The sequence below is a fragment of the Hyperoodon ampullatus genome, assembly GCF_949752795.1.
Source record: "Hyperoodon ampullatus genome assembly, chromosome: 6".
Taxonomy (NCBI): domain Eukaryota; kingdom Metazoa; phylum Chordata; class Mammalia; order Artiodactyla; family Ziphiidae; genus Hyperoodon; species Hyperoodon ampullatus.
This window is the reverse complement of record NC_136919.1, coordinates 9,267,757-9,556,114: the sequence shown is the minus strand read 5'-3', so window position 1 is coordinate 9,556,114 and position 288,358 is coordinate 9,267,757. Positions and strand designations below refer to the sequence as shown.

At 46.5% G+C, this 288,358-nt stretch overlaps 1 protein-coding gene across 1 annotated transcript; it reads left to right on the top strand.

Annotated features, from left to right (window-relative positions):
• Positions 1-58,773: 58,773 nt before the first annotated feature.
• MVB12B (multivesicular body subunit 12B) lies at positions 58,774-248,607 on the top strand (the record flags this gene model as incomplete). Its single annotated transcript, XM_079705982.1, has 10 exons — positions 58,774-58,857; positions 72,056-72,178; positions 116,415-116,522; positions 121,368-121,464; positions 129,050-129,179; positions 131,905-132,027; positions 167,166-167,260; positions 222,552-222,607; positions 225,368-225,427; positions 248,521-248,607. 10 exons carry the CDS (start codon positions 58,774-58,776, stop codon positions 248,605-248,607), a joined length of 963 nt encoding a protein of 320 aa, XP_079562108.1.
• Between the last annotated feature and the right edge of the window lie 39,751 nt (positions 248,608-288,358).

Here is a 288,358-nt window from a genome sequence, read left to right as displayed (position 1 = left end):
TGATCACATAAAAATATGCTCACACTAAAACTTTACAGAAGTGTTCGAAGCAGCAGCATTCATAATAGCCAAATGGTTGAAACAGCCCAAATGTCCATCAACAGATGAATAAAGAAAATATGATATAGTCATGCAATGGGATATTAGTCAGACAAAAGGAAGGAAGGAAGTACTGATACATGCTACATCATGGATGAACCTTGACAACACTATGCTAAAGGAAAGAAGCTGGTCACAACAGACCACATATTACATGATTTTGTTTATGTGAACTGTCCAGAAAAGGCGAATCTATAGAGACAGAAAGTACATTGGTGGTTGTTTAGGGTTGGGGGTGATGGGGTTTTTGGGAGATGATAGCTAAAGGATACAGGGTTTCTTCTTGGGCTGATGGAATGTTCTGAAATTGATTGTGGCAATGGTTGTACAACTCTATGAGTATACTAAAAGGCACTTTTAATGGGTGAATTTTATGGCATGTGAATTATATCCACTGAAGCTGTTACCCCCCCCCCCCCCGAAAGAAAAGATCAGTAGCAGTGGTTCTTAGTCTTTCTTTGGAATGGGCCACTTTGGGATCTCTTAAAAGCTATGGATACCCTTCCAGAAAAATTCACACGTGCGGGAAAATTTGCATTTAATTTCAGTGTGTCTAAGGACCCCCTAGAGTCCCTACGAGTCCTGGTGGCTCAGATTAAGAACTTCTGCTGCAAAATATCTAGTGATATGGAAATATATTTATTAATTGTCATTAAGTATGCAGTGCTGGTTCTTTAAGATAGAATGATTAGAATGAATTCATTTCTGTGTTGTGTGCATGCTTGCATTGAGGAGAATTAGCATCTGCAGAATATCAGCTCTTCCCAATCTGGAACATTTCTCATTTATTCTTGTACGTTTCTCATTTATTCAGGTCTCCTTTTATGTAAAGTTTTATGGTTCTCTTCATATGTCTGCACATTTTTTTGGTTATTTAATAATTTGGGTTGCATTTTTGAATTGTACTTTTATTCCAATATTGCTTTATAAATTTTTATTGCTGCCACATTTATTTTTTAAGCTGCTACCTTACAGAACTTTATTAGTTTTTTAACTTCTCTGTTTTTTAAAAATTTTCAAAACATAAATATCATTATTTTTTTCTGAATACAAAATTAATACATGTTCATCATTTAAAAATTCAAACAATTTAAAAGAAAGTGAAAGTACCTCAATAGTTCTACCCCTAGGAGTAACCACTTTTCTTAGTTCTAAGTATTTTTCAATTAATTTTTTCTGAGTTCTAAGTATTTTTTGGTTAATTATCTGGGATTTCCCAGATAGAAAAATTATATCATCTTTAATTAATGTGTGATAAGGATAATGTTTTGAGGATATTAAACCAATGCTTTTTCTTTAAAAAAAAGTCTTAATTATGAGATATTTCAAATACACAAAAAATAACAGGAGATGATCTAACAGATATCCATTTTACCATCATCAGAGTTTTGGAGTCCCACCCATCCTTTTCTTACCCTCCTTCCCCCAAGGACATCACTCTCCTTAAGTCAGTGGGCATCATTCCCATATGTTTACAACAAATAATATACAGAATTCTTTGGAGTATTTTAAGTTTACATGAATAGTAGCATATTGTCCATATCTTTTTAAAGCCTTATTTTGAGATTTACTCATGTTGATGTATATAGGTTTAGTTGTTTTTTGTTGTTGTTGTTTTGTTTGTTTTTTGCAGTATGCGGGCCTCTCACTGTTGTGGCCTCTCCCGTTGCGGAGCACAGGCTCTGGACGCGCAGGCTCAGCGGCCATGGCTTACGGGCCCAGCCGCTCCGCGGCATGTGGGATCTTCCCGGACCGGGGCACGAACCCGTGTCCCCTGCATCGGCAGGCGGACTCTCAACCACTGCGCCACCAGGGAAGCCCTATAGGTTTAGTTTATTCATTTTATCTACTTGCTAATATTTCATTGTATGAATATTTTTCCATTTCCCTTCCAAGGTACAGTTGTTTCCATTTTTAAACTTACATATAGTGCACGATAAACATTCTTACCCATGTGTTCTTAGGTACATGGGAAAAAATTTGTCTCGTGTATCTACATGGAAGTGGAATTGCTGAGTCACAAGGCATCTTTAACTTAACTAGGTCCAGTATTATCAAAATATCTCCAATGTGACTGGACCAGTTTACACTCCCACCAGCACTGTATAAGAGTGCTTATTTCCCTGAATCCTGTCCATCACCAGGTATCATCTGATTTTTAAGTTTTGCTGCTCGATGGATGTGAAATTATCTCATTGTTGCTTTAATTGCATTTTCCTGGTTACCTGTGAGGTTGCAGAGCTTTTTACGTACTTATTTACTATTTGGGTTTCCTCTTGGAATTGCCTGTTTCTAGCCTTTGCCCATTTCCCCATTTTCCCCTCATTGATTTGTAAAGGTTCATTATATATTGTAGACACTAATATTTTGTTGCAGATAGTTTCTCTCAGACTGTGGTTTGTCTTTCATTTTGTTTATGATATCTTTTATTGTATACAAATATTTTGTGTATACTGAAATCTATTAATGTTTGCCATTGTGGTTAGCACTTTTTCTGTCTTGCTTAGGAAATCCTTCCCACCCCAATGTCATAAACACTTGTTCCTATATTTATTTCTAAAAGTTTCAAGATTTTGCAACTTAGAAGTAGTCTTTAATCCACCTGGAATTTATTTTTTATTTTTATTTTTATTTATTTATTTTTTTGCGGTATGCGGGCCTCTCACTGCTGTGGCCTCTCCGGTTGCGGAGCACAGGCTCCGGACGTGCAGGCCCAGCGGCCATGGCCCACGGGCCCAGCCGCTCCGCGGCATGTGGGATTCTCCCGCACCGGGGCACAAACCCGCATCCCCCGCATCGGCAGGCGGACTCTCAACCACTGCGCCACCAGGGAAGCCCCTTGCAATTTATTTTTTTATATGATGTGAGGAAGGGATCTAATTTTATAATCTCTTCATAGGGATAACAAATCATCCCAGTGTTGTTTTTCCTCTTTATTTTAGAAAATTTCAAACATAAAAAATAGTACAGAGAATAGGATAATAAACCTCATGTACTCATCACCCAGCTTCAACAATGATCTAATCATGGCCAGTCTTGTTTCATCCATACCTTCAATCCTTCTCTCTCCTAAATTATTTTGAAGCAAAGCCAGATGTCATATAATTTCATCTGTAAATATTTAAGCATGAATCTTTAAAAGGTCAGGTCTCTTTTTAACCCCAATAACATTATTACATCTAAAAAAAACCCAATTTCCTCAACATCAATAAGCAAATTTCTACAAATTATATCACAGTTTTCTTTTTGCAGTTGATTTGAATCAGGATCCAAATAAAGTCCATACATCAATATTACAGTTGGTTGAATGTTTCCTTACTCTATTTTAATATATATGTATCTCCTTCCTCTTTTCTTCCCCCTCGAAGTTACTTATTAAAGAAACTCGACTTGGTTCTGTACTGATTTCCACATTCTGGCTTTTTCTGATTGCATCTTTGTGGTTTCATTTAGCATGTTCTTCTGCCCCCGTGTTTCCTGTAAACAGTTAGTCTAGAGACTCGATCAGATTCAGCTTTGACATTTGGTAAGAATACTTCATATAGGAGTTTTGTACTTCCACTAGCAGGTACATAAAGTCTAACTTCAGATTTTGGGGATGTTAACAACCACTGATGTGCCTAGATCCATTATTTCATTAGGGCTTGAAAAATGGCAATATTCTAATTCCATCACTCCTTTATCATTTATTATAGCATCATTTATTAAATAGTCCATCCTTTGGCCACTCTTTTGTGCCAGTCCCTTATATGTGTGGCTCAGTTTCCAGGTTCTCTTTTCTGTTCTTTTGATCTGTTTGTCTGTCATGGCACTAATGTCACACTATTTAAATTACTTCAGCTTCATAATAAGTCTTCATATCTGGCAGGAAAATACATCACTGAATACATCAGCTTACGCACACACACAACAAAAAAAAGAGCTATTCTTGACTCTTTATGATTCCATATATATTTTGGGACCAGCTTACCAAGTTCCATGAAAAACTCTCTTGTTTTGGAATGGCACTGCATCAAATCTATACATAAAGTTAGGGAGAATTTCCATCTTTATTATAGTGAGTTTTCACATCTACTAATGTGACTTTTCTATCCATTTATTTAGGCTTTTTATATACTTCAATGAAGTTTTATAATTTTCTCTTTAAAGTTCTTGCGCATCTTATAGATTTTGTTATTGTGAGTGGTATCTTTTAAAAAATTACATTTTCTAGCTTTCTGTTGCTGCTGTGTAGGAATGCAGTCAGTTTCTGTATATGGAATTTGTGTTTATTAGGCTTGCCTAACTGTTCTGATAATTTGTTGGTAGATTTTCTTGGAATTTTTTCAAATGTAGGTGATGATTTTTTTAATCTGGGAATAATGACAATTCTATCATTTTCAATCCATATGCCTTTTTTCTCTTATTAATTGTATTTGTCTAGTATAACATTGAATATAAGTCGTGATAGCAGTCATTTTTTAGTTGTTTCTGAATTTAATAGAAATGCTTTTTACTATTCAGCACTAATTATCATGTCTTTTACAACTTTTCTATTGGGGGTCTTTATTTTTGTCCAGCTTTATTGAGATATAACTGATATGTAACACTGTGTAAATTTAAGGCGTACAATATGATGATTTGAAGCATGTATATATTGCAAAATGATTGTCACAGTAAAATTAGTTGACACATCACCTCACACCATCACCATTTTTGTTGTGGTGGTGGTGGTAGTGAGTACATTTCAGATCAATTCTCTTAGCAACTTGCAAATATACTATACAGTGTTGTTAACTATTGTCACCATGTTGTACATTTGATCCCCAGATCTTATTCATCTTATAGCTGAAAGTTTGTACCCTTTGACCAATAAATACCCCTTATGAGACCAGGTAAGCTCCTCTCTGTTCCCTAGATAACTTTTCTTAGATTAGCATTCAGTATTATCACATGCTTTTCCCCACGTTTGTTGAGATGATAATACAGTTTTTCTCCTTTAATATATTACTGGGCTAATTACATTAATATTTTAAATGCTAAACTATCTGTTCATTCCTCAAATAATCTCTACTTGTTATGTTTTTGCCTTGTTTTTCACTCATTATTCAATTTAATATTTTACTTAGGATTTTTGCATCTATACCCATAAGTAAGACTGTCTTTTAACATGCAGTCCTCGTAGCCTGCTTGTCTGTTTTAGTATTAATGTTGTACCAGGTTCCTAAAATGTGTAAAGGAGCTTTCTCTCTTTTTGTATTCATTAGAATATGTTATAAATAATTAAAATTTGCTATTCCTTGAAGTTTTGATAACTCCTGCTTATAAAATCATCTGTGCCTAATAATTTTGTTTTATTTTATTTTTGTGGGTAGAAAAATACTGAAATAATTTTATTAATGATTAAAGATCTGTTCAGGTTTATCCTCTCTTCCTGGATCAGCTTTGTAAATTACACTTACCTATGAAATCATTCAATTTTTTAATATATTATAAAATTCTTTGTAGTATCTTCATATGATTTATTATATTTGAAATTATCTCCCCCCTTTTCATTCTTAATATTGTTTATTTGTGCTTTTTCTCTTTATTCTTGATAAATCATGCTAGAAATTTATATATTTTATTAAATTTTGCAAAGAACCAATTTATGGTCTTTTTAATTTCATTGTTATCAGAGTATATTGTCTGCATGATATTGGAGTTTCTAAGAGTAGTTTGATCTAGAAGTTGGCTATTTTTATAACTGTTCCATAGATGCTTTAAAAATTGATTATTCTCTAAAATTTCAGTGCAGGGTTCTAAACAGCTTTTATAAGTTTGAGCTTGTTAACTGTGTTGTTCAAATCTTCTTTATTACTAATTTTATTTTTCATCTGCTTGAAATATAAATAAGAGAGAGTACATTAAAAATCTCCCTGTTTGGGCTTCCCTGGTGGCGCAGTGGTTGAGGGTCCGCCTGCCAACGCAGGGGACGTGGGTTCGTGCTCCGGTCCGGGAGGATCCCACATGCCGCGGAGCGGCTGGGCCTGTGAGCCATGGCCGCTGAGGCTGCGTGTCCGGAGCCTGTGCTCCGCGACAGGAGGGGCCACGGCGGTGAGAGGCCCGCGTAACGCAAAAAACAAACAAACAAACAAAAATCTCCCTGTTTGATTGTGGATGTGTCTGCAGTTTCAGTAGTGTTTTGCTTTATGTATTTTGAGGTTGTTATTAGATGCAAACAGGTTTAGGATTCTTGAATCTTAATTGCTTCTTATCACTATACAGCATCACTATTAGTGCTTTTGCCTCAAAATCTATTTTACCAGATCTTAATATAGCTACACCAGCTCTTAAATTATTTTTATTATATTTCTCTAACATAACTTTTTCTGTTTTTTTACTTTCAACCTTTCTGAGATATAATCTTATACTGTGTATAGCTGTTTGCTCTCCCCACCTCCCACCCTGCCCCCAATCTAAGCACCTTTGTCTTTTAACTGGCAGGGTTAGTCCATTTTTGTTTACTTTGAATACTAATATATATTTCTACCATCTTATTTTGTTCTCTCTCTTTGCCATATTTTTTCTGTACTTATTCTTTTTCCCCCGATTTTCTGCCTTCTATTTGATTGGTGAGATTTCTTTATTCCTTCCCTTCCTTTTTTGCAATAGTTTGTAACACTGTTTCTCTGCTCAGAAGTTATGCTTAAGTTTTTATGATGCATGCTTGAATTACCAAAGTCTAAAGTTAATGAATATCTATACCCTTGTCCCAAACTGTTCAGGGATCTGATAACCACTCCCACTCTCCCACATTGTCCACGTTATTCTTATCTAGAAATTTAATTCCCCATTTTTTTTCTTTTTAAGCTAAAATGAAAGCTAAGAGAGATTTATTTGGTAATCTAAAGTGGATTATATATTGCTACCAATTAATTTTTTAATTGAAATATAGTTAATTAATTTCACATTGTTTTAAATCTTCTCCAAATTAATCCTCTATTTAATATCTAGACTCCTCACCTCAGGGCTACTGAACTTCAGTTTGTACAGCCCTGGCTTTTGAAAATAACTCTATTTTCCACAACTTGACATTCATTTATGTGTATTTGTGTGTATGGGCAGGGAATGAATAGGTCTGTATTTTGAAATATTGTAGAATATTTTATATAGGATTTCTAGGAAGATTCTAGGTGATAGCAGAAAGGGGTGCCACATCATCTCAGTTTGTCATATTAAATGGCACTCCAGATTTTTTTGGCATTTATATATGTCAACTCAGAGAAAGTATAGTTTGTGGATTTTTTTTTAACACACAGAATATCATATTATAATGAACATTGTGGTGCATGTGTCTTTTTGAATTATAGTTTTCTCAGGGTATATGCCCAGTAGTGGGATTGCTGGATCATATGGTAGTTCTATTTTTAGTTTTTTAAGGAACCTCCATCCTCTTCTCCATAGTGGCTGTATCAATTTACATTCCCACCAAAAGTGCAAGAGGGTTCCCTTTTCTCCACACCCTCTCAATGTTCATTGCAGCACTATTTACAATAACCAGGTCATGGAAGCAACCTAAATGCCCATCGACAGATGAATGGATAAAGAAGTTGTGGTACATATATACAATGGAATATTACTCAGCCATAAAAAGGAACCAAATTGAGTCATTTGTTGAGACGTGGATGGATCTAGAGACTGTCATACAGAGTGGAGTAAGTCAGAAAGGGAAAAACAAATATCGTATATTAATGCATGTATGTGGAACCTAGAAAAATGGTACAGATGACCCGGTTTGCAGGGCAGAAGTTGAGACACAGATGTAGAGAACAAACGTATGGACACCATGGGGGGAAAACTGCGGTGGGGTGGGGATGGTGGTGTGCTGAATTGGGCAATTGGGATTGACATGTATACACTGATGTGTATAAAATTGATGACTAATAAGAACCTTCACTATAAAAAACAGAATATCATATTATATATACAATACTGCATCTTTCTGTCTTCTCTGAGTTATGAGCATCTTTTCTATCAATATCTATACATCAAACTGATTAATTTTAACTATTGTGGTGTATTGTATAGTATGGATTTAATATAGTTTATTCAACCACATTCTGTCTGATGGACAATTAGATTATTTCCAGGTTTTGCTTTTATAGGGAAAGCTGCAGTCAAAGTCACTTTCAGGCTCCTGTGGAGTCTGTGCCAATATTTCTCCAAGGTAGAAGCAAAGATGTGGAATTGTCATGTTACAGGGTACATTTTTTCTTTTTGGTCCCGCCCAAATGCCCTTCAAAGTGGGAATGGCATTTTATATACATTTTCATATACATTTATATATTCTTCTCATAAGGTATGAATTTATTATCCCCGTCCTGCCAACACTTGTTATACTCTAACTTTTAAAAATTTGCTAAACTAATGAGTGAAAAATAGTATCTTTTTATTTTACTTTGCAGTTAGTCCCTTGATTACTAGTGAAATGAAACATCCTTTTAAATGTGATTACTGATGATTTGTATGTCTTTTTCTGTGAATTGCCTGTTCATATCCTTTGTCCGGTTTCTATTCATTTTTTTCTTAATGACTGGTAAGAATTCTTTATTCATTCTTGATCCTAGTCCTTTGTCTCTTAAATAGGTTGTCAATATTTTTAAAAATAAATAAATAATTTATTTATTTGGCTGCATTTATTTATTTATTTGTTCGTTGCTGCATGCGGGCTTTCTCTAGTTGTGGCGAGCGGGGCCTACTCTTCTTTGCGGTGTGTGAGCTTCTCATTGTGGTGGCTTCTCTTGTTGCACAGCACAGGCTCTAGGTGTGCAGGCTTCAGTAGTTGTGGCATGCGAGCTCAGTAGTTGTGGCTTGCAGGCTCTAGAGCGCAGGCTTAGTAATTGTGGTGCACGGGCTCAGTTGCTCTGTGGCATGTGGGATCTTCCCAGACCAGGGATCGAACCCATGTCCTCTGAATTGGCAGGTGGATTCTTAACCACTGTGCCACCAGGGAAGTCCCACGTTATCAATATTTTTAACACATTTGTCACTGTTCGAAAACTTCTGTGGTGTCATCTGTCACACAGAATTATGGCTTATAATGTAGTCAATTTATTAAACTTTGCCTTTAGGTTTTGTGCTTTATCTAAGAAGCAGCACATACCCCAAGTTGATAATACATTCTCCTATATTTCTTCTAATACAGTTGTTTTCTGTTTATCTTTCAGGACTTTAATCCATTGGAACATTTTCCTTGTGGATAGCGTGAGGTAAGGATCTAATTTTATTTTTTCCAAATGGGAGGCAGTTTTCCCAGTATCATTTATTGAATGGTGCATAATTTCTTTATGCATTTGACGTTGTATCTTATTAGATTAATAAACCAGTGGACAAGATATACCTGAATTTTCTACTCAGTTCTGTTATCTGTCAATTTAATTGTCTTTTCCTACTCCAACATCATGCCATTTTAATTTCTATAATTTTACAAAGTTATGAATCTTGTAGAACAAAAAATAGATTATGTTTAATATTTACCTTGCCAATTCATATACATTTGCTCTTCCATATTAATTTTAGAATCAGCTTATAAAATTCCATGAAAATCCTATTGAGTTGCAATTGATATTACATTGACCTTTTAAAAATTTTATTGGAGTATAGTTGATTTACAATGTTGTGTTAGTTTCAGATGTACAGCAAAGTGATTCAGTTATACATATACATATATTCATTCTTTTTCAGATTATTTTCTTATATAGGTTATCACAATATTAAGTAGAGTTCCCTATGCTGTACAGTAGGTCCTTGTTGGTTATCTATCTTATATAGTAGTGTGTGTATATTAATCCCAAATTCCTGATTTATCCCTCCCCTCTCCATGTTTCCCCTTTGGTAACTGCAAGTTTGTTTCCATATCTATAAGTCTGTTTCTGTTTTGTAAATAAGTTCATTTGTATCATTTTTTAAAATGAGATTCCACATATGAGTGATACCGTATGATATTTGTCTTTGTCTGACTTACTTCACTTAGTATGATAATCTCTAGGTCCATCCATGTTGCTGCAAATGGCATTATTTCATTCTTTTTTATGGCTGAATAATATTCCATTGTTTATACGTACCACATCTTCTTTATCCATTCCTCTGTCGATGGACACTTAGGTTACTTCCATGTCTTGGCTATTATTATAGTGCTGCAGTGAACATTGGGGTGCATGTATCTTTTCAAATTAAGGTTTTCTCCGGATATATGCCCAGGAGTGGGATTGCTGGATCATATGGTAGTTCTATTTTTATTTGTTTGTTTGTTTGTTTATTATTTATTTATTTATGTATTTATGGCTGCCTTGGGTCTTCATTGCTGTGTGCGGGCTTTCTCTAGTTGCAGCGAACGTGGGCTACTCTTCGTTGCGTGTGCGGGCTTCTCATTGCAGTGGCTTCTCTTGTTGCGGAGCATGGGCTCTAGGCGCACGGGCTTCAGTAGTTGTGGCACGTAGACTCAGTAGTTGTGGCTTGCGGGCTCTAGAGCACAGTCTCAGTAATTGGGAAGCATGGGCTTAGTTGCTCTGTGGCATTTGGTATCTTGCTGGACCAGGGCTCGAACCAGTGTCCCCTGCACTGACAGGCAGATTCTTAACCATTGTACCACCAGGGAAGTCCCCTATTTTTAGATTTTTAAAGGAACTTCAATACTGTTCTCCATAGTGGTTGTACCAATTTACATTCCCTCAAACAGTGTAGGAGGGCTCCTTTTTCCACACCCTCTCCAGCTTTTATTGTTTGTAGACTTTTTGATATGACCATTCTGACTGGTGTGAGGTGATACCTCATTGTAGTTTTGATTTGCATTTCTCTGATAGTGATGTTGAGCATATTTTCATGTGCTTTTTGGCCATCTGTATGTCTTCTTTGGAAAAATGTCTGTTTAGATCTTCTGCCCATTTTTTGATTGGGTTGTTTGGTTTTTTGACCTAGAGCTGCATGAGCTGTTTGTATATTTTGATTAATTGCTTTGTTTGCAAATATTTTCTCCCATTCTGTGAGTTGTCTTTTCATTTTGTTTATGGTTTCCTTTGCTGTGCAGAAGCTTTTAAGTTTAATTAGGTCCCGTTTGTTGGTTTTTGTTTTTATTTTCATTACTCTAGGAGGCGGATCCCAAAAGATATTGCTGCGATTTATGTCAAAGAAAGAGTGTTCTGACTCTCTTTTCCTTTAAGAGTTTTATAGTGTCTGGCCTTACATTAATATTACATTGACTTTAAATTGAGGTAGAACTTCTTTTATTTTGAATTTCTTTTATGCTTTGAGCTTTTTATTTGTTCAAACATTTACTGTAAACTTTTTATTTTATTGCATTTAAGTGAGAAAATGTAGCCTTCCAACGATAAATATTTAATGAGCACCTACATCATAGCAGCCACTGTGCCAGGCACTGAGGATCAGTGCAGACAAGACATTACATGTTCTCTACCCTCATGTGGCTTAAACTTCCTACCTTTTGAAAGGTATTAACATTTCCTTTGTGGGCTAGAAAAATGCTTCATTTTTAAAAATGCTAAGTGGAGTGTGTTAAAATTATGTATTCCATATATGTAGATTACATATTTGAAATATGTCTAGTAAATAACCTTATTAATGAAATTATTCATATCATCCATATTTTTATTTCTTTTTGCCTACTTGATTTGACAAAGACAAAGTGATGCAGTAATATTAAGGTATCCTATTAAGACTGATTTTTCCAAATTCATCTTGGTATTTCTAATTGCTTTTGCTATGTATATTGCTTTTTAAAAAATACCATTTATTAGATTTTTTAATAAAGTAAATGGTAAAGAATATCCCATAACCCCACCATCAACATAATCCTTAACAATTCCCAGAACACACTAAAACACACACACACACACACACACACACACACACAGTTAAGAAATTCAAATTGTACAGAAAACAAAAACGCAAGTTTCCTGCTTCACTATCCCTCCTCCCAAAGGGAGCCAGTGTTAACAGTTTGGCAGATTTTGCTGAGATCACCTTCTTTCCCTCCAGCATTGTCCCACAGAGCCTTGTGTTTCTGGATCCCCAATGATGAACTGAAAGTGGGCCCTCTCTAATGGCACAGCCTCCACGGTGTCTTGGAGCAGGTGTTTTCAGAGCTGTGCCCCAGCTCCTGTTGCCAATGCCTCTTGCTTTGAAATTGCTTAGGCCTAGGAAAGCTGCCTTCTAGAGCGGTGCTTCCCAGTCATTTGTGTGCACACAGATCCCTAGAGATACGGATGAAAAGCAGATTCTGATTCAGTGGGTCTAGGGGAAGACCTGAGACTCTGCATTTATAACAGGCTCCCAGGTAGCACCCTGTTGGTTCACGGGCCACCCTTTGAGTAGCAAGACCCTATCCTTAAACTTGGCTGCACTTTGGAATCCCCTGGGGAGTTTTATAAAATGTGGATGCCTTGGTACCACCCCCAGAAATTCTGATTTAAATGGTTGGGTTGTGGCCTGTACATGAGGTAGTTTGAAAGCTCTCCAGGTAATGCTAATACTCAGCAAAGTGTGAGAAGCACTGTTCCAGAGAAGCTTTCTTCCTCACCTGCACACTTTGCTTTTCCTGTAAAATTACTCTCAGCAGATGCCTGAGCGGAAGCTGCGATTGAAGCTTCTGTAACCTGTTCCCCTGGGGTCCTAGTGAGATCCAAGATCTCTCCCTTGTGCTTTTCAGGGCACAGCCTTCACTTTGGGATGGTCCAGGCCTCGAGGAGACTTTTTACTTTATCTTTTTCTGCACTTGTGGGGGTCTGTCCCTACAGTTCCGTGCTCCTGTGTGTTTCCTTTCTCCTTTCAGTAAGGCACTGTTTTTGTCTTGTGGAATCTCCCAGAGTGAGAAATAATGAAATCAGAAACTTCTGGCTATGCTAAAAGCATCCATTGAGCAAACAAATCTTGCCCCGTCTTTGCTTCCTAAATTGGGCAGCCCTGCCCAGGAGATGTTCTCCGTCAAGCAGCACCTAACCTAGGCCTGCCTCCATCTGTCATTGTCCCACCTGCCCCCTTTCGTTTGTCTTATCTCTGCAGTGCCTTCCCTTAGAAAATGTGGTTCTCAAAGTGAGGTCCCCGGTGGCAGCCTCGGTATCACCTGGGAATTGGTTAGAAATTCAGAATTCTCAAACAACACCTCCACCCTGAGGCTGGGGCACAGAAACCAGTGTTTTTTCAAGCCCTGCGGGGATTCTTATATCTACTCAAGCTTGAGAATCCTTGCCCAAGACCATCAGTGTTATGCTGAGTGATTTTTTTCATCTGGGGTGGTGCTCAAGCCTCACTATGTGATTCTAATCCCAGGTGACTCTAATGTGCAGCCAGGACTGTGAACCCTGCTTTGAGGGGTCCTAATTCCTTAGATTTATCAGGCCATTCTCTCGGGGGCTAGGTAATAACTTGATCTCCAGCTACAGTGGTCCTATTACCTTGAAATTCACCTAGCGATGCTTCTAGTATTTTGTGCTGATCTTCCTCTTCCCTCTCCAATTTGCATGGATTCTCTGTAACTCCTTGGTTTAGATGCCCCAGTGTCTAAGGGGAGAGGTCTTAATCGCTCCAGTGATATACTCTGTGTGCGTGTGTGTGTGTGTGTGTGTGTGTGTGTGTGTGTGTGTGTGAGAATAAGAGGCCATCTCCCAATGGTGTCCTGGATAGGATTCCCTTAGGGAGACTCATTGTAGTCTCCCTCTGAGATCTTGCTTCTCTTACTTTGGTAAATTTCCTCAAGCACCATTTCTGGTGTAGCAACAGTGAAGACATGGCCCCTTCTCTAATGCTGTGTTTACCTTTTCCTTTCATATTCATCTATTCTGCCTTCAAGATCATATTTGCCATCTCATATCCATCCAGTCTGGTCCCAAGGTCTTAATCTTTCTCTTCCTCCAGCTTAGTGGAGCTGCTTCTAATTGTTTCCTTTTTTCCACTGCTCCTGATCTGGTAATTCATCTGAGGGATACTTTTCTCTGTATACCTTGATTTTCTGGACAACTTAATCCTTAGAGACAGAGTCCTCCAAGAACAGGCATCTTTACCTCCTTCTGTAGGCTTTGGGTTTGCACTAACTTTATTGAGTTGTTCTCTATGAACCTAGGAAGATAACACCTCTCTTTTTTTTTTTTTTTTTTTTTTTTGCGAACGCAGGCCTCTCACTGTTGTGGCCTCTCCCACTGCAGAGCACAGGCTCCAGACGCGCAGGCTCAGCGGCCATGGCTCACGGGCCCAGCCGCTCCGCAGCATGTGGGATCTTCCCAGACCGGGGCACAAACCCGTGTCCCCTGCATCGGCAGGTGGACTCTCTACCACTGCGCCACCAGGGAAGCCTGATAACACCTCTCTTTATAAGACTCCCTTTTCCTTTTTATTTGTCCATTAATAAAATATGCTGTTCTTCTGAGAATAAATCCTCAGTTTGGATCTCTAAAATTCAAGGCCATGATATTTCAGAGCCAACTCTAGACTACATGGTGGGGTACATGACCCCTAAGAGCCTGTGGAGAAGCCACATAAATGCTCTTGCTTTGGCCCTGAAGGTACCATAAGACAACATAAAAGGGCCTGGGGTTTCGGCAGCCTTCCTATACTGTCTATGTTAGCCTCATACTAACAATATAAAGGTGAGGGCTCACACATGTACGTTTGTGTAGCATGCATGGAACTTGGGTGCAGGATAAATTTTTCTTTTTTAAATGGGACTTTAAAAAAAATTATATATTTATTTATTTTTGGTTGCATTGGGTCTTCATTGCTGCACATGGGCTTTCTCTAGTTGCATTGAGCGGGGGCTACTCTTTGTTGCGGTGCATGGTCTTATTACAGTGGCTTCTTTTGCTGTAGAACACAGGCTCTAGGCATGCGGGCTTCAGTAGTTGGGGCTCAAGGGCTCTAGAGCACAGGCTCAGTAGTTGTGGCGCACGGGCTCCGTTGCTCCGCGGCATGCTCCCGGACCAGGGAATCGAACCCATGTCCCCTGCATTGGCAGGCAGATTCTTAAACCACTGCACCACCAGGGAAGTCCCAGGTGCAGGATAAATTTTATTTAAGAAACAGTGAAAGCAAAAAGTAATTGTTCCTCCCCTTACTGTCTAAAAAGGTCAGCATGGTAGGCTGAATAATGCTATCCCAAGATGTTTATGTCTTAGTCTCCAGAACCTGTGACTGTGTTACCTTACATGGTAAAAGGGACATTGCAGACATAATAAGTGAAGTGTCTTGGGATGGGGAGATTAGACTAGATTATCCCAGTGGGTTCTAAATGCAATCCTGAGGGTCCTTATAAGAGGGACATTCAGGGTGAAGAAAAGTTGATGTAACAACGGAAACGGAGGGAGAGAGATTGGAAGATGCTAAGCTGCTGGTTTTGAAGATGGAGGAAGGGGTCAATGAGCCAAGGAATGTAGAGGGTTTCTAGAAGCTGGAAAAGGCAAGGAAGCAAATTCTTCCTAGAGCCTCTGGAGGGAGCACAGTCCTCCCAACCCCTCAAGTTTTGGTCCAATGAAACTCATTTTGGACTTCTGATCTCCAGAACTATAAGATAATCGATTTGTGTTGTCTTAAGACATTAAGTTTGTGTTAATTTCTTAGAACAGCAATAAGAAACTAATACAGTATATATATGGATAAATACACTTTTTCTCCTCTGTAGTAAAAGTGTTCCCCTGCTGTGGCTATCCACTGCAGCCCCACAGCCTGGTGTGTGTGTGTGTGTGTATAAAATATATGGCTATATCGACTATATATATATATCTATCTATATATATATATATATATATATATATATATATGCCAGGTATATCGTCACAGGAACCACATGTGAGTCACAGTCTATTATTATCCTCATTTTACAGATGAGGAAACTGAGGCTCAGTTTGCCCAAGGTCACGTAACTAAAAAGTGACAGAACTGGGATTCCATATTCCATGTCCGTATTCACCACTGCCTCTAAAACAAAGGGCAGAAGGAACAGATGGAATGGAGCAGTCCACGTTCTTTGCAGAATAAATTGCTTCCAGATAGCACAGGAGAATGCTGATTGACTAAAAGCATGTCTAGTCCTGTGTGTGAACCTGAGAGGGTACAGGCAGCCTACCTCTTAGCTCTGGTTGGCTGAATTGTAAAGTAACCTTGGGCAAGGAAAAAAAATAACTTTTTATAGTATATTGTAGTTGGTTATCTTATATATGTGACATACATGCATATTTTTAAAGAAAACTATTTCATAGACAGTTAACATTATGGGTGAATGAGCATTAAATGGGATATGATTTTATGCCAAGATTTTGGCTGTTTTTTAATGCACTTAGCAAAAAATGGACTCTTCTTGCCATGCCCCACCCTCTGAAGGACTTCCTGGTAGCATTCATTTTCCAAATGCTGCCTAGACACTGGGTCTTGGCCCAGACCCATTCACTGATGTGTCCTGGTTTAGTGGAAGTATAATCAGTGTGTGACACTTTGCAGGATTTAAGAGTTCCCCCAAAACAGAAAGCAAAATGACTGCAAGAAAAAACAAATCAGGCGTGTGACCGCCAAAGAGAGCAGTGGCCAAAATGTCTGTGATGTTATATTGTGAATTAGCCCCTAACTTTCAAAACTTCATAGTAAGATATATAGTGATAAAATACCTTTATACTTCATGCTTTTTTAAAAAAAATGAGACTAGTAAAGTATACCAGCAGCTACTAAAATAATTTTGTGTTTCCAGCCAACTCATTTAGCAGGAATCTGTTCACTGTGTTCTTGGGTTGACCCCACATGACCCCTCCTCCAGAAACAAGGGCAGCTTTGTGTCTGAGCTCCAGTGAGCACTGGAGTAGGGGGTAGGGGGGTGATCAGCTTCTCTTTCTGTATTTCCCATCTGCCTTCAAAATCATGGCCTGTGTGGAGCTTTTGTAAGGCAGGAGGGCCCCAGACTGGGAGAGCTAGTCTGAGAGCAAGCCATCTCTCCATACTTGAATCTTGGATAATTCAGGATGAAGGTCAGCCCTAAACGTTGCAACTGCAAACAAAGTCTTGTTTTAGAAAAGCAGATCTGTGACTCTCCCACTGAAAATCTTTCTATGGCTCCCCATTGCTCTTGGGAAAAATTTCAACTGTGAAGGTGGTCTGTGAGGCCTTGCTGGGTCTGGTGCCCATTCCCCTCATTTCAAGCCCCCTTCCGATTTCTTTTCTTTTCAATTGAATTTAAAAATTTATATTAGGGCTTCCCTGGTGGCGCAGTGGTTGAGAGTCCGCCTGCCGATGCAGGGGACACGGGTTCGTGCCCCGGTCCGGGAAGATCCCACATGCCGTGGAGCAGCTGGGCCCGTGAGCCATGGCCACTGAGCCTGCGCGTCCAGGGCCTGTACTCTGCAATGGGAGAGGCCACAACAGTCAGAGGCCCGCGCACCAAAAAAAAAAAAATTTATATTAAAGTTCACGGACATGATTTAAAGAGTTGAATAGCAACATAAGGTTTATTTCAAATAACAATGGTCCCTGTTATATCCTGAGTTTCCCCTTCCCAAGAGACAACTTTCAACTTTTGGCGATCTCTTTTGCTGTTTGCCTTTGTACTTCAAAGCAACTGTGTACACTGCTAGTTCCACGTTGTTGAAGAAAAATCTATTGACTTTCTGGTAAGAAAGATGAAGATTTAGTGCTCTTAGATCATACTTCCCCTCTTCCCATCCTTCCAACATAGCTATAGCACAATTTTTGACAATTGAACATTCAATATTCATATAATTAGGACTATGTAAATATTGGTCACAGTTGAGCCATATAGTACTATTAATACATTCTTTTATGGCACAACTTTTGTTATTCCTGGAGTTAATAATTGCTTTGTTTGCTGTATTTGCCTAGTTTTCTATGATTCTTCACCACTTCAGCCTCAGACTTGCCAATGAACTGTAAAAAAAAAAAAAACCTCCCAATATGGTCAAACTCATCAGGTAATATACCTTTTTTTCCTTCACTGGACACAGTCCTCCTGTAGCTTTCCATATTCCCACTATAATCCAGGGTGATTTTTCTCTAGGCCTACCTGGTATACAGCTGTCATCCTGATACATTTCCTTCCCATCATTCCAAGTTTTGCTTTTGCCTTTCTGTTGGATCTCATTTCCTGTATCCCATGCTCTTGTCTTTCTTGGTTTTCTCCCTTATTTAGCGGTAGCATGTCTTCTAATGGCATCCTGAAAAGAAACGCAGAGAAGCTAATTTTTTTTAAATCTTACATGTTTGAAAATGTATTTATTCTTCTTTCACAGTTAGTTGATAACTAGGTGAGATTCAGAATTATTGGTTGGAAATTATTTTCCCTTATAATTTGTAAGTCTTTGTTCCATTTCTTCTAGCTTCCAGAGTTGCTTATTGGGAAGTTTGATACTATTCTGGTTCCCAATTCTTTGTATGCAATATTCTTCCTTTCTGAAAGTTACTAGGGTCTCTCTTTATTTTTGGTGTTCTAAAATTTCACAATAACATGCCTAATTGTGTGTCTTTTTTCACTGGGTTGGAGTGTTCCCTTTCAATCTGGAAATTCATGTCCTTCAATTCTGGGAAAATTTTTTGTATTATTTCTTCGGTAATGCTCTCTTTTCTGTTTCTCTTCTCTTTTTCTAGAACACCTATTAGCATCATTCTAGATGTCCTGCATTGATTTTATTTCTCTCTTTCTTGATCTCTGATTAGTTGTATGTTGGATCCCCTGGGTTGATCCTCTTATTTTCTCATATCGTATTTTCTATTTGAAAGAAATTATCTTTATCTTTTATTCTAATTTCTGGGTTTATCTTCTAACACTTTCATGTTCTCTCAACATTCCCTGTAAAAATATGTACATAGGGGCTTCCCTGGTGGCGCAGTGGTTGGGAGTCCGCCTGCCGATGCAGGGGACACGGGTTCGTGCCCCGGTCCGGGAAGATCCCACATGCCGCAGAGCGGCTAGACCCGTGAGCCATGGCCGCTGGGCCTACACGTCCGGAGCCTGTGCTCCGCAGCGGGAGGGGCCACAACAGTGAGAGGCCTGCGCACCGCAAAAAAAAAAAAAAAAAAAAGTACATAACATTCTAATCTTATTTTATAGCTGCAATGTCGTCTTTTATCTTTCAGAGGAAATTATTTATAGGTGTTTATTGAAATGTTTCCCTTCTCCCTGTGCTATCTCTCTTTCTCCTAGTTGCTTTTTCCTGTTTCCCTGAATCTTTGATCTCTGTCTTTTTTCTTTTTTTTTTTAATTTATTTTTGGCTGTGTTGGGTCCTCGTTTCTGTGCGACGGCTTTCTCTATTTGTGGCAAGTGGGGGGTCACTCTTCATCGCGGTGCGCGGGCCTCCCACTATCGTGGCCTCTCGTTGCGGAGCACAGGCTCCAGACGCGCAGGCTCAGTAGCTGTGGCTCACGGGCCTAGTTGCTCCGAGGCATGTGGGATCTTCCCAGACCAGGGCTCGAACCCATGTCCCCTGCATTGGCAGGAAGATTCTCAACCACTGTGCCACCAGGGAAGCCCTGATCTCTGTCTTATATTCTAGAGTTTTCTACAAATATCTGATGATAGTTGATTGTCATTCATATTGCAAAGTGTTGCATAAAAAGCCAAGTGGGAGCTCTTTACACATAGGTGGGGGTCACCCAAGGATCATTAGGCAGACACTGGCTATTTCACTGGAGGGCCTTGAATGGTCCCTAGAGACCTATTCCTTTCTGCCAGGCACTTTCCCCAGAAAAAAAAGTTTTCTAACTGCCTAACCTGAAGGAAGAAGGAGGCATGGAGATAGCCCTCAGCCCACTTGCCAGCGTCCTGTCATGGGAGAACAGAGGTGCCAGTTTTAGTCTGGGCCTCACCCTTGCTTAGCTAATGCCCCGAGTCCAGAGCATTCTCTGTCAACCTCTCAGAGGGTAAGCTTCTTATCTTCAGCTGTGGTGGGGGGTATGGTTGGTCCTACAGCTGAATGAGGCTTTCACCTGCCCTCTCATGTTACTCCCTCCCAGGCCCTTTGGAAGCACCCGGCTTCCCATCCCTGAGCCTTTCCCAGGCCCGTGGGACTAACTGGTTTGCCCCTAGTCGGTCCCCCTTCCTACAGGCTCCAATTTCAGCTTTCCCTGCTCTGCAAGTCAATTACCGTCATTCGTCTTCTTTCTAGCTTCCAAAATTTGGTCAGTACCCCTTGTCTGCTTTTGTCTCCTCTCCTGTTCTCTTTTTCTGGAGGATTCATACATCTTTAAATTCCATTAAAGTCCATTTTGGTAAGATTTCAGGAGTGAGTGGAAATAAACACACCTTCAACCAACCATTTTACCTGTCTTTCTCTGTTACAGTTTTCTTTGCTTGAGCCGTCTCTCTCTCTCTGATTCTTAAATGTGCTAATAAGTTCCCTTCTGTGTCTGGGCCTTTGCACATGCTGTTCCCTCCTGGAGCATTCTGCTCTTTCTCCTGCTCGTCCTCTGGCTAACTGTGGCTTATCAAACATGTCTCAACTTAAAAGTCACCCCTGCAGAGGGACTTCCCCAATCCTGGGCCTTCTGTCTACTTAAAGGAGCTCCAGTGGCTACCTCTGCACAAACCACAGCTGCTTCCTCTGGGTCTTCCCAGACCTCCTCCCTCTCAGACTCTTTTCAGAAAGAGGAAGAGAAGAAAGGAGGAGAGCTTCCTTCCCAGAGCCCCCTGCGGCCTGGCCACAGCCTCATCCATCCTCTGACCATATGTCTGCTGCCCTAAGTGGCTGAGCTGGTCCCTGGGATCCCTCCCAGCTGCCAGCCAAGAGCGCAGGTCAGCTGACACATGCTTCCCTTTGTTCTCTCAGCCTCTCCGTGATCAGGGACTTTTTACTACACTCTCTCTTTCTCTGCTGTCACTCTCTCTGGGTCTCCGTCTCAGTGTCTCTCTCCCTTTCTCTCTCTGGCCCCTGTTCTCTCCTCCTCCCCGCCCCGGCCCGTCCCGCCTTTTCTTCTCCTGTTCTCTCTCTTTTTCTGTCCACCCACCTCATTTTCCCTTTGTCTTTCTCCACATTCCTCCTGCGCCCTCTCTGGCTCTGGCTCTGAGAATGCCTCTCTCCCTGGCATCCACACACTCAAGAGTCCTTGTCTTGCCCCTCTTCCGGTGCCTGGTCGGCGGGGGCCTTCCTGCAGTGGCGCCCCAGGTGTGGCGTGGCCTGGTGGCCGGCCGGACCGCCTGCTGTCTAACACTCTTGTAAGGTTGCTATTTATCTAGTGCAACCAAAGTTGGCACACACATCTGGCGCCTGGTACTTAGTGCAATTATTTATGATTTCCACCAAGATTTAAAAGCTCATCGCCGGCCTTGTAATGCAGTAACTGATTGCACTGCTCATGTAATTAAGAAAAGATTATGATGTCCACGTGGCGTACCAGATGGTGGCATTCATAGTAATAGGCGTGCACAACTGGCAGACAACTGCGCAAGGGCAGCTGAGCGGAGGCAGCTGGAGACCAGTGTCTTCCTCTAGCCACTCAGGGAGGCGAGGAGGCTGCTGGGGGTGCTGGTCAGTGGAGGCGGGGGGAGAGGAGGGGGGAGAAGCCTGGAGGGGCGAGGCGGGCTCCATTTCCCCTGATCTGCTGCTCCGAAGTTGGCCTCTTTGTTATTACTCCCACCCCACACAGACTGAAAAGTTTTGCCTGTGTATGTACACCTGAAGGCACACACGGACACAAATACGCACTCAGAATGCCATAAATACGGGACTCTCTCCTTCCTTTATTCAGAGATTTTGATCAAGCAGCTAGCTGGGCTAAGCCCTGGGCCTGTACTAGTAAAGCAGACGTGGTCCCCTTCCTTGTGGGGCTCAACAGACTAGGAAAAGAATAAGCATTGATCAAAGAACCACAAGAATAAATGTAGAATTGAATTGCGTTCAGTGTTACACATCAGAGGCTGGTGGTATGATGAGGGCTTCCCCAGGACATTCGACTTGGTCAGGGAGTCCAGGGAAAGCTTCTCCAAGGAAGTGACAACTGAGGTGTGATCTGAAGAGTAAGAGCTCACCAGGTGATAAGAGGAGGGAAGGGTGTTTCAGCAGAAGGGACACATGCAAAGGCCCAGGGGTTAGAAGGGCCACGGCAAACACATGCATCTAAACGGAGGCCAGTGCCCAAGAATAGCCAAGGCAACTTGAAGGAGAGAAACAAAACTGGATGCCAAGAGTTTTAATGAAACTATAGTAATTAAGGGACTGTGGTGTCAGCATGAGGATAAACAGATTGACCAATGGAACGGAGGAGCGAGTCTGGAAACAGATCGGCACATACAGGATTACCATCTTTCTGACAAAGATGACACCGTAGTCCAGTGGGAAAGGGAGAGTCTTTTCAGTAAATGGTGCTGGGCCAATTTGATGTCCATATGAGAAAAAGTATATCTTGACTCCAACCTTACATTATACACAAAAATCAATTCCAGACAATTTGCAGAGCTAAATGTGAAAGTTAGAACAATACAACTTTTAGAGGAACACCTTGGAATAGGCAAATATATCTTAAACAGGACACAAAAAGCCTAACTAAATAAGACAGAAATTATAAATCGAACATATTAAAACCAAGAAATTCTGTTCCTAAGAGATACCAGCAAGAGTGCCATTGTAACTGAAGGAGAGGGAGGAGACATCCACAATTCACGTTTTACAAAGAACCTGGATTCAGAATACATATTTTTAAATGCCTACAAATCAGTAGGAAAACAAAATCGGCAGTTCAACTATTTTTTTGACTTTAGCAGATTCCTCACAAAAGAAGATGTTCAAGAGACCAGTGAATATGGGACAAAGTGTTGGGCTCCATTAGTCATCAGGGAAACACGAGCTAAAATTACAGCGAGGTACCACTACCCACCCACCAGAATGGCTAAAATTAAGAAGATAAAATCTTAAGTATTGAAGAGGATGTGGAGAACAGGAACTTCACGCACTGCAGATGGGAATATAGATTGGTACTTTGGCAAATTGTTATTATCCAATAAAAACTGAATATATATGCACCAGTGACCCAGCAGTTCCACTCTGGGATGTATGGATGTAGTTACCACACTAAATGTTTCCCAAAGACAGGTACTGCAATGTTTATCGGTGCACTACCTGTAAGAGTCAAAACCTCAAAACTGCCTAAGTGCCCATAAATAGCAGAATGGATAAATTTATCAGAATAGATAGATGCGGGTAGATTTATACATTGGGATACTGTACAAAAATGCAAATAAATAAGTGACTGCTGCATTCAACGTGGATGAACCTCACAGATACATTTATGGGTGAAAGGAGACAGAACAAAAGCATAGATACTAGATAATTCCACCTATATCAAGTACAAAGACAGGCAAAACCAACCCATGGGGTTAGAAGTCAGGAGAATGGTTATCCTTGGGGAAGTAGTGACTGGAAAGGACACAAAGGCAGCTTCTGGAGTTTGTGATTTTTCTGTTTCATGCCCTGTGTCCTGGTTACATCGGTCTTTTCATCAGGTTAAAATTCTTGGAGCTGTATACTTATGTGCATTTTTATCTGTGTATGCTCTACTTCAATAAAGAGTTAAAAGGAAGAAGGGGGAAGGAGCTGATGTGGAGCGGAACAGGTGGAGAGAAGCAAGATGAGGCTGAAGAGATAAGTAGGGGAAAGCCCAGCAGAGCCCGGCAGGTCTCCTAAGGAGCAGTGGGGAATCCACGAAGGGGTTTAGACAAAAGTTGGGGTGGGGCCTCCCTGGTGGCGCAGTGGTTGAGAGTCCGCCTGCTGATGCAGGGGATACGGGTTCGTGCCCTGGTCTGGGAGGATCCCATATGCCGTGGAGCGGCTGGGCCCGTGAGCCATGGCTGCTGAGCCTGCGCATCCGGAGCCTGTGCTCCGCAACGGGAGAGGCCACAACAGTGAGAGGCCCACGTACCGCAAAAAAAAAAAAAGTTGGGGTGGAGGTGGAGGGTGGAAAGGTGGTGGCGTAGTCTGTTTTGCATTCACACATTTCACCCTGGAGGACAGATTGAGCATGTGCGTTTATCTCCTTTTCCTCCTAAGATGCCACCAAAAGGGGTGGAAAGAAGTAAAAAAGGAAACATCCTTATAGAGATGAAAGGAACCAGGAGAAGATATATCATGGGCCAAACCTTTCACTGAATTTCTGGAAGCCAAAAAGTGGGTGGGAGAGAGGTGCTGGTGGAGCTCTCAGGAGGAACTGCAGTTTCAGTGTAGTCCAAGTTGCTCTCCTTCCAAAAGGACTTGATCCCATAGCACCGGGGAGGGGCTTAGTCTCCAAGATGATGTGTGCAGAGGCAGATGGGAGGGACACGGGACGCTTAAAACAAGAGGATTAATTGAAAGGTGGCAGAAAAAGCCATCGATTTTTATACGTTCCAGCAGTACTCCTGCACACACAGAATGCACAGAACCATCAAATAATAAAGACTCTGAGAAATTAAACATTGAATTGCTCAAATGAAAAAGTCAATAGAATTAAAAGATGAATTCAATGAAATCTCCCAGAACATAAGACCAAAGAAAAAGAGGCAGAAATGTAAGAAGAAAATAAGAAAATTAAAGGATTTGTTTAAGGGTTTCAATAACTGACTAATGGTAGTTCCAGAAAAAATTAATTTACGGAAAGGAGTTGAGAGGAAGAATTAACAAAGAAATAATACAGGAAATTTTCTCACACATGAAGGACACGGGTTTCCAGAATAGACAGGCCCACTGAATACAAAAATGAACGCATAAAGATCCGTACATAGACACGATGTCTGGAAATGTCATAACACCACAAATAGAAGCTATTAAAAGCTCCAAGAAAGAAAAATATATGCTACCTAGAAAGGACTGAGTACCAAAATGACATCAGATTTCTCCTAGCAACATTCGATGCAATATTTCCAAAATCCTCAAAAATTTTGAGGGAAATGATATTTGGCTATTATTTATATTCCCAGCCAAACTGTTGATCACTGGGAAGCTAGAAGAAAGATAGTCTCAGAAAATTTACCTCCAGTGCACCCTTTTTAAAGAAAACTACTTGAGAAGGTACTCCAGCAGAATAACAGAATATATCAAGGAAAAGGATTACATAGTGTCCAAGAAACGTTGGGCCAGTTCAGAAAGACAGTGGAGAAATTCCAGAAGAGAAGCAATGCAGCAGCTCTAAGGAGGGACAGTCCATGTTGGAGATGGAGTCTCCTGGAAAGGGAGAATGTAGCAAAACACAACTGGATGGGGAGGCTAGAAGCAATGAAAGTATGGTCATGGCAGACAGCACTAGTGGGAAGGGCAGGTGGAAATTCCGGTGGGGGAACAGTATTCAAAAAAGAAAATGCATATGAGAATAATACACTACTTGACTCTACAGTGAAGAGCATTTCAGTGTTTCCTGTGAGCTAAACCTTTACCTATCACAGCAGGAATTCAATGAATAATGTCTAAGGTACATAAGAAACAGAAACGGAAGCATATTATTGGAAGGCATCAGGGCTGCTGTAAATAGTAGTTAAAGGAGCTGGAAGTTTCCGCCAGGATGAGGGCTAGGGGATTGGGGTAAATAGGGGGTGGCGATACATTGTTTTTAACAATGGCATACAATACTTGGATATCATTTTTAAAATTGCTTTTTCACTCTGGCTGCAGAGTGGAAATCTGATGGGAGGAGGTCAAGAGCAGACGCAGGGAGCCCAGTTAGGAGAACAGTGCAGCAGTGCAGGTAGAAACAAAGGTTTATTAGACTAGATTGGTGGCAGTGGGGATGGGGAGAAGACGATGGATAAAAAAACGCGATTAGCTCCAAAATATATAAACAGCTCATGCAGCTCAATATTAAAAAAACAAACAACCCAATCCAAAAATGGGCAGAAGAGCTAAATAGACATTTCTCCAAAGAAGACATACAGATGGCCAAGAAGCACATGAAAAGATGCTCAACATCACTAATTATTAGAGAAATGCAAATCAGAACTACAATGAGGTATCACCTCACACCAGTTAGAATGGGCATCATCAGAAAATCCACAAACAGCAAATACTGGAGAGGGTGTGGAGAAAAGGGAACCCTCTTGCACTGTTGGTGGGAATGTAAATTGATACAGTCACTATGGAGAACAGTATGGAGGTTCCTTAAAAAACTAACAGTAGAACTACCATACGACCCAGCAATCCCACTACTGGACAAATACCCAGAGAAAACCATAATTCAAAAAGACACATGCACCCCCCAATGTTCATTGCAGCCATATTTATAATAGCCAGGTCATGGAAGCAACCTAAATGCCCATTGACAGACGAATGGCTAAAGAAGCTGTGGTACATATATAGAATGGAATATTACTCAGCCATAAAAAGGAACAAAATTGGGTCATTTGTAGAGACGTGGTTGGATCTAGAGACTGTCATACAGAGTGAAGTAAGTCAGAAAGAGAAAAACAAATATCGTATATTAACGCATATATGTGGAACCTAGAAAACTGGTACAGATGAACCTGTTTGCAGGGCAGAAATTGAGACACAGATGGAGAGAACAAACGTATGGACACCAAGGGGGGAAAGCAGTGGGGGTGGGGGGTGTGTGCTGAATTGGGCGATTGGAATTGACATGTATACACTGATGTGTATAAAATTGATGACTAATAAGGACCTGCTGTATAAAAAAATAAAATTCAAAAAAAAAAAACGCGATTAGGTCACATCAACAGGACTTGCAGTGAGTTGGATAAAGGGATATTGAGAAGGACAGGGATCCAGGGAGACATCTAGTTGCATGTGTCTATATTTGAGTGGACAGTGGAACCATCTGCTGAGAATCCTGGCCAAGAACCAGGTCATTAGGAGAGTGTAGTGAGTTCATTTGGACACATGTTGAATCCGAGGTGCTTTGGGGACCTCGAAGAGATGTTAGGTAGACAGTTGTAAATACATCTCTGAGCTCAGATCAAATACCCAGGGATAGGTAGTGACTGAAGCTGTTAATGCAGATGAGATCTCCTAGGGAGACAATAAGATCCAGTTGCACTGGAAAGATTGAGTAACCTGGAGAGAAGTAATTGATGGTGTAAGGTTGACATGAAGTCTCCCGTTAGATACATTCAACCCAGATGACACAGATATAAATATATCCACACAGGCATAGTGTCCTTACAGGCTCATAATAACCCAGAGGTTCAGAGATTACCCCTTACTTCACATTAAAATCAGATAGTTGAAGCTCCCTTACAGGCTCATAATAACCCAGAGGTTCAAAGCTTACCCCTTACTTCACATTAAAATCAGATAGTTGAAGCTCCCATCCGACGTGCTGTGGAAGATCCCTCCATGGGTGTCCAGGTGGGCTCTCCAGGGTCGATATGCACTGTAGCCACCTTCGCCACTATTCCCAGCCCCTAACTGTGGCTTTGACCTCCAGCTTTGGCTGTTCACACCCACTTCTATCCCGTTATTCTCCCCCAAACAGTACCAACAAAGGTTATTGTGTGAGCAGACTTACTGAAGGTTTGGGGCAGTGGGGACAGTTATAGCACACAGCAGGAAGCAAATTAAAACTCAGGATCAGACATCACCGTTCCTAGAAAACTAGCAGCTATACCTCACCATGGAAAATTCTGCACTGGCCTTGACCTTCCGTGGAATCCCTGCCTTGTTCCCTGTTGGGGTCCTCTTCCTGCTCACAGCCTTTCCCCCAGCCTCCTTTCGTCTTGTATCTGTGCCTCTCACCCGCTACATCCCAGGCTGCCCCCAGAAATTCTCTTGAGAAATCCAGCTGCCTCTTTGTCGCATCCCTTGCCTTCCAGGCCTTTTGCCAAGCCACTTACAACACCCAGGGGGGCCAACGATATACTTTTCAAAACAAAGAGCCTTCTCCCCTGAGATGAATTACGTTCATCACGTAGAATGGTAAACTGGCTGCCTTCAGTTCATTCTTTAAAAAGCTTGAACTTGAGGGCTTCCCTGGTGGCGCAGTGGTTGAGAGTCTGCCTGCCGATGCAGGGGACATGGGTTCGTGCCCCGGTCCTGGAAGATCCCACATGCCGTGGAGTGGCTGGGCCAGTGCGTGAGCCATGGCCGCTGAGGCTGTGTGTCCAGAGTCTGTGCTCCACAACGGGAGAGGCCACAACAGTAGAGGCCCGTGTACTGCAAAAAAAAAAAAAAACACCTTGCCATTCCCTTGCCTGAAGCTCTCCTTGACTCCTGAAATAAAATCTAAATTCCACACTGAGGTCTCTAAGGCCTTCTAGGTCTGACCCTACCTGCCTGCCTTCCCCACCTCCACCCCTTGCCCACTCACTCTACTCCAGCCTTGGGTCCTTAACACAGGCTGTTCCCTCTGTCTGAACATACTTACCCCAGATTTTCATGACGTTTTCTTTTTCTCATCATTCGCACTTTTTACTCAATGCCACCTCCATCTAAAAGCCCTGTCTGCCCACTCTTACTTAAATAGCTTCTCCATTTCCACCCAAACTCTATCCTTGACCCAACTTAATTTTCTTCTTGGTGCTTATTTGTTGTCTGTCTCCCCGGCCGGAATGGAACATGCTCCCAAAGCAGAGACTTTGTCTATTCCTCATTGTATCCTTAGTACTGAGAACAAAGCTTAGCACATAGTAGGTGCACAATAAGCACTTACTGAATAAAATGATGTAGTCACTCACTGATATAGGTACATATACAGAGATGTGCTTGTACACACAAATGCACGCTCACACAAATGCTTCCTGAGGTACATGTAGAGAAACAGAGTCACGTAGAAACATCCATGAACAGACATACAGCTGTACAGTTCCTACAGACACGAAAACACACACACTCATGCAGGACGTTCAAAGACAGATACACTCATGCAATAACCCACACTTATCTTTAGACATTTATCCACTGGTCCATATACATTCAAACATTGACCTACATAGGCACAAACATGCTCACACCATCACAGGCACGCACAGAGATGCAGACATTTAGGCGCAGGAGCGTAAATGAACACCTACACACACTCCCGTACATAAGTGTGCATGCACACACTCACCTTAGCCCGACCTGGCCTTTCACATCTTGCTAAGCCCAGCTTGGGTGGGTGTTGCTGGGCTACTCTACAGCCCTTGGCTGGGAGCGTCCCAAACCTCCTGGCGACACTCCCCTCCCAGGACAGACAATCTGGGAGGGGCTGGGGGCTGCTGGGCAGGCGTCCCCTGATTTATGGCTGCTCCAAGGCCACCATTTGCAGCGGCAGTGTCTCCGAGGCCGTTAGCTGTCTGGGCAGAGCTGTAAAACACACCTGGCTCGGCACCCCCTGCTCCAGCCATACTCGCCTCTGTGGTCGCCTGCCTCCCTGGGCAGGACCCGAATGCCAGAGGCGGGGGCCTCTCATAGCCACACACACAGGAGACCAGGGCAGCAGGGAAAGCCTTCAGGCCTCTGAGGTGTCTACTTAATGTGGCTGGGCGGGGGTGACCTTGTGGCGGGGTGCAGACAGAGGGTAGCGGTTCTCAGCAATTCCAGGCAAACTGGAATACTTTCTGCCCACATGCAGCTGGAGCAGGCAGGGCTGGGGGTGTGGAGAGGGCTACGGGTACCAGGGGAAGGGCTGAGATGGCACCTGGCCCCCCCAGGTAGTCTCTGCTGGTGCCAGGAGCTCTTGAGGCGCACTCGATGCCCGACCTGGGTAGCATACCCTCTCCAGGGCTCAGGAGCTGGTGCAGCCCAGGCTGCCCAGGACTCCAGTGTGAGCTCAGGAAGTCTTCAGGGGGCTGCATGTCTCTGTTGCCCCAGACACCTGGGTGGGAGACCCTGGGGAAACTTCTGTGGCTCCTGTTCATATGGGACCTTTGGGTGACACCCTCTGCTGGGCTCAGGAAGCAGAGGGCAACTCCCCAAGGGTTCTCTACAATATGTTCAAAAGCCTAGAAGCTGGAGAGGTTACAGTTTGTTCACAGACTCCGTGACATAGCTGTGAACAAGGACCAGTGCAGTGGGGGGCTGAGGTAGGAGAGATGTGCCCAAGGCTTGAGAGAAACCCCGGCTAGCTGGGAGGGAGAGGGTGAGGAAGTGCGCGGTGGGACGGGAGGCCAAGGGGCAGGAGCTGCCCAAACCCTGCAGCCCCAAGACAAGGATTGGGGGTTTGAACCCAAAGTACTGGGGAGCCACAGATGGGCCTATAGCAGAACTGATGTGATCTGATTTGACACAGCATCCCTTGCCATCTCATACAGCGCATGGCTCTCATTTCATTATGGAAGGGCAGGGGTGGACCAGGACAGGAAAAGGGGAGGAGGACATTTTACAGCATGTCAGGGACTGCACCAGCCCCCTGCTTTTTGCCAAAAGAACAACTGCTTGCAACCAGTGTTCAAACAAAAGGCTGGGTTTCTTCCATTCATTCATGCATTCATGCATTCATGCACTTATCCATCATCATATAGGCCCCATGGAGATGAGAAATAAACCAGGTCCTGCCGTCCAGGGGTGTCCAGCCCAGTGGAGGAAGAGGAAAGGGAAAGGGCAGAAGCCGGGGTCAGCACTTATGGAGCGCCACTTGTATGCTGGACACCGAGTTGGGCAGCTGACATGCATGATCTCCTTTTGGCTTTATGATCACCCAGTGAGGCAGGTACCTCCCACCCCATTTTACAGACTAGAAAACTGAGACTCAGGGAATGAAGTCACCCTCCTCTAAGTCCTCACAAAGGGCTCTAGCCCCCGGCAGAAAGTCTTCAGAGAGTGATAGAGAACAGCCTGCGGTACTTCAAGGATAATTTCCATCCTTGTCTTCAGGCCTGGCGAGGTTCTGAAGTTCCCAGAAAGGATGAGGCCCTGGAGGATTCGACCAAGGGCCCAGCGCTGCCTCCCCCTTGGCCTGTGATTAATACCTGACAGTCCCTCTACTCACAGGGAACTCATCAGACTAATATTTCCTGATATGAACTCTGTGTCGCCCTAGAATGAGAAATCCCAGCCCCCTCGCATTCCGTGCCCCAGATGAATGGGCTCCCGTCCTGGGGCCTGTGAGTGATGCGGCCTGTGGCTGCAGAGGGGGGTTGTTAAAGGCCCTTCATCAGCAGAACCGTGGCCTCTCCTGGCTGGCCAGCGGGCCGTGGTTCCCCTCACCCTGCTGCTCCCCTGGGGCTGGCCCTGGGCTGCCCATCAGAGATGGGGAGGCAAGATCGGTGCTCAGCACATGTGCGGGGGGGGCCTTGTGAACAGAGGGACAGGCCTTCTCCAGCCCTGCACAGGAGTCAGGGCCCTTGAGAATCAAAGGGAAGTGGCAGCGTCTGCCTACATTTTGCCTTGACTTTAAAGCTCCAAGGAGCCCAAAGGAAGGTATAAGCATGTAGCCCAAGACCATGAGCAAATGCCTCCTTAAGGTAACCTAGGACCTGAAAGGAGCATCCCCCCCACTGTTGGAACCAAGTGATTCTAGGAGCGGAAATACCAGTGCTTGTTGCTGTAGTAAGAGAAAATAGAAACGATAACCAGTACCATTTATTGAGTGCTTACCGTGTGCCAGGCATGGAGCCACACGTTGATGCACGTTATTGCGTTCAGTCCTCACAGAACCTCATGGAGGAGGTGGTATTATCCCATTTTACAGATGCAAAAAGTGAGGCCTAGGGCAGTTAAATGATACTCTTTAAGTAGTGGTGTCAGGGTTAAGCCTTAGATTTCCCTACCTTGAAGCCTGTGCGTTTAGCCATTCATCATCCAGCTGTTCAACTGATATTTGTGAAATGACGTCTTCATGTCAGGCATTGAGTGGGTGCTGGGAACACACAAGACAGGCCCCCTCCCTGCCCCCGTGGAGCTTGCTGTCCCGTGAGAACCAATATCAGACAAGGTGACTGTGGTGCTTAGCTGAGAATGTGGCTGGGACGGGGTGCTCAGAAGGTCTTACTAAGAGAAGGGGCAGTGTCTTGTCTTGCCCTCTCACAAGGAGAAACCAGTCCACCTCCCGAGGATAGTCCTTCTTGAGGTGCCAAAGGTGGAAAGAATCCAGGGCTGGAGGTCAAAGCATTGAAGGCGAAGCCAGGGCAAAGAATGGTCCTCCCGGTGTAGCAGGCACTAATGGGCTGATAGCAGAAGGTGGGGTCAGGACGTGGATGACTGGAAGGAAGCAGGGGTCCCCTGTGTGAAGGCAGCAGTCATCATGATCTGAACGGTGTGGTCCCTGGCTGGGTGGTGTTTGGCTTGCTTAAAGGTGGAGGTCGAGAAGGACAGCTCGTCACACCTGAGAGGGATATCTCCTCCTAAGGGTGTCCTTCAGCAGCAGGAGATACCTAGAGTCAGATACACAGCAGCACCAAAGGGATCAGTTCATGGGAGGTCCCCAGCCAGCAGCCAGAAGCTTGGGGAGCTGTTGTGACTTCGGGGGATGGGAGCCGGCATGGTTTATGCAGGGGTTTCAAGCCCCAGCCAAGCAGGGTGGGTTTGGGTGGGTTCAGGGCAGAGTTCCAAGCCCAGCGGGAAAGCGGAGGTTGAGGGTGGAAGCCAGATCTGCGCCGATCCAGAGCCGTAAGACAAGTACCTGCGGCCACCTGCTGGTGGCGCTGTGGCCACCAACCTGCTTTCTGCTCTGTCACAGTGGGGAGGGGTGGAGAGGGCTCCACCTGGAGAGGCAGGGAGGCTGAGCCACCGCAGGCCTGGCGCTGTCAGGGGCTGGGAGGGTGGCAGCCTCAGTAGGGCTGCAAAGGGCTTGTCCTCTGTCTGCATGTTGTTAGTGCTTCAGCCCTGTGGCATGGGGTTCAGCTTCTCGAATTGCAAAGTTTGGGACCCTCAGAGCCTCTCACCCCCTACCCCCCGAGCCCCTCCTGCTCAAGGCTTCACCCTGTTGCCGAACCTGCCCTGAGCCTGACCCTCAATTCACCCTTGACCCTTGCCCTGTCCCTGACCCTCCACTCCCTGCTCCCCGACCCTCCCCCATTGGGTCCCCCCATCTCTGACTCCTGCTCCACCCCCACCACTTCACACCCATCCCAGATCCTTCCCCCATCCTTCCCACCCACCCTGCCTCTGGAATGGCGTCAAGACCCCACATGAGATTCCAGGAGGAGAGATGGGGGCATCTGTTGCTCATATTCCTTCTCAATTATTTTAAAGCTGAGAGGTCCCTGTGTTCTTCGGGGGCCAAAAATCGGTGGGAATTTCAAGATGGCCTCATTAAAATGCTATGTACAAAATCAGTCCACAGCTTGAGACATCAGAATAGTGGTCCCCCTTGTGGGAGATGGCGGGCAGAGGGTAGAGGGAGGGCACAGGGGTCAGCTGGGGGCTTCTGTTTCTTGATCTGGGTGTTGGGTACACAGGTGTATTCAGTTGGTGAAGATAAATCAAGCAATACGACTTGTGTACTTTTCTGTATCTATGTTATACTTCAACAGAAAGTTTTTTTTTTAATGCACTGTAGTCTGGGCATTTTGGGCCCTCGGGGCAATGGAGCTGGCCACAGGGTCCCTGTAGCAGTTGGGACATGACCACCTAGAAGGCTGGTTAGGCTGATTCTGCCTTAAATGGGCCCTTGGAAAAGCACAGTTAGGCTCTCAGTGTTTCCAGGACAAGCTTTCACCCCAGCGGGATGCTGACACCAAGCCCCACCCCACCATGCACCCCCTGTCCACTGGGACCATGCCTTGGTGCCAGCTGCCTTTCCTAACCTAACAGCTGTATTTTTCAGGTACAATATGACAGGCTCAATCTATCCCTGTTATATATTTCCCAGTAAATGGACAAGGTGAAAACAGTGTCAGTTCAAATCACCATCATGACACTTAATTCTGATTTACTGTACCTTTTGCTGCAATCTTGAAAGTGCCTGCGTCTGTGCTGAGCTGGATTGCCCAGCCAGGCCCCACGGGGTCGACGTTAAGATCAGCTTCAATAAAAGAATTTAGGGTAAGGCAGCCCCCGGTGGGCAGGGGGCAAGCCGGGGCCCAGAGGACAAACCAGCAGAGACGCTGGAGCCCGGCTCTCCCGCGCCTCCCTCCCACCGACTCTGTGTCCCAGCCCTGTGTTTGCAGCAGCTGGGAAATTTACGGTGGCTCCATAAACGGGTTTTACAGACAGCTGTTAGAGCGTGCGGGGCAAGGCTTGGCTGTCGGGGGACCTAGTCGCAGGCTTACAGCCAAGACACTTAAATATTATGGCCCCACATATATAAAGAGTGTGCTGTGCGCGTCCTCTGCTACCTCCTTCCTCCTGACCCAGGAGCGTGGGCTATGGCCAGAGAATAGCATCTTTCCCGGCTGCCGGCTTCCCAGAGACCAAATGCCTGCAAACTCTCGCTCAAGCCCCTGCCGCCCAGGCCAGGAGCCTCTGGCTGGGCTGGCAGCATGCATGCAGGGAGACTCATCCGAACAGCAGTGCCAGAGGAATGCCGGCCTCCTCCTGCCCTGTCCTCCTGACCCATTGTGCCCAGGCTCAGCTCACCACGGTCTTTTAGCCTCAGGGCCTGGCTCCAGCTCTTTTCTCTGCCTTGAAAGCTCCCTCCCCACCCCCTCCCCCAAACTTTTCTTGCCCTGGCCAGTTCCTACCTACTCTTTCAGAGCTCAGCTGAAATATTCCTTTCTCAGAGGCATCGTCCCTGCTTTCTAGAATCAGGTCCCGTGTTATAAATGCTCACATCCCCCTTGGACTTCTTCATAACATTTATAACAATTGTAATTAACAAATTATTGGTGTCATTATCTGTTTAATGTCTAGCTTCCCCACTGGACAATAAACTCTGTGAAGGCAGGAACTCTATTTGAATGTATCCCTAGTGCCTTGCACAGGGCCTGGCACTCAATAAATGTTGAATGAATGAATGAAAGAATAAATGAACAAATGAAGAGGCAGAGATGAATCACACACGACCCTCAGACATAGCACAAGGCAAAATGTGCTCAGATCCTAAGAGCAGGTGAAAGGTTTGTGAGGGTTCAGTAAAGAGAAGCCACTTTGACAAAGGGGAAATCAGGGAAGGCTTCCTGGAAGAGGTGCAGTGGGACCTCCTGGTATAGTAAAGTGCTTTCATTCAGAAGTCCCAACTGTGAAGCTTAAGATGTGAGTCAGAGGGCTAGTTTCTTAGTCTCGTTGAGCCTCAGCTTCCCGGTCTTTAAAATGGGGCTAATGATAGTGATGCTGAAAGCTTGGCATCTCTGCACTGGTGCGTCATCAAATCTCACAGACAGAGTTTTGGGTGAAGTAGAAAAGAATAGCTTTATTGCTTTGCAATAAAGCAGGCTCCTGCCCTGGAAAACTATGTGTCCTAACCCAGGAGAGTTGGGTGAGGAGTTTCATGGCAACGGTTCAAGGGTGGGGTTGCTGATAAGATTAGGGTGTGTGCAGGGCCTGCATTCCTTTAATCTCATCTCAGGTCATTTTAATGAGCTTGTCCTATTCCTTTAGTCTGGCCTCAGGTGGTCTTCTCCTATGAAGAATGCTGACATCTTCCATTTGCTGGGTTTTAATTCTATAAGGGGCTTAATGTTATGTGTATCCCTTGAGGGGAACCAGGACCCTGCCCCAAGACTACACTATTGTTTCTTGGCGGCCCCTCCCTTGTCTTTGCATCCTATCACTTCCCTTCCTGGATAAGCAGCTGTTCGAATCTGCCCTTTGGAACTCAGGGTAGGTCACAGAGGTCGGAGTCAAGAAACGGGGGACAGAAAGGCTTCCATGCTCAGGAGCCCCACAGAGCCCTGCTTGGTTTCAATAGTGACTGCATCATGTGTTTGTTGTGAAGCTTAACTATATTTATAGCACAGCTCATGTAATGAGAGTTCCTTAAGGTACATTACTGCTGGATATAGCCAGAACTTGGTAATTCCAGGCAAAGGAGCAGCATGTGTGAAGGTATTTATGAAGGATAAAAATCATTCCCCTTGATGTCTTGTGCCTCAGAAGCCATGTTTTGTATCTCATAACCTTAGCCCGAGCTACTTGACCAGGGGAGAGTGTCTGACCCAATAAGAGCCAGTCATAGGCTGGCCAGTGACCTAAGACCTATGGCTGGGCCAAACAGATTTCCTCTCTTGGGTGTTTGATTGAAGAGACATGGAAGAGTAGGCAGGAGAGCCAAAGCTGAGAGTTCCATGATGAAAATACCATTGCACAGCAAAGTGGAAATTATAACTAAGCACAAGGAATTGGAAAGATGCCTCGGATGCCTCAGCTCCCAGCCATCTGTAGCCTTAGAATAGAAGTGGTTTTTTTTGTTTTTTGTTTTCTGTTTGAAGAGGCATTGTAGCAGTGCAATTAAATTTGACTTCTCACTCAAAGACATATTAGCTGTGTGACCTTGGACAGAGTACTTAACCTCTCTGAGCTTCAGTTTCTGTGTCTGTAAAATAGAGATTATAAAAGCATTTATCTCAGAAACTTGTGGTATGGATTCAATGAAATAATGAAGTAGATAGTGTTACTCTTCACTGATACGCTCCTCATTAAGAACACCAGCCTAGGGCTTCCCTGGTGGCGCAGTGGTTGAGAGTCCGCCTGCCAATGCAGGGGGCACGGGTTCGTGCCCCAGTCCAGGAGGAGCCCACATGCCACGGAGCGGCTGTGCCCATGAGCCATGACGGCTGGGCCTGCACGTCCGGAGCCTGTGCTCCACAACGGGAGAGGCCACAACAGTGAGAGGCCCGCGTACCGCAAAAAAAAAAAAAAAAAAAAAGAACACCAGCCTGGTGTAAAAGAGATTGTTGAAAAAGAGACTCCCCTGGTGGTGCAGTGGTTAAGAATCCGCTTGCTAATGCAGGGGACACGGGTTTGATCCCTGGTCACGTGGGTTCGATCCCTGGTCCGGGAAGATCCTACATGCCATGGAGCAACTAAGCCCTGTGCCACAACTACCGCATGCTGTAACTACTGGAGCCCACCCACCTAGAGCCCATGCTCCACAATGAGAGAAGCCACTGCAATGAGAAGCCCGCGCACCGCAGCGAAGAGTAGCCCCTGCTCGCCGCAACCAGAGAGAGCCCGCGCGCCGCAACGAAGACCCAACACAGCCAAAAATGAATAAATAAATTTATTAAAAAAAAAAAAAAAAAAAAAGCAACCACCTTTTGGGCTCCAATCTTTCGTGGAAAGAAAAAAGGTGGAGAAATCTGCTCAATCCCCAAACTGGGCATGTTCTCTAATGCTCTCAGCATATGTAGAAGAGGAAAGGTTGAGCCGTATGAAATTGTCAATATTCAATTCAGTGTTTTATGGACATTTTGATCCATTAAAGTGGATTTTCATATGCTTCAACTTCGGAAAAGAAAGGATTCCCCAAGAACCAAGAGCCACAGGGAATACTGGACTGGGGCATTCCTCCCAGGAGATGGAATTGGGGCCTAATCAAGGAACATTCCCGAGGCCCAGGGACTAGACTCCTGGAAATGTGTGCCCAGACTGATTTCAGAATCTACAGAGCTGTGACTGCCATGTGCTCCTCTTCTTGTCTCTTCAGAGTGGAAGTGTTTCTCTGTGACTCCCCGTTCCGTTTCACTACAGCATATTGGGCCTGTGGGTGGCAGGTAGCTGGTCGTTTTGGTCCATAGATCTCTGAACCAAAGCAAGTCACTTCTCTGTTCTCCCTGATGAAGAGAATTCCAGGCATCACACAGGAATCTTGGACTTTGAGCTTGAGCCAGTGTCTGGATGGGACTTTGGCTTGCTTGCCTACAGGTGAGCAGGTTCTACAAGTAGGGTGGGGGTGGGGAGATTGACTATGTGATGACCAGAAGGGCAGGCCAGGGTAGATTATTGTGTTGGTCACCAATGTCCCAGCCCCTTGAAGTCAGTCTTGGCCATGCAGCTTACTTTAGCTAATGAAATGTGAGTGAAAGTGACACGTCACTCTAGGCAGGAACTCTACAAGCTAGTTTGTGCTTTGCCACACTCTTTCTTGCTGAAATGACAACCACAACCAGCAGTGTTCCAGGCAGAAGAGGCTCCAGAAGCCTGGGTCCTGGAAGAAAGAAAATACGTTTCCAAGCCACAGCCAATGTACCTCATACAGGTAGCATGAGTGGGAAATAGACTTTGGCCATTATAAGACCCTGGCATTTTGGAGTTGTTACTGCAACATCCCTGGTCAGGGAACTAAGATCCCACATGCTGCGGGGCAACTAAGCCTGCCGCCACAACTATAGAGCTCATGTGTCACAACTACTGAGCTCACCATGCCTCAACTAGAGAGCCCACGTGCCACAACTACAGAGCCCACGTGCTCTGGAGCCTGCATGCTGCAACTAAGACCCGATGCAGACAAAAATAAAATAAATAAATAAATAAATAAGAAATAAATCTTAAAAAAAAAGACTCATTTTGAGTTCTGAAATACAATGTGCAAAGTAAGCATTAACAAAAACAAAACAACAAACAAAAAAACAAAGGGGACTTGTACTGTATTGTCAATATTTCTGTATTTTTTACAGACAAGAAAAAGAAGAAGGTATTTATGGACTGCTTGAGTGATTGAAAATGAATTATTTATAAAGAGAAAAACAGGGTGTCTGGCTTGTGAACCCCCTCCCCACTGGCATCACCACCACTGATGGGCAATTATTCTTTAGGTGCAAGGGGTGGAGCAGAAGCAGGAACTGTGGCTCAGTCGGGAGAAGGTCACTGCTGCAACTAACACCAACACCACCATCTCAGTGCCTTAACACAGCAAAAATTAACTTCTCACTCATGTCACAATTCAACGTGCGTGGTGGGGGAGGGGAAGCTCTGTTCCACGCAGTCACTCAGGGGCCCAGGCCCCATTCATGTTCCAGTTGTATCGTCTTGTGGTGACTTGTCTTCCTCTGCAATTGGCTGGTGAGTAGGATACAAGAGGCAGCATGGAGGATTGCTTGGGAGACTTGTAGAGGCCAGGCTTGGAAGTGACCATACCTCACATGCTATTAGCCAGAACTTAGTCATATGGTCCCACCTAACTGCCAGGGAGGCTGGGAACTCTTGTCTAGCTGTGTGCTTGGGAAGAGGAACTGACTTGGTGGTCACAGAGCAGTCTCTTCTTCACACCGGCTCCTATTTATATAGATGTTTTGGGACACACCCTGGCCTACCTTCTGGCAGCACCTCCCCCACCTCCCTGCACCTCACACTGTCAGCTTAGGAGGGGTTTCCGACTTTCACCATCCTCTGAGCCTAGACTTGAGGCAGGAGACAGACGGGCCCCAGGCTGAGCAGCTAGAGTTTGTCCCTTGTGGAGGGACAGGAGCAGAGAGGAGCTGAGCCCTGCCCAGATAAAAGCTAAAGAGACCACATATTCCTCATTCTCGAGGTCAAGGAGACCTTCCCAACTACACATGTGCAGAAAGGCTCCTAGGAGGTCAGAAGGGAGGGGCATCACTCCATAGTATGTGATGTCAACCTACCGACAGGCCTGTTCGCTAGAATCCATCTTGGCTAAGAGATGCACGCACACACATGGGAGGACCCTGAGATGAACCAAATATGGACTCAGAAGCAGGCAAACAAGATGATTGGCCAGAGGAAACCTGGAAGAAATGCCCCATGTAAGTGATTCAAATTGCCAGGAGGACGTGACTCTCTGAGTCCACCCGTGTGCATCTATTCACAGGTACCCTTTTTCCTCCTAATAAACACTTTACTTGTTTCATTACTTTCCGTTTCTTTATGGGAATTCATTTCTACAAAGCCAATGGGCCAGGGCCTTGTCACTGGCCACTGGTCTAGTGGCTGGGATTCGGCACTCTCACTGCCTCGGCCTGACTTCAGTCTCTAGCTGGGGAAACAAAATCCTGCTTCAAGCCACTGCAGGCCAAGGCCACCTGAGATCAGACCCACCCTCTGCCCTCATCACCTCAGTGTCTTGGCCCTGGAGAGCAGAAGAAATCCCTCCCCACCCCCATGTCCAAATGCCCATCCTATTTTTAGTCCAGTGGGATGATGAGGCACACACATGAGCAGAGGAGACACGCACAATATTTACGTCCACTGCTCCTTGCCTCCCTCTTGGTGTATAGTGTTTGCAGTGCCCCACAAGCGCAGAATACTGATGGACCCACAGTGTGTGGGAGCCCAGTGAGACTTCAAGCAACTAGAAGGTGACCACAGCCCCAAGTGGTCACACGTTCCCTTCAAATAAGAATTTGCTTGGAACGTAGAAATCAGGCAATTGTATTCTAAGAAATATGAACTACCAAGCACAACCCTATCATATCCTTTGCTCCTTTCCGGTATTAGCCAAGCACTTAGGTTGTAAACGGTGACACGAAGGAAAGGAAAGATAGAGCAACCATAGTTCCTTTTCTTCTTGATACTTCCTTACTCCTCAGTAAGCTCAGGGTAGACGCTGCTACAAGACTGTGCATATCAAGAAGTAAATAAGAAATAAAAACAGTTGAGTTTGTTTTGTGCAGTGTTCCTGTTATTCTGATAAGAAGAAATATATCGGTCTATGTGAGCTACCAAATATGTATGTAATTTTGGTGATTCTGCATATGAGTTAAATGCTCTTATATATGCACTTAAGACTGGCATTACAAAATATAGAATACAATTCATGCTAATAACTTTATATTATTTCTTCACCTAGCGTGGCATTCACTAGCAAATAAAAATATTAAAAGTCAAGAGATATACCACTGAAGAAAGGAAAAAGCTTTGTATTTTAATATTTTTTATTGCACTTTTCCCCTGCTTTTTGAACAAGGGGCCCATGTTTTCATTTTGCAGTGGGCCCTGCAAATTATTTTGCCAGACCTAAGCTCAGGGTTTTGCTTAGGGCCTCAAGACCCAGGGAAAGTCTGTGCTCTGGGGAAAGCATTTGGACTCACTTGCTTCTTGACCAGGCATTCGAGTTCTTCTGTAATTTGGGCCTGTCTCTGATTGTGGTGGCAGATTGCCCCATGGTTCAGAGCTAGGCTTGAGCCAGTCTGCTCCAATTCAAGCCCCAGCTCTGCTGCTTTTGCTGGCTGTGTGATCTCAGGCAAGTTACCTGATGTCTCTGAGCCCCAGTTTTGCTATCTCTTGAGCGGGGATTTTGATAACACTACTCACCTCAAAGAACTGTTGAGACGGTTAGGCCAGTTAATACCTGCGAAGTGTTTGGGACAGCCCTTGGAACCTACAGTTGGGACTCAGCATGTGTGAGCTATTATCCACATGGCCCATGAGGGAAGTCCCTGGGTGCCCTCTCCTCCTGCATCTTGGTGATGCTGACAGGTGGGACCAAACTCAGTCCCTGTGTTTAGGAAGGGGCTGGGAGGAAGGGGGCTCACCAGCAGGAAGTGGGCTTTTGGTCTATGCGTGTGTGATTGTGCTCACTGGGGATTCTGTGCAAGGCTGTGAAGGCAGCAGTGGGCCTGGGGTGGTGTTTGGGGGATGTTGGCAGTCACGTGGTCTCCATGTCTGTTTCTAAGGCTGCCATAATGAAATACTACAGGCTGGGTAGCTTAAATGGCAGAAATTTATTTTCTCAGAGTCTGGAGGCTGAATGTCTGAGATCGAGGTGTTGGCAGAATCCGTTCCTTCTGAGCCCTCACCCCTTGGCTTGCAGACGGCTGTCTTCTCCCTGTGTCTTCAGGCGGTCTTCCCTCTGTGTGCATCTGTGTTCAGATCTTCTCTTCTTGTAAGGACACCAGTCAATATTGGATTAGGGCTCACACAGTGACTTCATTTGACCTTAATTATCCCCTTCAAGCCCAATCTCCAAATACAGTCCTGGGGATTAGGACTTCAACATGTGAATTTGCGGGGGAACACAGTTCGGCCCGTAATAATGTCTGTGAATGCATGGCTGTTCTGTGGGTCCCTCTGGTCGCATGACTGCACACCTGTGGTTCTCTGTCAGTGTCTGTGTCCGTCTGAGTGTCTGACCTTCAGAGACTGTGTATCTGTGAGGCCAGGCTCCTGGGTCTCTCGGTGTGCCTGAATTGGTAGACTCTGACAGTGTTCTGTGTTAACCTGCCTGTGTCGTGTGTCCCTCAGTCGGTCTGTAATCCAGGATGTTGTAAATCTGGGAGGTGGGGGGCCTGGGGAATGGGATCTGCTCACCTCTGGGTCTCTGTGCATGTGAGTCCTATCCTGTGTGTGTCTGTGATTCTGAAATCTGACCAGGCATGTGGCTGGCAGGCAGGATTTGAAAGGAGAGGGGAAGGAGCATATTGAGATTTGAAAGAAGACAGCGTGTTTACAAAAGCGGAAGAACAGCGGGTTAAACATATGTTGGCGATGACGGTGAGAGGACGGCAGTTGAGGCCGGGCTGGCTCCGGTGTGAATTCTTTGGCATGCTGGTGTCTTTAAAACTGTCACGAAACCAGATACAGAAGGAAACAATGGGACTGAGCGGACTCGTCCGGCGGGGGCGGGGAAAGGAGGAAGCGGCGTGTCTGGGAGGCGGAGTCATGGTGGAGGCTGCTTTGTCTCAGCACCAGCCTGCACACAGCAGGGGGAGGGGTGGGGGGGTGGGGCCCCGCGGGCAACAGTGAACTTGGTCTCACTCTCCACCCCCTTCTTTCCAGCTGAAACAGGTCTGCACCCTGAGCCCTGGAGCAGTGGGGCAGTGGGGGTGGGTGGGACCCTCACGTCCAGAGCCCCAAATCAGGCTGTGCTGTGTTCTCTCCTCCTCCCTACCGGCCTGCAAGGGGGTATTTATTATCTCCATCTAAGAGTTGAGGAAACTGAGACCCAGTGAGATGCACCGCCTTGGTCTAGGCTTTAGCAGCCAGGGTTTGAACTGAGGACTGTCTGATAGCTCTCAGGATTCCTGGATGGTGTTTGGTTAAGAAACAATGAATGAATGAATGCATGAATGCATGAAGGAATGAATACATGCTTGAGAGAGAGAAGGAAAGAAAGGAGGGAGGGAGGGGGGAAGGAAGAAGGAAGGGAGGGAGGGAAGAAAGAATTGATAAAGAATCTATGTCCAGGCACTAGTTAATACCCTGAAGGGCACTAGCCAACCCTTATTTTCTCCACCACACCCACCGTTCCTGTAATAAACGGGGTTAAGCACCTCGATCTGTTCTTTTTGAAAAATCAGTAGCAGTCAAGGGACAGTGGACACAGGTGTCTTCTAACTGAGGGAGCAGACTTTTTCTTAGGAAACAAACAGGAAAGAGATGGTCAGGACAGAGATTCTTTTGTTCCCCACCCTTCCCCAACACACAGACACTAAGTGCCAGCCTTGGTTTCACTCAGCTGTGGCTCTGGGTTTGAATATCAGCTCTACCACAAACTAGCCTGTTCGTTCTCCTTCCTCTCCTGTTCTGGCCTTATGCTTTCATGCCTCACTTTATTTCACTGAGCAGGTTTAATGCACAGGGCTCTCAGGTTGTTTTCTCATCTCCAGGTCTTAAGGTACAAATGTCCCCCCTGGATATACCCACTGGGTCTTCCTCTTGGTGGCTTGTTTCCTTGTGTGCTTTATAATTGTCGTCTGGTTGAAGCTTGCCTCCACTGGGGATCGCAAGGTTTTTTTCTCTGGTCCTAGGTGAGGTTGCTTATTAATTTTCCAGGATGAGTCTCCACAGCTCCAGGCTTTGTATGGGAGCCTGTTGTGGCCCTGGAATCCCATTTCCTTTTCCACTCCTGACACAGGTGGATGGTAAGGCTTTTTGTCTCTTTCACAGACCAGTGGGTGGAAATTTTCCCCTATAAGTTTTTTTAAAAGTTTTATTGAAGTATAGTTTGATTTACAGTGTTGTGTTAATTTCTTCTATACAGCAAAGTGACTCAGTTATAGATATATATATGTGTGTTCTTTTTCATATTCTTTTCTATCATGGTTTATTACAGGATATTAAATATAGTTCCCTGTGCTATACGGTAGGACCTTGTTGTTTATCCATCCTATTTATACTAGTTTGCAGCTGCTAATCCCAAACTCCCAATCCATCCTCCCCCGCTCCATTCCAGGCAACCACAGTCTGTTCTCTATGTCTATGAGACTGTTTCTGTTTCATAGATATGTTCATTTGTGCCATATTTTAGATTCCACATATAAGTGATATATGGTATTTGTCTTTCTCTTTTTGACTTCTTTGCTTAGTATGATAATCTCTAGGTCCATCCATGTTGCTGCAAATGGCATTATTTCATTCTTTTTAATGGCTGAGTAATATTCCATTGTGTGTGTCTGTGTGTATATATATATGTACCACATCTTCTTTATCCATTCATCTGGCAATGGACATTTAGTTTGTTTCCGTGTCTTGGCTATTGTAAATAGTGCTGCTATGAACATAGGGGGCACCTGTAAGTTTTAATAGGTAGAGTTTCTGTCCTTGTTTATTATTATTTTTTAATATTTATTTATTTATTTATTTTGGCGGTGCCAGGTCTTAGTTGCAGCATGCGGGATCTTTAGTTGCAGCATGCAACATGCATGTGGGATCTAGTTCCCCGACAGGGGTCAAACCTGGGCCCCCTGCATTGGGAGTGCGGAGTCTTACCCACTGGACCACCAGGGAAGTCCTGTCATTGTTTATTTGTAAGTGTGGCACTTTCTTAGTTCCATGACGACATCTTCTTGGACCCATCATAATCTGGAAATGTCTTTGCAACTAGCTCCTTTTTTCCTTTCCAATTCCCTTGTTTATACTGTTGTCTTACCTAGTAATGTTATGTAGCTTTATTTGTTGCCTGATTCTTCCACCACAGATTTCTTTGAGGGTAAAATTCCCCTTCTAACCTTGGCTTTGGCTCTAATCTACGAGTTTTGATAAGGAGTGTTCTCCAACTCCAGTGTTCTAACGGCCATTGCAATTTCATCTTTGATCTTTCCTGGATTTATAAGTGCTTTGTTTACTTCCCAAGGTTTCTTTTTTCTTCTTTATCTTTTGTCAGTTCTAACAGACTTTTAGAGTAGATACTAACTAGAAAGGAAAACTTGAGAGGTGTCTAGAGATGGTTTATTTAAGTTGAATGTTTAAATAAATAGACAGTGCCTGATGGGGCAGTATGCAGGAGGGGAATCTGGTGGCCAGGTTGAACCCCTGCTTCAGGCCTGACTTAGTCATGTCAGTTGGATGATCCAGCTCCGCTAAAGGTCTCAGGGCCTCTGGAATATGGTGGCAGAGAGCCCTGGGCAGAGTTGTCCTGCTGCCTCTTTCTCTTAGCAGATACTTGCCTGTGGCTCCTGGCTTTATGGACATGGCTCAGTTCCAGTCCATTGTGTTCAGAGGGCCCAAAGCTCCCACTGGCCCCCCTCCCCAGGGAACCCCTCAAACTCAGGTCCCGCTCGCTGTTCCGACTCTGAATTCCCTCTTTGTCTAGTTCCTGGGGTTTCCTCTTTATTGTCTTTGAACTCAGCTATGCATTTACATTTTGGGGGTTATATTTTACCAAACATTTTAATGTGTGTAGAATGGGGGGAATTTCCCATATTGACCCAATGTACCACATTGACTAGAAGTTTCTGGTGTGATTAGCTTATATCTTCGAGCAAGACCCTTAACTTCTCTGAGCTTGTTTCTTCATCTATAAAATAAGTAGGTCCTATAATAGGAATATCTACAAAATATTGACTAGGTTGTTATAAGACTTACGTGAGACAGGCATGTGAAGAGTTTAGCATATATGGTGCCTGGAACATAGTAGATGTCTGATAAATGGTAGGTATCATTATCATTTCTGCTCCTATTTTACATAATAAGATCTCGAGCTCAAAGTGATTAATTTGCCTAAAGTCACACAGCCGGTCAACGGACTAAACCCCAGATGTCTGAGTCTTGTCAGCCCAGATCCAGGCATGTGAGTGAAGAGGTCTTTACAATGTCTGGGGCACAAGTCACCAACCCTCATGAGGGACCCCAGGTGAGAACTGCCTAGCAGAACCCAGTCAGCCCCCAGAGGCACGAGCAAAGTAAACAATGGCTGGTATTGTAAGCCAGTGTTTGGGGAACGGTTGTCACACAGCAGTAGACAGCAGGAATACTGTCCTGTTGCTTACTAGGTGTAGTTAAGTCCTGGGCAGACACGAGGAAACAGCGCTGCATCATTTGTTCATTTGTCCGTTTACTCAGCAAACAGAGGTTGAGCCCCATCTGTGCCGCAGGCTCTTTGCTAGGCACTGAGGACTCTGTGGTAAACAAGACAGGCAAGATAGGAAACAACCAAATAAGTTTAAAAAAGGAAATACCAGGTAGTGATAAATGCCGGGATGAAAATAAAGCATGATGAGAAAGAGTGACAAACGGAGTCTTTTCAACTTAGGTGATCAGGGAAGGTTTCTTGGAGGCATTTCAGGTGAGATGATGGACAGCAGGGAGTAAGAGCTGGCAGCGGAATATTCCAGGCAGAAAGAATTGCCAGTGGAACTGCCCTACGGTGGGAGTGAGCTTGGGGTGTTTGGGCATCACTCGAAGGCTGGCATGGTTAGAGCATAGTGAACATAGATAGGAGCAGAAGAGGAATGTCAAGTGGTGTACGGGGCACAGCGTGTAGTGCTTTGTAGGCCAAGGCAAAGATGGCAGATTTTTTCCAAGAAGGTCCTGGTAGGTATTTTAGCAAGATGGTGTGTCAATAAGAGTAGGACAGGCTATGCTGCAGTAACAAATAAACCCCCAAATCTCAGTGGCTTCCCCAACAATGGAAGTTTATTTTCCTCTTACATCACAGCCTGCAGTGTGTCTGCAGGATTTCCTCTATTTGGCAACTCAGAAGCTCAGGCTGCCTCCATCTTGTGGCTCCATCATCTTGTAGCTTTAAGGTCATTGTGATGTCATCTACCTAGGGATAGGTAGAAGGAGAAGAGAGGGTGGGGAAAGCTTACCAGCTACTTATCTACCTTAACCTGGAAATCACTTTGCTCACAGCCTCCCATTGGCCAGAACTAGTTGCATGGCCAAGCTAACCACCAGGGAGGCTGGGAAATGTGAAAGAGTACACAGGTATATCTGAGAGCTCCCAACAGGCTCTACCACAGGTAGTAATAGAATCTGATTTATACTGCAAATTGGCACTCTGGTTACTGTAAAAAAAAAAAAAAAAAAAGTGAATCATGAGTAGTGGGAAGCCAAGCTATGGTTAGGTTCTGAAATTGTAGCCTAACTTCTTTCCCTTTAAATTTGTCACTTGTGGCCTTAAATGCTGGGCAAATTTTACCTCTTGGAACAAAATCCACTGAAAGTTGTGTCCTGAAGGGATGCTCAGGTCAAAGCTGGAGTCAAGACTTCAAAACCAAATGTTTATCTCACACCAGTCAGAATGGACATCATCAGAGTGCCTACAAATAACAAATGCTGGAGAGGGTGTGGAGAAAAAGGAGCCCTACTACACTGTTGGTAGGAATGTAAATTGGTGCAGCCGCTATGGAGAACAGTATGGAGGTTCCTTAAAAAACTAAAAATAGAGTTACCATATGATCCAGTAATCCCAGTCCTGGGCCTATATCCGGAGGAAACTATAATTCGAAAAGATATTATACACGCACCCTAGTGTTCACAGCAGCACTGTTACACTAGCCAAGACGTAGAAACAACCTAAGTGTCCAATGACAGATGAATGGATAAAGAAGATGTGGTATGTATATACAATGGAATATTACTCAGCCATAAAGAAGAATGAAATAATGCCATTTGCAGCAACATGGATGGACCTAGAGATGATCACACTAAGTGAAGCAAGTCAGAAAGAGAAAGACAAATATCATATGTTATCACTTATACATGGAATCTAAAAAAATAATACAAATGCACTTATTTACATAACAGAAACAGACTCACAGACATAGAAAACAAACTTATGGTTACCAGAGGGGAAAGGTTGTGGGGAAGGGATACATTAGAAGTTTAGGGTTAACAGATACACAGTACTGTATAAAAAATAGGTAAACAACAAGGACCTACTGTATAGCACAGGGAACTATATTCAATATCTTGTAGTAACCTATAATGGAAAAGAATCTGAAAAAATATATATATATATAAACTGAATCACTTTGCTGTACACCTGAAACTAACACAACATTGTAAATCAACTATACTCCAATAAAAAACCAAAACAAACTCCAAATGTTTAATTAGGGAGGCCCTGATTCCCAGACTTTGGGATCCTGGATTGGTAAATTCCAAAACTAATTTGGAAACCAGCAAAGAGTTATTTTGCCTCCTAAGTACATACCGTCACCATCATTTCACTTTCAAAAGAGCATCTTAATATTTATAAGTTGGAAGGAAATAATAGCACAATATAGAACATTCCTAGAAAAGACAGTTGACAACTTTACACAGATCATACGTGCACATGCATCACGCACAGGCATAGACACACTAGCCGAATATGCACAGACACTGTACATTAGTGCTTCCTGAATTGCCCATGAGTATATTTTATCATCATTAAATAAGTGAGCTATTCGGAGTTGCCTGTGTGAGAAGCTGCTTGAGGCAATTTACCACTTTTCATTCAAAGGATCATCCTCAAAACTTTTCAATTTGGGAGTCACAATTGAAGTCACTGTAGGTCTTCTTTTACTGTGATACCTTAATCCTCACATCATGTGCCTCTTGATGGGTCACTTGACAGGCCTCTAATTGTAATAACTGTTGGCCTGTTTGAGGCATCTTTCCCCTTAGGGCTCCCAGTGTGAATTTTGTGCTCACTGCGTAGCTTAAATTTTAAGCCAGAGCTTTCCAGGCATTGTACTCACATTCATTATGTCCAGGCATGTTCCTGTGATATGGTAACAAACAAGAGGAGATGATATTCTGCTTATATAATGCCACATTGTCCTTCCTTTCCTCATTTCCTGTCCCATTGACAGGCACTGGCCCATGAACTGGCATTTGGAGGCTACAGGGCTGGGTGAACAACAGTAGCCAAGGTCCAGAGTCAAACACAGAGGTTTGGGAACCAGGTTGCCAAGAGCCGACACATAGGCAAAGGGCGGGAGTCTGGGTGAATACAGAACGGGCAGGCACACGCCTTGGTGATTGGTGACAGGCCACAGAAAGCCTGCAGGGTGAGCTGGGGGACCCAGAGAAGCCTCGTCAGGCCCTGCAGGAGCTGGCAGGACTCTACGTGCTTCTCCAGCCTTCCCTCCTCTGGCTGCCTGCAGTCGGACTGACCTCCCTCCTTCTCCTATTCCTTTGCCCTCTGTCCTTTCTGCCCAGTTGACCTTCCTGTGCTGCGACCCCACCATTTTCTGCCTGGCCAACTTGTATGCACCCTTCAGATGGAATATGCTCTGTCTTCTTCCACCAAAAAAAAAAAAAAAAAAAAAAGACAGAGGCAGACACAGAAGCAGTAATAGGAGGACACACATGACTCTGGAAACCCCTGGAATTTTCCTGCCTTGTGATGGCTCCCATGAGAATCCCCATTTGTTCCAGGACTCCCAGTGAGGGATTGAAGGAACAGCCGTTATCCATAGAATAGCAGGCCTCTGTCCGTCAGAATGTTCTCCAGGACTCTGGGAATCCTGTTCCAGAGTTTTGTACAACGAGAAAGCATTTGATTTGGAGTTTGATGCCTCCAACCCACACTTATAAAAATAAACTTGGCATTCAGGAGAGGCACCTCCTTTACTTCCCCGAGCCTTGAGGCTCACACAATAGATGTGAAATAGAAGAGAGAAAGAGGGGGCAAAGATGGCTCCTGGGTTTCTGGCTGAGCACCTGGAAAGATGGAGTTTCCAGCAGTTGAGATGGGGAAGACTGAGGGAGGGGTGGGTTTGGAAGGGACCATCAGGAACTGAGTTCTACATGTGATGCATTTGAGGTGCTGGCTAGACATTCAAATGGGCAAGTCGGGTAGGCTGTTGGATATATGTGTTTGGAGTTCAAGGAAGAGGACCAGGCTAGGAAAATAAATTTCAGAGTCATCAGCATAAGGCTGGTATTTAAGGTCATTTGGGGGATGAGGTTATGTGGAATGTGGCTCCCAAAGGCCTTCAGCCTGGGACATCGGAGCCTTCTAGCTGGCCTTGGCCAGCACTTAACCTCACTGTCTCCCCTCCAGCTGTGTGCCCTTCACGGCAGCTCCAGCAGCCCCTCACCCTTCCTCTGCACTCTGCGTGTGTCCACAGCTTCCCTCCTTCACCTGTCGCTGACTGCTCCTTATTCTTCAAAGACCAGAGTATCCGTCCTTTTTCTCTGTAGCTTCTTTTTGAAAGAATGAATATTTCTATTCTCACTATTACAACAGCACTCTGACTATATGTATTGAAACACTGGGGCAAATTACTTCACACCGTATTGTAATACTTGTGTCATTGGTAAATATTTGGAAATATTACCCAGTGCATTTTCTCCTTGGCAATTCCTTCTAGCATCTCAACCGGAGGCTCTTCCCTCTTTAAAGCCTCTTCTCTGAGGCTTAGTACCTCAGGGAAGAAATAGTACAAAGTAAAATCAACAAACAAACAAACAGCAAAAACAAAGGATTAACTTCTTGGCTTTGAGTTTTCAAATTTCACTATTAAAAATCCACAGCATCAAGGGAATAAGAAGAGAAGCTGTAGATTGGGAGAAAATATTTGTGAGCAACGGTGCCTGACCCCCAGGTTATTGGGTCCAGGGTAGACCTGACCATTACTAGACCTTTCATATTCCCCCCACTAAGACTGGAATTGGGGCTTAGAGATGCCTGTCTGTGTCTGCAGTTCTCTGGAACTGATGTGATATAGACAGGCTAAGGGTATTATCACAGCAGCCCCAGTAGATTGTGAACAGGGAGAAGAGAAAGGTAGCCTGTTAGAAAGGATGAAGAACAGAGGCAGGGACTTCCCTGGTGGCACAGTGGTTAAGAATCTGCCTCCCAATGCAGGGGACGCGTGTTCGATCCTTGGTCAGGGAACTAGATCCCACATGCATGCCGCAACTAAGAGTTTGCATGCCACAACTAAGGAGCCCTTGAGCCGCAACTAAGGAGCCCACCGGTCACAACTAAGGCGCACACATGCCCCAACTAAAGGAGCCAACGAGCCACAGCTAAGGAGCCTGCAAGCTGCAACCAAGGAGCCCGCCTGCTACAACTAAGACCCGGCACAACCAAAAAAAAAAAAACAGAGGCAGACACAGGGAGAAGGAGTAATAGGAGGACACACGTGACTCTGGAAAAGCCCTGGAATTTTCCTGCCTTGTGATGGCTCCCATGAGACTCCCCATTTGTTCCATGGCTTCTCTTTTTTTGCCCAAGCTAGCTTGAGTGCGTTTCTGTTACTGATAATCAAATGGTTGTTGACCAACAGTAACTGAATCCCCTCCAGACTGTAAACATCTTGGGAGCAAAACTGACTCTGTTCATCTCTCTAAATCCAAAAGGCTGGCCAGGACTCCCAGTGAGGGATTGAAGGTACAACCGTTACCCATAGAGTAGCAGGGCTCCGTCCATCAGAATGTTCTCCAGGACTCTGGGAATCCTGTTCCAGAGTTTTGTACAGTGAAGTTATAAGCATTTGATTTGGAGTTTGATGCCTCCGACCCCCACTTATTGCAGTGTGACTTAGGAAGCCCCAATTTCCATAGCTGTAACATGGGAGTCCCAGATTCTGCTTCACAGGGTCAGTGTCAGTATTGAGAGAAATAATTTCTGCAGAAGGATCTAGCCCAGTGTCTGGCACAGAGGAGGTGCCCTGTGAATGGAAATCAGCATGATTTCTAACTGCTACTGAGAGCTGACATTATTCATTCAAAAAATATTTGTTGAGTATCTACTGTGCCCTGGAGTGGTGAAAAGAGAGACAAGACTCCTCTGGTGCCTGCCCTCATGAAGGTTACAGTCTAAAGAAAAGGAAGCGGCTTTTCTTGATTGCCTTCTGTGTGCCAGCTCCCCGGGTCCAGCTCCTCTTGATTAGGGAGGGTATTGAAAGAATCACACTTTGGATCTGTCATGATGTGGTGGCTCTGTGTAATAAAAGCAGTTCTGCACGTGGTTATGGTTTCTTAGTTTCAACACCACCATTTGTGGTTATGCCATGTTTATTTTTCACATCCTTCCAGTCAAACTCTGGTGAAAGAGAGCCAGCCACATTTATACACCTATCCCACAAATGTGTTCATCCCACCTGCCTGCCTTCTGCTCCCACAAGCATCTGGGTTCAATCTGAGAGCACAGATCAGATTAAAAACTGTGCAGATCAGGGTAAAGTTCTGTTTAGACAGCAAGACTGGTAACTGATGAGAGAGTTTACCCTCCCTCTCTCAAGGCAGAGTCAGTCTGTTCTAGCTATCCTACAGATCAATACCAGAGAACAGCCTTAGGGGCAATGATGTATTTATTGAGAGAGCCCTCAAGGAGAGCCAAAAAGGATAAAAGTGATCAGTGGCGATCTCAGGTTCAGGATGCTGCCGGACTTGCTTCCTGACCTGCGTGGGCTTGGACTGGCGAGCAGAGAGCTCCATGCTGTTCCCCGTACTCTGCCCACGTCTCTCAGAACAAGTCCTCTTTGTGGTATTGACCACCCTTTGGGATCTCATCATGTCTGAAATACACTGATCTTTTTTTTTTCCCTGACTATAAAGGTTATATATGTTCATCATTAAAATTTAAAAAAATCTTAATGGCCTTCCTCCCTAATAAGGAAACAGTGATTATTTTTATTTTTTTTTCCACAGCTTTATTGAGATATAATTGACATATAACACTGTGTAAGTTTAAGGTGTAAAACATGATGATCTAATAGATGTGTATATTGTGCAGTGATTACCACGATTACCATAGTAGCACATCCTTCACCTTACGCAGTTCTTTTGTGTATTTGTGATGAGAACTTGTAAAGTCTGCTCTCTTAGTGTATAATACAGTATGGTTAACTGTAGTCACCATGCTGTATATTAGGTCCCTAGAACTTATTGATCTTATAACTGGAAGTTTGAACTCTTTGACCCCCTTCACCCATCCTCCCACCCTGCCCCTGGCAACCACCAATTCACTCTCTGCGTCTATGAGTTCAGTCTTTTTTTTTTTTTAAGTATATGTTTATGTATTTGGCTGCGCCGGGTCTTAGTTGCAGCATGCAGGATCTAGTTCCGTGACTGCAGATCGAACCTGGGCCCCCTGCATTGGGAACGTGGAGTCTTTACTGCTGGACCACGAGGGAAGTCCCCTGAGTTCAGTCTTTTTAGATTCCACCTATAGGTGAGCTCAGACAGTATTTGTCTTTCTCTCTCTGGCTTACTTCACTGAGTGTGATATCCTCAAGGTTCATCCATGTTGTCACAAATGGTAGCATTTCCTTCTTTTTATGGCTGAATAATGTTCCATTTTACATATCTATAACTATATCTGTCTCACACTTTCTTTATCCATTCGTCCATCACAGACACTTAGGTTTTTCCCATGTTTGGGCTCTGGTGAGCAATGCTGCAATGAACAAAAGAGTGCAGATACCTCTTTGAGACCCTGTTTTCATATCTTTTGGATATATATATCCAGAAGTAGGATTGCTTGTAATTCTACTTTCCATTTTCTGAGGAACCTCCATACTGTTTTCCAAGGGAGCAGTGATTTTTATTGCCCTGGCAATATGGGCAGCCTCAGGCCATGACTGACAAAGCCAATTTCCTAGCCTCCTTTACAGTTAGGAGTGGCCAGGTGACCCATTTCTGGCCATGAGATCAGTTTCTGGGAAAGATTTTGCTCCTCACCCCATCCCCCATCCTGCCATGAAAGACAAGGCCATGACACCTGAAGCAGGAGGAGCCATCCTGTGCCCGTGAGGCAACAAACATGAGTGTAAAAGACAACCACCTGAGGAGGTCAGCACAGGATGGAAGGACATGTATTCTTAATGTCTTCATTTTCCTGTAATAAGAAGACTGGAGGTAGATGACTCCTGGCCAAATACATGCCTATCGTTCAAGCTACTGTTGGTTGGATGTTCTGTTATTTGCATCCATATTCCTAAATATGCTATAATATAGATATACAGACGGTCCCAGACTTATGATGGTTCAACTTAATGATTCTTGACTTTACAATGATGCAAAAGCGATCCGCATTCAGTAGAAACCATACTTTGAATTTTGCTCTTTTCTGGGGCTAGTGATGTGTGGTAGGATACTCCCTTGTGATGCTGGGCAGTTGCAGTGAGCTGCCACTCCTAGTCAGCCACAGGATCACAAGGATAAACTACCAGTATACTTACAACCATACTGTAACCAGACAACCATTCTGTTTTTCACTTTCAGTACAGCATTCAATACATTACATGAGCTATTCAATGCTTTATTATAAAAAGGGGTTTGTGCTGGATGATTTTGCCCAATTGTAGGCTAATGGAAGTGTTCTGAGCACTTTAAGGTAGGCTGGGCTAAGCTTTGATATTCGGTGATGTATTAAATGCATTTTTGACTTAATGATATTTTCAACTTATGATGGATTTATCAGGGTGTAACCCCGTCATAAGACAATGAAGATCTGTAGATACACTAAAATAGAAGATGAAAGTCTCTACCCTTTCCCCAAATATAACCACTGTTAATGTTTGGTATACATTTTTCCAAGTATTGTATACATATGTTAATACATATAAAGAATCACAAATACATATAAAATTAATGGGCTCATAGAATAAATGCATTCTGTTCTATAAACTGCTTTTTTTACTTAACAAAATACCATGGTGTATTTCTGTGTCAGTACAACTTTTTTAACAAGTTAATCTTGTATTGCTAGACATTTAGGATGTGTTCAGTATTTTCTCATTATAAGCAATGCTGAAATAATTATCCTTGAACATACATCTGTGTGCACTTGCCTGATTGTTTATTTTGGATAATTATTAGACATGGACAAAGGATATGCACATATTAAATGTTGACACATCTATCTATTAAACAAATGTTTATTGAGGGCCTAGTATATGTGGCACAGTTATGCTTGATGAACAGATACCTTGGTGGAGCTTTTAGTCTGGTGGGGAGACTGACAGTTGAACAGGTAAACAAATAGTACATAGTTACAAATTGTGATGAGTGATGAGCAGGAAATGAACTGATATGGTTTGTAAACACTGGGGAGGTACTTAAATAAATGACCAGTGAAGGCCTCCAAGGAGGTGACACTTAAGGTCAGAGTTTAAGGATGAGAAGAGCCCAGGTCCTGTAAAGATGGAGAGGAGGCGTGCTCTGGGTGAAAACCCCCAGGGAAGAAAGAGCTTTGATGTTTAAGGGTCTAAAAGGAAACAAGTGTGGCTGAAACAGCTGAGAAGTGGATGGAGGGGCAGGCAAGGTCTAGACAAGACAAGATCTTGTAGGTCATGTTGGAGCATTTGAATTTTATTTATCTTATGGAAAGTCACTGGAGGGCTTTAAGCAAGGGAGTGACTTGCTACATTTTATTATTATTATTATTATTATTATTTAATGACCACTCTTGTTGCTATCTTCCGTTGTTTGGATGGAGGCAAAGCCAGATCAGTAAGGGATTTATTGAAGTGGTCTAGGCAAGATAATATGGTTTGGAGTGGGATATTAGAAATATTCAAATAGGTCAGTGGATAGAAACAAAGCATTTATAAACAGGGAACTTATACTAGTGGCCCACAATTTAATTTACTGAAGTTTTACATTATATACTAATATGTTAGAACAATATTATTACTGCTCTAATAGATACTACACTATAATATAAAACTTACTTTACATTGTACATTCATCATTATTGTTAATAATGTTCTTATAATAATAATTTAATATTATTATTCAGTTTAAAAAATTTCTTGGATATTTTCCTGTATTTATTTATTGGGATAAGTTTTAAAATAATTTTGTCATGTTCCATTGCACCCCACCCCCAAATTATATTCGTTCTTTGATTTGGATTCCACTAAATTTATAAGTTCAGTTGGGGAGATATGACATCTTTGCAATATTGAGACTTCCTGCCCAGGGATTTGTTATGTTTTTCCTTTACTAAGGACTTATTTTTTTATGTCCTTCAGTAAGGTTTTATAGTTTTTTTCCTATGGGCCTTGACATTTCTTGTTAAGTTTATGCCTAGGTATTTTATAGTATTCATTGCTAATGGAATATAATCTTTTTAAAAAGTCATACTTTCTAAATGGAAATCACAGATATTTAGTGTTGTAATTAGGGAATCTTCTAAGTAATACTTCTCTTCCTCTTCTGAATTTGGAAGAAACTGAGGCAGGGGTACAGAAAAGAGACATAGGAGATAAACATACTAACTTCATTACTGATAAAGTTGACTGGAAAAATGTAGCTTTCGATCTGTAAGCACGTAGGCTTGCTGTATTTCTCCCTGAACTGGATAGATTTACCTCCATAAAAGCAGGTAGTGCTGGACTATAGTATCCTTATCCCGGAAACAGGTCCACTTACCACCTGGTGGAGAGCACATGAAAATATTTGCTCTCTGCAGTAAGCAAAAGCCAAAAAAGAGAACTCAGAGCATCTGTTCTTGTCTAGTTCCTTCTCCCAAGCTCACTAGTGAGATAAACCATTCATTGTCCTCTAGGGTGGAGAAAGGCCACGAGTCTTTTTCTAATGGAAGTCCCTCTATATGGAAAAAAGTCTTTTCCCTTAACATTTAGGAAAGCCATTGATTTTCATTTTTATCTTATAACTAGCCACTTTACCAAAGTCTCTAAGCTTTTTAGTTGATTCCCTTAAATTTTTATTTTTAGGCATGCATTTACATCATGAACAAATGATAGTTTTGTCTCTTCCTTTCCATTATTTGTATTTTTTATTTATTTTTCTTATCTTGTTGCATTGGCTTTAGTTTGTAGCAATTATAATAGGCATTCTTGTTTTGTTTCTGACTTATATGAGAATACCCTTAGTGTCTTACCATTAAATATGTTTGTGGATGGCTTCTGATAAATAAACTTCGTCATGTTAAGAAACTTAAGTTTTCTTCCTAGTTCATTTTTAAGAGTTTTTAAAGAAAATTGTAAGGTATTGGTGTTCAATTTATCAAATATTTTAAAAGTATTTCTCCTATTGATAATATCCTGTTGATTTATTTTTCTTTAACAATGAAATGAATTTACATACTCCCTAATGTTGAATCATCCTTGTACTTTTGGAATAAATCTTGCTTGATTATGGTGGATTTTGACTTGTTTTACAGCAAGTTGGATTCAAATTGCTAAAATTTTGCAGCTGCTATATATTTAAGCAGATTGGTCTGTAAGAGTAATGATTCACATGTTAGAGATTAATTGGTGAACTTTGAACAGGTGGTCCTGGCTCAGATGAGTTTGGGAAATTCCAGGATAATCAGGTTTCTTTACTCTTGGACTTCACAGAGACCTTAATAATACTTATTGTGATTCTCCAAAAGATAGACCAGAAATGGCATGCAGCACTAGCACTTTCTCAAGTTATTTGACTGCAGAACCTCTTTTTCAAAAAACACATTAAATTCTCTGGAGACTAGTGTTCTATAACTGATCTGTAATTCTCTATTTTGGTGTTATCTCTGTCAGTTTTGTTATCAGAGTTATGCTAAACTTCGGAAGTGAAATGGAAAACTTTTTTTTTCTGTGTAACAGTTTAAATAACATAAGGATTATCTGTCCCTTAATGGTTTGATAGAACTTGCCTGTAAAACCATCTGAAGTAGTGGCATTTATGAGTGATACAGATGCTCTGGAATGCACACACTAACAAGGCTTCCCCACAGGACATTCTTTCCCAACAGCCAATTCTTCCTGGCACCCTTTTCTTTAGGATCAAACAGCTATTTTAGAAAAGCCTAGAATGTGTGAAAATTAGACTTGAGGCATTAGTGAAGCGATGCTGATCAGTCCTGCAGGGTCCTCAGCTCTAACAAATAGCATGCTGGCTACTGCTCCGGGGTGCCTTGTTAGGGCTGCGTAGGGCATTTTTGGTTAAGGGTGCAGAGTTGACTCCCACCTTTCATAGTAGCCACTGTCGCTGAGGGCCAAGCTCTGGACCCCTTTCCTCATCCAGTTCCATTTTATCCTCTGGCTTGTACCTTTTCCCAAGTACTGTAGGGCGATAGGTCTGCTTAAACTTCTTCTAGATGCTTCCTGGAGGCCAGCCCTCAATAGTGCTTGCTATAGACCTCTGTGGGTAGATCATTTGCCCAGCATAAGGGGGAGGCAGAGAATTGCCGGGAGATCGGGGTCAGTTTGAGAGGCCTGGTATTAGCAGTGGGGTCTAGGGACAAGCAAAGCTTATGTGGGGTCAGCTGGACCAGTGGGTCTCCTGAACTGTAATGAGCTGAAGGATTGGCTTGGGGTTCAGTAGGGCTGGGTGTCCCTGCAATTGAGGGGAGGCGGGTGGTGTGTGTGTGGCCTGGGGGCTTCTAGGGATCTAAGGCTGTGCTGAAGGATTAGTCTAGGGTACAATGAGGCCTAGGAGAGCTGAGGAGGCTGCGGGTCCCTGGAAGAGGCCAACTTGGGGGAGGGAGCAATTGGGGCCCAGGCTCCGACAGGCCCGGGGCTCCCGTGGGTCTGGGCTGGGGCGGGGGCCGCCTGCGTACTCGTAGAGGTCAGGTCGGAGGTGCCGGGGTCCTGCCCGGGGCTAACGGGCCGGGCCGTGGGGAGGCGGGGTGCCGGCCAGGCGGCGGCGCGGGCTCCGGACGCGAGGGCTCCCGCTCCCTCCTCCCGCCCGAGCCAGCCTCGGGCGCCCGGCGCCTCCCACGGAGCCAGCGCCAGAGCCGGGAGGCCCCGGCCCGCCGCCGCGGCCCGCGGAAGGAGCCGCTGCTGTTGTTGCTGCCGCCGCCGCCGCCGCCGCCAGGCCGCGCCCCGCCCCTGCCGCTGCCGCTCCCCGGTGAGGCTCGCGCTCGACCTGCGGCGCCGGCCCCGCCGCCTGGGCCCCGGGCCCGGCCCCTTCCGCGCCGCCCGGGCGATGAGAAGCTGCTTCTGCGTGAGACGGAGCCGGGACCCGCCGCCGCCGCAGCCGCCGCCACCGCCGCCGCCCCAGCGGGGAACAGTTAAGTGAGGCCGGGCGGGCCGGGCGCCGCGGAGGCTCCGCCGAGCCGCCCCTGCTGCCCCCGTGGGCGGGCGGGCGGGCGGGCCGGCGGCGCAGGCCCCGGGCCGAGGGGCGGGTGGACGGGCGGGCGGGCGGAGCCGGGCCGCACCGAGGCCTGCGGGCTGTGTGCCCGGCCGGCCGCGGGGACAGGCCCGGCGGCCTCTGCTCGGCCGTGCGCGCGCCACGGCTTCCCGTCCCCGGCTTGGCCTTGCGGCTTTGCGGAGCCGGAGGGAGCTCGGGGACCAGGGTGCGAGCAGCGTCCCCTGGGCCGGGGCTGGTGAGGGCTCTCGAGAGCCACGTCCGCCCAAGTGAGAGGGGAAGCGGCCCACCTGTGCCGGGGCACGGCGGCCACCTGCACAGACCCGGACAGTGGTTTCACTGGCCGGGCCCGGGGGGGCCACTCTCTGTGGTCACGTGGGTGCCGAGCCGACTGCACCTGAGCCTCGGCATGATCTAGGGTGCGGCCTCATCTGTGACCTGGGCAGAGCAGAGAGGACACCCAAACTCCAGGGCACCTGTGTGCAAGGTGAGGTGCCGGCTGGGGCACCCAAGACCCAGAGTACTCATCCTCGAAGGATGATGCGCCTGTTGATGGTCACCCCACGGGGACTCCAGCGCAAGTGAGGCTCAGGGGCAGGGGCCGGGTGAGGAAGGCAGACCCTTGAGCATCTTCGTCCTCTTTGTTACCAACACACAACTCTTCCTGAATCATCAGCCTTTCCGGCCATTAAAAATGACTCTTGCATTCCCTGCCCCTCTGCAGCCTCTTCAGCAAGGCACAGGGGAAGGCCACAGGAGGGCAAAAGGCAAATGGCTGTTGCTCCTTCTCTGCTCCCAGCCCCCACCCACGAACCAGCCCCCGCTCAGTTTTCTGCCACAAAGCAGACAGCAGGCCAGAGTCTCTTTAGGGGCCTTTGTCTCCGTGATGCCTTCTCAGTATAATCTCATTGTACATTTCTCGACAGCTGGCTGGATCTCATCTCATTTTAACAGGGCAAGAAAATCTTATCAGCTGCACCAGAAAAGCCTTAGAAAAGTTAGGAGATAAGCTGTGTGGAAGCCTAGACTAACTCAAAAACTCAGTGTGCTCAGAAGATTAGTACAGGAGACAGGTGACACCTTTCTTGCTTGTGGGAAATTGAACCAGGTATTTCAAGATATTGTGCCATGCATAGAATATTTAAATGGGGCCTCTTCTGGGACCTGGGCACCAAGACCCATGTGCAGCAGTTGACATAGCTATTACTGGTTCATTTGAGCTTAGGATCATCTTCTTTAATCCACATTTTTCATTCCTTCCTTTTAGCTTTTAGGCCGCACTCCTGGTTTATGCTGAAGGCGTTTCCCTGCCCTGCCTCCTTCCCGCTGGTGGGCTTTTCCCCACTTTCAGCTGGAGCAGTGCACCATGATTAAATGCAAGGACTTTATAATTAGGCCTCAGCTTAAGCCTTGGCTTTCCTACTTACTGTGTGTTCTTAGGGAAAGTAGTGAACTTTTCTGAGCCTCAGTTTCCTCATCTGTAGAGTGAGGCTAATGATAATATCTATCTCATAGAATTACAGTAAGAAGTAAATGAACTATTATAAGAGAAGTGCTCAGTTCCATTCATGCCACAGGGCAAGTAGTTAATAGAAATTAGTGGTTATTGGGACTTCCCTGGCGGTCCACTTGTTAAGACTCTGCGCTTCCACTGCAGGGGGCACAGGTTTGATCCCTGGTTGGCGAACTAAGATCCTGCGTGCTGCATGGCGTGGTTAAAAAAATAAAACTAAAAAAATTAAAAATTAGTGGTTATTATTAAGGGTTTGTTAACTGGTTAATCAGAAGAGTAGCTTCAGTTTTTTTCAGAGTGCGTCTTCTGTTTGTGGTTATTATTTAGGGCCACTAGGAAGGGATGGTAGAGTAGAAAAAACGCTGGGCTTAGAACGTCAGTTTACCTCCTGGAACCCAGGAGACCCTAGGCAAGTCATGGAACCTCATGGGACCTTTCTGAATCCCCATTTCCTCATTTGTTAAAGGGGCCTAAGAATAAAAGCTACCCCGTAAGGCTGAATGGGCTAATGTGTATGAATGTGTGTGACGCTGTGGAGGGCGTTGGCGGGTCCTCACTAAATGTAAGTGGGATCTAACGTCAGACCCCGGTTTTGTGGGTCTGCTGTTTTGACGGTTTGTTGTGGTGGGGGAGGACTATAAGAAAAACAATGCAAGAATATCTTGTTTGTGTACAAGGATATCTTGGTGCTTTACAAAACCATACAACCGTGTGAACACATTGTGATCCCCTCTCAGGGCCTTGCAAGGGGGCAGTGAGCGCTGAAGGTTCATCTCTATCAGTTTCACAGCGGATTTGCTTGTGGGGCATCAGAATCCGAGTGTTCCCGGCCCCTCTGCTGTAGCAGGTTGGAACTGCTCCGTGCTTCGTGCTCAAAGAATGACATGCTTGCCGCACTGGAAAGTCATGATGGTGTTGGAGTCAAGAATGGGAAATGTCAAAGGTGCTGTTATGATGGTGAAGATAACAGATGACTACATGGTTGGATGTGGTGGGCTGAGAACACTGTATTTAGTTGGTTGTGGTTGAGTGAGCAGTCTCGTTTGCGCGTTGGCTTGTGGGAGGGGAGGCCTGGGTTCTTTGAATGAGCTGCCTCTCCCCAGGCTGTTCTTGCTCTCTCTGAGGCCCTCCCTGACCAGCGTTGCACTGGCCCCACTGGCTCTCCTTGGCCTCGTGCTTGCTGGGCCGCCCTTGGGAATTGTGGTTTCCCTGAGTTGTCAGCACTGTTTGCGGCGGGGTTGCCTACGTCACATCTCTTCTCCCCAGCTGCTTGGGAGGCAGGGTGTGCTTGACGTTGCCTTCTTGTTGAGGACATCCTGTGGGCAAGCGTTGGTTTACTTGACACACTTCTGGTGGGATGCAGAGCTTGTCTAGGTTGAATTGTGAGAGGCCCGTGGGCCTAGAGCCCAGGGGTCACATACTAGAGCTTTGCAGCTCATACTCCCCTGAAGACTGGAGGGCCCTCTTGCTGGGCCTGTGGCTAGGATCAACACGGGATCGTTCTGCACACACACACACACACACACACACATACACACCACACACACACTTTTTTTTTTTTTCCAAACAGATACTGATCAGCACAGCAAAATGTTCAAAAGAATATCCTTTAGGAGAGAGACATAAGTGAATTCTTAATGAACTAAGAACCCTTAGGATGTTTATTAAAATGCAGAACCCAGGGCCTCAAACCCAGATCTTGAATCAGAATATCTGGGGAAGGGGCCCCAGAATCTGCATGTTTAACAAGAATCTTGGGTTGTACTGATGCTTACTGAAATTTGAGAACCCCAATTATAGATGCTTTTTAAAAATATTGTGAAACACACAAAATAAAATTTACCATCCTAATTGTTTTTAAATGTACACATCAGTGGCATTAAGTACCTTCCTTCTGTTGTGCAACAAATCTCCAGAACTTTTTCGTCTTGCAAAACTGAAACTCTATACAGTTGACCCTTGAACAACATGGGTATGAACTGCGCAGGTCCACTTATACGTGGAATTGTTTCCATAGTAACTACTGCAGTACTACACCATCCGCGGTCGGTTGAATCCCCAGATGCAGAACCACAGATACAGAGGAGCTCCGAATTTGGAGGGCCAACTCTAAGGTGTATTCGGATTTTCGACTGCTGGAAGGTTTGGCACTCCTAACCCCTTCATTGTTCAAAGGTCAACTGTACTCATAAAACTCCTGTTTCCCCCTCCCCAGCCTCTGGCAGCCACCATTCTCCTTTCTAGGAATTTGACTACTCCAAGTACCTCATATAAATGGAATCATATTTGTGAGTATCTGTCTCTTTGTGACTGCCTTATGTCACTTAGCATAATGTCTTCAAGGTTCACCCACACTGCAACATGTGTCAGAATTTCCTTCCTTTTTTAAGACTGAATAATACTACATTGTATGTATAGACCACACTTTGCTTATCCATTTATCTGTCTGTGGACACTTGGGTTGCTTCCACCTTTTGGCTATGGCAAATAATGCTGCTGTGAACATGTAGGTACAAATATCTCTTTGAGACCCTATATTCAATTCTTTTGGGTATATATCCAGAAGTGGAGTTGCCAGATCATATAGTAATTCTATTTTTCATATTTTGAGGAATCACCACACTGTTTTCCACAGCTGCTGCATTTCCATTCCCACCAACAGTGCACCAGGTTTCCGATTTTTCCACATCCTCACCAACACTAATTGTCTGGGTTTTGGTAGCAGCCATCCTAACGGGTATGAGATGGTATCTCACTGTGGTTTTGGTTTGCATTTCCCTAATGAGTAATGATGTTGAACATCTTTTCAGATGCTTGTTGGCCATTTGTATATCAGCTTTGGAGAAATGTCCTTTTTCAAGTCCTTTCCCCATTTTTTCATCGAGTTATTTGCTTTTTGTTATTGCTAAGTTGTAGGAGTTCATAATAGATTTGGATTTTAACCTCTTATCAGATATATGATTTGCAAATATTTTCTCCCATTCTTCTGGATGTCTTTTCACTCTGTTGATTGTGTCTTTTGATGGAAGTTCTGCAAGTTCTTTATACACATTGAAACCCTGTAAAGAAAATATTATCGTCCATTATTCCAATTTGAGGGGCGTGGAAACTTAGGCCCAATTCAGTTGAGGGGCTTGGGGTCACACAGCTGTGTCAGAGCTGCGACTCAAGCCCTCGTCCCTCTGAGTCCCAAGTCTGGACCCTTTCCATTCCTCTGCTTTACCTCCCAATCCTTCCCTGAGCCAGTAGCATGAAGAGGCCCTATAGGGTCTGCAGGAAGTGGCCTGGGCTTGAGGAGCATTCATTTACAGGAGAGGAAATAGGAATGCAAGACTTGGGAATCTCTTCCTTCTGACCACTGGGGCGCTCCTACCTGTAGATCCACATCATTACTTAGACCTTAGAAATAGCAGAGAAGTGCAGACAGGTTTTTAACGGTTTTGTTTATTTGTTTGTTTAAGCGTTTCATAAGCTTGTTTCAGAGCCCATCTGCTACTTACAGTTCCCCAGACACTCCGGGACTGTTCACGCCACCGTTGGTGCCGTGTCTTCTGCCTGCACTCCTTGCAGTACTCCACACCCTCCATCTTTCAGGAAGGCCAGCTCCCTGACTGCCCAGCAAAAGGGAGCATCGCCTCATTTGTGGTCCCTTTCTTTCGGGACATTTCCTGCAGCCCGTGAGCCCTGCAGGTGGTACCCATGACTTATTCGTCACTGTGTCACCCAGCACAGTGGCACTGCACCTTGGCTCTGCATTCTCCAGTCTCTGACCCAGCCCAGGTCAATTAGAACAGAACCTGGGGGTTGGAACAGGCAGCTGTAGTTTTTACAGACTCCTTAGGGGAGTCTTCGTGCAGCCTCCTGCCAGGCCCTCATCCAGCCTGCTCCAGCTGAGTCACACCCACTTCTGGAACCCCCTGGAGTGCCACAGTCCCACCTCCCTTCCTCGGCAGATGGCCCAGCCCTGGGATCGTGGTGTTTGTCCTGCATGGAGCATCAGTGACCCCAGCGTGGCACTCTCACCATTGCCTCTGCTGCTTTACGTGCCCTCCTTAATCCGATGAAACATTGGCGATTTTGAGAGGAGGACAGGAACTTCATTCATCCATCCTCCCGTCCATTCATCCATCCATCTATCTGTAATCTATTTATTGAGTTCTCATTGTGGGCTAGGCACTGTGGTGGACATATACCTTTGCACAACTGATGTTCTGCTAGGGAAAGTATTATAGCCTTCTGAGAGGCAAGACTGTGTGTAAGTGTGTATGTGCACGCGTGCACGTGTGCACATGTATGTGCTAAGGCCATGTCCTTGGACAACATCAGGATTCTTAGTGACAGCACCTGTCTGGCTGGGCAGTGGGGAAGGTTTGGGGTGAATGGGAGATGTGACCCAGATTTTGAATGGTGGGATGGGTGCCATAGGGGAGGAACTGGGTGCTCCTGGGCAACCTGTGTTGGGGAGGGAAAGACTGGGGGACTTACTCTGGGGCTGTTCCCCACGGATGATGACCTTCAGGTTCCTTCCTCCCTCCCTCCCTCCCTTCCTTCATCAAACATCTAATGAGTACCTACTGCCTTGTAGTCAAAGTTTGGACTATGGACCTGCTGTGTCAGCATCACCTGGATCTTGTTAGAAATGCAGCTTCTGGGACTTCCCTGGTGGTGCAGTGGTTAAGAATCCGCCTGCCAATGCAGGGGACACGGGTTCGATCCCTGGTCCAGGAAGATCCCACATGCCGTGGAGCAACTAAGCCTGTGTGCCACAACTACTGAGCCTGAGCGCCACAACTACTGAAGCCCATGCGCCTAGAGCCTGTGGTCTGGAACAAGAGAAGCCACCAAAATGAAAAGACTGCACACCGCAACAAAGAGTATTCCCCCACTCACTGCAACTATAGAAAGCCTGTGCACAGCAGCGAAGACCCAACACAGCCAAAAATAAAAATGAATAAAATAAAATAAATTTATAAAAAAGAAAAGAAATGCAGCTTCTCAGGCCCCATCCCAGACCTGTTGAATCAGTATCTCTGGGAGTGGGTTTAAGACTCTGTTTTAACGAATTCTTCAGATGACTCTTGCGTGCTAGAGTCTGAGATCTCCTCATCCAGAATGTTGGGGTTTCCATCTTCACCATTGTTTCATGCTCAGCACAAGGGCTCTCCGTAAACGTTTGTGGGCTGACTGTTACGCAGCAGGTCCTGTTAGGTACCAGGACCGTGGGAGATGCTTCAGGTGGGAGGATGGCAAGGTCAGCCAGGTTTGAGGTATTAATGGGACACGTGGGTGACAATAGCCAGCAGGGTACTAGATACACTCGTCTGAGTCTCAGGAGAAAAGTCCGGGCCGTGGAGGTAATTTGGAAGTCATCAGCACACAGAATGATTATATGACCAAAGAAACTCTGAAGACCCATGTGCAAGTCACAGAGCGGGTGGTGGTGATGGGAGGTGTCTGCTGGCCTGAAGCCAGGTGTTCTGATGATTCTGGCCTGGGAGCCCATTTGCCCAGCGTTGAGGTGACATTTTTACTCTGGACACTGTGGCCATCAAGCCAAGGCTGTGACCGTTTTATGTCACCGAATATCAAGAGAATGTTGCTCTTGGGACCTCCTGGGTTCATTTGTAGGGCATCTGCCTTCTGTCAGTGTCCTTCTTGCTTCTCTCCAGGGGACAGTATGACACTAGACCTGATGGAAGCGGGTGGGGACGACCTTCATTTGCAGTGATTGTGAGCAAGTTGCAGGTTGCGGTGGGGCTCACAGTGTACTGGAGAACGCCCCTTCCTCCCCAGCACCAGGCTCCCTGGTTTTTCACATTCAGGCCTGTAGGGGCAGGCCTTTGGCCACGGCAGTGCTGTAGAACTTGATCCTGGTTTATCTGGGGAGAGAGAACTCAAGGATCTAGCACTGCACTGTACGGGCTGCAGCAGCCCAAACCACAGGCCCGCCTCACATGGTTTATGGAAAATCTGTTTGGTAATCAAATGGTTAATATCAGCCTAAACAGAGGTCTGATGGAATGGATGCATTTGTACACCCGATTCTCCTATTAGAAGTAACAGACCTTCACTGGAGAAAAAGGAAGTGCTTGCCATTGTTAGTTCCCTAGCTGGAAAGTCCTTTGTGATCTAGGGGAGCTTAGGAAAATATTTGCTTTAGTTCCCCAGTATCTTAGCAGCCTTCCAGCAGCCTGTGGCCTGTTGCCACCAGGTCGTACTCAACAGCATTTGTCAGAACGATTTGGTTTCTGACTGGTCACTAGATAAGTGGTCCAGGCCCAAGTACAGGTGGCACCAGGATGCTCTCCTGAGGTTCCGTAGTGGACACCTCTCAGCCTGTGTCCCCCATGGGCAGCCCCCAGAGCCGGCCGGCCATTTGCCTGGTTGCCGCAGGGACTCTGGCCTCAGCCTGCAGTCTCCTTAGGAGGTAGGGCTCTGCACCAGGGCTGCCTGAGGTGGCCCAGTTTGTGTATTTGTGTGTGTTGTGGGTGCATTGGTGAAGGCTGGCCTCCCCTGTCCTCTGTCCCCTGCTTAAGATTTGTTAGCAGGAAGGTGCCAGGAATTATGGAGCAACAGAGGAGGGCATGGGTTCCCCGCAGCCCACTGGTACCACTGCTGCTGCTGGGAAACAGGCAGAGAGCTGCCCCACGACGGCCAGCACCGGAGCTTTTACTGGGGGACGGCCGTTCTCAGTGGAGGCCCTGCTCTTCGTCCGTTTCCCACAGGGAGTGAAATATTTATCCACTGCTTTTCCTCAGCCCCACAAGCTGCTAGATGTGGGCAGACAGTTTGTCTTTTGTGCCCTTGACTTTGGATTTCAAACAATCTGATCACAAGTTCATCCTTCTGTAGGGACTTAATTAACTCACTGGTTTTGTCATTTCAACTACAGTAGCCCAATTTAACCTGCTCCCCCCGCAATACTTTGAAATTACTCTCCTCAAAAGTTGTGTGCGAGTCCCGCCTTCAGCCCTGGTGGGCAGCGGGGGCTCCGCTTCTGAGTCGGCCTTCCTTCCTCGCCCGGGGTCCCTGCTGCGCCTCCTTTGAAGGCGGCACCCCCTGCCCCCCGGCAGTTGTTGCCTCCCCCCCCCCCCCCCCCCCGCACAAAGTGCTTTAAACTCCTCGGCCTGCGCCCCACCCTGCTGCTGGAAGGGCCTCCGTGGAGAGAGGTCTGAGCTCTGCTAGTTGGGTTTTGATTTCAGTACAGGAGCTGATAAAACGAGATAAACCCCAGGCTCACAGGGCCGGGGAAATTAAACAGAGATGATATCAAAGTTCCCCTGAGTTTTCAACTGTGATACAGTAGCTTAGTTTTCTCCCAGACTGGGGCCGGGAGGCACGCCTTTGATTCTGAAACAATGTTCAGCATCAGTTAAGCCCAGCACTGCTGACTTACAGGGATTAAGCACACTGTTGTAGTAGTTCTTTGATCAAGCTACAAGGGAGCCGTGTGCTGTCTGTATGAAGGGGCTTTATAGTTAAAGTTCATTTCTCTGTGAACCTGGGATGACAGCACTGGTGAGGTGCTGCAGAGTGCTGGGAGCTGGGGCCTCCCCCAGGCACTGTTTGCAGCATTGCAGGCTCACGCAGGAAGCTGTTCCCTTATCCAGTGTTATTGGATAGAACTCATTGAGCACAGCATGGAAAAAATCCTGCTGGCCTGGAGATCACACCGCACCCTAACTGACCCCATGCAGTCCCTCTAGTCCCAGTATGTACAGCACACACACACACACACACACACACACACTCACACACACTCATTCTCTGTCTCCCCACCTTGCAGAGAAATCCTCTTGGGGCAGACACGGGCACGCCTGTCCAGAGCGAGGCTCTGTAGCCCCCAGCCTTGGCAGTGATCTGAGTGAGGCTGGCTGCACACTCGGGGTAGAGGTTGGGATAGGGACCAAATGACCTGCGAGGTCAAGCTAGGAGGACTAGATCAAGGTCAGTGCCGCCAACGGACTCTCTCCGTGCCCGAGGGCGGATGTGACTCCCAGGTGCGGCCGCCATCTTCATTCCTTACCTGGCGTTTACTGAGAACCGACTTAGCTTTAGGTTGGCTCAATCCTGTAGTTCTCAGAAATCTCAGCATCTGTTATCTTGGCCTCTAAAATACTGCATCAACTTTTGGCTTTTTCTGTGGAAGCCCTCCTTGCAGCCCCAGCTGGGACGGTAGAAGTTTCCCCAGTTGCACCTCCACCCCGGTTGGCCCTGTGACTTCCAGTTGGTAATGGAGCCCCCGTGTGCCATGGATCACACTCACACCGTGCTATGCATCAACCTGTCCCCTCCTGTGCAGGGCTGGGATCTCCCTCATTAGGTCTAAATTTACCTCCGTCGTACACAAACGTGGCCTTAGCTCATTTTTATTGTTATAAATTATTTATGAGGGAAATGTTGAATCTTGAAACTGAGGTGTGGGGAAAATTAATCCCATGTTACTTCTATCTTTCTGTACTTTTCTCCCCCTTGCTTCAGTTACTGGGCTACGGCTAGAGAAAGAAGAGCGTTGGCATTTTAAAATATAATTGGTGTTCAAAGTGCTTTCTTGATGGGATATCGGATGGGAAGTCCGTCTCTCTCTGCACAGTGTATGGAAAGCAGACCAGACTGGGGAAGGAGAGCCAGAGGTCCCGTTGGGCTCTGCCCTCTGCCAGCTCGTGGTGTCTGAGAACTCCAGGCTTCCATTTTTCTCCTCTAAAATAGGGATAATACGCCTCAGCCACCTTCTAGGTTTGGTGTGAGCATCGATTGAGAAGGAGCCCGAGACAGCTTTTTGGTAATTGCAGGGTGCTGTTCAGATGCGGGGAGGTGTGTTAGTGTGTTCTGTGTGCAGCTAGGATTTGGAGATAGAGGTGGGTGCTGGGCGGGGAGTGCTGAGGATGACACCAGCTGTTGCAAGTTAGGCCTTCGCGTTTTCTGCTGTAGCCCAGCATCGCATCTTGCAAGACAGGTTAACGTTGGCCTTAAACACCCTGCTCCCCCCGCTCCTCTCCCCGCGGCAGGTCTGCTCTGCAGCCCGGCATTAATGGCCTCTTCTCCCCCTCGCAGAGGCCTGGCCTGTGACCCGGGAAGCCGCGGACACGGTGGTGCCATCCCTTCTGGCTGGAGGCTTCGCACAGCCCGGGGAGCACCGAGAGCTAGTTAATAAATGGCCTTTTGTTAGGAAGGTCAATTGAAGTGACGGTAGAGACGCTGTTAAGAGTAATTTGCAGTCAGAAAATATGTAATTCAGGGCAGGCTGCTTTGAGTGATTGCCTGTGCCGTGGATATCTTGGGCGTTTCTCATTAAAAGCTTCCTTTGCTGGTGGTGGTGCTTCCTCCACCGCGGAGCTCTCCGCGTGGCGAGGAGTCATTTGTCTGTATCTCACAAAAGCTGCTGGATCCCCAGGGCACGGTCACTGCGGGGGGAGGAAAGAGGGAGACGTGCATCCGAGATGCTCGGTGCTAATGCCCTGCTTGCCGCATCCTCCCAGCCTGCAGGCCGGGCCGTGACCAGGCACACGGGCCCGGCCGCCGGCTTCTTTGTCTGCTCGGGGAGGCCGCCCGCAGCCATCTTGGGGCCTGGTGCCGGGCTGCCCGGTGCATTGTGGGAGCAGCGGCGTCAGCCCCCTGCCCTTGCTCACGCTGCAGAGCGGAGGAGGGCCATTGTCATCAGTACGTGGCCGAGGATGTGGTGACCGGAGGATGGGCATCTCTCAGCTAATAAAATGTTTATTATTTATTCCCATGCTCACTTCCCCCCCCCCCCCAGATAGTAGAAGCCCTACTATCTTAAAAACACCACCAACACCACCACTTACCTCTGATGTTCTTTATTAAATTCACAGCATGATATTTTAGCACTGGCAGAATTGTACATTCTATTAATGAGTTGTTAATTGCAAAGCATTTTGGTAACTAACAGCAGGTACCAATATTTTGCAAACTGCAGCAACGGTATTTCCATGTTACCAGGAATATGGGGTTTTCCAAGTGAAGTACTTTTTGATCAGTGTTTGCTTTGGATTGGGCTGGTGCAGATTATTTAATTCTAAACCTTCTTTATTGGGGGCATGCATGCGGATTCCATCAGTAAATATTTATTTAGTGCCTACTGTGTGCAGGAAGCATTAAGCCCTATTCTTTATGCAGATAAAGCTGCCTGGTTAGTGAAATTTGAAAATAGAAAACGATGCAGTGATGTGGTTTGGTGTCCTGTCCCCCCTGCCCTGTGCTTCTAGAAACTTATTTTCAGTAGAATTAAGTAAAGCATAACTTAGTTTGGCTTTTGTCATAAACAGAAGCTGAGAGTGTGGCTGCTGCCAGGCACTTCCTAGCCTTGACCCGAGACTTGGCTCCGTTGCACTGACAAGTCTGTTTCTGGAGCCTTTTGTGGGTTCCAGGGGACGCTGATTACACGGTGACTCGCATACAGCATTCTGGTTGTTTCTATTCAGGAGGCTGTAGTCATTTTGAATAGCCTCTGCCTTTTCTGATTCTAGGCTGAGAACTAAGAATATTCCTCCTGCCTGCCTAGTTAGGCAGGGTGTTTGGTTTACTTTAGAAGCAGTAACCAGCCTTGAGAGATCTGGCAGACCTACAGCCAGTGGAATTCAATTGCTGCAGAAGGAGGTAGAATTTAACTTGCTCTTTTTCGCAGCTGGTCCTTTTAAAAGCACTAAACGTCATTTACATAAGGTGTCAGGTTTTTTATTTGCTTTCTGGTGCACTGCCCCTCCAGCTGCCCAGACCCGTGTTCTCTGTATTCTGCCTGTCTCCTCTGGTCACATCAAGAGGCAATCAGCAGCAGAATAATAATTTCATTTCCCCCACTTTCTCCCAAAGTGCCCAACAAGAATTATGGTCATTGTTAGTGTTTAGCTTTGAGTAAGTGCCCACATGACCTGCGGGATTAAACACAACAAAGGGACCCGCCAGTCCTCTTGGGAGCAGCACCAACCATGTTTCTGGCCAGTTACACTGAACCTTTGTATCCCAAACCCTCCAGTCTCATCTGCTTTTTGTTGAGCGCCTACTGTGTGCCAGGGAACCTCTCCAGGCCCTTGATTTACATGACTCCTTTAGTTCTCACAGCAGCTCTGCGACTGTCCGTGTCCTGACTTCTTGCTTGCCCGGTCACCAGCTAGTAAGTCATGGAGCCTGGACTCCAGTGCCATGCCTTGGCCTCCATGCCCAGAGCACTTTCTTCTGTGTGTTTGCAAAGCTCTGCCGCCCGAACAGTCCACCCTTGGATGTGGTAGAGGCTGTGGATTTGGAAGGCTGCACTTCTGCAGGGAGGTACTGTGAGGGAGAGAGACGGAAGGTACTGTTAGATTTAGCCATGTCTGATTTATCCTCAGAGAAGCTGGTGGTATCTGTTCAGAAGTCAGGCAGCTGGGCAGGAGAGTGTTCAAAGCTAACTTGAGAAGAGCAGGGGCCGGAGATGACTTGAGTTCTTGATCTGAGGAAAGGGTTCAGGGTTCCCTTAGCCAGTCCAGGTACGTGGAGCTTAGTTCAGGATATTTGCCCCAAGACGCTGGTTCTGCCTGTACGAGACTTTACATCGTTCACTTTAAATGCTCCGTTTGAATTGTACACTTTCTTTTTCCTTTTCGGAACCAGGAGCAATCCGCCATGCCTGAAGTCAAAGACCTTTCAGAAGCCTTGCCAGAGACGTCAATGGATCCCATCACGGGAGTGGGGGTGGTGGCTTCTCGGAACCGAGCCCCGACAGGCTACGACGTAGTAAGTCAAGATTCGCTGATTCGGCAAATAGTTATCTCCTGTGTTCAAGGCCCTCTGAACCCCGTGTGTAAGATGTGCTTCTTCTCTCAAGGAACTTAAAACAGGGAGGGAAGACGTCACCGATGGGAAGGCGTGGGGAGCGTCCTGCTTTGGGAGTAGATGACCTGAGCCCGTCTGGGCTGTTTCGTGGCCTTAGCTGGGTCACTTGACCTCTGTAATGGTCATCTTCACATGCTGTAAAATTAAAGGGTTGGATTAGTTGATTTCCAAAGTCATTTCCAGCTGTGACATTTCATGAAAAGGATCCACAAGTCTGAAAGACCCTTGGTTTGCTGTCACAGATTGTCCTACATGTATAAATGTCATAAACGTATTGACGTATGTTTATATAGCCCCTTACGGTTTACAAAGCAGTTTCCTACCCATGAACTCATTTGGCTCTCATGATTCCCTGGAGGCTGGGAGGGGAAGTCGCTTTCTCTCCACTGTGCTGATCAGGAGAACTCAAGCTCTGAGAAGGGAAGTGACGGAGCCCCAGCCCTTGGGAGTGGTGAATCAGGACCAGACCCCCTCCCAAGCCCAGGGCTCTCACTGACCACATCACTGCAGTATAGCAGAGAACTTGCTTTGCTTTTCAGCAGACATCTGTGGTGGTGTTCAGTAGTACCGGCGGCTGGAATTGTTTATTTTGGTTTTTCAGTAGGTAAATTCCGTTTTGGGTGAAGCTTAAAAAGTGCAGAGGAACTATTGGGAGGGTTTAGTTCACAGTGACTGTTGTCATGTGTTCTGAGCTTCTAAGGTGCTCTTATTTTCACTTTCCTCATTTTGTTTATGATGACATTTTATTCTTGCTCATTGAAAATGTGCACCAAGAATACATAAAAGAATACAACTCTCATCAGCCAGCATTGAAAACCTGGCACAGTGATTAGATCAGTGTCTGATGTCCCAGGAGTGGGAGGGATGCCATGCCTAGTCCAGAAGAAGCCCAAAGGCAGGGTTTCTCAACCTCGGCACTACTGACATTTTGGGCCAGATGATCAGAAAATAGTGTGTAGTCGGGCAGCATCCCTGGCCTCTTCCTACTAGATGCCAATAGCACACACCCCCGAGTCGTGACAACCAAAACCGTGTCCAGACATGGCCAGATGTCCCCAGGCGGAGGAGGTGGGCGGGCAAAATCAGCTCCCCGTGCGAACGGTGCGGTGCATTTTGCGTCAGCTCATGCCGGGCCCCGTGTGAGAAGGGGAAGCCTGGTAAAATGCTCCACATCACTTTCCCAACTGTTTGAAAGCTTATAAACATTTTAAAAGTGAAAGAATGGGGGAATCTTTTTTGACAAAGATTTGAGTCTTACCTGCTGCCTGACTTCAGAGCACTGTTTGAATGTATAACTTGCCATAAAGTAGAATCATTAGGTATGGCTTTGTGCCATAAAACTCCTGGGGAAGCTAATAAAAATGTTCCTGATTTGAGAAGCCCAAGTGTCTTTTGATGAATTAGATATGAAGCAGTGAGGCGTGAATCAGGTCAGGGGCTTGGTACGTGCCATCCCTGGGAGGACTGGCTCCGCGGTGGCTCTCTGGGGGCGGGGGGTGCCTGGGGGTGCCTGGGGTGTGGCCCAGGTCTTCTCGCTGTTCCCTCTTGTGGATCTGTGTCTTTAACATTCTGCTTGTACCTTCGGGGTCACCGTGAATGCTTGGCTAGTGGGCAACAGATGGCCTTTGATAGTCTGGTTTTCTGAAAGTCTTGGTAAGTCTGACAGGAGCAGAATCTATCCCTATCATTTTCTCCTAACATCTAGCTCAGGGCAGAAGAGCGCAGTGTCAAATGAGTTAGATTAATAAGCACATTTCATGATGAGGCTGTACCAGGCATTATCATGAAAGGTGAGCAGGGCAGGAGGCTCCAGAGGGTCAGCCCGGCAATTACCCAGCCCCTGCATGCCGAGGCAGAGTGTCCGAGCTCCCTCCGAAAGCCCTTTCAGGGAGGGGGGCGGGAGTCCTCTCTTTGGACTGACCGCTGGACTCTTCCCAGATAAGCACCTGCTTCCTCAGAGGTCTGACCCTGAGTTCAAGGGGAATGAGGGAAGGCACGGGGTGGGCAGGCAGGGAGGCACTCCCCATTCCTCTTATCCGGAGGAGTGTCGTGTGAGGTCCACATCCAAACCGAAGTGCGAGGCGTTGGGTGGTGGCTGGGCTGCAGAGAGATGCTGAGACAGAAGTGTGGTGGCTGAGGAAGCTGTGCTGCGGACTGTGGCCAGGCCTCTCTCTGTCGCATCTGCCAGAGGATTAATCCCTCCCTGTGTGCAGGGCACGTTAAGTACCGTGACACGCAGCCCCGAGAGCTAGGTGCTAGACGGGCTGCTGACCCTCGATGGTACAACCACTTTAAAATGAGCAGAGGCCCTGTTGTTGCTTGAAGTAAAAGATGCCAAGTGTTTGTTTATAAAAATTTAATTTTGTAATTTCTCTGCAGGTCAGGGGAAGCTTCCTAGGCTAGGGGGCTGGGGATTATTTGCTAAACTTCTCAATTTATTGTCCCTATTTCTGCAGTCCCCTCTGACATAGCCTGCACTTTCTGCCCCTCAGCCACGCTCTCAGATCTGGGAGCGACTGGGGTTTCCTGCCCTCAGAGGGCGGGTGGGTCTCGTGTGTCCACAGTCTCTGGTAGGATGACTCTGTGTTGTAGATGCGTGGTGGCACGTGCTGTTTTATCATATGTGATGGGCAGGTTTCAATGAATCGTGATGCCGTGGGAGCACTTCATGCTAAAACTCCTCTGCGCAAAATTAACCTTTGATTACCAGGTCCCTCTGGGATGTTGCCGTGTCTAAGGGCATCAAGCTGGACATCACCGATGACCACTGTTGGGTGTATTTCTGTGTATTTCCAGTGAAATACATCATACTTTTTACCTGCATTCTCTTGCCTTTCTCAGTGAGTGTTTACAACTCACAGACGAAAGCCACAACACTGTATTTGTGAGATGACTCTTTCTTTCCAAAAAGGAAATAGCTTCCTTTGATAATATACTTCTTGGTGACATAATTTCATATGATGATATACTTTTTTGGCAAAAACAAAACGTCAACAATACAGAGAAAGAATAATTAAACACTCCAGAGTGTTTTAATTTTAAGTTGTTTATTTGTCCAACCTATATTTTTGGGTACCTACCATGTGCTGTCTGTCTAGGAGCTGGGGGTATAGTGGTGAATGAAAACACATTCCTGCCTTCATGAGGCTTAAAGTCTGGATAGGCAGAAAGACAATTAAATGATCATACAAGTAAATGTAAGATAAAATTGTGATAAGTGCTTTGAAGGGAACTCCTAAAAGACTGTTCCATCTTTCAGATCTAGCTTTCCAGATCTCCCCATTTTTCTTGCTAAGTCCCGGATTGTGACAACACGACCCTCTCCAGCTTAACTTCTAGAAGTTGCTCCCTTTTTTCCATACCTTGAGGCCTGCCCAGTGTCTCTCCTCCAGCTTTTCCTGAGCCTTTCCCAGGGCACCGGCTCAAGTGTGCTTGGGGTCCTTCGGCTCTGGCCTTCTCCCCTGCCACCACACTGCACCATTTTTGTTGGTGACATCTGTGAGGTCGCCCTTGTCTGGGTGCATCTCCCCCGCTAACCTGGCAAGGCTGCTCCCCTCTTCCTGGCCTGAGTGGGGATGGACACTGCTTTTCCTTCCACTCCCTTGTTCTGTGACCTTCCATGGTTTCCCACAGAACAGCTGAGACCAGAATTACTTTTCATGAGACTTTTCTGGAGCTCTGAGGATGATGGGAACAAGAGAGTGAGGCTCAGAGAATATTGCTGCTGAGGCCCAGGTCCGTCCTCCAACCCCTCCCTGCCCGGCCTCTGCCTTGCTGTTGGCTACGTTCATTCTACCTAACGGCGTTTACAATTGCCATGTGTAGGGGCCCCGCCAAATTGAGTCTTGGCCTCAGAGAGCCTAGGAGACTTTTGTTGTTGTTGTTGTTGTTTTGTTTTGTTTTGTTTTGCCGTGCACGGGCCTCTCACTGTTGTGGCCTCTCCTGTTGCGGAGCACAGGCTCCGGACGCGCAGGCTCAGCGGCCATGGCTCACGGGCCCAGCCGCTCCGCGGCATGTGGGATCCTCCCGGACCGGGGCACGAACCCGTGTCCCCTGCATTGGCAGGTGGACTCTCAACCAATGCGCCACCAGGGAAGCCCTAGGAGACTTTTTTTTTCTTTTTCTTCACTGCAATCTAAGACCTCCTTCATTCCCTTCCTGAGAAACCCCACCTGACACACAGGCGTCTTTCGGCACAGTGACTCTGAAGTGACAGATTATCCCCTAGTTCAAGGACTGTTTCCAGATGTCCACGTTGGGGATTCTCAAGCTTTCATGGGCCTCATTCCTCTGGGGGACCCCACGCCCCAGATTCCTGCTGCAGTAGGTCTGGGGTGGGGCTGAGAGTTTGCATTCTAACCAGTTGCCAGGTGATGTTGATGCTGCTGGTTCAGAGGCCACACTTTGAGAACTACTGCTCTAAGTTAAGTCATTCTTAAATAATCTGTACACGTGGTCACCACAAGTCTATCTCAGGAAGTGCTGTGCTAGCTTTTCCTGTTATTTTTTGGCCTCTCCTGATTTAAAGTTTAGAAAGTCTCAGGGGATGTCGTGTTGTCACAATCCGGGACTTACGTTTGTGAGGTTTTTTTAAAAAACATGTTTTAAAAATACAAATGGGATGGTACTATTTATACTGTCGTAACTTAAAAAAATATATTGTGGGCATAGCTCTATATCAGTCTATAGAGATAGATCGCATCCTCTTAATAATGCATATTTTATTGTCTGGCTGTACCAAAATTGGGCTAATAATCCCATATTGAAGGACATGAGTTTGTTTCCATTTATCGTTTTTAACGTGATAAACAACATCCTTGTGTATGTATTTTGGTGTGGTCACCCTGTTGGTGCCATAGAATAATTTCATAGGTTGGAATTACGGGGTCAGAGTGTTCACATTTTAAACTTGCTACGTATTGCCAGTGCCTTCTAGAAATGTTGTGACCTTTTGTCAGTTTCTGTTCTCACTCAAGCAAGTGTTCAGTAAAGTGAAATTTGGGGGCTGAATTGACCAGGTTGCCCCCCTCCCCTGCCCCAGGCTCAGCGCCCAGCTTCCTGTCACCGGCCCTCCTCTGGGCCAGGCAGACCTCTAGGGACGAGGGCCTGGATTGTATGTTGTTTCAGTGGTAGCCGTGGATCTTCTCCCCAAGAGCTTCCTCCTCTTGGGTAAACCGAGAAAGGACAGATATCCAGGTCCTTTAACTGGGCGCACGTGCTCTCAGCGTGTCTTCCTGTCTCACTTCCTTCTACTCACTTCTCCTCCCGCCTCACCGAACCTCTTACTTTCTCATATTCAGAATAAGGAGCAACTCTGTACCATCAAACCCTTGAACCCACTTTTCCCATATTTTCAAAATTCCTGTCCTCCCCTGCATTTTGGATAAAATTTTCCCTATCTTTCAGAACCCACTTTGAAAACTCCTTGGTGAAGCTTTTTCTGATGTTATGCGTTCGTTTATTGCTTCACGCAGTGGCTTCACAGATGTTTGTTGACCACCTACTATTGTGCAAGGCCCTGGGAATTCCAGTGTCCTGGGAGGGGTTCCATCAGGTGAAAGGCGAGAGATGAGGAAGGGTGGGTAGGTGAGGCTGGATCACCCCAGAATGTTGTCAGCTACACGAAGGCATTGGCCACGCTGAGGGTGGTAGGAGACACGAAAGGACTTTAAGAAAAAGGTTCTTAGGTTCGTGTTTTTAAAAGTTTCCTTGGTGTGTACAGGAAGAGAAATAATTGGAGGGCGTAGGTACTGAGGCAAAGGGCTGAGTTTGGAGGCTCTGTATTGAGGTCGAGTGAGAGGGTGGAAGCCTAACCCGTTAACAGTGGATCGATCTGAGGGACATGGAAACATGGGGCATGGGGACCCGAATACATATTCTTTCACAGAAAAGAAATGGGTTGAATGTTGAGAGATGGGTGCAGAGGTGAGGAAAGGGAAGGACCAGAGTGACACGAGGGTGTCTTGCCGGGCAGCTGGGTGGATGTTGATGCTTTCTGTTGAGATAGGAACATGGACAACCAGGTGGGTTGAGGGTGGAGGAGGACCGTTGGTTCGGTTTTGGACACGCTGAGTTTGAGGTGCTTGTGTGATGTCTGGGTGGGGATGTTGAGAGACCCTGTGTCTGAAGGTCTGGGGAGATGCCTGAGTGTTATCATCACATGGGGCAGAGACCGTAGTGTCGTGGAGATGGTCCTGTCGTATCAGACTCCTCGTCAGAGTCCCCTGGAGCATCAGTGATGAGGGATGGTTGGGAAGGAGGCACTCAGAAGAGGGCTGGGGCTGAGCATCCAGAGAGGTAGATGGAAAATTAGTAAGAAACTGGAGGAAAATGAGTATTTCTAGAAGAAGAGGTGGTCAATAATAGTCAGAGTTCACTAAGGGGTAAATAAAATGAGGCTGAAAGCTTACTCTTGGGTTCAGTAACAAGAAGGTACTTGTGAACTTGGTGGTAGGCTCAGAAGCAAGACTGGAGTGGATTTGAAAGGTCCACCTGAAGTGGGAGGTGAGAGTGCAGATGGCCTTTAAAGGAGGGAGGGTGGCAGCTGGAGGACGATATGGGATCAGGAGTCTTTTTTCCTTTGTTAAAGGTAGGCAGGTGTTGAGGATGTTTAGTTGCTGATGGGAAGGAACCAGCAGTGAGGAGGGTTGACGATATAGGAGAGAGAGGGGCTGTCTGATGAAGCAAGGCCCCTGAGGGGGCCGAGGACTTGGTGTCCAGAGCCTGGTCAGAGAAAAGCCCAGGAAGTTGTGTTTGTGTTGCTCTTGTTCCTTGCCGGCGCTGCGTGCTGGAAAGCCAGCCTTGGTCGTGGCCTCTGACAAGCAAGTGGGCCTCCGAGGGCCATGCACGGACCAGGCATCCCCTAAGTCTCCACTTCCCATTTCTTCTGTGCTTCTTCTCCCCCCACCTCGTTTCTCTCAACACTCCTGTTTATTTCTGAAACTAATTAGACAGCAAAACATTTCTTAAAAACTGCTGGTCCTGTATGGTTTATATATTTGGGATTTCCTAAATAATTGCAAGTTTCAAATGCTTGAACTGCCAAATGAGAGGGTCTTTGGGGGTGCTAGGAGTGATCAGCTCCCCTCTGGGCCTGTGGGCTGTGTCTAGGGGCATAGAGAAGGATAAGTTTAAAATTCTAAACCCGCACATGAGGTCCTGCCTACCAAAGTGGAGAAAGAAAAAAATAATCCACTAAATGCTGAAGCTGATTCAAGCAAGTTGGTATTTTTGTATAGAACTCAAGAAAATTTTTTAAAAATCAATAAAAAGTATGTGAAGATAGGAACGGTATCTTATTAAAAATATATGGTAGATATCAAGTGGGAGTTGTAGGACATAACCATCTGTCCGGTCTGATCACAGCTGTCACATGAGTCTCCAGAAAGCTGAAGTTGTGTGGGAGGCCCGAGCCGGGCAGGAAGACCACCCTGCTCCTGTGGCCGGAGGACGGGAGAGCCGCCCCTCCTGAAGCTCTGGTTCATGAAGCAGATGCAGGAGCAGGTGTGGCAGCCTCCTCCCGCTGCCCCTGGCTCCCTCCCCATGTGGCTTCGCTGTCCAGGCCTGCTCCCAAGGGCGGAAATGACCGCAGACGAGTCCCAACTCACCCACTGGTTTATTTTCAGAACCAGAGCTAGTTTTGATAAAAGGCACCAGGTGTTCCTCTCTTTTGTTTTGTGAGAAAATACATGAAACTGAGATTTACTGAAAACACGGAAAATGGTCTTATGACCAGCCCTTGGGCCTTTGTTTCCTGTGGCGTGGATTAGCAAGCTTCGATAACAGCATTGTCCCTGCACCTTCCCCTGTGCCCTGCAGAACCCTGGCCTCGGGCAGTGGAGCCACGCTGGGCAGGACGCACATGGACCACTTACACGTGCACATGCCTGGCTTCCCGGAGGGGTGCATGAGGCAAACATTGCTGCTGTCAGGATGACTCTGAGATCATGGCTTTAAATTGCCTCCTTCTAAGTGTCTCTGCCCCACCAACTATGAATTTTGATTTTGACCCAAAGACTTTACTCTCCCTAATGACTTGTTCCATGGTTGGTTCATTTGGAAAGGGGAGAGGACTTGGGGAGCACTGTAGTGTTCTGGCACTCCCTCCTGCTCGCTGAAGCCTCCCATTCATTATGAGAAAGGCTCCTGACAAAAACCCTCAAGTAGTGGATTAATGGGAAAGAGGAGGGACTTGCTTTAATCTTCCATTTTTTTCAATTGAACTTTTTATTTTCAGATAATCATAGATTCACATGCAGTTGTAAGACATAATATATAGGGAGATCTTGTTTGTACCCGTTTCCCCCCAATGGTAATATCTTACAAACTCTAGTACAGCATCACAACCAGGATATTGACACGGATACAGTCAAGATACAGAACATTTCACTTTTAAAATGTACCTGGGGGCTTCCCTGGTGGCGCAGTGGTTGAGAGTCCGCCTGCCGATGCAGGGGACACGGGTTTGAGCCCCGGTCCAGGAAGATCCCACATACCGCGGAGCGGCTGGGCCTGTGAGCCGTGGCTGCTGGGCCTGTGCGTCCGGAGCCTGTGCTCCGCAACGGGAGAGGCCACAACAGTGAAAGGCCCGCATACCACAAAAAAAACAAAATGTACCTGGGATTTTATTTTTGTTTGGGTGTGGTGAGGCCTACAGATCAGGAGAAAACTGCCATTGAAAAGAGAGTTTGTTTTCACAGTGCAAGAGGAGGGGGCTTCCACGCTATGCAGGGCCACATGGGGAAGCACCAGCGTTGGTCAGCAGGCAGAGGGAGCAAGGGGAAAGTGTGGGCCAGAGCCTTTATTGTGGTTTCTGTGGGAAAGGCAGAGCAAGGAAGGGTAAGGAGATTTAGGATTGTCCTAATAATTTCAGCGTGCTCTGGGCTATAAGGGTGGCCTCTAGTTGTCACATATCTGGCCTTGGGGTGATTTAGGGCAGGAGGGTAGTGTTTCAGACTGAAGGAGCCTGAGAAAGGGGACAGGTGGGCATATGGCCTCAGGATTGGTTGGTTTGCATATCGGAAGTGTGCAAATTGTGTTCTGTCTCTAGGAATTAACTAACCTTCTCCTTAACCAGTGACAACCACTAATTTGTTCTCCATTTCTATAATTTTGTCTTTTCAGGAGTGTTATATGAATGGAATCATATAGCATGTAATCTTTTGGAATTGGTTTTTTCATTTTCAAAAACTCAGCGTAATTCTCTGGAGATTCATCTAGAGAATCTATTGCATGTATCAATAGTTTGTTCCTTTTTATTGCTGAATAGTATTAATTGATACTACTGCACTGCAATTTGTTTAACCATTTACCCATTGAAGGACATCTTGGTTGTTTCTAGTTTGGAGCTATCATGATTAAAGCTGCTATAAATACTCGTTTACAGGTTTTGTGTTAACATAAGTTTTCATTCCTCCAGGATAAATGCCTAGGAGTACAATTGCCGGTCATATGGTAGTTGCATATTTAGTTTTTAAAGAAAATGCCAAACTACTATCCTGTGTGGCTGGTAACATTTTACATTTCCACCAGTTATTACGCATCTTTTCCAGCATCTGTTATTGTCAACATTTTTTTATTTTAGCCATGCTGATAGGGTTTTAGTAATAACTCGTTTGGCTTTAATTATATTCCTTTAGTGGCTAATGACATTGAACATCTTTTCATCGGCTTATTTGCTGTCTTTATTTCTTCGGTGAAATGTTGCTTCATGTCTTGCTCATTTTCTAATGGGATTGTTGAGTTTTAAGAGTTCTTTGTATATTATAGATATGAGTCTTGCTAGTTAAGTGGTTTGGAAACATTTTCTTCTAGTCTGTACTTGTCTTTTTACCTTAGCAGGATCTTTGCAAAGCAGAAGTTTTAAATTTTGATGAAGTCCAATTTGTCAGTTTTTCTATTTATCAGTCATGTTTTTGGTGTCAAGTCCAAGAACTCTTAGCCTAGCCCAAGAATTCTTAGCTTAGCCCTAGATCCTGGAGATTTTCTCTTATTTTTTTCCTACAAGTTATATAGTTTTACATTTCACATTTAACTCTGTGATACATCTTGACTTAATTTTTGTACAAGGTATGGATTTAGGTCAGAGTTATTTTTCCCCCTGTGCATGAACAGCTGCTCCAGTACCATTTGTTGAAAGTTGAATTGCTTTTGAACCTTTGTAAAAAATCAGTTGGGCATATATGTGTGACTCTCTATTCAGTTTTATTCTGTGTGTCCAGCCCTCTGCCAGTACCACACAGTATTGATTGTTGTAGCTTTACAATAAGTTTTGAAATTGGATTAAATGATTCCTCCGACTTTATTCTTCATTTAAGAAATTGTTTTAGCTATTCAAGTTCCTTTGTCTTTCCATGTAAATTTTAGAATAATCTTATTGGAATTTAGATGGGAATTAATGTTTAAAAGGGACTGTGGGACTTCCCTGGTGGTGCAGTGGTTAAGAATCCTCCTGCCAATGCAGGGGACATGGGTTTGAGCCCTGGTCCGGGAAGAGCCCACATGCCGTGGAGCAACTAAGCCCGTGTGCTACAACTACTGAGCCTGCACTCTAGAGCCCAAGAGCCACAGCTACTGAGCCCGCATGCCACAACTACTGAAGCCCGCGTACCTAGAGCCCGTGCTCCGCAACAAGAGAAGCCACCGTGATGAGAAGCCCACACACCGCAACAAAGAGTAGCCCGTGTTTGCCACAACTAGAGAAAGCCCACGCGCAGCAACGAAGACCCAATGCAGCCATAAATAAATAAATAAATAAATGGACTGTGGACCAACATGGGGGTGGTCCCCTATACCAACAACAAGCAGTTCTCAGACACCAGCTGTAGGTGTCCTACAGTTCAACAGTTATGACACTGTCTACCCGGAGATAGCGTCAGAGTCCATAGGTTAAGGGCTCAGTCCCACAAGACTGCCCCTTCCCAACTTCAGACACTGATCACCAGCCCAGGTTGTCACCTGTGTGTCTGACCAACTGGCTGTAGTTCAGGGGTTCCAATGACCCCCTCCTTAGGTTCAGTTAATTTGCTAGAGTGGCTCACAGAACTCAGAGAACATTTTACTTACTAGGTCTTTGGTTTATTATGAGAGGATATAACTCAGGAACAGCCAGATGGAAGAGATTTATAGAGCAAGGTATATGGAAAGGGTGAGGAGCTTCCATGCTGTCTCTCCCAGCATGCCACTCTCCCCAGATCTCATGTGTTCATCAACCTGGAAGCTCTCCAAACCTCATCCTTTGGGGTTTTTATGGATGCTTCATTACATGGGTATGATTGATTAAATTATTGGCCATTGGTAATTGAGTCAACCTCCAGCTCCTCTCCCCTCCCTGGAAATCAAGGGGTAGGACTAAAAGTTCCAACCCTTTATTCACGGTTGGTTCTCCTGGCAACCAGTCCCCATCCTTAGGTGCTTTCCGGAAGTCACCTTATTAACATAAACCCAGTTGTGGTGGAAAGGGGCTTGTTACGAATAACAAGACACCCATTTCACTTTTATGGCTCTGAAGTGATTTCAGGAACTAAGGACAAGAGACCAAATATGACAAAAGATGCTCCCATTGCTCTTATCCTTCAGGAGATTCCAAGGGTTTTGGGAGCTGTGAGCCAGGAACTGTGGGTAAAGACCAAATATATATTCCTTATTATAAATCATATTATCACAATGTTAAAATTGTACATCAATTTGAGGAGAATTCCCATGTTTATTATGTTGTGTCTTCCGATTCATGAGCATAGTATGTCTCTCCATTTATTTAGTACTTCTTTGATTACTTTCAGCAGCATTTTGTATGTTTCAGCAGACAAGCTTTATACGTGTTTTGGTTGCTTTAAGCCTGAATGCTTTATTTTTTATTTTGAGCAATTGTAAATGGAATTGTATTTTTAATTTTAAAAAATTTTTATTTAATTAATTAATTTTGGGGGGGCTGTGTTGGCTCTTTGTTGTTGCTCGCTGGCTTTCTCTAGTTGTGGTGAGCGGGGGCTACTCTTCCTTGTGATGGGCAGACTTCTCATTGCGGTGACTTCTCTTGTTGCGGAGCAAGGCTCTAGGCATGTGGGCTTCAGTAGTTGTGTCACACAGGCTCAGTAGTTGTGGCTCCTGGGCTCTAGAGCGCAGGCTCAGTAGTTGTGGTACACGGGCTTAGTTGCTCTGTGGCATGTGGGATCTTCCCGGACCAGGGCTCAAACCCATGTCCCCTGCATTAGCAGGCGGATTCTTAACCACTGTGCCACCAGGGAAGCCCTGTATTTTTACTTTTGATGTCTGTGTGTCTGTTGCTATTATATATAGAAATAAGACTGATTTTTTGTATGTTTATCTTTGCTGATCTCACTTCTGTATGTTTATCTTTGCTGAATTTTGCGACCTTGCTGAACTCACTTATTGGTGTATATTCCTTGGGATTTTCTATGTAGACTGTCATGCCATACTTTCTTCCTTTCAGGCCTGTATGCCTTTTATTTCCCTTTCTTGCCTTATTGTAATGGCTAGAACTTCTAGCACTGTGTTGCGTAAGAGTGGTGAGAGTAGACATCCTTGCCTTATGCCTGATCATAGAGGGAAAGCATTCAGCCTTTGACCATTCAGTATAACATTAGCTGTAGGTTTCTTTTTTTTTTGGTGGTACATGGGCCTCTCACTGTTGTGGCCTCTCCCGTTGCGGAGCACAGGCTCCGGATGTGCAGGCTCAGCGGCCATGGCTCACGGGCCTAGCCGCTCTGCAGCATGTGGGATCTTCCTGGACCGGGGCACGAACCCGTGTCCCCTGCATCAGCAGGTGGACTCTCAACCACTGCGCCACCAGGGAAGCCCGTTTTCTTTGTAGATGCTCTTTATCAAGTTGAGAAATTTCCTTTCTGTTTCTGTTTTTCTAAGAATTTTTATTATGAATGGGTATTGAATTTTATCAAATGCCTTTTCTGTATTGATTGATATATCATGTGATTTTTTTTTTCTTTAGCCTGCTAACATGGTGAATTACATTGATTTTTGATTAATGAACCAGACTTGCATCCCTTGAATAAGTCCTACTTGGTCATGGTGTATAATTATTTTTTATATATTGCTGAATTTTCTTTGCTAATATATTTTTAAGAATTTTTGAGTCTGTATTCATGAGGGATATTGATCTGTAGTTTTCCTTTTTTTGTACCATTTTAATGTGGTTTGGTAATATTAGATTCATAAAATGAATTGAAAAGTGTTCCCTTTTCCATTTTCTGGAAGAGACTGTGTAGAGTTGCTGTTAATAAAATGTTAACTAGGATATAAACGTTAGGTAGAATTCTCTAGTGAGATCGTCTGGACCTGGAGATTTATTTTTTGAAAGTCTTAAAATGATGAATTCAATTTTCTTAGTAGTTACAGGGCTATTCAAATAATCTGTTTCATGTTGGGTAAGTTTTGATAGTTTGTGGTTTTCAAGGAATTGATCCATTTCAACTAAGTTGTCTATGTGTGTAGAATTGTTCGTAGCATTCCTTTATTATCCTTGTGATGTCTGTAAAGTCTATAATAATACTCTGTTTCTGATATTGATAATTTGTGTCTTCTCTCTTTTTTCTTTATCAGTTTTCCTAAAAGTTTGTCAATTTTATTAACATTTTAAGAAATGTTGTTTCATTGATTTTTTCTGTATTATTGTGTTTTCAATTTCATTGATTTCTACTTTTATCTTTATTATTTCTTTCTTTCTGCCTGCTTTGAGTTTATTTTTCTCTTTTTCTAGATTCTTGAGGTAGGAGCTTAGATTATTGATTTGAGTCTTCCTCATTTCTAATATATGCATTTAGTGCTATAAATTTCCCTCTCAGCACTGCTTTAGCTATGTCCCACAAATTTTCATATGTTTTATTTTTCTTTTTGTTTTCGTTCTGTCCAGTGTATTTTTAAATTTCTCTTTACACTTCTTTGACCCACGGATTATTTAGAATTGTGTTGTTTAGTTTCCAGACATTTAGAGATTTCACTGTAATCCTTCTGTTATTGATTTCTAGTTTGATTCCATTGTGATTGGAGTACACACTCTATATGATTTCAGTTCTTTTAAATTTGTTGAGGTTTGTTTCATAGCCCATGAAATGGTCTATTTTGGCATGTATTCATGGTTACTTGAAAAGACTGTGTACTCTGCTATTACTGAGTGGAATTTTCTTTAAATATCAATTAGACCCTTTTGGTTGGTAGTGCTGTTGTGTTCCTCTGTATCCTTGCAGATTTTCTGTTCACTTATTCTATTAATTTTTGAGAAAGGGAAGTCCCAACTGTGAATTTGGAATTGTCCTTTTTCCTTTCAGTTCTAATAGTTTTTGCTTCACACATATTTTTCAGCACTGTTGTTTGGTGCATACACATGTAGCGTTGCTATGTCTTTTTGGTATATTGACCATTTTATCATTATATAATGTCCCTTTCTGTCTGGTAATTTTCTTAGCTCTGAAGTCTATTTTGTCTCATATCAATATAGCTATTCCTGCTTCCTTTTAATTAATGTTTTCATGAAATATCTTTTTCCATACTTTTACTTTCAACCTGCCTATAGAATTATATTTGAAATAAGTTTCTTGTAGACAGCACATAGTTAGATCATGTTTTTAAATCTACTCTGCCAATCTCTGTCTTTTAGTTGGTATATTTAGACCATTTGTATTTAATGTAATTATTGATATGTTAGGGCTTAAAGCTGCCATTTTATTTTTTATTTTCTAGGGTTTTTTCCTCCTGCCTTCCTGTGAGTTACCTGAACATTTGTTAGAATTCCATTTTTAGCTTCTCTAAGTGTTTTTGAGTGTATTTCTCTGTATGGCTTTTTTAGAGGTTGCTCTAGGTATTACATTGTGTGTGTGTGTTTGTGTGTGTGTGTGTGTCTGTGTGTCTGTGTGTGTGTGTGTGTCTTATAACAATCTCCTGGTAACATCATTTTACTAGTTCAGGTGAAGTATAGAACACTTACTCTCATATATCTTTTTACCTTCTCTCATTTATAAATATAATTGTCTTAAATACTTCCTCTACATATATACAGAACCATATCAGAAAGTGTTGTAATTTTTGCTTCTACCATCAAACATAATTTAAAAAATTCAAGAGGAGAGGAAAGTCTATTTTATTTACTTATATTTTTGCTTGCCGCTTTTTTTCTTCCTTCCCAGTGTTTCAAAGTTCCTTCTTTTATCATTTCTTTTCTGTTTAGAGAACTCCCTTTCAGCCTTTATTTTAGAGTATGTCTGCTGGTGACACATTCTCTTAGTTTTTCTTTATCTGAGAGTGTCTTTATTTCTTGTTCATTCCTGAAGGATAGTTCACTGGACATAGGATTCTGGGTTGACAGTTCTTTTAGCACTTGAAAAATGGTGTGCCATTTCCTTCTGGCCACTATGATTTCTAATGAGAAATCTGAAGCCATTCTAGTTGTTCTTCCCCTATAAGGAAAGTGTCATTTCTTTCTCAAATCTTTAAAATTTTTTCTTTGTCCTAGTTTTTCAGAAGTTTGACAATGATGTGTCTTGGTATGGATTTATTTGGATTTATTCTGTTTGCAGTTTGCTTACCTTCTTGACTTTGTGGATTTATGCCTGTTGCAATTTAGGAAATTTTTAGCCATTATTTCAAATACTTTTTCAGCTTAACCCTCTTTCTCCTCTCCTGGAACTCTGATGACAGGAATGTTAAATCTTTTGTTACAGTCCCACAGGTCCCTGAGGCTCTGTTCATTTTTTGTTCAGTCTATTTTCTCTCTGTTGTTCATTCTAGGTAATTTCTATTCTGTCTCCCAGTTCACTGATTCTTTCTTCCCTGTCTTCCATTCTGCTGTTGAGTCCATCCATTTGGTTGATTTCAGTTGTTGTATTTTTCAGTTCTAAAATTTCAGTTTGGTTCTTCTTTTATTTTCTGTTTATTTGCGAGCCTTTCTATTTCTTTGCTGAGACTTTCTGTTTTTTCATTTGCTTCAAGCATGTTTGTAATTGATCATGAAGCATTTTCATGATGGCTGCTTTAAAATTTTTTTCAGATAATTCTGACATCTCTATCATCCTGACTTTGGCATATTGATTTTTTATTTTTATTCAGTTTGAGATCTTTCTCCTTCTTGGTGATTTTCTTTGATGAGTGAATTTTGATTGAAAACTGGAAATTGGGGGTATTATGCTACATGAGCCTGGATTTTTTTTTTTTTCCCCCTGCGGTACATGGGCCTCTCACTGCTGTAGTCTCTCCCGTTGCGGAGCACAGGCTCCAGACGCGCAGGCCCAGTGGCCATGGCTCACGGGCCCAGCCACTCCGTGGCACGTGGGATCCTCCTGGACCCGGGCACGAACCCGTGTCCCCTGCATCGGCAGGCGAACTCAACCACTGCGCCACCAGGGAAGCCCATGAACCTGGATTTTATTTAAACTTTCTATTTTAGCTAGCTTCTTTTGATACTGCTCTGATTCCTGCCAGCTAGGAGTAGTAGTCCAGTTTCCCCACTTGGTGACACCTAAGGAGGTGGGGCTCCTTGTTACTGCTGGATGGAGGTGGGAGCTCTAACTCCCTACTAGGTCTCACTTAAACCTTCCTGGTAGGAGTACCTCATTACAGCTCCCCTTGTGGCCTCCACTGGCATCACAGGGTTGGGGAGGTGGCCTTGGTAGATATTATGGTGAAAGTCCTGACTCCCCACCAGGCCTCTTCAACATCACCCCACCACAGGGAGGGGTGCCTCATTACTCCCTGGTGGGGATTAAAGTCCTGGCTCCCTACTTGGCCTTCCCTGGCACCATCTTGAGGTGTTGGGATGTCTTGTTACAGCCCAGAGAGGGTGGAAGGCTGGGCTCCCTACCCTGCTTTTGCTAGCATGGGTCAGGGTGTGGGCACCGTATTTTATGTGGTGTTTGGTTGGAGTAGATTTGTTACTGTCTAAAAGTTTCTGTCTTGCTAGGATTTTCCTTTGCCTAGAGAAAGCAGGCTTTTGCGGGGGGCTTGTTTTGGTCTGTCTGTTGCTGTTTCTGGGTTGCTGGCTTCTCTAGCTCCAAGCCAGGGATATGTCAAGCAGAAAGAAACCCAGGAACTCGCCACTGTGTTGTTCCTTGGGTCCCAAGGTCCCTAGCTGCTTACCTCCTTCTCTCACCTTTTCAGAGTCCACTTATGTTTGTTTCATATAATGTCCAGTGTTTTCAGTTGTACTTAGGAGGAATAGGGAAACGTATATCTACTCCATATTCCTGGAAGCAGAAGTCCTGGCTTGCTTTAATTTTATGTTAATTCAGGGTTAACTAGAGAATCTGTTTGTTTCTAAACCTGTCAGAAATCTTTCCAAAACATTTATGTTCCAGCCCTATTACGTATGTAGGCAGGAAATACTGTACTGCGCGCTTGTAAAATACAAGCTAGTTATTCCTTAATGCCTATGAGACTTGAAATGCTCAGGGCCACCTTTCTCAAATTATGTGGTCCACGTTTACAGTATTAAGAGGCTGTTTGTGTGAGGATGATGTGTGTCGGGAAGAGGGGATGTGACTGAAGTTGAGAACTGTGAGTGTTGAGCTATATTATTGAAAAATCAAGATTGCTAAAAGGGAGAGTCCGTGAGATGTCTCCAGAAAAGGGACGTGAGGCTAGGAGGAAGTATCTGCTTTGGTTCTTGATTAGGCAGACATCCAGGGGATCTAGCAACCAGTTCCATTAATTAACTAGCTATTTGTAAAGTATTGTTTTGTCTTTATAACAAGTAACTATTGTTAACAGTTTGGTCTATATCCTTCCAATCCTTTTTCTATGAATTTGCAAATGTCTAATATATAGAGAGAGGCTGTATAGTTGTGGTCAAAAGCATAGACTCTCTAACCCTCCAACCTGGGTTCAGATCTTGGCTCCGCCACTTACTGCTGTGTGACCTTTGTCAGCATACTCTACCTCTTAGAGCCTGAGTTCTCATCTCTAAAGTGGGGATTAATAACAGAACTTTCCCCAGAGAATTGTGGTGAGGATTAAATGAGCTAATAATGTTCATAAAGTGCCTAAAACAGTGACTGGCATTAGCTTGAGCTATGTAGCTGTTAGCATGTTATTGTTATGATTATTATTATTTGTACAAATGCTATACATAATATTCTTTGACTTCCCTCTTTTCCTAAACAATATATATAGGAAATCTGTCCATGTCATGTCTGGACAAATATATCAACCTCATTCTTTCTATTGGGTGTTTTCCACTGTATAGTAAGTAACTTGTTAACCACTGCTCTGCTAATGAAAACTTTTTATTTTTGCCTTTGCAAAGCAGTGCTGTGATAAGTATCCCTGTACATACATCTCTGGGTGTGTGCTGATGGATCAAAAGATATGTACATTTAAAATTTTAGTAGTTACCACCAGTAGCTTTTCAAAAATGCGTTACCAGTTTATATAAACTCCCAGTGAATGGTTTATAAAATGTTCTGTTTACCCTCATCCTTACCATCATTCTTTATTATCAGTCTTCTTATTTTTATTTTTCCAAACTAGGAGCTTGTGGTGTAAATTCGCAGTTCTGTTGCTAGTAATGAGGTTCAGCATCTTTTCATGTTTATTGGCCATTTGTGGGGTTTTTTTTTTTTTTTTGCGGTACGCAGGCCTCTCACTGTTGTGGCCTCTCCCATTGCGGAGCACAGGCTCCGGACGCGCAGGCTCAGCAGCCATGGCTCACTGGCCCAGCCGCTCCGCGGCATGTGGGATCTTCCCAGACCGGGGCATGAACCCGTGTCCCCTGCATCGGCAGGCGGACTCTCAACCACTGCGCCACCAGGGAAGCTCCCATTTGTGTTTTTTTAATTAATTTCCTGTCTTTACAGTTGACTTATTTGGTTGGCTTTTTCTTATTGATTTGTAGGATTCCTTCATCTATTCTGTTTATTAATTCTTTGCCTGTTATATTTGTTATGTATATTTTTCTCAGACCATCATTGTCTTTCAACTTTGTTCATAGTATCAAACTTGGTTTGTTCATCTAATCAAAGTTTTTCACTTTATGTAGTCACATCTGTCAAATTTTTTCTTTTTGGACTTAAAGGTTTAAAAGATCTGTCTAGATGCTAAAATTAGTAAGTAGAAGTTTTAGAAGAAACAGTATATTTACATAGTCTCAAAGTATCTCACAAAATACTAATTACAGAAGAATAAAAGTGGGGAAACCAAGCAGATACCACCTTAAGCAAGTGGTCCAAGTTAATGTTACCAGTAAGGAGACAAATCAATATCTAGTGCCTCTTGATATGATTATAAATGTTACATATATATGTGAGAGAGAGAGAAGAAGCAAATATGGTAAAATGTTAACATTTTAGGGAATCTGGGCAACGGGTATACAGGAATTCTTTTTTTTTTTTTTTTTGCAGTACGCGGGCCTCTCACTGTTGTGGCCTCTCCCGTTGCGGAGCACAGGCTCCGGACACACGGGCTCAGCAGCCATGGCTCACGGGCCCAGCTGCTCCGCGGCATGTGGGATCTTCCCGGACTGGGGCACGAACCCGTGTCCCCTGCATCGGCAGGCGGACTCTCAACCACCGCACCACCAGGGAAGCCCATACAGGAATTCTTTATATTATTTTTGTAACAACTCTAAATCTTAAATTATTTCAAAATAAAAATTTAAAAAATTGAAGACAGAAAAAGCCTGCCTATCCCAGGATTATAGAAATATTAGGCTTTATTTTGAGCCAATACTTCATCTTGTTTTGTTGATTTGGCTTTTTAAATATCCAGATTTTTATTTTGGGGTGTAGTATAAGGTGGGGTCTGACTTATTTTTTCCAGATGTGTAGCTGTGTTCTGAGCACCACCCCTCTACCTCTCTGATGTGCAACAGTTGTCGTAGGCTAGGTCGCTGCATATACTGCACAGGGCTGTGCTTTAGTCTGGCTAAAAGCTCATTTCCTGACCCAGAGGTGGAACTCAGCAGCTTCTTTTCCCTTAGGGATAGGGCCCTTATGTAGACAACACAGTACATGAGGCAGACAAAAATAAGCTGTATTATGGTCTCCTTCTGACCTCTGCCGACCCTCAGCCAGACCACCAGGGTTGAGGGGGAGATAGCTGATCTGGGGGATCCACAAGGAATGGTGGGTAGGCCTTGCCTGTAGGGCTGGGATGTGAGTCCCATGTGCCTTTTCAGTAGGTATAACAACAGCTACACTGCAGCAGGCCCAGGGCCAGGGGTAGCACCCCAGTTTGGTCAAATTATACCACTAACAAACAGCAAATTGTGCCCTTAACATTCAACCCTGGCTTTTGTGCTTAAATCTAAACTCCTGCATTATGACAGTGTTGCAACATCTTGCTTATAACTGGAAGCCTGCAGCCATCAACTCATTTAGGAAGCAGTTTGGTGATCATTCTTGTTGCAGGATGACATTTGCTTGAGCCCCAAAGAGGGGAATTTTCCAGACTATTTCTAGGCTCTCTTCCATTTCATTAATTTATTTAACCTATTCTTCTACAATAACACACTGTTTTAGTTATTGAAATTTTATAGCATGTGGATTTTTTTGAAGTTCGCAATTCCTTGATTTTCTAAAAATTGAGGTGAAATTAACCTTTTTTTTTGGGCAGTACATGGGCCTCTCACTGCTGTGGCCTCTCCCGTTGCGTAGCACAGGCTCCGGACGTGCAGGCTCAGCGGCCATGGCTCACGGGCCCAGCCGTTCCGCGGCATGTGGAATCCTCCCAGACCAGGGCACGAACCTGCGTCCCCTGCATCAGCAGGCGGACCCTCAACCACTGCGCCACCAGGGAAGCCCCGAAATTAACCATTTTAAAGTGAACAGCTCAGAGGCATTTAGTGCAATTACAGTGTTGTGCAACCATCACCTCTATCTAGTCCCAAAACATTTTGTCACCCCAAAAGAAAACCATGTACCCCTTAAAAAGTCACTGGCCTCCCCACTCCCAGTCCCTGGCAGCCACCATCTGGGTTCTGTCTCTATGGATTTACCTGTCCTGGATATTCTGTATAAATGGAATCATATAATGTATGACCTTTTTTGTTTGGCTTCTTTCACCCAGCATAATGCTTGCAAGGTTTTCATAGCATGTGTGATATCTGATAGAGTGATTTCCTTCCTTTCTGTTTTCATTTTTCAAAATTTTTGGTTATTACAACCTACTATCTGAAAGAACTTGAGAATCAACTTGTCAAATTCCACAAAATATTATGTTTCGACTCACAGTACAATGCACTGAGTTAAGTTGATTTGAGGGGAATCCATATATTTACAATATTGAATTTTCCCATCTAGGAACATGGTTTGCATTTCTATTTATTTAGGTCTTGTTTTATGTCCTTCAGTAAAGTTTTATAGTGTTCCTCGTATGTCATTTCAGTTCTGTATGTGCTTTGTTTCTAATGTAAATGGGTTGTTTTTAAATACAGCTTTATTGAGATAAAATTGATCTATACTGCATACATCTTAAGTGTTCAGTTTGATCAATTTTGATGTAGGTATGTATACATCTGTGAAACCATCATCACGGTCAAGGTGACGAGCGTGTCCACCACTGCCACAGACCATTCCTAAGACACCACTGGTCTACTTTCTGTCACTGTAGACTAGGTTGCATTTTTTAGAATTTTAGAGAAATTCTTTTTTTGGCCTGGCTTTTTTCTCTCGGAATTTTTTGTTTGAATTTTTTCTCTCAGAATAATTATTTTGAAATTCATCTCTATTGTTGAGTATATCAATAGTTTTTATTTGCTTGTTAATGAACAGTAAGTACGTCATTGAATACTTACATGACAGTTTGCTTGTTGATGATTATTTGGGTTGTTTCCAGTTTGGACTATTAAAAGTCAATCTACTCTGAACTTTCAGATACAAGTCTTTGTGTGGACATATGCTTTCATTTCTCTTGGGTAAATACCTAGGACTGGATGCTGGATTGAATGGTAGAAGTATGTTTAAACTTTTTAAGAAACTGCCAAACTGTTTTCTAAATTTTTATATCATTTTGCATTCCTACCAGCAGGACATTAGAGTTTAGTTGTTTCATATCCTTGTCCACACTTAATTTTTTCATTCTTTTTAATTTTAGCCATTCTAGTGTGTGCGTAGTGGCATTTGATTATGGTTTTAGTTTGCATTTCTCTGATCACTGATGAATTTGAGTATCTTACCTTATGCTTTTTTTTTTCATAAAGTTATTTATTTATTTATTTAATTTTTGGCTGCATTGGGTCTTCATTGCTGCACGCGGGCTTTCTCTAGTTGTGGCGAGTGGGGGCTGCTCTTCGTTGTGGTGTGTGGGCTTCTCATTGCGGTGGCTTCTCTTGTTGTGGAGCACAGGCTCTAGGCACGCAGGCTTCAGTAGTTGTGGCACGTGGGCTCAGTAGTTGTGGCTCGGGGCTCTAGAGTGCAGGCTCAGTAGTTGTGGCACATGGGCTTAGTTGCTCCGCGGCATGTGGGATCTTCCCAGACCAGGGCTCGAACCCATGTCGCCTGCATTGGCAGGCGGATTCTTAACCACTGCGCTACCAGGGAAGTCCAACCTTATGTTTTTTTGCCATTGGTATATCTTCTTTGGTGAAGTATCTGTTCAGATTTTTTTGCCCGTTTTTTAAATTGGGCTGTTTGTCTTACTATCCAGTTTGAAGAGTTCTTTGTATATTCGAAATATCAATACAAGTCCTTTGTTGGATATGTGTTTTACAAATATTTTCTTCCAGTCTCTAGATTGCCTTTTTATTTTCTTCACAGTATTTTTGAAAGGCAAAAGTTTTAAAGTTTCATGAATTCAGATTATTAATTTTTTCTTTTGTAGTTAGTGTTTTGTATTACATTTAAGAAATCTTTGCCAAATGCAGGTCAAGACTTTTCTTTATAATCTCTTCTAGAAGTTTTATGGATTTAGCTCTTACGTTTAGGTCAATGACTTATTTCAAGTTAATTTTTATATGTGTTATGATATAGGGATCAAGTGTCACTTTTACATATAGCTGTCAAATTGTTATAGCACCCTTTTTAAAAAAAAAAGATTATCCTTTCTTCATTGCATTGTTTTGGCACCTTTGTCAAAAATCAGCTAATCTTATATGTATAAGTATATTGCTCACTGTCTTCTATTCCATTGGTCTATATATCTATGTGCCAAAACCACACCCTTTGGTTATTGAAGCTTTATAATAATTTTCAAAATCAAGTAGTCCTCTAACTTTATTCTTTTTCAAAGTTATTTTGGTTATCGTAGGTCCTTTGACTTTTAATATAAATTTTAGAATCAGTATGTCAATTTCTACAGGAAAGGCCTGCTGGGATTTTGATTGGGGTTGTAGTAAATGTATGGATCAATGTGCAGAGAATCGACATCTTAACAGCACTGAGCCTTCAGATCCAATAACATGGTATATCTCTTCATTTATTTAAGTCCTCTTTAATTTCTCTCGTGAATCTTTTTTTAGTTTTCAGTGTAGAAGTCATGAAGAGCTTTTGCTACATTTTTCCTTAAGCATTTCATATTTTTGATGCTATTGTAAATGGTATTTATTTCCATTTTAATTCATTCTGTTTTAGAGAGGTAACAATTCATTTTTGTTTATTGACTTGGTATTCTGCAACCTTGATTAGTTCTTATGCTTTTTTTTTTTTTTAGTATTCCTTAAAATTTTCTTCATAGACCATCGTGTTGTCTGTGAATAAAAACAATTTTGCTTCTTCATGTTTGGTCTGTATGCCTTTTATTTATTTTTCTTGCCTTATTCACTGACTAGATCACTGGCTAGAACCTCCAGTGCACTATTGAGTTGAGGTGGTGAAGGCAGACATGCTTGCTTTGTTCCAGATCTTAAGAGAAAATCATTCAGTGTTTCACCACTTAATTATAGTGTTAGCTGTAGATTTTTTTGGTAGATAGTCTTTAACAGGATTAGGAAGTACCCTTCTAGAGAGTTTTTATCATATATGGGTGTTGAATTTTGTCAAACACTTTATCTGCCTCTATGTAGATGGTCATATGGTTTTTCCTTTTGTCTTTTATTATGATGAAATATACTGATTGACTTTCTTTAATTAATTTTTATTGGAGTATGGTTGCTTTACAATATTGTGTTAGCCTCCACTGCACAACAAAATGAATCAGCCATACACATACAGACATCCCGTCCCTTTACTGATTGACTTTTGGATGTTAAACCAAACTTGCATTTCTGGAATAAACCCCAAATGACATATTCTATTGTCCTTCCAATATATCATTAGATCAGTTTGGGAAAAATTTTTAAGACATTTTATATAGAGGTTCATGAGAAATATTGATTGTTCTGTGGTTTTCTTTTCTTATAATTTCTTTGTCCGGTTTTGGTATTAGGGTAATGCTGGAGTCATAGAATGAGTTGGAAAGTGTTCCTTCCTCATCTGTTTTCTGGAATAGTTAGTGTAGAATTGGTATTTTTTCTTCTTTAAGTATTTATAGAATTTACCAGTGAAGCTATCTGGACATAGGAGTGTTTTTAACTTCAGTTCAAGTTTTTAAATAAATATAATGCTATTTAAGTTACCTACTCTTCAATGAGCTTTGGTAATCTGTGTCTGTCAAGGAATTTTTCCATTTAAGTTTTCCAATGCCTGGGCATAAAGTTGTTTGTAATATCTCCTTATCTTTTTAAATCTCTGTGGGATCTGTAGAATATCCTCTTCTTCATTCCCAATAATGATAATTAGTATCAGCTCTCTTTTTTTCTTCCTTGGGCTGCCTGGGTTTTATTAATCTTCTCAAGAAACTAGCTTTTTTGGTTTTACTGATTTTTCTCTATTATTTTTGTTTTCTATTTTATTATCTTTATTCCTTCTACTTACTTTGGATTCAATATTTTTGTTTTTTATTTTTTTAAATAAATTTATTTATTTTTTGGCTGTGTTGGGTCTTTGTTGCCATGCACAGGCTTTCTTTAGTTGCGGTGAGCGAGGGCTACTCTTCTTTGTTGCGGTGCGTGGGCTTCTCACTGCGGTGGCTTCTCTTGTTGTGGAGCACGGGCTCTAGGCGCGTGGGCTTCAGTAGTTGTGGCACATGGGCTCTACAGCACAGGCTCAGTAGTTGTGGCGCATGGGCTTAGTTGCTCCGCGGCACATGGGATCTTCCCAGACCAGGGCTCAAACCCGTTTCCCCTGCATTGACAGGTGGATTTTTAACCACGGTGCCACCAGGGAAGTCCCAAAACAGTGGACATTTTTTTTTTTTTTTGGCTGTGCCGTGCGGTTTGTGGGATCTTAGTTCCCTGACCAGGGATTGAACCCACGCCCCCTGCAGTGGAAGCGTGGAGTCTTAACCACTGGACCGCCAGGGTAGCCCCTTATTTTTTTTTTATAAATTTATTTATTTGTTTTTATTTTTGGCTCTGTTGGGTCTTCATTGCTGTGCATTGGCTTTCTCTAGTCGTGGCGAGCAGGGGCTACTCTTCGTTGTGGTGTGTTGGCTTCTCATTACAGTGGCTGCTCTTGTTGTGGAGCACGGGCACCAGGAGCACGGGCTTCAGTAGTTGTGGCACTCAGACTCAGTAGTTGTGGCGTGCGGGCTTAGTTGCTCTGCGGCATGTGGGATCTTCCTGGACCAGGGCTCGAACCTGTGTCCCTTGCATTGATAGGCAGATTCTTAACCACTGCGCCACCAGGGAAGCCCCACCCCCTTGTTTTTTTAAAAGTAGAGGTTTGGGTCATTGATTGGAGAGCTTTCTTCATTTCCAACAAAAGCAATGTAATGCTGTGAATTTCCCTCTAACTCTGCATTAGCTGCATCCCTCAAATTTTGATATGTTGTGTTTAATTTTAATTCCATTCACAATACTGATTTCCCTTTTGATTTCTTCTATGACCCATGGGTTGTTGAGGTGTGTGTTATCTTGCTTCCATATGTTTGTGGATTTTGTAGATATACCTTTGTTATTGACATCTTATTTAATTCTTTGTCATCAGAGAATAACTCAGTTTTATGGCCTAGCATGAGTCAGCAAACTTTTTCTGTAAAGGTTCAGATAGTAAATATTTTAAGCTTTGTGGGCCACATATGGTCTCGATTGCATATTGATTTTTTTTTAACCCTTAACAAATAGAAAAACCATTTGTAACTCACAGGCTGTACACAAACAGGCTACAGGATGGATTGGACTACATTGACCCCAGTCCTAGACTATGATCCGTAAATGTTTCTTTTCTCCTGAAAGGAATGTGTATTTTGCTGTTCTTGCAGTTAGAAAATTTCTGGTCATTATTAAAATAGTTCTTCTTCATCTTTCTTTTCTCTGGGACTCTTAATTACATGTATATAGACCACTTGATATTGTCCCACAGCTCAGGTAGCTTAGATGAACACATGGAAGGAAATAACATAGATATAATCATGACGTAAGAGAAAAGAAATTAGAAGTAAGAAAAAAGAGGGGAAAGTTGTTAATTGAGAATTGATTCTTTGTAAAAAGCATAATAGATAAACTTTTGGTAAATATAATAGTAAAAGGAAAGAAAATAAATATAAGCAGAATTTAGATTGCAAAGAGGAAAGTAAGAGTATAAGGACATTTGAAAATTATAAAAGAATATGATGTCTAGCTCTTATGTTCATCCTATGCAACTAAAATTGAAAATCTTGATGAGTTAGATCATTTCTACTGCTATTTAAGAAGAAATTTCATAACAAACCCATATCAAATGAAGAAATTGGAAAAGTCATTAGAGAATTATTACCAACAAAAGCACTCAACTCTTTGAGTTGGCCCAACTCTTTTTAAGGCAGCAGTCTATAAAATTGTCAAGAACAGGTAATTCCCACATTCTGCCAACTATCTTAAAACTTCGAAAAAAGTTGGGAAGCTTCTCAGTTTGTATAGAGGAAAACTAATCTTTTAAAAATTTATCTTATGTCCGACAACCTCTTTGAATTCTTCTATTGTTTCTACTTCCCCACCCTGTTTCTTGGCTGTTCCGTGACCCTTTGGATCATGTTTTAGGCTGACAAGTTTTTTATGAGCTTTATGCGATAGGAAATTATGTGATTGCACATTGCATGATGTTTGTGGAGAGGGGCAGGTGAGAGGGGAAGGGCTTAAGAAGGGGTGGACCTGTTGACTAAGCAAATGTCCAACAACTCTATATTCTCCACTGTTTTTTGTAAGGCCTGTTGAATAGTCTCCCAGTGCCTCTCCCTAACTCCATTCTAACCTGTCTTTCCTACATTCTCTCCAGGGGAAACTTTCTAAAAGATCAGATTACTCACCTGCTTAGACTTGTCCTCCAGCCCTCTGTTTTTAGATTCAAAGGCAAGTTCATTGTTTTACTTACTACTGAATGCTTAGCAGCTAGCCCTCCGTGGGTGTTTATCAAATGGGTGGACCTCACTGGAATCTAAGACCTTTTTGATTTGCCCCTTCCCTGCATTTCTAGCCCTCCTCCCGCCCGTGGGAACTCTGTATAGTTCTCCAGATGTGCTGTTGCCATTCTCGTCTCCGTGCCTTTGTTGCATGCACTCCGTTCCTCTCCCTGTGGAATTATGTTCGAGCTCTCTGTTGAGCTATGATAGTGCCTTTACTTTCCTCCATTGCAGCTCTTACCACTCTAGTTACAGAGGCCGGTTAGCATGTCCCTTTCCCTGCAGCCGAGGCCCTGGAGGCCGTGCCGTGGTGTCTTTCATAGGCTCTCCCTCCAGCATGGTGCTTGGCTGCGTCCGTGCTCCACCAGGCATGCAACGAGCGTTTATTGAAGTCGCTGACTCCTTTCTGTTTTGCCTTTCTGTGTCTGGGATATTGGATGCCAACATCCAGCTAAGTTATGTTTGTGTTAAACATGAATTGAAATGCAATTACAGCTGGCAATGTGGTTTGAGGGCTGAGTAATAGAGTAAATAAGAAGGGTGACTTAGTCACAAGTGCCAGTTCATCTCCTTTGCTTTCCCGCCTCCTGTCATTGAGTGTGACTCATGAGCCACATGAGTTCAACTTGTCTTCTCTTAAATCCTATCACTTTCACTCTTCCTGTGCTCCTAGCCTTGTTGGGTCTCTTCCAGGGCGCCTTTGTTAAAACCGGTCAGAAGCCCACAGCCAGGCCTTTGTGGGCTGGTTGGTTCCCACAGCACCTCCACGGCCTGCTCTGGTGGTCTGTGTGGAGCCTGGGCAGAGGGGGGCCAGCGACACGGGGCAGGGGGAGCCTGGGCCAGGGTGCAGCCGGCATCCTTCCTCAAGCCCCAGACGCCACGCACGGTCGCTGGGGTTTCTGCTGATCCCAGGATCACTAGTTTTCACTGTTTTCTTAGCCAGATCCTGCTAGCACCCTAGCTGAGGCAAAAACAGTGCCTTTTATCAAAGATGTTGCCCTCTTATCTTAGACCCGTTTTGTTTTTCTTAGCCTCGTTGAACTGCATTCAGGAATTCTATCTTATAATTTGGTCTTACCTTGAAGTTAATTGATTTGGTTTGATGGAAAAACTTCCTTCTTGTTCTGAAGAAGACACTTAGATGTCTTGGGGTCTCCAGAATCTTTCAGCCCTGTGCCCTTGCCTGTTAATGAGCATTTCTATAGTCTCCCTAAGTCGGCCTGCAGGCTCCTTCATAGAAGCGCACTCTCCTAGGTGCGGAGGAGGGTTCCTTAAACTTTAGAGACTGAGCAGCTAACGAGGGGAAGCATTCAGGTATTAGCAGTCATTTGTCAAGCCCTCACCACGTGCAGGTCCTGCGCCGGGCCCTGGGCATGGTCAGGTGCAGTCCCCGCCCACAGGAAACTCACAGACCCAGACAGGAGGGGTAAAATGAGCAAAGACATGGAGCCCCTCTTCCTTCCCAAGATTGATCCCCCCATGAGAGGGGACTTCTCACTTCCACGGCTTCCTGCCTTGGTTCTTGCCTGTAAACCCCTCCCGTGAAACTCTCTCTCCTTCTCTCCCTCTTCTGTCCCCCTCCTGTCTCCTCACAAACATGCTGCTGTCCCCTCTGTTCCTGAAATCAGACGCAGCTCGCCCCGTGCTCCCTAAGTGTCTCGCTCGATAGCTTTTTCCTAATTTTTATTCTTCTTGATCTCATCTCAGCTTTGGATGCTGTTGACCAGTTTCTTCCTTCCTTACTGTGTTCGCTTTCTGAATTTAGAACTAACGCACGCTCATTGTAGACAATTTGGAAGATATAGAAAAGTACAAGGAAGAAAAAAAGTGGCTCGTAATCCTATCACGCAGAGGAAAAATGCTGTTAACGTTTTGATGTACATCCTTTAGTTTTTTTCCCTCCGTGTGTGTGTCTTAGCAGTACTGGGATTCCATCATATGTTCTATGTGATAACATGCTTATGATTGCGTTGTACGTTACTATGATACGATCGCAGTGTTTCCTTGAGTCGTCAGATATCCTTCTCTAGCCCTTCTTTCGTGAAGTACTCTTATCCCTTAAATGAGATTCCACCTCTCTTCTCCCTTGTTCTTCCCCGATTTCCCCTTTGCGTGGTATCTCTGCCACCCCCGCTCCCAGGTTCTGACCCAGTCTCCTTCACTGTACGCTCTCCTCCAGCCTGGGGCCCAGCCACTCCCCACTCCTCACCCACCCACTCCCCACTCCTCACCCACCCATGCTAGCCTCGCTCCTCAGCCAGGCCCACGTTTCCACCTGCCTGGCAGACAAGCCCACAGGTCGAGGCTGGCTGACACTCAGCCTGAATATTCCCAAACTGAACTGTCTTGTGTGTCCTCCCCAACCCCCCACCCAGGTCCCCAACCCACAGCTGCCCCTGCTCTGAACTCCCTCCACTTGGAGGCCAGACTCCTCCTGGGCCTCTTCCACCCAGCCCCCTGCCCCTCCCACACCCCGTCTGGCAGTTTCTCGGATTCTCCCCCTGCTTCAGCTTTTGCATCATCCTTTTCTGTCGCTATCACCCGAGGGGAGGACCTCACCATTCGTGTCCTGGAGAGTCTCTTCCAGGAGGACTCTGGTCCCTCCCTTCTCAGCTCTGGATTTTCTCCTTTCAGCATCACTCTTAGAATTTCTCCTCCCGCTCTGAGCTCTCCAGACACTCTCCCTCTTGCTCAGGGGCGAGCCCTGAGTCCTGCACCTGGACGTGTGTCTCCTCTCACAGGCCAGCCATCCCAGCTTCTCGCAAGTGGGTCTCTTAGGACCCAGGCCCCTGACATTTCTGGTCCTGTCTTTTCTGGGGCCATGCCTTCCCCTCTTCCTCTGCTTCATTCCTGCCTGTTGATGCTTTATGAGGCCCCCACCTAAAGCTGCCTTTGATTCTTCTCTCGCCCTAGCCCACCTCCCTGCACCCTGAATATCCGTGCTGTTCCTGTCCCTGTGCTAGTTGCTTCCATATCTACTTCACAGAGTGACCGCATGAAGATACTATTATAATCTTGTTTAACAAATAAGAAAACAACCTTACAGAGCTCAAGGGCTCAAGATCACACAACAGGTGTGGATGAGCCGAAATGAAACCTGGGTCTCCGGCCTCTAAGTGTTGCCCTCTTGCTGATTCATCACGTCTTCTGGCTTTCCTCTGAGGGAGGTTCCGCGTCTTACTCATACTTGTATATGCTGAAGCGCATGGTGCAATGCCTTGCGTATCGTAAGTGCTTAGTAAATATTTGCTGGAAGAAAAGTAAAGACTTGTGGCCTGAAGGGATGAATTGCAGCCTAGTGATGACTGTACCCATAGGTAGAAGTCTCTATTTAAAACCAGGTCAGCCAACATACCCCACTGCGGCACGGGAGGGACACAGTGCTTCTGATACAATGTGAGCAGCAATATTTACCACTGAGGAAGTGCTTTCTGTATTCTGGGTGCTTGGCAAGGCTCATAATTGTCTCTTTTAATTATTACTACAGCTGCGTGAGATAGAACCTATTGTCTCCATTTACAGAGGCAGAAGCTGAGGCTCAGAGAGGTTGAGGAACTCAGCCAAGGTCACACAGCTACTAAGTGGCAAAGCCAGGATTTGAATTCACATCTGTCCTGTACCAAAGCCCATGTTTTAAGCTGCTGTGTTCTGCCTCCCTGGCCCAGGAGAGTAGGTATTGGGCCGTGTGAGGCCTAGGTTGTTAGCTCATAGCCAGTAAGGGACTTTGGAACACTATGCCATGGTTAGCCAGGACAGAGAGGGTGGTCTTCAGGGTCTGAGCTAGGCTTCAGCAGCAGCTTCTTTTTTGTTCTCTTTTCCTTCCTCTGCTTGGCAGACTCATCCTCCATAACGAAATTCTTCCTCTCCGGATTCCGTGATAGAGAGAGAATCAGTGAACCCTGCCTTTTTTTTTTTAATTAACAATATCTTCATAGCATTTTAAAAATTATAAAAGCTCATTTCAGAAAATCCAAATCATATAGAATTACAGGAATAAAGAGCAAAAATATTACCTTTTCTTCTCTGTAATCCTACACGTATTATTAACAGTTTGGAAATATCCTGCTAGGCTTGTTTTTTCCTTTTTCAAGAAATTATATTTATTTTTAATAAAATAAGGAACACAAAAACCTCTTATTTTAGAAATATCAAACAACACAGCCAAAGCTCAAGCACCTTTCGACCGCACCTCTGATTTCTATTAGCTGCTGTCATCCGTTGGCTTTTTCTTCCTTCTCCTCTGCATTTGCATATGTAAGTAACTTTCAGAACTACAGCTTCATAACTTGTCCTCTCAGTATGAATTAGATCATGCAGTGAGCTCTCGCTACATCTTTACTGAGGATGCACGTGTCGTTTAGCTCTTCCTAGATCAGCATCTGTAGGTCACACACGTTCCCGCTCCCCGGTGTGTGGTGTCCGTGTAGGCTGAGGGCTCTGTGCAGGCATCCTCCCGCTGCTCAACTTTTAGTTTCATTCTGGTTTTTTGCTAAACAAAGCCTTAGTACAGTCCTCCTTGTTTGGGTCTCCAGACTTAGCAAATAAGAATAAGAATACAGCATACCCAGTTGAGTCTGAAATTTTTGAAATTTTTTAAAATTTGAAAAAAATGATTCATTGCTTACCTGAAGTTCACATTTAAGTGAGTGTCCTTCCTGTGTCTTCTCTGGAAACGCTCCTCCTCTGCACATTTGCGAGTATTTGAATGCCTCACTCCTTTATTTTTAAGGTCTCTATCGTCTGATTTTTTTTTAATTAAAAAATTGTGGTGCTTCCCTGGTGGCGCAGTGGTTGAGAGTCCGCCTGCCGATGCAGGGGACACGGGTTCGTGCCCTGGTCCGGGAGGATCCCACATGCCGCAGAGCGGCTGGGCCTGTGAGCCATGGCCGCTGAGCCTGTGCATCCGGAGCTTGTGCTCCACAACGGGAGAGGCCACAGCAGTGAGAGGCCCGCGTACCGCAAAAAAAAAAATTGTGATACAAAACATTTCATATATATACAAAAGTATAGACAATAACGTAATAAATATCCACATAACCGCCATGCATCTTTCCCAAGTCTTAACGTTTCACCAGGTTTATGTGAGTTTTTTTTTTTTAATAAAAGAAACAAAACGTTACTGGTGCCTGTGCACCCTCCAGGCCCACGTGTCCTTCCACGTGCCAGAGTAACCACTGAGTTCGGTATTTATCATTCTTGTATGTTCTTTTCTGCTTTTATATAGATGCTATCATATGGAATACATATCATACTGTACATATTTTCAACTTGGTTTTTTGCTTAGCATTGTTTTTGAGATTTATCCTTGGGGATATGTGTGGCTCCCGTTCATGTGTCTTCAAGGCTGTGTGGAATTCTGTTGCATGAATATACTGTGATGTATTTATTGAGCCTTCTGTTGATGAAGATTTGGATCGCCGCCAATTATTCACTACTATGAACGGTATTGCAAATAATATCCTCATATCGTTATGCTAAGAATTTCTTTTCTAGGGAACAGTTGAGGAGCAGAATTGCTGGGTCATTTTCCCCTTACTGAACATAGTAAATGTGTCCTCCAAAGTGGCTGTGCCAGGTTGTGCCCCACTCATTTTGGTCAGATAGTTATGGTTTAGTCAATGATTTACCATGAATGGTATAAAATTGTCATTTTTAATTTGTATTTTCCTAAGTGGGTGAACATTTTCTCATATGGCTTCTACATATTGTATATAATTTTTCTTTTCACTTATTTCTTTTTCTCCTTGATTTGCAGGGGTTCTTTCTTTATTTTGGATATTAATCCATTGTCATTTATGCATTTCTCACAGTGTGAGGCTTGTCTTTTCACTCTTTGAGTGACCTTTGTAGTATCAAAGTTTTTAATTTTAGGATAGTAAGATTCATCAGTCTTCTCTTTTATGGATTTTCTTATACACATGTGTTTATGTCTTTAATAATTCCCTCTATTAAAGTCATAAAGATAGTTTACATCTTCTTTGAAAAGTTTTAAAGTCTTGCTTTTCACATTTAATCTTGTTTTGTTTTGTTTTTTTGCATTACGTGGGCTTCTCACTGCTGTGGCCTCTCCCGTTGCGGAGCACAGGCTCTGGACGCGCAGGCCCAGCAGCCATGGCTCACGGGCCTAGCCGCTCCGCGGCATGTGGGATCTTCCCAGACCGGGGCACGAACCCGTGTCCCCTGCATCGGCAGGCGGACTCTCAACCACTGCGCCACCAGGGAAGCCCTTCACATTTAATCTTTAATCCACCTAGAATTTGTTTTTATGTGAGGCAGGGCTCTAGTTTAGCTTTTTGGTCCACAGTGATTACTAGGTATCTGCGTGCTATCTATTGAGTAGTTCATGCCTCGGCCACTGGTGTGTCATCAGCAGCTCTGTCACAGATTGAGTGCTCGTGGCTGAGAGGAACCCACCCTCCACTTGGGTGCCAGCCAGCCACGAGGGAACCTCTAGGCCACTGATGCTGCTCTCCATGGGGTCTGTGGAGGTCCAGGGCTGTGTCCTGGCGTGGCTAGCTGCAGGTGGCAGAGGCAGGAGCATTTGTGGCCCAGGTGCTCTCTCCTGACCACCAGGGATGCAGAGGAGATTGCCCGCTGATGCAGCCAAGTGCCCTGCCCATGTTTCCTTCCCATTTCCTGTCTCATGGGCCTCACAGTCCCCAGGAACTGATTTGCCTGTGTCTTCCCTTCCCCATCAGCAGATGCAGAAGCAGGGCTCCTGATTTCCAGGGGTGTCTCCAGGACCCTTTGCTTTCTCCCGCCCCGCCCAGCACCAGGAACCGGTCCCCTCTGTGCCTGCGGTTACCACGGCAGCTGCAAGGAGGGTGGAATAAAGAGAGGGCCGTTCCATGCAGCCCCTGATGTGCCCCCTTCCCTCCGTGTACATCTTTCACACTGTACATTCTTTTACTTGTTCATTCAGCCATCTGGCAGATATCTGATTGTGTCCTACCAGCAAGGCCTTGGGCTCTGTACTCTGAAAAATTTAAGGAGCAGAAGTAATAATAAAGAGCTAACAGTTTTGGAGTGTCTATCACGTGCCAGATCTTATGCTAAGAGTTTTTAAAAAAAAATACAGCTTTATTGAAATATAATTCACATACCATAAAGTTCGCCCTTTAAAAGTGTATAATTCAGTGGCTTTTCATATAGTCAGAGTTGTGTAATCTTCACCACTGTCTAGTTTCAGAATATTTTCATCATCCCAAAAAGAAACCTCATACTCATTAGCAGTCACTCCCCATCTCCCCCTGCCAACCACCAGTCTATTTTCTGTCTCTGTGGATTTACCTTTTCTGGACGTTTCATATAATTGTGCAGTATCTGGCCCTTTGTGACTGTCTTGTTTCACTTAGCATAATGTTGTCAAGGTTCATCCACGTTGTAGCATGTGTCGGTACTTCATTCCCTTTTTATGGCCAAATAGTATTCCATTGCGTGGATAGATCACATTTTGTTTCTCAAATGTCCATCAGTTGATGGACATTTGGGTTGTTTCCACCTTTTGACTCCAAAAATCCAAGTTCTTTCCTCCGTTCCATGGTTTTCTCCATATTAGAGAAGGTTTGATGCACGCAGCTGTCAGAAAGGAAGATCCTGGAAGAAGAGAGTTCGCTCCTGGCTAGCGTGGGCCGGGAGCCCTGGCAGGGTGGGACTCTGTCAGCCACCCCCTGAGTGACGAGAGGGAGCCACGGGGGCAAAGCCGGGGAGGCAGGAGGTCGCAGGAGGTCGCCGGGCAGATTAGGAAAGATGAGCTCCAGGAGGGAGAGCTCGGCCCGTGCTCTGGGACGTGAGTGGAGAGAACAGCCCGGAGGCTGAGGGAGCGGTGGCAGGCTCAGGACAGAGCCGCGCATTCGTTTCTCTTGCTAAGAAATATCAGACATTTCAGCTGAAGACCCCTGGCAGACTTGAGTCTCCAATCAGGATTCAAAACAGTAAAATGATGCAAATCAAATCAGAACCGAAAAGCAAGCATTCCTGGGCTCATCAGCAGATAAGTCAAAAGGCTCTTTTCACTTTATCGTTTTTAGAAAGCGTTTGGGCACACCTCCTGTTAGGGATCCAGAAGGATGTTGTGCCCACATTGGTCTGAATAAGGGTTTAAGGGGCTTCACGGTTGGCCACTGCCTGACCCGGGCCAAGTGTGTGTGTTTCAGCAGAGGATGATGTAACACATCAGGAGCCCTTTGAACGTTGCTCTTGTTTCTAGTGCCTGCCAGATATTTCCTTTGGAATGTCTGCAGAATTTCCTGGCCCCTTTGATTGCTTTCTGTCTGGCAAGCACATCTTTGAATTGTGGGTGGGCTCTCTTAACACACCAGGGTGTGAACAGATGGACAAAAACCGGTGGTTAGCTGTCTTTCAAGAGCTACTCTTTGGGCAAGAGTACTTGATACTGACATTGAAGGACCTCTGACAGTTCTAAGGATTTACTGCACAGACCCTCTCCAGGGGGCTTAGTTGGGGAGCTGATTTACAAAGTGTTTCTCAGGTTTAAATCCAGCATATCTTTAGTTCTCATCCCATCAAATGAAGTCTTTTAAATTGTTGTTTTTCTTTTTTTTTAACATTAATTTTTTTTTAATTTTTGTTTTTCTTATTATAAAAGCTATATAGAGTGAAAAGGTACAAACTTCCAGTTACAAAATAAATAAGTCATGGGATGTAATGAACAGCACAGTGACTGTAGTTAACGATACTATATCACATATTTGAAAGTTGCTCAGAGTGAGTAGGTCTCTAAAGGCCTCATAGCACACACACAAATTCTGTAAGTACATATGGTAACGGATGTTAGCTAGACTTGCTGTGGTGATCATTTCATAGTGTATAGAATATTGAATCATTATGTTTTATAACTGAAACTAATGTAATATTGTATGTCAGTTATACCTCAATAAAAATAAATTTTAAAAAATAACATTAGGGCTTCCCTGGTGGCGCAGTGGTTGAGAGTCCGCCTGCCGATGCAGGGGACACGGGTTCGTGCCCCGGTCCGGGAGGATCCCACATGCCGCGGAGCGGCTGGGCCCGTGAGCCATGGCCTCTGAGCCTGCGTGTCTGGAGCCTGTGCTCCGCAACAGGAGAGGCCACAACAGTGGGAGACCCACGTACCAAAAAAAAATAATAATGAATAAAATAACATTAAAGAATACCCGTAATCTCAACTGTGCAGAACCAAACAGTAGTTAATATTTTGCTTTGTATTTGTCTAGATCCTTTTCTGTATAGATAACTTTTAAAAAACAAAATATGAAATTGTACTTTTTAAGAAAAATTTTTATTCAAGTATAGTTGATTTACAGTGTTGTGTTAGTTTCAGGAGTACAGCAAAGTAAATTGGATGGATATATATATATATATATATATATATATATATATATATATATCCATTCCTTTCCAGATCCTTTTCCCATTTCCAGATCCTTTTCCCATATAGGTTATCACAGAATATTGAGTAGAGTTCCCTGTGCTACAGTAGGTCCTTGTTAATTATGTATCGTATATACAGTAAGTTTGTATATGTTAATCCCAATCTCCTAATTTATCACTTCCTCCCACATTTCCCCTTTGGTAAATTTGGTTTTGAGATCTGTGAGTCTGTTTCTGTTTTGTAAATAAATTCGTCTGTACCGTTTTTTTGAATTAGATTCCGGGATTGTACTGTAGAAACCATTTTGTAACTTATTCTTTCCCCTGAACTTTCCATGTTAGTAGATACCTGTCCTCAAAGTTGTTTGAAAAGGCTGCTGAGTCTCTGTTGTAAGGGTGCCCTGTAATCATTAGAAATGCGTCACTCCCTCCCCACTTTTGCCGTTACACTGTCTAGACGGCACCCCTCCCCCCCACCAGGCTCCAGTCCCGAGCCCCTGTCTCTGCCCCTGTCGCCCATCAGCCTTGCTCCCCCTGCCGTCCTCACAGCACCCCGCCAGCCCCCCCGCACAGCTCTGTCTCCAGATCTCATGCCAGCATCTTCCTGTCACCTCCTCAGAGAGGCCCCCCCGTCCCCAACCTGAGTAGCCTCTCCCTCCCCACAGTCACTGTCCCCATTACCCTCTTTTATATAAGATGCTTATTACCTCCTAAAATTATCTTTTATATTTGTTTATTTGTTCACCTGTTTATTGTGCATCTTCCCCCATCTAGAATGTGACCCCGGTGGGGTCAGGGACCGAGTCTGTCTTGTCCAACCCTCTGTCCTCTGCACGACTTCGGTGTCTGACACCCAGAAGCTCATATGAAGGAGCGAATGATGATCCACTCTTGTGCACAGAACTGATGATCTCCTCAGACTCTCTGCCCAGAAGTGGAATTCCTTGGTCACAGAGCATATATATCTTTAAGGCTTTTGATATGCAGCACCAAATGAATGTAATTTAAGGCTGTACCACTTAGTACTCATTTCAGGAGCAATTGGTGTGCCCATTTCCCCCTTATATGGATTCTCTCATACGCTTTTTGGTAAAAAGATTCTCCCCCCACACACTTAATAAATTATGGACATAATTCTATATATAGACATACTTCATCCTTTCTAAGAACTGAATATGTGTTCCACTACATAGACATACCATAATTTGTTTAGCCAAGATCCTTTTGTTCCTCAATTTCCTCATCTGTAAAATCAGGTAGTCACTGATTATCACTTACAGTAACTCATAGGGTTGTTGTGTTACATGAGTGACTTACACTAACAATTTGAGAATAAAATACTTAGGGCAGGTCCTGGCACGTAGAACACACACAGTAAATGTTAGGTGTTGTTATGATCCTCGCAGCGTGGAGAATGCAGTGGAATAGACCGCAGAGTAGGGTCATCGATGATGATGGTGCAGCATCTCACATAAGTCCATGCACCTCTCCATCGAGGTCCTGAGCAAATGAACCCAAGTGTGTTCTCTTCCTAGGTCTGCCTGCTTGGGCACTCCTTGGTCCTTGTGTGACAGCATCCTCTAGTACCTTTTCCTCCACCTCCCCCTGTGTGCCTGAGCTCAGGTATTCCCATGTCCTGCAAGTTAAAGAATGTAATTAGAACACTAGGCCTTGCCTGAATGTACAGGACCTTTTAAAACCATTAGGGCTATTAGCTTAAATTTAAGTCTCACAAAATAAGTCAGTCATCTCAGCGTTACAATTAGTTTGTTTTCTTCTCTTCTTCTGTCATCAAAGCGAAGCTGTCCAAACCCACATGCTTCCAGAAGTGTTCTCAAGCCCTCTCTTCCCTGCAGCATTCAGCCTGAACCTGTGCCATGTGCCCCCAGCTGCCTTTCACTGTGGCATTGCTGGTGCTTCTTTAAAGTGGCCCTGGGTGGTTCTTTGTGTTTGGATCCAGGGAGGCCTGCACGTGGCTTCTCAACTGACCCAAAGGCAGGGCCCACGGGTGTCCTGGTTTTGACCTGGGAGGTTGACTGTCCTTCCCTGGGCCGTGTGGGGGGCTCTGCTTGCTGGGTGCTGAGGGGGGAGAGGCAAGGTGCAGGGAGACCCATCTCTGCTCTGACCAGTGAATGACTTTGAGTTTACAGAGGTTCTCCAAGCCTCATCTTCTCATCTGTAAACTGGGTAGTAAATAGTACCCATTCCATTGGGTGGTTGGGAGGATTCACTGAGAAACTGCCATAACCTGCTTCGACCAGAGCTTGGCAAACAGTTAAGTACTTGGCAGGAATTTCTGCCTCACCACCTGTCCTCAGACCGGGAGGGTTTCCTACATTTAACCTCAGGATCCCTTCACACGGGCTTGCCCCATAAGCCAGCTGCAGGTAGCCAGCCCCGCTCCCCGCGGGCCATCAGGGCTTCCTGAACACACGTTTCCCTCTGGGACTGCTGCATGTCGGTGCAGAATTTGACCTCTGAGCTTGAGCCCGAGAAGGAAGGAAGTCGGCAGCCTGGGCTGCGTGAGGCAGAGGCTGAGCCCGCCCTGGGCAGGCAGCTTGTTCATGTCCCGGCATTGGTTCTGCAGGACTGGGGGCTGCCACTCGCAGATGCTGGCCTCGGGGCTGCAGCCCCCTCCTCATCCTCGTGTTAGCTCTGGTGGACTCCGGCAGCGGAGAAGGCGCATGCGGCTTTGAACATTGTCACGCATTGGGACACACTACAGACATGCCTAGAACCGAGGTCATGTGCCTGTAGGAGCAGCCCTGATGGTCCTGATAGTAATGGTTCCTCTAAAAGGAATGATAGCCCCATACTGTCTTCCATGGGACATTTTCCCAGCTCTCTGATTTTTTAAAATTAAAATTTGTTTTTCTTTTTAACAAAGTGATACACGTACAGGTTAAAAAATCAGAGTACTTAAAGGCTTATAAGAAAATATAGCTGCCCCCAGCCATGTCCCTGCCCGCTCTCCATTTTTCACTCCACAGAGGCAGTTACTTTCAACTCTTTTAGATTTTTTCATTTCTGGTACTTCGTCTCCATATTTCTAAATAATGTGTTCAAACTAATTCTTTTTTTTTTTTTTTTTTTTTTTTCGGTACGAGGGCCTCTCACTGTTGTGGCCTCCCCCGTTGCGGAGCACAGGCTCCGGACGCGCAGGCTCAGCGGCCATGGCTCACGGGCCCAGCTGCTCCGCGGCATGTGGGATCTTCCCGGACCGAGGCACGAACCCGTGTCCCCTGCATCGGCAGGTGGACTCTCAACCACTGCGCCACCAGGGAAGCCCTATACTGCTTATTTCTTGATCTACCTATCCTCATGTTTAGTTTTCTCATAATCTCCCCCTATTAGGCAGTATCACAATTTTTGGTAAATTAGTGGGCAGTGTTTACACATGTAAACATTGGGTACCACTGAATCAAGTAATGCACCAGGACTAGAGTCTCTTTCTTGTAACCCTTTCCTTTTCTCGGAATTAGTTCTTGACTTGTTTCTTTCATTTGCTTTATTGTCTAGGTGCCTACTGATTTTTATACAAGAATTTAACATTTTTCTTTAAAATTTTCAAGCTAGTTACTAAATGATGTTTTCAAACAGCTTTACGCCTCTGTTTTTAATTTTGTAACTGCTCCAGTACGTCCGTCACGTGCCCGTCTGTATCTCTTCCCAGTGCTGGAGTACAGTGCCGTACTCCCTCCTCCCTCAGAGACGGCCGCATCTCTCTTTGTTCCACGACCTTCTCTCCTTTCCCTCCTGTCCAGGCCCTGCCCTACGGACGTGCTCCCGCCGTCCCCTGGCTGTCCTGTGTGGGATCTGTTCCTGGATCTCAGGGTTTCCTCTTTATTGATTCAATCCCCAGCTGTGCTGATGCAGCCTCCTGTAGGTTCAAGGGTGGGCAGGGGATGAATTTAGTAAATTGTTGCACGTCTGCAAAGGTCTTTCTCCTACCTTCATGCTTACTTGATGTTGGTTTAGGTGGAGAATTCCAGAATTCCTCGGAATTTTGAAGAGGTTGTTCTCTTAGCTTCCAGTGTTGCTGGTGAGAAGTCTGATGCATTCTGATTCCACTCCTCTGCACATGGCCTGTTATTTCACTCTGGAAGTTTTAAAGGTGGTTTCTTCATCCCAAATTTGGTAGGATTCTCCATTGCTTTGCTTTGGGGTGGGGCTTTTTTATTCACTGTGCTAGAACTCTCAGGACCTCTTTAAGGTGGAGGCTCACCTTTTGTTCCATTTTTTTATTTCTCTTTCTGGATATTTCATTAATTGGATGTTGTATTGATTCTTCAGTTTTCTTAGTTTTTTTCCCCTCTAGTTAACCTCTTCATCTTTGTGTTTTACTTTCTGGAAGATTTCCTCAACTTTCTCTTCCAATATATTTTTTGAATTTTTTATTTTAGCCGTAAGTTTTTTATGTCTCAGCTCTTTACGTTGTCTTAAATTGTTCCTTTTAACATGTTTTTCACAATATTCTGTTCTTGTTTGGTGGTTGCAATGTAGTCACTCATCCTTCTGAAGATATTAACTATAGATTTGGTTGGTTGTTCCTTAGCCTTCACTGTTTCCTCATATTATCTGTACTATTTTCAAGTTCCCATTTTCCTAATAATTTGGGCCCTGTCTTTCATATTTGAGACTCCCCCCAGTGCCTGGTGACCCTTTGTTGTCAGGTGAGAGTGAGGCCCTAGCTCCTGGGGTCAGAGTCCCGCGGTGGGGTAAGGCCTGACGACCTGCGGGCTGCACAGTGGGTGATGCAGCAGGGAGCTGGCTTCTGTAACAGGAGGCGACACAGCCTGTGGGTGCTGGTCCTCTCTCTGGAACTGTTTAGTTTCTCCAGAGATGCATCCTTTCATTGCCAGCATTTAGAGGGTACACCTAGCTGCCGAGGTACCAGAAGCAGGAAGGAGGCTGAGCCTGGAGGGGGCCACCATTCAGTCACTGTTCACTGTGCATAGTTACCCCCTGCTTTCACCCTGGAGTCTTACTTCCTCCTTCACCTCCTTCCCCATCAGTCTGGTGTTCTGGAGCCCTGAGCCCTACTGGTCCCGTTTCTGTAGAAAATACTTCTGAAACAGGGGTAGGGATCTGGGAGTCTAATGGCTTTGTTTATAGGCCTGTTCCCGTCTGCCTGTCTCAGCCCTAAACTCACACCCACCCACCTCCAGGCCCTCCACCCTCATCCCAGGGGTATCTGGTGGCTCGGGGCCCTGGGGCATCCGTCACCCCCTCCACTCTGCTACACCCCAGACCTTCCACTTCCCACGCCTCCACACGTCCGATGGCATCTCTCTCGTGTTGTACTCCTCTCTTGCTCTTTATTTTAGTGGCCTGCGCCGGCCTCTTTATTCCTACCAAGGTGTCTTCTCATTCAGAAAAGGGAAAAGTCTAGCAGTGGGTGAGAGGAGGGAATCATCATTTTCAAACCCTGGAAACAATAGCCTTGATTTAGGGTACATAACACCCCTCGGTGGAATTTCCAGTAGCCTGGAAAGCCCTTCTGAACCGCCTGCCTTTTCTTGGGAGGTTGGACACAGCTCCCTTCCTTCTGAGTCCCAGCCTTTCAGTGTTCTGCAGTCTCTCTGTTTTTAAAAATTTATCAAAAATACTGCATTTATTATAGAGAAACCACATAGGTTCCCTTATTTCTTTGTTCCTATAGTATCTTTTCACATTTTAATGGTTCTGAAATCAGGATGCATCTTAAAATAGGTTTGTGCATTTTGATATGACATTTCTTTTTTTCCTGAAGGAGTGTTCTTTAAATCCATGGGTGATTCCCAAATGACTACATCTTAGAACTGAGGAAGTACAATAAAAGTACAGTTTGGGAAACAAAAACCTTTCAAACATGGAACCCATGGGAGAAAACAAAGCCAAAGGGATCCTTGGGAGTGGGAAGTTGGGGCCACTGCTTCAAATTTCATGTTTTCTGAGAAACTTTATGTCTGACCATTACGGGAGGAGATGCAGACAAGGCCTGATCCTGTTCCGTCGTGTTTCTTTCTGTGAGGGTGACATCCTTGGAGCAGACGTTCCCTGAGATTGTCCCCATACCATTCTTCAGATTTCAGGTCAAACATATCTGCGTATTTAGAATAAGGACCTTTCTTTTCCCTTTGTTGCACTTGCTAACTTACGATCATTGGGTTTGAAAGAAGGCATTTTTCTTTTGCCAGTTGGCCTTTGGGCTTTCCAGAGGCCCCTCAGAGAGCGTGGCCGTTGGGGCTCTGGGACCATGCCAGTGGAGCCACCCCCACCCCCCTGCCCTGCGCGTGTAACAGTCCGAGGTCGTGGGCCTGCTGTGCAGTGTGGACACGGGATGCGGCTGCATCAGGGCCATTTTGTGTAAAGAATGAAGGTGCTTTCAGCAGTTTGTGAGAACGGCCTGGAGCTTGTCAGATCAAGGACGGCTTCCCAAAGCCTAAGCCTCAGAAGGATGAGCAGGGAGATGCCCGGAGTGCCCTGGCGGGGGCAGGGGTGGCCGCTGCAGAGCTCGTCCCCAAAGGGGCCCTGCTCCCAGTCTTCTGGGGGATCCCCCGTTGGGGTCCAGCCTGGGTGTGGGAGGTTGATTAATACTCTGACCTGTTAGGCCGCTGAGGGAAGAATCAGCCTAGGCCCTGATGGTCCGTTAACGAGTATCTTGGAGAGAATGGGGAGGCCGCATCCTGGCCGGCCTCCATCTCCTGTCCTGTGTCCTTGTGAACTCTTCCCACTAGCCCCAGCCCCGCAGTCCCACGCACAGGTCCTGTAAGACTCAAATCAAGGCCGGCTTCATCCTTGAATGCTGCTTAGAGGAAAATTTCTGCAGCTGAATACGAGAAGATGGCTCTTTAGACTATAAACAAGCAGCTGAGTCTTTTTAAATTTTCCTATCATGCTACAGTTTCCGACCTTGACTACCACTCACAGAGCTTGTGCCGAGAAGAAACAGTGCATCTCCCAACTCCCCGCCCCCGCACCCCCCCAGTGCCCAGCAGAGTCCCGGTGACGGCAGCCCCTGGCCGGCCCGGGTCCCGGACGGAGCAGGAGGCCGTGCCAAGCTCACGGCGGGCGGTGCCCCTTTCAGGTGGCATTTCACGCCCCATTGGACTTTTTTCTGCACCCTATACTGTCCCCCGAGTAAGTGGTAATGAGCAACTTAATTTGCTGACTTCTCCAATCCCTTCTTGGTCCATGACAACAAAATTTGCTCTTTTCTCATTAGAAACACTTTTGTCAGGGTGTCTTTAATCAATGGCTTCCCCAGGGACAGTATTTTTAGAAGTTGTTATTTTTCACACTCTCCCTTTACCCCTCTTGGAAAATCTCTTCCCAGGGCCTCATGAAATGGACTAATGAGATGCCGCTCGAGTCCAGGCTGGAGTTAATTGGTGCAGGTACGAAGAAGCTGCTCACACGCCCTCGGCTGCATCCTGCCTCACCTGCTGTCCTTTTCTCCATCTCTTTGGTGTAGGTTGCACAGACAGCAGATGGTGTGGATGCTGACCTCTGGAAAGACGGCTTATTTAAATCCAAGGTTACCAGATACCTCTGCTTCACAAGATCATTTTCTAAAGAAAATGTAAGTCTTAGTGGTTTTCTGTTTGCTAAGTGAGCACAAGTCATTTACATTCCTGTTTGAAATCTCCTCTTTTTTGGTTGTGGTTTAGTTTCATCACTATGTTAATTTATCTGTGGTTTTAGTGAATGGGGTAGAATCAGCAGCCTGTGCTGTGTTTCATTTATTAACAGTATTATTAACCACATACCCAAGTGTACAGTGAATTCCATTAAAACGTGTTCTCCGAAGGAGACTAGGAGATTTCTCTCATGGCTCTTGTCTGCCAGCCTTTCCTCCAAGTAACAAATCACAGGGTAGTACGGAGGTAAGTGTCTTCCAGGGGAGCTGGATTGAAAGCTGACCAACAGATGGGAGCATAGCTAGAAGGATGCCACGCGGTCACCCCTCCCCCAGACATGGCCTTGTTGACTTTCTCCCCCAGTCTCTCTGACATATGACATTTCATTGTTTCTGCAGGTAGGTATCCACCACACAGGCAGATTTCTTTTACTGGGTTGTTTTTAATACTTAAGCCCATAAATTAGGAAATTTTAAAGACATCGACTAAAGCTCTTCCAACAAAGTATTCTAATGGGTGGCTTAGAAAAAAGAGAAGTGGCTTTTGTGAGTGTCCACCCTGTGTGAGGCCTGTCCTGGGCACTCTGCAAATATGCCGCTTCTGTCCTCAGACAGGCTCTTGAAGTACTAGCTCCTTTCTGACATCAGGGAGTTTTCATGCTTGTCCAAGGCCACCTTTCTTCCCTAACTCCAAATAGGGAGGAGTCAGATTTTCATTTTTAAGGCGACATTTTATTTTGGGCCTGAGTGCTAAAAAAAAAAAAAAAAAAAAAAAAAAAAAAAATTGGGTGGGAAATATTTTTATTTATTTTTATAAATTTTATTATAACAGTAATACATGTTCATGATTTATAAAGAAAAAATCAGGTTCAAACATTCCCATTCAGAAGCATGGAAGGGAAAAGGCAACAGTCTTTCTCTCCATCACAAACCCCACATCCCCATGGTCCTATCACTGTCCTCGTGCGTCCCTGCACACCAGTCCTTGCTGGCTGTGGACAGTCACACAGTTCTCTGGCCCGCACTCTCTTCCACCAGCCATTCCTGTTGTTTGTTGGTAAGTCTTTGTTAGGAAAATGATACCTAACATACGCAGGGAGAACTCATTGCTTTAATTTTTTCCCCACTAATGATGAGAGTAATACATGCTTGCCGTAAAGAACAGAGTTTCTGGTGGAGTAGGGGAACGTCCTGGCAGGTGAGCCTGCGGTGGGTCTGAGCAGGTCCCTCAGGTCACGGAGCAGCCGAGGAGACCCTAGGAACAGGTCTGAAGGCCGGGTTGCCCTTCCAGACGTGGGGCTCGTGATCTTAGGGGTAGTGCCCCCTTGGCCCTATCCTTCCCTCCTGCGTCCACATCCACATACAGTTCACTCTTGTCCCCTTTGTCCCTGGAGCTTACCTAAACCTTTTTTGAAACTAGCCGTATTCTTAGCTTTTGTCACCTCTTTTCTGCCCACTGGCTACCCTTTCTGCAGAAGGTCTGTGTGTTCACTGCTGTTGAGGGCTGTGAGGACCAACTCCTGAGGGTTGAGCATCTCGTTCACACCCTCACTCTGCCTGGTGGTTTCATATGTTCACTCCTGGTCTCCACTCAGCCTCAGCCTCTCCTACTGAAGAGGACCGTGGCCACAGAGGACAGCTACGATCTCATTGGTCATTTCTGATTTCTGTTTTTGTTGCATTTCCTTGAAGGCCGTGGGGTGTCGGTACTCTAGGCCAGAAGAGCCCCTGATCCCCTGGAGTGGGGACAATGACAAGTCTCAAAATGATGGAGAGAAGCCACTGGGGCTTGTTAATTTTAGGTGTCACGGGTTAAGTGGATGATAGAAAATAGACCGATTTAGTCAACATTTGTCGAACATTCAGGAGATGTTCCTTGAGTGCCTACTATGCGTGTCTTGCTCCATGAGGGCTGGGCAGACGTGGGTGTGATGAGGGGACGTAAGATGAGGACAAGGGCAGTGGGAGAATCCTCTGCCCCTCTTTTGAGGCAGTAAGGAAATTAGGTGCATTTTATTTTCAGAAAAAGAATGAATGGGTCCTATAGTGAGATCCAGAGGGATACAGCTGACGAGGGTGGCAGGGGCCCACTTGCCAGCCCAGGATTAGAGCAGGAATAAGGCATATTTTAATGTTACAGCCAGTCTATCCCAGCCCTGCTGTCAGAGCCAAGACTTTGCATGACATGATTTTCTACAACTGCAAAGGAGGGATGTGGAATCTCAAGACTGGACAGATTCTTAATTAGGTGACTTGAGACTCCCTGTGTAGGAGTCTGGGGAGGCTCCTCTGGAACCTAAATTCCTTTCCCCCAATAATGCTGTTAATACAGAAACCTGGCTTTGGAGTGACATTGCTTCCTGGGGAAGGATTGAGATTAATTGCACTTTTCATGCCCTGTACTTTCTGCATTACCTGTAATAATAATGTACATAGATTAGGTAGGGAGGATATTAAACAGAAGAATTTATGAACATTTGAATATTAAGTTGGTTATCTGTGGCTACCTTAAATGCAAGGTTGTCAAAAATAATTACAGTATACTAGCAAATACTGGCTACCAGAGACAATATAAATACCCTGAGTCAGTGCATATTGGGCTTTTGGCATGAATCATTTGCTCAACAAGGATTGGGAATACGTTCTTCATATTTATGAGGAGGAAATGAAAGAGAGCACGGGGTGGGGGAGGGGAGAGGAACAAGCAAAATTAATGGTGTCGCAGACTTGTTGTATTAAACCCGGTGCAGTGGCAGCCCCTGTACCGAGGGACCACACTTGGGCTGCGGGAAGCTCTGACAGTGCAGGCTCCCGTTCCATATGCACAGGAGGGGTTTTTTCATGCTTTTTTTAATGGCTGCACCACTGATGTTCTGGTTTTATGATCAGGGACATTTGTAGAGTGTGGAGTGTGAGGTCGCTAAGTGGTTTGCAGTTGACTTCTGTAAAACCCAACTTGTCAAGTAGAAGACGTTTGAGAAGGATATTGATGAACACCCATCTATCTATGGGGCAGGAAAACATACCCAGTTGTTAATTTCTCAATGCAGAAAACAGTGATGACATGGAAAAGCAACTGCCATGAAAAAAAATTATGATAGATTAGATCAGGTGATTCTGAAAGCAGCTGATGCTTGCGAGTTGGGTTAATGGTTCAGACCCTTCCTCCACAGTCAGAGATTTATTCCGCATCAGTGAGGGTTCCGCTTTCCACTTGCTGCGCTGGTCTGTGCATTGTTTTCCTGAGACCCAGCTACCTGAAATGTAATAATATTAAATCCTCAGCAAATACCATATTTCTAGAGAAACGGTTTTGTGACCACAGTGCCAAAAAACACTGGTCATAGTTTACACTTGACATTTTGACCTTCATGGCTAAATTTCAAGAATTTATTTCATTTGTGTACTTTTGGTTTATAATACATTTATTAACTATACTTTTAGTATATCTATTGATATTGTTTAGATTCATCATCCAAGCAAATCCAATTTGATTTCTGATTCTGAGTGGCCCGCCCAGTTAAAAATGTACCAAAAAACATTAATTTATTCAGCAGATAATTATTGAGCCCCTACTCTGTGCCCAGATCTAATGCTAGGCTTGGATATATAGTAGTAGCAGAGATAGTTTTGGTCCTCATGGCTCTCAAACTCTAGTGGGGAAGCAGATATTAAATAAAAACCTCACAAATACGTCATTATAAATTGATATGAGGGAAAATTGAGAGTGCTGAGAGAGGACATAACGTAGAGTTTAGATGATAGGAATTCCCTGATTGGCTTTCAGGGATGGTGTTGGCACTGTGCAGGATGGGGTGGGGCACAGAGACAGAGGGGCACGCCCTTCTCTGAGCAGGACACCTGAGGAGTTGCTGTGCAGGGCAAGGTGGTGGGGTCGTCCGGGAACGCAGAACAGGTAAACTGAGAGTGTGCTCATGGGGACTTGTGGGGATGAGGTGCTTCTGGAAGGTGAGCCTTCCAAGTGCATTGCTAGTATCCTGACAGGAGAGATTTGGGATCAGAAGGCATCATTCTTTTTTTAACTGAAGAATTTAATGAAATCTCCGAGGTGGGCCCACATATCTAAGTTGTAGGGTACATCGCTTTAGAGCTTGTTTCCAACTTGAAATGTGGGCTGCGAGTGCCAGTGCGTTTGCAGAGAATTCTCTCTTGGAATTACAGGATGGCATGCTGTCTTCGAAGATATTTTTGCACTGGTTACGGAAACTGCGCACTGTGGACCCCGTGCACTACCATACCACTAAGTAGAAGCTAAGCTATAAGAGGCCCATGTGCGTGTCATTTTAGAAGATGTGTACTATCAGGCAGCAGGGCTTTTCACTGTGTATTAGTTTATGATTCGTGGGGTTTTACAGAATGTGTCTAGCCACCGAACTGTGTGTCAATATGCAGACTGGCGATCACTTAGGAGTGTGATTGGTTCTCTGTTAGGCTGAGATGCAGCTCTCCCTGTGCAGCGACCACCCCAGGAAGGTGCTCTTTCTAATAAACCTGCTGCCCCAAGAGCTGATGTTCAGGGCTCATCTCGCTAACCAAGGCCACATCTGAGTGAGTGGCTTTGAGGTTCTGCAGATGAAACTCCTCCCCGGGGGCCACCAGAGTCCCTGTGTAACTGCTGGGGAACATTAAATGACACCTACTCTAATTAACCTGCTGTCGTAAAGCTGCACGAGTCTTGTGTTAAATATGCATCTTGAAGCCAAAATGGCAAACCCACCACAGGCGTGTTCAGATTAATCATCTGTATCTCTTTTCTTTCTTCCCAAGAGCCATTTAGGGAACGTGTTAGTGGACATGAAGCTCATCGACATCAAGGACACTCTGCCTGTCGGCTTCATCCCGATTCAGGAGACGGTAGACACACGTGAGTCACCCCTTACTACTTCTTGTCACGATGAGAATTTTCTTCCTCCAGGTACATTTTTAGACATTTTTATGTGCACTTCTCTTCGGAAACATTTTAGGAGGCCTTACTGCATGCCCCAAATAAACCCTGCTGGCTTTTGACATATGCCTGACTTGGTTCTCCAAGGAGTTTTCAGTGTTCTGGGTGGCGGCATGTAAATGAGCAGAACGATGCTCCCTGCTGAATCGGCTCACTCAGGAAGGGGACAGTGAAACCGGTTATAGTTTGTCCTTAGCCCGTTCTCCAGTGCTGCTGAAGCCAAGCTTGGCATGAGACCCAGAAGCAAAAGGAAAAAACCAAAAGCACACAGGGAACACAAGTGCAATAATATCCCCATTTTTGGCTCTTGGAGCACACAAGAAAAGTCAGAAGCAGAAAGACTGCAACTTAGAGTCCTCAGGATTCGAAATTGAGGGAAGACTCTGATCCCTGAGCAACACAGAGGGGAAGTGAGCGGCTGACACGTCAGAAGCTTCTTCAGGATCCTGGGGCGCTTCGAGGTTCTTGTCGTGCACACCAGTTATTAAATAGAGCTGGAAACCTCTGGGTAGTTGAGCCTCCTCATTTTGATGTGCTATAACTTGTTTTATTTTAAATTACTTATGACCAATGTTAGGATATCCACAACAGTGATGCAGTAAATAAAAAACAAATACAGAGAATCCTTTCTTTATGACACATGATCCATTTATGAAACTCTGCATTTCACTTTTTGTCACACATACTTTATTTTTCCATAGTTAGCCCCATTTTGGACCTACTTTTATTTATTTATTTATTTTTTTGCTGTTTTCTTGCAAGCATTTCTTATGGACCAGACTTTCCATATTTACACAGACCCCCACATAGCTGTTATTTTAATGAAACAAGTGGATTCCATTGTGTAGCCTACTTTTCTTAATACTCTCCTCACTTTTGGACATTGGGCTACTTTTGTTTGTTACTGACGTGTATTAGCTAATAATTGTGATAGTTGGTATTTAGTATGTCTTTACTGTATGCTAAATGCTCTACATACCTGATCTCATTTAATCTTCAGAAGACCCCTGTTTGGAGATGGGTATTATTATACCCATTTCACATATGAGAAAAATGAGGCACAGTAACTACTTAGGGATTAAAGAGCTTATCCAAGGTTACACATCTAGAAGAGGGGGAATAACTAGATTACACACACAAGCGTGACTCCCCACACTTTTAACCATGGTGCCACTCTGTAAAAGCATGTGTTTTAAGCACCTTTTACCAATAGATTATATATATTTATGTATTGGAGCTTTGGGATAACAGCTTTCTTGAGGTATAATTCACATACCATATAATTTACCCATTTAAAGTTACAATCCAGTGGTTTTTAGTATATTCGCAGAGCTGTGCAACCCTTACCACAATGAATTTTAGAACATTTCATCACCCCAAAAGGAACTGTACCTGTTAGCAATCACTCTCCATTTCTCCCTAGTCCTCACCTCCCTACCCCCCTGCCAGCCCTAGGCAACCACTAATCTACTTTCCGTATAGATTTGCCTATTCTGAACATTTCATATAAATGAAATTGTATAATCTGTAGTCTTTTGTGTCTGGCTTCTTTCACATAATGTTGTCAAGGTAGGTTCATGTTGTAGCATGTCAGCACTTCATTCCTTTTTTTATTGCCAAGTAACATTCTGTTATATGGATATACTATTTTGCTTATCCATTCAATTGATGGATATTTGGGTTGTTTCACTTAGGGTTATTATGAATAATGCTGCTTTGAACACTGATGCACAAACTTTTGTGTGACCGTATGTTTTCATTGCTCTTGGGTATATACCTAAGTGTGGAATTGCTAGGTCATATGGTAACTCTATATTTAACTTTTTGAGAAACTGTCAAACTGTTTCTCAAAGGAGCTATACCCTTTTACATTCCAGCCAGCAGTGTTTGAGGGTTCCAGTTTCTCCACATCTTCAACACTTGTTATTGTCATTCTTTTTAATTCTCACCATCTTAGTTGGTATGCAGTGGTCTCTCACTGTGGTTTTGATTTGTGTTTCCCTTATGGCTAATGATGTTGAACATTTTTTTATATGCTTATTAGCCATTTGTAATTTTCTCTGGAGAAATGGCTATTCTAATTCTTTGCCCAATTTAAAATTGGGTTTTCTTTTTATGATTGAGTTGTAAAAATGTTTTAATATATTCTCGATATGTCCTTTAGCAGTTATATGATTTGCAAAAATTTTCTCCCATTCTGTGGGTTTTCATTTCACTTTTTTTTCTTTTTTTAAACTGAGGTATAGTTGATGTACAGTTATTCCATTTTTTTGATGCTGTCCTTCGAAACACAAAAGTTTTTTATTTTGGTGGAGTTCCATTTATCTATTTTTTTTTCCTTTGTTGCTCATGCTGTTGGAATCATACCCAAGAAACCATTGCCAAATCCAAGGTCACCAAGATTTATGCCTGTGTTTTCTTCTAAGAGTTTTATAGTTTCAGCTCTTCCATTTATGTCTTTGATTCATTTTGAGTTAAAGTTTGTGAATGGTGCAAGATAGGGGTTCAGGTTTATTCTTTTTTTAAAAATTTTTTTATTGAAGTATAGTTGATTTAAACAAATGTATCCTTTTGCATGTGAGTATCCAGTTGTTCCAGCACCATTTGTTGAAAAGACTGTTCTTTCCCCCGTTGAATTGTCTCAGCATCCTTGTTGAATACCAGTTGACTGTAAGCATGAAGGTTTGTTTCTGGTCTCCGAGTTCTCTTCCATTGATCTATATATGTCTTTCCTTATGCCAGAACCACACAGTCTTGGTTACTGGAGCTTTGTAGCAGGTGTTGAAACCAAGTGGTGTGAGTCCTCTAACTTTGTTCTTCTTTGTCAGGATGATTTTGGCTATTCTGGGTCCCTCAAATTTCCATGTGACTTCTAACATTAGTCCGTTTCTGCAAAGCCAGCTGGGATTTTGATAGGAATGGTGTTGAATCTGTAGATCAGTTTGAACATGTATAGATTTTGAATGATTTCCTTGTGATACGTTTACAAGTACTTGAGGCTGCTGGGTCATACGTCCTCTACGGCCTGCTCCTGACCTTCCTCTACAGCAGAGGTCCCCAAGCTTTTTGGCACCAGGAACCGGTTTCGTGGAGGACAGTTTTTGTCGGGGTGGGGGAGGATGGTTCAGGCGGCAATGCCAGCGATGGGCAGCGGCAGATGAAGCTTCGCTCGCCCGCCCGTCACTCACCTCCTGCTGTGCGGCCTGGTTCCTAACAGGCTGAGGACCGGTGCCGGTCTGTGGCCCGGGAGTTCGGGACCCCTGCTCTGCAACGGACTTCTTCCCTTCAAGCACCCCATGCTTTACCCAGACCGAGCCACTTACTGTGCTGTCTTCATGCTCCTTTCTTTTCGGACTCCATGTGTTTGCATTGTTGTTTTCCCGGCCTGAATGCCCCTTCCCTCAACTCTGAATATCCACACCCCGTGTCTTTCAAGGGTGAGCTCAAGACTGCGTGAAACAGCCTCTGATCCCTAGATGTGAGTCTGAAGCAAGCTCTCTCTCCTCTCCACAGTCAGCCACAATGGATGTGCGTCTACTGTAGGCACTGCAGGCTTTGGGATATAAAGATGAGCCTAGGAAAAGAACCCACAAGGAGCTCAGTCTAGCGGGTGGCTGTAATCAGTCGGAGGTCAGGGTCCCCATCTGCCTTCTTTACTGCTTTTCAACTGCCTGGCACAGCACACATGTGTTGAAGGGTGGGAGGAGAGTAAGCAAATGCCAGTAACAGTGGTGGGAAGCCAAAGGGGGAGTGGTCGATTCTGCTTCTGAGTTCCCATCTTTCTCTCTGTTAGGACAGACTGCACCAGGCATCATGGGAAGAACTTAGGCTTTGGAGTCAGACTCGCCTAATACGGAGTCTGGCTCTGCCACTTACAAATGAGGGACCCTGGGCAAATGACTTCAACCTCCTGGGCCTCAGTTTCCTCAAATGGGGGGGATATTTACTGTTTTCTTCATGTATTTGCTACTTACTTTCTTCGAGGGCAAGGTCCGTGTTTAATTCATCTTTGAATCGCCTAAGGTACCTGCCGTACACAGTGCCTTGATCAGAGGATGGGCTCAATAAAGATAAGCTTTATTATCCTCTGTTGCCAAATTAACTTCCAGGAATACCAATTCATGTTGCCACTAATGATACCGGCTTGTACCTGTTTTCCACCGGCCTGCCAGCATAGGCTTTGCACTTTTTATTTAGTTTTACTATCTAATTTTATTTAACTTTCACTTATTATTTATTAGCAAAACAGTATTTTCACAAGTGTTTGCTTGCTACTTTTGCTTATTCTTATATGAATGGTCTCCTTAAGAACCAAAATTGCCTTGTAGACTTTTTGTATTAATTTCCTACTTTTCCCCTGTGTTTTTCTTAGTTTTAAAATTTGCATTGTCGTTCGTTTTTGACAACTAAGTGGCTTAAAATGTCTTTATATTGATATACTATAGAGCCAAGGGAGTTCTCATTCGGCATTTCCCTCTCAATTTGTTGAACCAGTTGAGCGAGGAGGCCCAGGCTGAGTCCTGGTGTAGCTGCCGTGGGGCCCCAGTGATCCTGGGAAGTCCCCCCACCATGACTGGGGGTGCACCGATTGCTGCCCCATGGACATTCTGAGGTCGGGTCCTGGCACCTCCAACAAGTGTCTTATCACACAAGGAAGGGTGAGTTTAGGGTCGCCTATTCATTTAGGGTCCTGCGGTCATTCCTGGAGCCTTTACCCAGGGACAGGTGAGCTCAAGCTGACCAGATAAACCTGTGGTCAGTTCTGTGATGCTTGAGAGCATTTAGGGTCCTGATTTTATCAAATCAGCCAGAAAGATGAGACGCCTGTAATTAATTTAAAATACGGTTTGTTGCAATCTGTATAGCACTTAAAAACTGGAAGACTGTTTGTTTTAGTAAAGTGCTGTGTCCTTTCTCTGTGTTCATTAGCGTGACTGAACACATTTCTGTGGACTCTGTATGTTTGCTTAAAATCAGGCCTGTGTAAGCACGGGTAATTAGTGGCTCCATCTCTTTCCCCGAGTTTGCTGTAGATGGAAGAATGGAGCAGAGAGCAGCTGGCAGAGCAAGTACATAAAATACCTGCATCTTAGTTTACTTGGAGGAAAGGTCTCTCCTCCTTCACACTCTCAAAGGCCTGATCTTATCAGCTCATAGTTTTTGAAGCTGCAGGGTTGCTGCGGACAGTTTACCCCCAGTTACCACCACTGCCTTCTTGGATACAATATTTGGGGTCTGGATTCAGTATCTAGTATTATTACTCATAGCTGGTAGATCTGGTCTAGCCCTCAGTTTCCTCACTAGGAAAAGAACCCACAAAGTTTCTGAGTTTCCTTCTGGTTCCCCCAAAATATCAGCACCTGATTCTAATCTCCCCTTGGCAAAAATCAAGACCAGCAGCAGGACTGCACTTCCCTCTTTATCCTGCTCCCTGATTTAAATGCACTTATTTCCTGCCACAGAACTGAAAGGTCTTGAAAATCAATGCCAAACACTGACACAAATTGTATGCCAGAGGCTTACTTACAATAATACGGTAAGGGGCTCCCCTGGTGGCACAGTGGTTGAGGGTCCGCCTGCCGATGCAGGGGACACGGGTTCGTGCCCCGGTCTGGGAAGATCCCACATGCCACGGAACGGCTGGGCCCGTGAGCCATGGCCGCTGAGCCTGCGTGTCCGGAGCCTGTGCTCTGCAACGGGAGAGACCACAACAGTGAGAGGCCCACGTACCGCAAAAAAAAAAAAAAAAAAAATACAGTAAGAACATCCATGGCTGTTCTTTACTGAGCACTTACTGTGTGCCAGGCACTGGGCTAAGGGAAGCATATGTGTCATCACATTTCATCCACCCAGTGTCCCTATGGCCTCAGGTTTCATTAACTCCCTTTTACCGATAAGTTAAGTCACTTGCCTAAGATTATGGTGCTGGATAATGGTGGAGTTGGAATTTCAACCCAGATCTATCCAACTCATGTACTGAATGGCTGCAATTGATTGAAAGTCATGTTTAAAAACCACAACTGAACAAACAAAAAACATGTGGGTGGTTGTTCACCCTTGGCAGTTGCTGGGGTACCAACTCATCACTCTAGGACTTGATAAATAAACGAATCCCATATTTATCTCTCCTCTCCTATAACAAAGCATGTTTCAGGGAGACCAGGTAGTTGAACAATAAGATGTTTTTTCTATAGAAAAATTCCAGCTAATAAATGCAGAAGGAATGACAGAAAATCACTATGTTGACGACTTTAATGAGATTATGAATCTAGGCAACAGTCATCAGGGGATGAGAAAGCCTCATGAGCATGGCTGTTGGGGACTTTATAACTGAAGTACCAACAGCAGTGGGACCTACCGAGGGTGGCCCAGCTGAGCTCCAGGCCACATGTGTGACACCGTCGGATGTACGTTGCATCACCTGTGATGTGCTCCTGCCTTATCGGAATCGAATCGAGCCTTTCACTCTGCCGGTTTACAGGAAGTACAGGGGGTGACCTGAGTTCTCCATCCTGTCAGTGCCCTGAAGATAAAGGGAAGGTGGAGAGGTTGCCACAGAACAAAAGAGGCCTAACAACCAAATGCAGTGCACAGACAGTGTTTGGGTCTTGGTCCAGACAAACCAGCAGTTAAATGACACTTTTGAGATGATGGAGAAAACCTGAGTGTAGACTCTTGGATGATATTAAGGAATCATTGTTCATTTTGTTAGGAATGATAACAGTCATGGTAAAAAAAATAATAATAATTAAAATAAAAAAGCCTGCCATGGATACCTACTGAGATACTGGTGGGTGACATGACATGGTGTTGGGGAGTCATTCTAAATCTCCAGCAAAGCTGAAGGGGGTGGAGGAAGGAGATGAAACCAGGTCGCCCATTGTTGACAGTGTTCAAACCGCATGATGGGAACATATGGATTCATCTTACTGTTCTCTCTGGTTGGGGGAATGTTTGAAAATTTCTGTAATAAAAAGTGAAAAAGGACTTCCCTGGTGGTCCAGCGGTTGAGACTCCGTGCTTCCAACTGCAGGGGGCCCGGGTTAGATCCCTGGTTCGGGGAACTAAGATCCTACATGCCATGTAGCGTGGCCAAAAAGTAAAAATTTAAAATATAAATAAATAAAAAAAATTTTTTTAAGTGAAAAAGAAAAAAGACCATGTAGTGAGATGTGTTGACACTCAGGGTGTCCGTGTGTTTGTATCTGATGGCTGGAGCAGCGAGCAGGTTGTAGTCGTGGGTTTATTCCAGGATGCTCCTTGCAGGGGTGTGTGTGCCCTGTGGGCCCCTTCTCGGCAGGGGTTGTCGGGGGTCAGGCCCCAAATGCAGAGCAGGGTGACTGGGCCTGTCCACCGCAGCCCTGCGTCCAGCCCTTCTTTCGGGCGACTTGGATGGCTGGTCACTTCCACCGCCGGGAAGGGAACGTGACAGGAGACATGGTGTTGAAGACAAAGATGTGGGCACCTCTGGAAGACTCATCCCTTTTCTTGTCCTTTGCTTCAGAGGAAGTGGCTTTTAGGAAGAAGAGGCTGTGCATTAAGTTCATCCCACGGGATTCAACCGAAGCTGCCATTTGTGACATTCGGATCATGGGCCGGACCAAGCAGGCCCCTCCTCAGTACACGTTCATTGGGTAAGTCTCAACAACCCCAGTCTCACCTCTGCCGTCTGCCAGGAGTGCTCACGTCACCCCTGGGGACTGGGTCCTGAGACCTTCTGTGCGACCCGTGGGCCCCGCCGTCTGCCTCTCATCAGCCTCTGGCCTTAGCTCTCCTTGCTGCCCTCCCTGCCTGGGAGGCCGCTGGTTCAGGACACCACGCTCCTGACCCGTATTCACAAGTTCTAGAATTCATTCGCCTTGGTCTTGATTGATCTCACTGGGGTCCCACGCACCCTGAGCCCATCGCTGCTACCAGGAAAATGTCAATCTCTGATTGACCAAGTCTGAGCTGAAAGTGGGGTCAGCTCCACTGAAACTCAGGCACTGGGAATGAGGGGTGGCTGCTCCCCAAATACGGAGGGAAGGTAGAGAGTCAGAAGAGGGATGAAGAGATGCTGGATGTCCAAAAGATAATAGATGTTCACCCATTATACTCAGTCAACTGAAACTCGGGTCTCTCAAATTAATAGTGTGGTTGAGGGTTTTCGGCCTCTTGGCCATGTGCCTCTACCTGGCCGGCTTTGCAATCTTCTTGCTTATCCCTGTGGGTCCCTACATCATGGATGTGTTCTCCTACTTGGCTTTTGAGGTTGGCCTCCTGGATCTTGCTCATTTGAGCCCAGACCCTCCTCTTTACTTGAAAAGCCATGGCCTTTCCTTGAAGGCTGCTCACGGACTGGGTGATAGAGAGAGAGAGATAGAGCTGCGGTGTTTGCTTGAAGCACGTGGGGAGCGGGTGTCACAGAAATAGAGGTTATTTTCATCTTGGTGCACGATAGCTTGTTTGGACTCTTCAGCTATGGAATCTGGTTCTCTGTCTCAAGATTTTGTGGTCCTTAAGAAGGACTCGGACTTCCCTGGTGGCACAGTGGTTAAGAATCAGCCTGCCGATGCAGGGGACATGGGTTCAAGCCCTGGTCCAGGAAGATCCCACATGACGCAGAGCAACTAAGCCCGTGCGCCACAACTACTGAACCTGCGCTCTAGAGCCTCCAAGCCACAACTGCTGAAGCCCGCGCGCCTAGAGCCCGTGCTCTGCAACAAGAGAAGCCACTGCAATGAGAAGCCCGCGCATAGCAACAAAGAGTAGCCCCTGCTCGCCGCAACTAGAGAAAGCCTGCGCGCAGCAACAAGGACCCAACGCAACCATAAATTAATTAATTAATTAATTAATTTTTAAAAGGACTCTATGATCATACCCTTTCTACACACACAAAAATCCTGTTTTGCAACATGGTTTAAAGTCATTATGGAAACAGGATTATGGAAGTAGAAAATAGGTAAGAAAATAACCATACTTCAGGTATCTTAGAAACAGCCATTTACATACAAATAGTAGAAACCAACAATTTAATAATTACTACATGTATTATGTATATTCAGTTGCTATGTGTATTCAGTTCTTTAAAATTACACACTATGCTACTTTAAAAGATTCAATTTTTAACCAATTTAAACAATTCTAAAGAATAGATTCTTACCATTTGTCTTGGTAATCAAAACTAGAATCCTTTTTTTATATCATTTTGAAAAGATTGCTAAATAAAGTGTATTTTTGTTTCATCTTGGGGCAAAATTCTTTTCCAGAGGAAGACAATTCCAGTGTTATTTTTAAGGAAAGAGAATTCAGTGTGCAGAGCTCTGTCACTTTTTCTTAAAAGTGGGCACAGTTTCACAGGTTACTTTGCAAAGGTCTGGGGTTGTCAGACTGGGAACAGCTCCTCCAAGGCCTGACTATGGCCTGATACCGAGAGGTGGCAAAATCAGTGCAGCTGATTGGAATCAACCATCTGATAAGACACGGCTGTGGTTCAGAATAGTGTGGTGTACTGAGAGGCTACCAGAAGAATCCTCTGAACAAATCTGTTCTCATTTTTTGGAGGGATGATCTTCCTCTACATCCCAATGTGTAGTTCTGTGCGGCAGCGGAGCAGTTGGACGTTGATGTGTCTAAAATAATCCTGTTACAGTTCCTGCGAGTATGCCTGTCTCATAAACACTTGTGACCGGGGGGCATGGGGCCGGGCTGCAGGGGTGTGTGCAGATCAAGTAACAGGAACCCTGACGTGGCATCCGTCGGGCCCCGTTGTCACCACCCTTAGTTGTGGTGGTTCATGGGTCACGTGCCTCGGGCTCTGTGAAGATGTCTCCGAGACTGACCCTGAGAATGAGGCTGACTCCAGGTGACACCAGGCAGTGAGGAGCTTTATCCTGGAGGTGGGGGGCAGGGGGAGGGGCGGCGGCACGGCATGGAGCTGGGTGGGGCTAGTTCTCCCCATAGCTAAACACCAGGCACACGTGTCAGCCCAGTGCCCTATCTGTCTCGCCCTAACCACACAAAGAACTTGAAGCAGATGATCGCACAAATACCCACAGTGAAATGGCGGAATACAAAGAATTTTGCAGACCGAGAACCAAGGAAAATGTTGATAGCATATAGTAGGAAGGCAGGCCCAGGGGCGGGGGAAGAAGATGGCCATGTCAGACGGGCCTGCTGAGTTGGGACAGTTGCCATCACGTTAGGCTTTGAACTGTGATGCCCAGAGCACAAAGGGAGGTGATGTTAACCCACGTTCATGGGCGAGAATCGATTCCCTGGCGTCTGAGGCTATGATTCTCTTAAATGAGTTGGTTTGCTTTGTAGCTCAGGTAATTTTATGTTCAACGGTGCCATGAAGATTTCTCTTTTCTCCTAAAGGGAGTTGAACAGCATGGGGATCTGGTATCGAATGGGCAGGGTACCAAGAAATCATGACTCATCTCGACCCACGACGCCTTCCCAGTCATCAGCTGCTTCCACCCCAGCCCCCAGCCTTCCCAGGTGAGGCCCTGTCAGTGGCATCTTGTTCTGTTATGCATTGTCACACAGTCGCGTGGTCTTGGGTCCCACTGGGTAACATCTTAGAACCCCTCTACTTGGTATCTGCGGAAACAGTGCAGAAGCGATATACCTTTAGAGGAGATTTTACAAAGCCGGTTAGAAGCCTTTGCATTACATGAACGTAAAAGCCATTCTGTAGTCTATTGCACCTATTCTGCAGGCTTCTAAAATAGCAGAATATGCAACTTAAAATGGGCTTGTTATTCTAAAGAGCTCATAGTCGCACACAGACACATGACTTGTAGCCACGCTGCCGGGAGTGCTGGCCGTAAAAGGTGGAATTCCGTCTCTGCCTTGGCCAGCAACTCTCTCAACTCCAGGAGGGTTGGTAAGTAATTTTGTTCATTTCCATATTGTTCCTGTTCCCAAAGAGATACAAACTAAGAGATAGGTACTTTGGGTAGGAGAGAATAGTGAGAAGTTTGTCAGGGGCTGTTTACAAGGAAACTTGAGTGAGCAAACTGGTCTCTGCACCTGATTTCCATTGGAGCAGAGGCAGTAGTGGTCTCAACACCTTCTGTCAGATCAAAAACCTCTGCATCATTAGCAGTAAATTATTTGAGGACAGGGAACAAACAGCAATGACAGACTAAGCTTGAGAAAGGAATTACAAAAGTAAATAAAACCAGTACGAAGTGGTGAGGTGGTGCCACTTGGAGCTGGACGTAACATAGATGAGGACGGATCTCAGAGCTTCCGCGTGGGCAGTTCGAGGTGAGCAAAATCGACCAGGAACAGGACAAAACCACTACTGGGTGCTTCCCCCTCCCCACGCCCCACGGTCCACACCCTGCCCCCGGGAGTCAGGGGGGAGGGTGTTATAGGCGGTCCCTTGCGCCCTGTTCCTCTGTTGGGCTTCCCGCTGCCTCGGACGAACGCACAGTGGTGAGCCGGCAGCTCGGGGCCTGTCCTTCGGGATGTCCTCCAGAAGGCAGTCTGGCCTTTCTCACTCTCGACAGTTTCACAAACCAAGAGGGTACTTAATCGTATCTACCACTGCCATCGCCTGAAACTTGAGGAGTATTGACAGTTTTCAGTTTCACTTTGGTGTGAAGAGATATGACTAGCTGATGAGCTTCTCAGAGTTGCGTGTCTTTGGTTTAGGAGTACGAGGCGCGCACAGCTCAGTTCAGCACTTTGGAGTTCCTTTCTCACTGCCCAGGGCACCGTCGAGGCTGCGGTTCCCGTCACGTGTGCTCAGGGTCAGCTCAGGCCCATCGCCTTGGAGAGGTTCCAGCTGCTTCCTGTTGACATTATATGGTCTAGAAGGGCCTAGAAATAGGCACCACCTCAGGGCAGGTTTTAACTTTCTGTGAAATAAAGGAAGAGCTCTGATTCTCCAGTTAAGGCAGGAGGAGCGATCTCCCCAGAAGCTAGCCGGCCAGCGTGGGCGCACGGGCTCTAGGAACTGAAGCCAGGGGACCCGAGAACACAGGCCACAGAGAGCCACACAGAACTGGAGATAGTGTGTGGGAACAAGCCTTGTGAGGCTTATGTATTTTATAACCTCTTGTTGTACAGTTTATGGTTTACAATGGCTGCAAGGAAATTGGATCAGTTTTGTTTTACTTGCCAAATAAAGCAAATGTCAAAATAGTCAATATAGGGCTTCCCTGATGGCGTAGTGGTTGAGAGTCTGCCTGCCGATGCAGGGAACGCGGGTTCGTGCCCCGGTCCAGGGAGATCCCACATGCCGCGGAGCGGCTGGGCCTGCGCGTCCGGAGCCTGTGCTCTGCAGTGGGAGAGGCCACAGCAGTGCGAGGCCCACATACCGCAAAAAAAAAAAAAAAAAAGTCAATATAAAATGTATTCTAATTTGACTGAGTTAAGTCAGGCAGTATGCAGTAGGATAATTGAATGTTAAATTAATGCTTCTCAGGTGTACAGTGGCCTGTACACCTACATGAGCCCCCTAAATCATCAGGGTTTTTCCTATGTTCTTCAGTTTTCATATTGTTCTCCTATTGTGCATCTTTGACAAGAAATGAAATGCTGATTTTTCAATTTTTCCACTGAAGATTTATGAAATGATGAGTATGTTATTCCGTGTGGCTTCAGATCCCTGTAATCTGTCCAGCAGAGGAACCTAACAGCTTTCTCTCTGGTGGTGAGCTGTGGATGAGGCTTTTGTTTCTGCCGGGGGTCTGCAGTGGGCCTGTAGGATGGAGGCCTCCAGGTCTGTTCCCAGGACTAGTCTTCTCTCTCTTGTCCCCACGCCTCAAACTTTGAACCAATAGCCTCTTTTCCCCTTCCTGTTTTGTGCTTCTGTGCCTTTGCTCATGTGGACACCTGTGCATCAGGTGTGTCTCCCATCCCCTACCTCAGATGTCAGCGCAAATGCCGCCTCTCCCAGTAGGCCTTCCCTGAGTGTCCTGTGCCTGTGCCAGGCTCTCCCCTCAGAGCGCTTCTCAGCCATTATACCTTCACTCATGTTGTAAACTCCTTAAAGGCAGGGACTGTGTCTAGTGCCTTTTATTTCCCAGAGCTCAGCCCAGGTGCAGGCATATATTCAGTTTTGCAACAAATGCTTCTCCAACAGCCTCAGACCCTGGGCTGCAGCCTCTCCACTCCCACCCGCAGACAGCTCCTGAGTCCCTGAAGACTCCTCAGGTTTTTCTGATTATGAGAGGACTACAAGCTTGTAGAAAACTGACAGAGTATAGAAAATAATGAAAAAAACGAATTCCATCTCCAGTAAGCAAAGGCTCATAACCTTTGGCTATATTTCCTTCAAGTCATTTTTCTGTGTACTTTTTACATAGGTGATATCATATCATAAAATAGCAAGTTTGTTTTTGCTGCTTCTTTCTCCTGTACTATTAAACCACAAGCATGTAAGAAATACCTCAGCTGTGGCCTTTGTGTGGACACAGGGATCAAGTTGCAAAGCCCAGGCTGGAGAGAGAGAGTGCGTTGATGCAGCGCCCTCTACTGACCAGATTTGGAGGAGCCTGGAGGATAGGCAGGCTGGTTCCCCCGGGGGCAGCGGGCCGTTTTCCCAGCCATTCCCCGGGGGAAGGAAGGGAGTCAGGGAGGGCCAGTAGCCGAACTTGTTGCCTTCTTGAGCCGGAGCTTCTGTTTGAAAAGCTAAAAACGTGTTCGCTGCCTACATTTCTTTCGTTGTCACTCGTATATCAAAGAATTTCCTGTCATTTTTTTGGAGGGCTGTCATCCCCAGCTTATGTCAGACAAAAGGGGCAGCTGGTGGAGTTTCTGTTGATGGGTCATCACCTGAGGCCCTCGTGGTCCTGGCAGAGCCGCCTTCCCTTTCCAGAGGCCAGTACTGCCCCTCAGAACGAGCACCTCCTGCCTGTTTCCTCCCTGTTACTGCAGAGAATGCTAGTCGAGGGGCCAGATGTGGCATTGTCCTTTCAGGATGGGCAGTCCCCTTGGCTGTATCCGGTGAATGGGACACAGTGGTCGAAGTCCACAGCCAAAGGCAGGATGAGATGTGTTGGCAGAGCTTCTCTTCCTCACCCAGCGAGTCTTCATCACACACACACACGTCTCTGCACTCATTTCTTGACAGTTTTTCCCACGTGAGGAAGGGCATGACACTTCTTCCGGGGGCCTGGAGCCTCCGTTTTCTCCCTGGGCCCCAGCGCTGCCCCATCCTCTGCCATCTGCTTCACACACATTGATCAGCAGGGTGGGCCTGGCCTTGGACATCGGGCGTGATCCCACGTCCCCACCTCTCTCCCGGGCTGGCCTCAGCTTTGCAAGTCTGCCTGGTGTGTGTGAGCAAACGTCGGGGTCCCTGGATTTGGGCTTTTCCGATTGCTTCTTTGCTGCTGCTGTGGGGCACGTGCAGACAGAGGAAGCACCTTCCCCCTTCAGCCAGAGCAGCCCCGCTCCTCTCCCACACACCAGCTCTCACATATGATTCTGCAGAGAAAAGAAGGTTCAGCTTCTGCTGGAACCGAGGTCCGGAAAAGCTCGGGGAGGCAGGCAGACTCGCAGTTGATGGAGTACCAGTAGCCCCAGAGTGTGGCTGAGTGAACAGTTCCGTGCCTTCCCACGAGGGGCCCTGGTGAGCTGCTGCACCCCGGCTTGCTGAACAGCAGAACCCGTGACTTGATAAAGACATCAGAGGCACGCATATCAAATGTGAAGATGACACAGAGTCATTAGGGAGAGCTGATGTGCTGAGTGACAGAATCAATACTCCGCATCTCCCCTACAGCCAGAACACCCTGCCGCTACCGGGGGATGAAAGGTGATGGGCGAAAATGGACAGGGCCCCCCAAGGTTCAAAAAGTCAGCTGCTCGGGCACCAAATTGAGGAGATGTGGCCTAGCAGCGGTCCATGTGAAGTAGCCAGACTGGGCACGAGCTTGGGTACCTCGAGGGCAGCCTGGCGTGCACAGTGGGGCACGCCCCCTGACCCGGTGTCCTGCGCCCTGTCAGGACATCAGGAGTGTCGCGTCCACTGCCATGCACCACCTTGTCAGAGTTACCCAACTTGAGCATTAAGCTTGAGTGTGAGGAATCGCTGAGTTTTGATCTGAGTCAAGGCAAGGCAGCTGGCTTCAAATTTCTAAATGGTCACCGTGTAGAAGGGAAAGTAGAAGTGCTTCCAGGTGGGGCTGGGGCATTGGGAGCCCCTGAAGGCAAAATTAGATCAGGTGGGATGAAGTTATAAGGAGGTAGGTGTGGGCTTAACATTTTAAAAAATTAATAAAGAGAACTTCCCAAGGGTAAAAAGAACCCCGTGGCATTGAAGAAGCCGGCTTGCGAGGTCATGTGCACCCAATTGCTGACAGTATTCAAATAGCGTTTGGGTTTTCAGACCTTCAGTGGTTCTTGAAATGCATCATATTCCCTAGCCCCACCCTCAGAAATGCAGATTCAGCAGACCTGCACGTTAGGGCCGCAGACACCTTGCCCCGGGTGACTCGGGGAGCTCCAGTGGGCACCTGTCACCCAGGTCTGCTCGCGCCGCTGTCAGCGCTTCCTCATCCTCCGACCTGCAGCCGGGCCTCCTCCCGCGCACTGGAGCCGGTGTCAGGACAGAGCTCAGGGCCTGCAGGGTGGCCACTGTGGCGCCCTCCCAAGATGGAGGCACAGGGGCCCATGCGCCGCAGCCCGTGGCTCCGTCCCAGCGTGGGCAGGCAGGAGCTCGCTCTCGGAGTCCAGCTGAAGCCAGTAGTCTGCACGCCGGAGTGCTGGGATGTCCGGGCACTTCACGGCTCTGTGGACAAGGGCTGGGCGGGGCCCCCTGGCTCCAGCAGCGCCACTCTGCCCTTCCTGCTGGCCTGGGGTCCTAAGGGAGAAGCGGGCCCCTGAACTCTGCCCCCCAGACCTCAGGCCATGGGCTCCTGCGGTGACCCTTCACCGACACTGTCCCCCCAGGAGAAAATGTCATCTTCCTTCCCAGAGACACAGGGCGCAGCCTCCCGGGAGCCTCTCCCCGTGTCCGCTGGGGCTGAGCTTCCCTTATAAGGTACGTGGCGCTGCTCTAAGTTGTTCAGGAATCTTCTGGTGATTTGTCAGCTTCCAGCAAGTTGTCAGTCACAGGTTCCAAAGTATGTTTCTTAGTGACAGTCATAATTGTACTTAACTTTTTGCATGGATGTTATCAATCTGTGACAGATACTCTGGGAAATGGGGCATTTTGACGGCAGAAGATCTGTCACATGCATTTAGTCTTCCACTCGGGGACACCAGGATTCAGTCACAACTTTTGCACGTCGATGTCAGGTTTTGAGAACAGAGATCCTTGCTGACCTCAGAAATCGTCTCGTCACTCCCATCCCAGGGCTGTCATCTGAAAGGTTAATAGCTCTTCCTAAAGGAGAGGAAACATCCCTCCGTGGTGATCTAGCATTCAGGCCATGCATGTCCGGGCTCATCCCTGTCATATCCCTTTTCGGGAGCCTGTGGGCTGCCGTGCTCCATCCTGGCCCCCTGACCCCACCTTCCTGCGGGTGTGGGATCCACTGGGCCACTTGATCCACCCACGGAAGAAGCCGGCAGCGGGGACGGAGCCTTTGCTCACCGGCTGCAGTCCTGTCGTCTGAGCTGACGGCCTAAAGTGCTCGGGCTGCCTTCTGTCAGTGTTCAGTCATAAGATGCTCTTTGAACCACAGACGCCATCTGTCACCTGCCCTGTTGTGGCAGGACTTGAACGGGAGGCCTGGAGTTGCACAGATCAGGGAGGCTGTTCTCCCTTTCCTGCCGAGGTGTCTGCCCCTCCCCGAGCGGCGGCTGGCTTGGAGTGGGGGCATTTGCCTATGAGGAGGCCCAGCGGTTTCTCCTCTTTTATAGGTTTTAGTAGGAGAAGGCTCGGCCCAGAGGATTGGAGGGAATTCATTTTAGAGTTGAAAGCTGTTGTTTAATAAGGGTTCATCATTTATGAGAAGGGTTGTATGTGTCCCCCGTCAAGGTAAGAGTAGAAGGCAAGCTCAAGGGCTGATTCCAGTGATTCTTTTTTCCCCCCGTAGCAAACAATTTATGACATGGATTTTGAGCTCCACAGTCGCAAGAGACAGTTTGGGGGTACGTGAGCCCAGGGAGGGCCTGCAGGACCTTGCCCCTCTGCAGGCCGTGGCCAGGCACAACTGCGGGTCTGGCTTTACTTAGGAGAAGTAGACTTACTTTCTGTTCATGTGAACACCACACACATTTTTGTTTAACTCTGAAGGTAGGACACACGTGTTCGTATCCTTCCTGCTATGACCCTCCTCTGAAGATGGACACGGTAAGACAGCTTTGCTGTTCCGGCACAGGGAGCATGGGCACGGGAATCATCCTCACTCTGCTCGTGGTGCCCTCCACCCGCTCCAACTCAAAGCACCAGCCACCAGGGGTGTCCCAGAGAAGAACCTGCTGGAGGGGTGGGACCAGAACACGAAATCAAACTTAGATTGGAGGCTCTTGGGGCTTGGTATTATTTCATTTAAATAGCCCACGCTTACATTCTTTGTCTGGAACTTTAAAGTCCTGGGTTGCCTGCCATCCTGTTGGACTTCTCAAGCGTGCACGTGCCCTTTTACCTGTCCGGACCCTTCTCTGGCTTCCTATTGCCTGACACGCCCCCCACATCATGTCACTCGAATCAGGCCACTCTCCTCTCGGCTCCTGGGCACCTGTCCTCATCCCAGATCCATCTCTGCTCGGGCCATTGCTGTGAGCCCCTGCCCTCCTGAAAGACACAGACGGGGCTCCAGAGTGCAGAGGACGGGTCCCGTCCACCCTCCAGCCCTCGCCTCGCCCTCACCTCTTCTGGAAAGCCTGGCCACATCGTTTTCCGCCTTCCTCTCCTCCAGTTGCCTGCACCGTACAGTCTGGCATTTCACGTTTCCCTGTCATTGCCGAGTTTATTTATGTTTGGTCTTATGAATAGATTTGCTGGCTTACTGATGACAGGGGTTCTCATGTTTCCTTTTTCTCCTTTAAAGCCTCAGAAAAGGCCAGTCACAAAAATAGTGATGATAACGTTGCATCACTGTGTATCAAAATTTACCCAGTACTTTGAGCTGCATCATCTCATTTGATACAGTAAGTATTCAGTGAAAAATATGTGGCTCCAAAATGGTAGGGACCTTTGAACTCCAGGTGCCTGGCACGTGGCGGCACTCAGAAAATATGAATTGAATGTATAAAGTGAGATGATTTAGACACATAGGACCAGGTATCGCATATTGATACATCTCTTCTTCCATCTATCCATCCATGCAACCAACCAACCAACCGAGACTTATTTACTGGGTGTCAGGCACGATTCAAGTACTTTACAAAGAAAAGCTCACTTCATCCTCATAACAGATCTGTGAGTCGGGTACTATTTTTTCCTCCTTTTCAAGGTGAGGAAACTGAAATCAGGGCGGTTAAATTCCTTTCCCAAGGTCACACAGCTACTAAGTGTCAGAGCTGGGATTTGAACCCAAGCGGATGAGCTGCCCCTGGCTTGCAGACTGTCCCTGTGCCCTAATGCTCGTGGTCACAGGCTCACTGGTGTGAAGCATTTCGCTGGGGAGCGGAGCGGTGGTTGGGTGCAGCCCCAGGTGTCCCATCCGTCTTCACGTGCAGCTTCTCCAGGCTCCTGACCGGCGCTGGAGAGAAGGACTTCCCAGAGCCTGCCATGTGGGCGGGAACTGGGGGGCCCGTCCACCTGAGTTGTGGTTGCTGCCAGAGGAGACCCTGTGAGGGCCATACGCCAGAGGGTCCCCTCGCCTGGCTTCCAAGCCCGTGATTACGCAGGGCTGCGAGCAGTTTGATTTATTCTGGGGATCATGAGAGTGGTGTGAGAGAGACCTACAGAGCAAGGTTATTTGAATATCTTTAAAATGCGTGGGCCACGAAGCCCGCACTGCTTTTGTAACAGTATCAAACTTAGTTTTGGTGTCAGAGTAATATTGAAGGTGAAATTTCATTAGAATGCGGCTTGGTATTGTTACATATGAATGATGAGTTTAGGCTGAATGGTATTATTATTATTTTTTTTTATTAGTTTCTGCTTTATAACAAAGTGAATCAGTCATACATATACATCTGTTCCCACATCCCTTCCCTCATGCATCTCCCTCCCTCCCACCCTCCCCATCCCACCCCTCCAGGCGGTCACAAAGCACCGAGCTGATCTCCCTGTGCTCTGCGGCTGCTTCCCACTATCTATCTACCTTACGTTTGGTAGTGTATATATGTCCATGCCTCTCTTTCCCTTTGTCTCAGCTTACCCTTCCCCTTCCCCATATCCTCAAGTCCATTCTCAAGTAGGTCTGTGTCTTTATTCCCGTTTTACCCCTAGGTTCTTCATGACATTTTTTTTTTTTTAATTCCATATATATGTGTTAGCATACGGTATTTGTCTTTCTCTTTCTGACTTACTTCACTCTGTATGACAGACTCTAGGTCTATCCACCTCATTACAAACAGCTCAGTTTCGTTTCTTTTTATGGCTGAGTAATATTCCATTGTATATATGTGCCACATCTTCTTTATCCATTCATCCGATGATGGACACTTAGGTTGTTTCCAGCTCCGGGCTATTGTGAATAGAGCTGCAATGAACATTTTGGTACATGTCTCTTTTTGAATTATGGTTTTCTCAGGGTATATGCCTAGTAGTGGGATTGCTGGGTCATATGGTAGTTCTATTTTTAGTTTTTTAAGGAACCTCCATACTGTTCTCCATAGTGGCTGTACCAATTCACATTCCCACCAGCAGTGCAAGAGTGTTCCCTTTTCTCCACACCCTCTCCAGCATTTATTGTTTCTAGATTCCTTGATGATGGCCATTCTGACTGGTGTGAGATGATATCTCATTGTAGTTTTGATTTGCATTTCTCTAATGATTAATGATGTTGAGCATTCTTTCATGTGTTTGTTGGCAGTCTGTATATCTTCTTTGGAGAAATGCCTATTTAAGTCTTCTGCCCATTTTTGGATTGGGTTGTTTGTTTTTTTGCTATTGAGCTGCATGAGCTGCTTATAAATTTTGGAGATTAATCCTTTGTCAGTTGCTTCATTTGCAAATATTTTCTCCCATTCTGAGGGTTGTCTTTTGGTCTTGTTTATGGTTTCCTTTGCTGTGCAAAAGCTTTGAAGTTTCATTAGGTCCCATTTGTTTATCTTTGTTTTTATTTCCATTTCTCTAGGAGGTGGGTCCAAAAGGATCTTGCTGTGATTTATGTCATAGAGTGTTCTACCTATGTTTTCCTCTAGGAGTTTGATAGTTTCTGGCCTTACATTTAGGTCTTTAATCCATTTTGAGCTTATTTTTGTGTATGGTGTTAGGGAATGATCTAATCTCATACTTTTACATGTCCCTGTCCAGTTTTCCCAGCACCACTTATTGAAGAGGCTGTCCTTTCTCCACTGTACATTCCTGCCTCCTTTATCAAAGATAAGTTGGCCATATGTGCGTGGGTTTATCTCTGGGCTTTCTATCCTGATCCACTGATCTATCTTTCTGTTTTTATGCCAGTACCACACTGTCTTAATTACTGTAGCTTTGTAGTATAGTCTGAAGTCAGGCAGCCTGATTCCTCCAGCTCCGTTTTTCGTTCTCAAGATTGCTTTGGCTATTCGGGGTCTTTTGTTTTTCCAAACAAATTTTGAAATTTTTTGTTCTACTTCTGTGAAAAATGCCAGTGGTAGTTTGATAGGGATTGCATTGAATCTGTAGATTGCTTTGGGTAGTAGAGTCATTTTCACAATATTGATTCTTCCAATCCAGGAGCATGGTATATCTCTCCATCTATTTAAATCATCTTTAATTTCTTTCATCAGTGTCTTATAATTTTCTGCATACAGGTCTTTTGTCTCCTTAGGTAGGTTTATTCCTAGATATTTTATTCTTTTTGTTGCAATGGTAAATGGGAGTGTTTTCTTGATTTCATTTTCAGATTTTTCATCATTAGTGTACAGGAATGCCAGAGATTTCTGTGCATTAATTTTGTATCCTGCTACTTTACCAAATTCATTGATTAGCTCTAGTAGTTTTTCGGTAGCATCTTTAGGATTCTCTATGTATAGTATCATGTCATCTGCAAACAGTGACAGCTTTACTTCTTCTTTTCCAATTTGGATTCCTTTTATTTCCTTTTCTTCTCTGATTGCTGTGGCTAAAACTTCCAAAACTATGTTGAATAAGAGTGGTGAGAGTGGGCAGCCTTGTCTTGTTCCTGATCTTAGTGGAAATGGTTTCAGTTTTTCACCATTGAGGACAATGTTGGCTGTGGGTTTGTCATATATGGCCTTTATTATGTTGAGGAAAGTTCCCTCTATGCCTACTTTCTGCAGGGTTTTTATCATAAATGGGTGTTGAATTTTGTCGAAAGCTTTCTCTGCATCTATTGAGATGATCATATGGTTTTTCTCCTTCAACTTGTTAATATGGTGTATCACATTGATTGATTTGCGTATATTGAAGAATCCTTGCATTCCTGGAATAAACCCCACTTGATCATGGTGTATGATCCTTTTAATGGGCTGTTGGATTCTGTTTGCTAGTATTTTGTTGAGGATTTTTGCATCTATGTTCATCAGTGATATTGGCCTGTAGTTTTCTTTCTTTGTGACATCCTTGCCTGGTTTTGGTATCAAGGTGATGGTGGCCTCGTAGAATGAGTTTGGGAGTGTTCCTTCCTCTGATATTGTTTGGAAGAGTTTGAGAAGGATGGGTGTTAGCTCTTCTCTAAATGTTTGATAGAATTCGCCTGTGAAGCCATCTGGTCCTGGGCTTTTGTTTGATGGAAGATTTTTAATCACAGTCTCAATTTCAGTGCTTGTGATTGGTCTATTCATATTTTCTATTTCTTCCTGAGTCAGTCTTGGTAGGTTGTGCATTTCTAAGAATTTGTCCATTTCTTCCAGGTTGTCCATTTTATTGGCATAGAGTTGCTTATAGTAATCTCTCATGATCTTTTGTATTTCTGCAGTGTCAGTTGTTACTTCTCCTTTTTCATTTCTAATTCTACTGATTTGAGTCTTCTCCCTTCTTTTCTTGATGAGTCTGGCTAATGGTTTGTCAATTTTGTTTATCTTCTCAAAGAACCAGCTTTTAGTTTGGTTGATCTTTGCTATCGTTTCCTTCATTTCTTTTTCATTTATTTCTGATCTGATCTTTATGATTTCTTTCCTTCTGCTAACTTTGGGGTTTTTTTGTTCTTCTTTCTCTAATTGCTTTAGGTGCAGGGTCAGGTTGTTTACTCGAAATGTTTCCTGTTTCTTAAGGTGGGATTGTATTGCTATAAACTTCCCCCTTAGAACTGCTTTTGCTGCGTCCCATAGGTTTTGGGTCGTCGTGTCTCCATTGTCATTTGTTTCTAGGTATTTCTTAATTTCCTCTTTGATTTCTTCAGTGATCACTTCGTTATTGAGTAGTGTATTGTTTAGCCTCCATGTGTTTGTATTTTTTACAGATCTTTTCCTGTAGTTGATGTCTAGTCTCATAGCATTGTGGTCGGAAAAGATACTTGATACAATTTCAATTTTCTTAAATTTACCAAGGCTTGATTTGTGACCCAAGATATGATCTATCCTGGAGAATGTTCCATGAGCACTTGAGAAAAATGTGTATTCTGTTGTTTTTGGGTGGAATGTCCTATAAATATCAATTAAGTCCATCTTGTTTAATGTATCATTTAAAGCTTGTGTTTCCTTATTTATTTTCATTTTGGATGATCTGTCCATTGGTGAAAGTGGGGTGTTAAAGTCCCCTACTATGATTGTGTTACTGTCGATTTCCCCTTTTATGGCTGTTAGTATATGCCTTATGTATTGAGGTGCTCCTATGTTGGGTGCATAAATATTTACAATTGTTATATCTTCTTCTTGGATCGATCCCTTTATCGTTATGTAGTGTCCTTCTTTGTCTCTTCTAATAGTCTTTATTTTAAAGTCTATTTTGTCTGATATAAGAATTGCTACTCCAGCTTTCTTTTGATTTCCATTTGCATGGAATATCTTTTTCCATCCCCTTACTTTCAATCTGTATGTGTCTCTAGGTCTGAAGTGGGTCTCTTGTAGACAGCATATATATGGGTCTTGTTTTTGTATCCATTCAGCCACTCTGTGTCTTTTGGTGGGAGCATTTAGTCCATTTACATTTAAGGTAATTATTGATATGTATGTTCCTATTCCCATTTCCTTAATGGCTTTGGGTTCGTTATTGTAGGTATAGTCCTTCTGTTGTGTTTCTTGCCTAGAGAAGTTCCTTTAGCATTTGTTGTAAAGCTGGTTTGGTGGTGCTGAACTCTCTCAACTTTTGCTTGTCTGTAAAGGTTTTAATTTCTCCATCAAATCTGAATGAGATCCTTGCTGGGTAGAGTAATCTTGGTTGCAGGTTTCTCTCCTTCATCACTTTAATTATGTCCTGCCACTCCCTTCTGGCTTGTAGAGTTTCTGCTGAGAGATCAGCTGTTAACCTGATGGGGATTCCCTTGTGTGTTATTTGTTGTTTTTCCCTTGCTGCTTTTAATATGATTTCTTTGTGTTTAATTTTTGACAGTTTGATTAATATGTGTCTTGGCGTATTTCTTCTTGGATTTATTCTGTATGGGACTCTCTGTGCCTCCTGAACTTGATTAACTATTTCCTTTCCCATATTAGGGAAGTTTTCAACTATAATCTCTTCAAATATTTTCTCAGTCCCTTTCTTTTTCTCTTCTTCTTCTGGAACCCCTATAATTCGAATGTTGGTGCGTTTAATGTTGTCCCAGAGGTCTCTGAGACTGTCCTCTGTTCTTTTCATTCTTTTTTCTTTATTTTTCTCTGCATCAGTTATTTCCACTATTTTATCTTCCACCTCACTTATCCGTTCTTCTGCCTCAGTTATTCTGCTATTGATCCCATCTAGAGTATTTTTCATTTCATTTATTGTGTTTTTAATCGATGCTTGATTCATCTTTAGTTCTTCTAGGTCCTTGTTAACTGTTTCTTGCATATTGTCTATTCTATTTCCAAGATTTTGGATCTGGGAAATAGAATCTTGGATCAGCTTTACTATCATTATTCTGAATTCTTTTTCAGGTAGACTGCCTATTACCTCTTCATTTGTTAGGTCTGGTAGGTTTTTATCTTGCTCCTTCACCTGCTGTGTGTTTTTCTGCTTTCTCATTTTGCTTATGTTACTGTGTTTGGGGTCTCCTTTTTGCAGGCTGCAGATTCGTAGTTCCCGTTGTTTTTGGTGTCTGTCCCCCGTGGCTAAGGTTGTTTCAGTAGGTTGTGTAGGCTTCCTGGTGGGGGGGACTAATGCCTGTGTTCTGGTGGTTGAAGCTCGATCTTGTCTTTCTGGTGGACAGGTCCACGTCTGGTGGTGTGTTTTGGGGTGCCTGTGGCCTTATTATGTTTTTAGGTATCCTCTCTGCTAATGGGTGGGGTTGTGTTCCTGCCTTGCTAGTTGCTTGGCATAGGGTGACCAGCACTGTAGCTTGCTGGTCGTTGACTGAAGCTGGGTGCTGGTGTTGAGATGGAGATCCCTGGGAGATTTTCGCTGCTTGATATTATGTGGAGCTGGGAGGTCTCTTGTGGACCCGTTTCCTGAAGTTGGCTCTCCCACTTCAGAGGCACAGCACTAACTCCTGGCTGCAGCACCAAGAGCCTTTCATCCACCCGGCTCAGAATAACAGTGAGAAAAAGTAGAGAGAAATAATTAGTAGAAGAAAGAAAGAGAGATGGAAAGAAAGGAAGAAGGGAAGAAAGGAAGGAAGGAAGGAAGAAAGAAAGGAGGGAGGGAGGAAGGATGGAAAGAAAGAAGGAAAGAAAGGAGAGAGGGTGGGAGGAATGAAAGCAAAAGGAAGAGTGAATGGAAGAAGAGAGGGAGGGAGGGAGGAAGGAAAGAAAGAAAGAAAGACAGGAGGGAGGGAGGGAGGGAGGAAGGAAAGAAAAAGAAAGTGGAAAGAAGAAGGGTGGGAGGGAGGGAGGGATGGAGGAAAGAAAAAGAAAGAAGGAAAGGAGGAGCGGAGGGAGGGAGGGAGGAAGGGAAGGGAGGAAAAAAAGAAAGAGCAGGTAAAGTAAAATAGAATAAAGTATGAAATATAGTAGCGTTATTAAAATTAAAAAGTAATTATTGAAAAAAAAACATGGACCGATAGCACCCTGGGACATATGGTGGAAGCAAAGCTATACAGAGAGAATCTTACACAGAAGATTACACATACACATTCACAAAAAGAGAGCAGGGGGAAAAATCAAAAATCTTGCTCTCCAAGTCCACCTCCTCGATTTGGGATAATTCGTTGTAAAGAGAGGAAAAGGGCGAAAAGTCTGAAATCTTGCTAAGTCCACCTCCTTAATTTGAGATAATTCGTTGTAAAAAGAGGAAAAAAAAAAGGGGGGGGAAGTCTTAAATCTTGTCCTCAAGGTCCACTTCCTCAATTTGGGATGATTCGCTGTCCATTCATGCACTCCACAGACGCAGGGCACATCAAATGGACCGTGGAGCTTTAATCCGCTGCCTCGGAGGCTGCACAGAGAGATTTCCCTGTCTCTGCTCTCACAGCTCCCGGGTCTCAGCCTTGGACCTGGCCCCGCCTCTGCGCGTAGGTCGCCGGAGGGCGTCCGTTCTTCGCTCAGACAGGACCGGTTTAAAGGAGCCGCTGATTCGGGGGCTCTGGCTCACTCAGGCAGAGGGGAGGGAGGGGAATGCCCTCTCCTCGCGCAGCAGGCAACAAAAGGGAAAAAAGTCTCTTGCCTCTCCGGTAGCTCCAGACCCTTTCCCCGGACTCCCTCCGGGCTAGCACTAACCCCTTCAGGGTCTCTTCCTGCGGCCAGCCCCAGACCTCTCCCTGCGCTCCGACTGAAAGCCGATACCCGAGCCTCAGCTCCCAGCCCCGCCCGCCCTGGCGGCCGAGCAGACAAGTCTCTCGGGCTGGTGTGTGCCTGAGGGCACCGATCCTCTGTGCCAAAATCTCTCTGCTTTGCCCTCCACACCCCTGTTGCTGTGCTCTCCTCCGCTACTCCGAAGCTTTCCCCCTCCGCCACCTGCAGTCTCCGCCCTCGAAGGGGCTTGTAGTGTGTAGAAACCTTCCCTCCTTCACGGCTCCCTCCCACTGGTGCAGGTCCCGTCCATATCCTATTGTCTCTGTTTATTCTTTTTTTCTTTTGACCTACCCAGGTATGTGGGGAGTTTCTTGCCTTTTGGGGGGTCTGAGGTCTTCTGTCAGCGTTCAGTAGGTGTTCTGTTGGAGTTGTTCCACGTGTAGATGAATTTCTGATGTATCTGTGGGGAGGAAGGTGATCTCCGCGTCTTACTCTTCCGCCATCTTCCTCCGGCCCCCTGAATGGTATTATTTTTGATATTAATTTTTAATATGGCTTATTGGGAAGTCAGAGCTTCTATTTAATGAACAATTAGGTAGTAGTCAGTACGGCTCCCACCTCTGAGCTGGCCTTCCCTGCTTTCAGTCTCGTGCATCAGATTTTGGACAAGGTATTTGCTGCTTATAAATGTGTTATCTTTGTAATTTTTGTGACTTTGTGAGTGTCTTATTTTTCTTGGTGGTTATGATGGTTATGTGGGCTTGTTGTTGTCCCAGAGAGCGGGTTTATAAATGTGAAATGATTCCCTCCTATGCCTGGTTCTCAAATGTGCTAGGGCTCTTTGCACAGTGGGTTTGAGCTCGGGGGGTTGGAGAAAGGCCTTTTTCAGGATTATGAAAATAGTTTTCCAAGTGTCAGAACAGATTTATCAGTTCACTTCAGGGTCGGTTTTGTGAAGCAGACCATTTAGAGGAGGATATTTTACCTTTTATCAGAGTGGAAGCTGATAGTCTGTTTGCAGGTGGCTCTATGGAATATTTCACCTGGGTCTCGCAGTGTAAATCTAGCCTCCAAACAAAGTAAAAATGAGTGTTAAGTGAAATTTCCTGGTATTTTACCACCTCTGAGTGCACACCGCTCCCCCTGCCCCCCGCCCATGCTGTTCTATTTCAAGGCAGGATTTCCGTTATTAATTTGGATGTTTAGTAGAATCCTTTGCTTGCAGTAACTTTTCAAAGGCCTTTTGGATTTATTTAGGTGGGACTTTTGCCTGTGGGTAGGGTAGCATTCAACTTGAACTTCCTTCTTGAGCAGCAGATGTTTTGTTTCCAGTTGAATAATAGTATTAATAATTATCAGAATAAATACAATTATCACCATCATCATTATTATTTCAGCTACAATTTTTTGAGCGTCTTGTGCCAGGCATTGTGTAAACACTTCATGTATATCGTTTTAATCTTTACAACCATGCAGTGAGGTGAATAATCGTGTCCTCATTTTAAGAAATGAGAAACCCGAAGCTTGGAGAGACGGTGACTTACCCAAGGGCCAGGATTGGAACCCAGGCCCCACCATCCTGTCCTCCCTGCCTTCAGGGAGCCTCAGGGCTTCCTGAGTTTAGGACCCTCCACCTCAGTGTCCCCTGCAGCCAGTGGCACGGCCTTCCCCCGGGGACCAAACCCAGCCGTAAATGCTTCTAGACCAGGACCCACATTCCACCTCCTAATTAGTCATTGCTTCATTTTGCTAAACAAATTATTTTCCACAGCTTTGGAGATTGATTGGGCAAGAAGAGGAAGACGCACGGGGCCTTTCATGAATCTGAGTTTGGCAGCCTCGCTACTCTTGAATTTTGGAGAAGCGGGTATTTTAGTAGGCTGGAAGAAGATGAAAAGCTAGCCGTGCTCATATGTTCCTTGTTTTTAAAAGCAGGGTCATTGAGGTTTAGAGACTCTTTAAATATTTCAGTTTATAAGATGAGACTAGCTCATCTGCAATGGAAGTGCGGTGCCCTCAGCCAGGCTTGGCTTTTTTCTTCATTTCTTTTATAATGGAAGTAGGTGTTTTGGCATTTCAGGGTTCAAGTGTAATAAAACTTACATGTAGTGAATAAATACCATGATTTGGAATGTTGCTGCAGCTATGAAAATTAGTTTCCCTTTTTCTTTTCCTTTTTTGTTTTATGAGTAATCAACGACTTGAAAAATAGCAGAGTGGTCCAAGAATGGTAGTTCAAGAAACTGAAAACTCCCAAGCGTTAAAGGAGTATAGCCTTTGACATTTTTCTAAGAAAGCATTTTCTTCACTCAATTAAATCTTCCCTGGTTGAGATTAGACATCTATCCTGAAATACATATTTGAATACTGTAGTTTGAAATTCTACACAAGTGCCCATTTTTAGTTAAGACAGTATCATCCTATGCCCCCATTTTCTCTTGAATTTTGAAAGGTAAATGACATGGTGGTGGTTTTTCTTGATCCCAAGTTATTTACGGAAGCCCAGAATCTGAGTGACTGTCTAGCCCAACCCTAAGTATCCAGTGAGGGACTGTTGGCAGTGACTTGTTGATGCTGGCACATGGGGAGAGCAGGGCTGGAACCAGGTCTCACCTCCCCGTTACGGTGCACCTGGGAGGTGAGACATTGGTCACTGACACGAGGTGCAGGCGGGGATGGCTGTGCTCACGGCCCTGGCAGAGCCACCAGATGCCCAGAGAGGTGGGCCCTTGATCTGAGTTGTCTTCCAGGGCTCAGCCCTTCCCCGCCATGGAGTAAGCAGGAACTCCATTCTGCTGGCATTTCCTGTCACGTTCCCTTCACTCTTCATACCTCTCCGGTTCTAAATTTCAGAAGTAATTTGTCACTTTAGAGGAGGGAGTCATTAATAACCATTATTCAGAACTGTCGAGTCTTCCTCTCTGTGTGTGAGTTAAGCATCCAAAAAATTGGCCTTGTTGGTGGCAAACAGGGCCTCCCTATTGACAGATCAGACCTGCCCCGCCCGTGCTGGCCTTTCGCATGTTCTGGTTATTCCAAGTCTGTCTTTCATCACTGAAAGGGTGGTGACAGAGTGGTTAAAGCACGTCCTCCTGGAATTCATTAGTATTATTACCAAAGACCGTGTTGTAAATTGTTAATTTTTTTTAACTGCTCAGAAAAAATTTCTCCTTAACTATTTCATTTTAACGTACTTTAAAAAAAAAAAAAAAAAAAGATTTTCCTCGTCAAACATTTGAAACAGAATAGTTCAGGAGCCCGGACTTCAGATCCCAGCGGGGGTGGGCTAGGAGTGGTTGTCCCCAGTGAAGCTGTGAAACTGTGTCGCCATCAGGTTGTGGGGTGAGGGGTGGAGGAAGATAACCCCCAACCTTCCAACGGTGGTTACGGAAAAGAATTGGCATTCGATGTATGTTAATGCAGGTTGCGATTCTTTAACGTTAAAATTCCACTAAAGTACTAATAATTACTGTTAATATCTTCCAGTGGAAACTTACAGTAAAGGAGCAGTAGTAGAAACAGTATTTAAGGGAGAGCTGCCGGCGTGAGAAGAATGCAAATAAGTGTTATTAGCCTAATGATTTTGCCGTCGCCATGGTTGTGCGGCAGCAGTGTTGTGAATATGTCATCCGGCACCCGTGAATTTGGAAAGTGTGTCAAAACACAACTTCAATTAGTTTGCTCTAATTATGGCTCTGGAGAGTTTGTAACTACATCACTCCTCATTAAAAGAGATTTTCTTGTATGGATTAATGTAATATACAAAGGAAAGTTTCAAAGTTCCCGACGCCACTTGCTCCCGCAAGGAGCGGGCTCGGAGCAGGGCTGCTGGATCCTGGGTCTCCTGCAGCCCGCCCGCCGGGAAGGGGGCCGAGCACGGGGCTGCGCGGCCGGCTCTTCCCTTCCGTCCCGTAATCCGCTTCCTGCTGAAAGTGGCTGCTGCATATGGAGCTCTGGCCACGTCCACAGGAGGGTAATTGAACCCATCGTGAGCTTCTAAAAGAAAATTGCTTGTCGGAAACCATCAGGACGCCCCTCATTCTCAGCACCTCGGTGGAATCTGGAAGCAGAAAGATCTCTGAACCCACCATGGCCAAGCGCAGTGTGCACAGTCAGCCTTTGGCTCCATCCTGGGGGTCTTGGGGGAGATTGCATGGGAAAAATGTGTTACTTCTGGTCACTCAAAATCCTGTGGCACCCGTGAAATGTCAATAAAAGTCTTTTCATACAGTGAGAAAGAGGACCTTAAGGAAATGTAATCTCTTGTCCACACTGATAGGTAGTTATAAATGCTACTGTTGAGCCATTGCCATTTTGAAAGAAAAAAAAAACCAAATTCACATTTTCTTGTCCTGTTACTGACCACGGCCACCCTGCCACCCTGTCCTGGCCACCAGTGGTGTTGTGCAGTGACTGCCTCAGCAAGGCTCCCTTGTGCAGGGTCGGGGCGGCAGTGCCAGGTGTCAGGTTTGCAGTCCAAGGCTGTTTCCTTGAGCTTTGCTGCCCATGCCCTCACCCGTCTCCGGAGCAGCTAGACACAGCATCACTGTGATGTCCCAGCTTGGGGAGCTCAGTGGTGCATTTTGAATCTAAGAGATGAATTTTAGAATGCTGCTTGAGGAGGCCTGGGTTTGGTTACCCTCCCCCTCCAATTTATTTGCACGATGCAGAATATCCAAAATACAGCTTTAAATACATTTTTATTGACTGTTAAGTGTTCTCCTTGTCCCTTTTGGGGGGAGTACAAGGTAGGGGTGTGTGTGTGTGTGTGCATGTGATGAATAACTTGGCCTTCTTGATACCACTCACAAGCAGTGATACCTTGAGTAAGTTATATCAGTCCTCTGAGCCTCAATTTCCTTGTCTGTAAAATGGAGATAAGAATACCTTCTTTGCAGGGTTGCTGTGAGAACCAAATGGGGAAACACATGGAAGTGCCACGCCGGGCACACAGCGGGCACTCACACATGTGACTTTCTGTCTTGGTCCAGGGTTCATTTCAGAGTTCACTCTGGGCACAAGCAGTTTGTTCCCTTGGACCTTTCTGTTGTCACCATCTGGCCCCTCTCAGCCTCGATCGCCAGCATCCCCCCTGAGTTCCCACGGCGTCAGGCTGGGCACAGGCCTTCTCCCCCCCAGAGCTGCGCTCACAGGTGAGCAGCTGGGAAGGGGTTAAGATAGCAATTTTGTAAGTCTTCCAGGCTTTCTCCCAGTTCTGCGGTAATTTGATGAAGAACTTCACCCTAATTAAATATTCAAATTAGGAATAAGTGTCAATATGGCTTCCCATTGCCTGGAATGATGATTAATTGTATTCAAAACTCTAGTGGCCCACTGTAATCTAAACTGAACCGTGTTCTTGATTATTTCTGCACCACACTTGCCATGTTTTTGTTTTAAGATTTAAACTAGTAATTGATTTGCCATATGCTGTCGAGTATGTTGTCGTAACATACTTTAAAGTTAAGCGTTTAGGAACTTGGGGAGTTTGGAATTGTGATTTCCTTAGTCTTCTGGTGGCAGCTTTTTTTCCCTTGTCCAGTGCAGAGTGATTTGGTTGGAGTGTGCTTGTGTCTGTGTGTGTGTCTGTGTTGCCCATGAGGAAGACTCATTATATAGTCAAGTTGGTAGGTTGAAGTTATATTGATCATGGCAAATGGGTTGCCTGAATGGAAAATGAGCAAGTCTGCATTTATACTTTTGTGCTTGTGTTGTCTTGGTGAAGCAACATGGCTTTGTGGAAAAAGCATAAACTCAAATCCTAGCTCAGCCAGTTCCTTTGGCTGTGTGACCTTGGACAAGTTCCTTAACCTCTCTGAACCTTCGTTCTTCCTACCTGTAGAACCCACTGGGTTGTGAAGATTAGAGATGAGTGAGAAGCATGAAGAATGTGCTCAGTAAGTGGTGACTGTCATAAACACAGGTGATAACAGGAACAAAGCATTCAGTGCCCTCCCCCAACCTCCAGAAAGCCACTCCCAACCGTGAATCGGCAGTGACCTCCCAGGTCTCTGACTGCAGAAGGCTCTGTTGCCCCTCCCTTACTTTGTGACATTTCTTGGGTCCTTGTCTTGACTCTTGAATTGCTGTTTCGTTGCCCCGGCCTTTCCTCCCCCACCACGTTCTTCCCTCTTGGCAGGTGGCACTGCAGCTCCCACGTCCCTGGGTACTTCACAGGCTCTAGTGAGGGCACTGGTGTGTGGTAGGCCCTCAACAGATGTTTGTTTTGTTTTATGCCATTGCTTTAAAATTGAAGCATATAACCTTATAGTCTTCTCTTTGTATAGCTTATGATATTTAGAGCTTTTTACTTTATGATAGAGAGGATTTATGTATGTGTTTCAATTTACTTATAGATACAACTAAAGGGGAAAGATATGAGTCTTATTTGGGTTTGGGGTTTTTTAAAAATTATTTTTAAAAGACTTTATTTTTTTTAAAGAAGTTTTAGGTTTACAACAAAATAGAGAGAAAGGTACAGAGATTTCACATACACCCCCTTCCCTCACCCACGCCTTACTTCCTCCATGATCAATGTCACTCACTCACCAGAATGGTTCGTTCTTTTTTTTTTAAGATGAACCTACATTGACACATTATAATCACTCAAATTCCACAGTTTACCTTAGGGTTCACTCTTGGTGTTGTACATTCTATGGATTTGGACAAACATATAATGACGTATGTTCATCATTATAATATCATGAACAGTATTTTCACTGCCCTAAAAATTCTCTGTGCTCTGCTTGTTCATCTCTCTGAGGCCCCTCTGGCAACTACTGATCTATTTACTGTCTCCATAGTTTTGCCTTTTCCAGAATGTCATAAGAATTGGAATCATACAGTATGTAGTCTTTTCAAATTGGCTTTCATTTAGTAATATGCACTTATCATTTTTAAAAAACTATCCCAGGGCCAAACACAGTGCTTGGCATACAGTAGGAGCTCAATTAAAAACTGGTGGACTGAGTTGCTCACAACGTATTGATTCTAGTACCCTTGTGTGCCTCTGGATCCCACAGTCTGTCTCCCCTTGGATGGCATCAATTTATTGAGTGTATTTGGAATTAAGTTTCAGGTCTGGGCATGGAAGGTTTAAGATAGTGAATTATCATTGCAGAAGAAATAGGTCCATTTTAGGTTTTATAAAACCTCACTTGACTTTGCTGGTGTCATTTACAAAACAGAACAAAGCAAAATGTCTCATCAGATCACGAGAAAGGGTAGCAAACTTTGCACTTTCTGAGGTTTGCTCCAAAATCAGTGAGAAAAAAAATCGCCACACGTAAAAATATTTTAGGGCCCAGGGTCATTACAATAACGGACTCTGTGTTTTAGTAGAACCAGGTTACAAGAAAACACAGTGTTTTCTCACCTCTCCGGGTCTGCACAGATCTGAATGGTAACTCAAAATCTCGGTTTGGAAGCACAGGGGACCCAGCGCAGGAATCCTGGCTGTGAAGTCTTAGAGGAGGATGTGAGTGCTGGTCAGGCCCTTCCAGCTGAAAGTGATCCATTTTAATTACCTTCCAGAGTGCTCCAATACCTGAGCATATGGTCCTTAAGAAATAAGCTTCCCCAAACTGTCAGCGAGTGTGGGCAGTGGTCAGGGACCTGGTTCTGACACCGTTGACCAGCCTTGGAGAGCGGACGCTCTAGAAGGTGCTTATTAAAATGCCAGCAGGTGCGGCGAAGGTCTCCCTTCCTGTGACTCCCTCACCCTGCTTGTGCCAGGTGTTTTATAAGAGCCTTTTTCTTCATTAAATGGCATTCATTAAGCATGTCCTTACACCTGGCACAGAAGCTGTGTGTCACAGATGACTTCTTCCCAATGGTGTTTTGCAGGAATAAAGTAGAATTTCATTTAGCCATTTGCTGTGTTCTTTCTCCCCCTGCCCACCTTCACTCAATTATTGTGGCTTTTGCATATTCCTCCTCCCTCCCTCCCCCCATTCCGTTACTTTCTTTTGCACATTACCTCTGGTCCTTGTCCACCAGCAGCCACATTAGCTGGAAAACAAGATGTTCCTTTAGCATCAAGTGCTGTTCAGGACGTTTTTATATACCCCTGCTCTTCTAGAATTCTTCTCCTAATGTTTGCCATCTTTTTTTTTTTGATAAAAAGAAAAATAATTTCTTGTTGAAAAAATTAACATATAAAAAAATATAAAAAGCAGGGGGAGGGCTTCCCTGGTGGCGCAGTGGTTGAGAGTCCGCCTGCCGATGCAGGGGACGCGGGTTCGTGCCCTGGTCCGGGAGGATCCCACATGCCGCGGAGTGGCTGGGCCCGTGAGCCATGGCCACTGAGCCTGTGCGTCCGGAGCCTGTGCTCCGCAACGGGAGAGGCCACAGCAGTGAAAGGCCTGCGTACCACAAAAAAAAAAAAAAAGCAGGGGGAAAAAAATCCACACCCTGACCTCAGAGACTTGTATTGTCCACACCATGAACACCGTCCTGCATCCCAGTCCTGCCAGTAGCCCAGGGCCATCACTGCTCTAAGCTACCACGTCCTTTTTGTCCTGGGACATATGTGTATGCGTACCCGTAGGGATATATTGTTTGTGTGGTGGCTTACATATATGTCATTCTGCAACTTGTTTTTTGTTTTATTCCCTTTTGTTTTGACCTTACAGCCACGTCTTTGAGATCTGACTATGTTGATATAAAAATGTCTCGCTCGTTCCTTTTCTTCGGTCTGTCCTGCTAGCATTGCCTAAACACTGTCCCAACTCCTTGCTCTTACAAACGCCACCCCAAGGATCTGGTTTCTGCCTCTTCCTGCAGCCGAGATCACTGTCCTCAACACGGTCTGCACCCGAGTTCCTCACTGAGCATCATGTCATAAGCACCCTCCCCCAATTCCACCCAGAAAACCTGTAAACATCATTTTATGTCTGTAAAATATTCTGAATCAGACATCTTATAATGTGATTTCCTGCTTTTGAGGAGAGAGTCATGACTCAGAGCTGAATTTTGTAATTTGCCTCATCAGGGTTCAGATGCAAGCGCTGCCCCTCAGGCAAGCTGCTGAACCTTTCTGAGACCTTCTGTCCAATAGCGATGATCTCAGCGCCTCGTTATAGGATCCGGGTGGGATTACATGATGCATGTGAAGGGTAAGCCCTGCGAAAATGTCAGCGAACATTATTTTACTGTTTTTATCTTAAATAAGTCATTTCTCATGTTTCAGATTGCTTCCTCAGGCTAGGTTTCCAGAGGGAAAGAATAAACGCCAGTCCTTTTGTCTCATTACTTCCCTATTCTTAGGTCTTAATTTTGAATCACCTGGAGCATGTTTTAATGTATTTCTTTCAGGGAAAGGGACGGGATCTTTTTTGTTGTTGTCTTCACATGTGAAAGACAACTAGGGATTCAGAAATTTTTCATCCATTCAACTTTCTTTCCCTTCCTAACTCTGTGGCTCCCTAACCTTCAGCATGTAGTGTGACGGAAGAAAGGTCTGAAGTCACCGGTAGTATTTGCCAGGATTCATCGTGGGTCTCTGTTCATCGCCTTTTCTGGAATACTGTGAACCCCGTTGGCTTCTTTATTAGGTCTTTTTCTTTTTTTTAAGATCAGGAAAGTGTTTTCAGCTTTACCGAAGTCTACTCGATGTGCAATAAATGCACATATTTAAAGTATAATTTGATGAGCTTTGACATACGTAGGTATACACCTGTGACACCATCACCCAAATCCAGATCATGAATATATCCACCACCCTCAAAAGTTTCTCTGTGCTCCTTTGTAATACATCCTCTCTCCTCAGGCAATCACAGATCTGCTTTCTAACCCTATAGGTTAGTTTGCATTTTCTAGAATCTTATACAAATAGAATCATACCGTATGTACTCTTTTTTATCTTTCTTATTTTACTTGGCATCATTATCTTGAGATGATCCATTTTGCATGTATCACTAGTTCCTTTTTGATTGCTGAGTAGTATCCAGTGTATGGCTAGACCACAATATGTTTATCCAGTCACTTGATACTGGACATTTGGCTTGTTTTTAGTTTTTTACTTTTTACATATAAAGCTGCTTGGTACATTTGTATACAAGTTATATGCTTTTGTTTCTCTTGGGTAAAAATCTACAAGTGTAATGGCTGTCTTGTACCGTAGGGTACGTTGAACTTTTTAAGAAACTACAGACTGTTTTCTGAAGTGGTTGTACCATTTTATATTCCTGCCAACAGTGCATAAGAGTTCTAATTGCTCCTCAGTAATGTAGGAGCAATTAGTAATATCTCATTGTGGTTTTAATCTGCATTTCCCTGATGACTAGTGATGTTGAACATTTTTTTCATGTGCTGATTTACCATTTGTATATTTTCTTTAGTGAAGTGTCTGTTCAAATCATATGGTCTTTTTTAAATTGGCTTGTTAGTCTTCTATTAGGTTGTAAGTTCTGGATATATCCTAGTTATAAGTAAGATACGTGTTTGCAGATATTTTCTTCGGGTCTGTGGTTTGCCTTTCCATTTTTGTAACAGCATCTTCTGAATAACAAGAGTTTTAAATGTTGGTGAAGTCCAATATATCGATTTTTTTTTTTTCTGGAAGAGTTTTGGTTTTTTGTGTCTTACTTAAGAAGTCTTTGACAAACCTAAGGTCACAAAGATTTTCTCTTGTCTTTTCTCTGAGAAGAGGCCATGCTATGCCTGGTCAATCAAGATGTGTTTAAATAAAAAGTATCAAACCCCAGGGCCTGGACTTAACAATTTACCCTTTCCTTTTCCTCTTTTCTAGAATAGTTCTGTGAATCTCTTGGGTTATTTTATATATGTATGTGGTGTGAGTTAAGCGTCAAGGTTCTCTTTTTTGTGTGTGGCTATCCAGTTGTTCTAGCACCATTTGTTGAAAGGATTACTGTTTCCCAGTTTAATTGTCTTGGCACCTTTGTTGAAAATCAATTGATCATACATGTGTGAGTCTATTTTTGGACTGTCTGTTCTATTGATCTATATGTCTGTGTTTATGCCAGTACCACACTGTCTTGATTGCTGTAGCTTTACACTAAGTCTTGAAATTAGGTAGTCTTGAAATCAGGATTTATTTGGCTGTGAGTCTCTATTGATTTTGCTTGGAATGTTGGAAGCCCTATTGGCTTCTATATTTTGTTTGTTGTTTAGTTGGTTTCTAATCAGGCAAACTTTAAACTGTTTTTTATTGTTACTTCTCTTTTAATTGTTCTGATTTCTTTCTAACACCTAGAATATTTAGGTTGGTCTTAGTTCTCCTTATTTATCATATTTTTCCTCAATATATTTTTCCTCTGTGTTCTTTCCTTCCCTGCATTCTGGAAAATAGTAGGGGGGGCTTATCCATGATCCTGCTGATTCAGTTTGGGGGATTTTATTTCTGCATTGTTTCTAATGCAGATAGCTTTTTCTACATCCTACAGTACATTTTTTCCCCAGAGATAATGTTCTTTTTATCTTGTTGTGTGACCTTTTTTACAGGCCCTCGTGAGGATATATATTTCTAGACTGGGTGTTGGCCAAAGGGCAGGATGTGTGAGTTGCTCCTTCCCCCACCCCTCTCCCTTGGGCGCTCATTGTTTGGTGGTGATCTCCTGAACCATCATTACCTTTCTCTGTTCGCATTAGTTTTTTTTTTTTTTTTTTTTTTTTTTTCCGCATTAGTTTTTGTAGACCCTTGGTGACTGGAGTCTGGCTAGAGCCACGTCCGGCCCTACAAGTCATATAGTCCTGATGTCTTTTTAGGACATGTATCATTTCATCCTCCTAGTTTGAATTTTTTTCAGCCTTTTAAATATTTTCAGCTAATGATTCTTTATACCAGTGAAAGTGAGTAAACAAATGTTATTTCTCATTATTTAGGTGATATACTGTTTAAATATCTAGAGTAGTCTGTCATTCTGACTCAGAGGGGCCTTGTGTCTAAGGAACATCCTGACCCAGAGGTAGCACAACCACACACCTGCCTCCACAGAGTTACATTTAACACATTGTCCTAGAAGAGTGGCTTTCAAACTTTTGGGTCTAGGACTTTCATAGTCTTAAAAATTGAGGATTCCATCCTGCTGGAGAAAAAAAAAAAATGAAGATTCAAAAGAGCTTTTGTTGATGTGGATTATGTTTATCTATATTTACCTTATTAAAAATTAAAACTGAGAAAAATGTAAAAGAGTGATGACATCCTCATAAGCTTCTGGAACATTTTTCTGTCTGCTCGTGAGAGGATGAGAGGGAAAAAGGCAAGTGATGTCTTAGCGTTATTATGAAAGTAGTGGTGACCTCGCGGTCTCCCCGAGAGAGTCTGAGGAACCCCTGGAGGTCCCTGGAGCACACATGGGAAACTGCTGCCGCACGCAGAAGGTGGTTTTGATATAGCCAGAAAACAGAATGGGAATTGTGATTTAACACCACAAAATCTGTTGGTTGCAAGTGTGTGTGTTTGTGTGTGTGTGTGTGTACGTGTGCACGCACAGGGGGTGGAAGATAGAAGTGACATCTGTCTCTAACCATGAGTCCACCGCTGCCGTACCAGCCACGGGCCCCTCAGCACTGCCCTCCAACAGTTTGAGAGGAGAGCCGGCATTGCGGCTGCCTGGGCAGAGCCATCTTCATTACATGTGGCCACTGGGTTCGGAAGATTAATGGTAACGTTTTAAAAATTCACACAGACCTGGAATCAGCACTAGAAAATACAGATTTAAATTAACAAGGAAAAAGCAGAATCCCATCAAGGAAATAAATCGTGCTGGCAACTATTGTCACATAATAAAATGTATTCTATAACTGAAGGGCTTTTATATGGAGCTGTCTGCGGCTTAGTGGCCATGTTAATTGAATAAGGTGCCAAAGACTGACTTGGGGGAAAAAAACAGAATTTCCCTCAGCCTCTGTTTAGCCGGAGCTGTGGTTGGCAGCACGTGCGACGCTGACCTATTTATTACAGAACAGCCAGCGCCCGTGCAGAGAGACGTGATGGCTTGCAGGGTATGCCCTGTCTTCTCTGGGCCATTCTGGGGGTGGGGGACAGGGAGGAAAGCTTGGTGAAGCTCCCCTAGGATTCAGGGGCTGTCCTAGTTGGAATTCTCTGGTTACCAAACAGATTTTGGAATCATGATCCATCATTTGAGTCAAGTGGCAAAAATTGCTGGCCTCTAACGGTCAGTCCCCTGTTCCAGTGGTCCAAGACCTACTGGGGATGGTACCAGAGGGTCTTCATCTCTAGGTGCCACCCCAGGTAGAGCCAGTTTCCTGAGTTCTTGGGTTTACTTCTCCTTGGCCTGCTGGTGATCTTTATGAACTCTCTTAAAATCTAAAGTATACTCTTCTAGATCAACAGAGTGATCTAGAGGGATCATAGAGTGATCAACAACTTTGGGGCCCATTGAAATGACTCCACTGAAATTGCTGTCTGGGGGGGTCCCAGCCAGCATCATGGTCATGGACTTCACATCTCAGCTTTGTGTGATGCCGTCTCAGCTTTGTTTGATACTCGTTCTTGTAACTCCCCTGGCTTAGGTGCTTCAGAAGAGCTGAGTGTTTAGTGCCCATGTTCTACTGAAGTGCCTGCTGCTTCTTTCTTTCCTCTTCCAGCAACCCCCAGTGCCATGAGTGGGGCATCCCTTTAATCTTATTAGATCATCAGGTTATGGGCAATAAGCCAAAGAGTGTTGGGTTAACTGATTATAATTCCAAGTGTAAAAATAAGGGTTTTATATTTTTTCTCAGTAGGCGCTATGGTAATGGGCATGGGTTCAGGCTATTAAGTAGTCTCTAAAATATTTTAAATAACTGTAAAATATTTTATCATATGGCTGTACTGTAATTTTTTAAGTGGTCCCCTATTATTTGATATTTAATTTGATTCCATTTTTTGGCTTTATAAGCAGTGCCATGACGAAGGTAATTCCTGTAAGTTTCCCCAAATGATCTCTAATTGCAGGTCAGAACTGGATTCATTGGTTCATTCAACAGCATTAGGTCATCTCCTAGGGTTCTCCCTAATAATTTTTAAGTGCCCACTGTGTGCAGGGCACTGTTGTAGGCGCTAAGGATACGGTGGAAAGAGAAAGTGTCACGGAGATCGTGTCCTGGTGACACATATAAACAAATCGACAGTCCTGCTAAGCGGGAAGGGCTCAGCAGAAAGGGAAGTGAGTGTGGGGGGGGGGGCGGGCGCCGCCAGAGAGAGGCGGGGTGCTTCCCCAGGGGTGCCTGATGGAAGCAGGAACAGCAAGTGCAGAGGCCCCAAAGAGGGAATGCGAGTGAGGGAAGGAGGGGACCAGAAGCAGCTAGTGAGGTTGGAGGGTGTGAATGCAGGGACCACAGACAAGCCCAGGTCAGAGAGGAGGGATGGGCCAGAACTGGCAGGACCTGCCTGCTGTGGGACAGCTCAGGTTTCATTCTAATGCAGAGGGAAGGCACAGGCGTTTCATAGTGGTCCTGTACTGAGGCCCTCGGGAGCGGGGCTTAAAACAGTGCCAGGGGGCTTCCCTGGTGGCGCAGTGGTTGAGAGTCCGCCTGCCGATGCAGGGGACACGGGTTCGTGCCCCCGGTCCGGGAAGATCCCACATGCCGGGGAGCGGCTAGGCCCGTGAGCCATGGCCGCTGAGCCTGCGCGTCCGGAGCCTGTGCTCCGCAACGGGATAGACCACAACAGTGAGAGGGCCGCATACCACCAAAAAAAAAAAACAGTGCCAGGGAGGGCAGAACAGGAATCGTACTGCCACGTGCTTGGCACGTCCTGGTGCTGTGCTGTCGGCTCTGCCTGCGTCTGTGCACTGGGAGGTAACACCCCCTTGCTGGAGGGCACCCAGCCCCTGCTGGTGGCACTGGGATTTGAACCTACGTCGGGTGGACTCTGGGCTCGGTACTCTTCACCACTACACCAGCACTGCCTCCATTGGGTGTCCAAATCTGCCTGTAGCTTTTCCCTTTTCCCATATTAGAGGGAATGTGACCTGTGAGGGTCACTGAGCTGGTAAGTGGCAGACAGGTTGGGTCCCTGGCATCATCGGTTTCCCCGGGCATCTCAGGGTGGACCCCAGATTCCTGGTTGAGTGATCTCACTCTGTGTACCTGATGGTAAAGATGATCCATCAGGGCAACTTTAAGATGATGATGGTAACCTCCAGAGGACACGTGGACCGACCTGTTCATGAATTCTAGCTCGCTTCTGTCAGCTTCGTCTCAGAGGGCCTCAGTTTCCTGTTCTGTTAACTGAAAGTGATTGTTCCTGCCTAAAAAGGTTGCTGAGAGGATTAGGCAAGGTGACACCCGTGAAGGCACCCAGCCCAGCACCTGGCAGGTGGGTCCCCACCAGATGCCGAGGAATTAGAATCTCATTTCGCTCTGAGGCTCAGCTGACTGCAGGGCCGTTCCTGTGCGTCCTCACTTTCAGGCTGATAGGAGGTTGTTGAGCGCCCCTGGGCCACTTCTCCTTCAGCAGGGGACTTTTTTGTTTGATTTAACTACAGGTGATCTGTCTCCTAGGCCCAAACTGTCCACTCTCATTAACGGGAGGCCTCGGTGTGCCTTTTCGTTCTCCTGTCCCCACGTCCCTTCCTCCCTATGTCCAGGAACAATAGAAGTGAAAATGCAAAAGCAGCAGCTATTTGTGGTGCAGGGACCCCTCTTCCTACGGCCATCTCTGGCTGGGGGCCGTCCCACCGTCTGGTCTTAATGCTTCCCCGTCCCCCTCACTGTCAGCCACCAGAGCTGGAGTTTTTGGTAACCTGATTTCAATTTGATTGATTCCTGTTGAGCAATTGGTCTGTAAAAGAGTCAGGCCTGCAACTTGAAATCTTTTTCCGCTGTGGCCTCTCCCGTTGCGGAGCACAGGCTCTGGACGCGCAGGCTCAGCGGCCATGGCTCACGGCCCCAGCCGCTCCACGGCATGTGGGATCTTCCCGGACCAGGGCACGAACCCGTGTCCCCTGCATCGGCAGGTGGACTCTCAACCACTGCGCCACCAGGGAAGCCCTTGAAATCTCTTTTAATTTCCCATTTACCGCATCAGCCCCACATTGTCTATCGTATGTGATCAGAAACTTTTTCGTTTTTTTTCCCTTGTAAATTCCTGGTTGCTGCCACCACTGACTTCTTATGTCATACCTGTTTTCCTCTGTCGCAGAGGGGAGTGGGATGTGTGGTGTCATGGGTCTCCCAGAGACCCCCTGAGTCTAACTCAGCAAACATACAGGCGAAAGTGCAATAGTAGAGGCAACAGCAGTTCATGTCCAAAAAGATCCAGGGGTTTTAATGCCGTAGGTTCAACACTCGATTTGTTCAACGGCCATTTGTTCAATGATTGTCTACTCTGGGGAAGAAATTGTCCTAGAAAATGGGGGTACCAACTTGATCTGATCTGGTCCTGCTCTTGAGAAGGTGTCTTGGGATAACTGGAGTGAGAGAGGATGCACAGACACCCAGTCTAGCCTGGGACAAGCCCAGCAAGGGTTTCACCAAAGGAGAAAGCTTAGGTGGAGTCTTGAAGGACGAAGGGGAGTTTGAAGAGGAAAAGGAGGAAATGGGGATTCTAGGAGGAGGGAGTGGGGTGGCTGAAGAATCAGGCTGAGGCACGAAAAAAACGTGGCAGATTCAGAGATGTACAGGACTTTCACTCTTCCTGGTGGAGGGAGGGGTAAGCAGTGACAAGAGAGTCTGGAGAGGCGGGCTGGTGTGTGAGGACGGCTAAAACCAGGGTACAGATGTGGGTTAGGTTGCCCAGGGAAAGTGTGTGGAGTGAGAGAACACACTAAACCAGAACCCTTGCCAACAGCAACCCTCACAAGGTTGGAGGAGGAGCCAGGAGGGGCTGCTGCGAGACAGAAGGAACTAGGCCAGGGGAGGAGGAGTTGCAGAGTGGGGTCAGCTAGGCAAAACCTGTTGCCCCAGAGAGGCAGGCAGGTTCGACCAGGAAGTCCCTGTGGACAGGGCAGCTGAGGAACCGGGCAGCTTGATTCTCTAGCATACACTTCTTAAGTCCTGTGGGCCGTAGAATTACCCCAAAACTGTTCACTTAGAGGGTCACAGCAGGTGATGTTGACGGGAATTGTTGAGTCTGCACGCAGTAGGTGCTGCATAATTGCTTGCAGTTCCATGACAGTCCTCATCGTGACTGGCTGCTCTGTTCCCATCTACCGTGGCATCTCAGTTTTTTCCCTCACTTTCCCGCAAGCAGGTCATCTTTTAAAATTGTAAATTGGATCTCATCACTTCTCTGCTTAAAAACCCTTCAGGATAAAGTCAGAGCTTGTGTGGGGTCTTGGGTGCCGTGGCCCCCGAAGCTCTCTTCAGCCTGGTCCCCTACCCTCTCCCTAGCCTTCAGGCCCTGATCACCCCAGCCTCCTTCCAGGTCCCCCCCTCAGCCAGACCTCCTGCTGCTTAGGAGGTGCCCCAGAGCCCCTCCCTGCCTTACCCCTCCAACCCTGCCCATCCCCAGTTCCCCACAGGAATAGCACTTCCTCGGGGGAGTGCGGAGAGTCTTCCTGCTTGCCTTGCGTCAGCCGCTGCTCCTGTAACTTCATGGACGTGTTTGTGTCCCCTGCTGCAGGGTGAGCTCTGCAAAAGCAGGGATCCTGCCTGTCCTGCCACCCCAAGTCCCCCCCTCCCCCACCCATCTGGGTTGATGTGGGCCACGGCTTGCTCAGCCATCTCTGACAGCCGAACGGCTGGGCTGACCCTGTCTTCTCATCCAAGGAGGAGGCCCTCTGTGCAGTCACCCAGGTGCACCTGTCGTCCGAGGTTCAGCCAACACGCCACCTCCTCTGCGAGCTTCCTGGAGCGGCTGCCGCACCGTGCAGATGTTCCGTGTCCTTAGTTAGACGGGATGCACCTGCTTAGGGCTCTCGGGGCACAGCAGTCTCGGGGTGTGGGTTCTTTCCCGGCTCCTGGAAAAGCCCTTGGTGTACAGTGGGTGCAGTGCCGACACCTGCCCCCGGCCAGCTTCTTGGGTGTGCTGCCAGTGCATCGCACAGAGCCCCGCGCTCAGGAGGGCCCCGCACTTGGTTTAACGCTCCGCCTCCGCTGTTGCCATCTTGAAATTCTTAATGATATTTGACAGGTCCCCCCATGGTTTTGCACCGGGCCCTGTACCTGCCTTGCGGGGGTGATGTGCGGGGCCACGAGAGAACCCTGGGATCTGTAGACCCCGGGGCCCAGCTCAGGGCGAGCCCTCTCTGCAGGGTCGCCTGTCACCATCTTAGCTCTGCTCACCCACAACCACAGTCAGTAACTCATTCTTCTGTTTGCTCAGCTTCATTGTCTAAGTGCTGTGGTCAGAGGCATCGATCAACTGCGTAAAATCCCTCTGCAGCTGCTTCTCTCCCTCCCAGGGTTCCCGAATGCGGCCTGTCTTCAGAGGCACTGCCAGGGCTTGTCAAAGAGATTTCTGGGCTGTACCCAAGGCCCACTGAACCAGACTCCCCGGAGCCAGGACTGTGAATCTGTATGGTTAGCAGTAGTGCCTGCATCTGTGCTGTGACGCACGGAACTGAGTGTGAGAACCGTCGTCCAAGCGGATGAGCCCTTGGTGTGGCGTTTGGTGTCCTCTCGGTCTGGCCCCGGCTTTGTCTCCCACAGGCAGCCTAACCCTGCAGCAGAGTCAGCTCTCCCTGACTGCCATCCCTCCTCTGAGGCGGTGTCCCCGGAAGCCCCACCCGCCTGCTTTCGTGCTCACTCAGCACGTGATTTTTATTCTCCTCCAAGCACGTGTCCTGTTGCACAGTGGCTTGTTCCTGCCCCGTTGTCCCCCCAGCCCGAGAGCTCCTTGCAGGGCGTAGCTCACCTCTGCATCCTCAGTTCCTCAGGATTGAGCCGTGGACACAGGACTCGCGCTCAGCAAGGCCCCACTCCCTGGTCCAGCCGGCCAGCCGGTGGCACAGATGTTTGCTCCTCCGGGGTCTGTGGGAACAGGCCCTGCCCAGAGTCATTCTGGGAGGTCACGCGTTTGTTGTGTGGAAAGGGCAGCTTGTAGAATGTAAGCTTTCTTTATATGATCATTACCCACCCCTCTTCCATTTTAGAAATGACCGTGTGTGACCAGAGCTACTTCAAAACAACCCCCAGTCACACCATGAAGAAGTAATTGTGTTGCTTTTGTCCCCCAGACCTGTTGGGTTTTAAATGGGTTTCCTATTATTGTAACCTTTCTTCTCGGCATTCGCTAAAGGCAGCTAATGACCACAACAAGTGGATTATGTGTTTTGATCGAATACCTGCTTAAGTGTGGGCATCGTGAGTCTTAATGGCCAACACCTGCACCATAAAAGACGCGCTGGGTTGATGGAAGGTACTTTCTGAGCACCTACTGTGTGCTCCCACCTGAGGGGGACATGCGGACACAGCAGTTCAGGGGAACGTGCCATGTGGTTCTCAGTGGGCATTTGTTTCCTGGACACACGTAGTAATAACACCTGACACCTTCATTCACAAAGTGCTTCCTGGGCTGTGACCCTCCACAGCCCCGCGGGACAGGCGTGGAAGCCACTGGATGGGTAATGGGACCAAGACAACAGGACAAACCAAGTCCTGTGCTCAGAGCTGAGCATCCTGGTCCCACTGGTGCACTTTGCCCAGTGGGTAGAGATCAGGATTAAATCACCCACTTCCTCAGGGCACCTGCCACATCACTTAAGGCTTGGGAAACCCTTTCTTCCTCTTGGATGTCCTTCCCTGTATGGAAAAAAGTGGCCACGGATGTCTGGAAACTTCTGAGTTCCTAGGGGGACTCGAGCTGGTGGGGCAGCTCAAGTCCTGCTTGAGAAGGCGGAGGTCCCCAGGACTGCCCGCTTCCCAGGCTCTGTGGGCTGTTGGTGGCGCCTGTGCTTTCTGAGCCTTGGGGACTGCTCCATGCACCCTGTAACCTCCTTTTTCTCCTCTGTCTTTCTCAGGCACATCTCTCTCACGCTCCCTGCTACCTTCCGAGGCAGGAACAGCACTCGGGCTGACTATGAGTACCAGCACTCCAATCTGTATGCCATATCAGGTACGTGGGACCACTGCGAAGGGCCAGCTAGCGCGTCTGTGTCCCAGGCACCGCCTCCCTCTACGTGTTTCCTGGCTGCTAATGGCATCTGTGTGTCTTACCTCTCTTTTTACCCCTGCAGGGGGCCTGTTCCCTGCAGGGACCAGGCCTTCCCTTTCCTCTGTGTCGCCGTAGCGCTTAGTGAAGGGCCAGATACTCAGCATGTTTTGAAACTAATGATGAAAAACAATGCGTGGATTTCACAAGCTTGAAGGGAGGTTTCCAGAGAATAGTCACCACATCGCTCACCTGCCAGATCCAGGGCAGGTTCCCTGCGGGGACTGGGGACCCCGCACACCTGAGGCCTGGTGCCGCCTGCCCTCCGTATCCACGCCTGTCCTCATCTCTCATTTCTCAAAGCCAGGTCTGTGATCAGCGGGTGCGCTGGCGTCTCCCCCACTCCCAGCCCCATCGTATGAGTCTGTGATTTCTGAACTTGGCCTTGAAATGGATAGTGTTACCTTGGCAGGAACTTCGTCAGTCCTGGTTTCCTTTTTCAAAAAACTCACAAGCCTTATTACAGAATTGAGATTCATTAGGTGCCTGGCAGGGCAGGTGACTTGCTAAGAACTGAGGAGACCCACAAACTTGACTCTGATTATACAGGGCCTCCAGTTGGGGGGCGTTTGTATATAAGGGGGAAATGGCAAATCGGTGCCACTTAGCAGCACATACCCTTAATGGTGAGTGACGTTTTGAACACGGGAACATGGCATTCATTCATGTACCATAATGAATCGGTTATTTGAAAGGTAATCTTTTTTCTAAAAATTGCAACTTCAGGTTACTAAATAGATGAAATAGAACAATGGTATAATTCGTGTCAGTATTAGTTTTTCTTGTTATGATCACTCCCTAATAGGTTTGGAAGTATAAGCAAAGGCCAGTTGTTCCGTTTCTGGGTGGCGCTCCTGCTGGGGAAGGGGAAGGGGAACGACAGGGATGTTCTCGAAGCCCTCACCCTGGCTTTTCTCCAGGAGCCAAGCTCCCCAGGGCAGCGGGAACGTGTTGTCTAAGGGAAGCATCTCCAGGGAGAATTTCTTTTGTGCTCTGGCTATTTCAGCAGAGTCGACAAGGAGCATAACAAGTGTGGAAAGATGACCTATTTTGTAGAAAAGCTGAATATTTCCCCAGATGCCTAGTGGCAGAGTGGTGCAAAATAGGTCTGTGAAATCCAGCAGGGCAGCCCCGTTCGGAATGCACATAAGGAAAGCTCAGTCAAAGCAGATGACTTTTTTCCCCTCCAGCTCGCAAATCTTTTTCCAGCCACGGGGTTCGGCTGCCCCCACTTTACCTGAATTCTCTGATGGCTTTCCCAGCTGTTGACGTTTCTGCAGAGAAGGGCCCACAGAGTGAAATCTCCTCTGGTTTGGCAGGAATGTTCCTGTCTGCCTCTGGGCCACTGCTTCCTTGCCCCGCGGCTTCGATGAGGTGTTGTCTGGGTTCATTTCAGCTGTTAGTTTAGCAATACCGAGGTAACAGCCTCAAGACGCAGGGGAAGCCATTCAGAAACTTCCCGTTACATTTGCGTAAGTGGCAGTCAATTGGATTTTATCTTCCAAACAGAGGTAGTTGAGGCTGTGGCCCAGGGCAGCAGGCAGCTCGGGCCTCCTCGGTGGTGGCAGCACCAAATTGCCCCACCAGGGTCCAGGACTGCTTTGTTGTGATGCTGCCAGGCGCGCCCTGCGGAACCCGCAGGCTCCATAAGGCCTGCAAACTCAGCACTGCGCAGCCGTGGTGCAGCTGGGAAGCCTGCCCAGCAGCAGTCTGCCTGCGAGCCATTCTGGCTAGAAGGGAGCAGAGACCGCCCCCCCACCCCACCCCCCGTTCCCACAGCATTTGTCACTGAGTGGCATGTCTCAGTTTGGTATTGCGAAGTTAAGGTTTCAGTGGTTCACTCCAAAAACAGTCAAGGCAACGTGTGCGCCAGCCCCCAGCCCCCAGCCCGTGCACGGTGCCCAAAGCCACGATGTCTGGCGCTCTGCTGGTAGTGGAACGAAATCACCAAACTGTTCTCCTCCCGAAGCAGCTCTGGCACGCGTTCGCTGCGGACGTCAGGCACTGAGCCTTTGGTGCGAACTCCTGGTCTGCTCTGGTTCGTTCCTGAAACCGTTTGATTACTGCGCCCCTTGCTTGCGGCCCCTTCCTAAGATAAGTAGGTTTCCAAACAATGTAATTAGAAGTTTGAAGAGCAGCCCACATTTACTTTGTACGTATGGTTATTAAAGTAATATATACTTTTAAGTGTTTTCCCAAGGGCATACCTGTTAATATATTCCTTCTGTACCTTTCACTGAGACAGTTCATCTCTGTCCTGCCTGCAGAGGGAGAGACACTGCTCAGAGCTGCTGAGAGACCGGTGGACACAGCATGTAGCTCTGTCCCCAGCACACAGAGGTGCTCGTGAAATGGTTGTGGAAGGAAGGGGGGAGGAAGGAAAGCATTTAGCCTAGTGTCTGCCTTGCCTGGGGGTGCCCTCTGTGACCTCTGGGGCAGGTGATCGTCCTCATTTGCTGCTCCAACCCTACAGTGTCTGGGCCACCATCTCTGAGCAGCCCAGCCCATCTCTGCACGGTGCTCCCGTGTTCAGCGGGGCTGTCTTACTCTATGTTCATATCCATCCAGCTGTCTGGGGTACCACGCGTCCCGTCAGCGTTGCATGCCGACTGTTCTGCGCTGTCCAGCCAGTGGGTAGTTCTCTCTTGCGCACAGAATTGGGGTGAGGAACATCGTGCTGAAATCCTGAGAAGCTTATTCCCTTCTCTGCCATCTTGTACCCTCATCAAAACGGCCATGAAGCACACCTTTGATCCTCACACTTCCTCTTCCAGGAATTTCCTCTGGACAATACAGATGTGCAAAAAAGATTTATCCACAAGGGCGAGCACTGCTGCTTTTTAAATATAATACCCAAAAACGGGGTGGGGGGGTGGATATCGTAAATGTCTAAAATAAAGGCAAGTGGTTAAATTATGAAACATCCATACGGTGGCCTTAACTTTTCAAGCATCAGAAACAGTTCTGATTTAGATAAAAAGATGTGCATGAATGCTGTTAAGTGACAGTCAGGACGTGCAGTGTGATCTCATTTTAAAAAATATATCTAGGGCTTCCCTGGTGGCGCAGTGGTTGGGAGTCTGCTTGCCGATGCAGGGGACACGGGTTCGTGCCCCGGTCCGGGAGGATCCCACATGCCGTGGAGCGGCTGGGCCCGTGAGCCATGGCCGCTGAGCCTGCGCGTCTGGAGCCTGTGCTCCGCAACAGGAGAGGCCATAACAGTGAGAGGCCCGCGTACTGCACACACACACACACACACAAAATATATATATATATATATATATATATATATATATATATAAAGGTCTGGGAAGGTACATGCCAAGGTGTTTATAGTGGTTTTCACTGGATTTTCCTGCTCTTCTTTTTGTTTCCTTGCGGTGTCTTATTTTTCTGTGATAGCACATATTGCTCTCGTAAGAAGAAGCAATATAGGACCGATGTTAACTTGTCACGCTCTGGGGAAGCCTTGCCGATTCCGGTGATCGCTGTCTTTTCTGAGTGCTCGCAAGTCTTCTGACTCATAATATGCTTTCAAATTCTAGTGGATATCACTTCCAGGCCACAGATCAATAACTATCTTACTATCCCTTTCTGAGGACATGATTTTTTCCTGTTGTTCAGTCCCCTGGAACCTCCTGTCCACTGATGTTCCTCAGAGACCACTGACTTACCTTTTGCGCCCGGTGGCCCTCCAGACACCGACTGAGCGTGAAAGCACCAGGCTGCTCCAGCCGTCTCCTCACCTTTCTTGCCCCTCAAATTCCCCATCACCGTGTTATTCACTCCTTAGGGTTTGAGGATGGTTTTCCTTGAAAGAGTACATGAAATAAAGTGGTGGGTACCTGGTTTGTCTCACTCTGTGACCTGCATATAGTAGGGCTGGCGAACCACTTTTTAAATTGTCCTTACTTGTGATAAATGGCAGCTCATGGCTCATGCTTTCCTGGCGATGTTCTTACTGGTGTGTCTCCCTCAGTTACATGCCCTTAAGATCTTCTCCTGGGAGGACTGGCTGCAGGGCCATGTTGATTTCTCTGGATTCCATCCCAAAGCCCCAGTTCCTAGGTTTCCTTGTCAGAACTTTTAGTGGCTGTTAGTTTTGTTTTAAAGAATATCTTCTCCCTCCTGAACATCTTCTACTTTCATCCCAGATGATGGTATCGTCCCTTTTTTTCCTTATAATTTTTTTAGATATTTAGGTGTCTGACCGTTTGCTCATTTCTCTTCCACCTATTCCAGAAAGATTTAAGGTAGCTGCAAAAATGCAGGTAACAAAGTGAAAACGGAAGGGAAAAAGTAAGAGTGAATGAAAATACAGGATAGCAAAGTAGGGCGCAACTATGGGTGAGGCTTTGCATGAAGCGGAGATTCTGGATTTGGTTCTGAGTCAACAGTTTGCTTACGGACAACCTAAAAATAAGCTGGTTGTTGGAGGAGAGCCTAACTATTCCTTTTATGAAGTTTTCTCTGTACAGAGGGCCCTGTAAGGTGCTGGGAACAGCCGCTTTTCCGTGCGTTTGATAAGGACTGACTGTATGCCCATGTGAGGCAGATCCACTCATGTTTGAACCCCTAAAATGTTTGGAAGTTGAGTGAGACGTTTCTTAAGAAATGCTCTTGTGCTGGGCGTCATGTGCCTTAGAGGCTGGGGACCTTGGGGGACGTCAGGAAAGAGGAGGTCCCCAACGTCCTGTCCAACCTGAGGGCCACCTGTGCCGAGGGTCCCTGTAACAAGCAGCTCAGCCCAGAGGCACCAGGATTGCTTTTTCCAACCTAGGCATGTCTTGTCAGCCACGTGGCAGGTTTTACTTAAGGAACGGGTGACAGTAGGTATGGGACACTACGCTGTAAGGGTCTTTTGTTTTTGTGGTGGTTATAAACTGATTTATAGCGCCACGTAAAGAATTTTTACCAAAGGACTTGTTTTTCTCTGTTTTGAAAAAAATTGACACAGTCATATAAAATTAGTACAGTAAAGCAGCTGCATATTAACACCAGCATGTAATAAAACCCAAAATCTCCAACTCAGCCCACAGTTTCAGGATGAGCCACATGCAGAAATGCGCTGAGGCCTCGTGGGGCAGGGAAGCACCTTTTAGCGCCTGACACCTTCATCTGTCCGTCAGCACCAGGCTGACCACGTGATTTATCTTCCACTTCATCACTTTTGAGAATGAAAGGGGCACAGAGTTGCATCAGGACAAAGCCGGAACCTGGAACCGAGCCGGCAGACAGGGGCTGTGGTCACCTTGCCTTTAGCTTTTCTGTTTTCTTCAGGTTTTTTTTTGTTTCTGTTTTTGTTTTTGCTTTTGTTTTTTGATTGCTGGAAAAGCCAGCTTATTGCCCTGCACAGCTGTTGCCTCTTAAAAACCAGTCTCTTTTCAAGATGCTTGACATCAGGAAGCATGTGAGAGTGGACAAGCTTGAGTCCATCGGCTGGCAGTTTAGCCACGACACTCGTGCAGAGAGAAGGAGAATTTTATCTGAAACACAGAACCCCGTACGAGCCGTGTAACTCTGACATCAGACCGGGAAAGCGCAAAGCAATTAAAAATAATTAATGATTTCTGAATATCAGCCTTCTCCATGCAGTTTTAATCTAGTCCTCATTTAAATTGGAAGATGGACATTTAATTATCAGTATTATGAAATTCATGATTTATATATTTCATCCAACTGGATAAAATTTCTGCCATCAGCTCTTCATCTTATTATGAAAGAAAATCTGTATATTTCACAGTGTGATCATTTAAAAACTCATCTGCAGCATACCAAACAACTGCAAACATATTTTCCTTTCATTTCTGGTGATTACATCATTTCTATCTTTTAATTAGGAAAAAAAAATCTCACCTGGAATATCGGAAATAAACTTAATACTGTAATGATCATAAAGCACTGCCGGGTCAGAAAATGAAGACCAAAGGACTAAAACAATAGGGTGTGTGAGAAATGCTGTTCTTTTCTGTGTAAGGTGTTCTAACAGACAGCTCCACATGTCACGTTTATGCTGCAGAGTTTGCGTGTGTGGGGTGTGTGTGTGTGTGTGTGTGTGTGTTTCTCCTTTTCCCATGCATGTGGGTGAGTGTCAGCCTGCGATTGGGTTGACAACCTCAAAGGAGGGGAAGGGCCGCCAGCTTCTAGTGGGAGCCCCGGAGTAATGTGAATCGCCGTCTGCATTCGCAGGTACCCCTGTGGCCTCTTGTCATTAATGGACATGTTCACGCAGCTTTTGTGGCCTTGAACTTCAGACCCCTGCTTTCCTTTATCCTCCGATGAGGATTTTCAGGCTCACCTAGGACTGGTTGGAGAGGTGGGGGGTGAGCACGTGGGAGGGTGGCAGGGATCCGAGGGAGGAACATCAGTTTGATGCAGCCCCAGATTATAGCATATGGGGAAAATTCCTCAATGAAGTGAAAAAATATTTATAATAACGGTGCTCAAATCAAGGAGGAAAGAAGTCATTTTAAAAGACATATAAATTTTTATCATCCCCTCTAACAGCCATTGCGTCCCTTGTCTATCCATCTATTCCTGCCCTGACAACAAAGGAAAATAGAATAAGAAAAAGCAGAAATGAATGGGAGTGGGTGGGCACTTTATTGCATAGTGTATCTGTACATCCTGACGTAAAGGTGCGGGTGACAGGTGGCCAGGTTTGCTCTGTACACAACCATGTGTGTGCTGTCAGGCGCTCACACGCTGCCTTGTTTCGATTGATGAATTGCCTGCTTTCTTGATTAAACCTTCCGTCACTTAAGAAACAAAAAGCCTGTGTTTAGATGGCAGAGTGGGACACGTCAAAAAAATCTGTCTCCTTTACCTTTGTGCAGATGTTGGGCACAGACTGTAACATGTATTATTAAAATGAATGTGGCATTTGCTGTGCATTATTCCTTTCCAGGGAGAAAGGACTGTAAATTATATGCTAATAATAAGCTTTAACCCTTTCGAAATGCAAAAGATTTAAGAGTGCAAATATTCATGTAGGCCTGGCTAATTGGACGTGCTTTCATACAGCCACCATGGTCACTGAAGTCAATGAACGAACGGTGTGTGCGGGCAGACACGCAGGGCATCTTGGGAACTCGAGGTGCTCCGCTCTGCAAGTGCCTCTGCTAGGATTTTGTGGAGAGAGACCCTGAAACCCCTTGGCTGGGCTCTGGGTCATCTTACGACAGATGAGGTCCAGAGCCATGTCCAGTTCCCCCGGCACATCTTCTGGACCTGAGCATCAGGCGTGGTCCTCTGGTGTTCTCCTCTGTCCCCGCTTATTGGTATGGCTGGGCTCGGGCCCGGCAGGTACCCGGTGTTGGTGCCTCGCACTTCCTGGACCTGGCTTAGTCCTCAGTCCAGTTGCCCAGGTGGCAGACTCATGTCCCCAAAGCACAGCCTCTCAGATCAGACCTTGTGTCCTTTCATACCTCACCTGCCCGGCGTTGGGGCTGTCGGTGGCCAGTCTCCACCTGTCCGGTGTCCCTTCCTCTGTGCCCAGCAGCTGGGGTCGCTCCCTGTGTCCTCACCTTTGTGTCTCTCTGTGCATCTGCCCCTGCCAGTCCCAGGGCCCTGGTGGCCCCACCGTCTCTTCTCCTTTCCTATGCTGAGCCATCCTTGAAGGCCTGCTCCTACACTACCTCTGCATGAAGCTTGTCTGCGTCCCTTCCAGTCGGGGCTGCTGGTCTCCTCCCACACTGCTTTGTGTTAGAGCGATTTCACCTGGGAGCACTCTGAGGCAGCGGAGGCTGTGTTTACAAGAGACGATGGAGGCTGTCTTCAATCCTTTTTGAACCCATGCGGTTGTAATTAAAGGCAGAGAGACCAGAACGACTGTTTACTTCCCTGTTCATTCAGCAGACAGCGCTGCCGTGTGCCAGGCCCCGTGTTCCCTCTTCTAGGGAAGCGTGTGGAAGAAGGTTCAGCATGTGACTGACGGGGTGTTTGGGGTCAGAAGCAGTGGGGCCATCACACAGAGCCACCGTGCATAGCCGCACTGCACAATGCGTGTGAATGGTTCCTGGCTGGAGCTGTGCAAGGACCCTGCGTTATGTTACACTGGGCAAGTCACTCAACGCTAGTTACTCACCCCTGGAAAATAATGCGGAAACCGCCCACTACCTTCCCAGGATTGTTGAGAGGATCCAGGATATAGAAGAGTATGTTATAAATCAGGAAGCAGTGCGGGAATGTCACTTCCCTCCATACTCGCCTCCCCTGCAGGGCTGTGAACAGAGTAGGAGCCCAAAGCTTTGATGAGGGTTATCACTCAGGACACACTGGCTCATCTTCTTAGCCCCGCGCTCCCTTATATGATTTTCTTTGTAAGATTACTTCTCAGCAGTCAGAGTGCTCCGACTGCTCAGGGAAAACATCTTCCTCAGGCCAGAGAAACTTGCAGTAAAGGCTCTGGCAGGGCTCGGCTTGGCATCCCCTGGAAACCGAGACCCACTGTCACGCGTCGTCACTTAGACGTTGGCTGCTTTCCGTGGCAGGCAGCCCATGAACCCTTCTCGGGAAGGTGACAGGATGCTGGCTTGAGGGCAGGAAGGAAAGACGCACTTGGCAGAGTGAGCTGGCGACTTCCATAAAATCTTCCAACGTGCCTTTGGTGTTTTTGGAGGAAAAGTGCTGGTGGGCTGGCTGCCTTCCGCTCCAGGCTTTCATGTCTGCTTTTCCTGTGCTCCACTGGCAGGAGAAAGTTACGACTTTTTCCAGTTTCGTCATCGTGAAAAATAAAAATATTATTGGGTGACAGATACTTCAGTGTGCTTAAAAGGTGGCCACCCCCCTGCTGCGCCTTCATCCTCTCTTCGGTTTTTAGGCACGGCAGAGTGTAGGCGGCGTTGGTTTAATGGGCCACGTCCCCCTCTTAAAGCCTCGAGTGAGGCAGCGGAGAGGCAGTGGGGAGAGGCGCAGCAGGAGCCAGAAGAGCCGGGTGCAGGCCCAGCCTCTCCTGCTGACTAGCCCGGGGATGCCAGGCTCGGCACCAGGCGTTTCTGGATCTAAATGCCCATGTCTCTCGACACCAGTAATTGCAATAACAACATCAGTAATTCAAATGTAGCAGTAGTTCAGCTAATCTTTTTTGGAAGTTTCCTCTGTGTCAGCCACTGTCTAGCATCTAAGGTAGCGGTGGTAACACCCACCTCCCAGGGCTGGGGTTGTGTGGGAAGGAGCCTGTGTGTTTTTCGGGTTGGGATACCTGAGGTGTTACTAGCAAATGTGTACTTACTGACTCCAGACTTCAGAGAAATTCCATCCAAACGCTGTCTTGACTATAAACTTCCCAGACACGGACAGTTAGAGAAAAACCAACTTTCTGACACCTTTCTCCCTGCATGTTTACCTTCTTTGTCTAGTTTTTAAGCAGAAATATGCCTCCATTTCCCCATCGTAATTCCCTTCCTGGCAGGCAGCGTGATTGTGGTCCTTTCTGAAGGCCCAGCCAGAGAAATGCTGAAAACAAAGGGAAGACGCTTAATCCCAGCTCTTCATCTGCTCTTAGCACTTCTTAAGAGGTTTTCTCTGGGGCAAATGCAGTCGTCAGGTTTACCAAACACTCCTGCCTAGGAGCAGCTTATATCAAATTAGCCCTTTGTTTCTTTTTCTATCTCTGTCTCTCCCTGTGTCGCAATAATAGACTGTCAGCTGAGAGGGGAAAATGATATAATTAAGGTAAATTCTTTAAACACATTTAGGGAGCTGAAGTTGCTTTTGCTTTTATTAAAATGGATTGCATTAATTTATTTTAATAATACCTAGCCTTCTTCTAGCACTTACTGTGTACAAGACTCTGTAGTAAGCCCTTTCCATGCATTTTGTTATTTAATCCCAACAAATCCTTACCAAGAAAACCTTACAGAAAACCTTTAGGATTTGTACTATTACTAGTACTATCTCTATTTTACAGATACAGCACAGCTGCCAGCGTTGCTGAGTTCCTACGTTCAAGCCTTATTTCGAGCCTCATAAAATAAGTAGCTTTATTTTACAGGTGGGGAAACTGAGGTTAGAGAGAGTGATTTGCCCACAGTTACACTGCCAGTAAGCGGGAGGGCTGACATTCAAGCCCATCCAGACCCTAAGCTCCCAGCCACTGCATGGAGGAGGCTCCTTCTGGCTGTGGACCATTTCCCTGCCTTTGTCAACTGAAGTTGGAAGGACATACACACCCAGAGTGGCTCACGGTTTATTAGGTCTCAGTGTTGTTTCAATCTCAGATGATCCCTGGCCCCTCATCTCTGGGACCGCATCAGAGTGAGGTCGCAGGGCACTGCCAAGAGCGGTGTGGCTCCTGTTGGCCATTGCTGGGCAGAACAGTGAAGAGATGAGCACACAGCCCCTCACTTGAAGCTGAGTGACCTTAGGCAAGCGGCTTCACCTTTCTGGGCCTCAGTTTCCTTGTCTGTTAAATGGGAATGACAGTGGTTTGTAGTGAAGATTAGAACCGTGCCTGGTACATGGAAGGTGCTATAGATGTGTTGACTGTGACTGTAATTATTCCACAGCCCCTCCCTCCCGCCCCTTCTCAGATTCTTTCCCAACCAGGAAAGGGAATATTCCAGATGCTTCAGGGAACCTCCTCTCCATCAGTAGGCAAGGCTACTGCTGGTCTTGTGTTGGAGACGGAGACCTTTGTCAGGGGGTGGGGTGGGGTGTGGAGCTCTGGGCACCTGGATGTCCCCTTGCTGTGGCCTTCCATCCGCCCTGTGGTGGCAGTGGGCAGCACCAACAGACCATTTCACACCTTGGGACTGAACTGTAGGCGTCTTCTTCCCCTGTCCCAGCTTCCCAGACCCTCCCCACAATAGGGCTCTTATTTGAACTGACAGTCACCTCAGTGCCATCCACTTTGAAGCTTCGTTCTCTAGATTGGGCCTCCTAAGGTGCCAGCCTCTGCTGAGGTTACTGAGCCATTCCAGACCCTGTGCGACCCTCTCCTGAGCTCCCGGTCCCAGCTCCCGTCCTGCTGGCCCCACTGCCTAGGTTCTCCTGCTCTCCCGCGTGGCCCAGCTCCCAGGCTCCAACCTGGCTGACTTATGACGGTAGTCACAGGGGATCAGCTTCCAGGTGAGCGTCTTTAAACTCCTGAAGACTTCGTGAGTAAAGGTGTGGGCGTCAGCAGAACTCGGGGAGAGGTTGGATGGCTGTACGGAAAGGATGTCAGGACGAATGCATTTAACTGCTAACGTCAGGACAAAAGACATTCTGATCTGTTTTGTAGCAGTGAAGCCACCTCTCCTCTGGACAGAATACCTGAATCCATCCATTGCTGTTCAGTTGGTGTTTGTGTCCTGAATACCCAATGCTTTTTTCCCTCTTTTTATAAATGGCCGGTGGAGGTCTTAACCTTTTATGTTTAAAAACACAATCTTCACTGCTCCAGCCTAGGGTTTGGACGGGATGTATTTATCACATGCCCCGGAGAACGAGGCTCCTTACTCCTCAGATTTGTGTTTTGATTGTCTCAGACGGTGAGTGAGGTGGAACTCTCCTCCAAGCTTGAGATCCTTTGTTCAGAGCGCAGTTTCTCGCGCCTGGCTTGTTTTACAGTGTGAACGATCTCATGATCCACTGGCGAGGCAACGTCCATAATTGAAGGAGAGGAAAGCGTGCCTCGTGGGCCCTAAGCTTCGCTCCTGGTGACACACTTAGAAGTACTTAATCGCTTCCTACCTGGAGGCAATAAACGCACCCATCTTTCTGTTCCGTTGCCTCCTGTGTTTACCTTAAATATGCCCTGTGCTAACAAAATGCCAGTGTCACTCCTGTCAGAGAGTCCTTTGGCTCACGAATCACACAGCCCCCACTCACCCTTCTTCTGCCAAAGGTGGTTGGACCTTTTCTAGGCCCAACGTGGGCAGCTTCTTTGGCCATAAGCCTCTTGGCTATTCATGCTGCTTGTAAACTTTGGCCGTCTGACTGGTTTCCCAGTTCTAATAAGGGCGACCTGTCTTTGGTGACAACGTCTTGTTCAGTGCTCAGTTCTCTGCTGGAGTCCAGGGTCCGTCCCAGGAGGTTAGGACCACGAGCCTCCTTCACTGGTGTGTGTCCAAGCAGGGCCCGGCCCGCGGGAGGCGCTCGGTGCTATTTGTCGTTGGATTGCTTCTTGAAATCCACCCTTTGTATCCGCCCTTCCCAGCTGCGTGACTTTGCACAGTTTGTGTAACATTTCATTCGTCTCCTCTTCTGAATCTTGAGGATTAGGGATAATGGATGTGAAGTGCCTTGTACTGAGCGGGCCCCGCAGAGATGGCAGCTGAATGACTGTCACAGACACTGTCGTTCCAGGGAGCGCTGGTCTTTAGTCACCTGCAGTAAGACCCCCACCTCCACCCCGCCTAAAATACAGTCAGGAGGGGCAGCTGGTCCACTAGGCAGGGCCCGAGGGGAACTCACAGCTCACACCTGGAGGGACCCTGCCCGGTTCAGGGGACTTCTTGGTGTCATATAAGACCAGCCCCCCATCCTAGCTCAGAAATTGGTAATTGCTTGAGATGTAAGTTTGTTACTGGGTAAAACAGTTTAAAAGAGAACATCTCAACATTTAAATGAGCCTCCAATTTTCCCCTTCCCTTCTCCAACTGAGAAAGGAGCATATCCGTGCTCAGGCCTCTAAACACTTTGACTTCTTTCTTCTTTGCCTTTTGGTTTGTGGCTCTTTCTTTCCTGCCCCTGTCATCCCAGGACCCTTGAGCCAGAGTCCTTACATAACTGTGAGCCAGGGCTTGGTTTCAGGGTCCATGAGAGTCACACCACCCACCAAGCACATCATGAAGGCTTCCCTGCACTCCAGAGCTGCTGCCAGGCCGGGTCCCGGCTCCAGGGCTTGTGCCGAGGGCTGGCTCGGCAGCCACAGGACACACCATGCACTGAAGACCATCTTTCTTGGGGTTTGGGAGAATAGTTTAAACAACTTTCTTAGATGTCCCCATCCTAGGGGAGGAAGCCAGGGTATCTGTCGATGCTAAGGGATTGCTCCTTTCTTCAGACTACATTTTTCTAAAAAGATATTGTACCTTTTATTTGAATTTAATGAGAACAGACATTTTAAACAGAGGTTAGTCATTTATTTTTGCAAACTATTGTTTTGATTCATCATTTTTGCAGATAATTAAATGGTTCAGTTGGCACAGTGTGTCTACTTTATTTAAAAAGGTAATTTTGGAAGAAGAGAGAGATGCTATTTTTTGGATCACTGCACAAGAATTGCTTTTATCTTCATCTTTGAGCATAGTTTCTGGTTGTTTTGCCGAAAGGCTCTCTCATGTTCAAGCATTTGGTGTCATCTCTGGTCTGGGGGGGGGCTTGCCCTTGAATGATTGGGTTGTTAGCCTCTATGCCCTTTGAACCGGGAGGTGAAGAATAAATTCTGTGCTGTTACCTTTTAGAAAGACTCTTAGGTTTTAATTGGATTGGGGAAAAGAGCCTACAAGTTATGAACTTTGCAGAGCAGCAGTTTTTATGCTAAAAACAGATTAATTGTAGCCCTCGCAGTGGGTGGAGTTTAAAAGTCAATTACTGCTTGTCCTATTATAATTTACACACCTAGGATTTGAAAAAGTCTGTCACTTGGTATAAAAATGAAAAGGTTACGTGTACTAGTTTGAGTATTCCTGTGACTTTTCATTTGTAAATGCTTTAGCTACACATATTTGTGTGTGTGCAACTTGTAGCTGCGGAGTTCTAATATTACTACAGCTGTGAGCAGGATTCTTCAGGAAGGGTAACCTTTAAGATTTCATTCTTTAAATCCACAACCGCTTGGAACATAGTCCTTTGTTTGGCGGTTCATTCCACTTGTAGGCACCGTGGCAGCCCCTGCAGGGCCTCGGGGACACTCCACTCCCGGGTCATGAGCCAGTAGGGGATGGCCCTTCAGGGGTCAGTTTTTTAAAAACAAATTGCTCACGACGTTTGCCTTCTTTGATTTGCCCGTGTTTGCATCCTGAATCCGTTAATTCACTCCTTAAAAGGATTTATTTTAGGTGGACCAATTAAAACTTTGGAAGCTGATTTTTTGCTGAGTAGCGCAGACCTCTGGAAGCACCATTTATAATACAGCTTCTGCCCTTTCCCACCGAGAGCTGTCTGATCGTGCTGCAAGCTCTGGCGCTCAGAGCACAGAACCACTGTTCTTTGTCCTCCCGTCCCGGGAAGCTGCTGTGTGCGTGGGTGTCTCCGGGCCTCCGTTGTTTTGTGGGGACCTGGCAAGTCTGAAGAGCCCAGCCCAGCCCGGGAGCGGCTCGCAGGATTTGTTTGCTTGCATAAACCCCATAGTTTAATTTTTTTTAATAGGAAGCTGCTGTGTAGTTGGGATATTTAAACAGTTATTAACCAAATGACAATTAACAGATTGCATAGACAGATTTTCTTTTGAAAACCTCTGAAATTGAGTACAGTTTGCAAAACTATCACGGCCTAGTAATGACAATGAATTTTGATTTCCCGGAACTGATATTAGACTCCTTATTAAACTATGTGCATCTGCTTTTAATTTACTCCAAATAATTGGAAAATGCAATGAAGCTTTCCAATTAAAGCACGGCTTTATGCTGTTTAATAATACCCCCATAATATTATAGCTTATGAAGTGACAGGTGAGTTGGTGTATGAATAAAACATAAAGCCAGCAATAAGGGACAGAAAACCGGAGACAGTTGTGGGGATTTTAAATGCTGGATGTAATTTGCATATATTAATCTCTTCTTTTCAGCCTTATCAGGCGTTCTTCAGTATTTGAAGTTAAAATAGCGTTGACAGGCGGGAGTACGCTTAGTTTTTTCAAGGATTTATTACTTGTATAATTTCTGATCTTTAATAAGCAGATATGACTGATCCTCATAGTTCTATAGAACTCGGTTAATTGTTCCAGATGGCGTGTACTGATTATGCAAAATTACTTTTCACACCATTTTTTTTGTCATGGAGTTTGGAGTAAAATTAAATTTTTTATAGCCTTCTTATCATGCTGTTTTACAGTGGTTTTTCCACAGAAGTTGAATTTAATCTACTATATTACATTGACCAGCACAGTTATTCTAATGTAGCATTTTGTGATTTGACAAAGAATAATAGAACACATTGCTCATTGTTCATTACTGTGTCCCTAATAAAAAGGAGCTCCTGTGTATAGAACATAGCTGTTATTTATGAAGAATGCCTAATTCATACAGTTAAAAATGCAAAATTGTACTATGTAGTAGTTCCTTTTGGGGAGAGAATATCTGGGAGAAGCAAATGGAAATAGGCTTGTTGCTACAGATTTTACATGCTAGAGGAGGGGTCTTCTTTTAATGACCAGAGTGTTTAAATTGTGCTACTTTCTTCTTCTGTGAAGCAGAAAAAAAAAAGGCTAGATAATCTCATTCTATTAAGAGAGGTGTCACCAGTTGACTTGTCTTGATTTACATAATCCCAGAAGTCTTTCATAATTGAATAGCATATATAAAAGGTGGTTATACTTTGGTATAAAGTATCAAAAAAGAAGTCTAAAAAGCTCCAATGATAATTCGTCTCTTAACGTTTTCTATAGCATTAATTTTTGCAAAGCATCTTGCGCTGGTGTCAGATCCAAGTCCAGGCTGTGCGTGCTACTGGGTGACATTAATCTAGGCTTATCCTTGTCCAGGTTCTCAGATAACATTCTCTCTACAATTCAGCTGGTAGTGGGATATGATGGACTCAACAGATGCACCCCAAAATGGGATTGTAAGGCTCTTATCTTGATGCAGGGGTAGATGCAGTTTCTTTTCTTTGGGAGAACTCCTCCCAAGAGCAGGGGGAAGGGGATAGATTTTTCTGTTGCATGAAGAATCCTGTTTGGGTGCATAGTATTTTAAATACAGTATAAAGAAGAAAAGCATTTCTAATGTATATAATCTGAAGTTTGACTTGGTTTCAAGAGGCCACTGGGTAATAAGTCTTATCAGGATTTTTATAGACTCGGGATATACATTTCTATTTCAGATAGAGTAGAATCTCTCATACAGAGAGACTCACAGATCTTTCTGTGGCCCAACTGCTTGCTCTGGGTAGTTAGTTCAGTTCTGTGCATCAGCACCTCACACCCACCGCCGTCCTCCCGCAGGCCCTGAGAATGCTTCCTTGTTTGAACAGACTTGAGTTGGATTTGGATCTGTGTAAAAAGTTCAATTCCCTTAGCCCTGGGGGAATCAAACTTTTTTTTAAAATATCCTTCTACTAGTAACACTGATTGCTCTTCACAGGGAGGGCCCCGGAGTAGAAGCAGGACTTCACTGATGCCTCCGTGACAGGCTCAAGGGAAACAGACAAACAGAAGGTTGCAGACCTCAGAGGTCAGAGGACGCCTGTCCAGCTGTCTGCTGAGGGTGGGAGCACACGGTGCAGGGCAGGGGTGCTGTCTGGGAGCGTGGGCTCTCCAGAGGGCCCAGGAAAACAGATTCAGTTAGATGCCCAGATGTTACCACTGCCAGTGTTGTGTAGACTGTATGTACTGTATTCTAGTCTTCAAAATATTTTCGGTTAAGGTCTACTTTGTATCTAGTCTAGTCGTGAAAGAAGTTAAATGGTAAGGTAAATATATTTGGCTGCCTGTAGTACTGGAATGACTAATTAAACCAAACATAAAGAAATGTGATTCGGAGCCCAGGGCACTTTCAGTAAGCAGTACTAACTAAATTCTGCATTTGCTGTACCTCCAGAGTACTTCAAACACTTCAAACCTTTTGCATGCCCTCTTTTGTAAACTCAAAATGTATTTTGTGAAAATGAAAATTATATGAAAAAGAGAATGCATAAATCAGACATGATTAAAAATATTTGTTGTAACGCAGTAATAATTTGATAGTAATGCTTTCATCAGTATAGCTTAAGGCTACATTAAGTGGACAGACTTTATATGGGTTCTCTAATTTTAATCTTCAAAATGCTATCTAATGTCTCATTAAGACTTGCATATAATGTATCTTAAGTACAGTCATTAAATATAGTTTAGGGAGATTTATGTTCAGATATTGCTTAAAGATGTTTTAATAGGCCCATTTACTCTGATGATATTAATGAGCTCTTAATACAGACTAAGCTTCTAAAACTAATGGTAACGACTCCAGCCTGAACACAATTTGGGCTTAGAACCTGGTTTGCCCAAGAGCCCACAGGTTAGCCCTGCTGACACGCAGGGTCAGGGCAGACCCTCTGTGGAGCCTTAAGTTTTGGAAAACGGTCTCCCCTGACTTGGTCTGACTGCTGACCCAGACTACTCCCTCCTTCTGGCAGCCCTGAGCACAGTCCCACACCGTGCACAGGACATGTGCTAATTTGGCCAAATCGTCTGTCTCCAAGGTCATCTGAGTGGCATCGACGCCCTTGGCGGTATCGCTGGGGCACGGGAGGGTTAAAGGGGTCTGTTGCTGTGCTTCTCCTGGAAGCATCTGCCAGGTAAGGAGTGCACAGCCTGGCAGCGTTACGTGAACAGCTTCGATCTGCCATAAGTGAACTGTAAAAGGTCGCGTGGGTGTGCTTTCGTAGGCATTCCTAGTGACTGAAATATACATAATAAAGTGGTCCTGCAAGTTCAAAATTGGAAAGAAAAACCCAGCCCACCAGAGTCTCTGTGTGCCCCACGCTTGTGCACAGTTGTTCCCCAGGTCCCACTGCTAGACGTGTCACCAAAAAATCTCTGTTGGTATTTCCTTTTCTTTCAGAGAAATGTTGAAAAGCACTTTTTTTTGGGGGGGGGGGGTGGTTACAGTTATTTTAGGGGAAGAAAATAAAAAAGAACCTATGAGTTCAGAGACTTTTCTAATTACTAAATTGGTTTGTTATAAAAAGATAATAGCAAATTTCTTCTTTTCGTAATTGGACGTTTCTTCCCTGTAGGCTAATGTATGCACAGCCCCTGCGTGCACAATAAGTTGTGCTTCTGAAAAGCCATAACTAGCTAATAACAGCTACAGTGTCATCAGAGAGTAATGGTGTGCTGATTAGCATAATTAATGACAAATGGTGGTGCAGAATTGGTGGATTGGTTTAGCGGATGATGAATGCGGCGAGGCCTGGGCTGGGACCTGCCAACTAGGCCTCGCTGGCTGTCAGCCCTTCTGTTCTCGCGGAGGCAGCCCTCATTAGTCACGATGGGAGGTGCCAGTTTGTATTCTGTTTGGAGCACAGAAAACTTAATAATCCAAGCAAATGTGGCTTTCCCATTTTCCTCTGGTTTTACTCCCAAAACTCTCTTCTTGCCCGTTCCCACTGTGGCTGATCCATGAGCACACAGGTCCTTCGAGACGCTGCCCTGATCCTTGAAGGGGGAACACAAGGTAGCGTAGTGGAGGGACACGGGTCGCCCGGCTCTCCTCTGGCCACAGATGAATTACTTCTGCTAGGGGGACTTCTGCTTGTGACTCTGTTTATCTGGGTATTTATAAGGGGAAAGGAAATGAACTCGGTAAGCTATACATTCTGTCCTGAAATCAGACTAGCACATTTATCTTTGACTTGATTAATCAGACCTAATTTGCATTCTCAAATGAGACTGATAAAAATGGATTTACCTTTTAACCTTTAGAGGGGAAAAGTATTTCTCTGCAGGGTTTCTAGGGCTATCTTTCCTTAACTGATAAGAAGCAACTCTTTTATCAATAAAGATGAAAATCCTTAATTTGCGTTAGTGAATGAAACTAATTATTATATAGTGAATTAGCATCTGGAAATGAGGATTATCTTAATTACAAAGCACAATTTCCCTAACAGCTACAAAACTGTAAGTTTGATCCGTGTGGAAATTGGTAACCATTATTATGTAATTAGTGATAACATTAATAGTACAGAGTATTTAGACATCATTTGCATATGCAAATGTAATTTACCTGAGCCAAGCAATTGGACCATTAATTATTAGAACATGACAGAGCTGAGTGGAAGTTCTAGATAGCTAAATGGTATCCATTATGCAGAGTATCTAAATAATTGTCGTAGAGTAGGTAAGGACCTTTTATATTTAGATGGTCAGAGTGGTTTTTTTTTTTTTTTTTTTTTTTTTTTTTTTTTTTTTTTTTGCAGTACGCGGGCCTCTCCCGTTGCGGAGCACAGCCTCCGGACACGCAGGCTCAACGGCCGTGGCTCACGGGCCTAGCCGCTCCACGGCATGTGGGATCTTCCCGGACCGGGGCACGAACCCGTGTCTCCTGCATCGGCAGGCAGACTCTCAACCACTACGCCACCAGGGAAGCCCCAGAGTGGTTTTTGTTTTCAGAAGAATCAGGAGTGGGAAGGTTAAACCAGGACACTTCACTGCTTAGGGAAATAGCTGGCCCCCTAGTCATCTCCTTGACTCTGATTTTCCCATGCTTCCCAATATCCCTTGGACCTTAGATGTACTCTCCCTATATATTTTAACATTTCTGAATATTGGCTCTGTCTGACAATTGATGTGTACTCTTTTTTTTTTTTTTTTTTTTTTTTTTTTTTTTTTGGTACGCGGGCCTCTCACTGTTGTGGCCTCTCCCGTTGCGGAGCACAGGCTCCGGATGCGCAGGCTCAGCGGCCATGGCTCATGGGCCCAGCCACTCCGCGGCATGTGGGATCCTCCCAGACCGGGGCACGAACCCGTGTCCCCTGCATCGGCAGGCGGGCTCTCAACCACTGCGCCACCAGGGAAGCCCTGATGTGTACTCTTAAAACAGTTATACACACACATGAGCATAGTGAATTATGAAGTTGATGGTGCAGCTTACAGTTCGCAGGGGAAAATTCAGAGCTTTCTGAATTTTATCTGTGTAGCCCTAGAGTCTCCTCCCTTCGGAGCTGCTTCTTTATCTGCATCTCCTCTGGTACCTATCTACTCCCTCTTCAGGCTGTAGCAGTGTTTCCCAGAAGATGGGGTGCGTGCCCGTGAGGGAGTGTGAGATGCGGATGGCCTTTAAAATTATTTTATTTCAACCATAATAGCATATCAACAGATAGTATTGTTGAGAATAAGATTAAAGCAGGTGTATTAATCAGTCTTTGCTGGGTAATGTTGCAGACAGCAAACAACCCCCCAAACCTTAGTGGCTCACCATACCACCATTTTGTATGTCACTCAAGTTCCAAGTTGGTGACTGCAGGTTAATGCTCCATATGTCATCTCCATATGTCATCTCTTTCTGGGACCCAGGATGCAGGAGCAGCTCCCATCTGCAATATGCTCTTCTCAGAGTAGAGGGGAAGAGCAGGAGACCTGGAAGAAACACCCAGTGGCTCTGAAAGCCTCTGGTCAGACGTGGCAAGGTGTCCAGGCCAGCCAGGTCAGTGTGCGGGGTTCATCCTCCTCCCCAGGAGGCCCTGACCTCCCACCTCTCACAGGGGAGTGGGAACACACACCCAGGAATGGTAACTTTGAGTTTTAAAGAGTAGTTCAGGGGGCTTCCCTGGTGGTGCAGTGGTTGAGAGTCCGCCTGCCGATGCAGGGGACACGGGTTCGTGCCCCGGTCCGGGAGGATCCCACATGCTGCGGAGCGGCTGGACCCATGAGCCATGGCTGCTGAGCCTGCGCGTCTGGAGCCTGTGCTCCGCAACGGGAGAGACCACAACAGTGAGAGGCCCGCGTACCAAAAGTAGTTCAGAAAAAATTAAATTTAAAATGATAAAAATAAAATAACATTTTTTTAATTTAAAAAATTTTTAAGTGAATTTTCAGGTGTAAAGGAAAGTATAAAGTCAGTAATAATACTGGAAAAAAATAAGTGAATATGGGACATGAGATACTGTTTCCTGAAGTGTGGGAAACATTGGCCTAGAGTGTCTGCGGCTTATCTTCAGCTCATCAGGAGCTTGAATTCTCCTGGGATGGTTAGGGATTTGCTCAGGGATTTTCACAGGTGTTCCAGTGTGGCGGAAATAGCACTGCCCTCTGGGATTTAAGGCTCATTTTGACCACTTCCAAACTTGAAAAAGTCGCTTCCTTTGCCTGGGATTCAGTTTTCCCAGCTGCAAAATGAAGCTCTTGAGCCAGGTGGTCCTTCTTGCTGCTCGGCCCTCCCACCACCCCTTCTGAGCACCTGTTGAGAGCCAGGCACCTGCAGGGACTGGAACAGAGGTGCTCCAGAAAGTTCTGCCTCAGGGCTGGTGGGACTCAGCGGTTCCTATAAGAACCTAAGAAAAAGTTTGTTGCTAGACAGAACAGTTCATTGATATTTTTTATCAAAATAGACACAAACTTTTCTGATTTATAAAAGTAGAAAAGTTGGAAAATATATAAAAGCATAGGGAAGAAGATAAATATCACTCATAATCCCATTATCCAGAGAAACAATTATTTTAGGGTATATATCATATATATTTATATATAAAAGTATATTTCTACCTAACCATCCATTATGGGCTTTTATGTTAGATTTATTGAGGTATAATTTACATACAATAAAATTCACCCTTAATTTTATTGTGTATTTATTAAAACTATACTGTGTACAGTTAATTAATTTTGACAGATGTCAAATCACGTGATAAATGTCATGTAACTACCACCAGAAGTAAGATATAGAATTTTTCCATTACCCCCCAAAGTTCTCTTTTTCCTGTTTCCAGTCATTTCCTGCACCTCCCCCCAAGTCCCTCATGTGTTTCATGTACCATAAATGGAATCATACAGTGTGTAGTTTTGTTGTCACTTGGTGTAATGTTTTTGTGATGCGTTGTTGAATGTATCAGCAGCTCCTTTTTATTCCTTAGAATGTCTGCTCCATCTGGAGACCCGCTCCTTTTTACTCATCATTTCCAGAGCCTTCCTCAGGGCGAATTGAACGTTTGCACAGTCTTCCTCATGGATCCAGTGCACTTTTTCTAACCAGTCCTCTGTGACTGGATACTTCTGTTGTCTTCACTTCTCAAAGTTATACTTTGGTGAGCATTCCTTTAGATAAGTCTTTGTTCCTTAGGTTAAGTGTGCATTTTTAAACATTTTGATGCGTAATGACAGATTGCCCACCAAAATGGTTGAATCCATTTATACTTCTACCTAACCCTTGCTTTCCCTGAAGCCTTTACCAACTGGCGGCTGTTTTCCCAACTCCTTGTCAATTTGGAAGGTGAGATAGTGAACAGGCTGTTCCCCATGTGGCTTGGCCACCGGGATCCCTCCAGCTCTTTCCTGTACCCACCCTCCCTCTCTTCTGTTGAAGTCCGGCTTTTGCTTATTGAGTTGCAGCAGCTCCTTAAGGACAGGATCTTTAAGGACATGCTCTCATGTTACTACTGCCTTTTTCCAGTTTGTGGTTTGACCTTTAATTTTGCTTTTCCTTTATTTGTTGTGCCTTTGCCATCACATGTTAGGAAGACCTTCTCTATCTCATGGTATATTCTGGTACCTTCCTTTTCTTTAACATTTAAATCTGAATTTCTTCTATAACTTGATTTATGACATGAGATAAGGATCTAACTATGTTTTCCCAAATTATTTATCATTGTCCTGGTGCTACTTATTAAATAATCTTGTTTTACCAACTTACTTGAAAACAATCTTATATTAACCTCCTGTTGTCTACTATGATATATTTTGTGGCTTATGTCCTGTTCCATTGGCTTGAATGCATATTCTAATGAGAGAATCACACCTCTAAGTATTATACATGTGTATGTTTTGATATCTTGTCTTATTATTCTTTGTAGTTGATTTTCAAAATGTTCCTGGTAATTCTATCTCAGTTTTTTACCCAGTTGACATTTGGAATCACTTTAAGTTCCAAGGAAAATACTTTCAAGATTTTGACTGAGAAATTATTGAAATTATAACTTAATTTGGGGAGAATGAAATACTTGATCTTTACTTCTAGAAACGTAATATGACACTCCATCCATTCAAATGTTCTTTTATATCATGCAGTAAAGTATTATAGTTTTCTTCCTGATTATCTAATTCTTAGGTTTTAAATTTGTTGTTGTTGTTGCTTTGTCCATTGCTTATATATATTTTAAAAAGCTACTGTTGGTTTTTGAATATTCATTTTGTAACTGGCCACCTCTCTATTTGCTTGTTATTTCCAGTAGCTTCCAACTGATTACTTGGGTTTTCTCTGTAGACAACAGTGTCATCTGCAAATATGATTTTGTCTCTTCAATAATATTTATACCTCATTTCTTTTTCTTGCTTTATATTATGGCCAGAATATCCAAAGCAGCAAATGATAGTAGCAATAGCTTGCATTCTTATCTGGTTCTCGACCTCAATGAAGATGTTTCTAGTGTCCTGCAGTCAGGTTTAAGGTAGGCTAGTAATTTAAGAAAGAGAGTTTGATCATGCTAAAGGAATGATTCTTCTATTTCTATTTTCCTGGGACTTTTTTTTTTAACTTTTCGTTTGTTTTTTGTTTGGGGGGGTTGTTTTGTTGGCCTCACCGTACCGGGCATGTGGGATCTTAGTTCCCCGACCAAGGATTGAACCTGCACCCCCTGCATTGGAAGTGCGGAGTCTTAACCCCTGGAATGCCAGGGAAGTCCCAGGGTTTTTGTTTTTTTTTTTTAAATTCAGATGCTAATTTCAAGTTCATATAAAAATAACTTCAGAATCTATCAATGTATTATTGTATTCATACTCGTTTAATTTATTGATATGAATCCTTTTATTTTGATGATTTAGCATTTAGAAAATTATTGCTATATTTCTGAAATAAATCTTACTTTACTATGGTGCATTATTCTTTATGGTACTAGATTTGAGCTGCTGTTATTTAAGTTAGGATTTTGGTATTTTATATGTGAGGTTGGGTTTAATGCTTATTAAGATATTTTTGAGTGATCTAAGAATCAGTTTTTTCTTTCAAATAAAAGAATATTTTTAAAATATTTTAATTTCTGTTCTTGGGGGGGGGGAAGAAAATGAAAAAACAATACCCTGTAAAAACTAAATGGAGTTGGAAGCATTTGGGGGAGCTAGGGATGCTTTGGGAGGAAGGACAACAATTTCAGTTTCTTTCACAGTGATTTTTTTTCAGGCTTTCTGCTTTTTTTGGTCAGTTTTGTCATTTACATTTTCTTTGAAAGAAAAATCAACCCTTTCACCTAAATGTTAAAGTTTAGTGGTACAAAATTGCACCTAAGGGTTTATTTTGATTTTAAAAGTAACATACCTGTGGTCATATATATCACAAATGGGCTTTTTTCTTCCTTTTTCTTAGTTATCCTTACTAAAGATTTGTTTTACTTATCTTTTCAAGTAACCAGTTTTTTATTTGCTTGTAAAGGCATTAGGATTTTGCTTTACATTTCATCATTTAGTTTTATCTTTATTAGTTCCTTTTTTCTACTTTCTTATGGCCTATTCTGGGTTTTTTATAGCTTCTTGGGTTGAAAGGTCACCTCATTTGTTTTCAGTTCTTTTTGATTTTTTGTAAAACGTATTTAAAGCTATATAAATATTCTTGTGTATTGCTTTGATGGTAGTCTGATGTATAGTACTCAGGTTTATAAATACATAATAATTTTAGTTTTGATTGCCTCTTTGACTTAAATAATAGAAAACATTTTTTCTGAGTGATTGGGATTTTGTTTAATTAATTTCTAATTTTATTTGCATAGTGGTCAGAGAATATGACCTCTATAATTTTTTTATTTTTTCACATTTATTGGGTCTTTCTTTGTCATCTAGTACATGAACAGTTTTAGTATATGTTCCATTGTCACTTGAAACTATGTCTTCTTTCTGTGAGGCACAGTGTTTGACATACACACTACTGTTCTTTGATCAAATAGGAATGGATCCATATCCATATGCATATATACATCCATCCATCATGTTTGACCAAAAATGGTAGCGTTTATTGTTTTTTAAATTTCTTCTTGTGTCATCATCATTTCGATCATCGGTTTTGTTTGTTTCAAAGTAGTGTTATTCAGGCCGTGAAGGTTTATGATTGTGTATTTTACCTTTCATCAAAATAAAATTCCCCCTTTTTGTTCCAGTTTGTGTTTGGGGCCTTAAGTTCTATAATGTTCTTGTCCCACGTTGGCTCTCGAGTTCTTAGCACAGGCCCTGAGACTGTGGGCCTGGTAACTCTTCCCTGTGCTCCGGCCAGTAAGGCTCCGCAGGGTGCTGCCCACAGGGGCCTTGCTTTGGGCTTCCTCCTGCCCCAGAGAGCCTTCCTGTCCCCTCTGCATCCTCTCCAGCCCCTGCCCTGCACCCTAGCCCCAGCTCTTCCCAGAAGCCATTTATCCCTGGTGACTCCTGTTGCCCCCTGGTTCCTTCTACAAGTGCATCCAGCCCACCTTTGTACCCGAGCGTGAGCACAGTCTCTCAAGTGTCCTTCATGTGAATGTCAGCTGCCCTGCATCGGCTTTGTCCACTCCTTGTGGACAGGAACTCTGCCCTCAGAGTCTCCCAACCCTGGCACATGGTACCAAGTCTAGCCCTGCTCAGTCTTTCTTTGCCACATAGTTACCTTGTTACTAAAGGGGCTGATTGCTGCTACTGGCCATTCTGTTCTTCCCAGGCTGCTCTGGGAGCACGTGGCAGAGTTCACCAGTCCCTGGACAGATCTGCAAGCTCAGCAGGCCATCAGTTAGGCAGCCTAATGAGAGGAAATGGAATTTCCCCACCACCTCCCTGGGAGCCAGGCCTTCCTTCCCAGGGAGGGCCTGGGGTCCTGGCTGTACACAAGGCAGGTAACCTGCAGTGCAATCATGAAACACCAACTATTTCATCTTCCAAAAATTACTTTAAGACCCTTACTCTAAAACTTTGATCATCAGAAGTGCTGTTGAAGCCTTGCACATTCCCTGGCGATACTCCAGGGACACACACAAGAATACCAGGCGCGGGGCGGGGGCTGGGTAGGGGAGAGCGCGGGGGCTTTGGAGACCCCCGCCGTCCAGTAACTTGCAGCTACTCTCATTCAGGCTCACAGGGCTCCCTGCACCCGTGTCACACTCGGGCCGTGAGAATTCACGAAGCCGTCCACTCATTCAGCAAGCAGTCACTGAGAAACTCCTGAGGGCCCAGCCTGCGGGCCAGGTGTGGTAGGTGACACACACAGTGCCTGGCAGATCCTGGGGACGGTGGGCAGGTGCTCAGAGTGTACCGCCCACCACGCTGCTGTGACCCACCACCAGAAACGTTCGAATCAGACGCTGGGAATGAGACATGTTCGTCAGCTTGTGGATATGTCTTTGAAGGAGGCTCGGCAGCCACAGGCACACAGCGCCACGTCCAGAGTGAGCCTGGCCGGTGGGGACGGCCCCAGAGAGCCGCGGGTGCCCTCTCTCAGGCTGGGTGTCTGACAGACAGGCACGGCCTCCCTGGCTTCCTGTCATTAGCGTGGTTTCGGATGAGAGTAGACGTGCCCCAGCGCCTCCTCGCCGAGGCTCATTTCCACAGGAAGGCAGAGGCTCATCCTTCATGGTTAAGAGTAAGGACAGCCTATAACTGGGGCAGAGTTAGACACTTCCTACCTTTCCTGCCTGGAGGCCCCAGAATTTTCTGAACCTGGAAGGCCTGGCCTGGGCCCAGTAAGCCCTGAGCCCTGTAGGCAGCTGTGCCCAGGCTGGGATGACGGCTGCGTCGTCACCCACACTGAGGACTGGCTCCGTGCCTCCTTGGACCAGCCGTCCCATGGAGGAGCAAGTGACACGCTTCTGTTTGGTTTCAGGAATAATAATATTCATTGAGTGAAATTGCTTTCCTACAGGAATTTATTTAACTGTTATTCCCATTCTATAAATGAGGCACAGAGGTTCAGAGAGCTTAGTGGGTTTCCCAAGGTCAGACAGTAAATCACGACGGTGCCCCAGGGCGCGTTCATGGTGCCTCCTGCAGAATTCCGTCGCAGCCTTTCACCATCTCCTCTTGGTTTCAGGTTTCTTTCTCGTTTCCTAGACTGGATACTCCATGAGGAAAGTGCTTGGCCTTGTCAGTCTTTGTACCCCCAGCCTCCTGATGTTTATAGCTTTGACTGCGAGGGCTCTGCGGTCAAGTTCATGCCGCCTTTCGGTCTCCCCTCCGGCTGACAACCTGCGCCGCAGCACAGCGGCAGCAGAGCGGCCCAGGCAGGCAGGCTCGCTAGGTGATGAGCGCTGCAGGTTACCTGCCTTGTGTAGAGCCAGGACCCCAGGCCCTCCCTGGGAAGGAAGGCCTGGCTCCCAGGGAGGTGGTGGGGAAATTCCATTTCCTCTCATTAGGCTGCCTAACTGATGGCCTGCTGAGCTTGCAGATCTGTCCAGGGACGGGTGGACTCTCCCGCGTGCTCCCAGAGCAGCCTGGGAAGCCGGCCCCCGGTGGTGTGGCACAGATGGCAAGCCCAAACGACAAAGTAAACTCCAATATGTCTTGGAGACATTGTCAGCCTGCAGCTTATTTGTCATGTCACAGCAGCCTCGTGGATCAGGGACGTCCCCCTCCCTGTTCTATTCCCTCCCTGTGTGAGGATTATTTACAGGAAACTGGTTTTCGTAGGTTGGGGGGAGGGCACAGCGACGGAGCATTTCCAGAATAGACGTTGGGTATTTTCTTTCATGTTTGGGAAGTGAATAATAATAACAAGAACAGATACTTACCTAGCATTTATGAAGTGTCGGCCCCTATTCTGAGTGCTTTACCCAAACCATTTCTATACTCATAACAGCCCCAAGGGGTGTAGGTATCATTAATCCCAGCTTACAGATGCAGAAATGAAAGCACAGAGAGCTTAGTTAACTTACCCATAGTCACACAGCTCAGGCAGGCTGGTCCAGCAGCTACTCAGCCACCACACTCCAGTGTCCAGTGTGTGGTGGAGGCTGAAAGGGCACTTGCCCCTTACTCGGGGCTGGCACCTGGGACTAAGGTCACTAGGGCAGCTGCGGGATCCCAGGGGCGTCCTGCAGGCCTGTGGGTGCAGACCAGCCGCTCCCCGCAGCCTGAAATGCGAGACACTAAGGCGGGGGCGTCGGGACCGTTAGGCCTTTGTTCCACCCCAGGTTGTGGCCTAGCTCCTCTCTGGTGACATCTTCGCATCACTGGCAGGGCAGGGGTCAGAGGAGGTGCGAGGGGCCCAGGGGGTCGAGTCTCCCCCAGCTCTGCCTTTCACCCCAGACCGTGATCAGGAGGCAGGCCCTTCACCATCTGGGCCTCAGTTTCCTCAGCTGTAGAAACAGAAAGGGAGGCACGAAAAGCGTCCTCAGAGAATACAGTGAGGATTCACCGAGGTAAATGGCCTGGTCCACAGCAAGATCAGAGAGTGGGCTGGGGGCGGCAGCGAGGAAGAGCCATCGGGGCCGCACGGTGGGCCCCTGCTGAGGGGATGACCCTGAGGGCTGGCTGCACCTGTAGGTCCTTCGGTGCTCTGCGGAGGGGCCCGGGCGCCAGGCCACAGCAGGGCTCTCAGAGAAGCGGACCGGGGAGGTCGAGGTGGGACTGCACTCGCCCCTGCCTTCCAGAGGTGGGAACAGAAAACACTCAGGGCCTGGCTGGGTGCCCAGGATGCACCTGACTTATGCACAGATACCTGATGTATCTGTCTTTCTTTTTTTTAATTAGTTTCTGCTTTATAACACAGTGAATCAGTTATACATATACATCTGTTCCCATATCCCTTCCCTCTTGCGTCTCCCTCCCTCCCACCCTGTATCTGTCTTTCTGATTTAACTTTAAAGATGCCCCAGAACGCACAGCCTCTGGTCACAGGTAAGCAGTGAAAAGCAACTTAGGTGAGCCGTGCGGTTGTCCCGAGCTGTTTGCTGAGTCTCTGTGTAAATTCCAGGCCGGTTGGCTAACTGGAGCCACCTGGAATGTCCCGGGCTTGGCGGTGATGAGAGTCACGCTGCTTCACTCCTCGGACCCGCTTACCGCTCATGTGACGCTTTGTACAAGAAACCCCGTCCCCTCAGCCCCTGTGCAGGGCGGGGCAGGGCAGCTCGTCAAAGCCTTGTGCAGACGTTCGAAATGAGGTGCCTTGTCTTCCTCTGGAAGATGAAGGAAGGAGAGAGGTTACGGAGTGCCCGGGAGGGTCTTCATGTCGTGTGTGCCCATACAGACGTATGCTGTGTGCTTCACGCTCGTGTGGCCACATGCACACACGGAGGTGCACACCTGCACACGACCGGGCTTTCGAGTAGAATTTGCGTTGTTCCTGGTGTTGGGTGCAGGCCTTTCAGCCGGTCCTGTGTTAAACCCTGAAGCTGTGCTCCCCACCAGTCACTCTGCTTGATTCTGGCCCGTAAAAGGCAGAGAAGGCGGCCCTGCCCTGCCCTGGGGGCTCTCCCTTAGGAGGCGGCACGGCTCTGCTGCGCACGTGGGCCTGGGGCTGGGGAGACGTGTCCCCCACGGAGCACAGTCTGTGTGGTGATTTGGGGACAACCGCGGTAACAAATTTCACGGGGCCTCCAGGTTGTTTGGCTGTCCTGGAAATTGGTTCTATTCCAAATATTGCTGGAAATGACGGGAGCTGTCAGCCTCTGTGCTGGTGAATAGGCAAAAAGGGTTTCAACCAGAGAAGGACAGAGCTGTCAGAACAATCTTCCGCCACACGTGGGCTCTCTCAGACCTGTGTGTTTGGGGTGCAGTGATTTGGGGTTGGGGTGAGCTTTTTGGCCGAAGTGCTTGCAATAATAATTGAAATAGTAATTGAAATATCATAGGAGGGAGGAAGGAAGAGAAGTTCGAGGGTAGATGCCGACTGAGGCCAAAATAAAAGCACCGTGAAGCACGCAGCACTCCAGGCCTCCCTGCAGGCCATGGTGCAGCTCTTTCTCTGGGACGAGTGACCTGCTAGCATGGGGCGGCAGGGGGCGGGGAGTTGGCTGCAGGACAGCGTGGCTTCATTTTAAAAGCCCTGGACTCGCGTCACAGCTCTGCTTCTAGGACAAGTCACTCACCTTCCAGCTTCAGCTCATCTTCTGTCAAATGGGGATTGTGGGACAGACCACGAGGAAGATGTGCTAAAGTGCCCGGTCAGCTGTGAGATGTGTAAGGATGGAATCCCGATTTCCTCAATGCAGCAGGTTTTTACTGAGCATCTATTTTGCCTGTGCCAGTGTCATGTACACAAAATCCCATGAAGGCGCCACCTCCCTGTGAGCCCTCCCCAGGTCAGCTGGTCCTCGGCACCCTGCAGGGAACTTTCTGGTGCATGAACGGTGCTGGCAGCGGCCAGGGGGGATGAGTGGGGGTGTGCCAGGGACCTGGCCAGGGCAGCAGAGACACCCCGAGCCATCCCCATTTGCCCCTGCCACATTCTCAAGTTTGGAGTTTTATTGTCAACTCTACTGTTGGAAATTTCCGTGACTGTTTCCTCTTGGTCCCTGCGGACTATGAAGGAACTGGGTTGCCAACGTCAGTGGCCCTGTGTGTGCCCGGGGCTTCGTGGAAGAGGTCGGTAGTCACGCCTGTGAGGCTCGAGTGGTTTCTTTCTTCTCGCTGTGCCACTTTCTCATCCACACACGTGTGCACATAAGTGCACACACGCATGTACATATGTGCACACACGCATGTACACACATACGTGCACACCTGGCCCTGCCTTCTCTCTGGATCATCAGCATTACCAACCCAGTCACCATCCAGGCCCCGAGAGGGCAAAGCGAGATAGAGAAAACAAATGTCTCTTGTCCCATCACAGAAAAGCTAAGCCAGGAGGAGATGCAGTACAACCAAGGCAAGCATCCAGAGACAAACATGCAGGTGTGTAGCTCTGATCTGGTGTGACTCACCGCCCATTAGCGCCTTCCCTTGGTGCCTTCAATAGTTTGAAACCGTCTTTCTATACCGAGACGTTGCCTCTCTGCTTTTATTTTCAGACTTCAAAGATTACTTTTGAAATAGTTTTTCCTATGAAATTCCAGAGGTTTTACACATATGTGAAAGGAGGAGTTTGGCTGTTAAAACGTGTTTGTCTGCCCCTCGCTTCTCTTAACTACAAAGGTTCTGAGACTGCCCCCACTTTGTTCCCTTAAATGTTATACCAGCTACCTCACCACCACGTAGCGCATCGCCCCAGCCTCTTCCCAGCGTCCCCCAGGCTGATTTCTGTTCAGCTAGAGCCCCATGGGGCAAAATTGATTTTTTTTTTTTATTACTGGAAGAAATATTTTGTATTTGGGCACTGTTCACAGCTCTCGGTCCTCCCATGAACCCCAGTCTCGGTAACTGAGACAGCCAGTGTCCAGTGCTGGGCAAAAGGGGTGATGGCCCTGGTCATGGCCAAAGGGATTTCCCATCTAAGAGTAGGGGTAAGTTTGCGGTGGCCGGGGGTGTGGGCATGGTTGATTTTAACCTCTGCATGCTTTAGCCCCACAAAGACCCAACTAAATAATTGGGGTGAGGGTGGATTTTTGTGCTTCTAATGCTCTGTGTTGTGTTTTTGTTGTCATGGGTGATTCTAGAATAGTGAACTTTGATAGGTCATCTTGAACATCTCGTCTGAATACAGTAATTAGACCATAAATGTTTTCATGGGACAGTTCCCCAAGACATTCCCAAATGCCCAAATTTAAAAACAGCTCTTTAGCACATAATTTCTCCCACAAAATCTAGTAATGTAAAAGTGAAGTGTGTTGGTGAACCTTTAGAACTAACGATTCTATGAATAAAAACTGACATCATTTATAAAGTTTTAAAAATAATTTCTGTCATTTAAGTAAATTCCTCTATATATTACATCACCATTAATAATAATTTTAACTGTGGGTTTTGTTTATGTAAAAAAGAATTGGGCCAAGACCCAGGCTTTTGCTAATCAGGCTGTCAGTGTACTTGGCCCAGGTTTCCATTTTGCCCCTTCCTGCGCCCCAGCTCAGGATGTTCGAAATGATGGCATGAATCTAAAGACAGCTGCAGAGGGAGTTCCCTGGTGGTCCAGTGGTTAGGACTTGGCGATGTCACTGCCAAGGCCTGGGTTCAGTCCCTGGTCAGGGAACTAAGATACCGCAAGCTACACAGCGCGGCCAAAAAACAACAAATAAATAAAAATAAAGACAGCTGTGGAGCCCAAGGAGCAGTTGTTCTTAGGCCACATGGAACCCGGAAGCCTCCTTTGCTCCGGGATATTGGGTCTGGGACGGCGTTTGCTTATAACAGAGGCCAGTTTCACCTGCACCACGTGTTCCTCCTCAGCCCTGAAGCCAGGTGGTGATGCCATCACCAGCAGCCTCCTCTGCCCCCAGTTCCCTCTCCGACTTCCCTTTGTAAAATACGCAAGGGACAAAAAGCCTTCCAAAAATTCTCAAGCTGCCTTTAGTCTTGGAAGTGTTCCCGGGTCCCTGCTTTAAAGCTCCTGAACCACCTTTGAGAATCTGTACTTTCTGTGAATATCCTCACACCACAGGTCCACCAGCTCTTCACTCTCACCCAGGTTCCTTCCTCTGTCCCTTGGTGACCAGTCCTCACGTGGTCAGCGCCTGGCTGCGCCGGAGTCCAGCTGCGCCCTTGCCCCACCTCGCAGCCCACTCTGTGATTAAACCCAGACTCCTCTCCTCACCCTCCGAGATGCGCCTTCACTTTCTTAGACCTTTTTGACTCCCCCTCCTCCTTCCCCTTCCAGCACCAGCAGGTGGCTCTTTGTGGGGCTCAATTTTTTAAAATGAAGAAAATTCAAGAAAGTTACTGCTTTGGGGACTTCCCTGGTGGCACAGTGGTTAAGAATCCGCCTGTCAATGCAGGGGACACGGGTTTGAGCCCTGGTCCGGGAAGATCCCACATGCCGCGGAGCAACTAGGCCCGTGTGCCACAACTACTGAGCCTACGCTCTAGATCCCGCGAGCCACAACTACTGAGCCCGCGTGCCACAACTACTGAAGCCCACGCGCCTAGAGCCTGTGCTCCACAGCAAGAGAAGCCACCACAGTGAGAAGCCTACGCACTGCAACGAAGAGTAGCCCCCGCTCGCCGCAACTAGAGAAAGCCTGCGCGCAGCAACAAAGACCCAACGCGGCCAAAAATAAATATAGATAGATAGATAGATAGATAGATAGTTGCTGCTTTTGAGGGAGGAAAGTGGGAAGTATCCCAGTTGGGCCGAAATTCAGGTGCTGAGTGTCTGACGGGCTTACTTGCTGGCCAGACGCCCCACCCATGAAATTCCAGTTGTGCTTTTAGCAAAATGACAGATTATTTCACGTCACGGCCCGCAGGGTTTCCGCCAGTAGCAGCCACCACGAATACCGAGTACTGAGGGGGAGGCCGTTTCAGGGGCAAGGACAGCTCCCCTTTCTGCCTTCTCTACTTCCGATCACACTGCAGACGACCCCAGAAATGGGGAAGTGTCACCTCTCACCCCAGAGGGGAGAGGAGGTGTGCTGGAGGGGCACCCCTCACCCCTGGCCACTGGGGACCCCAGGCAGAACAGTTAAAGCCACCTGGTGTTTTCACAACCCTCCATGGAAATGAAATCACAGGTTGGTGCTTGTCCAACAGCCTGGACGGCATCAAGCTAAGAGCCCCAGTCAGCACACGGCTTTGCTCTCTGCCAAAAACTAAACAATAAAAACAAGTGAAAAAGGTGTGCTTTCAAAGTGTGTCTGTCAGAAGACAATTTGGAAACTCTTTCACAGTAAGGACTAAGCAGACTGTTAATGACTCGTGTCCTCGGAGCCCCCAGGGCCGCTAGACCAGCAGCCCTGAACTTTCTCTCACCGAGAGGCAGCCTTTGACTTTGGGTTCTGGGATCTGTTCTAGGCCTCTGCTCAAATGGTTTTTCCACTGACCCAATAAATGATTACATAGCAGTCAGGAGACCCGTATTTAACACCCGGTTTTGCTACCGGCCCGCTGAGTCTCACTGAGCAAGCCAGTAAACCTCTCTGAGCCCGGTGTCGTCATGGTGAAACTGGGATAGGGCCAGCCTCACGGGCACAGGGTGGAGACTAGGCTAAAGGAAATCATACGCGTGCAGCCCAGAGGACAGTTGCAAGGCACCACTGGTGTCCACCGGGGCTGCTCAGGACTGTGGTGTCAGTGCTCCCTGGCCCAGCTGAGCCCTCCCTCCCCACGGGCCTAGAGCTGTGCCCACTTGCAGGGTTTCTGTTCCCCCGAGGAGTCTGGTCTTTTTTTTTCTTTTTTGATTCATGTAATATTCCCCTTCCCCTGGGGCTTTAAGGAAAGTATTTTTAAGAACAGGCCCCTGGTTTCCTACTGACCTGCCTTTCTCGATGGTTGCCTGCTCCTGGCATGCAGCTTTTCCTCCCAAGTTACTGCAACAGCCCTGAAAGCCTCCTGGTGGAGAAGTCACTTAGGTGTATCTTTTTGAGCTGTTTGTTCCCATTGAAATGTGGACTTTCACACTTTGTTCTGACCAAAGGGTCCCTTTAAAAAATTCAGGGCAGGGCTTCCCTGGTGGCGCAGTGGTTGAGAGTCCGCCTGCCGATGCAAGGGACACGGGTTCGTGACCCGGTCGGGGAAGATCCCACATGCCGCGGAGCGGCTGGGCCCGTGAGCCATGGCCGCTGAGCCTGCGCGTCCGGAGCCTGTGCTCCGCAACGGGAGAGGCCACAACAGTGAGAGGCCCGCATACCGCAAAAAAAAAAAAAAAAAAAATCCAGGGCAGATTTTCAAGTGGCTGGAAGTCATCACTCAGAGAAGCACAGAAAGGTTTAAGAAGGAAACTCAAGAATCCGGTACAAGTGAGAAATGTGTCCCTCAGCTTCAAAATGTGAAGAGTTCAATTTGAGTTAGGTAGAGAGAGAGAGAGAGAGAAGCCTTCTGTCTGGATTCCAGAAAGACAGTCACAAGCTAAGTGAATCTTTTTTACCTACTAGTGAAGGTAAAAGCCATAGAAACCCGAGTACTCAGAAACCTCACTACAGATATAGAGCCAGGAAAACCAAGGACCTTTCTGGGTTCCTTTTCCCTGTGAGTTTTAGAGGCTCCGTCCACGAAGGGTCTGGACCAAAGAGAAATCCAGGGTTAGGTGACAGCATAGTGAAGAGTCCCTGGTTGTACTTTGGCACTGGTGTTTCTTGACACCAAATGCTGTAGGAGTGTCAAGAGCCCGGCCTTCTGAGCTAGACAGACGTGGGTTACGGTGCTGGCTTCCCTTTCGACTGGAAGCATGGCTCCCTTGCCTCTCGCAGACATAGGACAGGGTGGTCCCCTCCGCCTGGCAAGGTTGTGACAGGGAAAGGGTGGAGCAGAGTGCCTGGCACTAAGTCCAAGGCTTTCACCAAATGACAGCTGTGACCAGTGCTGCGGTGCTGCCTTCCCGGCCGTGGTTAGTCCTTACAGGTAACAGAGAGCCCCGCTTGTGCAGAAAAGCTTCACGAAGCTGCACGCATGAGACCTTTGTAGCCGTTTGGTCCACGAGACCCTCAGCGAAGCGCTCTCTGGCTCTCAGCACAGAGCGGAGTTTCCCCTGGTGCCATTGTCCCCAAGTTCCTGAGCCCATCTCTGGAGGTTTGGGGCTAGGGATTCACTTTTTTTTTTTTCCTTTGGTATGCGGGCCTCTCACTGCTGTGGCCTCTCCCATTGCGGAGCACAGGCTCCAGACGCGCAGGCTCAGCGGCCATGGCTCACGGGCCCAGCCGCTCCGCGGCATGTGGGATCTTCCCAGACCAGGGCACGAACCCGTGTCCCCTGCATCGGCAGGCAGACTCTCAACCACTGCGCCACCAGGGAAGCCCCCGGGATTCACATTTTTAACGAGCATCCCCGGTCATTCTGACACACCTGGAAGTCTGAGAACTTGTGGTGTGGAGAGAGAGGATGCCTCCTCTGGAGTATGGGGCCAGCTCTGAAGGCACCGTCTTTAAAGCACTAACAAAGGCTGGGCTCACCAGTGCCCACCCTCCCTGCCTCCCCGTCTGGACCAGCATGTTTCCCATGGCGGTGCTACTTGTCACCTCGAAGGGTGCGATTGCTCTCCAAAGAGAGGGCCCCTGTGGTCGGCTTCCTGAGTGAAGGTGCCCTGGATGAGAAGCAGTGGCCCTACGATTGAGATTACCTGCCTGGACTTTCCATCTGGGGCTCCTATTGAAACCACTGTTTTTTCCCCTGCCTGTGGCATCTGTGATCTCATGTAGCTCCCTCTCAGCGGCTCTGTCTCCTTGAGGGCCCCCTAGCAGTCCCCCAGATGAACCTGTGATACACCTCACAACCTCTAAACCTGGCAGAATTTCACCGAGCCATGGTTGCTTGCTGTGGCTCTGCTCAGACCTCCTGACAGAGCAAAAGGAGGCCCTGACCGCCGGGTGGGGCCGGCACTCACTGCCTTAAGGAGGCGGGACCTGGGCGGAGGTTCCCTGGGGCCTCAGGCAACCTGGGCTTGAGCTCTGGCTTTGTGGCCGCCCTGCTGGAAGTGCCCCTGTGAAAATCATGAGACTCTGACCCACGTGTCTCCACCTGAAAAAGGAGGGCATTCCGCAAGACAGGCCACCAAACTGCTGGCTTGGGCCTTCCCATGTCCCTTGACTTGTTTATCCTCAGAATTCTAACACTCCTGTTTCAACTCACATCAGCTGCGTTTTCCGCTTTTGCTGCACTTCCCATGTACTGTGGAAGCGACTGCTTGGACCCATTTCTTTCCACATCCCCTCTGTAAGAGAGGAGATTAGAGGGAGCCAGGGGTAGCGAAGCAGCTAATGTCAGGGCCAGAAGGGTGGGCATCCCCCTGGGTCCAGGGCAGCAGAGGTGGGCAGGAGGGCCAGGTTCCAGAGAGATCCCTGGGTAGAATTAAGAGGCACCGTGGCGTCGCAGGAAAGAGGCTCCTGGGTTCAGTTCCTCCTCTGCATCTTGCTGGCCATGTGCTCTCGGGCAGGTTGCTTACCTGCTCTTCGCCTGAATGTTCCTTGTAAAATGGGGATGATGATGATGATTTAAATAATAACAATATATAACTTCATGGGATTGTCATGAGAAATCAGTCAATACACAGAAAGCACCTAGACCAGGGCTTGCACAGAGCAGTTCCACTAAGTGTGAGCTGCCACCACTGACCACCCTCTTTGGGATTTAAAGAAACTGATGACAGATGTGAGGGAGGGGGCAGGTCCCTGTGGCTCCAGGCCCCGGGGTGGGTGGTAGAGACGCTCACCGGAATTGGGAAGACGAAACAGGAAGCTCACAAAGAGAAAGAGATCCACCCTTGCTTGCTTCTCTTTCCGAGAGAGCAGAACAATGCCTGCTGCCTCTGCTGTGGTCCCCTCGCGGGCTCCGCCACGTGCAGGCAGAGCCCCCGCGATTCCCGCCCGCCCGCTACGCTGCGGCTCTTCGGGGATTGCGGTCTATTGTCTTTGAATCACGCTGCTGGGGAGTAGTTTGCATAGATTCCCAAGTTTGTAATTAAAACAATTGAGAAACAATTTTCACTGTATAAAAAAAAAAAGAAATCTCTTTTAAGCAGATGTTGTGCTGTGAGCCCTGTAGAAATATTATCTTATCATCAACCCAGCACAGTTATCTCAAAGCTCAAAAGAAACTAAGGGAACATCTTTTCTCCTAACCCAGCATTTTTTTAGCGCCTAATATCATTTCACATTTAAAGGTGACAGCAGTATCTTTAACGTTTTTCTATTGGATTAATAACGTTTAATGTTCAAAGCAATAAAGCGAAATGTTTTCGTGAGGCTGCTTTATATCACTAGCGGAAAATTCAAGTTAAAGAAAAAAACCACACACACAAAAGTAATAGACGTCGAGAGCCATAAACTCAAAAGGGAGCCTGGGCCTGGAGGTGGTGTCTCAAGCTGGGGTTCTGGGTGTGCAAGGCGTGAGCCCCGCCCCGCCTGGCACCAGGAGGGGCTTGTGCACTTGGCGTGAGCGCTCAGCAGCCTCACCCTCTCCCCCAGCCATTCATCTCCCCCCAGCAGCGGAATATGACAATGTTAGCATTTTTCATTTCCCTGACGTTACCATTAATAAAGCAATGATCCAAAAGGGGCTTTGCTGAGTCTGTTCTTTATGCTCCCATCACTCACGACTAGATAATTTCACACAGGATCGTTTTAAAATTAAATGACGATAAAAACGCTCTGCTGTTCTGTGTTCACCAGTTCATAGAAGTCTATCAAGTCATTAATGTGTCATGACAAACTGCTCGATGGATACAAGAGTAATTAATTATTTGAATAAATAACAAGTTGAACTTGGGGCTTTGAACCACAATGACATATGCATCCCATTAAGGGCGTCTGAGAACCTTTTCAGGGCGCTGGTATGAAGAGTTAAAATGCAGGCCAGGGTGTTAGAAATGATGAAAAACAATTTCGTAAACACAGGGTAATAATTTTACGAGGAGAAAGCCGAAGTGTCACGTTTCCATGCCCACATGGAGTGCGGTGTTAAGAGTTCTCCGGCTCTGGCCATTTCAAGATACCACTTCATCAGTGATGATTTCAGAGAACAATTATACAGATTTTCATAATCACCATTAATCTCTGCATATTTTTCAAGATGATTACGGCAATTATTATTTAGATTTCTCTTTTATATGCCCATTGTAGAAAGGAACAAGTGCTTATTATACTGGATAGTTCAAAGAACCTTGGATGAAAATTCTTTGTCATCTCCGCACTCATTATTTCAACTCATGTTGCCTCTGAAAGTTCATCAGCTCTAGAAATGAGAGCAATATTAGCAGGCTCTGTTATTAAATCTTAAGGTTGAGCCCAGACTGTGGTTAGGGAGGATGGCTGGATTGTTCGTTTGTGGGACTGCTGGGTTCAGTTGGAATTACTGTCAGGTGGCAGGAGATGCCCATGACAGATGTAGTCAGAGATGGGTGGCAGCCTCACACCTATTTTCCGTGATAGACTTACAAAGTGAGCTCACAACCAATATTTAGAGAATACATTTCTGTGACATGCCCTTTAAAGGTTAATATTAAATCTGAAATCTGGGTAATTTGTGGCATTGTACTTCAGAGGCGCAGCAACCAGATAGAAGGGAGCCTACTCCCCAGAATTCCACATCAAATCGGGTGTCAGCCGAGGCGTCAGTTCTGTCTGTGGCTGCTCGTTTTCCTCCCATTCCCGTGGTCCAGGGAGCTTGTCCACTGGAGCTGAATTTTGGAAATGTGATGTACTGTTTTCCCAGGAAGCTGTTTCCCAGGGAAAAGTCCCTTGAACGTTCCGCTGATTGGAAAGGCACCCCTGCGTCGGTCAGCGTGCCCGTCTGTGCCCTGTCCCAACTACAGGTGGTAATTCTGTCGTCTCCGGTCATTGCACACCCTCTGTGGGCGCCCGCAGCCTGCCCTCCTCACAGATGCTGCAAGTCTAGCTACATGAAGGGGAGGGAGCCCAGGCCTTTGGTTTTGAATTGGGAAGTTCAGTGTCTGAGAAAAATACAAGGTGTAGACGTGGGTTTTTTTTTCTTTTCAAATTAAGTTTTTTGTTTGTTTGTTTGTTTTGCGGTGCGCGGGCCTCTCACTGTTGTGGCCTCTCCCGTTGCGGAGCACAGGCTCCGGACGCACAGGCTCAGCGGCCATGGCTCACGGGCCCAGCGGCTCCATGGCATGTGGGATCCTCCCGCACCGGGGCACGAACCTGCATCCCCTGCATCGGCAGGCGGACTCCCAACCACTGCGCCACCAGGGAAGCCCTCAAATTAAGTTTTATTATAAAGTTACAACCTGGTTCGAAGGCACACAGGCAGTGCAGTCTCATGTAAACATAGGTTGGATTTCAATTGTTGTGAGACTTCCTGTAGGAGGTCGCTCTTCATTTGGTCCATGTCTGTCTGTCACTGTGGCGGGGCTTTTGGAATCACTGGGTAGCTTGGGGAGGATGAAGCCTGGGGCCTCCCATGGTGGCTGCCCCTCCAGGGCCCACCCCCAACCCCAGGGCTCAGGGCCTTGGCTCCGGGGCACTCATCCTAAGTTCTCCCATTTACTCAGGGGCGCCCAGGCCCTGGGGAACGTGACCCCACTAATCACGATCAGAAGATCTGTGTGCTGTGGTACCAAAGTGTCACATTTTGTACCATTTTCCTTTAACCTGTGGGCAGTCTTTTTTCAAATCTTAAAATTTGTAACGAGGTTATACCTTTCCAGTTTGTGTGATGCTCAAGCCTACTATCCTATTGTTAAAGTACTTGGGCAAACAAACAGGTAATTAAAAGCTTATTCATTGATCATGGAATCAGAAGAAAAAGAGTTAGAACGTCTCTGTTTCACAGAGTCCTAGAGAATTCCCACCTCGAAACACAGCTTTCTTCTGAAAGGTGGCCTTGCATCATTTATCTGTCCATCGCTTCATCCTTGCAGGCCCTGGGCTAGCCTGGAGCTTGTCCTCTGGGGAAAGGCATTGGGGTGGATGATGGCAGCAGAGTGGCATTGGGAGCAAGGCCACTGACTCCAGTGAGTGACAGCTCGGGAGGTGACCCCCATGGGTGACTTTCAGCTGGTTTGGGGGGTTCACGGGCAGGAGTGGGCTCTCCCGGCCGAGCACACAGCAAGGAGAAGGGCTTATCGCATACAGAATGCATGGCTTGGTCAGGAAATGGTGAGGAGGTTGGCGTAGCTAGATCCCAAGGTGTGGGGAGCCAGGGTGGGAGGGCAGCTAGACCACAAAGCTAGGCTGGGGTCAGCCTGTGAGGGCCTGGGCTGAGGCATTTGGACATCACCCCTTAAACCTGAGGAAACAGTTGAAGATTTTAAGTAAGGGAATAGCCTAAGGAGACCTGCATTGAAAGCCAACTCCAAAGATCCCTGGGGGCAAGTATGTCTGTCTGGGCCACTGAGCGCTATCTCCCTGGGGCGAGAGCCCAGAAGACACCACGAAGACCCCGCACGTGCTGGCTTCTTAACACCTTCCAGCTCTGCGTACCTTCCGTTCACATGTTCGCCCTTCTCGATCATACTTTTCTGCTTCCATCCTTGGATGACTCCCTCATGCCACGTAGGGAGGTGTTCCCACCTCTTCCTCAAGTGGTGGGAAGGCAGTGGATTGGAAGAGCTCCCTTCCTGTACCAGCTTTGCGGCCCTGACCACGCCCCTCCCTCCTGGGCTTCAGGTCTCTTTGGCAGATTGGGGATGGCGACACCCATGGGGCTGCTGGGAGGTTTAAGAGGGCACGTGTGTAAGTGCCCTGACGCTGTTCCCTGGACGGACGCCCCTGGTGCAGTGCTCTCTAGAGCGTGGGTCAGCGCTGGCTGTAGACACCCGGACGCCCTGGGACACCTTCTCTCCTTGCCCTTTGGCTCCAGGGGTGGGGAGGGGGAGGGGAGGGGAGGCATCTGGCCCAGAACCTGCTATAACTCTTCTTGATTGTTGCTTTTGAGAAGGCTGTTTGAGTAGAATCTAGAGGAGGGCTAGAGAAATCACATTACCTACGCGATGGGCCAACCTTGGTGGATTTTGTACATTGTAACTTCTGAGGTTTAAATCCAGGTCTCAAATCACCAATGCGTATTTAATACTGATGTTGATTATTTTGGTTTGTGAGACTGAGAATGTCAGGGTTGGGAGGGATTTTTTTTTTTTTTACACCTTTATTGGAGTATAATTGCTTTACAATGGTGTGTTAGTTTCTGCTTTGTAACAAAGTGAATCAGTTATACATATACATATGTTCCCATATCTCTTCCCTCTTGCGTCTCCCTCCCTCCCACCCTCCCTATCCCACCCCTCTAGCTGGTCACAAAGCACCGAGCTCATCTCCCTGTGCTATGCAACTGCTTGGGAGGGATTTTTGAGATCATCTGATGGCCCAGGGCTGCACAGCCCTAGCTGCACATATTCTCACCTGGGAGCTTTGAAGAACCACTGATGCCCAGAGTCCACCCTCAGACCAAGTAAATCAGAACCTCTGGGGGAGGAACAGCAGGCAGCAGTAATAATTTTTTTAAGTTGCCAGATGCTCGCATCAGCCGAGTGGCTGATGTGGCCCAAGCCGTTCACTCACAGATGAGGACACTGAGACCTGACTGGCCTACACATGGGCCCCCTGACTCCAAGAACAGTTCTCTTCACTGTTATTTATTCAACAGGTATTTATTCTCAGTGCATCATATCAGGAGGTCCATGATGTTGGCATGACCCAGCATTGGTAAAATTAGCTGGGATCACGTGGTTGAAGTGCTGTTTGCCAGGTTTCTTCACTGTGAAATTTCTGTTTTTCCTTTTGTAATTAATATGTAATTTGTGGGAAATACTTCAGGACTATGTAAATAGCTCATTCCTCATCAGATTTTCGCCTACTAGTTTTAGCACCCATTCATTTTATAACTCCATCCTTCCTTCAGTATTTCTTACTTGGCATTTTATTATAAGGAAGAGCTTTCCCTTATCCTCAGTTTGTGGGTATTCATGTGGACTAGTGGATTCTTATTCATTCTTATCATTATTTATTTTGATGCTCCAACTTTTTCCATATATAGCCCTTGGGAGCCCTGGCTCCTGTGTCCCTCTGATGCATTTCCCCGATTCTTAGAGAACGTCTTTACTTTCTGGTGCAACAAGATGTCCCAGGTGTGTTCCTTCCCTGCTCAGTGCTGAATCAGCCATTTCTCCAAAGAGCCCTATTTCTTTTAGAGGAGAATCCTGGAAACCAAAAGCTGGGCACTGGGTATGCTCATCACTCTCAAGGTGCCATTGCTTCTAGGGCCTCAGCAAATAGAAATATATTATGTGTGTGTGTGTTGGAGCACATACACATGCGTGTAAATGTACATGTATATTTACATATACGTATCTACATGTATTTACACGTATACCTGCTTTTCTTATTTTGAAGTATAGTTGATCTTCAATGTTGTGCTAATTTCTGCTGTAGAGCAAAGTGACTCAGTTATACGTATATATATATGTATACATTCTTTTCCATTATGGTTTACACAAGGAGATCAGATACAGTTCCTTGTGCTGTACAGTAGGACCTTGTTGTTTATCCATTCCAAATGTAATCGTTTGCATCGACTAACCCCAAGCTCCCAGTCCATCCCTCTCCCTCCTCCCCTCCCCCTTGGCAACCACAAGTCTGTTCTTTCTACAACAGAATACTACTCAGCCATAAAAAAGAATGAGATAATGCCATTTGCAGCAACATGGATAGACCTAGAGATTATCATACTAAGTGAAGTAAGTCAGAAAGAGAAAGATAAATACCATATAACTTCACTTATATGTGGAATCTAAAATATGGCGTAAATGAACCTATCTACAAAACAGAAACAGACTCACAGAGATATGTCTGCTTATTAAAACCAAGTTTATACTAACACCTCCAATTTTTTGATCCATCATCACCGCGTACCTTCCAATCTTCTTCGCATTGTTTTGCCAACTTCTCTTCCTCAACCTGAGTGTTAACTGTCAGCATCCCTCAGTGTTCGTCCTGGGCCTGCCTCTATCCTCACATGTTTTCTTCCAGAACATCTTCCCTTCTCTCGTGTCCTTGGTTATCACCATGCTGGTAACTCCCAGTCACTCCGCCAGGGCTCACTTCTGTACTTGCATCCGGGCGGTCCTCACCAACCAGTCTTGCATTCTTGGTCATGGTGTTCCCACCAGTGTTGGCCAGGGTCTTCCCTTGGATGTCTCAAAAGCCCCTCAAACCTGACACATCCAAAATGGAACCCACCGGCTCATCCCCGTGCTTCCGACTCCACCCCACTGGCCCCCACATCCGTGCCTGGCATCCCTTTCTCCCAGCTGTTTGAGGCAGAACCTCAGACACCCCTGACTCCTCCCTTACCCCTCCACAGCCCGTTGCGGGATCCCTGGATTCTGCCATCTAAATATTCCTCCATGTGTCTGCTCCCCTCCGTTCCTACTGTCACAGTCCTAGTCCAGGCCACCAGCCCCCCTTGATTTACTGTCAGAACCTCCTCCTGGTGGTCCTGCCTCCAGCCTAACTCCTTCTCATGTACCTGGACTAGGAGACATCCCTCAAATATAAATACAGTGTCTCACTCTCCAGCTCAAATACCCTTCAGTGGCTCCCCAGGGGCCTCACGGGGACATTCAGGCCACTTTAAATGGCAATCAAGCTCCTTATGAGGTGGCCCTTGGTTGTCACCCCACCCTTCCTTCTGTGCAAGTGTAACAAAGACTGAGATAGATCTGTAGCTACCCTGACACGGAAACCCTCTGACAGGTGAAAAAAGCAAGTTGCAGAACAGTTATGCTGTGATGCTATTTTTATTAAAAACACAAACACATACCCCGAAAATTCTACAGTTCTTCTGTACATGCAAACATATACATAAGCCTATAGGAAATGGGCTGGGTGGGGGACCCCAAGGACTGTGCACAGACCACTACCCCGGCTCTTCCCCCGAGAAGACCCCTGAGATGCAGCTCTGGAGTCAAGGGGTGCTTAACGTAGCTGGATTATTGGAATTGTTTCTTTAGAGAATGTATTCGTTTTTTGAGGGGTTAAAAAAAAAAAACTTAAAAATATATATTAGTTGGTTTTCAGAAGGTGAAAAGAGCTCTGGAAATGAAAGTGCATCTTCCTGCGCTGGGCCCGAGCCCTGCCCAGGCCTGTCCCGTCCCCATCAAGGCTTTGCCTCAGTCGCAGGAGGACAGTGTGTTTAGACCATGCCTGCCTCCCCAGGAATGTGCCTGGTGGCAATACCCCTGTGTTGGCCCCTCGGTTCAGCTTTTTATTCTGCACACCCAAAGCCCTTTTTGTTGGTCTCGAGCTCACCGAGGAGTTTCTGTGCATGTGCACTGGGGAAGCAGGTGTGAACACATAGTGATGGTGACTTACCCAGGAGGCCCTCAACAACCAACAAGGAAAAGTCTCACTTCATTGGATTTTATCTTTACTTTGAGCAAAATGCAGTTGGTGTCTGCCCCAAGCCATTAAGTACTTATAAAGTTGGTTTTTTTGTTTGTTTGTTTTTTGCATTTACAATTGTATTATGCTTTATTGCTAATTTTGGAGCATAAACGTAGCTGTCTTATTTACCACCCTCTTGGAAATCACTTTATTTTTTAAATTTTATTTTATTTTTTTGTAGGTAAGTTTTGTTTTTGTTTTTTGTTTTTTTTACGTCTTTATTGGAGTATAATTGCTTTACAATGGTGGGTTAGTTTCTACTTTATAACAAAGCAAATCAGCTATACATATATATATGTTCCCATATCTCTTCCCTCTTGCGTCTCCCTCCCTCCCACCCTCCCTATCCCACCCCTCTAGGTGGTCACAAAGCACCAAGCTGATCTCCCTGTGCTATGCAGCTGCTTCCCACTAGCTATCTATTTTATGTTTGGTAGTGTATATATGTCCATGCCACTCTCTCACTTTGTCACAGCTTACCCTTCCCCCTCCCCATATCCTCAAGTCCATTCTCAAGTAGGTCTGTGTCTTTATTCCTGTCTTACCCCTAGGTTCTTCATGACATTTTTTTTTCTTAAATTCCATATATATGGATTAGCATACGGTATTTGTCTTTCTCTTTCTGACTTACTTCACTCTGTATGACAGACTCTAGGTCCAGCCACCTCATTACAGATAGCTCAATTTCGTTTCTTTTTATGACTGAGTAATATTCCATTGTATATATGTGCCACATCTTCTTTATCCATTCATCCAATGATGGACACTTAAGTTGTTTCCATCTCTGGGCTATTGTAAATAGAGCTGCAATGAACATTTTGGTACATGACTCTTTTTGAATTATGGTTTTCTCGGGGTATATGCCCAGGAGTGGGATTGCTGGGTCATATGGTAGTTCTATTTGTAGTTTTTTAAGGAACCTCCATACTGTTCTCCATAGTGGCTGTACCAATTCACATTCCCACCAGCAGTGCAAGAGTGTTCCCTCTTCTCCACACCCTCTCCAGCATTTATTGTTTCTAGATTTTTTGATGATGGCCATTCTGACTGGTGTGAGATGATATCTCATTGTAGTTTTGATTTGCATTTCTCTAATGATTAGTGATGTTGAGCATCCTTTCATGTGTTTGTTGACAGTCTGTATATCTTCTTTAGAGAAATGTCTATTTAGGTCTTCTGCCCATTTTTGGATTGGGTTGTTTGTTTTTTTGATATTGAGCTGCATGAGCTGCTTGTAAATTTTGGAGATTAATCCTTTGTCAGTTGCTTCATTTGCAAATATTTTCTCCCATTCTCAGGGTTGTCTTTTGGTCTTGTGTATGGTTTCCTTTGCTGTGCAAAAGCTTTGAAGTTTCATTAGGTCCCATTTGTTTATTTTTGGTTTTATTTCCATTTCTCTAGGACGTGGGTCAAAAAGAATCTTGCTGTGATTTATGTCATAGAGTGTTCTGCCTATGTTTTCCTCTAAGAGTTTGATAGTTTCTGGCCTTACATTTAGGTCTTTAATCCATTTTGAGCTTATTTTTGTGTATGGTGTTAGGGAGTGTTCTAATTTTTTTCTTTTACATGTAGTTGTCCTTTTACACTGTACATTCCTGCCTCCTTTATCAAAGATAAGGTGACCATATGTGCGTGGGTTTATCTCTGGGCTTTCTATCCTCAGCATAATAAAGGTCATATATGACAAATCCACAGCCAACATCGTCCTCAATGGTGAAAAACTGAAAGCATTTCCACTAAGATCAGGAACAAGACAAGGTTGCCCACTCTCACCATTCTTAAGTACTTATAAAGTTTTAAAATGCGTTTCTGTAGCAGAGTGAGGATGTTGTCCTTCATATATTTAGAGCCCCTGCGGGGCACGTGGCCCAGCCTCTGTGGGTTCCCGCCTCCCAGCAGAGACCCACTAGGCGTCCTGCTGCAAAGCCCCTGGGGCCCCCTGGGCAGTTACTCCAGAAGGAGGGATGTAGGAGGGCTGGAGGGCTCTCAGCTTCCTCCCAGGATGTGGGGACCTGGAAGGGTGAAGCAGGCTGCAGGGCTAAAGTGACAGTTACTGTCAGGTGCTCCGTGTTTTGGAGGCCGGGGGGAGGGTGGTGGCCAGAGAAATGGGGGGGGAGGGCTTCCAAATATTCGTTTATGGTGTGAAGGAGCTTTTATATGAAGAGTTTGGTATTTCTGACTAACCTGGTGAATTAGCCTCCTGATGCCTGGGGCAGTTTTCTTCTCTTTGCTTTGGGGGTTCTTTTCCAGGGGACATTTAGCACCTGGGCCCAGCTTGGGCCCTGCTCCTGCCGTTGAGCTTGACCTGTGACAGCTCAAGGGATGGCAGATGCCAGGAGAGCCATGGTCCGGACACCAAGGGAAGCCCTCCTAGGTAGGCTTTGCTTCCGCACCTCCAAAAGCCTTTGGATCAGGAGTTACAGCCTCGGGTTACATAATTTAATGTGGATGCACTTGTGTTTTTATGTAAAAGCAGGGAGAAGAAAAAGGTCTACCTTGGAAGGGCTTTTCCTCTAGTGCCGTGATGATGACAGTTACTGAGCAGTTAGTTTGTACCTGAGCCTTATGCTTTTTAAAATTTTTTTATTTTTTTTTTTTACAGCAAGTTCTCATTAGTTACCTACTTTATACATAGTACTGTATATATGTCAATCCCAATCTCCCAGTTCATCCCACCCCCACTTTCCCCCCTTGGTGTCCATACGTTCATTCTCTACATCTGTCTCTATTTCTGCCTTGCAAACCGGTTCATCTGTACCATTTTTCTAGATTCCACATATGTGTGTTAATGTATGATATTTGTTTTTCTCTTTCTGACTTACTTCACTCTGTATAACAGTCTCTAGGTCCATCCACGTCTCTACAAATGTCCCAGTTTCGTTCCTTTTTATGGCTGAGCACTATTCCTTTGTATATATGCACCACATCTTCTTTATCCAGTCGTCTTGTTGATGGGCATTTAGGTTGCTTCCGTGACCTGCTAAGCCTTATGCTTTTATCTCATTTAAACTTCACAGCAATCCAGGTATGATTTCCTTCCTTCTACAGTCAAAGAATCAGGCACAGAGAGATTGAACGCTTGTCTAAGTCAGAGATAGGGCAGGGGGCCTGACCTGAATTCACTCCTCTGAAGAAGCAGTGGGCTGCTTGGTGTGCCTGCTGCAGGCCCCTGGCCCCTTCTGGTTTCTTCCCGTCGGCCATGCTGCGGAGCGGCCGTGGCTGTCCCCCTTCACCGAGGACAGGCAGACGCGGAGGCTGAGTGACGTGCCCGGGCCCCAGGGTGCTCGCGCGTAAGGCCCCTCTTTCCTCCCTCAGAGCCACCTCATGCATGGGACTCGGGAGGCTCTCGCCGTGGCTGATCAATCACTCCTTTTGGCTTATGAATAACGTGGCAAAACAGATTACTTTGGGGATCTAGAAGGAAGTTGTTGGCCTTGTGTAAACTCAATTGGAATGTCACCTAGCAGACAGCTCTGGGGCGTCTACAAATGTCTTCCAAGGAATATCCCCAAAGTGAAATCACCAGGAAAGCTGAAAGGGCTTGGTGTTTTGGTTTACAAATGAGTTTTGAGAAATGGCCTTGAGGTCTAGAGTTGCTGGCATTTTTCCCATCACAAATTGTAAAGAACCTTTGAAATGCCGCAGGAAAGGGGAGAAGAAAGGGCCAGGTTGCTGATTATTTACAGCTCTGAGCCCCAAGCAGGCCCACAGAATTAAAGGTCTCCTACCATTCCAACTGCATTCAATTTTATTCTGAAAATGACTGCCTGCCAGTAAGCCGTTTTTCACCCTCATCTCTGCAAAGACTTCTGAGGAACCATGACCAAGCTCACTTAACACCACTTGGCAACTGTAAGCAGACAACAATTGAAGTGCTAGTAATGGAGTCTTTTTTAAAATTTTACATTTTTGTACTGCATGACTTTACGAATCTCTTTATCAAGTGCGTTGAAATTAACGCATGTGTCGATTGGAGTATTTCCTCGTTGAGGAAGGAATCAGCAGGCCTGACCAAGGTGATGGGCTGGTCCTGGCCCGGTGCCTTTGGGAGCTGGTCAGCGGTGGGTTTGTGCTGAGCCCTCAGAAGTCCAGGGGTGTGCATTTGGAGGGGAGAATCAAGGGGAGGCTCTGAGGGATTGCCTTGGCGAGTACAATTACACAGTAGCTCCCGTACGCAGGAGCTGTGACCCTATCCCCTTGCCAGGCAGAGTTCCTACAGATTCATGGCAGAGCTGTCTGTGCAAAAGTCGAAATCCAATTTTATGTCCAAACAGATACGGCATGCAAATTGGACTTCTTCCCCTAGGAAAGCAAAGGCAGGTATCCCGGTCAGTTGGGGAAAAAAAAAAAAATCACCCCCGCCTTTCCTTCTTTAGAATAGGGGGTGGTATTAATACAGTAGCAGATTAGAGCTTTATTTGTTTAAACCTTGCAGATTCTGTAAGCATTCGCAATCCTCTTGACTTGTAGTGCCTGATTGTAAAAAGAACAGTTGAATGAGCTCATTGTTTCCTGGTTTTTTTCTTTAATGTATTTTACAAACACTCTGGTGACAGGCCTGACACACTGATTTCTATGTACTCGCACTTCAGTTTGGGATTACAGCATTAATAACAGAGTTCCATGCATCATGCCATTTTTAAGCATGATCGTTATGATAAAGGGCATATACTTAATTACAGGCCTGCTTAATTACAGCTCTGCTGAAGCTCGTTTGTTTAGGAGAATGCTAATTGCGCCACGGAGCCCACGGCACAGCCTCGCTTTCATCTGCTCGACGCCGCTCGGTGCAGGGGATCAGCGTTTTGTTAAAACTGCCACCAAAAATAAAATAGGAAAAGGAAAAGAAAGGAAGACGATGAAGAAAGCACCGTCCTGGTCCTGAAAGGGAGCCTGCCTGGCACAGGGCTCTGGATTGTAGCAGAAGCCCACGTTGGCTGTGTGCCCCTTCCAGCCCTCACAGTACCTCCTAGGACAGCTGGCTGTGTTGTCCCTGCCTTACAGGCAGGGCGGCCAAGGCTCAGAGAGGTGAGACTGCCTCTCGCCACACGTGCTGCCCACTGGAGTTCAGGCCCCTCCTCCCTGCCACACCCATGGCAGCGCCACACCCACGGCTCTGGACTTGAATCCTGGCCCCATCAAGCTGTGTAACTCCTGCAGCCTCAGTTTCCTCAAACGTAACTTGCACGTGATCATTTTGAGGGTTACTTTATTTGGTGCATGTTCACTCTCTAGTATGAGGTCAGTAAATGCGGTTTCCTTTCCTTTTCTCTCTTTCTAGCCTAGAACTGGGCTAGGGGAGAAGTTCTGGTACAGCCAAGGTTTAAGGGAGCCGAGGAGCCTGGAGGGCGGACTGCTCTGGGTCCCGGGAATGCCGCCTTTGGTGCCAGTGAGGAAAGGATAGACTTCTGTGCCCTGCTTCTGGGTTGTGACCGTGGATCGGTCAGGCCGTGTCCGTGTGAGAACCCTGTAGAACCCCAGGCTGACTGGGAGGGCCAGTTGGGGGGCAGACATGTGCCCCCTGAGCAGTGGCTCCGTGAGAGGTGCCCCCTCGTCACGGCTCTCCCTCCATCCCCTCCACTGCACATCACTCCGAGGAGGACTCGGCAGCAGGCCGAAGGCTAGAAGGAGGATCACGGTGAGGTCGAAACGCTGGCCTCAGCTCGGGAAACAAGGAAGGAAGGAAGGAAACGTGGCTCCCCACAAGGAGCCCGGATGGAGATGATCTATGAACTTCTTTTGGAACGCATGAAAAATGCGTGCCATTGATTTTAAGAATTATGTTTGGCAAACCTCTAGATATCTTAAAATATGGAAAGGCTGCCCAGATAAGGAGAACAGGAATGGATGTCATGGTATTAGAAGGGGATTTAGCAGTCCCACAGATCAGCTTTCTAGCAACACATAAAACCCCTCCCTAACTCCCTGACAAGCGGCCGTCCACCTGGACCTTTGTCGGCCAGTTCTGCTGGTCCCGCCTTCTGCCTTTCCCCAAGGAGGGCAGGGTCCCCCCTCTGAATCGTGCCCCGTCTCTCTAGCCCCTCTTCCTGTGACAGCTCTGAGAACGTGTGCAGACATTGGACCACATTCACCTTCAAGGCCTCTCGTATCTGGACCCAACCCCATCTTGCTGCACTTCCCATGTGCCGGGCACGGCGCTGGGCTCTCGGGTGCCAGGTGGGGTGCAACGATGAACAAAAGTGGACGGGATCAGGCCTTCCTGGAGCAGCAGGTCTGATGGCTTTCTCTCCTTCCCTCCTGTGGGCTGGCTTCAGGTCCCTCACCATCTGGCAGGCTGCCCAGGACGACCCTCTGAGAGTGCAGTCCCAGCACTGAATCCCTCCCTTGAGCCCGGAGCAGACCAAGGTGGGCAGCTCCCTCACCCTGGCACCAGGACTGCTGCGCTGTCTCTTACAATGCCATCCCTCCCCCTCTCTAAACAGTCAAGTCACGCTGTTGACTTGTTCAACTACAGACCAGTCTTTTTTCATGTCTTCTGCTGTTATTCCAGCATGAACATCTCTTTCATTCCATCTAACGCAGTTGGTGTTGTGGACTTAAAGTACAGGACTTAGCATTGACCTTTAGTAAATTCCATCTGTTAAATTTAGCCCGTGACTCCAGCTTTTTGAGATCTTTATTGGTCTTTTGTTATCCAGTTTGTAGACTGTCCTCATCAGCCACATACTGGATAAGCCCACTATGCATGTCTTCATTAGAGTAATTGATAGCCCCCTGGGCACCCTCCAGAGAGGTCACTTGAGGTCAACATCATTTTATTAATCAGCTTCTTGAACGTCTAGTCCAACCAGTTATGGATTCTCCTACCCTTAACATTGTCCAGCTGTATTTATCCATCTTGTCCATATGGGTAACATGGGAAACTTGTCAAGTGCTTTGCTAAAATCCACGTACTTATCAGCCTACCATAGTCTTGGCTATATTAGATTTTTTAAATAAGTGGAACTTGGTTGGCATATCATCTGTTTAGCAGACTCTCACTGGCTCCTGGGGACTCTGGCTCCCCTTTGCAGGGACTCGGGGCGTGTCACCATGGCGGCTGTTCCTCTTGAGCCAGCTCCCATTCAGGAGCTTCAGCCCCTGGGATCCTATGGACTCTCTTTTCTTCCAAGATTGTTAAAGTCTGTTGCCTAGAATACAAGGAGCATCCAGCTGTGCCCATCTTTCTGTCCTGAACTCTGAGATAAGGTGGTAACTTATTCCCGAGTTCGCAACTCTCTCCCTTCCCAGCTCCTCTTGAGGTCAGATTAGGTCCAAGTGGATCTCCACGCCGTCTCCTCTGCTGCTAAACCCCGTCAGGAGGGCATCAGCCCTGCAGTCTGGAGGGCCACCCTCACTGCTGCCTCTTGCTTCGCAGACAGTCTTGGGAAGGCGTCTTCCCTTTGTTCTCTCCAAATGTCCCCAGGCTGGAGCCCCGTTACAGGGAATGCTGAGCGCCCCAGGAACCCCCTGTGCTGGGACAGGAATGCAGAGGTGACTCACACGTGGATGGCCAGAACCCTCAGCCGAGAGGGGAGATGCGGCCCTGGCTAGGCACCCAGGGGGCCACTCTGAGCGGATCCCGGAGGGATGGCGGTGGGTGGACGGAGGGGGAGGGGGAGGGGCATCCTGTACGGAGAGGCAGTAAGCACCCCACCTTGGAAATCTCCTGTCTCTTCCCTTTGTATGCAGGCTTGACTGCCAGCCTCACGCTGGGCAGGGGTCACCAGCCTTCCTCACTTTCGCCCAGTGCTCCCCAGGTCTCTCATTTCCCGGGGTAGTCGGGCCTTTGCAGGTCACTTACCACCTTGTCAGAACACCAGTTCTCTGAACATGTGTTGACATTTGGATGGAAACAACCGTCACCAGGGAGAAGGGAGATCTTCACCATATCTTACCAGAAACCCCCAGACACTAAGGAGGTCTTTAAACACCAAAGGCAGAAAGCCTAGTGAATGAACGAGCGGGGTTCTCCGCTTAGCGATGTGGCCGAAGATGTGCTCACTGGAAACCGCTCTCCAGCGTTGGGTCAGATGGCTACCTGAGTGCAGGAAGGGAGCTCTGCCCTGGGCCCTGCCATCTGTCTCCTGGGCAGAGAGAAGCTGGGAAAGAGGTGCGTGTGTGCAGACACGTGTGCAGAGAGCAGAGAGTGACATGGCCAGGGCAGGTGACAACAGGGGGCTTTGAGAATCTGAAGAAGAAGTAAAGTAGGCTGTGGCTTCTAGCGCCTGACTTGGGGTGGCCAGGATGGGGGTGGTGCCTTAACGGTGAGGGGGATGGCCAAGGAAAGAGTGGCTTCGAAAAGACCATGATGGGTCTGATGGGGCTGTTTGCACACAAGCCCACCTCCTGGCCCGTAGGTCTGATGGGAAGGAGCTGGTAGAAGGGCCAGCTAGACACTTGGGGAGGGACTGGTAATGTTGTCAAAACCGTGAAAGGCCCTGGTGTGGAAGAAGCAGGTTTGCTCTCAGAACTTCCATGTATACCTCATGGAAAGGCCAAAGACTGGAGTCACTGCTTAGCACCTGTGTGGGCTGTGACCTCCAGTCTGTGAATGATCAGAAATGCTGTCGGTGCTGCATGCTCTCCTGCCTCCGTGGCTTTTGAAAGGGGGCTGGGGTCAGAGTGCCGTATGGGGTGAGCCTGGACTCCCAGCCACGTTGAGTGCACGGTGGCAACTTCTGGGAAGGGAGCTTGGCCTCTCCTTGGGTCCTGGGTGGGCCTGGTCCTGCTCTTTCTAGAAGGCGTCGTGGCCTTTCAGGGATCATCTGTTCAGGGTTGGGTTTTCCCAGCTGGAAGTGAACATAGGTGCTCAGATTTCATTAGTATATTTGCGTGTGTGCTGTATTGTATAAGGTTACTATGGGCTTTCCCCTGCCTTACTGGGGAGCTGTCACACTGTCCCCGGTGCTTAGCTGGTCCTCTTCCAGGCAGTGAGGGCAGGTCGCAGGGCCTCCGTGATGCAAGGTCTCTGACCACAGACGTCTCTGTCGGAGCCCCGTGGCCAAGCAGGCTTCCCAGGAAAGGAGGAGGTTTCCAGTGCAGCAGCTGCGGCCAGCTGTGCTATTGCTTTTTCCTCAAACGTACCAGAGAAGGTTCCATTTTTATCTTCCCAGAAATTATGAATGTAGCTTAAAATGAGACATTTGGCTCATCTTGCTGATCAGAGAGGCTTTGTCCCAGATTTCTTTTCTTTTATTTCCTTTCCTTCTTTCTGTTTCTGTGACTCTTATTTCTTAGAACTGAAAAAAAAATTGTCCGCTACTTGTGTACAGAGAGGGCCCCATCTTAGATGTCGGGGGAGGCAGAGATGATCGTGTCCCAGGGAACTCGTCACTCCGTTTCTTCCTGTGACCACAATTTACCAGAAAACCACTGCCCTCGGCGTGACGCTCCACGCCACGCCAGTGGCTGGGACCAGGGAGGCCGCTTTGGCCTCTGCTCAGACCTGAGGGCGAAGCCGGGCCCCAGGAGAAGCCTCCGCCCGTCCCACGGCCCGCAGCTGCCTGGCCTTCGCGCTGCGGGGTAGCGGCGTCACGCTCGGTGCAGTGCGACCTGCTCCTCCGTGTCACGAGGTTTCCACGCTGACGTCATTATTCCGCTCCTCCCGGGAGAGGGCGCGCTCGGGGAGGCAGCTCCCGGTGGTGATTTGACAGCGATGACCTGGGGACTTGGTGGGTGCGGGGCTGTGGGAAAGGAACTGAACCGCTGACACACACACCCGCCCCGTTTTCCTTTGCTGGGGACCCATTCCTGCCCCTTCTGTGTCCTGTTCACATTGAGCAGACAGGGGAGCCGCGATTCAGCCCAGGAAAGCGGACCAGGAGCCGGCGATGGTGGCCGCGCAGCCCCGCCTGCCGAGCACCTAGGCGCCAGGGGCAGAGCCTCACACAGCCCGCACGCACCTACTCCTCCGCAGGCCACGCAGGCTCAGCGGCCATGGCTCACGGGACCAGCCGCTCCGCGGCATGTGGGATCCTCCCGGACTGGGGCACGAACCCGTGTCCCCTGCATCCGCAGGCGGACCCCCAACCACTGCGCCACCAGGGAAGCCCGCGCCGTCTTCCTTTTAAACTCAAGCGCACCCAAAGCCGTGGCCAGGGTCCAAACCCAGTCTGTCTGACTCCAGAACCACTCTTTCCTCCAATCTGGACCTTTCCCGGGAGCCTGACAGCCTGGCTGTGATCAGGCTCAGCTGGAAGGACATCTCAGGAACACTGCCCACCTCTTCGCCGAGCCCGGCCTTGTCCCCTCAGCCCTCGTGCGCCTCTGTCCTGCCACCAGCCCTTTGGTGGCTCCCACCGCTTACAGGCTGGACCCCGGGGGGGCTCTGGACCCTTCCCTGCTCTCACAGCTCGTCTGCACTTCGGCGGGGCGTCTGCCTCGGGAGCAGGAATGGTACCTGGGCACCCATTGCCCTTGGCCCCACTCACCTGTGCACGTGTCGGCCGGCTCCAGCCCTGACCGGCCTGTACTGTCTGTGTCAGTATCTCAAGGTACTGAACATCAGTGGTGTCTGCAATGCCATTTCCTCTCTTTTTTTCTTCTTTTGCAGCAATGGATGGTGTGCCATTTATGATTTCAGAGAAGTTTTCTTGTGTTCCAGAAAGTGTAAGTTTTTCTTGGTTTGTTTGTTTGCGGTACGCGGGCCTCTCACTGTTGTGGCCTCTCCCGTTGCGGAGCACAGGCTCCGGACGCGCAGGCTCAGCAGCCACGCGCTGATGTGGGATCCTCCCGGACCGGGGCACGAACCCATGTCCCCTGCATTGGCAGGCGGACTCCCAACCACTGTGCCACCAGGGAAGCCCCACAAAGTGTAAGTTTTAAGCACGATCGCTCTCCCCTTCTGCCCCACTCCCCTTACCCTGCCAGAATCACTGCTGTCCTCGTGTTCTCCCCCCGCTGGAAGCTCAGCCCTGCAGCCTACAGCAGGGCTGCCTGAGAGCCGGAAGTGGGTCGTGTTCCTCCCTGGGCCCCTTCAGCTAATGCTGCACGTAGTGGGTGCTTGAGAAGTGAAAGAAGGGATAAGGGTGGGGAGGGAGCAAGACAGACGAGCAGACACACTGAGACGCAGCCGCAGCCAAGGCTTTTTGATTCAAATGTGATGGTAAATTGTACTGAACTTCACCGGCTGTAAATGTTCTTGCTTTCCAAGCTCACCTTATTAATTTCTGTTCTTTTTTATTTAACAAAGTCAATGTCCAGCAGAAAGAAAGCTGCCTCACTTCCCCATTGCCATTGCCCCATTCCGTGATGACCACGTTCTCTGCTCTAAATCCCAGGCATCCGAATGGCAGGGCTGGGCCTGCTAGTGCAGGGTGGGTGTCCTGCAGCTGTGGGTCTCCCGCCCACTGCAGGCTAGCACGGACCCCATGATACACGTGAGGCAACTGAGGTCAGGCTGGGCCCTTGAGCCATCTTTAGTGACAGAGGAATTGAGTGAGCTAGCTGGGTCTGAAGGCCAGAACCCAGATCGTGAGAAGCACCCAGCACGCACAGCTTTGCGGGCCCTGCCTGGCACCCCTGTGCCCTCTCTCCGGTGGTGCCTGCCCCCCAGTGTGGCAGTGGCCCTCCCTCAGCTGTGCAGGCCTGCTCCATGCTGGCTCAGTAGACTGCTTTCTGGGCTTTTTAAAATCCTTTCTGCAGAAGTTTGCTTTGACTAGCTAATAAACATGAAGGCCCTAGTTTGGGCACCAGCTAAAGAATCCTTCAGTGTTTTTCTTGGACCCAGCTTAAAACCACCCAGCTCGCGATTTGACCTGCACTGGAGTTTCCATTTTCATGAAATATAATAGGCCTTCTCTGAACCCTTCTGGTAAGCAGCTTAATCTTGAAAAACGCTGGTGACTTGACCTGCGGAGCATGAGTAACTTCAGCTGACTCCACTTGGCCGCGTTGCCATGGAGATGCTGGCGCCTCTCCCGCCCACTCCCTTGGAGAGGCTGTTCTGTCCTGCGCACCGGCTCCAATCAGGAAAGTTTAGTGGGGCAGTTAGAGCCTAATGATACAACAGCTGGACCTCTGCTGGATCCCGGGCCGCTCAGGCAGGCAGCCCCACTCTCGCACCACTTGGGCTGGCAGCAGGAGAAAGCCAAACTGTTTTGTGGCTACTGGCAGAGCAGCCCCAGGAGCTGAGTGCCTAATTCGGTGGCCCTGTCCCAAGATCGGGCTCTGCCGACTCAGCAAGTGCTCAGGCAGGCGGATTCGGGCCAAGCCCAGTGCAAGCGCTTCCCTGCGCTTCTGTGTTTAATCTCAGCAGCCCAGCCGGCAGGGCCCGCCCGCAATGCTTTGTAACCGGAGAGGAAATGCTCGAGTGATTAACCTGCCGCTGCTGCATCACGAAGGGGCACTGAGCCCAGTTAGAATCCAGGTCCTTGGGCTCAGAGCCGGCCTCTGTCTACTACCCCTCCCAGGAAATCCCCCGCCTCTGGGCTGCAGTTCAGAACCGTGAAGGCCCTGGGGTTTTGTCAGAGATTCTCAGGTTTCACCTGTTCATCCCCGGCTGCCAGCTGCTGGCCTGGGCTGCAGAAGGCTGGGCTGGTACCCCTCGGGAATACAGACCACTGATGATCCCTGAGGGGACTCGGATCAGGGACCTCAGAGACCAGGTTCCCTCCACCCCTCACCGTGCATTATTTCAGCACAGGCTTCTCTGGGCCTCCAGCTGACTCTTGTTGCCATGTGCATTTGATTTTTCATGCTGTCTGGAAAAGCCAGCGTTTTTAAAGAAAGGTCCCCATCTCTATGAAGTCACAGAAATGCCCATTAAAATGCAGTGTTACCATTTTCCACCACCACTGACTTTTTAAACGACAGTTGATGGGCAGTTCCTTCATTACCCTTGCATTTTCAAAGACCTGGAATTCCCTCCAGCTCCTTCTCTGATGCCAAGGAGTCCCAGGCAGAAGATTGGCTGCCTGCCTCATGGAGTTCCTTAGACCCGTTCCAGCACACAGGCGCAGATGTCAGGGCGGTGTGGGGAAGCCGTGGGCACCTCCATCCCCGCGGCTGCAGAAAGAGCACACCGGCTTTTCCTGTGGGCAGGGAGAGACAAGAGGCAGAAATGATTGGTGACAGTCATGGTCTTTCAGGAGAGCCATGACCCGCCCCCCGGGTGCTGTAGACAGGTGCCTAGGCCGGGGTCCCCACCAGAAGGGACCCCGGTGACGGCCAGGTTTTCTGAGTCTGTGCCAGCTACTAGTCCATTTACCCTCACTCATCACTACAGTCACACTGATGGTTTCCATGGAAAAGGAGTGGAGAAAACACCAGATCACAAGGGGGTTTGAAGTGTCACAATTGTGAATAAGAACAAATGTGAAGCAGCATTTTTCCAGCCGTTTAAAAGGATGACTTGATCTGTATTTTCAGATGCAGCCCTTTGATCTCTTGGGAATCACCATCAAATCTCTGGCAGAAATTGAAAAAGAGGTAAGCAAGCTTCCCAGAGCGGGACAGGTGGGGGGCTTAGGTCATCACTCACTCGACCCAGGGTCTCCCATCCCTATTAGGGTTTGTGTTCCAGGAACAGGAGGGACCTAGGTGTGGGGTGACCCTCTGAGAAAAATACTTACATTGCATTCAAGTTTATTTCTGAGAAAAAGAAACTCACTTTTAATGTGTATATTACCTAAAGTAATAAGACAGAAGGTTTTACATGATACATGGAACAATCAGTTCTGCTTCATTTTTTTTTAAATGTCATGGCGTAAAGAAAGTAGAGGTTGGGGTGTGTGTGCAGAGTTGGTTTTTCCTCTTTCTGTTCTATTATTTGCCACCAGTAGGAGTTTGGGGAAATGTCAGAGGCTCTTCGTGATTTAGAGGAAGGATCACGGTACATTCCATTGTGCTTGATAAGCCAGACCCCACTTGGCAGCCTGTTTCGAAAGAGTTTGGATGTTTTCCTAATAAAAAAGAAAGAAATCCAGGATTGGAGCACATGTGACAACTCCGAAGAAGGAGAGCTGAGATAATGGAATCAAGCTAGAGGTCAGATCTGCTGGTGGTCTCCCCACTTTCGTAAGACAGCGTTAGCGTGTGTGTCGTCTTTCACATGTAGACGGTTGTTAAGTGGTCACATGTTTGCAGCCAGCTCTCCTCTGAGAGGCACATTTGTCTCAAAGATGGAAATGGTAGAACTATTTCAATATTCTCAGTTCCTCTGGGTTTTCTGTTGTGTACCCAGCTTTCAGAAGCAGGTTGCATTATTGAAAGATGGCTGAAATCAAGGAAAATTGAATCAATGTAGTACAACAAATTTCTAAACCTGTCATAGCAAAAACAAGACGAAAAAGTCCCCTTTTGTCTTTGATTTTCAGTAAATCATAAAAACCAACGTGATTGTCATCTATAGATTTTTGGGGGTGGGGGTAAACTTAGGAAAAAGAATTTCTGGCTACCACACCAGAAATATATATTTGCAGGGAGCCCCAGGTCAGTCTTGCTCAAAATTAAGGCGGCTGTCCGCTTACAGACTGCCTTTGCTTGGGGTCTCGCACAGGGTGGCGCCAGCGAGCCTATATGGAATGCCTTTGCTGGGATGTGCTCTGGCTGCAGGCGGTGAAGCAGGGCCAGGCGTGGCCTGTGACCTTTCAGGATGGACAAGGTCACACAGACCTTAAGGGGTGCGCGTGGGGGTCCGGTGGTCACGCCCCCTCTCTGCTTAAAGCCAGGATAACAGTAGAACGTGTCTCACGAACACTAAATGGATAGATGATAGATGTGTGAAGCACTGCGGACAGCAATTGCTCATCACCCTGGGTAGTTGGGGTAGGTGGTGAGTGCCAGAGACTGGGCAGCTGTGAATGTCTCCCTTTCTCTCCCCGCCCATCCTTCTGGGCTGTAACCAGAGCCCCGTTCATTGAAGCACCTGCTACGTGCTCCGCTCTGGGCCTGGGCTTTACCTCCGTCATCACCGATTCTCACCCCAAGTTGACCAGGTGGCATGTTCCTCCCCATTTCATGGGGCAGAAATTGAGACTGAGAGGTGAAATAATAATAATAGCCAAGACAAGACTGAGACCTAGCGTGTCATACTGCAAATCCGCTCCATTATGACGTCAAGTCTGTTGCTCCCTGTCCTACTGATGGGGCTGATGGGGACAGTGGTACCTGGGAGGCCCGTCGACCTGGGTTCTGACCCCGACCGGGCCTTCAGGTTACCAGGACGGGGTGAAATAGGAGAGAGCCCAGTGCAGAGCCAGTACATGTGGTGGAAACCACCATAAGTTCTCTTAATTCTCTTCCCCGCTGAAGGGCCAAAAATGTGTTTGGTTTGAATGCGTTGTCTTGATGTCAGGTGCTCTGAACAGAGCCTGGCGGGGCAGAATCCTCAGTTCTTCCACTTAACCTTTCTGAGCCTGTTTCCTCTTCTGTAAAATCAGGATAGTAATAAAAATGCCCTGTAGCGTTTATGGGTTTGACCAAGACAGTCATGGAAGTGGCTTAGAACAGCACCTGCTGTGGCTACTGCCCGGTTAGTTATCATCGGCTGCTGTCACGGTCATGGTCATTGTTACTACTGTTCCCTGGTCCACAGGAAGCGGGGAGAGTCGGTGTAAGTCTGTCCTGTTGCAGCCTGGCGAGCTGCCCTCTTGCTGGTGGCGGAGCAGAGACAGCCCCGTTGACCAAGCTTGGCTTGCTTCCTTGTTTTCAGTGATGAGTTAAAAAACACACGTCTGTGTTCTCTGTTGAAAGAAATTAGAGTTAAAGAAAATGTAGGGGAACGGGGAGAGGTTAGAAACGCTACATAGGGTGTAAAACCATCACAAATACCACTGAAGTCAAGGATGCTGTGGAGATTTTCATTTAATCTGAGGATTTAAAAGTTACTTCCACCAGCCATCCACGTGCATTTAATGGTGATTAGTATATTGACATCTACACACTTTGGTGAACGGGCTCCTCCTTCTGCAACAAGGTCAGAGGATTTTCTCCGTAAATAAACTGGAACTTGCCCCTTTTAGCCTCTGAACTCAGCATAGCTCCAAGGGTTGGAGGCCGAGGAGAAGCTTTGCCCACGGCCCCCCTGGCCTCACACGCGGGCTCTGTGGGTTGGCCCTGAGTAGCTGGGGGTCCCCCTAGTCAGGATGATTTTGCCCCTTTCCATTCCCAGTCTGGCTGCCCTGGTGGAGGCAGGGGGATGTGCTTGGGGAGGGGTCTCGGGGCAGGGGTGCTCCACTGGGGGTTTGCTTTGCTCACATTTACACCATCAAGCCAAGCGCCCTCCCCCAAGAAGGCGGGAGACTTCAGGACTGACCATGACCTGCACTGTCCCGTTGCCCATCCCGAACACCCCCTTGGATCTCGCCTGGGATTCCCAAGCAGCGGGGAGAGCCCAGCATCAGTGGGGGCTGCTTTGTCTGGGGCAGGCACCCCCTCCCTTATCCGTCCGTGCCCCCTGGGAGAGGTGGTGTCACCCCAGCTCACAGCAGAAACTTGGGCTTGGGTGACTGCGGCCATAAAGGAAGTGGGGGTGCTCAGCCCTCCTGGCCAGGACGGACGTGGGCCCGCTCTCCTGCCAACTTGAACGTACTCACCCTGCCCTGCCTGGGGGATGCTTCTGAATTTTAGCCTGCATGCGCCCTGTCACCACCATTTAGCCTCGGGGACAGGTCACCCCCTGGACAAGCCCCGTCACCCCATCAGCCTTGAGCTTGGTGATTAGGGACCCGAGGGATCACCAGCAGCCAGCCCAGGAGTGCCATCCCCAGCGGCCCTCATCACCACAGCGCGGACCCGCCGTGAACTGAGTAACAGATGCAAAGAGATGAGGTGTCGCCTCCCCGCAGTGGGTGACAGTGCGCCTCCAGCCCGCCAACCCGAGAATCTGACGAGCTCAAGCAAGAGTGTGCCACTCGGCCCGCCAGTGGGAAGGCGGGACGAGGCTCGCTGGCGGTGTGGGCCGGAGCCGCCTGCCGCGTGGGTGTGTAGATACCGGGTGTCTGCAGGGACGTTTGTGGACAGTGTAGACAGTGGAGTCAACACAGCATGGTGGAGGGACACAGTTTTGGAGTCGAGCCTCCTGGGGTAGCACGCCGAATCTGCCACCTAGGTGGGGACCCTGGGGCAAGTCCCCTGGCCTCCCCTTCCTCAGGTTGGCGTGCAGGCCCAGGAATCCCACCCTGGCCGGAGCGCTGGTCCCAAGGCTGCTGCTGTGGCACTGACGGGAGGCCCCGGCAGTCGTGATGTACGCAGCACCTGGTTACGTTTCATGAAAGGCCCCCAAGGAAGGTCATGATTAAAATCAGTGCCCATGCCATCCGGCAGATACGGGGCAAAACATTCTTCAGACGCGCTCAGGTGGCATGGGCTGTTGAAGCGGAAAAGCCAAGGTTGTAAACCAATTCCCGCTGTGAAGCTGTCCCTCTCCTGGTCCCCAGCGCTGAGCCCAGCCTCCTGCGGCCCGACCCCGCCCTCTAGCAGCCACATCTCCTGCCGTCCATGTCCTTCCGTGGCTCAGAGTAGGGGCTTTGGCGTGTACATTACCCCGAGGCAGGAGAGTGTGTGTTTGCTTACCTCCCCTCCGCCCTGGGAGGCGACCAGGGAGCAGCCAGTGGCAGCTGTTGTCAGCAAAGGCGGGGGGCTCTGGGGGGGGTGCTTTCTGGCCCTGACCTGGCCCCCTTTTGCCCCGGGGAGCAGCCGTCTGGCTCTGCAGGAGGGTGGCCGTGACCCCGGAGGGCTGTGTCCCAGTGAAGCCCTTATTGTCCTCCCTGTTGTCCAAACAAAAGGTTCTCTCTGTTCAAGAGTCGGGAAAAGTGTAATTTCGCAGCCGACCCGTGATGAAGCATCTTCTCTCGGAGTGAGAAGACGGACATATAAATACTCTCTGTCTCTGCCGCTCTTTATTTCCCGTGTAAGCAGTCACCCTATTTCTCCATCTCATGGACGCCCCATCGCAGCCAGGGTGAGGGCTTCCCAGCTCCTCAGTTTGGGCAGCAGCTTCTAAAATAATTCCTGTATCTCGGTTACCTTTCCTGCAGCCTGTTTATCCTCCCTCCCCGCCCACTACCCCACCGTCCCCTGTGGCCCGTCCATCCCCAGCCTCGCCTCCCTCACAGACTGCCCTGTCCCTTGTCTCACGAGTGGTGGCCAGGAGACAGTGGCCTGGACTGTAGATTCCGTGCCGTGTGCATAACACTGCAAGCCTCTAAAAATAGGAGCCGGCAATTCCTGTGATTGAAACGGCATCCAGAGTGCCTTCCAGACCCGCACACAAAGCCCTTTCCCCACCTGCTGCCAACCCTCCATGGAAAACCACAATGCTCACCCTCCCTTCTGTGGGCACCACACTCAAAACGTGGCAAGGGAGCGTCATTAGCCCACCACACTTCCTGGTGGAGCAAACAGCCTCCATTTTCGCTCCACTTTAAGGCTGAAAGACAAGGGAGAGTCTAATTAGTAAAGGGACGATCTGATATTAATCACTCCTTTAAAACTGACAAGGGAGGCAGTTCATTTAACCACTTAATTGCTACAGGTTTTTATGGGCTGCTGTTTGCAGACATATTTAATGAAGAAATTATAAATCTAAAGGAGCTTAAAATTTTAATTTTATACCTAAATATTTTCCTTGTTCTTATGTTTGTAGTCAATCCTCAAGAGTGTAGTCACATGGAATGTTCTTTAAATGAACATATTTGCTAACTGGCGTGATTTCAGTTTTTAAAACATTGGTTCCAGCAATTAGGCATTTTTTTCAGTTCCCAAATGACTGGAGAAATTCGTCTTGATTATAATTGCTCTTAGCCACGCATATCTAATTTGTGTCTTTTTAAGTGTTAATTAGTAAACAGTTTGAGCTGACATCTTTATGTGTTTGTGTATTGAAAAATGGGGCTTATTGCTTATTTAGCTTGGGGCAGATTCCACTAGCGTTTACGTCACAGCATTGAGGTGAAATTAATGGAAACACATTTGGCATCACGAGGTAAAACGAATTTTTGAACCCAACTTCTGTACATCCACTTTGCGTGGACTTCTGCAAGCCCTTCCAATATATGAGATTAGACTGGATTTGAGATGTGCATGTGCAGGAAGAAAGTGAGGCAGAAGATTTTTGTATCAGTAATGAAATGGCAGAGTCCAATTTTATAAAAGCAAAATGTTCATATCCCAGCACAATTGTTCATTCTTTCTACTTTTGGAAAGCTTTCATTGTGCTTATTAATGTTAAAAAGAATTTTGTAGAGGGAGATGTTGCAAAATGTGTGATCTCTTTGCACCATCTAGTGGTCAGGTCTTAAACTGCAACAGGAAATAAGGTGTTTTCTATCTGTGAGACTTAGTATTTTCAACACCCAGAATCTTTTCTTCTTTCTTTTTCAGTCAGGAAGCTGATATGTTTTGGGAAAGAAATTTGCCTACTTCATTTATTAAATAAAAGTTAGTTAATTAAATAGAAGTTAACCTTTCTTATATATTGTTCCGCTCCCCTTTTTTATATTGTTCAAAGACAGAGAGCTGCCACCAAATTCTTACAGAGCTATCACACTGAGTTGAGATAGTTTCAGCCAGAAACAAAGGAACCTAATGAATTAGTTTAATGGATAGCCATTCCAAACGCATAAAAGAAGTGTTAGGCTTCTTTTGAAATATGGGAAGTAGCCTGGGGACCTCCACTTCTTGGACTCTTCAGGAGTCTGACCACAGCTTGGGAACCACTATTTGATGCCACAGACGAGATCAGTTCTCTCCCCATAAATTGTGGCAGACATCATGGGCAGTTTGTCATCTTAAGCAGCTACCCTGCTGATCAGAATCGATTTTTTAATATTTAGTGTTTTCTTTCCGAGTGCAAAGGTTGTGCGTGTTTATTAAAATGCAAACATTACAGAAACATTTCAAAGGTGACAGTCCCCCGTGGTCCACTCCTCGGAGAGACACACATACACACACACACACGTGTCAAAGATCACAGGAGTTCAACACTGGACATAATATTCTGTATCTTGCTCTCGCACAGACCGGTGTATCTTGCGCAACCTTCCATGTCATTTCACACAAATCTACCTCATTCTTTTTAATGACTACATATGGTTCTCTTTTATGATTGTCATAATTTATTTAAGCAATCCACTATTGATTTACTTTTGAGTTGTTTCCAATTATTTGCTATTACACCAGTGCAATATATTTCCTTGTACGTGTGTCTTTGCTCCCTGGGTGTTTCTTAGAAGAATGCATGGTATTACTATTTTGCTTTCCAAAAAGAATGTGCCCATTTAAACTTCCCCTCCCCCATCCTGTGGTGTGTGAGCGGGTACCTGTTTCCCACATCCTCACTATAGCTAAGCATCACTGGTATTTAAAGGTGAACATCTTTTCATATGTTTATTGGCCATTTGTATTTCTTTTGTGAATCTCTTCTGTTTGTGCCCTTTGCCCAGTTTTTTCTATTGGCTTATTTCGCTTCTTTCATTCATTTTTGAGTTCTTTATGTTCTTTGCAACAGCCTTCTTTCTGTCCTGTGTTCAAACACACACACACATTCAACCAGTGGCTTTTCACCTTGTTAAAAGCTGTGTTCTGCTATACAATGGTTTTTAATTTTTTCATGGGCAATTTTGTCTTTGTTTTAAGGTTTTATTTTTGACTTCATGTCCTCCTTAGAAGATTATAAAAATATTCGCCCATATTTTTTCAAACCCTTTGTGTTTTAATATATTAAAATATTAAATACTTTTCAACTACTGAATCCATCTGAAGTTTATTAGAAGGTAAGATCTAGAACCAGCTTTATTTTATCCTAAAGTGTTAGCCAGTTTTCACAACAGTGCTTACTTTCTTCAGTGAGTTTTCAGTGTTACTCTTATCGGACAGTTCCATCTGTAAGAGGATCAATGGACATTTTTCTTGACTCTGTTCATCTCTGTTCTTTTTATATGATTGCCACACTGCTTTGAGTCTGATAGCTTTATAATCAACTTTAATATATGATAAGGTTAGTTCTCCCATCTGCCCCACCTCAATTTTTCTAATTATATTCACATGATTATTCTTCCAGCTGAACTTGAGAATCTTTTCAGGGGGAGAAACTCCATTCTAAATGTTTATTGTGACTGCACTGAGCATATAGATTAATAGAGGAACGATTGGTGAAAAGCCTCCACCCGGGTCTTTGTTTCTGTCTCTCAGCAGAGTGGAAGGGCGTTCTTTGTGGAGAGCCTGCACCCTTCTTTGTAGGTTATTCCTAGGTGTTTGATGTTTTCGTGGCTCTCATGAACAGGATCTTTTTTTCCATTATATTTTCTGTCATTTATGTATCAAAGAGCTGTTGACTTTTGCATCATTTTGTGGGCTGGCTCTTCCACTGACTTCTATTGTTTCTGACGGATTTTCAGTTGCTTTTCTTCAGTTTCGCAGGCCGGAGTTTATGTTGTCTGCAAATACCAACACTGCCTCCTGCTGTCCCTCTTCCTGTGCCTTCGCCTGGCACCGCAGCCAGCTCGGTGAGGTCACTAGGCCACCTTGTCTGGACGGAAGTTTCTAGTTTCTATACTAACCCATAATGCTGCATTTTGGCTTGCTGCATATAGACATACCTTTTTTTTTTTTTATCATGTTAAAGAATTAGCCATCTATTGCTGTTTTCCTAAATGTTTTTATCAGGATTAGATGGTAGCTTTTTTTTAAAAATTATTTTCATAATACCTTTTCTTTCTTTCTTTCTTTCTTTATTTTTGGCTGTGTTGGGTCTTCGTTTCTGTGCAAGGGCTTTCTCTAGTTGCGGCAAGCGGAGGCCACTCTTCATCGCGGTGCGCGGGCCTCTCGCTGTCGCGGCCTCTCTTGTTGCGGAGCACAAGCTCCAGACGCACAGGCTCAGTAGTTGTGGCTCACGGGCCTAGTTGCTCCGCGGCATGTGGGATCTTCCCAGACCAGGGCTCGAACCCATGTCCCCTGCATTGGCAGGCAGATTCCCAACCACTGCGCCACCAGGGAAGCCCTAGATGGTAGCTTTTGATAACTGTCTTCTAATCATCCATTGAGACGATCATATGTTTTCTCTGCAGGAATATTAATACGGTAGATTATATTAATAGAGTTCCTAATTCTGAGAGTCTGCGTTCCCCCCCCACCTTGGTTCTGTCGGCAGTGGTGTCGCCAAGCAGCAGCCGCCACCCAAGTCACCAGGTTGCTCCTGCAGCGGCCCAGGGCGTTCATCATATAAATGAGGGAGCCAGGCTGAGCCAGAGCTGATGTTTGGCAGACAGAATTACCTGCCCTGGATACTGTCATGCGTTGTATACCTGGGTCATGCAGAACTGAGGTCAAGATGAATATGCCGTCTTTTGAAGTCCATCATAAAAGGATTTTTCTGTCATTTTCTGTCCTTTTGGGAACTCTCATCCCCCAAGTTTGAAAGTAATACCTCCCCCCCGCCAGTTGAACTCTTAGAAGGTTGCCCAGCATGTAGGTAAAAAAATGAGCATGAAGATAAAGAATGGGTAGGGCACCTTCCCAGAGTCACCCACGGCTTCTCCTTTTCCACTCAGAAATCAGCACCAGAAAGCGGCATTGTTTTAAATATTTTCCACAAATAACCTAGGAGAGGGAAAATACAAATATCCATTTTTTAGGTGACATTCAGATGAATTCTGACATGCTGACTCAATGAGGGGTGAGCCCCCATGGCTCTTTGCCAACAGAACCGGCGTTTATTCAGCCACAAAGGCGTCTGTCAGTCCCCAGCCCTGCCCAGAGCCCCATGCCGACACCAATGGGTGGACCCGCAGGTACCCGCTGGGCCCCCAGCCTTGCAGCCTGGGAGGGGCCAGGAGAAGTAAGCTTGTTATTAATCACGCAGCAGTCCTAGAATGTGCTTTCCCCCATTTTCCTTAAAATGCATGGCCTTCTCTGTCTTTCATCTTTCTACTTTTAAGAGTCATGGGTGCAAGAAATGTTTCACTTTCTTGCTTACTTTGTCCCCATGTGCCCACACAAAATGCACTCACAGTGATAAAATGGCAGTCGACACTCTGGTTGGGCAGTTCATAGGGAATAGTGGGGACTGCGGCAAACTGGAAAGCACGCCTCTCTCTAAAGGAAGCAGCCTTCGTTCACCTGTGTGAGGCTAAGGGTTGGGGTGCAAGGATGAAGGTCCAGAATCGCCATAGCCCCCTATTTGTTTTATAAAATCTGGAAAATGCTGGCATTTTATGCAAAGTCTCTTCAACTTTGCAATGTTTATAACTATTTTAAACACCACACAGGCCACCAGTGTGTGAACCTCCAGCTTGCCCATGTCTGTGCATGGAGATACAAACACAGATCACATGTCGACTCATAATTTCACCATTCACAGGGGTGATGTGGACAAGCCCTGGGGTCAGCACTTTGCCTCCATGAGTTAAATACCACAGATCAGGGGCCATCACACCATCACGCTCAGAGGCTGTGGGAATTCAGAGGACCCAGGGCTGGACCGACACACTGCTGCTTCCAATGATGACCTGCCCCCTGCCTGAGGACTGAGTCCCTAAGCTAGCTGTCTTCTCTCCTTTGCATTGAGCTGTCCCCAGAGCCTGATCTGACCCTTCACTCACCTATCCATCCACCCGTCCATCCATCCACCTGTGTCTCCATCCACTCATTCATCCACCCATTCACCTCCCCCCTCCCCACAGCCTGTACCATCCATCCATCCATCCATCCATCCATCCATCCATCCATCCATCATTCATTCATTCATTCATTTATTCATCTATTCTGGGCCACAGCTTCTACCAGCCTCTGAAGCTACAGAAATGTCTGAGGCCCCATCCCGACCCTGCACTTAAGGAGGAGATGGAAAGTGATGTGGGGCCCTGGAAGCTAGTGAATAGTCCTCCCTGGAGGAGGATGAATGTCCCAGAGGGAGTAGCATTCGGAAAGGCACAGAGGTGTGGTGCTTGACAGGAAGAGGGAGGGGAGATCTGAGAAGCCATGTGTGGGGAAAGGTCTGTGCAGAAACCTTTGACGCCTCACTCCCAGAGCAGGGGCTGGGGCTCCGCCCGGGTGGGGACGTAGGAGTCACTTCACCGCTCTTTGATGCTCTGTCGGTTCCTAGGTGGAGGTGCTCCTGAGCTGAGGGTGCCCTGAGAGTGGGGGGGCTCTCGCGGCACTGAGCCCAGGGCAGTAGGCCGTGTAGGGTGCTGGTGGGTGTCACCATCCCCGCCCCGGGACTCCGGCTTACAGCAGGAAAGGGGCGGGGGGTGCTGATGAGGGTTGATGAAAATGACCTGGGTGCCCCGGAGTCAAAAGAGGTACGGCTTGAATCGGCACGTGGTCCATGCATTCATCCGGCAGCCGTGCCCTGTGCCCAGACAGACGTGGTGCCTGCTCCTAGAGCAGGTGGGTCATGAGGGGTCCTTTTTCAGCCCCTCATTTAGGGTGAGACTGAGCAGTGGGACTGGGTGGGGCTCAGGGTTTCTGACTCTGGGGTTGCTGCTCTCGGGTCAGAGCTGAGGAGCCCAACGGGAAAGCCAGAAGGGAAACACAGAAGAGGCTTCCCGCGAGGGTCGCACCGACCCCGCTGTGGGCTTGTTGTGGGACCCGCCTGCTTCCCGACCCCGGTGGCCTCGGTCAGCCTCCTCCCCTCTCTGAGCCCCGCCGTGCTCATGTGGGAAGGACAGCAGTACCAGCTTCACTGGGAGTGAGGATTCTGTCCCCGACCCTGGCTTGGGACCCGAAGGCTCCCGCCCCTCCTGTCCCCTTATTAGTGACCACAGGGCTCATGGGCTGCAGTCCAGGAGCCCTGACCTCCAGGCCCAGCTGTGGGCTCTCAGCAAGTGAGGGGATGAACAAGGCATCTCCCCAGCTCGGGGGTATTTCAGGACCGCCCCCCCCCAGGTCTGGGGGGACAGTCCTGGCTTCCCTCCATCCCCCGGGCCCCAGTGTGCACGTGACAGCCCTTCTCTGGACAGAGCCCCTCTGCGGGCTTGTCAACCCCGGGGCCTCCCCCTTTCATCCAGTTTTTTGGATGTCTCTGTGGAACCATGATCCAAGTATGAAACGAGCACTCCTGTGGGAAGAAATGGGGAGACTCAGGCCACAGGGTGTCCCCTCCTCAGGCCCGACCCTGCCCCTCTGGTCCTCAGTGGCCCTTTTCATAGCTTGAAGGGGTGGAGTATTCAAATCAGCTGGACGGGCCCTCCCAGCACACGGAGGAGGCCTGCGCCGTGGCACGTGAGGCCCCTCAGGGCCCACTCCTCACAATGGCACCTGCCCCTTTCCTCTCCAGGGGTACCCGAGATCCAGCAGCCAGGCTTCCAGAAACAGATGGGAGGACACAGAGTCCTCGTGTGAGGAGAGGAAGCTTCCCGGAGCTGAAATTCCCAGAGGGGCTGAACCCGGGGTGACACAGCAGGTGTCATGGCCTGGCCCGTGGGGCCAGGACAGGTGCCAGGACAGGCTTGGGAAAGGCAGGCTGTGGGGACGGCCGGGGCCACTGCTCAGAACCTCACCCACCGCCCATCTGCCCTGGGGACCCGCCGTGACTGTCACTCCAGCCCTGCGCCAGACTTCAAGTTGGCTGGTGTCTTGTTCCTTTACTTCCCCCTACCTGTCCTCACCTGGCCAGGGCCCTGAGGCCCAGCCTGGGCTTCTTCAGACCCACTCTAGCCACATCCTTCCAGGCCCTTCTGTGACCCCACCTGTCCCCCATTTCAGAATTCCACCTGTATGAGAGGTGCATGTAGACACCAGTCCTGAGGCTGGTTGCCCCACCAGCAATGTGCCTGTCCCCGGCCCTGGCCTCATCCAGCCCTCGGGGACCTTGGGAAGTTTGATCCTTCCCTGAGCCTCAGGTTTCACATCTCAAAATTCGGGTTCTAAAAACAATCCCTGGGCTTCCCTGGTGGCGCAGTGGTTGAGAGTCTGCCTGCCGATGCAGGAGACACGGGTTCGTGCCCCGGTCCGGGAAGATCCCACATGCCGCGGAGCGGCTGGGCCCGTGAGCCACGGCCGCTGAGCCTGCGCATCCGGAGCCTGTGCTCCGCAGCGGGAGAGGCCACAACAGTGAGAGGCCCGCGCACCGAAAAAAAAACAAAAAAACAAAAAAACAAAAACAATCCCTTACTGCTGTTTCTTGTCTGGAGCCCTCTCGTTGGTTTGACAGTTACAAGACCCAGGGAGGGAAGGGTGGGAGGGTGTATGCTTGCCTTTACTTCTTTCCCCTCTATTTTATTTAGCAAAAGGTTTCAGGTAGTGGTTCTCTACCTGCTTAACCATTAAAGTCCCTTGGATGCTTTTAAGAAATGCTGATGCCTGCCCTGCCCTCACCCCACCCCGACCCCAGGCAGGGCCCAGGCAGCACTGGCTTTGGTTCAAACCCTTGATTCTGGTGCACATGGAGGACTGCTTTTTCACTCTCAAGAGTGGGTGGGGGGTTTGATCACCCTCCTTCTGCCATGAGGCTGGGGCTAGAGTGACTTGGCCTCCCCAGTGCAGCTGAAAACCAAGGTCGGCATCTCCCACCGCCAGGATGCTGGCCTCACTGTGACAAAAGGCTCTTGTAATCTGGGAATCGCGTGCTGTGGCAGGGTCTTCTGCCAGGGGCCCACCATCCTCGGCCCAGGGAAGCCCCACAGAGCCCCTGACAGCGACGTCTCTTTCCTGGACTTCCTGCTGCTGTGATAATGGCCCATGCCCACCAGAGGGCGCTGTGGCCAGGGCTGGGCGCCGCTCGGCTGAGCTCAGCTCTGCGAACCAAAATGCTTTTTAATTGAAAAATTTTTTAATTCAAAAAGGATTTGCTGTTTGTACGCGAGTGCAGGTTTTCCTCATGCAGGAGGCTAATGTTCTGAGTCAACAGATCCGGGCCCAAATCCACCTTCAAAGGTACTCAGTGTTTGCCCAAGGGAGTGAAAGGGCTTCCAGAAGCGGCCCTAGTCTCTTGGGCAAACACTTTGGGGCCAGCAATCCCAGGCAGAGGACAGCGTCTGTGGGAAGGGTTATCCACGGCCTAAGGGGGATTATGACGGGGGACATATGTTGAAATTTCATTCGGGGAGTTAGAGAAAACAAGAGGTGCTTTTCTCCAGCCAAGATAACCTACAAAGGGAAGAATCTCAAGGGCAGGGGCGGGCGGACAGCAATCTGTGCGGCGGATCCCTGGCCCCCTCCTGGGGCGGCGGCGAACTTGGGCCGTGAGTCAGGAGGAGGCGGCGTGTGCACTCCTGATTCTCCCCGCCCCCGCCCCCGAGGGTGAGAGAAGCAGGAGTTTGGCAGTTTGTCCTTGAAGACCCTTCTATACCCCCTCTCCCGCAGTGACCGTGTCCCTACCCCTGGCCACAAAGACTGGCCTCCGACCCCCCACCAGGGCCCTTCCACCCTGGCCTGCCCACCTGCACCCCCTCGTCCCCACCCCCCGCCACCCTGCCATCGGGAGTGTCCTTGCCGGGCCCACCCCGTTAGCGTCCAGGTCTGCGGCCCGTTCCCGGGCCGGCTCTGGACGTCTGGGAACGCGGGCTTCCGTCTCCCTCCACGCGCTTTCTGTGGCCAGCCCCCAACTAACCAAGGTGGCCTCGCTGCCCTGGGCGTCCCCGCCACCCTGGGAGCCGGACACAGCAAACACTCTGGAAGAGCAGAGGTGGCACAGCCCACAGCTGTCTCCCCAGCGCGTGACGGTGCCCCTGCAGGGCGCCTGGCGCTGGGCTCGCTCCCTCACCTCTGCTGCGGCCCCAGGTGGGCGTCTCCCAGGCAAGGCCTCAAAGCAGCCAAAGCGAGCCCCCCTCCCACCAGCCTCCTCCCCCACCCTCTCCCCCAGCCCCTCTTCAGCAGCCCCTCAGCCCTGATGCCTCTGGTCTCCTCTCTGCTCACTCCCATCCACATCCACTCCCACATCTCACTGATTGGGCCATGGAACCGACCCACAGCATCAGGTCACCTGGGAGCTGGTTCACGATGCAGAATCTCAGGCCCCACCCCAGACCTAGTGAGTCAGGACCTGCGTGTGTTAAAGGCTGATCAGCCTGCTGTTAACAGCCTCTTCAGAGCTGGGTGCCATCCTCCCCTCACGCCTGAGGAGAGACCACACTCGCCAGTCCACGTCAGCACTGCTCTCTTGAACCTTTGCCCATCCAGAACTGCCCCTGCTAAGATCACCATGTGTTTTTAACTACCGTGCCCCCAGCCCGTGCAGCTCAGGCACTGCTGCCCTCCTCCCTGGCCCCTGGGTCCATCGTCAGGGCTAGTTTCCTCCTCCCTTCCTGGCCCCAAGTGCCAGGCCCATCCTCTTGTCTTGCGACCCTGGGTGCTTTTCTCGAAACAGCTCCACACCTGTAACTCCAGTTACCCTGCCCCCCAAGTACTTCCACTTCCCATCCCTTTATTCCTCGTTCCATATGTCTCCACCAGGGCTTGTGGCACCCCCTGGGTGCTCCTCAGGGACCACCCTCGGCCATTGGCAGAAATGCTCTTATGCTCTCTCCCCCACGCTGCTTTCGGCCTGTGTTGCCCATTTGGGTTAAAGGCCCCGGTGTGCCCATGTCCATCCCCTGCCACTCTTGTAGGGCTCTCACCTGGCCCCAGCGCCCAGCACGGGGGCAGGGAACGTGATGGGTGCCGATGGAGCCGTGATGCGCCTGAGCAGCCACCAGGTGGCGGTATTGTCCCAAACTTTGCCCGAAGGCCTGGTCCGGGGCTGCACTGCTCCTCCAGCCTCCTGGGAGCTGGAGTCCCCAGGCCATGGTCATTAGCAGGAAAGTGGGGCTACTTTGATGGGCTCCCCCACGTAGCCAACAGATGTGCAGCGAGTGCTTGCGTGGTGCTGGGGAAGGCAGGCCCTTAACCTGCCTCACCTCGTCCTACCTTCACAATAGGCCCCCGGAGTAGAGATCATCACGCCACATTTTTTATCGAGGTATAATTGACATATAACATTGTATTAGTTGCGGGTGTACAACATGTTTCACTATTTGTGTATATTGCAAAGCGATCATCATAATAAGTGTGGTTAATATCCCTCATCATACACAGTAACAATTTTTTGACTTCTGACGAGCACTTTTAATATTTAGCAACTGTCAAAGATGCAATACAGTATTAATAACTGTAGTCACCAGGCTGTACATCCCCCCCGCATGGCGTAATTATTTCGTGACTAGAAGTTTGTGCCTTTTGACTCCCTTCACCCGTTTCGCGCACCCCACCCGACCGCTGCCTGTGGCAACCACCCATCTGCTCTCTGCACAGTGAGCTTGGTTTTGTGGTTGCTGTTGTTGCTGTGTTTTAGAGTCCACGTATAAGTGAGATCAGATGGTGTTTGTCTTTCTCTGTCTGACTTATTTCATTTAGCATAATGCCCTCAAGGTCCATCTGTGTTGTCACAAAGGCAAGATTTCATTATTTTATTTTTTATTTATTTAAAAAAAATTTTTATTGAAGTATAGTTGATTTACAATGTTGTGTTTCAGGTGTACAGCAAAGTGATTCAGTTATGTATGTGTGTATATATACACATACATACATATATTCTTTTTCAGATTCTTTTCCCTTATAGGTTATTACAAAATATTGAGTATATTTCGCTGTGCTATACAGTAGGTCCTTGTTGGTTATCTATATTATATATAGCAGTGTGTATATGTTAATCCCAAACTCCTAGTTTATCCCTCCCCCCTGCTTTTCCTTTGGTAACCATAAATCTGTTTTCTATATGTCTGTGTGTCTATTTCTGTTTTGCATATAAGTTCATTTGAATCATTTTTTTCAGATTCCACATGTAAGCGATATCATATGATATTTGTCTTTCTCTGTCGGATTTACTTCACTTAGTATGATAATCTCTAGCTCCATCCATGTTGCTGCAAATGGCATTATTTCATTCCTTTTTATGGCTGAGTAGTATTCTATTGTGTTTGTGTGTGTATATATATATGCACATTGGGGTGCATGTATCTTTTCGAATTATGGTTTTTTCCAGATACATGCCCAGGAGTGGGATTGCAGGATCATATGGTAGCTCTATTCTTAGTTTTTTAAGGAACCTCCGTACTGTTCTCCAGTCCTGTTCTCTGGTTATACCAGTTTACATTCCCACCAACACTGTAGGAGGGTTCCTTTTTCTCCACACCCTCTCCAGCATTTATTATTCGTAGACTTTTTGATGATGGCCATTCTGACCAGTGTGAGGTGATACCTCATTGTAGTTTATATCCGCATTTCTATATTAGCAACGTTGAGCATCTTTTCATGTGCCTTTTGGCCATCTGTTATGTCTTCTTTGGAGAAATGTCTATTTAGATCTTCTGCCCATTTTTTGATTGGGTGGTTTGGGCTTTTTTGATATTGAGCTGTATGAGCTGTTTGCATATTTTGGAGATTAATCCCTTGTCAGTCACATCATTTGCAAGTATTTTCTCCCATCCTATAGGTTGTTCATGGTTTCCTTTGCTGTGCAAAAACTTTTAAGTTTAATGAGGTCCCAGTTATTTTTGTTTTTATTTCCATTACTCTAGGAGATGGATCCAAAAAGATATTGCTACGATTTATGTCAAAGAGTGTTCTGCCTATGTTTTCCTATAGGAGCAGTTAGGTCTTTAATCCACTTTGAGTTTACTTTTGTGTGTGATGTTAGAGAATGTTCTAATTTCATTCTTTTACATGTAGCTCTCCAGTTTTCCCAGCACCACTTAATGAAGAAACTGTCTTTTCTCTATTCTATGCTCTTGCCTCCTTTGTTGTAGATTGATTGACCATAATTGCATGGGTTTATTTCTGGGCTTTCTATCATGTTCCATTGATCTATATATTCTTTTTTGTGCCAGTACCATACTGTTTTAATTACTGTAGCTTCGTAATATAGTCCGAAGTCAGGGAGCCTGATTCCTCCAGCTTCACTTTTCTTTCTCAAGATTGCTTTGGCTATGCAGAGTATTTTGTGTTTCCATACAAATTTTAAGGATTTTTCTTGTTCTAGTTCTGTGAAAATGCCGTTGGTAATTTGATAGGGATTACATTGAATCTGTAGATTGCCTAGGGTAGGAGAGTTATTTTGACAATATTGATTCTTCCAATCCAAGAACACAGTGTATCTTTCCATCTGTTTGTGTCATCTTCAATTTCTTTCATCAGTGCCTTATAGTTTTTGGAGTACAGATCTTTTGCCTCCTTGGGTAATTTTTTTTTAACATCTTTATTGGAGTATAATTGCTTTACAATGGTGTGTTACTTTCTGCTTCATAACAAAGTGAATCAGTTATACATATACATATGTTCCCATATCTCTTCCCTCTTAGGTCTCCCTCCCTCCCACCCTCCCTATCCCACCCCTCTAGGTGGTCACAAAGCACCAAGCTGATCTCCCTGTGCCATGCGGCTGCTTCCCACTAGCTATCTATTTTACGTTTGGTAGTGTATATATGTCCATGCCACTCTCTCATTTTGTCACAGCTTACCCTTCCCTCTCCCCATATCCTCAAGTCCATTCTCTAGTAGGTCTGTGTCTTTATTCCCGTCTTACCCCTAGATTCTTCATGACCTTTTTTTTTTCCCTTAGATTCCATACATATGTGTTAGCATACGGTATTTCTTTCTCTCTTTCTGACTTATTTCACTCTGTGTGACAGACCCTAGGTCCATCCACCTCGCTACAAATAACTCAATTTCATTTCTTTTTATGGCTGAGTAATATTCCATTGTATATATGTGCCACATCTTCTTTATCCATTCATCTGATGATGGACACTTAGGTTGCTTTCATCTCCTGGCTATTGTAAATAGAGCTGCAATGAACATTTTGGTACATGACTCTTTTTGAATTATGGTTTTCTCAAGGTATATGCCCAGTAGTGGGATTGCTGGGTCATATGGTAGTTCTATTTGTAGTTTTTTAAGGAACCTCCATACTGTTCTCCATAGTGGCTGTATCTATTCACATTCCCACCAGCAGTGCAAGAGTGTTCCCTCTTCTCCACACCCTCTCCAGCATTTATTGTTTCTAGATTTTTTGATAATGGCCATTCTGACTGGTGTGAGATGTTATCTCATTGTAGTTTTGATTTGCATTTCTCTAATGATTAATGATGTTGAGCATCCTTTCATGTGTTTGTTGGCAATCTATATATCTTCTTTGGAGAAATGTCTTCTGCCCATTTTTGGATTGGGTTGTTTGTTTTTTTGATATTGAGCTGCATGAGCTGCTTGTAAATTTTGGAGATTAATCCTTTGTCAGTTGCTTCATTTGCAAATATTTTCTCCCATTCTGGGGGTTGTCTTTCGGTCTTATTTATGGTTTCCTTTGCTGTGCAAAAGCTTTTAAGTTTCATTAGGTCCCATTTGTTTATTTTTGTTTTTATTTCCATTTCTCTAGGAGGTGGGTCAAAAAGGATCTTGCTGTGATTTATGTCATAGAGTGTTCTGCCTATGTTTTCCTCTAAGAGTTTGATAATGCCTGGCCTTAAATTTAGGTCTTTAATCCATTTTGAGTTTATTTTTATGTATGGCGGTAGGGAGTGTTTCATACTTTTAAATGTCCCTTTCCAGTTTTCCCAGCACCACTTACTGAAGAGTCTGTCTTTTCTCCACTGTATATTCTTGCCTCCTTTATCAAAGATAAGGTGACCATATGTGCGTGGGTTTATCTCTGGGCTTTCTATCCTGTTCCATTGATCTACATTTCTGTTTTTGTGCCAGTACCATACTGTCTTGATTACTATAGCTTTGTAGTATAGTCTGAAGTCAGGGAGCCTGATTCCTCCAGCTCCATTTTTCGTTCTCAAGATTGCTTTGGGGCTTCCCTGGTGGTGCAGTGGTTGGGAGTCCGCCTGCCGATGTAGGGGACACGGGTTCGTGCCCCAATCCGGAAAGATCCCACATGCCGCGGAGTGGCTAGGCCCATGAGCCATGGCCGCTGAGCCTGCGCGTCCAGAGCCTGTGCTCCGCAACGGGAAAGGCCACAACAGTGAGAGGCCCGCGTACCGCCAAAAAAAAAAAAAAAAAACAAACAAAAAAAAACACATTGCTTTGGCTATTCGGGGTCTTTTGTGTTTCCATACAAATTGTGAAATTTTTTGTTCTAGTTCTGTGAAAAATGCAAGTGGTAGTTTAATAGGGATTGCATTGAATCTGTAGATTGCTTTGGGTAGTAGAGTCATTTTCACAATGTTGAGTCTTCCAATCCAAGAACGTGGTATATCTCTCCATCTATTTGTATCATCTTTAATTTCTTTCATCAGTGTCTTATAATTTTCTGCATACAGGTCTTTTGTCTCCTTAGGTAGGTTTATTCCTAGATATTTTATTCTTTTTGTTGCAATGGTAAATGGGAGTGTTTTCTTAATTTCACTTTCAGATTTTTCTTCATTAGTATATAGGAATGCCAGAGATTTCTGTGCATTAATTTTGTATCCTGCTACTTTACCAAATTCATTGATTAGCTCTAGTAGTTTTCTGGTAGCATCTTTAGGATTCTCTGTGTATAGTATCATGTCATCTGCAAACAGTGACAGCTTTACTTCTTTTCCAATTTGGATTCCTTTTGTTTCTTTTTCTTCTCTGATTGCTGTGGCTGGAACTTCCAAAACTATGTTGAATAAGAATGGTGAGAGTGGGCAACCTTGTCTTGTTCCTGATCTTAGTGGAAATGGTTTCAGTTTTTCACCATTGAGGACAATGTTGGCTGTGGGTTTGTCATATATGGCCTTTATTATGTTGAGGAAAGTTCCCTCTATGCCTACTTTCTGCAGGGTTTTTATCATAAATGGGTGTTGAATTTTGTTGAAAGCTTTCTCTGCATCTATTGAGATGATCATATGGTTTTTCTCCTTCCATTTGTTAATATGGTGTATCACATTGATTGATTTGCATATATTGAAGAATCCTTGCATTCCTGGAATAAACCCCACTTGATCAGGGTGTATGATCCTTTTAATGTGCTGTTGGATTCTGTTTGCTAGTATTTTGTTGAGGATTTTTGCATCTGTGTTCATCAGGGATATTGTAATTTTCTTTTTTTGTGGTATCTTTCTTTGTCTGGTTTTGATATCAGGATGATGGGGACATCATAGAATGAGTTCGGAAGTCTTCCTTCCTCTGCAATTTTTTTGGAATAGTTTTGAGAAGGACAGGTGTCAACTCTTCTCTAAATGTTTGATAGAATTCGCCTGTGCAGCCATCTGGTCCTGAACTTTTGTTTGTTGGGAGTTTTTTAATCACAGATTAAATTTCAGTACTTGTAAATTGGTCTGTTCATATTTTCTGTTTCTTCCTGGATCAGTCTTGGGAAATTGTACCTTTCTACGAATTTGTCCATTTCTTCCAGATTGTCCATTTTATTGGCATAGAGTTGCTTGTAGTAGTCTCTCTCTTATGGTCCTTTGTATTTCTGTGTCAGTTGTAACTTTTTTCATTTCTGATTTTATTGATTTGCGTCCTCTCCCTTTTTTTCTTGATGAGTCTGGCTAAAGGTTTATCAATTTTGCTTCTTTTTTCAGAGAACCAGCTTTCAGTTTCATTGACGCTTTCATTCTTTTTTTTTATCGCTGAGGAATATTCTACTGTATATGTACCACATTTTATTTACCCATTCATCCATCGATGGACACTTAGGTTGGTCCATATCTTGACTATTGTAAATAATGCTGCTGTGAACACGGGGGTACGTAGAACTTTTTGAATTAGTGTTTTCCTTTTCTTGAGGTAAATTCCCAGAAGTGAATCATGTGACAGTTCTATTTTTAGTTTTTTAAGGAACCTCTGTACTGTTCATAGTGACTGTACCAATTTACATTCCCACCAACAGTGCACGAGGGTTCCCTTTTCTCCACATCCTCGCCAACACTTATTTCTTGATGTGACCCCTCTTTAGAGGTGAGTTCACTGAGGTTCAGAGGAGGAAAGACCTGCCTGAGGTCACCCTGCAACGTCAAGTCCTTCCCTCCCCGCCCCTTCTGTTTGTAGGGACCACAGTCCTATCACCAGTGTCACCTGGTCCCTGTGGTTGCTCAAGGCTGCTCACCTCTGCTGCTCACACGGGACAGCCAGGGCCAGCCCAGGCCTCGCCCCCGCACCCAGCGCCAGCCTGGATCTGTGTCTGTCCTGGGTCGGCCTCCGGGACCACTGGCAGGGTGGCTGAGGACGCAGTGCTGCAGTGGTAGTCTGCTGGCTGCCTCGGCCTCCCCACCACTTCCCTTTGGGAGGAGTAAAACCCTCCAGGAGCTTCTGCTTCCCCTCATTTCTAGAAGGATCCCTAAAGCCCCTCAGCCCGTAGCTGTGCTCCTTTCTCTGCGTGGCCCTCAGAAGTGCCTCCTGGCCGCAGGCAGCTCACTTTGGGGGTCGGGAGGGCATTTGGAGCCCATGGCTGCGGCTGGGGTCTGTACCCTACTGCGTGGCCACCCAGCGGTCACCCTCCTGCTGGGATGGTTCCATGTCACCTTCCTGGCAGCCCCCTGCTGGTGTCCCCGAGGCGACAGCTTCAGGTAGTGGCTGAGTTCAACCAAGCCGCTCAACTTTGCTTTATGTAGGGAAGGAAGCCTGTTTTATGGCAATTCTACTGCTAAAAAGTTTTAAAATATTATTTTAAATGTTTAATGACCACTGACCTAATCTAAGCAACTCATTTCTAAGACCCATGGACCCACGTGGCTGCCCTGTGTGGTGTCCAGGCCATTCCCACGGCCCCACTCCCGGCAGCCTCAGGCCTGGCCCTTCTGCCCGGCGGGCACTCCTCACCTGTGCCCCCTCTTTTTCCTGGCATGCCCTGCCCAACATTTGGATGTTGAAATCCTGCCTGGCCTTCAAGAACCACAGGTGTCCCCACCCCTTCTCTAAATCTCCACCAGACTCGGAACCTACCTTCTGTCATTTCCGTGAGCCAGGGTCAGGTAGGTAGGCTTGGGTCTCAAGCGGGAGGGTTGAGCTCAGGTTCGGGCCAGCAGCAGGGCGGGCCGGGCACAGGTACACACCGCCGGCGCCTGCCCTGGCCCAGGCTCATGGAGCCCCAGGTCCATCACATGCGAGGACGTGCCTGGGAGCTCAGTGCGGAGTGCGCTTCGGGGTGTGGGATGGCGCCCCTTCCCTGCGTCCCATGTCAGCAGGTGTTTGTCTTCAGGTCAGGTCAGGAAGCAGTGAGCAGAGCAAGTCCAGGGGTCCCCCAAGCCTGGTGGCTGCGGCTAACCCAAATCAGGTGTGGGATGGAGCCCCAGGTCTGAACCTTCCCGTCCGTGGGACTCCTCCAGCAGCAGGAGCGTGGGGACCATCCGCCGGGGGGCGGCAGGACGCATGCGGGGAGCTGTGCGCGTCCACTGCAGGCACCGTGGCTTTGGGCACTGCTGGTGCCGAGAGCTCACCTTTCAGGGGGCGGGCAGGGACCGGAAGGCACCAACTGTCACCAACTAGACAGCCACCTGCAGCACCAAAGGCATCTCCCCCCCGCCCGCCGTGCACAGCTCACGCCTGCGGTACGTGTGCACGTGCAGAGGGCCGCCCATCCCGTGTCCTCAGGGCCTCCGCCTGCCTGTCCGAGGCCGTGGGGTGGGGTGGGGGTGGGGGGTGTTCTCTGGTGTCCTCGCGCCCTGACTGTGCTGCTCTGCCCCCTCCCCCCGCAGTACGAGTACAGCTTCCGCACGGAGCAGAGCGCCGCCGCCCGGCTCCCGCCCAGCCCCACCCGGTGCCAGCAGATCCCCCAGTCCTGAGGGGCCGCCTGCGGGGAGAAGATGCATTGCCCAGACCACTGAGCGCCCGCCGCCCATCCACACTACCCCGCTTGGCGCTTCTGGGAGACTCTGGGCAGCTGAGCTGTTACCTCCTCGGTCATCGGCTTGCCTGACGTGACACCCCGCTTCCCTGGGGATGCTGTTCATAAGCTCGACTAATCTGTGTGTGCTGTAGTGACCAGTGGCTCCTACCATGTCTGTGTGATGACTAGTTGTCCTGTGAACAACCCTACCCACCACGGGAGTCACCCCGAGGGCCCTGGACAGTTGTTCTGGCCGCCCAGTGACGCCACCGGCTCCCTGCTCTCCGGACTGTCGCCACCACTAAGCCATTGCTTCCTCCCAGAAGACCCTGAGGGGCTGGCGGCTTCACACGGGGCCCTCCAGGGCTGACGGATCGCCCCAGACCCACGGAACACATCGCTCACGCCAACGGCATCAAGTGCCCGAGAATTTCACAGGGACCCTAAGGAAACATGGGAGGATGCCAGTGGGTCCCCACGTGGACCCGGGCCCGGCTCCCTGCCCGCTGTGGACAACCTCGGACTCGCCCCTCAATTCACACACTGGATGCTCTGAGGTCGGGGGACAGCCATCCCCCAGCCACCGGCCCAGAGAGGACTTGCCCTCCCGGCAAGACGGCCGTGTGGCCAGGTGCTTGCCTGGACGTGAGCTTTGCTGCCAGGACGCTGGGCTCACTCACCTCACACCCTCATCCCCACAAAGGGCTCATCTCTGCAGTGCCCACGTGCCAACAACAGCTCCAACTGCCCAGCCCGGTGCTCTGACCGTGACCAGGCCGTGGGTGAAGTGGCTCTGTGAGCCCGTGCCCAGGGACGTGGACACGCGGTCACCCAGCTTCTCAGAGCCAGGCTGTGTCTTGGTGGCCTCTGCTAACAGGGACAGTTGTTTTGAAAAGTCCGTCTGACCCAGGTCACCAAACTGGGGCCAGAACTGACATTTCTGCCACAAGTGGCCAGTGGCCATGCTGGCATCCCCCACAGTGCCAGCTGGGACTGGGTGGCAGTCCCATGGGTGCTATGGGAAGGGGGCCGCTGTCCTCCCTGGAGGTTCAGTCCTCACCCTGTGGCTGCCTTGTCTGGCTGTTGGAATTTGTCCTAACTCCCCAGAACTTGTTATCTCACATCTCGGGGGTCACCAGATGGTTGGTGCTTTGGACGTGAGGTTCGATGTGTGTCTGGTCGCTGGCGTAGGAAGGCAGCCTAGGAGAGCCACTGCCCAGCCAGGGACAGCCCCTCCTCCCTGCAGTTCCTAGGGTGGCACAGGGCTGGCTGGGGCGCAGCAGGAACTGGCCAGCAGTTAGGAGCCGCCGCCTCTGGCTGAGAAGTGAGGCCGGGGCAAAACATCCCTCACATACCTGCATCAGCCCCACCATCCCCAGGCCCTCCACTCTTCCCCCACGGCTGCCCCTTGATCTTCATTTCGATACCTCCTGATTTCTGTGCGTTAGAGATGTGCTCACCTCTCCCCACTGTCCCCGAGACCTGAGGACATCCCCGAAGGGGCTGGCCTTCCTGCGTGGCCAGGTGGCAGGAAAAGGCAGTTAGTTGGTAGAACCCGCCAGGGCCCGGGAGGCGCGGGATGGCAAGTCCCCATGAGGACCCTTTGGGATCGGTGCTTACCCAGGACAGAGCCGATGAACCGGTCTCAAATGTATGCACTGAAATGAGCGGGCTGTTTCTGGGGAATTGGGGGAGCCCCGTGGGGCCCAGAGAACCTGTGTCTGCTGTTGCCGTTTGGACGGGTGGGGCTGGTCCAAAACCGGCAGAGGGGTGACGTCTCCGCTCACCTCTGTCCGGCTGTGTTGGCTCGTGGGCTCTGTCCTTGCATCTCTCCTCACACCCCAACTGTGGGATCATCTCCAACAGGTAACACCCCACGGCCTTTCTCCCTTGACTGAGAACCAAGCACTTCGGCGGCTCCGATGGGCCCTAGGAGATCCAAAGACAGCCCCGTGGGATCCCTTGTCAGGGAGCCAGAGGGCAGTGACGGTGTGGCTGGGGAGAGGAGCCGCCAGCCCCCCGCCAGCCCTGGGCCATCCTGCGGTTCTGGGACAGGCAGAGCAAGGCAGGGCTGCAGGGCCGCCGGGAAGAGGGCAAACCTCTGTGGACTCAGGCGAGCTGGAGAGACCCCCCCACAATGTTCCAGACTTGGTCTGGGTCTAACAGTGACTGTGAACGTCCCCATGACGGCAGCTTAAGACAATGAAGCAGTGACAGTGTTAAGGAGAAGCTGGCGTCCGTGGCAGATTTTAGGCTGCTCCAAACCCTGCACCTTTCCTTCTGAGGTGGGTGCCCACGTGCCCCACCTGCCCCGCGTGGAAGTGGAGCTCGCTCACCTCGGGACCGAGCCACCTCTCTTTCTTTCTGGGACGGTGCTTTTCTTCACAAACCCTCTGGCCACGTGGGGAGGGAAGGCGGGGCTTCTCTCGGAGACGTGAAGGGCGGCGGCCTCCATCCTTCCCGGAAGGACCGACCAGACCACAGCGTCCCCTGCTGCCTTCTCTTCCCCCCTGAACGTTCCCAGTCTCTCTCCACAGGCCTTGGAAACAGCACAGCGGTGATACGGAGCAAGCAGTTGACTCCAAGTTCACTTGCAAATTTATAACAAGGCTTTTTCCACCCAAGTCCGGGAACTGGTACCAGCCACAGCCTCCACTCGGAGGGATGAGCACCCCGGCGGCGGGGAGAAATAGTGGGTTAGACCCCCGCCCTAGCTCTCCAGAGGGCCACCCTGCTGGGAGGCTCTGATGGCCACCATCTGCCCCCGTGTCCTTCAGAAGGCGGCGGGGGACGAGGAGGACCAACACGTACAAAGCACCTACTCCTTGCCAGGCGCTAGGCTGGCACTTGAAGCACATTTTCTCCTGTCACCACCCCTCCCCCAAAAAAAACAAATACTCCGAAGCGTATGCTGTTTGCTCCCGGTTCCAGCTGAAGAAGCTGAGACATGTCCACAGGCACAAAGCTGGTAAGTGGCAGGGGCGGGATCTGGCCCCAGAGCCCCCGGTGCCAGCTGTCGCATCACAAGCACCTGCCTCCAGTCCAGTAATGGGTTCCCAGCTGTCACTGGCCCTGCTGGTGTGACAGTGTCTCGCTGAGCATGGGGCGAGAGCTGGGTGCAGTCCCGGGGCTGCAGGCTGCCCATCACCGTTTACAGGGGTCCCAGCCCGCAGCTCCCGAGACCTGGTGCACCCAAGGGTGAAGACACAGAGAGGCCTTGATGGCAGCCCCGTGCCTGCCGGGTGCACGAAAGCCGAGCTCACCTCCCCAGGGCCTGGAGGGGCCGGGTGCCCACCCTCACCACGCCCCCGGGTGGCCAGCTTTCTTCACCTGTTGCGACCGTGCTGGCGGGGCCTGTCACCACCAGGAGACAGGCCTCAGGCAGGTGGCTATGTCACTAGATTAGGAACAATGCCCTACCACGTGTATTTATTTGAGGTGACTCTAGTACTTGGCAAAGGGAAGTTTCACTGTGTGATTGTCTTCTTAATATAATTTGTTAAATAAACGTTTGTTTCAACCTTTCCCCAGCTTGCTGCTGTCTCTGAGGCACCGAGATTGGCGTCCCTCGGGGGATGCTCTGCGCTCCAGCTCTCTCCAGCTCATCCCGGCTGCTGGCTGGGTTGGCCAGCACCCTGGCCTTCCAGCCTTCTAGGAAGAGCTGGTGGGCTTCTTTACCCCCATTTAGCTTAGATGACCTGGTGACAAGCCAGAAGGGTCCAAGAGGAGCGAAGAAAGCCCTGTCATTCTCTGGCAACAGCCCTCTGGAATGCTTCTGGAGGGAGAAAACACCAGTTTCCATAAAAGCATGTGAAATGCGTGCATTTTAACGGGTCGCCAGCAAGGAACACAGAGGAGCACTTCTATCTCTGGCTCGCCCCGAGCCTTGTCTGTGCCGGACTGGGGCCATTTGGCTGCCGGGAGTGGGGGGACATGCAACCACGTCCAGCACCGGTGGTTTTGTCCTGTCTCCACTGCTCACCTGCTGGCGATATGCCACCCCAAATGCCAGGGAGGGGCTGCCAGCCCTGGACACACACAGGCTCCTTGTGAGCACGCGACCGGTCAGGTTTCACCACCATAGCTCTTTACCTTCTTCATAAGTGACTTTGCAATTTGGGGCTGGACACCCGAGTCTGAGCTGTCACTGCCTCCAGGCCTGTTCATGCCGGACTAAGGCGAGAATCAGGTGACCCTTAGCTCTCATCTCATTAGGACCATGAAAGTCCCCAAAAGGGTACTGGTACCTCCAGCCCAGGTCCCCACCTCTGGCATCCCTCAGGTCTTTTTCCCACAGTGGGAGAGGGAGAAAAGCCCAGAGAATTCCACGAGAAACCCACGAAGAACACTCAACATGGAGTTTGAAGAGTCCCTCCTAGCGCCGGGTCACCAAGGAAGTACACGTAGTAGCCTTTTGACATCCAAGACACGGAATCTGTTTGCTGGAGGCCTCGAGCACTGCTCAGGGGTCGCCGGGGGGAAGCACCTCACAGGCCTTTGGGCAGCAAGAAATTGAAGTCCACACTCTACAGCCTGGGCCAGGGTGGGCTTAGTGGCTAGACCCAAAGGACACTCGGACCCCAAAGCAGGACACAGCCTAGCCTCAAAGGGGCCAGAGCAGGCAACACCTGTTTCTCCTCTGTCTCACCCACACTGCCTCGTCTGTCTCTGTCTGGGCGTCTTCTTGCTTCTCGTTCTCTCACACCCTGGCCCTCCCTCTCCCGTGCTCTGTGCACCAGCATATGTGGCACATACGTGCTCACATGGCCACCCAAGTTCGCATATTCTCAGTTCACAAGACCCAGAGGCAAAAGTCCCAGGACAGACTCTGATTGGCTGCCTGGGTCAGGTGACCCCCTTCTGCCCCTAGCAGCTCTGGCCCTGGTGGGAGGGGGAGTGTGTGATCACGAGGCATCTGGAGCAGGTGTAGGTTTAGACCCTCTAGAGGAATCTGCTACACAGGGGGGCGAGGCTGTAGGCAGAGGGGTGGGACACCTCCCTGGAGAGATGGAGGAGACCTCCACCACTCTGTGATGAGGGGGAGGACGCTGAGGTGGATGGAGCACCATTCGTCCATCCCCACATCCACCCAACCGTCCAAGCCATGTTGTATGAGCACCTTCCACATTCAGGCCCTGAGCCGGGCACTGGGGACTCAGCAATGACTGACATCACTGACGTCCCTGTCCTCATGAAGCCGACGGTCTAGCCCATCCCGCTCCACCCCCCACACACACACCCCAGCCATGTGTCTCCTACCCCTACTTCTGCCTGCTATTTCCCACCATAACTGGCTCATCCCTAAAACTCTAGAGGCTCCCTGAGCCCCACCCTCACGTTTCTCCCCCTCTGCATCGTCCCGGCAGCTGGGAGCAGCTGTGTCTTTAACTACCCTTAGCTGTATCGCGGCCAGTCTCCTTGAGGTTCAGCCACATAGTCCCAGCAGCCACCTGGAGGTCTCTACTCGGATGTTTCGCCTTGACCTCAGCACATTCCGAGCTGAATGTACCATCTTCCCCCAGGCCCCACATTGTTCCCCTTCTCCTAACTTCCCTGTCTCTGGAGCAGCTCCAGCATCTCTCACGAGAGTCACCCACACCCCCACCTGGGGCCGTCTGTGGTCACCCTGTTTCCAGCTGGACAGTTCTCTCATCGAAACTTGCTTTCAAACTCAGCCACTGTTTTTCTTGCTTCTCCTTTTTAAGTTCTGGCCTCGACTTTTCCCTGGATGACAGCAGCAGCCCCTTAACCATTCCCCTGCCGCCCATGTCCTCCCCTCTCATCCGTCTTCCTCATGGCCAGGATCCAATAGGACTGCTCCACTGACAGTACTTCACCCCTCACCCTAAGAATGAGATCTGAGTCCCCCAGGTTTCCGTCCACCACTGTCCTAGGTCTGACCCCCACCTCCCATCCCAGCCTCACCTGCCACTAATTTCCCTGCTGAATTATTAGTGCTTCCTCAAACGCTAAGCTCTGCTTCCTTGCCTTTGCAAATGCTATTCCCTCTGCCTAGAATACTTTTCCCTCATTTTTTCTGCCTGGTAAACTCCTGTTCATCCTTCAAGACTTGTTCATATATCTCCTCTGGGATGTCCTTCTTGACCCCTTCAAGCCACTGTACACCTTGCATTTTAAAGCCATTGATCCACTGGTGGTATTGGAGCCATTTGATCCTCTCATTAGGTTATCTGCTGCTGGAAGAAGGGGTATATGTCTCATTTATTACACATCCCTCCCCAGCCACACATATACTCAAACTGAGCACCCAGTACAAGCCTAGAGAAATAGCAGGCATGAGCAAACGCTCTTTGAATGAGTTTCTTGAAGTGGGTGGGCTGGACTCAACTGCTGAGGAGCCTAAGGAGAATGGGCCCCAGTGGCACTTGCTATGAGGCTTGGGGCCACCCCAGGGATCATGATGACAAGCACTGGGCTTCCATGGACAAGTCTACACTGGCTTCAAAGACACCAGAGACAGGAGTGAGAGCTGGGCCCTTATCTGGCTCCTTTCTGAAGCTGCAGCGCCCAACGCGACCCATGATGGCGGTGGGGTGGGGGCAGGAAGGTGGACTGCCACGGGCTGCTGGTTCTCTCCCTTGAGCCCAACTCAGGGAGATGCCGGAGAAAGAGACAGGAAGATTGGTGGACCACAGGACCCAACACTAAAGCTAGAAGGGGCTCGGTGAACAGCAACAGGCCAGAGGGAAAGACAGCCAATGCTACAGATGAGAGATTGCATGGGGGAGCGGTTTTCTGGCTTTGCTCATTCATCTGCCCCTCCCCCCACACACACACATTGCGCAGCATGGGTCATTTTCATCCTTTCACCATCCCTTCACCATGTTCATCCTTTCACCACCAAAACAACAGCTGGGCTGGACCCCTCCCTTCTCCCCACATCTTGGGCCAAGTAAGTGCAACCAGAGACACAGGTCTCAGGAAAGGTGGTTCTGGGGCAGAGGTCTTGGACACTTTCCTGAAGGTCTGAATTTCCCGGTTGGGGAGGACACACGGGCAGAAGTTGGCACAGATTGGAACATCCAAGGTGCATCAGTTCCTCTATAACCCTCCGTGTCCTTCTCTGGATGGAGCGCAAGGGTTTGCAACATTGACTGCACGTTAGAATCACCTGGAGAGTTTTTAAAACGTCCTGTGCCCAGATCACAGAAAGCAGAATCTCTGGAGGAGGGACCCAGGAGCCAGTTGTTTGTCAAGCTCCCCAGTGTTAGTGTGCAGGTGAGGTTAAGAACCAGCTTCCTTGCCACTCTGCTCAGCTCCATTTCCAGCCAATGGAGCTGAGAGGCCTAGGGAATAGTGAGTTCACATGGGAAAAACAGACACCAGAAGAGCTGGGCCACCAAAAGGAAGACAAGAATCGAACCCACCAATACCAGAAGAAGCACTAATAGACCAGACAGAACATGAGTTTAATATAAACAAAAAGTAGCCCTGAAGAGAGATGGGAGGACACTGAAACATTAGGCAGGAGCAAGTTGTTTCAAGTAAGAGCCTAAAAGTTCTGAAATACTGACCAATGACCAAAGAGGAAAAGAGATAAATCAGCAACTGCTCTTGAAGATTTTAATACAGAAACTGTAGCCAAATTGAAAAAATACGAGAAAATATACAAGGCCAGCATTACCCTGATACCAAAACTAGACAAAGACACCACAAGAAAACAAAATTACAGGCCAAAAGCCTGATGAACATAGATGCAAACATACTCGACAAAATAGTAGCAAACCAAATTCAACAATACATTAAATGGATCATACACCATGATCGAGTGGGATTTATTCCAGGGAAACAAGAATGGTTCAACATTCACAAATCAATCAATGTGATACACCACATTAACAACATGGATAAAAAATCTTACGATCATCTCAATACATGCAGAAAAAGCATTTGACAAAATTCACCATCCATTTATGATTTTTTTAAAATCTCAGCAAAGGGGTTTAGAGGGGATATTCCTCAACATAATAAAGACTACATATGACAAACCCACAGCTAACATCATATACTCAACGATGAAAAGCTGAAAGCTATTCCTCTCAAATCAGGAACAAGACAAGGATGCCCACTCTCACCACTTTTAGTCAACATAGTATTAGAAGTCCTAGCCAGAGCAATTAGGCAAGAATAAAAAAAGGCCTCCAAAATTGGAAAGGAAGAAGGAAAACTGTCACTATTTTCAGATGGCATGATATATATAGAAAACCCTAAAAACTCCACCAAAAACTGTTAGAACTAATAAATGAATTTATTAAAGTTGCAGTATACAAAAATCAATATACAAAAATCAGTTGCATTTCAATACACTAGTAATGAACTATCAAAAAGGGAAATTAAGAAAACAATACAGTTTATAATTGCATCAAAGAAAATAAAATACCTAGGAATAAATTTTAACCAAGGAGGTGAAAGGACTGTATATTGAAAACTATAAGATACTGATGAAAGAAATCAAAGAAGACACAGATAAATGGAAAGATATCCCATGCTCATGGATTGGAAGAATTAATATTGTTAAAATGCTCATACTATCCAAAGCAATCTAAGGATTCAGTGCAATCCCTATCAAAATTCCAAGGTCATTTTCACAGAAAGAGAACAAACCTAAAATTTGTGTGGAACCACAAAAAAAAAAAAAAAAAATAGCCAAAGCAATCTTGAGAAAAAAGAACAAAACTGGAGGCGTCATGCTCCCTGGTGTCAAACTTTATTACAAAGCTTTAGTATCCAAAACAGTATGATATTGGCATAAAAACAGACACAAAGATCAATGGAACAGAATAGAGAGCCCAGAAATAAACCCACACATATATGGTTGATTAATTTGCAACAAAAGAGCCAAGCATTTATAATGGGTAAAGGACAGTCTCTTCCATAAATGGTGTTGGGAAAACTGGACAGCCACTAGCAAAAGAATGAAACTAGACCACTATCTTACACCATACACAAAAATAAACTCAAAATGCAGTAAAGGCTTAAATGTAAGACCTTAAACCATAAGACTACTAGAAGAAAACATAAGCAGTAAGCTCCATGACATAGGACTTGGTGATGATTTTTTGGATTTGAGATCAAAAGAAAGCAAAACCAAAAATAAGTGTGACTACATAAAACAAAAAAGCTTCTGCACAGCAAAGGAAACCATCAACAAAATGAAAGGCAACATACTGAATAGGAGAAAATATTTATAAATCGTATGTCTGACAAGGGATTAATATCCAAAATATATAAAGAACTCATACAACTCATTAGCAGAAAGCCAAACTATCCAATTAAAAAATAGAAGATCTGAACAGACATTTTTCCAAAGAAGGTATACAGATGGCCAACAGGTACTTGAAAATATATTCAACATCACTAATCATCAGGGAAATGCAGATCAAAACCACAATGAGGTATCACCTCACACTTGTTAGAATAGCTGTTATCAAAAAGACAGAAATAACAAGTAAGTATTGGCAAGGATGTGGAGATGAGTAAACCCCTGTGCCCTTTGTTACAAATGTCACTTGGCGAAGCCACTATGGAAAACAACATGGAGGTTCCTCAAAAAATTGAAAATAGAACTACCATATGATCTAGCAATTCCACTTCTGGGTATTACCTGAAGAAAACAAAAGCATTAATTCAAAAAGATCTATGCACCCCTATGTTCATTGCAGCATTATTTACAATAGCCAAGATATGGAAACAACGTAAGTGTGCATGAGTGGATGAATGGATAAAGAAAATGTGGTATATTTATACAATGGAATACTACTTAGCCGTAAAAAAAGAATGAAATCTTGCTGTTTGCAACAACATGGATGGACCTTGAGGGCAATGTGCTAAATGAAATAAGTCAGACAAAGAAAGACAAATACTGTATGATCTCACTTACATGTGGAATCTAAAATATAACAATAAGGACCTGAATCAAGATGGCAAAGTAGGGGCTTCCCTGGTGGCACAGTGGTTGAGAGTCTGCCTGCCGATGCAGGGGACACGGGTTCGTGCCCCAGTCCGGGAAGATCCCACATGCCATGGAGCGGCTGGGCCCGTGAGCCGTGGCCGCTGAGCCTGCTCGTCCGGAGCCTGTGCTCCGCAACGGCAGAGGCCACAGCGGTGAGAGGCCCGCGTACCGCAAAAAAAAAAAAGATGGCGAAGTAGAAGGACCCAGAACTCACTTCCTCCCATGTACACATAAAAAATACATCTACAGGACCTAGAGTCTGTGATACAGAGTGAAGTAAGTCAGAAATAGAAAAACAAATACCATATGCTCACATATATATATGGAATCTAAAAAAACAAAATGAACCTAGGGGCAGGACAGGAATAAAGATACAGACGTAGAGAATGGACTTGAGGACATGGGGAGGGGGAAGGGTAAGCTGGGACGAAGTGAGAGAGTAGCATTGACATATATACACTACCAAATGTAAAACAGATAGCTAGTGGGAAGCAGCCACATAGCACAGGGAGATCAGCTCGGTGCTTTGTGACCACCTAGAGGGGTAGGATAAGGAGGGTGGGAGGGAGACGCAAGAGGGAGGGAATATGGGGATATACGTATGCATAGAGTTGATTCACTTTGTTATACAGCAGAAACGAACACAACACTGTAAAGCAGTTACACTCCAATAAAGATGTTTAAAAAAAAAAAAATACATCTACATGTGGAACAATTCTTACTGAAAACTAACTGGAGACTAGCAGAAAGGCTCCCGTACTAACAAAGCTGTAAGATACAAGCAGAATCAGGTAGGAGGAGAAAAGAAGCAATAAGGTCAGGACCTGTGTCCCCGGGAAGGGACTCAGAGGAAAAGGAAGATTAGATGGGTGGAGACCCTCCCTGGGGGTGAGCCACATATTGGGCATTCCAGCCCTGGGGTCCAATAAAGGGAAGATGAGCCCCTTGGCTGGTTGGAGGGCCAGTGGGACTAACAGGAGAGCTGTGGGCAGCCTGGACTCTGCTCATGAGGAGTGCACAAATGCTCGCTTACCCCCAAAGCAGGGCAGAAAGGGCAGACGGAAACAGCCAGCTGGCTGGATTGTTTCCCGCTACCACCCCAGTGTGCACCCAAGCCTGAGCCAAGCAAACGCTCCAGCACCCTTTGCCTCACGTTGCAGCTCCACACTGGGGCAAGGGCTGCCACAACCAAGGAAGAAAGCTCGGGCCATGAGACGCAGTGTCAGCTCGAATGCTAAGTGATGACTTAGTGGGGAGGGGGCAGCCATTACTGAAGATTGCACAGGGAGGCCATCAGAGGCACTCCAGATCTCTGACGGCAGCCAGACCACCACACCCCCTGCCCTGACCCTCACCAAATGCCCACACTGGCCCCTCTTACTCCAGCACTGCTCCCCTCTGGGACTGAGGGTGCTGGACCTGGGAGGGGAAGAACACGCACTTAAAGGGAACTGAGCCAGGTCAGAGCCAACCCTCAGGGCTTCTGCTCCAGCAACTTGGGACCTGACCCCACCCCCAACAGGGTGGTGACATCCACTGAGTAGAGGGAAAGCTCCACCTCACACCTGGCTCCAGCCCTAGCCCCTCCTTCTCCAGCCCCAGCTCCTACCAAGGAGATCGCTGCCAGAACACCCTGAGGAAAGATGCAACTTATGTTCGTGTCAAATCCAGCTCTCCCACCAAAGCCACTGGGCACATGCAGACTGTATAGGGAAACTACTACATAAGGACACCCCTTCAAGACCACCATACGTAACTGTTTGACCTAATTCCATAGAGACAGAGAAAGATAGGCAAATGAAAAGACAGAGGACTTTGTCTCAATTGAAAAAGCAAGAGAAAGACCCTGAAAAAATAACAAATGAAATAGAAATAAACAATTTACTAGATAAAGAATTCAAAGCATTAGTAGAAATAAGACTGCTAACTGAATTAGGGAAAAGAATAGATGAACACAGTGAGAAGTTTAACAAGGAACTAGAAAATATCAAAAGGAACCAGTCAGAACTGAAGAATACAATAACTGAAATGAAAAGCACTCTGGAAGGAATGAACAGCAGACTAGGTGATACAGAAGAAGGCATAAGTAATCTAGAAAATAGAATAATGGAAATTACCCAATCAGAACAGCAAAAAGAAAAACAAATTTTAAAAAATGAAAACAGTTTAAGGAATCTTTGGAATAAGATTAAGTGTACCAACATTCATATTATAGGGGGTCCCACAAGGAGAAGAGAGAAAAGCGGGGGCGAGAGTCAAAAATGTATTTAATGAAATTATGGCTGAAAACTTCCCAAGCCTGAAGAAGGAAACAGATATCCAGGTACAGGTAGCACATATGGTCCCAAACAAGATGAACCCAAACAGACCCACACCAAGACATAATTAAAATAGCAAAAGATAAAGAGAGGATTCTAAAGGCAGCAAGAGAAAAACAAAGAGTCCGTTACAAGGGAATCTCCATAAGGCTATCAGCTGATTTCTCTCCAGAAACTTTGCAGGCCAGAAGGGAATGGCATGATATATTTAAAGTGCTGAAAGGGCAAAACCTGCAACCTAGGATACTCTACCAAGCAAGATTATCACTTAGAATTGAAGGAGAGGTAAAGAACTTCTCAGATAAACAAAACTAAGAGTTCATCAATACTAAACTGACCCAAAAAGAAATGCTAAAGGGACTTTTCTAAGGGAAGAAGAAAAGGCTATAACAAGAAGTATCTATAGAAAAGGGAAAATCCCATTAATAAAAGCAAACATATAGTAAAGGCTGAAGATCAACCACTTAAATAAGCTAGTATGAAGATTACAAGACAAAATTGTAAAAATCAACTATAACTAAAATAATCAGTAAACAGATAAACATGAAGATGTAAAATATAACGTCAAAAATGCAAAGTGTGGGGGAAGGGAGTAAAAAAATGTAGGTCTTTTAGAATCTGTTTGAACTTAAAGGACTATCTAGTTAAAACAAATAGATATATAAATTAGGATATTGGGATTAACAAATACACACTACTATATATAAAATAGATAACTAACAAGGACCTACTGTATAGCACAGGGAACTCTATTCAATATTTTGTAATGAACTATATGGGAAAAGAATCTTGAAAAGAATGGAGAGATACATATATATACTCATATATATATACTCATACATACATATATACTCATATATATATATATATATATCTGATTCACTTCGCTGTACACCTGAAACTAACACATTGTAAATCAACTATACTCCAATAAAAATTAAAAAAAAATAAAACATATAGAACTTCCGGGGAAGATGGCGGAAGAGTAAGACACGGAGATCACCCTCCTCCCCACAGATACTCCAGAAATACATCTACACGTGGAACAACTCCTACAGAACACCTACTGAACGCTGGCAGAAGACCTCAGACCTCCCAAAAGGCAAGAAACTCCCCACGTACCTGGGTAGGGCAAAAGAAAAAAGATTAAACAGAGACAAAAGGATAGGGACGGGACCTGCACCAGTGGGAGGGAGCCGTGAAGGAGGAAAGGTTTCCACACACTAGGAGCCCCTTCGCGGGCGGAGACCGCGGGTGGCGGAGGGGGAAAGCTTCGGAGCCACAGAGGAGGGCGCAGCAACAGGGGTGCGGAGGGCAAAGCGGAGAGATTCCCGCACGGAGGATCAGTGCCGACCAGCACTCACCAGCCCGAGAGGCTTGTCTGCTCACACGCCAGGGCGGGCGGGGCTGGGAGCTGAGGCTCGGGATTCATTCGGAGCGCAGGGAGAGGACTGGGGGTGGCGGCATGAACACAGCCTGAAGGGGGCTAATGCGCCACAGCTAGCCGGGAGGGAGTCCGGGAAAAAGTATGGACCTACCGAAGAAGCAAGAGACTTTTTCTTCCCTCTTTGTTTCCTGGTGCGCGAGGAGAGGGCATTCAGAGCGCTGCTTAAGGGAGCTCCAGAGACAGGCGCGAGCCGCGGCTAACGGCGCAGACCCCAGAGCCGGGCGTGGGACGCTGGGGCTGCTGCTGCCACTGCCAAGAGGCGTGTGTGCGAGCACAGGCCACTGTCCACGCCCCCTTTCCGGGGAGCCTGTGCAGCCCGCCACTGCCGGGGACCCAGGATCCAGGGAGGGCTTCCCCGGGAGAGCGCACGGCGCGCCTCGGGCTGGTGCAACGTCACGCTGGCCTCTGCCGCCGCAGGCTCGCCCCGCACTCCGTACCCCTCCCTCCCCCCGGCCTGAGTGAGCCAGAGTCCCCGAAGCGGCTGCTCCTTTAACCCTGTCCTGTCTGAGCGAAGAACAGACGCCCTCCTGCGACCTACACGCAGAGGCGGAGCCAAATCCAAAGCTGAGACCCGGGAGCTGTGAGAACAAAGAAGAGAAAGGGAAATCTCTCCCAGCAGCCTCAGAAGCAGCGGATTAAAGCTCCGCAATCAACTTGATGTACCTGCATCTGTGGAATACCTGAATAGACAACGAATCATCCCAAATTGAGGAGGTGGGCTTTGAGAGCAACATTTATTATTTTTTCCCCTTTTCCTCTTTTTGTGTGTACATGTATGCTTCTGTGTGAGATTTTGTCTGTACAGCTTTGCTTCCACCATTTGTCCTAGGGTTCTGTCTGTCCGTTTTTTGTTTGTTTTTTGTTTTTTTAAATTTTTTTCTTAATAATTATTTTTTATAACTTTATTTTATTCTATCTTACTTTATTTTACTTTACCTTCTTTCTTTCTTTCCTTTCTTCCCTCCTTTAGACAATGAATCATCCCAAATTGAGGAGGTGGACTTTGAGAGCAAGATTTATGATTTTTTCCCCTTTTCCTCTTTTTCTGAGTGTGTATGTGTATGCTTCTGTGTGAGATTTTGTTTGTAAAGCTTTGCTTCCACCATTTGTCCCAGGGTTCTATCCGTCCGTTTTTTTCTTAATAATTATTTTTTATTTTAATAACTTTATTATATTTTATCATACTTTATTTTATTTTATTTTATCTTCTTTCCTTTTTTCCTTCCTTCCCTCCTTCCTCCCTGCCTCCCTTCTTCCTTTCTCTTTCTTTCTTCTTTCTTTCCTTCCTTCTTTCCTTCTACTAATTCTTTCTTTCTACTTTTTCTCCTTTTTATTCTGAGCCGTGTGGATGAAAGGTTCTTGGTGCTGCAGCCAGGAGTCAGTGCTGTGCCTCTGAGGTGGGAGAACCAACTTCAGGACACTGGTCCACAAGAGACCTCCCAGCTCCACATAATATCAAATGGCGAAAATCTTCCAGAGATCTCCATCTCAACACCAGCACCCAGCTTCACTCAACGACCAGCAAGCTACAGTGCTGGACACCCTATGCCAAACAACTAGCAAGACAGGAACACAACCCCACCCATTAGCAGAGAGGCTGCCTAAAATCATAAAAAGTCCACAGACACCCCAAAACACACCACCAGACGTGGACCTGCCCACCAGAAAGACAAGATCCAGCCACATCCACCAGAACACAGGCACTAGTCCCCTCCACCAGGAAGCCTACACAACCCACTGAACCAACCTTAGTCACTGGGGACAGACACCAAAACCAACGGGAACTATGAACCTGCAGCCTGCAAAAAGGAGACCCCAAACACAGTAAGATAAGCAAAATGAGAAGACAGAAAAACACACAGCAGGAGAAGGAGCAAGATAAAAACCCACCAGACCTAACAAATGAAGAGGAAATAGGCAGTCTACCTGAAAAAGAACTCAGAATAATGATAGTAAAGATGATCCAAAATCTTGGAAATAGAATAGACAAAATGCAAGAAACAGTTAACAAGGACCTAGAAGAACTAAAGATGAATCAAGCAATGATTAGAAACACAATAAATGAAATGAAAAATACTCTAGATGGGATCAATAGCAGAATAACTGAGGCAGAAGAACGGATAAGTGACGTGGAAGATAAAATAGTGGAAATAACTACTGCAGAGCAGAAGAAAGAAAAAAGAATGAAGAGAACTGAGGACAGTCTCAGAGACCTCTGGGACAACATTTAACGCACCAACATTTGAATTATAGGGGTTCCAGAAGAAGAAGAGAAAAAGAAAGGGACTGAGAAAATATTTGAAGAGATTATAGTTGAAAACTTCCCTAATATGGGAAAGGAAATAGTTAATCAAGTCCAGGAGGCACAGAGAGTCCCATACAGGATAAATCCAAGGAGAAATATGCCAGGACACATATTAATCAAACTGTCAAAAATTAAATACAAAGAAAACATATTAAAAGCAGCAAGGGAAAAACAACAAATAACACACAAGGGAATCCCCATAAGGTTAACAGCTGATCTTTCAGCATAAACTCTGCAAGCCAGAAGGGACTGGCAGGACATACTTAAAGTGATGAAGGAGAGAAACCTGCAACCAAGATTATGCTACCCAGCAAGGATCTCATTCAGATTTGATAGAGAAATTAAAATGTTTACAGACAAGCAAAAGCTGAGAGAGTTCAGCACCACCAAACCAGCTTTACAAACAAATGCTAAAGGAACTCCTCTAGGCAAGAAACACAACAGAAGGAAAAGACCTACAATAACAAACCCAAAACAATTAAGAAAATGGGAATAGGAACATACATATCGATAATTACCTTAAATGTAAATGGACTAACTGCTCCCACCAAAAGACACAGACTGGCTGAATGGATACAAAAACAAGACCCATATATATGCTGTCTACAAGAGACCCACTTCAGACCTAGAGACACATACAGACTGAAAGGGGATGGAAAAAGATATTCCATGCAAATGGAAACCAAAAGAAAGCTGGAGTAGCAATTCTCATATCAGACAAAATAGACTTTAAAATAAAGATTACTAGAAGAGACAAAGAAGGACACTACATAATGATCAAGGGATCAATCCAATTAGAAGATATAACAATTGTAAATATTTATGCACCCAACATAGGAGCACCTCAATACATAAGGCAAATAGTAACAGCCATAAAAGGGGAAATCGACAGTAACACATTCATAGTAGAGGACTTTTAACACCCCACTTTCACCAATGGACAGATCATCCAAAATGAAAATAAATAAGGAAACACAAGCTTTAAATGATACATTAAACAAGATGGACTGAATTGATATTTATAGGTCATTCCATCCAAAAACAACAGAATACACATTTTTCTCAAGTGCTCATGGAACATTCTCCAGGATAGATCATATCTTGGGTCACAAATCAAGCCTTGGTAAATTTAAGAAAATTGAAATTGTATCAAGTATTTTTTCTGACCACAATGCTATGAGACTAGATATCAATTACAGGAAAAGATCTGTAAAAATACAAACACATGGAGGCTAAACAATACACTACTTAATAACGAAGTGATCACTGAAGAAATCAAAGAGGAAATCAAAAAGTACCTAGAAACAAATGACAATGGAGACACAACGACCCAAAACCTACGGGATGCAGCAAAAGCAGTTCTAAGAGGGAAGTTTATAGCAATACAATCCCACCTTAAGAAACAGGAAACATCTCGAATAAACAACCTAACCTTGCACCTAAAGCAATTAGAGAAAGAAGAACAAAAACACCCCAAAGTTAGCAGAAGGAAAGAAATCATAAAAATCAGATCAGAAAGAAATGAAGGAAATGATAGCAAAGATCAATAAAACTAAAAGCTGGTTCTTTGAGGAGATAAACAAAATTGATAAACCATTAGCCAGACTCATCAAGAAAAGAAGGGAGAAGACTCAAATCAATAGAATTAGAAATGAAAAAGGAGACGTAACAACTGACACTGCAGAAATACAAAAGATCATGAGAGATTACTACAAGCAACTCTATGCCAATAAAATGGACAACCTGGAAGAAATGGACAAATTCTTAGAAATGCACAACCTGCCGAAACTGAACCAGGAAGAAATAGAAAATATGAACAGACCAATCACAAGCACTGAAATTGAAACTGTGATTAAAAATCTTTCAACAAACAAAAGCCCAGGACCAGATGGCTTCACAGGCGAATTCTATCAAACATTTAGAGAAGAGCTAACACCTATCCTTCTCAAACTCTTCCAAAATATAGCAGAGAGAGGAACACTCCCAAACTCATTCTATGAGGCCACCATCACCTTGATACCAAAACCAGACAAGGATGTCACAAAGAAAGAAAACTACAGGCCAATATCACTGATGAACATAGATGCAAAAATCCTCAACAAAATACTAGCAAACAGAATCCAACAGCACATTAAAAGGATCATACACCATGATCAAGTGGGGTTTATTCCAGGAATGCAAGGATTCTTCAATATATGCAAATCAATCAATGTGATACACCATATTAACAAATGGAAGGAGAAAAACCATATGATCATCTCAATAGATGCAGAGAAAAAGCTTTCGACAAAATTCAACACCCATTTATGATAAAAACCCTGCAGAAAGTAGGCATAGAGGGAACTTTCCTCAACATAATAAAGGCCATATATGACAAACCCACAGCCAACATCGTCCTCAATGGTGAAAAACTGAAACCATTTCCACTAAGATCAGGAACAAGACAAGGTTGCCCACTCTCACCACTCTTATTCAACACAGTTTTGGAAGTTCCAGCCACAGCAATCAGAGAAGAAAAGGAAATAAAAGGAATCCAAATCGGAAAAGAAGAAGTAAAGCTGTCACTCTTTGCAGATGACATGATACTATACATAGAGAATCCTAAAGATGCTACCAGAAAACTACTAGAGCTAATCAATGAATTTGGTAAAGTAGCAGGATACAAAATTAATGCACAGAAATCTCTGGCATTCCTATATACTAATGATGAAAAATCTGAAAGTGAAATTAAGAAAACACTCCCATTTACCATTGCAACAAAAAGAATAAAATATCTAGGAATAAACCTACCTAAGGAGACAAAAGACCTGTATGCAGAAAATTATAAGACACTGATGAAAGAAATTAAAGATGATACAAATAGATGGAGAGATATACCATGTTCTTGGATTGGAAGAATCAACACTGTGAAAATGACTCTACTACCCAAAGCAATCTACAGATTCAATGCAATCCCTATCAAGCTACCACTTGCATTTTTCACAGAACTAGAACAAAAAATTTCACGATTTGTATGGAAACACAAAAGACCCCAAATAGCCAAAGCAATCTTGGGAATGAAAAATGGAGCTCGAGGAATCAGGCTCCCTGACTTCAGACGCTACTACAAAGCTACAGTAATCAAGACAGTATGGTACTGGCACAAAAACAGGAAGATAGATCAATGGAACAAGATAGAAAGCCCAGAGATAAACCCACGCACATATGGTCACCTTATATTTGATAAAGGAGGCAGGAATGTACAGTGGAGAAAGGACAGCCTCTTCAATAAGTGGTGCTGGGAAAACTGGACAGGGACATGTAAAAGTATGAGATTAGATCACTCCCTAACACCATACACAAAAATAAACTCAAAAGGGATTAAAGACCTAAATGTAAGGCCAGAAACTACCAAACTCTTAGAGAAAAACATAGGCAGAACACTCTATGACATAAATCACAGCAAGATCCTTTATGACCCACCTACTAGAGAAATGGAAATAAAGACAAAAATAAACACATGGAACCTAATGAAACTTAAAAGCTTTTGCACAGCAAAAGAAACCATAAACAAGACCAAAAGACAACCCTGAGAATGGGAGAAAATATTTGCAAATGAAGCAACTGACAAAAGATTAATCTCCAAAATTTACAAGCAGCTCATGCAGCTCAATAACAAAAAAACAAACAACCCAATCCAAACATGGGCAGAAGACCTAAATAGACATTTCTCCACAGAAGATATACAGACTGCCAACAAACACATGAAAGAATGCTCAACATCTTTAATCATTAGAGAAATGCAAATCAAAACTACAATGAGATATCATCTCTCATCAGTCAGAATGGCCATCATCAAAAAATCTAGAAACAGTAAATGCTGGAGAGGGTGTGGAGAAAAGGGAACACTCTTGCACTGCTGGTGGGAATGTGAATTGGTACAGCCACTATGGAGAACGGTATGGAGGTTCCTTAAAAAACTACAAATAGAACTACCATAAGACCCAGCAATCCCACTACTGGGCATATACCTTGAGAAAACCATAATTCAAGAAGAGTCATGTACCAAAATGTTCATAGCAGCCGTATTTACAATAGCCAGGAGATGGAAACAACCTAAGTGTCCATCATCGGATGAATGGATAAAGAAGATGTGGCGCATATATACAAAGGAATATTACTCAGCCATAAAAAGAAACAAAATTGAGCTATTTGTAATGAGGTGGATAGACCTAGAGTCTGTCATACAGAGTGAAGTAAGTCAGAAAGAGAAAGACAAATACCGTATGCTAACACATATATATGGAATTTAAGAAGAAAAAAAGTGTCATGAAGAACCTAGGGGTAAGACAGGAATAAAGACACAGACCTACTAGAGAATGGACTTGAGGATATGGGGAGGGGGAAGGGTGAGCTGTGACAAAGCGAAAGAGAGGCATGGACATATATACGCTACCAAACGTAAGGTAGATAGCTAGTGGGAAGCAGCTGCATAGCACAGGGAGATCAGCTCGGTGCTTTGTGACCGCCTGGAGGGGTGGGATAGGGAGGGTGGGAGGGAGACGCAAGAGGGTGGGGATGTGGGAACATATGTATATGTATAACTGATTCATTTTGTTATAAAGCAGAAACTAACAAAAAAAAGAAAAAAAAAGACACACAGGGACTGAGAGTGAGGGGGTGGTAAAAGATATTTCATGCAAACAGAAACAACAAGAAAGCTGGGGTACCAATACTCACACCAGAAAAAATAAAGCCCAAATCAAAAGACAAAGAAAGGCATTATATAATGATAAAAGGATCAATACAAGAAGAGGATAGTATACTCGTTAACATATATGCATCCAATACAGGAGCACATAAATATATAAAGCAAACATTAATAGACATAAAGGGAGAAAATTACAATGTAATAATAGCAGGTGCTTAAACACCCCACTTGCATCAATGGACAGATCATCCCAACAGAAAATCAATAAGGCCACAGTGGTCTTAAATGACACAGAGACCAGTTGGATTTTTTTTTTTTTTTTTTTTGCGGTACGCAGGCCTCTCACTGTTGTGGCCTCTCCCGTTGTGGAGCACAGGCTCCGGATGCGCAGGCTCAGCGGCCATGGCTCACAGGCCTAGCCGCTCCGCGGCATGTGGGATCTTCCCAGACCAGGGCACGAATCCGTGCCTGCAACGGCAGGCGGACTCTCAACCACTGTGCCACCAGGGAAGCCTGACCAGTTGGATTTAATGGATATCTACAGGACATTCCACCCCAAAACAGCAGCATACACATTCTTTTCAAGTGCACATGGAACATTCTCCAAGATGAATCCCATGCAAGGCCACAAAACAAGTCTCAACAAATTTGAAGACAGAAATTATATCAAGCATTTTTCTTCTGACCACAATGACATGAAACTTGAAATCAGTTACAGGAAGAAAAATGGGAAAAGCACAAACATGTGGAGACTAAACAACATGCTATTAAAAAAACCAATGGGTCAATGAAGAAATCAAAGAGGAACTCAAAAAATACCTCAAGACAAATGAAAATGGAAACACAACTTTCCAAAATCTATGGGATGCAACAAAAGCAGTTCTAAGAGGGAAGTTTATAGTCATACAGGCCTAACTCAAGAAATAAGAAAAATCTCAAATAAACAATCTAATCTTCCATCTAAAGGAGTTAGGAAAAGAACAAACAAAGCCCAAAGTCAGCAGAAGGAAGGCAATTATAAAGATGAGAGAGAAAATAAATAATAGAGACCCAAAAAAAGACAGAAAGTAAAGAAAAGATCAATGAAACCAAGAGCTAGTTCTTTGAAAAGATAAACAAAATTGATAAACCTTTAGCCAGGTTCATCAAGAAGAAAAGAGAGAGAACCCAAATAAACAAAATAAGAAGTGAAAGAGGAGAAATAACAACCAATACCACAGAGATACAAAATATAATGAGAATACTATGAAAATTATATGTCAACAAATTGGACAACCTAGAAGAAATGGACAAATTTCTACAAAGACACAACTTTCCAAGACTGAATCAGGAAGAAATAAACAATCTGAACAGTCCAGTCACTAGTTGTGAAATTGAATTTGTAAAAAACAAACAAACAAAACTCCCAGCAGGGCTTCCCTGGTGGCACAGTGGTTAAGAATCCACCTGCCAATGCAGGGGACATGGATTCTATCCCTGGTCCAGGAAGATCCCAAATGCCGTGGAGCAACTAAGCCTGTGCACCACAACTACTGAGCTTGCGCTCTAGAGACCACGAGCCCCAACTACTGAAGCCCGTGTGCCATAACTTCTGAAGCCTGCATGCCCAGAGCCTGTGCTCTGCAACAAGAGAAGCCACCGAAATGAGAAGCCCACGCATCACAACAAAGAGTAGCCCCCGCTCTCAGCAACTAGAGAAAACCCATGTGCAAGTGAAGACACAATGCAGCCAAAAAAAAAAAAATTAAATTAAATGAATAAATAAATAAATTTAAAAACAAAAAAACTCCCAGCAAACAAAAGTCCAAGACCAGATGGCTTCTCAGGGGAATTCTACCAAACACATAACGAAAAGCTAATACCTATCCTTCTCAAACTATTCCCAAAAAATTGAAGAGGATGGAACACTCCCAAATTCATTCTATAAGGCCACCATTATCCTGATACCAAAGACAGACAAAGACACTACCAAAAAAAAAAATTTAGAGGCCAATGTCTCTGATGGATATAGATGCAAAAATGCTCAGAAACTTAGCAAATTGAATTCAACAATATGTAAACCATACACCATGATCAAGTGGGGTTTATTCAAGGGATGCAAGGATGGTTTAATATTTGCAAATCAATGTGATACACCATATTAACAAAAGGAATGATAAAAATCACATGATCCTCAATAGATGCAGAGAAAGCATCTGACAAAATTCAACATCCATTCATGATAAAACTCTCATCAAAGTTGGTATAGAGGGAACATATCTCAACATAATAAAGGCCATTTATGACAAACCCACAGGTAACATCATACTCAACAATGAAAATCTAAAATCAGGAACAAGAAAAGTATGTCCACTCTTGCCACTTCTATTTAACATAGAATTGGAAATCCTAGCCACAGCAATCAGACAAGAAAAAGAAATGAAAGACATCCAAATTGAAAAGGAAGAAGGAAAAATGTCACTATTTACAGATGACATGATACTATATATAGAAAACCCTAAAGTTTCCACCAAAAAGAAAAAAAGATTAGAATAAATGAATTCAGTAAAGTTGCAGGATACAGTATTAATACACAGAAATCTGTTGCTTTTCTATACACTATTAATGAACTATCAGAAAGAGAAATTAAAGAAACAATCTCACTTACAATCGTATCAAAAAGAATAAAATACCTAGGAATAAACTTAACCAAGTAGGTGAAAGACCTATACTCTGAAAACTAAAATATTGATGAAGGAATTTGAAAATAATGCAAAGAAATGGAAAGATATCCCATGTTCTTGGATTGGAAGAATTAATATGGTTAAAATGCCCATACTACCCAAAGCAATCTATAAATTTAATGCAACCTGTATCAAAACGCCCATGGCATTTTTCACAGAACTAGAAAAAATAATCTTAAAATTTATATGGAACCACAAGAGACCTCAAATTGCCAAGGCAATCTTGAGAAAAAAGAACGTAGCTAGAGGTATCACACTCCCTGACTTCAGACTATACTACAAATTTACAGTAATCAAAACAGCATGGTACTGGCATAAAAATAGACACATAGATCCATGGAACAGAATAGAAAGCCCAGAAATAAACCCACACACTTACAGTCAATTAACCTACAACAAAGGAGACAAGAATATGCAATGAAAAAAGACAGTTTCTTCAATAAGTGGTGCTGAGAAGACTGGGCAGCTACATGTAAAAGAATGAAATTAGAATATTTCCTTATACCATATACAAAAATAAACTCAAAAAATACCTAAATGTAAGCCCTGAAACCATTAAACTCCTAGAGGAGAACATAGGCAGAACACTCTTTGACATAAATCATAGCAATATTTTTTTGGATCTGTCTCTTAAGGCAAAAAAAAAAAAGAAAAGAAAAAATAAACAGATGGGACCTAATTAAACTTAAAAGCTTTTGCACAGCAAAGAAAACCATCAACAAAATGAAAAGGCAACCTACAGAACAGGAGAAAATATTTGCAAATGATATGACTGATAAAGGACTAATATCCAACACATATGAACAGCTCATACAACTTAATATCAAAAAAATAAACAACCCAATCAAAAAATGGGCAGAAGACCTGAAAAGACATTTTTTCCAAAGAAGACATACATGTGGCCAACAGACACATAAAAAGATGCTCATCGTCACTAATCATCAGAGGAATGCAAATCAAAACCACAATAAGATGTCACCTCACACCTGTCAAAATGGCTATCATCAAAAAGTCTACAAATAACAAATGTCAGCAAGGATGTGGAGAAATCCCGCTGTTGGTGGGACTGCAAATTGGTGCAGCCACTATGGAAAACAGTATGAAGGTTCCTCAGAAAACTAAAAATGGAACTACCATATGATCCACCTATTCCACTGCTGGGAATATATCTGAAGAAAATGAAAATAGTAAGATACTTGCATCCCAATGTTCATAGCAGCAGCATTTACAATAGCCAAGATATGGAAGCAACCTAAGTGCCTATCAACGGATGGATAAAGAAGATGTGTGTGTGTACATGTGTGTATATATATATATATATATATATGTGTGTGTGTGTGTGTGTGTATATATACATATATATGTGTATATATACACATATATAATGGAATATTACTTGACCATAAAAAATAATGAAAGTCTGCCATTTGCTACAATGCGGATGGACCTAAAGAGTATCATCCTTAGTGAAATAAGTCAGACCAGAAAGACAAATACTCTGTTATCACTTATATGTGGAATCTAAAAAATAAAGCAAAGAAATGTATATAACAGAAACAGACTTACAGATACAGAGAACAAACCAGTGATTCCCCATGGGGAGAAGGAAGTGGGGAGGGGCGAGATAGGGTTATGGGATTAAGAGACACAAACTACTTTGTATAAAATAAACAAGCAACAAGGCTATATAGTACAGGGAAATACAGCCATTATTTTGTAATAATTTTAAAATTGAGTAAAATCTATAAACACATTGAATCACTATGTCATACACCTAAAAATAATATAATATTGTAAATCAACTATACCTCAATTTTTAAAAAAAAGATAGAAAGGGCAGCCGTTATCACCATCACTTTACAGATGAAGAAACCGAATCCTCAACAGGTTAAGTGATTGCCTAAGGACATAAGCTGATAAATGGTGGATTTAAAATGGGGACACAAAGCTAACTTTTCAGATACGATTTCTGATTCGTAAGCACTTTGCAATGTATTATTTATAAATTAAAAAACACCACCACCACCACAAACCTAGCTCATAGTATAGAGGACAGACGGGTAGTTGCCAGAGGCAGGGGTGGGGGTGGGCAAAACGGGTGAAGGGGGTCAAAAGATACAAAGTTCCAGTTGTCAAGTCCTGGGGATGTCATGTACAACACGGTGACTACAGTTATTAATATTGTATTGCATATCTGAAAGTTGCTAAGAGAGTAGATCGTAAAAGTTCTCATTATGAGAAAGAAAAAATTTTAACTCTGTATGATGACAGATGTTAACTAGACTTATTGTAGTCATTTTGCAGTACATACAAATATTGAATTGTTATATTGTACACCTGAAACTAGTATGTTATATGTCAATTACCTCGATGAAAAAATGTTAACTATTTAAAGTTATTAATAGAGTCCAATTATCAATCTTTTCCTTTCTGCGCCTTGTTTAAGAATCTTTGCCCATCCTCTCGACCCCTTTAAAAATGGCTTTCATATCCCACCAGTACCGTCCCTTGGAGAGGAGCCCTGGAAGATGGGAGAGAAAGGGTTCCTAGAGGAGACAAGGTGAGCGCTGACCTCTAAGGTGGATGGACTGGGATGAAGGATGTTCCAAGTGAGGGGCAAACAAATGGGGGGGAGGGCGGGTTGCATTTGGTCACACAGCCCCGGCACACATTTACTTATTAGGGCAACAGCGGTTCTGCTTTGCGTGTGTTATCACCACACTCGTGCAGGCGGGGACTCTCCACTTCAGTGCATGTAGAAACCAGGCTACTGAGAGTGCTCAGAAGCATGGGTCAACCACAGGGAGCTCAGGACGTCCAACCCGAGCATGCCCAGCTCCCGAGCTGTGCCTGAAGGCAGCCGGGATTTTGTCCACCGGAGAAAAGGCATCGTGTCTGGTATCGGGATGACTCATGAGGCCCGACAGGCCCAGCGCCGCCAGCTCCCCTGAATGCAACCCTGGGGCTCTGGGATAACAGCCAGCAGCCACCCAGAGCTTTCCAGAGGAGGAATTGAGATCAGACCCGCAGCATGCTTGGTGCAGGGTGTGGCACAGTGCTGGCCGGCACCCAGCAGAGAGCACTGGGCCGCAGGGAGGCCCCAGAAGACCCCTTCACCGTGGGCAGGAAGGGGGACAGAGGGTCTAAGGAGCCCCAGCGCCGCCCCCCCCAGACCTGTCCACCCAGTGTGGGAGCCCCTGGCCTGGTGCACACTAGCACATCAGTGTTCCCTGGCTGGATTTTGCCAGAAAATCCAAGAGCTTCGTGTTTGGAATTTGCTTCCTGCGCTACCGCACCCATCAGCACTTCCTGCTGGGGTAGTAAACCGCTGTGGGCCCCTGGCACCTCCCCGCCCCCCGACACTGACTGGAGGGGCTCCTTAGGGCAGGCCCCTGCAGGGGCCGGGACAGCCTCTCGCTGCTTCCAGGAAGGAGGCACTTTGGAGGGAGGCAGCCCCCCACTTTGAATCCCATTTCCCAGTTGGGGGAACCTAGGAGGTCTCTTGCACTTTTCTCCTGCTTGTTTTCCCCTCTGTAGAATGGGGACCATCCTAGCAGCTCCCTTTCAAGGTTCCTGTGTCCCTGTAAAGCGCAAGGCCCCTCTCAGCCCACAGCCCGGGCCGCGAGTTCGCGCGCCCGAGTCCGACCACGCGGGGGCGCTCTGCTGCGCCCAGCCCGGCCCGGCGCCGGCCCTCGCTGGGCTCTGTGGGGACTCCTCCGCGTGCGGGAGCTCGGCGAATACCTCCGACAGTTGGAAAATGAATCCATCGACTCCACCCTGCGGACATTTGTTTGGAAGGAGGCCAGCCCGCAGCGCGAGCCCCCTCCGCGCCGCTTGGAGGTCCCACCCCTGCTGCGTCCGCTGGCTTGCGGGGAGCGGCCCATGTGGGCTCTGGAACGCCCCGAGGGGGTACCGGCCGGGGCCAGAGATCCGGATCCGGATCAGCTAGAGGGACCCAAAGCCCCCAGCTCCCCCTCCCTCCCCAGTGGCTTGAACGAGCCACATCACGGCGCCTCGACTCCCAGCCTCAACTTCCACATCCATAAATTGGGGAAGTCAACAGTCCCTACTTTGAAAAGTTGCTGAGAAAGTTAAAGGAGATGTATCACTGTTGTCCAGCTTCCAGGCCTTAGACAAGCCACTTGCATCTTTCTGAGCCTCAGCTTCCCCAGCCACAAAATGGGGATAATAAATGTCCTTACCTCCCAGGGTCATTGAACAGATGAGATTGCAGCAGCAGCCACCTGGCACCCCCTGACCGCTCAGTCAGTGGAGCCATTGGGGTTGTTTGGAAAGCTCTGCAGAGGCCCCGAGTCCACAGCTCACGCCTGTGCCCCAGAACCACAGGTTGTCTTTTAGGGATCAGGCCACCCAGTTTGGGAGCTGCCGGCTTAGAGCCAGCTGATGCTCCCTCACTTCCCTGGCTCGGATGGGGGTGGTTCGCTGTGCAGCCCACAAGCGTCTGGGCAGGGGGCTGGGAGGCAGTGCCTCCCTCCTCCTGACTGGTCTTCAGGGCCCTCTCTGGTTGAGTCACCAGGCAAAAACATGCAGCTTTGACACCATCCAGAAAATGAAAATGTCCCGGGCGTCTAATCCTTCCCTTCCTTTTGGCAACTTAAACCACCCTGAAACATAACCAAGATAGCAAACCCAGTGTGAGTGTTCACGATGGAGTCCCGGCTCCCCTGGTAAAGCCGGCCTCGGGGACTTTGTGCAGCAAAGCAATGCCTCCGGTCAGACTTAGCCTCACCAGGTATGCAATGACCCCTGACCTCACCAGTCCACATCCGTGCCTCCAAACCGGCCCCGACCTGACGGGCACCCTCGAACCCTGACTTCCTTCCCAGTCAAGGGCTGTTTACCCACCCCCATTCCCCCACCCCCAAAATATTTGGAATGGTCTTTGACTGAAATGAGATTAATCCTCAGTTCCCTGACAGTGTCTTTGGGCATGTGTTTTTATAACCTCCCTTTCAAATGAGAACCATTTGTTGTGGGGAAGCTGGGGAGGCCCAGCCCCAACTGCTGGGCCAGACATCACAGGCACCTGATTGAATGTCAAGGACAGTGCGAGGGGGCAGGGCCGAGGTGAGGGCGGGCTGTAAGCAGTGATAACCTGTCCTTTGCTGGTCTCTGGCCCCAGCCCAAGCCAGTGGCATAAGCCTGAGGCTCCAGGCTCCAATCCTGCCTCTCCCACAAAGCAGCCAAATACCCTTGAGCTGGTGAGCCCTTTAGCCTTTGCCTCTCTGAGCCTTACTTTCCTCATCTGTAAAATGGGAGAGCTGATGGGCCCTATCTCCCAGGTGATATGCCCAGCCCAGTGCCTAGAAGACAGTAGACCCTCGATGTCCAAAGAAGCGTTCGGTGGGAAGGCAAAGTAGCCTTGGCTGGGGTCTTCCAGGGGGCTGCAAATGTCCATCTTAAGTGTGGCTCGACTCTTCGTCCTTCCAGGCTCACCCTAGGTGAGGGAGGCAACCCTGTGTAGAACTTGAGTCGCTGGTGCTTTAATGCCGAGAAAATACGGAGAAGGTTGAGTTGATAGGTGCCACAGTGCAGTCTCTTTAATTAACCCTGAGCCCTCTGTCGGTGGCCTCCTTCCTCAGCACAGTCTCCCCACCCCACCCCAGGTCCTGTTTGAAGTTTGCAAATCCCCCACTGCCTCCTGCCGCCCCAGCTTGCTGAACCAACTACAGACCCTTGGGGCTCAGCTGGGAGGGCTTTATTGGCAGAGAATTTCAATCATGGGTTCTTGGCTCAAACTTGTTGCTTCCCCCAAAATCTCCCCAGCAGTTTGATACTCATGGAACTGAGGCTCAAAGGAGACTCTGATGATCTCAGAACTCAGAATTCCACCTGGGCCTGTCGGGGAGTTCACAGCCCCTCCCTTGGAGGAAGGGAGCACAGAGCAGCAAGGAAGATGCAGGTTCCTGAGACGATGTGGAGGTACCAGAATTTGTTCACTTTCCAGGAGCTGCTTAGGAACTATTTCCACCTTCAACAGCACCCCTCCCCCAGCACTGCCACTTGTGTACAGGTGTCTGGATCTCCGCGGTGGGAGCCCCCTGTTGGTCTCCGGCCTGGGGAGAGTCGGGGCATCTGAGTGGAAAGCCCCAAACTGTAGAATTGGGCACCAGAGCCACAGAGATGTGCCACTTCTCTGAAGCTGTGTGCCTTTGCCTCTCCAAAGGCCTTCCCCCGGCAGTTTCCAGACCAAGGAGCCCACCCTCTTCCCCGGGAGCCGAGCCAAGAAGGTCCTGGGACAGAGGGCCCCATGTGCCGCTCATTTTTCTCCCCCTCTGGGCAGAGCTGACTCGTTCCGTGCCTCGGAGAGATCTCTGCAATGATGGATAAGCCGTGGCCCCGACTGCCGTGGCCCTGGGGAGAAGAAACATCTTTTGCAGCTTCGTGTAAAGCCTCCCACTTCTCGCTTAATAAGTGCTGAAAGCGGCACAAACAGAGAGACCCCGGGCTTGCCATGACTAACAAGATGACCACATCAGGCAGCCGAGCTGGGGGAGAGGACCGCGCCGGCCGGCCCGGCGTCCCCGGAGCGAGGTGTCCGATTCCGATTCCCTCCCGGGACGCTCCGCCAGCAGCGCTTTGATGCCGGGCCGAGGCCGCCGCGGAGCTGGGAGCTCGGAGGCGCGGAGCGGAGGGGGGAAAGGGCTGAGGCTCCCTCCTGCACGATGGGCACAGATCGCCCGAGATAAAGGAACCACAGCCTCCGCCAACTTGTGCTGAGTCGCTCTTTTCAAAAGCCCTTTCAGATGGTTTCACTTCTCCGCGCGCGCTTTGTTGAAAGATGTAAAAATTTCAAACCACCACAGAGTAAACATTTCAAAACTCGCTCTTTGCAAAATCAGTCACATTTTCAAAAATCCCTTGAATTCCATCTCCACCCCCTCCGCCCCCTTCTTCTGCGCTCTTCGGATTCGAGTGTTTTTCATTAATTTAGAAGCAGTCCAGGTAAAGAGGGTGTTTGCGAGCTGGTGTTTTACGGGCGGGAAGTAGCTTTGTTATTTAGGAGATGTTTTAGATAAGTCAATGTCTTGTCAAAATCAAGCAGGTTTTCTTTATTAGGGTGAAATCGTAATGAACTCATCTGCTTCTAATATTTATAAAGAGAAGAGAGGCCATTAATTCTACTGCTTGTGAATAAAACCATCTGTGATTTCTTTCCATTTGATGGGTTTTGGTTTTAATATACATTTTTCACAAATAAGCGCAGAGATTTTTTGGTGAAAATGTCACATTCAGGATCTCATAAAGAAAGAATGCAAAGAGAGGAAAACGAAATGTTTTGTTAGCTAAGTAATTTCTCACCTTGCAGAGTGGGGAACATTTGAGCCAACTTTAGCACATCAGGTGATAGAATCACCCGTTCAACGCTAATGCAATCCATGACATGTTACAACTCGAACCGCGTCCGTTTTGAAGTTTGTTTTCCTTCGGGAATTACACAGTTCGTTTAACCTAATCTGTCCTGACACTTGAATTATAATATTATGAGCTTCTTCAGGGAAGTAAAACAGTAGTTGCCTGCTTAAAAGCAAAGCAGAAGTTAATAAAGTGGGCAAAATGTCAAGGAAAAGGAGCTAATCGAATCACAGTGTCATTCTCTAGAGAAAATACAGTCAAGTTGTATTTTTTTTTCCAGTCGAAATCTTGGACGCCTAATGACACATTTCTGTCCAGCAAGAAATTTGAACTCTGAAACCGAACTTGATTAAACCCCAAACTGCGAGACCTTGCCCACTGGGACCGCTCCGGGACTTTGACTTCTGGGTGTCAGAGCTTAATTAAAATATTCATCCAGCTGCTCTCCCCTCGCCAAGGGGGCCCAGAGGAATTAAACCAATAAGCCTAATTCTATTAGTTCACCTGCCTGTGTACACAGAGATGCGGAAGACCATTTACGGGTCCAGAAAAAAAGCACCAGACCCACCCTGCAGATTCAGCGTGGGCCGTCACTGCATCAGCGAAACGGTCCCCTAAACAGAGTTCCACGTAACACTCAGGAGTCTCAGCTCCTGGCCCTAAACACACGCAGGTATTTTTAAATTCTCTTTCAAGAAAACGAAAATGCCAAGCAAGTCACTGTAAGGATTTACGAGTGTGTGTTATGATTTATATGTCGTCTATAATAACATGTAACGTTTACTGAATTCTCTGTGCCACTGGGCTGAGCCTTTCCCATTCATGTCTCAAGGAAATCTTCACTTCCACTCTGTGGAGTAAACACCATTACTATCCCCACTTGACAGATGAGGAAACTGAGGCTCCATGAGACGAAGTGGCTTGAAGCCCAGAATTCTCAGACCACAGAGTCTGAGCTCCTAACCCCTAATATAATGACGGCTTTCCTGACATCTTGATCTTTGTTTTAAATTTTAATTATTTTATATCTGCCCTACACACACACAGTATAAAATTCAGCAGGTAGAGAGGCTGTAAAGGGGAAAGTCAGCCTTGCTCTCACCCTTCCTCAGTCCCCTGGTCCTTCCCCAAAGCAGTCTCTTTGGACAGTTTCTAATGTCTCTTTCCAGAGTTGAGGCTTATTCCAACAAATATGTGTATATTTCCTTTTTAAAAAACACATATGGGGACTTCCCCGGTGGTCCAGTGGTTAAGAATCCACCCTTCCACTGCAGGGGGTATGGGTTCGATCCCTGGTCAGGGAACTAAGATCCCACATGCCGCTTGGCCAAAAAAAAAAAAAATAATTAATTAATTAATTAATTAAAATTTAAAACCACATACAGAGTATAGCAGGTACATAATTCTGTAGCTTGCTTTTTTCATTTCCTAATACATCTTGGAGAGTTCTCCGTCTCATGCCTTTTAAGATGGCAATGCCATAGCACAGGAAACTATATTCAATATCTTGTAATAGGGCTTCCCTGGTGGTGCAGTGGTTGAGAGTCTGCCTGCCAATGCAGGGGACACGAGTTCGAGCCCTGGTCTGGGAGGATCCCACATGCCGCGGAGCAACTAGGCCCGTGAGCCACAACTACTGAGCCTGCGCGTCTGGAGCTTGTGTTCCGCAACAAGAGAGGCCGTGACAGTGAGAGGCCCGCGCACCGCGATGAAGAGTGGCCCCCGCCTGCCGCAACTAGAGAAAGCCCACGCACAGAACACGCACAGAAACGAAGACCCAACACAGCCAAAAATAAAAATAAATAAATAAAAATTTTAAAAAAATTATAAAATACTTTGTAATAGCCTATAATGGAAAAGAATCTGAAAAAGAATATGTGTATATATATACACACACACACACGTATGCACATATATGTATAACAGAATCACTTTGCTGTACACCTGAAACACAACATTGTAAATCAACTATACTTCAGTAAAAAATAAATTTTATAAAAAAGACTGCATGCCATTCTATTCAGTAGATTTAGTAGATTGAACCATATGAGAGTGTCAGTATTCAGCACTGTTTATAGGTACCCTTGGCACCTATAAACAGTGCTGTGCTGGATGACCTTTCACACACTGACAGGTACCATATATAGGACAGACTCCTAGAAGTGCCACTATCTGCAAAGTGGCCACATTGGCTAATTTCCGAAGCCCATGTCACCCCCACATTTGTAACCCCACAGCCTAACTAGAGATGCCCCCCATCTCATGAATATAACCACAGCTCCAGGGCCCCCCAGATCACTGTGGAAACAAATGTTTTCCACCCAACACAAACTCCCTTCCTGCTGGCTGTATTTGTCAGCCAGGGAATGAGACAGTTCCCCGTGATCAATACAAATGGAATAGAAATCTAGCCCAGGCAGCAGCAAGATGTGGTTTTTCAATAAGGAGACCTCCAGAGGATATTGCATATTCCTATGACAACAGCCGACAGACCTTGATTTTTAGGGTCAGAACCTGTTTAATGTGAAGGCCTGCGGCTGGGGCCTGGCCGAGCACTGGGTGGGTTGTCTTGGGCTGGAACCAGGCTGGTCCTTCAAGGCTGCTGCAGAAACCAGCCACCACCCTTGCGGACCGCCTGTTCACAAAGGTGGCTGCATTTGCCAGCTGGGCTGCCGTGGAGGCTGCATGGCTGGCCGGCCAGAGGTGATCTACAGCCACGGACCTGGTTATTTACAGCTTGCCTGTGGTCCCCAATGCCTGGGCATCTCTAGGGTGATGGCAGTTTGCCTTAAAAAGGACCAGGTACCTGGCAGAGGTGGCAACGAACGTGATTGACTATTGACAGTCTTTTTCTTATTATAAATTCATCTGGTAACAGAGCAAGTCAAAGAGACACTCTGAGTTGGTTGCTATTTGAAAACACTTGAGAAGGGCCAGCTGCGAACCGTCCAGGACAAACAAGGATGTTCTAAAAACACGATTCTTGCCCAAATAACCTAGATGCCTCTGAGTTTCGTCTCTTGATTCTTCTGCCTGTTTTTAAATTATCTGCTGATACAGACCAGGGCTGAGAAGACGGCAGAAACAGGAAGACAGCTGGCGTTTAAGAGAGATGGGATCGGCAGTGATTTATTCCAAGGATTTGATATTTTAAGTTATTGTTGTTGTTATGTGTGTGCAATAAATCATGTTTTAAAGTATCTGTTAATAGAGTGTTTTATTCTTTAAAAATATTTTTTTTTCTTTCAAGTGGATGGATTGTTTTTTTTAGCTGAATTCCCAGGTTTTATGAAAAGATGTGACAATAAGTAAGAATGGGTCAATAAATTTTTCCACTGGGAAATTTTGCCACCCAATTTTATCACCTAGAAAAGGTCTTGTCCTTTAAAAAATGAGAAGGAGAAGAAGAAAGGGAGCCTTGGATGGTATTGCTTAAAATACTTTGTTTGAATTTATGTAAATGTATTTAGTCCTTTGGCTTCTTAACCACTGAATTCACGTTTTTGAATTTTAAATACCATGATGGGCTGAGTTTCAAAGAGCGACTCTCAAAGCTGCATCTACCAAAGCCCTTGAAACCAGGGTATAGTGGTCCCCCAAGGAAGGTCTTGGGGGATGATTACAACATTCCTTTCTGCGACACAATAACGCCCCGCTCGTGGACACTCTCGGACCCTCTGCTGAAAGTGGCTGACTGGGCCGAGGCTTAAAACTAATCTTGTCCTCGGCTCCCCGGCAAGAGGTCAGGAGGTGAGTCTTTCAGAATATGATCTCCGGCAAGATCTGAAGGGCTCCGAGAATATAACAAGTTGTAAAAGGGTGGGGGAACGGGGAGAGAGAGAGAAAGGAAAAGAATAAAAGCAAAATTAAATTTTTACAATTAAGTATATTCCTTTTTTCTTATTTAGTTAATTTCCAGCTGCTCACGTTTATTGCACATTAATTATGCATACAGCTTTTGTGCAACTTAAAACGTGAAGAATGTGATCCTTATCCTTTTATGGAGGATCCGGCTGCCCCGCTGGAGGCCCTGCCAGAGAAGCTTCAGGTCAGATGGGGCAGGAGCTGCCAACAGCCAGAGGCCCGGACGGTGCTCTCCAATCCCCCACCTCGACTTGCTTAAAAGCCTTTCCTACAGCAGGGGTGATGACCGTGGGCCCCGGAGGGTCCAAATCTAGGGAGAGGATCCCAAACGAGCTCCCCTTGGCTTGTCTTGACCAACATCTATTTCAAAGCCACTGGCCAGACCTGGGGCTAAAACACAATGTGACGAACAAGGGGTGTTGGGGACCCATTACCTTCCTCCAAGTCCCCACCCCACATGCCAAAGGAAGCAGAGGAGGCAGCAGCCCCAGGTGGGAGACCCTTCCCCTAGCCCCACCCAACCCCAGCACCAGCCTCAGTGCCCGCACCAGTGGCCTCAGGAAGGGACAGGCAGGTGGCCCTCCGCCAGAACTCTCTGTGACACCAGAGAGGGCCACAGCCTCTCTGTGCCCTGTCAGGAACTGCGCAGAAAACCCTCTGGATGCCGGCAGGCCCCGTGCCTCTCTTCCTGCCCCCATTTAGGCCTCCCAGCCCAGAAACCCCCAAAGAGGAGCCCACCGCCTGAATAGAGGTGGGGATTCATCACTTGGTATGTCCACCGGGTGGGGCTCAGGAGCCCCTTCACCAGCTGACCAGACCTGGGCCAAGAGCATAGATGCAGGGGCCCCAGGCCCCTAACTCCAGGAGGGAGAGACCCTGGGGGCTGAAAGTTGCCACGTTTGACCAGGACCCCCAGGCTCTTCTCAGAGCAGGGCTCCCTGTGTCCTCGGAAGCTGTACTTCCTCCCCAGCCTGAGGGTAGCTGCCGAGTCACCTCGAGGATGCCCACCCTGGGCCAGCGGGGCAGGGCTGTCCCCCTACTTCCTGCCTGGGTTCCAAGCAGACTCAGGACCCTAGCCAGCCACACTCTCACTGCTGGGCGGCTTGGGTAACAGGGCTCCCTCTCTCTGATCCCCAATTCCTCATCTGAAAGGGGGGATCAGACTGGACACAGGGCCGCCCTGGGCTTGGGTGGAATATGGCCACCAAAGCACCCAGCCCAGGGAGAGCACCCAGGAAACAGGAGCTCACAGCAGCCCCAGGGTAAGCGTGGAGACCCCATTTCACAGTTGAGGAAACTGAGGCTTTTGGAGGGAAGCACCCCCCCACCCAGTCTCAGTGGCAGGGCCAGCTGTGTGACAGCTCCCAGTGTCCTCCTCCTGGGTCCCACTGCCCTCAGCTCACAAGGGCCTGGAACCTCCACCCCTCCATGCACTGTGGGTGGAGAGGAGGTGAGAGGAAAGGAAACACACGCTCGGCCCCTCTGTCCCTCGGCCGGCTCTCATGGAGGGTTTGCCAGGGGCTGTCCACAGCCTGCACGGCCTCTTGTCCCTGCTCTCCCCATTTACAACCACAAACTGGCTACCCAGTGCCGGCCTGGGGAACAAAGGCTGCAGGCGCGGCCCAGCCAAGAGGCCCGCAAGGCGGCCCGGGCAGTGCGCGGCTCCCACTGCAGCCAGACAGACATCAGGAGGTCAAGGCCGGGCCCCAGGACAAGGCGCCCGCAGGCCACGCTGGCCCGCTGACCCGTGCGTGGGAGGGGGATTTGGGCCTGGGCTGCCTCCTCCTTTTCTGTTGTTTTAATAAAAACTGCCCACTACTTGGATAAACTGGAAACCGTGCCTCCCGCCCTTCTTTTCTAGACTCCCCACCCCGTCCGGCGGGTACTCGGTGACAAACTTCAAAATAAAATTGTCATCATAAAAGAAGTCAACCGCACATACTAATAAACAACACGCTTAACATTTATTACTCGGCCTTCTGACAAACTAAAATGTGAAAACATGCCAAAATTCGGGTTTCATAAAACAATTTTTCATCAAGTTCTTTCCTTTGACAAAATGCCTCTGATTCATTCCTGGCTGGCGAGACTCACTTCAAACAGAAACGGTTCCAGAAACGGGTCTCAGGTCTGACGCTCCCAAGCATCTTCAGCTCTCTGCGACTTTGCCTGATTGACCTGTGGGCTTTGCTAACATGGGAGGAGAGGCGGGCACCATCGTTCTGAAACAGAACCTGAACAAAACAGCCAGTCACAGGTACCGAATCCCCACCATTTTATTGTGGTAAAATACATAATATTTCTCCAACCATAATCCTAACTTTTTTTTTTTTTTTTTTTTTTTTTTTTTTGCGGTACGCGGGCCTCTCACTGTTGTGGCCTCTCCCGTTGTGGAGCACAGGCTCCGGACGCGCAGGCTCAGCGGCCATGGCTCACGGGCCCAGCCGCTCCGTGACCAGGACCGGGGCACGAACCCACATCCCCTGCATTGGCAGGTGGACTCTCAACCACTGCGCCACCAGGGAAGCCCAATCCTAACCATTTTTAAGTGTGCCGTTCAGTAGCATTAAGTACACTCACATGGTTGTACAACCGTCACCTGCATCCATCTCCAGAACCCTTTGCATCTCCCAAAACTGAAATTCTGTCCCCACTAAACCACAGCTCCCCATTCCCCCCTCCCACCAGCCCCTGCAACCACCACTCTACTTTTTGTCTCTGTGTATCTGGCTGCTCTAAGCCTCACATAAGTGACATCATACAGTGACTGTCCTTTGGTGACTGGCTTATTGCACTGAGCAAACAACCTCCAGGTTCCTCCATGCTATAGCCTGTGTCAGGGTTTCCTTCCTCTTAAAGGCTGAATACTATTCCATCATATTCCACCCAAACTCTCCTAACGTCACACACACAGGTACAAGATGCTTCCCCTCAGGGACGGGAAAGTGCCTCACAGCGCCTGGGGAGGCACCACATCGCACCCTCACCCCAGATGTTTCGATGGTCCCAAGGAAACTGGAGATATGGGGGTACCCCAGTCAGCCCAGGTCTCAGAGATTCAAACAGCTCCAGTCTGTCTGCCAGGCAAGCCCCCACTCTCCCCACATGCCTCCCTCCTCTGGGCAAGGAAGGAGCCGGAAGGACAGACCCCTCTGTACTCTGGAGCATAAGGGGGGATTCAGGGATGAGCTGTTGCCGGGGATGCATTCAATCAACAAACACCTCGAAAGCACCCACTGCGTGCCCACGCTCTGCTCTCATGGAACTCACGGGCTTTGTCACCAGAGTGCCATCCCCTCCTCCTCCAGCTGCCCTGGATAGAGATTTAAACCAAAGGAAGCTTTTAAAATAACACTCTGCCAGGCCTTTTGTTTTTCTGAGGTACCAGCACTTGATTTTTAACTAATCATCAAAATCCCTCCCTCTCAAATTACTGTTAATTTACTTCACGTGGTAATGGTGTTAGTTACCGAGGAGAACGTCCTTATTCTTAGAAAATGCACACTGAAGTATTTAGGGATGGCATATGGAATTTACTTTCAAACTTATAACAAAAAATACACAGATACAGATATGTGTATACATAGATAAAGCAAGTACAGTAAAAAGTTCGCTTGTGTTGAATCTAGGAGGTGGGTATGTGGGCATTCCTTGGACTGGTCTCATGATTTTTCTATGTATTTGTAATAAAATGTTCTATGTATTTGTAATAAAATGTTCTACGTATTTGAATATATTTGTAACAAAAAAACCAAACAACCCAATTGAAAAGTGGGCAGAAGACCTAAACAGATATTTCTCTAAAGAAGACATACAGATGGCCAACAGGCACATGAAAAGATGCTCAACATCACTAATGATTAGAAAAATGCAAATCAAAATGACAATGAGGTACCACCACGCACCCATCAGAATAGCCATTTGAAAATCCACAAAAAATGCTGGAGAGGGTATGGAGAAAAGGGAATCCTCCTACACTGTTGACAGGAATGTAAATTACTGCAGTCACTATTGAAAATAGCATCAGGGTTCCTCAAAAAAATAAAAATAGAGTTGCCATATGATCTAGCGATCCCACTCCTGGGCACATATCTAGACAAAACTATAATTCAAAAAGATACATGCACCTCAGTGTTCATTGTAGCACGATTTACAATAGCCAAGACATGGAAACAACCTAAATATCCATTGATGGACAAATGGATAAAGATGTGGTATATATATATATATATATATATATATATATACACACACACACACACACACACACAATGGAATACTACTCAGCCATAAAAAAGAATGAAATAATACCATTTGCAGCAACATGGATGGACCTAGAGATTCTAAAACTAAGTATGTCAGAAAGAGAAAGACAAATACCATATGATATCACTTATATGTGGAATCTAAAATATGACACAAATGAACATATCTAAGAAACAGACTCACAGACATAGAGAATGGACTTGTGGTTACCAAGGGGGAGGGATGGATTGGGAGTTTGGGATTAGCAGACGCAAACTTATATATAGAATGGATAAAAAAACAAGGTCCTACTGTATAGCACAGGGAACTACATTCAATATACTGTGATAAACCATAATGGAAAAGAATATGAAAACAATGTATATATATGTATAACTGAATCACTTTGCTATACACCAGAAATTAACACATTGTATACTAAATATACTTCAATACATTTTTTTAACATGTTGGGGGAAAGTCCTCTGCTCTCATCACGCCCCTCCCTTTATCGCTGTTTCCCCCTGCACCCTCTTACCACAAATGTGACCCAGAGGTAACAGAGGGCATGTCAGTGATGGGACGTGGAAAGAACACTCTGCCAGGGGCTCCAGCAGGAATTCTCAACTCTCCAGCCCCTAATGGAGGCGTCACGTGGCTCCGCCCACAAGCGGCGGGTCCAGGTGGGAGCGCGAAGCAGCAGAGCGCACCACTTCCCCGACACACACCATCCCTGGGGACCCACAGGGGCCACGGGAGGGCTGC